At 45.9% G+C, this 288,358-nt stretch overlaps 3 protein-coding genes and 3 long non-coding RNA genes across 27 annotated transcripts; 4 read left to right on the top strand and 2 right to left on the bottom strand.

Moving 5' to 3' along the window:
• Positions 1–28,172: 28,172 nt before the first annotated feature.
• On the top strand, positions 28,173–42,389 carry LOC128343027 (uncharacterized). Its single transcript, XR_008315319.1, has 3 exons — positions 28,173–29,536; positions 38,200–38,295; positions 41,412–42,389. It is a non-coding gene; the product is annotated as an uncharacterized LOC128343027 (long non-coding RNA).
• A 22,935-nt stretch (positions 42,390–65,324) lies between these two features.
• Positions 65,325–102,771, bottom strand: LOC128343026 (uncharacterized). Of its 2 annotated transcripts, none has more exons than XR_008315318.1 (4): positions 102,465–102,771; positions 100,866–101,024; positions 67,811–67,911; positions 65,325–67,364 (listed from the first exon to the last, which is right to left on the bottom strand). It is a non-coding gene; the product is annotated as an uncharacterized LOC128343026 (long non-coding RNA). The 2 variants fall into 2 exon arrangements; XR_008315317.1 differs by lacking the exon at positions 102,465–102,771 and adding an exon at positions 101,486–102,456.
• Positions 68,090–80,534, top strand: LOC128343028 (uncharacterized). Its single transcript, XR_008315320.1, has 3 exons — positions 68,090–68,252; positions 79,600–79,695; positions 80,454–80,534. It is a non-coding gene; the product is annotated as an uncharacterized LOC128343028 (long non-coding RNA).
• Positions 102,772–134,800: 32,029 nt separating the features above from the next.
• On the bottom strand, positions 134,801–193,285 carry LOC128344937 (uncharacterized). The gene is made up of 2 exons (XM_053296050.1): positions 193,030–193,285; positions 134,801–137,707 (listed from the first exon to the last, which is right to left on the bottom strand). Exons 1-2 carry the CDS (start codon positions 193,234–193,236, stop codon positions 137,228–137,230), a joined length of 687 nt encoding a protein of 228 aa, XP_053152025.1. The 5' UTR covers positions 193,237–193,285; the 3' UTR covers positions 134,801–137,227.
• LOC128344934 (uncharacterized) lies at positions 148,837–154,694 on the top strand. The gene is made up of 2 exons (XM_053296027.1): positions 148,837–152,638; positions 153,641–154,694. The coding sequence occupies exons 1-2, from the start codon at positions 150,959–150,961 to the stop codon at positions 154,028–154,030; spliced, it is 2,070 nt and encodes a 689-aa protein (XP_053152002.1). The 5' UTR covers positions 148,837–150,958; the 3' UTR covers positions 154,031–154,694.
• LOC128344935 (uncharacterized) lies at positions 190,900–274,776 on the top strand. Of its 21 annotated transcripts, none has more exons than XM_053296031.1 (12): positions 193,365–194,422; positions 197,052–197,147; positions 199,225–199,331; positions 214,763–214,867; positions 217,654–217,835; positions 221,124–221,211; positions 230,224–230,319; positions 241,526–241,594; positions 254,602–254,700; positions 264,016–264,156; positions 271,008–271,103; positions 274,484–274,776. In XM_053296031.1, the coding sequence occupies exons 6-12, from the start codon at positions 221,166–221,168 to the stop codon at positions 274,621–274,623; spliced, it is 687 nt and encodes a 228-aa protein (XP_053152006.1). In that variant the 5' UTR covers positions 193,365–194,422; positions 197,052–197,147; positions 199,225–199,331; positions 214,763–214,867; positions 217,654–217,835; positions 221,124–221,165; the 3' UTR covers positions 274,624–274,776. The 21 variants fall into 21 exon arrangements, 19 of the variants coding, with proteins under 19 accessions (XP_053152020.1, XP_053152019.1, XP_053152017.1 ...); XM_053296033.1 differs by lacking the exon at positions 217,654–217,835 and adding an exon at positions 211,466–211,625; XR_008316131.1 differs by lacking the exons at positions 217,654–217,835; positions 221,124–221,211 and adding an exon at positions 211,466–211,625.
• The last annotated feature ends 13,582 nt before the right edge of the window (positions 274,777–288,358 follow it).

Genomic DNA, 288,358 nt, shown 5'->3' with positions numbered 1-288,358 from the left:
TTTGGGAATTCCTTTTACTTAAATCTTTTAGCAATTCTTCCCCTGCTTGACGTGCAGTGCAGTGCAGTGCTGTGCTGTGCAAAAGGCTTTAAGAAACCTTTTGTGTGTGTGTGCATGCGCAGGTATTTCCTTGAGTAAACGTAGTGGCAGGATATCTCCCTGTCGCCTCTCTTCCCATTTGCAGCAAAGTGGGAGAAGGGGCGGCAGGGAGATATCCTGCCGCTCCATTTACTCGTGCGCATGCGCACACACACAAAAGGCTTCTTAAAGCCTTTTGCACAGCACAGCACTGCACTGCACATCAAGCGGGGGAAGAATTGCTAAAAGATTTTAGTAAAAAGAATTCCAAAGCACTGGAGAAGGAGCGGCAGGGAAATATCCTGCTGCCCAATTACTCAAGAAGATATGCATGTGTGCGTGCGCTGCAGCAGCAGAGCAGAAAAGCGCTGGGAGAAGGGGACAGCAGGGAGGTATCCTGCCGCCCCAATTACTCAATAAAATATGGGTGCTGGAGGGGGGAAAGCGGCGGGAGGGGTAAGTAAGCCCTCCCCACCCTTAAAGAGACCCCCCACCCCAGTGCCAGACCTCAGCTCCGCAGTTCTGTGCACACTCCTACAAGCAATGCCCTGTTTCTACTCTGTCTGGACTGATTGCTTTGAGGATGATGACGGGAGTTTGGTTCAATTCTTCAACAAGTTACTTACTTGCTTCTACCTATCTGGCTGCCTCATTCAAGAGAAAGAGAGAAATAACTAATATTGCATTGCATGTATAAACTCAAGTTTCCATGATGCCATGCTTGCCTTGCTGCCAGCCTGCGCTCAGCATGCAAGTCTGCTATGGCTACTGCATGCCAGTCTGGGAATTGATTAATCTGCTGCTGCATTGCTTGCTTTTTTGTTCCAGAAGATTCCCCCCCACCCCACCCCCTTGAGAGAATCACTGCCTGACTGTGCCCTGTGCCAGCAGTGTCCTGAGTGAGTGAGGAGGCAAGTAGGAGGGAGGTTTGGGGTTGCAATTGAATTAAAAAAGTTCTGTGTTGTGTTTTAGTTTAAAGGAAGTTTAAACATGACTTCTGTGTGGGAGAATCTAGCTATTGTGTAGCTATAGTTATATTGTGTCTCTCTGTTCCCTTACTGCTCCCTATTTAGTTACAATGTATGTGTATATACTGTATATATAATACAATTCAAATGCCTAGGATGATTTGTTGTTCTGCTGCATCTGTGTGATCTTGCTTTGGAAACTTGGTTCTTTGTAAAGCTCTGCATGTGTTGAAAAAAATGTCTGTGGATGAGAACTGCTTGCTTGGTGGAGGAGGAAGAGTAGGGCACACGATGCTGCTGTTAGCTGTAGTTTGCTGCCGCAGTGGGGCGCGGGGCCGGGGTTTGCCGCAGTGGGGCACAGGGCCGGGGGTTGCCGCAGTGGGGCGCGGGGGCAGGGGAGTGAGGGGGGGTGAGGGGTTGTTGAAGTTTGCGTGTCTTTGTGGCAGATTTGGGGCAGAAAGGGCACCAGAGCAGTGGGTTGGGCATTAGCACCCCAAGGGGTGCCTGCCCACCACCCAGATTGCAAAGGAGTTAGCCAAAGTCCTGATTTTAAATTAATTTCTGAAGTTTATGCATCTTTAAGTTTTTATCCCATAGGGAACAACTGAGGTTTCAACAGCCCCATAACTGCACTGGGGGGGCGGTGCTGGGGTGCCCCAGAGGGAGTGGTGGTGTATTGCACAGAGGGTGCCAATCACCCCCACGGGTTGCTAACCCATGGGGTACAGGGTTTGGTTGCTTCTGAGGTATTCTGAATGTAGATTCTCTGGTAGCATATGAGATTTTCAATGACAAACCATGAATCCTCTCTCATATGCTACCAGAGAATCTACATTCAGAATACCTCAGAAGCAACCAAACCCTGTACCCCACGGGCTTGTGGGTATGGGGATGGTTGGCACCCTTTGTGCACTACACCACCACTCACTCCGGGCCATCTCAGTACCCCCTAGCTGGAGTTATGGGGCTACTGAAACCTCCATTATTCCCTATGGGGAAAACCTTAAAGATGCGTGAACTTCAAAAAATCACCAAAAATCAGCCCTTTGCTCAATTCCTTTGAAAAAATTGTGGAAGGTTTCTTGCCCCCACTGGGCACTACCATCCATCTGACTCTGCTCTGGGCCACCCCTTACCCGCCGCCCGACGTGAAGCTATACTTTTGCTGAAACCTTCATTATTCCCTAATGGAAAAATCTTAAACTTCAAAAATTCACCAAAAATCAGTCCTTTGCCCAATTCCTCTGAAATTTGGGTGGTAGCTTCCACCCATTGGGCACTACAACCCCCACCCACTAGTATTGCCCAGGGCCATTTTTAAAAATACAAAACATTTTGGATTCGGATTTTGCAGTTTTGAACAAACAACAAAATTGGGGTGTTTCGGATTCGGGCCAAAAACAAAACAGAAAAAACAATAACAAAATGCCCAACCCTACTGTTATGATGAATTGCATGAAAAAGTTCTCTCATAAGACCTAGAGTTTTATTGCTTGTAAATTTGACACCTGTGGGCCAATAATTTTTAACTTGGCATGCATTTGTACACCGCCTAGAGATTTTCATATTAGGCAGTATGAAAATATGATAAATAAATAAATATATAAATAATCTACCTGTCAAGAGCAAAATATGTATCTAATTTAAAATGTTAAAATTGCTGTTCAAATGCTTTTTAGTTAAAAATTGCCACAAGTACAATAAGAAAAAAATGCTGAATACAGACACTTTGACTCATTTGGTCCAGTTTTTAAGCAGGTGTGTCATATATTCAATGGTAGAAAAAAACTAATTCTGGCTCAAGCTCCACAAGGAGTTTGAGCCAAGTGCTCTTAAACCGGCAGATTTTTATCTTCTAATTTTGAGGAGTTGTAAAAAGGAAGTTTATCATTACAGTGCTGGCAACCCAATACCCTCCCCAATGTCACATTTAGTGTTGATTCTACAGAGACAGTGAATTGCATTATATGATGTTTATTTCTTAAACAGTTGTAGTATTATGATGGTGCAATTGTGCTAGTATAATTGAGATGAGGAGTTTCTAAATTCATCCATTACAAGCCCTGAACATTCTGTTGGTCACAAAATCAGAACTCTCTATTAGAACTACCTGAAAGTAAGCAGGTAACAACTAGGCAAAAAAAACCCCACCACCTCTCCAGATATGAGGTAGATCTGTTGAAAAATGGATGAGGTGCAGAAATTATTTTATTAATGTGTTTGTAAAAGGGAAGTTAAAGAATCGAAACTTATAGGATTTCAACTTCATTTGCATAAATTAGTTTTATTGCATAACGGCCATCAATGGTAAATTTGAATATGAGAACGATCTTCTGCTTTTCTTGGGGAATATGTCATTTTTGAATTATTGATAAGATTATTGAGTGTTAAAAATCTGTGGAGACCAATTCCTTAAAATACTTATTTTAAAAAAAAGGAAAGAAAAAAAGAGACATTTTCTATGAAAACATTCTGACATAAAATGTAGTGCATTGTTAATTTAAGTGGCAGGATTGTCCATGCACAGTTTGATATCTGTAGGCATGGCAGCTCTCACAAGAGTTTGTGAGCAGAAGCACTGTGGTGATTGGGCAGTGAGGATTCCATATGCAGATAGGGAGGAGGAGCCTGTGATGGTTAAGAACAGTTGGAATACAAATATTACTGGTCGGAAGATGTTCTGGATTGTAGGGGAGAGGACTATATATATATATATATATATATATATATATATATATATATATATATACACACACACACACACACACATATGGATGGTGGGCAGGGGTCTGCGAAGAAAGAGGTCGTGAGGGAGGAAAGAGCCCCTTTAGGAGTAGGAGACAGCACTTGTGTGAATTAGATGAGGAAACAAGACAAACAAGATCTGTTAACTCAGGGAGAGAGAGAGAGAGAGAGAGAGAGAAGAGAGGAGAACAGAGAAAGGAGGAAGGGCAAGGAATGGGCCCAAGCCTGTCAGTGGCCTGAGGGGAATAAGTAGCTATGGTGGTGGTGGCAGCGAGGAAGGACCCAGTCAACCGCTGCTGCTCCCGTGGAGAGGAGCAAGAGTGGGGCTTGGGTGAGGAGGTCTCTGGGGATAGGGGTCTTCAGTTTGGCCAAAAAGCACCACAACTCTGCAGCCGCAACCAAGAGGGGCGAGGGGGATGGAAGCAATGGGATGGAGGAGGAGGAGCAGGAGGAGCAGAAATGTGGCTCAGGTGAGGGTGGAGAGATCTCTGATGTGAAGGGGGCTGTGGCAGGGGTTGACGGTAGAAATCAAGTACTAGCGTGCAGATGATCTTTGTGGGTTAAGCTAGTTAATTACTTAATTAAATTAATTAACCCATTTTCTAAAAAACTACTAATGAAGTATTTCCTGAGTTATTGGCCTCTGAAGTCCTCATAACAGGGCAAAATTAACTAAGGGCAGTTGTGTTTGCCCACTGAAGGTTCGGAAGCTGGAGTTGGAAGGGGCCAGTCCTGGCACAAGTGATTGCCTGGTTCTGAGTGTAGCTGCTTGAGTAGGAGAGCCCTTGGACAAAGGGAGGGGGTCCCTACAGCCAAATGTCTTCAACAAGGCAATCTTTGTCATGAATCTGTTAGCTCGGCTAACCCAACAGGATTTTACAACCCCCTTCATCACTCCCCCAAGAGTAAACAGAAAGCAGCAGCAAAACCAAATGAAGGAAAATAAAAGGCTCACAAAGCAATTAATCAATGGATTAAGTCCCCTGAGCAGAAACTAGGTACCCCCCTCTAACACTAACTGAGTAATAAGTGGAAGGAAAAGACAAAACAAGGAATGAAACAAGTGAAGAACACAGAAAAAGGAATTAAAGGAACAATGCAGGAATGTACAGACAAGGCAAACTGGGACACAGAAATGGTTGAAATTCAAGAGCACACTATCTGCAGCCAACAAAGTTGCAAACAGCATCAGAGCAATGAGAGACTGTTGAATATATATGGGTCAAGAGAACCAGCAGCCAATCAGGCTTCCCTGAGTCAGCACTTTGGCTTGCTTTCTTGGGATCTCCTACACCTGCATGACTCCCACTGAGCCTGTCTCTTGAAAAGTTGTCTCAAGACAGGTGAAATCCCAGGCTCTTCCCCATCAGAGATCATGTCTGGCAGCTGTTGCAAATCCTCAGCTCCAGAGTCTGGTTTCTTTGCCAAATCCTGTGGCTGTGCCTCTAAGCCCTCACTAGCTGGTAAGTTGTCCTGCTCTGACTCTTCTGAGTCAGAAGACTGAGCCATGACAGTCTTCCTCTTCCTCATCCCTTTCCCGCTCATGGGCTTTTATTTTCCCTCTCCACTAAGGTGGCAGAAAAGCAGCAAGGGGCCTTGCGAGGGCTAGCAAGGTGGTGTGACATAGCAGGTGGACTGAGGAGGCTGCAGGGAGGGCAGTGTGGTGGCAGCAGGGAGCCTTGCCAGGGCACAGGAGCCAATGGCAGACTGCCTTTAAACATGAACTTTCTACATCACAGATACACTGTTTATGAATATAGAGGCCCCTATTAGCTAGCAGCCAACTAATGGCACAGTGGGGAAGTAACTTGCCTAGGGAGCAAAAGGTTGCTGGTTTGAATCCCTGCTGGTATGTTTCCCAGACTAATCTCCAGACTATGGGAAACACCTATATCTGGCAGCAGTGATATAGGAAGATGCTGAAAGGCATAATCTCAAAAAAAGATAGCATACATCAGGTGCTTATATGCCAATGCCAGAAGCCTCTCAGCCAAGATGGGTGAGCTGGAGTGCTTGATTGCTAATGCAGAAATAGATATAGTGGGCATAACAGGAACAACAGTGAGAACCAGTGGGACATTATTATCCCTGGATATTAGCTCTGTAGAAAGGAGAGGGGAGGTGCCTTGGAGGTGGAGTAGCACTGTATGTTAAAGAAGGCATAGAATCTAACCAGCTAGAAAACCTACGTGGATTGGAGTGCTCTACAGAAACCCTGTGGGTGATAATACAAAGCCTGAAAGGGAACATGCTACTGGGGATGTGCTATCGCCCTCCAGATCAAAATGCTGACAGTGCCTGGGAGTTGCAGGAGGAAATCAGGGAGGCATCAAGGAGAGGCAGGGCTGTAATAATGGGTGACTTTAACCACCCACACATAGACTGGGGAAGTTCACAGTCGGGTACTGACAAAGAGGTTAAATTTCCAGATATGCTGAATGACTGTGCCCAAGAACAGTTGGCCTTGGAACCAACCAGAAAGAAGGCGACCTTGGACTTAATTCTGAGTGGCACCCAGGACCTGGTGCGTGATGTCATTGTCATCAGCCCTATAGGGAACAGTGACCATAGTGCCATCAAATTCAGCATAGATATGGGGAGAGAATCACCAAGGATGTCTAACACAGACATTTGGAATTTCAGAAGAGGAAACTTCTCCAAAATGAGGAGTATGGGGGAAAGAAAGCTGAAAGGGAAAATCAGGAGAGTCACTTCGCTCCAGAGTGCATGGAGTTTACTCAAAACCACAATACAAGAAGCCCAGTTAGATTGTATACCCCAAAGGTGGAAAGATACCACTAAGTCCAGGAGGATGCCAGCATGGCTAACGGGTACCATCAAGGAAGCCATAAAAGGGAAGAATACTTCCTTCTGAAACTGGAAAGCCTGTCCAAATGAAGAGAACAGAAAGGAACACAAACTCTGGCAAAAGAAAAGCAAGGTGACAATAAGGGAGGCAAAAAGAGAGTTTGAGGAAGATTTAGCTAAAAGTATCAAGGGGAATAACAAAAACTTCTTTAAATACATCAGAAGCAGGAAACCTGTCATGGAGGCAGTTGGACCATTAGACAATGGGAGAGTGAAAGTGATTATTAAGAAAGATATGGAGGTTGCAGAGAATCTAAATGAGTTCTTTGCATCCGTTTTCACGGCAGAGGATACTGAGAATATACCTGTTCCTGAACCAGGCTTTTTGGGGATGGAGGCTAAAGAACTGAGTCAAATAGAAGTGACAAGAGATGATGTTCTAAACTGTCTGGAAAAACTGAAAACTAACAAATCGCCAGGGCCGTATGGCCTTCATCCAAGAGTCCTCAAATGTGAAATTGCCAACCTCCTTGCTAAAATATATAACTTATCCCTGAAATCGGGCTCTATAGCAGAGGACTGGAGAGTAGCAAATGTAACACCGACTTTCAAAAAGGGATCCAGGGGCGATCCATGAAATTACAGGTCGGTTAGCCTAATGTCAATTCCAGGCAAATTGATGGAAAGCATCCTCAAGGATAAAATTGTAAAGCACCTAGAAGAGCAGGCCCTGCTCTGAGTGAACCAGCATGACTTCCACAAAGGTAAATCTTGCCTCACCAACCTTTTGGAGTTCTTTGAGAGTGTCAACAAGTGTGTGGATAAGGGAGATCCAGTTGACATAGTGTACCTGGACTTCCAAAAAGCTTTTGACAAAGTTCCTCATCAAAGACTCCTGAGGAAACCTAGTGGTCATGTGATCAGGTACAGAAGAGGGCAACCAAGATGATCAGAGGCCTAGAGCACCTTTCTTATGAGGCAAGGCTACAACACCTGGGGCTTTTTCGTTTCAAAAAAAGACGACTGCAGGGAGACATTATAGAGGTTTATAAAATCATGCATGGTGTGGAGAAAGTGGAGAGAGAGAAATTCTTCTCCCTTTCACATAACACTAGAACGAGACATCATCCCATGAAATTGATTGTCAGGAAATCTAGGACCAACAAACGGAAGTACTTTTTCACACAACGCATAATCAACTTGTGGAGTTCTCTGCCACGAGATGTGGTGACAGCCAACAACCTGGATGGCTTTAAGAGGGATTTGGATAACTTCATGGAGGAGAGGTCTATCATCTGCTACTACTAGTTGGAGAGATAAAGGCCACCTCCAGCCTCAAATGCAGGATACCTCTAAGTCCCAGTTGCAGGGGAGTATCAGCAGGAGAGAGGGCATGCCCTCAACTCCTGCCTGTGGCTTCCAGTGGCATTGGGTGGGCCACTGTGCAAAACAGGATGCTGGACTAGATGGGCCTTGGGCCGGATCCAGCAGGGCTGTTCTTATGTTCTTATCTCATACTGCATTGGAGATGGCTATGGTAAACCTCTCCTGTATTCTATCAAAGAAAACCACATGGCTTTGGGGTTGCCAGGAGGCGACACCGACTCAGCGGCACAACTTTACTTTGGCAGCATGAGTAAGAGTTACAGTTAAACATGCCTTTCCCTCAGTGTCCAATCAGAATTTCCTTTTCAAAATGCTTGCTGGTCTCTGTTAGTTAAGTTAATAATGTGTGGCTGTAGTTTCTCCTGCTCATGCGTGTCCTGTCTTTATTATGGGATGAGGCAATTATGCAATTCTTGCATTTACTACAACTGTAGTACTGCATAACTATCCCAACATTACATTATGACATGCCCACAATGTTGCACAGTATGTCAGTCGCTGTGTTTGTTCCAGTGAACAGGCCAATTTGGGTCTGCTGCTCTGCTGCTGACTCTGTGGCAGCCATAAAACTTCAAGGTAGCGGAGAAGCCAAAGCTAACCACATCAAAGGATAGGATACCATACCCTATCCATGTTCAGAGGCACACTTAGCCATGGACCATGCAGATTTGGTCTGTGGCCTCCTGTCTTTTGTGGGGCCTCCAAATGTTCTGGGGGGCCTCCCCAGAGCCCCGCCACTGCCCCACACCCACCAGTGAAGTAAAACCATGCCCTCTGGTGAAGTAAAACCTTAAAAAAAACTTGTTTAAAGCGCCGCTACGCGGTTGGGACAGGGGCTGCCAGCGGGTGTGCAGGCATTTGGGGGAGGGAGGCAGTGGCAAGAGTTATTTCTCTTAGGCCCCCTCTGACTCGAGCTCACTGAATCACTTTGTTTCACTTTGCCATGCAAGCTTTTCTTTTAAGCCCCTCCTCTTCTCTTCTCTTCTCTTCTCTTCCTCCTCTTCCCCTCCGCTCCTCTCATTTTCTTCTGCCGCTACAAAGAGTTCTGTGGGGGGGGGGGAGAGGGGAAATGGAAATAGCAGCGGAGAGGAGAGCCGCTTCCTCCAGGGGTGAGGCCCTCCGCCGCTGAGGGAGAAGTGCGAAGGGAGAGCCCGAGCGAGTGAGCAGAGAGGGGGGCAGTGAACACTGACTCTGGTCCTCTCTCTCTTCTCCTTTCTCTTCGTTCCTTGCGCCCTTCCTTCCTAGCTTCACCTCACACTACCGAGGATCTTATCAGGATTTGGGAGCAGACAGTCTCCACAGACCACACCGAGCTTGAGGCAGCTCAGAAGTTCCTAGAGCAGGCAGCCATCGAGAACCTGCCCACTTTCCTTTGCCTGCAGAAGGAGCTTTTGCTGCCGCCTCCCTTCCCTTAGTGCCTGCACACCCTCCGAAGCCCTTCAGGTCCAGGCTCCAAAATTACCTAAGTGGGCCCCTGTCCATGTTGCCTGCATCACACATCTGTTAAATCCATGGCCCTTAACACCCAACATATTCCAAGCATTTTGGAGCTTCAGTGAACATGGTGAAGCAACCTGTTAAGGTATTTTTCTTAAAGTTTATATGTATTGTTTATGACCTGCTAACTGGTCAAAGAGGCACCTTTTACCGTGGTGATTCTCTTTATTTAGCAGGGGGAGAGTAACTGGCCCTCTCCACCCCCAGCACAGTACCTCCAGTGACTGTTGCTGGTGTCTATCTTGTGCTTCTTTTTAGATTGTGAGCCCTTTGGGGACAGGGAGCCATCTTATTTGTTTATTATTTCTCTGTGTAAACTGCCCTGAGCCATTTTTGGAAGGGCGGTATAGAAATTCAATTAATAATAATAATAATAATAATAATAATAATAATATGATCATAGTTTATGTGATGCAGAATGTAAAGCAAGGATCTTAAATAACTATTTCCAGTTTTTGGTGGAGTTCAGAAGTCCATAAATTTCCAGTATTAGTCAACCTTAACTCTTTTCTTAAATGGAAGACACTTTGATCCCAGAATTGGTTACTGATATATTAAAAAAACATTGTCCAATGCAGAGAGACCTGGCACAAATTAAGCCTTAATCACAATTTTTTTTGGTGAATATTTAAATTTCGACCTGAGGCATCATTTACTCCTGATTTAACCTCTGTCTGTTTGCCCCAATGATCACTGATCAGCACTTTCATATTATGCAACTTCCAGTTAAAAGGACCTCTTGGTGATACTGTTTTCTTTACCTTCTACAGACATCAAATACTTATATGGATCTCAAGAAGAAGATTTTGAGAGCTATAACATGAAAGTGGAAGCTAATGGTAATATCTATCTATCTATCTATCTCGTTTATATATCACTTGACTCCAAAGGCTCTAGGTGGTTCACAAAAATAAAAACAATAGAAACAAAATAAAACCAACTATTATAACAGCAACTAAAATTTTTAAAACATTCAGAGATTACTAAAAGCCATTAATAAAATGTGTCTTAAGGGCTCTTTTGAACGCTGATAAAGATGTTAAACCACAAATGCCTATAGGAAGCTCATTCCACAGCCCAATAACAACTATAGAGAAGGCCCACTTCCAAGTCATTGCCAGACGAGCTGGTGGTATACAGAGACATGATGATCGATGATCTTAATATGTGGTGGGGATCATACAGAAGAAGATGCTCTCCCATGTATCCTTGGGAGATATATGCAAAACAGATATCTGCTGGGGGGGAATTTGAGACTACTGATGGTAAGACAGCCCTGCATGTTAGTAACATCAAGGCAAAACTTCTTGGATGAAGCCTTTATAGCTTTAGCTCAGCTGATTATGACTTAAATGGGTGTCAGGCTGCTGAATTAAATTAAGATAAGATGAGAAACAAGCATCCCAAAACACAGTGTATTTTTTCTTTAATAAATTTGTTTTATGGCACCATAATTTCATAAAGAGCCTAGTTGCAGTGAACATTAAGTACAGTTACAGTTTCACAAGGTCACCTCAGTGGCATAGTTTATGATGATGTCATTCACACTGATTCAAGATGGCGGACACATAAACCTTTGAGGCGCAAGTGGGCTAACTTGTGAACTGCTTAACTGATATGGACCAAATTTGCTACAGCTGTAGGGACACACAGGGATGCCCTAATGGCATGATGTGTGATGATGCTGTAGGGACACACAGGGATCCATGATGTGTGATGATGTCATCCACTCCAATTCACGATGGCGGTTGCATGAACATCTGAGGCTCAAGTGGGCTAATTTGTGGACCGCCTAACCCATTTGAACCAAATTGGATACAGTTGCAATGAGTGACACACAGGGACACCTCAGTGGTATAGTTTGGGGGTGATGTCATCCTCACCAATTCAAGATGGTGAATGCATAAACTTTTGAGGCGCAAGTGGGCTTACTTGTGAACCACTTAACCAATCTGAACCAAATTTGTTGCAGCTGTAGGGACACATACAGTAGGAACACCTCAATGGTGTTGTTTGTGATGATGTAACCTTTTAGTGTAGGTGATCAGAGAAGGATACCATGGTCAATGGTATCCAAAGCCACCAAGAGCTCCAAAAGGACCAACAGAGTCACACTCCCTCTGTCAATTCCCCTTAGGAGATCATCCATCATACCAACCAAAGCAGTCTCCACCCGATAACCTTCCCGAAAAGCCAGTTTGAAATGGGTCTAGATAATCTGTTTCATCCAAGAATGTCTGGCTCTGGGAGGCTACCATCCTCTCAATAACCTTGGCCCACCACAGGAGACAGGCCTATTATTGCCTAACTCTGAGCGATCCAGTGTAGGCTGCTTTAAAAGAGGTCTAATAATTGCCTCCTTCAAACAAGGAGGCATCCTGCCTTCCCTCAGAGAAACATTTATGATCTCAACCAGGCCCTCTCCAACAATCTCCCTGCTTGATAATATAAGCCATGTGGGACAAGCATCAAGAGCAGGTGGTAGGATGCACAGTTCCAGGCAGCTTGTTTACATCCTCAGGAGTTGCAAACTGAATCCGATCCAATATAAGCATACAAAAGGAGGTACTTCAATACCCCCACTAAAATCTCTGCAGCAGCAGTGGAATCTAGGACCCCAGATCTTTGCAGCAGCTGCCAACGTATTGAAAGAGATGGTGATGGGTAATTTATAAAACACTGTGAGGCTATTCCCACAATCAGGAAAAATCAGGCTAGGGGAGCCTAGCCCGATTTCTCCTGACCGTGAGAACCACTGGGCTCACAGGCGAGCCCGGTGGCCTCCAGGCGGTTAACCCACCAAACTACCCCTCCCCTTAAACCAGGTTTGTGGAGTGAGCACTCCACATACCTGGTTTTTCAAATTGTGAGTTGCTGTGGCGTGGCTACGCGCCGTGGCTACTCACAAGGAGACCCCCGACCGGGATGCTAAAAAGCAGCCTCCCAGCTCAGGGGTCTCTTCAGCATGCTCTGCGTGCTTGTGCAGGGCATGCTGGAGCTTCCGGGGGGGGGCATGGCTCTCGAACTCCCCAACCCTAGCCAGCTCTGTGACTGAGCCAGCAGTCATGTGGGCGTCTGCTGTGGCTGCCCAGAGCAGACTGTCTGCTCGTCTGCTCATCTCCCCAGCTAAGCCTGCTCTCCCTGCAAACCCCCTAGAGGCTCTTCTCACTAATCGTAAGAAGAGCGTCTGTGGCTCCTCATAAGTTTGTGCTGCTCTAACTAGCAATCTGTATTCTCTATTGATGTATTTTCTTTCTCTCTCAGATAAAGATAAAGGTCTTAATAAGCTGGGGAGAAGTCGTGACAATGACTCCTGTGTATTAGTCTTGTTGCCACAGAAGCTGGATAGTAATGATAAGAAATTCTGTAGGTATTATTTGAAACCTTTTCTTTTTCATACTTCACACATTCACCAAGAATGAATGCAATAATTAGTCAAGAATTCTGCTCTCCAAAATTATGGGAGAGGACTGCTAAGATGAGTTGCAAAAAAGATTCTCTAATTATAAAGCTTTAAAGTTCTGTTGCTTATAAATTTGATAAACGTGGGCCTATAATTTGAAACTTGGCTTGCACAATCTAATTGTCAAGAGCCACAAATGTTATCTAATTTCAAATGCTAAAAATTGCTGTTCAAATGCTGATGAGTGAAAAATCACCACAGGTATAATAAGTGAATAGTGCTGAAAATATTGTAATATTGTGAAGTGCTTTGGGTGCCTTTGTAAAGGCAGAAAGGCAGTATAAAAATGTAGTAAATAAATATAATAATAAATAAAATACCTGACTGTGAATTTACCCAGTCTATATGTGGGTACCCTCACCAAGTCCTGCTATGCTGCCTCATCATGGTGGTGGTAGTGGGGTGTTCATGGGAGGGATGAGTGACGTACGCTGGGAGGTATAGCCCCAGTAGGGTCACCCAAAGCGTGAAGGTCACCCCAGGTGCCCAGCTAAAGCAAGCAGGCACCTATATTGGGCAGCAGCGATATAGGAAGGTGCTGGAGGTGGATGATCACTTCAGTGTCAAGGACAAAGGCATCATTTCATACTTTGCGGGAGAACGCAATGGTAAACCACTCCTGTATTTTACCAAGAAAACCATGTGAATAGACAAAATGGAATGATTGTCTATGTAGTGCCAGATGATGGGCCCTTCAGGTCAGATGGTACTCAACATGCTATTGAGGAAGAGCTGAGGATCTCTCAGAGTACTGATGGTGTTATGACGCTGTTAGACTAAAGCCTTTTGAACTGAACCTCCCCAGCCCCGACGGTTCAGGGGCATTCATGGTTTTTGTTTTGTTTTTTTGTTTATTATTATTATTATTATTACATTTAGCCCCTTCAGGGGGCTTCATGTAGGCCACAGGGGTGTATGTGTGAGTGTCAGTGAAGGTTAACCCTCCCCCCACCAGCCTCAGTCATCACCGCCGCAGCCCATTCGGCTGCTTATTTTGGCCTCTGCCAGGCCTCACAGAGGCCATTTGCACATGTGTGGTGGAGGACAAAATGGTTGCCGCACCAACATACGGACGGAGGCCCAAATGGGCTGAAATAAGCAGCCGAGTCTGGCAGGGGGAGGGGGAACCTTCAGGGACCCCCACAGCCTAGAGAAAGCCCCCCAAAGGGGCTAAAGTTAAAAAAAAATCTAATAAATTCATGAACCCCCCAGAATGAACCAGGGAGGGTTCGAAGGGGTGCCAGACCAAACTGGTCCATTCAGGTTCAAGCCCTACATGGAGGAAGAAACATCAGTAATAACTTGTGCTACGCTAATGACACCACTCTGATAGCTGAGAATGCGGATGATCTGCAAGCTCTAGTAATGAAAGTCAAGCAGCACTGTGAAAACATGGGAATACAATTAAATGTAAAGAAGACTAAACTAAACTGACAATGGGTACAGCAACCAGCCTCAGAACTGACAATGAAGACATTGAAGTGGTGGGTAGCTTCTGCCTTTTAGGATTGACCATCAACAGTCAAGGATCCAGCAGTCAAGAAATACGCCACAGCCTAGCACTTGGTAGGGATACAATGAAGACCCTGGAAAGGTTATTTAGATGATGTGATGTGTCCACACTTACAAAGATTAGAATCTTTGGACAATGGTTTTCCCCATAACACCCTATGGATGTGAAAGCTGGACTTTGAAGAAGCAAGATAGAAAAAACATTGATGCTTTTGAACTTTGATGCTGGAGAAGAATTTTGAGGATACCATGGACAGCCAGGAAAACAAACAAATGGATCATAGAACAAATCAATCCAGAATTTTCACTCGAGGCACAAATGACCAGGCTCAAACTATCATACTTCAGACACATTATGTGAAGACCCAGCTCCCCTGAGAAGTCTATAATGCTGGGGAAAGTTGAAGGAAAGAGAAGAAGAGGACGACCAGCAGCAAGGTGCATGGATTCGATTACGACAGCAATGAATCCACCACTGAGAGAACTTAAAGGCGAAGTTGAAGACAATCATCCTGTAGATAATCTACCTATGTGGTTGCTAAGAGTCAAAATTGACCTGACGGCACTTAATCAATCAATCAATCAATCAATCAATCAATCAATATGTGCATAATTGAAGTCACCTATTCTTATTGCATTGTCTCTCTTTGACACATCCTTGATTTCGTTCTGCAACTCCCAGTCACTGTCAATATTTTGTTCTGGAGGATGTTTTGATATGGATGGTGAAATGTGGAGAGTTTCTGTGGAGGATGTTCCTAGGTTTTTCCCCAGGAATAACTTTTCCCACTGGTTCTCAGTTTTCCACCATATTTCCCTTATGCCCACAATAGTAATGTTTTCAATAGCAACCAAGCACTCCAAATCGCCCATCTTGGCTCAGAGGCTTAAAGGCATATGAGCACCTATATGCTGAATCCCTTACCTGGTGTGTGCTACGTATCTACCTTTTGACCATTTGATCTCTTTGACCATTTAGCCATTTGATCTCTTTGATCTCACTTCTACAAACTCAAGCATTTTGCACAAGAGTTGACTCTTGCACAAAATGCTGGTGTTGTGCAAGAGCCACAATGCTACTATGGTTGTTGCATGTTCAAAAGTGCACAACGTCATGCTCCATCCATGCACAACACAGTCCTGTCAATGTTAGCCTTCATTCTGTCCATTCTCTCAGTTACCAAAAAGGCATGATGCTTTAAAATGCTTTACCTGGGGCTATACTGCACTGAGCAAGGACTTGAACTAGCGGACCTTCAAGGCCCTTTTTCAACTATGTCATTAGTTTTTTGTTGGGTACTTGTAATGTGGAATGGTAGTTTCAGTTGCATAGAGTCAGTGGCTGACATACAATGCAGTGTTACGTCTGGCAACGTACTGTTCATGTAGTTGTGCAAGAGTACTGTTGAGCTGAACACAAAAATCGCAACAATGTAGTTGCACAATTGAGAGCCATTATTTCCAAAAGCTATCAATTGTGCAAGTGATCTTGTGTGCCCATCAGCAGCCACGTTATAAGTCGACTGTGCCTGCTTAACAGCTCCATTCACACCAGGATCCAGGGTCCCTCCCACTCACCTCTATTCTCTCCTCTATCCTATTCTACTCTATTCTCTGTTCTCACATCTATTCTCTCACCTCTGTTCTCTCAGTGAGAAAGGAGGTCACCCTCTCCTTTGAGGGAGTAGCTGCCCACACTCTAGTTCTGTGTTACAATTTCCTGCCCTGTTGTCACAGATCTCTGTTAGTTAAGTTAGTCAAGTGTGGCCGTAGTTTTTCCTACTCTTGTGTGCCCTGTCTTTATTGGGGCATGGGGCAATTATGCAATTCTCGTATTTAGTACCACTGCAGTATTGCACAACTGTGTGAACGCTACATTGTGACATGTACGCACTGTTGCACAGTATGTCAGCCCCTGTGTCTGTTCCTGTGAACAGACAAATCTGGCTCTGCTGCTGACTCTGTGGCAGCAATCCAGCTTCAAGGTGATGCTGAAGCTGAAACTAACCACATCAAAGGATAGCATACCATATCCATGTTGCCTGAATTCCACATCTCTTAAGTTCATGGCCCTAAACACCCAACATAATGCGAGCATTTTGGAACTTCAATTAACATGGTAAACTGGAGCTTCAGTGCATATGGTAAAGCAACCTGTTAAGGTATCTTTATTAATGTTTGTATGTATTGTTCATGTTTATTTTATTGTTTCTTGTTTACATGATGCAGAAGATAAAGCAGAGGTCTTAAGTAACTATTTCCAGTAGTTGGTTGAGAACAGTTTATAAGTCAACTTTCACTCCTTTCTAAAATGGAAGGCTTTTTGATCCCAGGCCATAATATTTTATTGACATATTAAAAAAACATTGTCCAGTGCAGAGACCTGGCCCAAATTAATGCCCAATCACACTTTTTTTTTGGTGAATATTTAACATTTCATTTGAAGCATAATTTGCTCCTGATTTCACTTTTTTCTTTCCCCCCTAAAATAAGCACTGCTGAGCACTTTCACACTATGCATCTTCCAGTTAAAAGGATTTCTTGGTGATACTGTTTTCTTTACCTTCTACAGACATCAGAACCTTAACCCCAGTTCGAAGAGGTTATTTTGAGGAATGTAACACAAAAAAAATAACTAATAAGGTATATGAGTTCAACTGCTGCAATACAGATGCATGTAATCGTGGTTTAAGATATATGGAGTCTGTTAAAGGTAAGAGAGCCCTGCCTGTTTTAACCTCAAGACCTAACTTCCTGGATGAAGCCTTTGGTAGCTGTAGCCCAGCTGCTTATGACTTGAATGGATGCCAGGCTGCTTAATTAAATTAAGATGAAATGATAAACACAGTAAATATTGCTAAACAATCCAAGAGATTTGGGTGTTGGGGTGGAGGATGGACTCCTACTATGTTCCATATAAAGGAGAAAACTTGAAGGAGGAGGAGGTGGAGGTGGCGGTGGAGGTGGCGGTGAGGATTGGAAGATGCTTTTGAAACCAGACTTGGACTTCCTGGAGATATTGGGGAGACAGCAAGAGGAGATCCCTGTGAGATAACAATTGGGAATGAGCTGGTATTGAGGTGCCCTGAGCCCAGCAGTGAAGCAAACACCTGGGTGACAACCAGGGGTGGAGCTATAACTGAGTGCAAGTGGGGCAGCGGGGAAGTGCAGGGATGTCTGGGAGATGTAGTTCCTCCCAGAGGAAGGCTTCGCCCCTCTTATGGGAGAAATTCTGGGAGGAAGTACATCCCCCAAACTTCCCTATGCTTGCCAGCTGCTCCAAGTGTGTTCCTTGACTCCCATCATCACTCCCCACCTGCTCCCTGGATGCTCTCGAGATTCATTGGCGTCACCCAGCTTTCCCTGCATCAGTGCTGGGATGGCTTTGAAAGGACCTCCAACCCCACCACCACCATCCTACCTGGGGCAGTTGCCCTTCAAATGTCTGCCTCTTCATGGTGGCAGGTGGGAATCCCAGAATAGAATTCCAGTTTCCCTGACATGCACAGCCCAATTATTAACATTATTGTGCAGGTTCTGATGGGAGGAGGCAAAAACAGTGCTCTGAATTTGTCTGCAAACAAATCAAATCAGTATAATCTTTAACTGAGCCTTCAGTCAATCAATCAGTCAATCAATCAATTTAATACCACCCTTTCTAAAGTGGCTCAGGGCAGTTTACATTAAAATCAAAAACACGTAATAAAACAATTTAGTTTAAAACACACATTCAAAATAGATTAAAAATAAAACCATTTAAAGCCAGGCTGAAAAGAGCGGTCTGTAAGGCCTTTGTCTTAAGGCATTACATACAGCTCAACCTAGGGGTGACAACTGAGAAGGCTCGATTCCAGCTTGCCACTGGCACCCAAAGACGGACCCCTCCAGATGATCTTAATGAGCAGTGGGAACCTTCTGCTCTCTCAGGTAACCCAGACTTAAGCTGTTCAGTGTTTTAAAGGTAATAACCAGCACTTGGTAATTTGCCCCAAAACATAATGGCAGCCAGTGCACCTGTTTATGAATAGGCATAATGTAAGATACCCCAGAGACCAATCCACACTTTGGACTAATTGAAGTTTCCAAACTATGTACAAAAGCAGCCCTACTTAGAGCACATTGCAGTAGTCCAATCTGGAGTTTACCAGGTGATGTAATACTGTTTTCAGGTCATTGTCCCCAGACCCCGGCCCAAGAAGACATTAAATGGATGAAACGGGCCACGCTTTATTAATAACCAAATAGGCATAGGCGGACTGTAAACCAGGTGATTAATCACCAACATAGAACAGTGCGGGCCCCTAGGCGTGAGCTAGGATGCTACCATCCTATTCATCGCCTGACATGGGCGACACACCCTGGTTCAGGAAACAAGCCGGTATACCCCGCCTGTCTCCTTCAAAGCCAACCGCCCTCCAGAGAAGAGGGGATCTGGACAGCTCAAGGTCTTCACCCACCCCGGACCGCACAGCCCAAAGGTTGATGAAATCCTTAAGCAGGTTTCCTGGCAATCAATTTCTCCCCGTGCCACACAGGCTACAAAGGAGCGATTGACCATCCCACCTTACAATATCCAAGGGTGCTCACCATACTCTAACCAACCACTTACCCCTTAGCCCGCACTGTTACTGCCACCCAGGGAGGTCAACCCTTGCTTGGCCTCCCTGCCCCATGCCATCCAACAATGCAGCAAGCCCATTCCGAATATTGCGTAAATACAAATCGCACCCAGCCTCGGAAAGGTGAACACCATCCGGGCGATATAGCTCGTGGAAGCGAGCTGCTAAATCAGGTTGCCTAATGATGTCCCCCCAGCCACCAAAACTAACTTACCTATGGTGGCCGAAACCTTGCGCTGGGCCTTTTCTAATTTAAACCCATTAAACGCAGCGCGCCAAACCCTGCGCTGAAGCCAATTGACCCAGAAGATAAGAACCCCGGGCATCCACCTGCGCAATACGGCCAAATCCGAGGCGGCTTGCTGCACCATGGACAGGCCAGTCCGCCTGCCTAAGTCATTCTCACCCAAGTGAAGGACAAGAACGGAGGGCCCAGGGAATCTAGCTAAGTGATCCTTAATGGCCGGGAGCAGCTGACTCCACAGCATGCCCCGCATACCCAACCAATACACGGAGGCTCTTCGTCCAAACCCCAGCTGTGAACCCCAGTGGGAGGTGCTGGTCTGCTTGAAGGCCCAAAAGACCAAAGAATGGCCACAGATCAGGACCCGTACCGGAGCCGCTGCCCCACCAGCACCTGCCAAAAAGAGAATTTGATCAAAACAGATAATTTATAGTCTGCCGATCCGCCATACCATGGCCTCTTGTAGGCCCAACCGGGAAGCTGTAGTAGCCGCCCCAATCCTGAAGGAGTGTAATGTGAGCCCTTCGGACGGCACCCCAGCCGCAACTAACACCCTTCTTACCACTGCCAGGAACTGGTATTGGGTAAGAGGTGCCTGATCTGCATGGACAAACAGGCACCCCGCCGAGGCAGGCCCGAGGGCCGCGTAGTGCTGCAAGGCGATCACCGGGCAAATGCCAGGGTCAGAGGCAGCCACCAAGTGCACCAACTGCCCTTTACCATGTTGATCCGTCTTAGAACGGCATAGAAAAAGCCGCGCCACCCTGTCACTGAGTGACAAATCAGAAAATTGCCAACAACGGTCCCTCGGGGAGCCCCTGTTCCGTGGTAGCAACTCACCCGGACGAAAGGCGCCGAAAAAGGCGACTAAAACAGCTGCCCGAAAAAGGGTTACCTCCCACTGGCTAGCACAGCAGGCCTCAAGTTGCCGCAGCACTGTGGCAACCAAATCTATGGTGAAAGGACGTCTAGAGTCGAGGCTGCCCGGGTTCTCCCTAGACCAGCCCTCGAGCATGCGCCGTACCCGAGGATCAGCCGAAAAATCGCTAACCCCTTTTACCTGTGCTGTAAAGGCCAGAGCAGCTAAGTAGCCGCCAAGCGTGGACACAGCCTGCCCCGCCCTATGTAACATAACGAGGAACTGTTGCAGCTGGCACACTGGAACAGGCCAAACCTCCTCCAAACCTTCAGATCTTCGAAACAAGGAAAAGGCCTGAAGCTTAGCCGCATAACTGGCTCTGGTGCTGGGCGCCAGAGATGCCGCTATGGCCTGTTGTGCGTCCAACTGTCAAGCTGCCATAGAAAGACAGGCATGGGATCCGGTTGCAGTGCCGCCTCGGGAGCTAACTGCCTGAACCTGTGCAACTGAAAACGAAACAGAGCATCAGCTATGTCGTTGCGCACCCCCGGAACATGTCAGGACCGGAACAAGATGTTAGCCCGGAGGCACTGCAACACCAGGGCCCTTACCAGCCCCATAACCCTCCGTGAACGAGAGGTTTGTGAGTTAATGACCTGCACTACTGCCTGGTTGTCACACCAGAACCGGACCGACGAGTTGGAAAACTCATCGGCCCAAATGTGCACTGCAACTACGATAGGGAAAAGCTCCAGAAACGTAAGATCCCTACCTAACCCTTGCCTCACCCACTTGACAGGCCAGCGGGCAGCACACCAGTGGCCTAAAATAGACCCCAATACCCACTCCACCTGCTGCATCGGAATGAACTTGCAGGTCAGCCTCCACTTACAGTTCATTCCTCCAAAAGGCTACCCCATTGAAACCCAACAGAAAGGATTCCCAAAGGGAGAGGTCAGCTCTAGCGCCCTCTGTAATCCTTACCCTATGATGGGGCCCCCGAAGGCCAGCCATCATATCACACAGCCGCCGCAAAAATGCCCGACCTGGGGCCACCACCCTACATGCAAAGTTAAGATGGCCCACTAACACTTGTAAATCCCTCAGGGTAATTTTTCGGACTCGGCCAGCTGCCCTAACTAGTTCGAGAAGGGCCAACAATTTTTCCTGGGGTAACCTTGAACAACCAGCAACTGAGTCAAGTTCAATTCCTAAAAAGGAGAGCCTCGTGATGGGGCCTTCCATTTTGTCCCTCGCCAAAGGGACCCCTAGCTCATCTGCCAGTTCCATAAAGGAGCGAAGCAAATGCTGGCATTCCTCAGAATAGCCCCGCCCTACAAAAAGAAAATCATCTAGAAATGCGAGGTGGATATAAGCCCCGCCCTCCGCTGCACTGCCCATTCCAAAAATGTACTGAAAGCCTCAAAAGCTGCGCAAGAAATGGAGCAACCCATGGGCTGGGCACGGTCGAAATAGAATCTCCCTGCAAAGGCGAAGCCCAGCAGCTCAAAATCACTGGGGTGAATGGGCAGCAAGCGGAAGGCGGACTCGATATCACACTTGGCCATATGGGCCCCTGGTCCCAGGCCCCTAACCACCCGAACAGCATCATCAAAAGATGCGTATCGTACTGAGCACAATCTGTCCGGGATGCCATCATTCACTGATGACCCACGAGGGTGAGATAGATGGTGAATTACCTAAATTTGCCAGGTACCTTCTTAGGGACCACCCCCAGGGGCGAGACCCTCAAACCCAGGAAGGGAGGGCTCTCAAACGGGCCCCAAACCCTACCAGCTGCAACCTCCTTACTGATTTTCTTGAGAACCACCTGTTCCATACCTATGACAGACCTCAAATTACGAGAGCTACTAAGCCCATGACGGGCCGAAGACGGTATCCTAAAACCTTCCCGGAAACTCTGGTTCAAATAGGCAGCCACAACCCGATCAGGATAGTCCCGGAGCAAACACTCCAGTACATCAAGCTTGATGGGGCTGGGGCCCTTTACCCGCAGGGGGTGGAGGAGGGGCACCCTTCTTGTTGTTGCTGCCAGGCTGGAACTTGGACCCTGGGCTACTGAACTTGGCCCTAGGGCAGGCAGAGCTAGGATGTTTGGTCCCACACACGCCTCATGTGTGCTTGAAGTGGCAGGGGGACCGAGTACACTTACCGTGGGTATTATACTCCCAGCAGACCAGGTGGGGTTGAACCCACTGCTGGCCAGCCCCGCCCGATGTCAACGGGCCCACTGCCCTAGATAACAGGTGGCCACTGTCTGACTGATCCCCTTCTACAGGGCAGGCCGGGGACATAATAACTAACCACAATTCCTGCAAAGGGGTGTCCCACGGCAGGGAAGGGTCCAAGGCAGCCCTCATGCGAAAACTCTCATCATACCGGATCCAGGAGGACCGGCAAAATCAGACACCGCCCTATGGATTATATCCATGTATTTTAAAAGCGCCGGGCCACGGGCAGGCTGCGCCTGAACTATGATGCCCATATAAATGGTAAAGCCTGACAACCAGTTATTCCACGTCTTCTCAACTGGCTTACGCTTAGTGGCCTCGTGGTCCTTACAGGATTCCCCTTCTTTATGTTTTACTTCTGGCTCGCAAAAAAGGTGACTAAAAATGGCAATATACTCTCCCTTCAAAATCTTCTCCTTGGTAGCAGGCAGTAAGTGGTCACCAAGTGGCAGCCCCATGCCACCGTATGGGGCATGATAACTGGCAGGGAGAATCCCCATGGGATAGTGACCGGTGGTACCTGCAATCGCTGGAACCGGGCTAGGGATCATACCTGCGGGCGGGGCAACCGGAGTACCCGGGGGCACAGCGCCCATCCATACCCGCTCAGCAGCCCCTTGCAGGCCAGCAGTAACCCCTGGTATACTAAAAGGGGGACCTAAACCCCAAAGATGTGTATAAGAAGGCCAATATGAGTGTACTCCCCAACTCCCGCTTGCTGGAATCGGCCAGGGTACATAGGGCCACTGGCCAGTGCCACTGGGAGGTGTAGGTGCTGCTGGCTCACCCGGGGCCACCGGTACTCGAGGGTCCACAGGCGGAGGTTCAACCGGCACAGCAGGCAGTGGAAGCGACGGAGCAGGCAGCACAGGAGCCGGGTCCTCAGGCGACGGCGCCACAGGAGCAGGCCTTCCAGGAACCAGGTCATCAGGCGTGGATGGATCTTGCGGACCTGAGGGAGGAGCCGGGCCAGCTGCCCCCCCCTTTTCCAGTGCATCCAACCTACTAGAGAGTGATTTTAAAAGTTGATTCCGGGCAGCCCCCCTGGTCCTGCGAGGCACCTTGGGAGGAGGGACACCCCCCCGCCAGAAGGACCAGCACCCTTATCAGAAGGAGTGCTGCAAGACTTCTCCAAGGCCTCCATCCTACCTATCAAGCCCCTAATAAGGGCCATTTCATCATTATCATCCTCCGAAGGAGGAGGAGGAGCGGGCCTTTTGGGCTGCCTAACAGGCTTCCCACCCTTTTTCTCCTTAGCTTTCCTGGGCATCGTGAAAACACCCACAAGCCCTTACCAATATTAGAAGGAAGAGCCAACCCCCAATTCTTGCTCTACAGAGCAACCCTATGAATGTGGGAGAGGTATGCAAGAGGGGGGAAAACTCTAGCCACCCCCAGGGAATACCAATGCTCAAGGAAAAAACTCCCAAAAGCCAACTCGAAAGCCCAGCAACAACCCCTCACAGTAAGGCCCACAAAGCAGCCAGAAACCCCTTCCCTAGATCAGGAGAGCAAAGAAAGCTTGTAGAAAACATGCAACCCCCCCACACACACACGGCCCTTCCGGGCCTACAACAAACCCAAAGGGCAGATGCCGGAACGGGATGCTGGAGAAGGCCGTGATTGGGCCCACAGGCCGGAGCGGCGGCCGCCGCCGCGCTGCTCAACCACGGAGCCCCGCTGGTATTTTGCAAAGCCTGGAGACTCGGCTACCTAATGCCCTGCACAGCGGGACCTAAAGGAACCCGATGGAGAACTGCCACGCCCACTCCCGGGCGAACCCTCCCCAGGCCTATGTGGAAGGAGCACGAGTAAAGAGCTCCTTCCTCATGAAGCTCCTGAAAAGAACTGAAGAGTAGAGGCGTGGATCGGCCGTGCTGCAGCCGAAACCAAGCCCCCTTTTGCAAATTGGCCAATCAGGTCACTTCTAGGGCCTCGTGCCCAGGGTGGCTGAGACAAACTCCCTCCCCCCCCCCCGCACGAGGCGAAGGGGAGGGGAATTCTCTTCAAAGAACAGGTGGAGTTATCAAATCAATTGCAGCTGGTAAAAAGCACTCCTGGCCTCATTCGAAGGCACCAGGGTGGGCCCCTGGTCCAAGAACACCCAAGCTACGAACCTGTTCTTTCTGGGGCAGTGTAATGTCATCTAGAACAGGAAGTTCTATGCTGCCTTACAGATCATGACCCCCAACAATCAGCACCTCCATCTTGCTTGGATTCGGATTCAGTTTATTATCCCTCATCAAGCCCATTCCTGCCTGTAGGCATGCATTTAAAGGGCTAAAACCATTTCCTGATGTTGCTAAGGAGAAATAGAATTAGGTTTCAACATCATATTGATAATACCAGCACTAAGATCTGTGATCTGGAGCATTTTCATTCCCATGTCATGAGGTTCTGTACAGATGCTTGTGTTCTTTTACTAAAAACAGCTTGCCTTGTGCAAAGTACATTCTGACAGAAAAAAGCACACTGTCTTTTATGTAACCATGGAGAACATTGCAAACTCTCCCAAAAGCTCTAATCTTGTTGGATAAATCTAGATATTACAGGTTTTTTGGTTGCTTACTTTAAGGCTAGTCACAAATGATGTACTGGTTCACATAATGATCAGAACAGATCCTTGATACACAAAGTGGCAAGAATATACAGACGTAGGAAGCTGCCCTTCAGTAAGTTCAGCCATTGGTCCATCTAGTTCCATATCGTCAACACTGATTAGCAGCAGCTCTCATGGGTTTCTAATGGGGGTCTTTCCCAGCCCTACCTGGAGATTTCTGAAGTTTGAAGTTTTGTCAGTTTGAAGTTTCTGTTTCAAATTGCTTAAGTGTTTTCATAGTATGTTTTGTGGCTTTATGAAGTTTTATGGTTGTTCTTGCTCCAAGAGGCTTTAACACATGACTTTTAGTTCGAATCTCCTCCAGAATGGAGTGTGCCAGTCCACATATTATCTGCATTTACCTTGAAGTCAATGCAGGCTATCAGGGACCAGTACAGACAGGACTCTGTTTTTCCCAAAATCATGGCCGAGCATTCTGGCTTAGCCCAAATTATGTTGGGCTTTAAAACAATCCTCTATATTCAGCGGCATTTTTTTTAACCGAGGCTTCTGTTGAGCCCCAAAGCTTCTCTGTGATGTGTGGAGAGGCCATTGCCAGTAATTGAGCATTTTTCAAAATTCAGTGAAGGGTAGTTTGACAGCTGTGTTGGGTCTGGTCTGCTCTGAGTGATTTTTTGGAATTGCATGTGCTGGGGGGAGGGTTGTGGCAGGACTGGAGAAATTCTGTGGAGGGAGTCCAGAAGGGGAGGGGGAGGGGGAGGGAGAAATTCCTGAATTAAATGCAAGTACAAACTGCAAAATGTGGGTCTTCCTATGCTTCATCTTATTGAAGCCTGGTCACCAAAGGAACATAGCTTTACATATGCAGAATGGAGACTACAGCTTTGATGTAACCTGAACCCTTTTAGTCTGAGCTGATTCCATGAGCATGCATTTTTCTTCATGACACAGAGAAAGCAATGATTTCCACTTTAAACCTCACTGCCTCTTAAATGGTCGGAGGGTGGAGGGGGGACATGAGGTGATGAAGGCAGTCTCTCACAAAGGCAAGTTCATTATAAAAATCAGCACAGGTTTGGGTCAGATTCCGCAGGTTCGGGTTAAGTGTTCTGTTGTTTGACCCAGCTGCTTGGCAACTTTTCATGCGGGTCTTCCATAACTCTGGGAAGAGCGGAAGGTTTCAGGTTTCCTCCCTGGTTTCTCCAAGATAGGGCTGAGAGAAATTCCTGCCTGCAACCTTGGAAAAGCCACTGCCAGTCCGTGAAGACAATACTGAGCTAGATAGATCAATAGTCTCAGACTCAGTGTTTTCCATTGCTTTTCCTCTCTGCTCACTTAGCAGTTGACTTTTTTGTGCTGTGAACTGCTCTGTGTAAATCCTACCGTATCCTACCATACAAATAATTTGATACTTGCATCAAAGTATATAATCATCTCTTACTTGCTTGACAATAAGGGTGTATTTCCTTCTCTCCTGCTCCCTCTCCTCCTTGCTGCTCCAGTGACAAGCAGCCACCACAGCTCCTGGTATGTCCTTACCTATAGAGACACATGTACCACTGGGAACTGGTGGAAGAGAACATCTCTCTCTCTCTCCCTCCTAGTGGGGGAGAAAAAAGCATGTTTTGAAATTAATTCATGGAGCAACACAAACTAGCTCATAAATGAAATGCATCTCAAATGTAGTGACTGCCAAAATATATAATTCAGTAATCCAAAAACCTTCAGTTGAAGATGAGAATTAAGATGCTTTACATTTTCACCCATGCTCTAAAAAGAATGGAAATATCTAGTTAAGGTGCCCATCTTAACTTCCACGCCATATAAGCTGTAAAGACTTTGTAGAGTCTGGTATATTTTTATTTTATTTTTATCATAGTTCTATACCACCCACTAGAAATATCTCTAGACAGTGTACAAATTAAAAACCAATAACAAATATTAAAACAGTATAAAACAGCTGAAATTCACAAAATTAATAAAACAAGATCACAGATAAACACATGATTTCAACAAGGCGCATATTTCAAAGCCCTGGAGCAGCCACAGAGAAAGTCTCACCCCAAGTTGCCACCAAAAGAGCAGGTGGCAACCATAACTGGACCTCTCCAGGTGATCTTAGTAGGTGACAGGGATAGGAACATAGGGACATGCTTTGAATAGTTATTTGAATGGTCTTTGGAGAAGAGGCTGATACTGAGGTTGCTTCTACTTTCCTCTTGATCTCCTTAATTTTTCCAGCTGCATTGACAATATTAACCAAGATGAAGATTCTCCTCATATTTCTAGTTCCACGTTGTTGCACTTTGGGTGAGATGAAGTTTCTGATGTTGGTTGGGATGATATTTGACAGGGTGTCATCTAGCTGCAATGAAGCTGTGATGGTTGGCAGCCATAACAGAACTGTAAATCAACTTTTGAATCGCCCTCCAGAGAGTTATTCGCACATGGCTTCATGCTGCAGGGTAAATGTTGAGCAAAGCCTTGCAGCATTGAGGAAAGCAGCCCCTCCCCTCTGCTCTCAGGTTTTGTTTTGAGGCAAGTTCACATGTCATGCCTCCTTCTAGCCAATGGGGGGGGAGAGATTACTAAAGAGCTATATCTGCATTTCTAAAGAGAGTATCCCTCTTTTCATGCTAATGATTTAACATCAGTGCTTCTCCCTATTTGCTCCAGTGCTTTCAGAAAAAGCAGCTTAAAACCAGCATTTCAAAAACCCAGAAATACAGCGAGATAAGCTAGAATTTGCAAGACAAAGCCAGCTTTGTGTGTGGATTGGGTTCAAGGATCTCAAAGGGATTCCTTCTGAGTAAGGAAGGAGTGTGAATGCACACACTCAGGGGTGTAGCAAGGTTGCCGTGGCCCCAGAGACAAGATCTTAAAATCCCCCCCCCCCCCCCGAAGCTCGGCTCATGAAGTAAAGAAATCTTAAATGAGGCTAATGCAAGTCATTTAATGGTACTAGAGAAAGACCTGCTGTTCTGGTAGCTCCAGGTCTTAACACTCACATCAATTTCGGAGGATGAATACAACTGAAGGAAGCCTGGGTGGTGGCGGGGGCATGGCTGGGGGAGTCAGTCATGTGACTTGCCTCTGGTGGGGCCCCCAAGTCAGTGGGTCCCCAGACAACTGTCTCCCCCCCTTGCCCTGTTATAGTTACACCCCTGCACACACTCTCTTCTGAATGAGATTCGGAGTAACAGCCCCGTCTGTAAAGCCTCCCAGCTGGTATTCCTGAGGGAGGGGCTTTAGAGTGGAGCAGAGAGTGGCAGTTAAACTGTCTAACTGGGAGCTCAGTGAGTCAGATAGGGACGGACAGGGCTAGAAAGAGTTTCTCTAGGGAGATAGGCTCTGTTGAGGGGAGATAGACTGGTGGGGTTCCAGAGAGGGACTGGGTAGGACAGGATCGGTGTTTATAGGAGCTGGATAATCCAGCTATGACTACCTCAGTCACACGGCATATCTCTGTCCATGCACAATGTGCAGAGCATCTGCCAGTGGGTGAAGTTTGTGTTGTCATAGAACCTGACATGATAGCTTATATACTTTGTAGTCAAGCCATGATTTTGTTGTTATAGAAACCATTATGCATGTAAAGCCCTGCTTAAGCACAGGGAGAAACCTTTCAACTTCTTGTCCATTATTAAACTTGACTTTGTTTTATTCTAAAGTTAATTCAGTGTCCAGTGTATTATACCTTCTTCCCATGCAGCCCTCAGCCATACTACTAAGAGGTTGTCAGGACACAAACCTAAGCAAGAAGAGTGTTTTGGTGGCAGCGGAAGCTTGATACAGGGAAGGAGCGAAGAACATCATTCTCAGTAAAACTGGTCCACTTAGTTACAAAGTTCTTAATCCCTCTAGATTTGGGAAGAGACCTCCCCCACTCACTAGCAGTGTCCCAGAGGAGAGCAGGTCTTGTGGTAGCAAGCCTGAATTGTCCCCTTTGTTTAGCAGGGTCTGTCCAGGTTGCATTTGAATGGGAGACTATATGTTAGCACTGTAAGAAATTCCCCTTAAGGGACGGGGCCGCTCTGGGAGGAGCACCTGCCTGCTTGCATGCAGAAGGTCCCAGGTTCACTTCCTGGCATTTCCAGATAGGGCTGAGAGAGACTCCTGCTCACAAACTGGGAGAAGCTGCTGCCAGTCTGTGTAGACAGAACTGAGCTGGATGGTCTGACTCAGTATATGGCAGCTACCTATGTGCCTATCACAGGCAGGGTATGGCTCATCACAGAAGCTTTTGCAACTTATTTCAGAGGATGTGATGTAGAATTCATTCAATGTGAAATAGTGAAATTGCCAATCTCCTTGCTAAAATATATAACTTATCCCTGAAATCAGGCTCTGTACCAGAGGACTGGACAGTAGCAAATGTAACACTGATTTTCAAAAAGGGATACAGGGGCGATCCCGGAAATTACAGGCCGGTTAGCCTAATGTCCATTCCATGTAAATTGATGGAAAGCCTCCTCAAGGATAAAATTGTAAAGCACATAGAAGAACAGGCCCTGCTGGGAGTGAACCAGCATGACTTCTGCAAAGGTAAATCTTGCCTCACCAACCTTTTGGAGTTATTTGAGAGTGTCAACAAGTGTGTGGATAAGGGAGATCCAGTTGACATAGTCTACCTGGACTTCCAAAAAGCTTTTGACAAAGTTCCTCATCAAAGACTCGTGAGGAAACTTAGCTGTCATGGGATAAGGGGACAAGTACATGTGTGGATTGCTAACTGGTTGAAAGACAGGAAACAGAGGGCAGGTATAAATGGAGAGTTTTCACAATGGAGGGAAGTAAGAAGTGGGGTCCCCCAGGGAGCTGTACTGGGACCGGTGCTTTTTAATTTATTCATAAATTTATTATTTATTTATTTATTTATTTATTAGATTTATATACCGCCCTTCCAAAATGGCTCAGGACAGTTCACAACATGATAAAAACAATTAAAACAAATTAACAATTAAAATCAAACTATTAAAACACAATAAAACCAATAAAACAGCTAAAAGCCCAGAAAATCAAGGCAACAGTATAAAACAGTTTAAAACATTTAATCATTTAAAACTCTAGAAGGCAAGGCCAAATAGGTAGTTTTTAAGGGCTCTCTTGAAGGACAGAAATGATCTGAAATTAAGAATTTCTGCCGGGAGTGCATTCCATAGCCAGGGAGCAGCTACAGAGAAGGCCCGCCTCTGTGTCGCAGACGAACCGGTGGCAACTGGAGACGGACCTCCTCAGATGACCTTAACGTACGGTGGGGATCATGTAGAAGAAGGCACTCTCTTAGATAACTTGATAAATGATCTAGAAGCAGGGGTAAGCAGCAAGGTGGCCAAATTTGCAGATGATACCAAACTCTTTTGGGTAGTGAAATCCAAAGTGGATTGTGAGGAGCTCCAAAGGGATCTCTCCAAACTGGGGGAGTGGGTGACAAAGTGGCATATGCGCTTCAATGTTGGCAAGTGTAAAGTGATGCACATTGGGATGAAAACCCCCAACTTCAAGTATACACTGATGGGATCTGAGTGGTCGGTGACTGACCAGGAGAGGGATCTTGGGGTCGTGGTGGACAGCTCGTTGAAAGTGTCGACTCAATGTACGGCATCTGTGAAAAAGGCCAATTCCATGCTAGGGATCATTAGGAAGGGGATTGAAGATAAAACAGCTAATATTATAATGCCCTTATACAAAACTAATGTGCAACCACACTTGGAGTACTGCGTACAATTCTGGTCACCACATCTTAAAAAGGACATTGTAGAACTGGAAAAGGTGAAGAAGAGGGCGGCCAAGATGATCAGGGGCCTAGAGCACTCTTCTTATGAGGCAAGACTACAACACCTGGGGCTTTTTAATTTAGAAAAAAGACGACTGCGGGGAGACATGATAGAGGTCTATAAAATCATTCATGGTCAGTGGCAGATTAATGGAGAGGCAGTGTAAGCATTTGCCTATGATCGCAAAATTTGAAGTTACAAGTGTTTTGAAGTTACTTCTAATCTTTGAGTCCAGTTTGATACCTGCTTCCTGATAAGGATGAAACAATTCCTGAACAAATGGAGAATTTTTCCAAACAGAGTATTTTCTAGGAATCTGATGACATCTTCAGCGAATGAATACTTGACTCAAATCAAAAAGTGTATGAAACAACGGAGGGAGAAACTTGTTCCTAAATTTATTGACAAACAAACTCAAGTTTATTCTCTCTTTAGCGGGAAGATTTCTGAAACAGCAAATGATTCCAATCAGCATCTGGCGGACTTAGAAGACTCGCATTTAGTTATGTTGTCCCAGATAGAGAGTTCTCTGGAGACCGTCGATTCTTTAGCTTAATCATTGTTGAACATGCATGATGTTCCAACTGAGATTAATAGTATAATTTCTAAAGAGAGTCATGAGAAGGCGAAGGTGACAGAAAAGAGTGTGCGATCTGCTCATCGTCCTTCACCTCATGGCGACAAACAATTACAACTATCTACAGGAATCGGGAACAATCAATCTGTTGAGACTGCCGAGATTTATAGTGGTAATTGCAATGTGGCAACTGTTGATACTAATTTTTTGAATTATAATAAACCTGTTCCAAGATTGCTATTGACAGCTGACCCACATTTAGATGACTTCTTCTCAATACTGACATCTACTAACTTTAATCGAACAGAGACTTCCTACATGGATGATGAAGGTTTGGGTCTGCAGAACCAACATAATAATTGTGATGTACTGAAGCTACCTCACAGACCTGTGGAGTATTGATATGTTGCCCCTGATCCGCATCAACGATCCGCTTCTATAATCTCTTGGAACATCCATGGTTGGGGCTCAAAGTTGCTGGACTGCGATTTTCTAAACTTCATTTCGACATTTGATATTATAATTATGCAAGAGACTTGGTGGATGGGCGAGATAAGATTTTTGGATTACTCTCCCTTCATGGTGCCTGCCGTTGCAAGTCAGAAAGCTGGTAGACCACTTGGAGGTCTCACAATTCTTATAACTGCCAGACTGAAAGGACAGGTTGTAATGCTATCCCACTCGGTCGATTGGGCTATGTCAGTGTTGGTCACCTCTCATAACATTAAATTTCTCTGTGTTGGTCTGTATGTTCCTACCCAGAGTTGCCATCTCCAAACAAAGGTATTATGGGAAGAGGTTGAGTCGTACATCTCAAGGTTAATTGATGAATAACCTAATGTTCCGATAATTATAGCCAGTGACTGCAATGCAAGATTGGGGTATGATGATGTTTCTCTTTATGGAGGACACGGAGTTTAGTCCTTCAAATCGTGTCTTTTTAGATACCACGAGCAATTTCGCAGGACTATGTCTAGCCCGTATGGCTAATAACTTGGATTTATTTCTGTTAAATGGAGTGGCTCCAGGTGATTGTCCGGGTCAATACACTTTTCATCGAGGGAAAGGTTTATCCACAATTGACTATGTGCTTGTCACGAGAGACGTATTTGACTCAATAGACAACTTTAAAATTAGTGCTAGACCTGAAAGTGACCATAATCCCTTAACTTTAACCTATATATATGATGGACACCCTAAGACCTATAAGAATGTGTGTTTAACTCAATCTAAGGAATTGCGGGGTGGCAGAGTTAGGTGGAATTATAAACTGGATCAACTTTTCTCCCTTTGGATCAATTCAGAGACTGGCGAAGTGGCTAGGAGGAATCTACATGGTGTTTTAACCAACCTGGATAGAGATCACTGTGTTATTAAGAGCTATGAGACTTTTATTTGCTCAATTAAAGCTTTAATAACCAAATCGGATCATGCCAGTTCAGAACTAAAATCTTACCGCCCTAAAAAATGGTTTGATCATGAGTGTATTAGGGCTAACAAACACCTTGTTACTCTTTCAAAGTATGCTAGTTCCAATCCCTCTGCAGACCTGGTTATAGAAATATCGGAAAAGAAAAAAGAATATAAAGCCCTTCTTAGATTAAAAAAAAGGGCTGATACACAAAAGAAGTGGTCACTTCTAATAAGTGCAGTGAAGAACAAAGATTAGATGAGCTTTTGGAGACTAATTTCAATACCAAACAATAAGATATATTCCTTTCAGGTTTGCCCAATAACCCCAGTATTGTGGGAAACTCATTTTCGGGCACTTCATAATGATATCTCTCCTCAAAGTGCCCTTCAAATAGGTTCATTACCACATTGGTCTCCGGTCTCCACATATGAGATAGAGCAGTTAATCATGCAATTGAAATGCGGGAAAGCACCTGGAAACGATTGTATCCCGCTGGAACTTCTGAAGCTCTATAAAGATTGGTGGGCTCCTGTGCTGGCCGCTTTCTTCACACATATTGATCAAACTGCACAATTTCCCCAGGATTGGGGAACGGCGATTGTGGTTCCTATCCATAAGAAAGGCAGAAGGGATGACCCCTTTAACTATAGACCAATTAGCCTTTTAAACATTATAAGTAAACTCTATGCCAAGCACTTATGTGTTACATTATGTGCTTGGATGGAGCAGGAGTGCATTATTGAGGATGAACAGGCAGGATTTAGAGCTAATAGATCTGGATTAGACCACTGTTTAATATTACAACATCTTGTGGACAAACAGGTCAAAAGGAATAAGCAACCTTTGTTTGCCGCTTTTATAGACCTTAAGATGGCTTTTGATACAGTTTCTAGAAGTCGTCTTTGGTCTAAATTGGCGGCTACTTCTATGGACTGAAGGCTTCTACTTCTGCTCATCAAACTGCATGAAAATTCCTTTTTAAGAGTGCGTTTAGACCATGCTGGCAATCTTGCAAACTCAGTACCCATTAGGAAAGGGGTGCGACAAGGGTGTGTATTAGCCCCTTACTTATTTAACCTTTATATTAATGATTTGATGAAGCGTTTGCAGACATCTGACACTCATCCACCAAAACTAGTCAACAAGAAAATCCCAATCCTGATGTATGCTGACGATGCAGTAATTTTATCTCAAACCAGGGTTGGGCTTAAAAGAGCGTTAGATGCCTTAGCACTATACTGCAGAGAGGAGCATCTACAGATCAATTATGACAAATCTAAAATTATGTGCTTCACCAATAAAGTGAAAAAATGTGTATGGATGCTAGATGGACATAGACTAGAACAGGTAAATCAAATAAAATATTTGGGGGTAATTTTTCAACAAAATGCTGGGAAATCAGCACATATAAGTATGGTCACAGAGTCGGCAAAACGTAGCACAGCAGCAATTTTAAGATTTTTTTAGAACTCAGGGTGAAGGCTTCATTCCAGCTGCTTTAAAGCTCTATACTGCAAAGGACATTCCGCAATTATTGTATGGTATTCAATTCGGTCCATACTCAAGGTTTGACATTCTGGAAAGAAGCCAATCAGGGTTCTTGAGGAACTTATTTGGCACTCCAAAATGTACAGTGAATGTGACTTTAAGGATAGAGGCTGGCTTTATAAAAATTGAATCTCGGGCCTGGGTTCTAATTATCTATTTTTGGTTGAAAATACATCTGCGACCAGTTGGTTTAATTCCTGAGTTTCTCTCAGCTAGTCCCCAGTCACTATGGTGTGCTACAGTAAGTAATAAACTCACCTTTCTAGGCTTAGATCCAGCTCAATTGCTGGAACTGGGTCTAGCGAATGCGAAAAGAGTAGTGAGACAACGCCTTGTTGATATTGAGATCCAAGAAAACTGGGCTGTACTTCCAGAGTTTTATAGAGTAATAAGAACTAAGATGGACCTTTCCCCCACAAAATATCTGTCGACAATCACTTTCTCTAAGTTTCGATGGATATTTATGAGAGTGAGGGTTAACTCCTTTCCATCTGCACTTCTGTGAGGTTTCAGGGTGTGCCTTTAGAAGAACAATGACATTGTAGTTGTGGGTCAGGAGATACAGAAACTGTTGCACACATTCTTCTCCATTGTAAATTCCATTTATATTCTAGGGAATGCCTTATTGCTCCTTTCATATGAAAACTGGCAGATCAATCTAATGATAATCTTGTAAAACATCTGCTCTCAGATAAAGATGCTTCAATCTCTATTTCTGTAGCTAAGTTTAGTTATATTGCTTTTAAGAGGTATAATGGGATATCATCCTAATTCTAAACTGTATATGTGTGTGTGTGTGTGTGTGTGTGTGTGTGTGTGTGTGTGTGTACACACACACACACACACACACACACAAACATTTTAATGTCTATTAATTTTTACTCTCTGTTTGGTCAATGACTGTAAATAAAATTACAATTACAAAACTATGCATGGTGTGGAGGAAGTGGAGAGAGAGAAATTCTTTTCCCTCTCCCATAACACTAGAACCAGGAGTCATCCCATGAAATTGATTGCTGGGAAATCTAGGACCAACAAACAGAAGTACTTTTTCACACAACACATAATCCACTTGTGGAATGTTCTGCCACAAGATGTGGTGACAGCCAACAACCTGGATGGCTTTAAGAAGGGTTTGGATAACTTCATGGAGGAGAGGTCTATCAATGGCTACTAGTTGGAGGGCTGTGGGCCACCTCCAGCCTCAAAGGCAGGATGCCTCTGAGTACCAGTTGAAGGGGAGTAACAGCAGGAGGTAGGGCATGCCCTTAACTCCTGCCTGTGGCTTCCGGCGGCATCTGGTGGGCCACTGTGCGAAACAGGATGCTGGACTAGATGGGCCTTGGACCTGATCCACCAGGGCTGTTCTTATGTTCTTATGTTCTTATGTTCTTATGTTCAACTTCAAAAATTCTTTAAAATCACCCATTTGCCCAATTTCTTTGAAATTTGGGTGATTCTTCCTTGTATCCATTGGGCACTACCACCCACTAAAACCCACTCTGGGCCATCCTGGTGCCACCACACACACACACACACACACACACACACACGGGGATTTATAACAGGCTGCTGTAATCCCCTTTATTGTCTATGGGGAAAAGATTACAGATGCATAAACTTTAAAAATCATTTAAAAATCACCTCTTTGCTCAATTTCTGTGACAACTGGGTGGTAGCTTCCTTGCACCCGTTGGGCACTACCACCCACCACAACCCACTTTGGGGCACCCTGGTGCCCCCCACATGCAGCTATAAGATTGCTGAAATCCCCATTATTCCCTATGGGGGAAAGCTTAATGATGCAGCAACTTCAGAAATTCTTTAAAAATCACCCCTTTGCCCAATTTCTTTGAAATTTGGGTGATAGCTTCCACCCATTGGGCACTACCACCCAACCCACTTTGGCCAAAAAATGGAGTTCTAAATATCTGAAATTTTGGGTCCGAATCTGGGGTGATTTGTTTTGTACCCAAAACTTGGCAGTTGAGGACAGGGGTGATTTGTCTACAAATCACCCAAATTGGCGAGATTCGGGTACAAATTGTTTTATACCTCAATTGTTTTGCACATCCCTATTTGATACCATTGTCCATTGTAACCTGCTGGGTCGCTTGAAGTAGGTGGGATTGGGTGGCATTATTTTACAGTGGTCCCATTCCTACCTCTCTGGCAGATTCCAGATGGTGTCACTTCAAGACTGTGACTCTGAAAAGCAAGAGCTAAAGTGTGGGGTTCCAGAAGGCTCCGTACTGTCTCCAATGCTTTTTAACATCTACATCCAATCTTTGGAAGAGATCATCAGGAAGTTTGGTCTGGTGTCATCAATATGCTGATGACACCCAGATCTATTTCTCTGTACCATTTCATCAGGAAATGGCATGACCCCCCTAAGTGCCTGCCTCGAGGCGATATTGGGCTGGATCCGGGATAACAGGTTGAAGTTGAATCCAAACAAGTCGGAGGTACTGTCTGTAGGGGGTCAGGATCTGAGAGATGGCTTACATCTGCCTGTTCTAGATGGGGTGACACTCCCCCTAAAAGATCAGGTTTGCAGTATGGGAGTACTCCTGGATCCCACACTTCCTTGGTTTTTCGGGTTGATCCTGTGTCCAGGAGTGCTTTTTATCAGTTTTGGCTGATACGGCAGATATGCCCATTTCTGGAGACAAATGACGTTAAAATGGTGGTACATATGCTAGGCTTGACTACTGTAATACACTCTACTTGGGACTGCCTTTGTAAGTAGTTCAGAAATTACAATTGGTACAGAATGCAGCAGACAGATTGGTCTCTGGGTTCACCTGAAGGAACCATATAACACCGGTTTTGAAAGAATTGCACTGACTGCCAATATATTTCTGAACGAAAAACAAAGTGCTGGTTATTACCTATCAAGCCCTTAATGGCTTTGGTCCAAGGTACTTGAAAGCAACTTCTCTGTCGTGAACCCTGTCACCTATCACAATCTTCTGGAGAGGTCTGGTTACGGTTGCTGCCAACTCGTTTGGTGGCAACTTGGGATCGGGCCTTCTCTGTGGCTGCCACAGGGTTTGGAATGCGCTCCCTGCTGAAATAAGAGGATCTCCTTCTCCGTTTGTATTTAGGAGGACCCTGAAGAAATACTTGTTTTCCCAGACTTTTAACTGAAATCTAAATTTTAATGTGTTTTTATTTATTGTGATTTTTAAAATTTATTCAATTAGCAAATTTATTGACCGTTTGACTTCCTTAGACTCGAGGTAGTTTACATAAATTAAAACAACGAAGACAAGAGAAGAAGCGGGAAAAGGGGAGAGGAAAAAAGAAAAGGAACAAAAGAAAAAGACCCCCCACACACACACACACTCACAGGATAAAAACTAAAAGCCTGGCAAAGCCTGGTTTTCAGGAGCTTCTTAAAGGACACAATAGAGGGGGAATCACAAATCTCAGAAGGCAGAGTGTTCCATAAGGAGGGGGCTGCAACAGAGAAGACCCTCCCATGAACCCAGGCCACACGTACCTCCCCTGGGCCTGGAACTCTGAGAAGGCCCACCTGAGACGACCTCACCGGGCATGTCGAAAGAGGCAGTCCTGAATGTACACAGGAGCCAAATCCATTTTTATCTGTTTTGTCAATTGTAAATGATTTAAATTTTATATTATGTTTTAATTTGTACACCATGCAGAAATTTTAATATCAGGTAATATAGAAATTCAATCAATCAATCAATCTGTGGATTGGGAAAGCCTCTGGGTTCCCCTTCAAGAAGGCTTCTTTGATGCCAATATATGGATAGGGATGGTGATGGGTGATCTTAGCCTAGAAAACACTGTGGCTCTTCTTAAGCCAGTGCTGCTCAAACTCTCAGTCTGTATGCTCTGTTGATGTTTTCTCTTTCTCTTTCAGCTAATACGCTGACTTGCTATTATGGTCATACTCCAGTCGAAGGTTCTGACAATGGCTTCTGTGTATCAGGCTCTTCACCAGGATATAGAAATAATGGTATTATTTTGAAACCTGTTCATTTTCATAATTTGCCAATTGTTTTCATAATCATCAAGAATTTTTATAACCCTTTATGATCACCAAGAATTAATACAGTAATTATCCAAGAATTCTACTTTCCAAAATTATGAGAGAGGACTGCATGCATAATCTATGTGTCAAGATTCACAAATGTATCTAATTTCAAATGCTAAACGTTGCTGTTGCATTGCTGATTAGTTAAAAATCACAACAGTTTTTTATTTCCATCAGATTGGCCAGTGGTGAGAATCACCTATTCCCCACTGAAGTGCTTATTACTGGGCATGTAAGTCGCAGGGGTGGGATTGGTTGTCAACACTGACAGGATAGTGTAGGCAGAGGATATGTAGCCATGCATGGTGTTAAACTGGAGGCTCCTTTAAGGTGAAAGGGTGTTGTAAGGAACAGCCTCTCATCGGTTTGTGGCCATGGGGTGTTTGGGGAATGGGCCTGCTTTGGGGACTGCTTGGCTCTTCCAGAGTTTTGTGGCTTGGGGGCCACCGAGTCGGGTAGCTTCCCCTCAAGTCAGGGCACTGTGTGGCTGGGAGGAGACTATTGCTGCCTAACAGTGGCTGGCATCCCCCAAGCCTGGTAACTACACCCAACAGTGGATGAGCAGTCCTTGCAAGGATGCCAACCTCTCCTTTGGGGGAGTAGTTGCCCACACTCTAGTTTTGTGTTACAATTTCTTGCTCTGATGTGGCAGGTCTCTGTTAATTATGTTAATCAAGTGTGGCCATAGTTTATCCTACTCGTGCATGTTCTGTCTTTATTGGGGTATGGGGCAATTCTTCAATTTAGTACAATTGCAATCAGGCAGCTTCAAGGCAGTGGCGTATCTAGGGTAGGGCAGGCAGGGCACGTGCCCCGGGCGCCACTTGAAGGGGTGTGCCATTTTTTAAAATTATTTTTTTTTAATGGCCACCGAAAACAAAATGGCCACTGTGCATGCTCAAATGGCCTCTGTGAGGCACTTGGCCATGCCAGGCCTCCCAGAGGCCATTTGCGCATGCACGGCAGCCATTTTGTTTTCAGTGGAGATATATATATATATATATATATATATATATATATATATATATGCCACCGCACATGCTCAAATGGTCCCTGCAAAGCCCTAGAGGCCAGTGATGGGAGGGGGAACCTTTGCAGACCACCCCACAGCCTTTAGGAAGCCCCCGAAGGGGCTAAAGGTATTTTTTGAATTTAATATAATATAAATCACTGTACACATATTCAGTTTGGCACTATGTACGGAGAATCAGGGCTTGTGAATAATGAGCTGAAGCTTATGAGCTACGATTGTATTCATTTGCTCTTACTTTGCTTCTTGTGATTAGTGAGTTAAATGAGATGTCTTAATAATATGGCTATTAATGTTGAGTTTGTCTTTGAATCAGTGTGAAATCCTTAGTATTAAGGCCCACTGGAAGTTTCTTGCTCTCTTTCTCTCATTTTAACTGTCTTTTTGAAATACTAGAATATATTACAAACACTCACAGTTTACTCTGCATATCCTTTAATTATTTTTAGAGTATCTGGGAAAAGTCAAATTCTCCATTTATTTTTAAAACTTATGTAATAGTGATGCTACAATGCATAGTAGAGAATTAGACAGGCACTTCTGTTTAGTTTTCCAAGTACACCTCCACATAATATTTGGGCATTTCATGAGCCCCAGCATACTGAAATTTGTAGTTTCCCAGCATTTTTTTGTCTGGCTACGTCCACTGCTAAATAGTTTTTGAAATATTAAGATTAACAAGCTTGACTTATTTTTCAGGTGATATTATGGTAAAGTTATCTGAAAGATGGGTGTCAGATGTTTGGACAGGGGGTGCAATTTCAGTGCTTGCCCTAGGCGCTATTTTCCCTAGATACGCCTCTGCTTAAAGGTAGTGGTGAAGTTGAAATGAATCAAATCAAAGGATACCATACCATATCCATGTTGCCTGAATTACACACCTGTTAAGTGCATGGCCCTTAACACCCTACTTATTCCAAGCATTTTGGACCTTCAGTGAACATGGTAAAGCAACCTGTTAAGGTATTGCAGCCACACCCCAAGAAGACATGAGACTACAGTTTGTGGTGAAAAGGGCTACAATTTTATTGAATTAACTCAAACACAACTAGAAATGGAAACTGGGATTGGATCTCCACCCACACAGTGTGGAAGCTAAAGGCATGCCACCTCAGTGGCAGCCTTACCTAATACCCATGGGTGATGCACCTTGGCTCCAGGCAGCTGCCTTGCTCTAAAGCAGAAGCTGTCCATCTTAGCCAACCTAAGGTCAGGTCTCTGCCCTTGGTGGCACTGTATCTGCCACAGTGGGGGTTAGCCTAGCTTAACACCCTGCACCAAAAACCACACAACACAGCAGCTAATCCCTTCTGTAGGTCCCCCCCAAAAATCTTGATGGCCTGAGGCAAAAGAGTGTGTAGCTCACACAGTGTAGCTCAGCATGCCCAGATTTAGATCCCCCCCAATGCAGAACTCTGGAGGATGGACCACCCCTGTCCCTGGGGAATAACTCACCTGTCTGCTGAGAATGGACTGAGGGAGGAGGAGAAAGCCGACACTATCTGTAGGCCGGAAGCCCCGCCCTCTCCCAGCCAAGAGCCAATCAGCTCACACCCCAGCCTCATGCTTCTTATGCAGAGGGCTTAGGCAAACAAACTGTGCCACCCATTTGGGCAATGAGTGGCTGGATTTTAAAAAAATGTTTATATGTGTTTTTTATGTTATGTTCATTGTTTATATGATGCAGAAGGTGACGCAGGGATCTTAAATTACTATTTCTAGTTTTTGTTTGAGTCCGGTTGATGAGTCAACCTTAACCTTTTTCTGAAATGGAAGGCGTTTTGATCCTAGAATTGTTTAATGACATATTAAAAACCTTGTCCAGTGCTGAGACCTGGCACAAATTAAGCTCTAATCACACATTTTTTTGGTCAACATTTACTCCTGATTTAAATTCTGAGGCATCATTTACTCCTGATTTAAGTTCTGTCTCTCTCACCCGCTCGCCAGTTCACATCTTCCAGTTAAAAGGATGTCTTGATGATGCTATTTTCTTTACCTTCTACAGACATAGTCGGATTTCGAAGAGAAGATTTTGAGAAATGTAACACAAAACTAAGATATGCTGGCGACAGATGGAGGTTTTCCTGCTGCACAACAGATAGATGTAATCCTATTATAAAAGCTAAAATAGATTATAATATCTAAAACCTAAAATCTGCTAATGGCAAGTGAGCCCGGCCTGTCAGTAACCTCAAGGCCTAACGTCCTGGATGAAGCCTTTGGTAGATTTAGCCCAGCTGCTTATGTCTTGAGTGGATGTCAGGCTGCTGAAATAAATGAAGATGGAATGATAAACAAGCATCCCAAAGCACAGTTTATTTTTGATTTAATATGCTTGTATTACGGCACCTGCCACAGCTTCATAGTTTCACGAGGAACCCATGTATGTCTTGGAGCATTTCCTTCAAATATCTTGTTTTATTGCTAAACACTGTACACATGCAAATGCTGAGGAAAGCCAAGAGTCCAAAAGAATTGGGTGCTGCAGTAGAGGACTCCCACTCTGTTCCATATAAAGAGGGAAACTTGGAATTGTACATAATGTTTTCGAGCATTGTGTGGTGTCCCAAGCATGCAGGCAACCACAGATGTATGGATGGCAAAACAAAAGCGTCTAGTCACAGAAAGGAGCTCTCGGCAGGACCCCTTGGAAGCCCACATGAGAGGGGCTTCTATGACTTTGCCAGGATCCCCAGCCATGAAAAAGGAAGGCCCAGGGCCAGGTGAAGCTCGGGGAAGGAAGGAAGGAAGAAATTGAAGGCAGGTACACATGGGAGGCATAATTTGGAGGAATTCCACATCTGAGGTGGTGGGAGGTGGAGGTGGTAAGGATTAGAAGAGGCTTTTGAGGCCTGACTTGGGCTTCCTGGAGATATTGGGAAGCCAGCAGGAGGAGAGCCCTGTGAGGCAAGGAGCAAGTTTCTGAGTGCCCTAAGCACAGGGTGAAGCATCTACCTCGGTGGCAACCAGGGGTGGAACTGTAACTAAGCTCATGGGTTTGAACACCCTCTTTCCCCCACACCTTCAAAGCCACCTGGGGCTTTTACACATATGGTTCTTAGTTCACATCTCCTCCAGAATGGAGGGTGCGAGTCCGCATATCAGCTGGATTTACCCCCAAAGTCCCTATGAGCTATCAGGGACCAGTACACACATTGAGCTTTCTGGTATGCTCCACCACTTATCCTGCGATGTGTGGAGGGGCCATTGCCAGTAGTTCGGCTTTTTTCAAAACTCGTACTGATCACCATAGGAACATAGGCTTTACATACGCAGATGTTGTTAGAGAATGCCTTAACAATGGAGACTACAGGTTCGATGTAACCTAAGCCCTTTGTGTCTGAGCTGATTCCATGAGCCAGCATTTTTCTTCATGACACATTTTTCTTCATCATAGAGAGAAAGCAATGATTTCTACTTTAAACTTCCATGGCCTCTTAAATGGTCTGGGGTGGGGGTGGGAACATGAGGTGATGAAGGCACTCACAAAGGCAAGTTCATTATAAAAATCAGCAAAGCTTTGGGTCAGATTCGGCAGGTTTGGGTTAATGCTTGGCAACTTGTCTCACCAGTCTTCCATATCTAACTGTCAAACTTAACAAAAAGGTCTCTCACCTCTTCCTCTGGGATGTGATTGGTTGGAGAAAAAACCTGGAGCAAGCTGTGGGAACGCACACAGGAAAAAGATCTGCAGGGATTGTGGAAAGGAGCTGACCCTATGTTTATGGTCCATTTAATCCCCCAAATTAAACATTTTCAAATACCCCATGGCTTGAAGCCATGTCTGGATAGCTTCTTGGCTCAGTTTTATGGCCACTGGCTTGCCTCCTCTCCATTACCCAGTGGTATGGGTGGGAGTATTTCACTTAACTGGTGGCAATCCTTGCTGCTGCTGGTATCTGGAATGAAACATGGGACAGAGGGACCCAGAATGGAATCCAATGGGGAGGCTGTCCCATGCCCTACTGCTCAGTTGATCTCCGTGCATGCGCAGAGGCCATTTGAGGGGTTAGTATGGCAGTGTACTTCTTGACAAAGGCCTCTATCTTGTTTCTCAGGCTGAGGCAGTAGCCAGAGGTAATTTTTATCAGCTTCACCTGATACACCACTCTTGCAAATAGTGGATTTAGGCCCAGCCTTTGTATCAGAGCAAACCCACGTGGAGGAAAAAAATGCTGATTCGTTTACACCACATTTACTCAACAAAGGGTGTTCCTTTAAACTTAGACTGGTAGAAAATACACTGCCACCACACCCTAATTACAAAGCTTCGCCCCTCCCTGGATTTGGGAGATTGTCCAGGGAAACTCTCATTCTCTTGACCAAATGAAAAAACAAAACAGAAAACCTTCCACATGCAGCCTACACATGAAGAGAAAACTTGGTAGTCTGAGTTTCTGAGCAATCCACATTGAGGCATGTTTGCACCAGGCTGTTGGCCATGAGGCAGCCAGACCTTCATGGCTGGTGCTCACGAAGCCCGCTCCCCATCTTCTCTCATCTCCCTCTGGGCCCCTTCTGAGAACAAAGACCCCCTTCACTTCCTGCCACCAGACCCTCTCGTTCCCAGTCACCATGTGCTGAGTGGCTGATCCCCAGAGGTCACTTCCTGTCAGTCAGGAAAGGGTTCACTTCCAATTCAATATTTACTGGAAAAGTAGGGCTGTTACTGCCTGATACCACCTATGGACCTTTTTGAGGAGAACAACCTCACAACAGTGGTGCATTTGCTGGTAGCCTCCAGACTTCTCTACTGCAATGCACTCTATGTGAAGCTGCCTTTATATGTAGTCCAGAAACTGCAATTGATACAAAATGCAGCAGCCAGGTTCTGCAATTTACTCCTATTTCAAAAGCATTACACTGGCTGCTCATACATTTCTGTGCAAAATATAAATTGCTGGTGATTACCTATAAAGCTGTAAACAGTTTTGGCTCAGGCCACATGAGGCGACCAGAAGTTCCTGGGGTGTTCTCTGCACCGCTGTTCCTGGGTTTTCCCCTGTTAATCATTAGAATTGGTCAGCACAGATCTGCAGCATGATGTGGGTGCATCCACCATATCTTTTGAAAGCCTATTGCAATTACTAGTAGATACTTCATAAATCATTCATCACCATTTGTAGATATTTAGATAAAAGCAGACCGGTCATATTGCCAGGCAAGCTATCATCTAGAGCTCAAGTACATTGTGCTGGACTACAACATGACAAACAAGATGTATCGCATGATACATTTTGAGGGTCCTATTGCTGAGGCACCTAATGGTGCAGCAGGGAAGTGACTTGCCTAGGGAGAAAGTGGTTGTTAATTCAAATCTCTGCTGGTATGTTCCCCAGACATTAGAAAACACCTACCCTATGTCGTGCAGCAGTGATATAGGAAGGTGCTGAAAGGCATCATCTCATACTGCACGGGATGAGGCCATAGTAACCCCTCCTGAATTCTACAATGTAAACCACATGACTCTGTGGTTGCCAGGAGTAGACACCGACTTGACGACATGATCTTTCCTTTTTCCTATCGCTAAGCTAAAGTTGTGATGAACTCTGCTAAATCCAAACCGCATTAGGTTTGGAGAGTTTACTGTTCAATGATGCATTTCAGACTAGATTCCAAGAAGCACTGTTCTGAAGGGACTTCTGGACCAAAGCCGTGGTGGGACCACTCTCTGACTAAATATGCAGCCCCCAATCAGCAACACCCCACCTCTCAGGTTGCTGTCTCCAGGACCCAGCAGAAGGGATCTCCATCATCCCAGCCATGTATCACTCTCTAAGAGGCACGGCCAGCCATCTGCAGCCCCAGAGCCAGCAGCGCACTTGTGCACACCTCATTGTCACTGCCACACCCCTTGTGCACATGATCTATGCTCGGTCTCTCCAAGTCCACACTGAGCTGGGTGTTGAGGCAGCAAATTCCTGACTGCCAGCAGCACTGCCACTGCTGCATTTCTTCTCCTATTTCTTTCACCTCCCCTTTGCTGGGTCTCCGTGTGTACCTTGGCAGTAGGAATCTTTCCCTCACATCGCATAAAAAGGTTGCTGACTGTGCTGGAGAAAGATGCAGGGGAGAATGGAAAGTCTGCTTCACCTTCCTCAGCTGCTGCTGACTCAGCTCTTCCCCCACCAGCCTCCCCTCCCTGAAGCAAAGTCACTGCAAACAAGGCAGGCAGGACCAGGGCCTGGCATCATTCTCTTACTTTGCATTTTCCAATGGTCCAATGGCTCTACAGCAATTGCTTCCTGTTTGTGCTCCAAATCCCACCCAACTTTGTGCCAGGAATCTTTTAAAATGAGTTTTACTTGGCTGCTCATTGGTTTGGAGTGATCTGAGAGCCACGTTTAGAAGCAAAAGGAGAGGGAAGGGGGAAAAGTGATTTCAGCAAACCAAGGGGCAGGGAGGGAAATGAGATCTTTCATGTTATTTATATGAGTGGGTTGGATTCAACAACAGAATGTGCTGGACTGAAACAGAGACCTCTGTTGTCTTTATGGAAGGGAGGGAGTGTGTGTGTGTCACAGAGAGAGAGAAACAGAGACAGAAGAAATGACTGGTCTTCTTACTGGTCTGGAATGTCTGCAAGTGTGGTGGGTAGGAACCGAGGACCAATCACTCAGAAGAACTACTCTTTGAAAAGGCTTATTTTAAGAACATGAGAACAGCCCTGCTGGATCAGGCCCAAGGCCCATCTAGTCCATCCTGTTTCACACAGTGGCCCACCAGATGCCGCTGGAAGCCACAGGCAGAAGTTGAGGGCATGCCCTCTCTCCTGCCGTTACTCTCCTGCAACTGGTACTCAGAGGAATCCTGCCTTTGAGACTGGAGGTGGCCCACAGCCCTCCAACTAGTAGCCATTGATAGACCTCTCCTCCATGAAGTTATCCCAACCCTTCTTAAAACCATCCAGGTTGTTGGCTGTCACCACATCTCTTGGCAGAGAATTCCACAAGTGGATTATGAGTTGTGTGAAAAAGTACTTCCGTTTGTTGGTCCTAGATTTCCCAGGAATCAATTTCATGGGATGACCCCTGGTTCTAGTGTCACGTGAGAGGGAGAAGAATCTCTCTCTAACCACTTTCTCCACAACATGCATGATTTTATAGACCTCTATCATGTCTCCTCACAGTCGTCTTTTTTTCTAAACTAAAAAGCCCCAGGTGTTGTAGCCTTGCCTCATAAGAAAGGTGCTCTAGGCCCTTGATCATCTTAGTTGCCCTCTTCTGCACCTTTTCCAGTTCTATAACGTTCGTTTTTAGATGTGGTGACCAGAACTGTACGCAATACTCCAAGTGTGGAGTACATCATTTTGTATAAGGGCATTATAATATTAGCTGTTTTATCTTCAATCCCCTTCCTAATGATCCCTAGCATGGAATCGGCCTTTTTCACAGCTGCCGCACATTGAGTTGACATTTTCAATGAGCTGTCCACCACGACCCCAAGATCCCTCTCCTGGTCAGTCACTGACAGCTCATATCCCATCAGCATATACTTGATTTTGGAGGTTTTCATCCCAATGTGCATCACTTTACACTTGCCAACAATGAATCACATTTGCCACTTTGTCGCCCACTCACCCTGTTTGGAGAGATCTCCTTGGATCTCCTCACAATCCACTTTGGATTTCACTACCCAGAAGAGTTTGGTATCATCTGCAAATCTGGCCACCTCGCTGCTTACCCCTGCTTCTAGATCATTTATGAATAAATTATAAAGCACCAGTCCCAATACAGATCCCTGGGGGACCCAACTTCTTACTTCCCTCCATTCTGAAAACACTTCATTTATACCTACCCTCTGTTTCCTGTCCTTCAACCAGTTAGCAATCCACAAATGTACTTGTCCCCTTATCCCATGACCACTAAGTTTCCTCAGGAGTCTTTGATGAGGAACTTTTTCAAAAGCTTTTTGGAAGTCTGGGTATACTATGTCCACTGGATCACCTTGACCCACACACTTGTTGACACTCTCAAAGAACTCAAAATGGTTGGGGAGGCAAGATTTCCCTTTGCAGAAGCCATGCTGGTTCACTCCCAGCAGGGCCTGTTCTTCTAAGTGCTTTACAATTTTATCCTTGTGGATGCTTTCCATCAACTTGCCTGGAATGGACGTTAAGCTAACCTGCCTGTAATTTCCCAGATCCCCCCTGGATCCCTTTTTGAAAATCGGTGTTACATTGACTGCTCTCCAGTCCTCTGGTACAGAGCCCAATTGCAGGGGAAAGCTATATATGTTAGCAAGGAGATCGGCAATTTCACATTTGAGTTCTTTGAGGACATTTGGATGGATGCCATCCGGCCCCGACAATTTGTTACTTTTCTGTTTTTCCAGACAGTTTAGAACATCATCTCTTGTCACTTCTATCTGACTCAGTTCTTTAGCCTCCATCCCCAAAAAGCCTGGTTCAGGAACAGGTATATGTTCAGTATCCTCTGCCATGAAGACGGACACCAAGAACTCAGTTAGCTTCTCTGCAACCTCCATATCTTCCTTAATAATCCCTTTCACTCCCTCATTGTCTAATGGTCCAACCGCCTCCCTGGCAGGTTTTCTGCTTCTGATGTATTTAAAGACGTTTTTGTTATTCCCCTTGATACTTTTGGCTAAATGTTCCTCAAACTCTCTTTTTTGCCTCCCTTATTGTCACCTTGCATTTCTTTTGCCAGAGTTTGTGTCCCTCTCTGTTCTCTTCATTTGGAAAGGCCTTCCAATTTTGGAAGGAAATCTTCTTCCCTTTTATGGCTTCCTTGATGGTACCCGTTAGCCATACTGTCATCTTCCTGGACTTAGTGGTACCTTTGCTCCTTTGGGGTATACAATCTAACTGGGCTTCTAGTATTGTGGTTTTGAGTAAACTCCACGCACTCTGGAGATAAGTGACTCTCCTGGTTTTCCCTTTCAGCTTTCTTTTCACCATACCCCTCATTTGGGAGAAGTTTCCTCTTGTGAAATTCAAAATTGTCTGTGTTAAACTTCCTTGGTGATTCTCTCCCCACATGTATGCTGAATTTGATGGCACTATGGTCACTGTTCCCTAAAGGGTCGATGACACTGACATCATACACCAGGTTCTGGGTGCCACTCAGAATTAAGTCCAAGGTCGCCTTCTCTCTGGTCGGTTCCATGACCAACTGTTCTAGGGCACAGTCATTAAGCGTATCTAGAAATTTGGCCTCTTTGTCATGACCTGACTGTGAATTTCCCCAGTTTATTTGTGGGTAATTGAAGTCACCCATTATTACAGCCCTGCCTCTCCTTGACGCCTCCCTGATTTCCTCCTGCAACTCCCAGGCACTGTCAGTGTTTTGATCTGGAAGGCGATAGCATGTCCCCAGTAGCACGTTCCCTTTCAGGCCTTGTATTGTCACCCACAGGGTTTCTGTGGAGGACTCCAGTCCACCTAGGTTTTCTACCTTGTTAGATTCTATCCCTTCTTTAACATACAGTGCTACTCCACTTCCAAGGCACCCCTCCCTGTCCTTTCTATAGAGTTTATATCCAGGGATAACAGTGTCCCACTGGTTCTCACTGTTCCACCATGTTTCTGTTATGCCCACTATATCTATTTCTGCATTAGCAACCAAGCACTCCAGCTCACCCATCTTGGCTTGGAGGCTTCTGGCATTGGCATATAAGCACCTATACAATGAATCTCTCCTCTGATGTATGCTATTCTTTTGACTCTTTGACCTGCTGGCACGGGCTCTCGTCTACTCTTTGTGCGGTTCTGCTCTGTCCCCTTCTGTTTTATCTGAATTCTTTGCAGCCTCACACTTTAAAGGATGGCTTTTGCCGAATGGGATACTACTCAACTCCCATTGTCTGTTCCCCAGGCATCATTTTAAAAGCTGCTCTGCAACCTTTTTGATTTTAAGCGCCAGCAGTCTGGTTCCATCTTGGTTCAAGTGCAGCCCGTCCCTTTTGTACAGGCCTTGCTTGCCCCAAAATGTATCCCAGTGCCTAACAAATCTAAACTCCTCCTCCTAGCACCAACGTCTCATCCATGCATTGAAACATCTCAGCTCTGCCTGTCTCACTGTACCTGTGGGTGGAACAGGTAGCATTTCTGAGAATGCTACCTTGGGGGTCCTGGACTTCAATACACTACCGATCAGCCTAAATTTGGCTTCCAGGACCTCCTGAGTACATTTCCCCACATCGTTGGTGCCGACGTGTACCACGACAGCTGTCTCCTCCCCAGCATGGCCTAGTAGTCTATCTAGACTCTGTGTGATGTCCTCAACCTTCGCACCAGGCAAGCAAGTCACCATGTGGTCAACACGCAGGTCACAAACACCTCTCTCTATACTTCTAATGATCGAATCACCCAACGAGGCCCCTACCCCCCAAAGGAGTATCCCCTGTGCGAAAGGATATGGGCTCATCATCCATGGAAGTGGTTCCTGCTAAAGTAGCATTTCCAACTTCCTCAGACTGATGTCCTCCTGCCTGAGACCTTCATTCTCCCTGACAGGAGGAGAGCTACCAGCCCTGGAGTGGGATGCCTCTATCACATACCTGAAGGTCTCGTCCTCATGCCTCTCTGTCTCTTTGATCTTCTCCAGATCCCCCACCTTGGTCTCAAGGGAACAAATTTGTTCCCTGAGAGCCAGGGGCTCCTTGCACCGAGCACACAGCCATGACTTCTGCCCATGGGGCAAACAGTCATATATGTGGCACTCTGTGCAATACACTGGGAAGTGCCCCTTCCCCTGCTGACTTTCTATCTTCATACTGTTTTTGTTGGCTGTTTACAGTATTTAGAGATAGTTTATTAGAAGTAGTTTATCATTTATTATTATCTGTTTATTAGATAGTTTATTAGAAGGATAGGTCTCAGCTGTAATGGTCACCTATTTAACTGTCCAAACAGCCTTTCCAAAGAATATGAGGGATATGAGGGAGGGATTTGTACTTACGTTCTCTTCTCCACCAGGCTCCTTGTGATCACAGGGGCTTGCTCCAGGCTCCCCTGCACATTTCCCACTAAACTCCTGCAAAACTCCTACGTCCTGTTTGCTATCCCTGTTCGCTATGCTCTTGGGCCTTCATCTGTTATGTAGAATGTAGTCTTGCAACTGAGACACAGAATGTGAGTCAAAGGAATGTCAAAGGAATGTGGGGCCACCCCAGCCCTAGCTGACTCCACCCCCTCCAGGCAGGGACAAACTAAAACACTGGACTTTGCTAGCCCTGGCAAATTCTAGCTCTGACAAATAACCCGCACGCACACACACACAGAGACTCATCTCTTAAAGAGAAACCAATCCCTGAAAATATCCCCTCTTCCTGTTAGTTAGTTTGAAGGGGGGAAAGGCTAGATGTTTAGAAAAACTTGCTCACCTCCTCAGTTGTCTCTGCTCTTCACAGAGTAGTATTCCAACTTTTTCAATAGAAGTTTTTCAACTCTGTTCAGACATTGCACATGGTGTAGGTACATGTACGTGCTTTTGTGTGAATAATGGATATGACCCTATTTAAAAAGTAAACCTTGGTGTAGGCCCCCTCAAATCCAAGACAGGAAATGGAATATTGTCATTGTGGATGCCTTGGCTGGTGAGCATGGTCTCATCCTGTTAGGGTCCTTGGGTCTGGCCTCAGAGTAGAAGGGAGCAAAGTTTAAAGTCACCCTTCTCCTCTGCCTTGCGGATGTATCCCCCTTGTTACTAACCCCTCCCTGGAGACACAGAAAACATATGGATCTCTATTGCCCTCATCATCAGCCCGACCTTGTTTAGATACAGACTTGCAGGCCGGACATGCTGCTGCTGCTGCTCCACCCCTCCATTCACCTGGACCTTTATTTTATTTATTTATTTATTTATTTAACATATTTTTAGGGATGTGTGAATCGATTCGGGTATAAATTGATTTGTACCCAAATTAGATGATTCTGATGATCTGAAGACAAAACAAATCACCCCTGTGGTCCATTGGCTAGATTTGGGTCCAAATCAAATCACGTCAGATTAGATTCGAAGAGATTAAAGATTTTGATCCTTCCCATTAATTCCCCCAGATTCCCAGCTTTCATTTAAAAAAAAAAAGAAGCAAAGCTAAGCTCTAGCCCTTGTAGAAGTAGTGTTATGGACCAAAATGTGTGGTCACTCAAGTGTTTGGATTCTTTGGTGTATAATAACTTTCCCTCAATGAATATCTATGAGGATTCATCACACATCTTCATTTCTTCTATTCATGTTGATTGTATTTTTGACAGTACCACTGTCAAGTGCCATGTGCCAACTACACCCCCCTCCCACCCATAAGGCAGTGCTCAGTTTACGTTCTAGGAATTTTTTCAAGTGTTTAGGCTCTTTAGTGTCTATTAATCTTTCCTAATAATGAATCCCTATGAGGATTCATTACACACCAAAGTGTCTGAACACCTCAAAAATTCCTAAAATATAAATTGAGTGGCTTGTGGATTGGGGGGTAGTTGGAACATGGGATGCCACTAATTCCCCACCCCCACCTGCAAAGCAGTGTGGTCAAAATGAACAGAAGAAATGAAAGTGTGTAATGAAGACACCAAAGAATCTAAACACTGCAACAATTCCTAAAAAGTAATCTGAGTACCCCAGTGTGTGTGTGTGTGGGGGGGTGGGAGATGTAGTTGACACATGGCAGTTGACAGTTGGCACTGTCCAATGAACAGAAAATGAACAGAAGAAATGAAGGTGTGCAATGAATCATCATAGGGATTCATTATGAGGAAAAGTTATTATACACAAAAGAATACAAACACTTGAAAAATAATGACAGAACATTTTGCTCTATAATTCCACTTCTACAAGTGCTAGAGCTTAGCTTTTCCTTTTTTTAAAATGAAAGCTGGGGATCCATGTTAGGGTTAGGATAGGGTGACTTCGAAACCCTATTATTTCTTATGGCAGAAATATACGAAATCAGTAAAAACTAGAAAAAAATCATTAAATATCAATCAAGTGCCCCACCACCTTGAAATCTGGGTGGTAGTTGACACCCATGGAGACCTACCAATGACATGAATATTCAGGGTTGTGAAATAAGAATTTTACTGGAAAGTGATTAGAAGGCATAATGTTCTGAAATATGATTTCTCTAAGGTAGAGTTAAGCTTTCTTAAACAACTCTCTGAATTTCTATTTTGATCATCACTCAGTGGTGCTTGGGGGTGGGTCAGTTGTCTCTGTAAGTGTTGACTGACAGAAGTTCTTTCTCCTTCCCTTCAATACAAGCAATTACTAGGACTGGAGTGCGGTATAATTATGAGCAACCATTGCTGGCTCAAGCAGGGGTGTTGCCTGAAGTGATGCCAAGATGCCACTGACCATGCCCTCTGATGCTGATCTGTTACCTGATGCCCACACCAGCCCAAGGACCATGGGCGGCCCCACCTTGCTTGCTGGTGAATGCCCTCATTCCCCATTTCCTCACTGCCCTAATCTTCTGGCCAGACTGGGGCTTTAAGGTGCAGAAGTGAGGGCAGGGCTTCCATTTCCACTTCTTTCTCCCCACAGAAGATAAAGGCATCTAGCTAATCAAGCTAGAAGCTCCTTTCTTGCTGGTGATCTGCAGGATAAAATACTGGCATGCCCAGAAAACAGAGCAGCAAGGAGATTGGGAAGAGCAATATACATGGGAAAGGGGGGCGGGGATGGGGTCACCCACTAATGCTGGCCTTGGTAATGGAGGGTCTGGGCTGGGACATAGGGTGGGCATCATACAGGAGCTGGGGAGCAATGGTAGCAGGCATATGGGGCAATGCCTACCGGCAGTGGAAGCAGGGTGGGATGCCAACACCCGTGACCTCATTGTGCAGGCACCATCTGAGGCCACTGCCTCACTTCATCTCATAGATAAGCTGCCCCTTGGAGCTGCACTACAGTCTGAGGTAAAAGCTTTAAAGTTCTTCAAGGCCTGGGCAAATGGAAAGGAGTTTATCTGGCACCACAATCTGTACATTCTGGAGATGGGTCATCACAAGCAAAATGGCCACCAGCCACCTCATGGAGAAGGCAGGAGCAGAAGATCTATTATTAGGGCTGTGCATGTAGAAGAAATTTATTTATTTATTTATTTATTTATTTTTGCATTTATATACCGCCTTTCATTAAAAAGATAACCCCAAGGCGGTTTACAAAAGTTAAAAACATACAATAAAAACACAATAAAAACATCATGTTAAAAGTACAAAAACATATAAAAACAGGCATAAAAACAACACAACAAATAGGAACACAGAGAAGCCGCAGTAAAAAAACAATCATGTAAAAGCCTGGGTAAAAAGCCAAGTCTTTAAAAGCTTTCTAAAAGCCGTGATGGAGTCCGAGGAACGAATGGCCACTGGGAGAGCATTCCAGAGTCTGGGGGCAGCAACAGAGAAGGCCCTGTCCCGAGTGCACGACAACCGGGCCTCCCTCATTGTCGGCACCCGGAGCAGGGCCCCCTCAGATGTCCTCGTCCAGCGGGCAGCAACCCTTGGGAGCAGGCGGTCCCTCAAATACCCTGGGCCCAAACCGTTTAGGGCTTTAAAGGTCAAAACCAGCACCTTGAATTGGACCCGGAAACGAACCGGCAGCCAGTGCAGCTCTTTCAAAATGGGGGTGATATGTTCCCAACGGGCAGCTCTGGATAAAACCCTCGCTGCCGCGTTTTGCACTAGCTGCAGTTTCCGGATATTCTTCAAGGGCAGCCCCACGTAGAGCGCGTTACAGTAATCCAGCCGCGACGTGACTAAGGCGTGGGTAACCGTGGCCAGATCTGCCTTCTCGAGAAAGGGACGCAGCTGGCGCACCAGCCGAAGCTGTGCAAAGGCACCCCTGGCCACCGCCTCCACCTGAGCCTCCAAAAGCAGAGCCGGGTCCAGTAGTACCCCCAAGCTGCGTACTTGCTCCTTCAAGGGGAGTGCAACCCCATCCAGAACCGGTAAAATCTCCTCATCCCGATTGGCTCTCCTACTGACCAACAGTACCTCCGTCTTATCCGGATTCAGTTTCAGTTTGTTAGCCCACATCCAACCCATCACGGCCTCCAACCCCCGATTCAGGACATCCACCGCCTCCCCAGGATCAGATGACAAGGAGAGATAGAGCTGAGTGTCATCCGCATATTGCTGACAACTCAGTCCAAATCTCCGGATGACCTCTCCCAGCGGCTTCATGTAGATGTTAAACAGCATGGGGGACAAGACCGATCCCTGCGGGACCCCACAGGCCAACGGCCACGGGGCCGAGCAGTAGTCCCCCAGCACCACCTTCTGAACCCTCCCCTCAAGAAAGGACCGGAACCACTGCAACGCAGTGCCTCCGATTCCCATACTCGAGAGGCGGCCCAGAAGGATACCATGGTCGATGGTATCGAACGCCGCCGAGAGGTCCAGCAGAACCAACAGGGACGCACTCCCCCTGTCTAGTTCCCGGCGTAGGTCATCCACTAGAGCGACCAAGGCAGTCTCAGTCCCATACCCGGGGCGGAAGCCAGATTGAAAAGGGTCCAGATAATCCGTATCATCCAAGACCCTCTGCAGCTGGGACGCCACCACACGCTCCATCACCTTGCCCAAAAAGGGGAGGTTAGACACAGGTCTGTAGTTGTCCAGGTTGGAGGGATCAAGGGAGGGCTTTTTTAATAGAGGTCTTACCACCGCCTCCTTGAGGCACGATGGCATCCTGCCCTCCCTTAACGAAGCATTAACGATCACCTCCAGCCATCTACCTGTCCCCTCCCTGGCAGCTTTTATTAGCCATGAAGGGCAAGGGTCAAGAGCGCACGAAGTCGCCCGCACACTGCCCAGGATCTTGTCCACATCCTCAGGCCGCACCAACTGAAAAGAATCCAACACAACGGGACCAGATGGTACCAGAGGCACGTCTGCCGGAACTGCCAAAACTCTGGAGTCCAGGTCAGCACGGATGCAAGCGACTTTATCTGCAAAGCGACAGGCAAACCGATCGCAAAGAGCCGTAGATGACTCCTCCCCCATTGTCCGGGGGGATGTGTGGAGCAATGTTTTCACCACACGAAACAGCTCTGTTTGCCTGCACTGAGCAGACGCAATGGAGGCGGAGAAAAAACATTTCTTCGCCGCCCCCACCGCCACGGCATAGTCCCTAAAATGGGCTCTAGCCCGTGTTCGATCGGATTCGTGACGACTCTTCCTCCAGTGTCGCTCCAGCCGTCGTCCGAGTTGCTTCATCGCCCTAAGCTCCGAGGAAAACCAAGGAGCAGAACGGGCTCCACCAAGCCGGAGAGGGCGCTTGGGGGCAACCGTGTCAACAGCCCTGGCCATCTCTCCATTCCAGAGATCAACCAAGGCCTCGACAGGGTCACCAGCTCTGGACACTGGAAACTCCCCGAGGGCCGTCTGAAATCCAAGCGGATCCATAAGACTCCGGGGGCGGACCATCTTAATCGGCCCACCACCCCTGCAGAGGGCAGACGGAGCAGTCAAACTAAACCCCACCAGGTGATGATCTGTCCATGACAAGGGAGTGATCTCAAATTCCCCCACCTCCAGATCATTTATTTCCCGATCGGCAAAAACCAGATCCAGAGTGTGTCCCGCCACGTGGGTAGGGCCCGATACCAACTGAGACAGGCCCATGGTTGCCATGGAGACCATGAAATCCTGAGCCGCACCCACTAAGGGGACCTCAGCGTGGACATTGAAGTCCCCCAAGACAATAAGCCTGGGGGAACCCAAGGCCACCTCCGAGACGACCCCCGCCAGCTCAGGTAGGGAGACTGAAGTGCAGCGGGGTGGTCGGTACACCAGCAGAATCCCCAGCCTATCTCGGAGGCCCACCCTCAAGGACAAACACTCGAAATTCTGAGATTGCCTGACCGGGCACCTGGAAACGGGGAGGGTCTCTCGAAAGATGACCGCAACGCCTCCTCCCCGACCCTCGAGGCGGGGCTGCTGCACGATCTGGAAACCTGGAGGACAAAGCTGAGAGAGACCAACCCCGCCCAGCGCATCCAACCAGGTCTCCGTCACGCATACCAGGTCAGCCCGCTCATCCACAATCAAATCGTGGATGAGAGATGTTTTTGCATTAACTGACCTGGCATTTAGCAGCAGCACCCTAATCCTCGAAGGAGTGTTCTCAGAGCTCCCTAGGGTCAGAGGGTTGGGGGAAGGGCCGGAAAAAGGAACAGGCCTCAATTGCCTGGACCGTTTTCCCCTGTAACGGCCTGCCCAACTCCCACCGCCATACCTCCCTCTGCCCGCTACCCGTGATATTGCCGCCCCCACTCCAGACCCACTTTTTTGCTCTCCCAGACACATCCCCCCAGACTATTCCACCACGGCTACTTGGCTTAATTTAAAACCAAGACCAGACTCATACAGTCCCTGCTGACTTCTTGCTTGGTGGAAGATGGATCGTCAAGGCAGGAGGAGAAGATCTTCAGGGCTCCAGGCAGCTCGCCCCACGGCTGAGAGCCACAAGGACGAGAGCCCTTATGCTCTCGCCCTTCGGCTCACGCCAAGAGGCTCACGCCCCTGGCCCAGCCCCAGCTTTAAAGCCACAGAGGCTGAGGGTAGATGGCACACACCATCTGAAATTGGAATTCCATTTTGGAATCTTCACCCCACAACATAAGGGGTCAGCCATTCACGGGGCAGCTGCCCCAGGTAGTGTGGTGGGATTGAGGGTTCTTTAAAATCCATCCCAGCACTGGTGTGGAGAGAGCTGGATGGCCGCTATGAATCTCAAGAGCATCAGGGGGCAGGCAGGGATTGACACAGGAGAGGCAGGTTATGTGTCTGGGGCAGCTGGGAAGTGCAGGGATGTCTGGGGGATGTAGTTCCTCCCAGAGAGCAGCTTCTCTCCTCCTATGGGAGGTGCTCTGGGAGGAAACACATCCGTCAAATATGGTATGCTTCTCAGCCGCCCCAGGCATGTGCCTTGCCTCCCCTGTGTCATTCCCCGTCTGCTTCCTGGATGCTCTCAAGATTTGTTGCAGCCACCCAGCTTTCCCTGCCCCAGAGCTTTGAAAGGACCCCCAAATGCACCACCACCCTACCTGGGACAGTTGCCCTGCGAATGGCTGCCTCCGTGTGGTGGAGGGTGGGAATTCCAAAATGGAAATCCACTTTCTCCGATGTGCACAGCTATATCTATTGTCATGATTGTCCAGGTTCCTATGGGGGGAGGTGAAAAACAGGACTCTGAATTTGTCTCGAAACAAATCAAATCAGTATTATTTTATTCATTCATTTGTTCATTCATTCAATTTATATACTGCCCTTCCTAAACTAGCTTATTAAAAAACACATAATAAAACAATTAAAACCGAAGAACATTTAAACCAGATTAAAATTAAAACTAGATATCATTAAAAGCCAGGCTAAAAAGTTAGGTCTTGAAGGCTCTCTTGAAATGTGTTCAGCTCTACCTGTCTGTAGTTTGCTAAGCCTCAGGCAGTGGTCTTTAGCTCAGCCCTCTTGACCTTCAACTGAATTTGTTATTTTTTGATTGATTGATTGATTGATTGATTGATTGATTGATTGATTGACTGATTGATTTTATTTATATATGGCCCTTCCAAAAATGGCGGTTTCCATCAAAGGTTTGTTAGGCATTATCCTGAGACCACCTGCATGCAAAGGATGTGCAGTGCCAGTTGTGATAGGGTATTTGTCTAATTCTGAAGGTTGCCTCTGAATAGCAGTTGCAGGGGATAAACAACCGGAGAGAGGGCATACCTTCTTCTCGTGCACTTCTCAGAGGCATCTGGTAGGCCAGTGTGGAAAACAGCATGCGGGACTAGAAAGCCCTTGGGCCTGGTCCAGAGGGCTGTTCTTATGTTCTTCATTCCCATCACTATTGCCCTGCCCCTTTTCATAAGGAAATGCATCATGCAGCTTCTTCACTGAGAAAATGACAAGAAGCTGTTGGTTTCAGTTCTGTAATTCAGAACATTGGCATTCCCCTGTCATGCACTCCTGTACAGGTTGTGTGAATACAATTGGGCTCACACCAAGGATCTTCCATGCCTGGGGAAAGAGAAAGGTCTTCAGCTGGCACCAAAAAGAAATAGGATGGTGCCAGGTGAAGATGCACCCTGTTGTGTGCATTTTGGAGATGAGGCATCACATCCAAAAGGCCACCAGCCCCTCATAGGGGACATAGGAAGCTGTCTATCAAGCTCAATATTGTTTACACAGCCTGGCAATGCCATCTCCAGTTCTACAGGCAGAAGTCTTTCTCAGTCCTATCTATTTATTTTATTATTTATTATTTTATTATTAAAACGTTTATACCGCCCTTCCAAAAGGCTCAGGGTGGTTTACATTAAAACACCTTAAAATCAGTTAATAATTAAAATAAAAATTATAAAACAAAACAATGATTAATAATTAAAAACATCATAAAACTACAATTAAACAATCAAAACAATTTAAAAACAAATTTTAAAAAGCTGGGAAAGCCTGGCTGAAGAGATGTGTTTTCAGGTGTTTTCTGAAAATTGCCAGAGATGGGGAGGATCGTATCTCAGCAGGGAGCGCATTCCACAATCTCGGGGCAGCAGCCGAAAAGGCCCGTCTCTGTGTAGCCACCAAACGAGTTGGTGGCAACTGGAGACGGACCTCCTCAAGTGACCTCAGTGGCCGGTGTGGCTCACAGCGAAGAAGACGCTCTCTTAGATACCCAGGGCCTAAGCCGTTTAGGGCTTTATAAGTAATAACTAGCACTTTGTATTTTGCCCGGAAACCTACTGGCAGCCAGTGTAACTCTATCAACAAAGGAGTAATGTGGTCTCTCCGAGATGACCCAGAGACCAACCTGGCTGCCGCATTCTGGACCAACTGAAGTTTCCGGACTACGTACAAAGGCAGCCCCACGTACAGCGCATTACAGAAGTCCAGTCTGGAGGTTACCAACAAATGTACCACTGTTTTGAGGTCACTGATCTCAAGAAACGGGCGCAGCTGGCGTATCAGCCGAGGCTGATAGAAGGCACTCCTGGCCACCGCCTCAACCTGAGAAACCAAGGAGAGACGTTGATCCAGAAGTACTCCCAGACTGCGAACCTGTTCCTTTTGGGGAAGTGTGACCCCATCTAGAACAGGCAGATCAAAATCGTCTCTAGAGTTCCGACCCCGCACAATAAGTACCTCCGTCTTATCTGGATTCAGCTTCAGTTTATTCTCCCTCATCCAGCCCATTACTGCTTCCAGGCAGGCATTTAGGGAGGATATGCTAACTCCTGAAGAAGTTGACATGGAGAAATAGATCTGGGTGTCATCAGCATACTGGTAACACCCAGCTCCAAATCCCCTGATGATCTCTCCCAGCGGTTTCATGTAGATGTTAAAAAGCATTGGAGAGAGTATGGAGCCTTGAGGAACACCATACCTAAGCTCAGATTTTGAAGAGCAAAAATCTCCAATCGACACCATCTGGAATCTATCCGAGAGGTATAAAAACAGTGCCTCCCACCCCCAACCCCCTCAGACGTTCCAGAAGGATACTATGGTCGATAGTATCGAAAGCCGCCGAGAGATCCAAGAGGACCAACAGAGTCACACTTTCTCTGTCCATTGCCAATTGGAGATCATCCATCAGGCCGACCAAGGCAGTCTCCACCCCATAGCCCGCCCGAAAACTAGTTTCAAATGGGTCTAGATAATCAGTTTCCTCCAAGACCGCCTGGATCTGAGAGGCCACCACCCTCTCAATTACCTTGCCCAGCCATGGAAGATTGGAAACTGGCCTATAATTGCTCAACTCTGAGGGATCTAACGCAGGCTTCTTTAGAAGAGGTCTGATAATTGCCTCCTTAAGACAAGGAGGCATCCTGCCCTCCCTCAGAGAAGCATTTATGATTTCTACCAGGCCGCCTACAACAGCCTCCCTGCTAGATAGAACAAGCCATGTTGGACAAGGATCAAGAGGACAAGTGGTAGGCCTCACCGCTCCAAGCAGCTTGTCCACATCCTCAGGAGTCACAAACTGAAATTGATCCAGCCGAATTGTATAAGAGGAGTTGTCAGACACCTCCAGTTCAGATATCAGATTAATTGTGGAGTCTCCATCTAGGTCAGCCCGAATCCGAGAGATTTTGTCTGCGAAAAATTCATTAAACACACCACAGCGGGTAACTGATGCCTCCAAATTCTGGTTCAAGGGAGAGGGAGCAGATACTAGTCCCCTGACAACCCTGAACAACTCCGCTGGACGTGAACTCGCAGAGGCAATACGGGCAGAAAAGAACCGCTTCTTTGCCGCACGTATCGCCTGAGCATAGATCTTTAAATGTGCTCCATGTCGTAATCTGTCGGATTCGAGTTGAGTTTTTCTCCACTTGCGCTCCAGTTGCCTACCTTGCCGCTTCAGCCCCCGTAGATCTTCCGTATACCAAGGGGCCAATTTTGAAGCAGGTCGGAGGGGACGCTTAGGAGCAATCGTGTCTACTGCCCTGGTGAGCAAGTTGTTCCAGTTTTAAACCAGGGCATCAACAGGATCACCTGCAGAGCCAACATTAAATCCCTCCAAGGCTTCTTGGAATCCTACTGGATCCAGTAACCTCTTCGGGCGGACCATTCTAATAGGCCCCTCGCCCCTGCGGAGGTGAGAAGTGGTTGTAAGTCCAACCTTAACCAGATGGTGGTCTGTCCATGACAACGGGGAGATTGTAGGAGTCCCCACCCACGGAGCACCACCCTGATCAGAATAAGAGCTATAAGGGAGGGAACCTGGGACCTTATGCATGTAAGCAAGTAGATGCTCAACCCAGAGTGGCCCCACTGTGGGAATAAGGGGAATGTCTTACAGTGCTCTGGCATGTAGCCTCCCATTCCAATGAAAATCAGGGTGGACCCTGCTTAGCAAAGAGGACAATTCATGCTTATTATCAGCTTTCCTTCTCATCCCAGAAAGTGGGAGCAGAATGTGGGAGCTCATAATCATCAGGCAGGTTCTGATGGGAGATGGTTAAAACAAACCACTGCAAACAAATCAAACTACTCGGTCCCTTGCTAGGTCCCAAAGTGATACGTTCCCATTATAATTATTTCCTGTCCTTTGGGCTGCAGTTCTCCAAGATATCAGACACAAGTCTTCAGCTCAGCCCTCCTAACTGAGATCCCTTCCACTAACAATGTCAGAGATTGAACCTGAGACTACTACATGCGAACGAGGAGAGGTCTATCAACGGCTACTAGTCAGAGGCCTATAGGCCACCTCCAGCCTCAAAGGCAGGATGCCTCTGAGTACCAGTTGCAGGGGAGTAAAGGCAGGAGAGAGGGCACACCCTCAACTTCTGCCTGTGGCTTCCAGTGGCGCAGAAGGCTCCCTGCACTTCGCAGAAGGCAGGGAAGGGGGCGGGCGGACGGACGGACATCTCCCCGCCGCCCGCCCGAGCGCTATAGCACTCAGTCCGGGGCGAGATTTAAAGAGCTAAAATGGCTTGAGGGGGCTTCGGGGGCGGCAGGGAAGTATCCTGCTGCCCGATTTTGAAGACAAGAAGGAGCCCCGGAGCGGCAAGCGGGCGGCGAGCGATTCTGCGGCGCATTTTTTAAACTAACTATGGCGCCAAAGCAGCAAAGCGCGGGAGGGGTGAGTAAAGCCCCCCCGCCCTTAATGGAACCCCCCACCCTAACCCTCCCGAACCAAAACCACCCCTTGTCCGGACCGGTTCGGAGGCCAGTAGAATGGCCTCCGAACCGATCCGTGCACACTACTAGTGCATAAAGTGGCAGCAACATACAGATTTAGGAAGCTGCCTTTCAGTAAGTTCAGCCATTGGTCCTTCTAGTTAAATACTGTCAACAGTGATGTGCAGCAGCTCTCATGGGTTTCCGGTGGGGGTCTTTCCCATCGCTACCTGGAGATCTCTGAAATTTGAAGTATTGATAGTTTAAAGTTTCTGTCCTAAATTTGTTAAGAGTTTTCATTGTATCTTTTGTGTTCCAGCCACCCACACACCCACCTCCAAACTGGTAATGGCAGCGATAGCAGCTCTCCCTATACGAACTCATATGTATGTATGTATGTATGTATGTATGAATGTATGTATGTATTCATACATGTGTTCTGTCTATTTCCTCCATATAGACGCCTATATACAGCATAGCTTGTGTTCTTTCATTTTCTCGCATTCTTTTTGAGGCCCCTCTGTCCTACTATTGTGCATGAAACTTTTAGCTGCAGAAGGGAATCCACCACGAGATGGAGAGAGCCTTTTGGCTCAGAGCTGTTGGTCTGCTCCGAGAACTGCTCACAAGCTGGCCAGCTAACCAGTTGGCATGATGCCATGATAGACTGAATTCTTACTGGGAAAGCAGCCTGACCAGGCTATCCAACATGAGGGACTGGTGTTCCAAGGCCCATCTACATCTGTGGTCTATGCTTTTATCGAACTCCAGCCAGCTACCCCCCAGGAGTTATCCAGACATGTCTTCATGCCACGGGTTATCGGAAGAGTGAATCTGCTTCTCAGCAGATTCAGAGCTGTTTAATTTGCTGCATTAAGTGGACCATTTCACACATCCTCAGCATTTCCTCGGCTCCTCTCTGCATTCCCTGTCGATCTTTTTCTGTGTGCTTTCCCACAGTTTGCTCCAGGTTTTTTCTCCCACCAATCACATTCCAGAGGAAGCGGCGAAGGACCTTTCTGTTGTTGTTAATTTGACAGCTAGTTGCGGAAGACCAGAGAGGCAAGTTGCCAAGCAGCCGGATCAAACAATAGAACACTTAACCCAAAGCTGCCAAATCTGACATTATTCGGGCCAAGCTAGAATACACAGAAGTAATTCGGAGGAAAGCAGTATCGGGTGTGTACTGGTCCCTGATAGCTTGGAGGGACCATGGGGTAAATCCAGCTGATATGTGGACTTGCACCCTCCATTCTGGAAGGGGTGTGAGCTAAAAGCCATGTGTGTAAAAGTCCCAGCTTTCATCAAGCACATCAGGATTCACTGATATGAGTGCGAGATTCATGACTCTGATCTATCATGAATGCCCCTTCTACTCCCATCCTGTCTTTCTCTCTTTCTCCTCCTCTCTCTCTGGCTGTCCTCACTTATTTACAATACAAGCTGATAGTCATTGAACTTTTACAGATACACACAAAGAGACACACAAACACACTTGCCAGTTCTTGTGACTTTCTTGTAATTATTTTATTTCGCTTAAATAAACATTTTGAAGATATTTTGTGTTTGCACTTTTCCCCCACCTTCTGCCAAGAAACTGCTATATCTTCCAAAAGAGCCAGAGGGCCTCCAGTGGGTAGTCAATTCCGCTGTCTTTGACTCCAGTATAGCTCCTCAGTATACATGGATTTCAAGCTGAATACCTAAGACAATTGGTGTCAACTACTGCATTTGTGAACTGGGCAGGTCTCAAATCAATTTTGGGGATATTGGTCAAGTATCTAGGTTTTGTTTAGATATTTAATATCCACCCTGCAGGGAACTGGGCATTGCCGCAGGTTTATTCTTTAACTGTAAGCTTTCAAATTGATTATGGAAATAATAAACAAGGTCCTCTGAGTTCAACTACCCCTGGGGCTCAACAGGGGGAAAACCCCCAAGGTATGAATAACTGGGATGAACTAAAATGAATAAGAATGCTGCCCATTGAAAAGAGTGGAAGCTCCCTCAAGGTCCACTGGAATTATTGAGAGCCATGAATACCACGTGATATGTCTGGCCTCTATAGAAATAGATGCATTAATTTTTGGTATATCCATTCATAACAATAAAATGCGAGGATAGCAAAGTAAGCTACATCAAACAATAAAAATCACGGATAGCATAAAAGAGTAGGGGTGTGCACGGAACCGCGGAGCTGCGGTCCGGCACTGGGGTGGGGGGTTCCATTAAGGGCGGGGGGGCTTTACTTACCCCTCCCGCGCTTTCCACACACTGCCGCCGTAATTATTGAAGAAATTGCTCCTCCGATGGCTGTTCCTATTTTAAAAAATGGCTGCCCCCTTGAAGCCCTGGCCCCCTGCTGCTGCCTTGAAGCCCCCTCCCACCCCCTTAAATCTCGCCCCGGGCCCTTAAATCATGCCCCGATAACATTAAGAGGCGGGCGGCGGGGAGATGTCCTCCCGCCCCCTTCCCTGCTAGGCTGCAAAAGACTTTAGGAAGGCTTCTGCGCATGCGCGCGCAGAAGCCTTCCTAAAGTCTTTTGCAGCCTAGCAGGGAAGGGGGCGGGAGGACATCTCCCTGCCGCCCGTTTCCCTGCCGGTCTGCAAAAGTACTTTTACTTTTGCAAAGAACTTTGCAAAGAACTGTTTCTTCTTTGCAAAGTTCTTTGCAAAAGTAAAAGTACTTTTGCAGACCGGCAGGGAAATGGGCGGCAGGGAGATGTCCTCCGCTCCCTTCCCTGCTAGGCTGCAAAAGTACTTTTACTTTTGCAAAGAACTTTGCAAAGAAGAAACATCTCCCCGCCGCCCGCCTCTTAATGTTATCGGGGCATGATTTAAGGGTCCGGGGCGAGATTTAAGGGGGTGGGAGGGGGCTTCAAGGCAGCAGCAGGGGGCCAGGGCTTCAAGGGGGCAGCCATTTTTTAAAATAGGAACAGCCATCGGAGGAGCAATTTCTTCAATAATTACGGTGGCAGTGTGTGGAAAGCGCGGGAGGGGTAAGTAAAGCCCCCCCCCCCGCCCTTAATGGAAGCCCCCAAACTCCCCACCCGAACCAAAACCACCCAGTGACCGGACCGGTCTGGAGGCCTTTAGAATGGCCTCCGAACCGGTCTGTGCACATTCCTATAAAAGAGAGCCAGCAGCTATTTCCTAACAAAGATTATGACTAGTATCGCTTCTCTCCTGCCCTCCCTGCTGCTCAAGAGGCCAGCAGCCACCACAGCTTCTGATGTGTCCTTACATATAGAGAGACGTGTACTACTGGGAACTGGTGGGAGAGAACAGCTCTCTCTGCTTCTGGAACAAAAAAACACAGGCCAAAAGAACATGTTTTGAAATTAATTCATTGTGCAACACACATTAGCTCATAAATGAAATGTATCCAAAATGTTGTGACTGCCAAAATATATCAGTAATCCAAAAACTTCTGGTTTAAGATGAGAGTTTAGATGCTTTACATTTTGACTCATGCTCTAAAAAGAATGGAAATTGCAAGTTAAGGTGACCATCTTAAGTTCTGTGCCACATAAGCTGTGAAGATTTTGTAGAGTCTCATATTTGATGGTGGCTTTAGAACTGCACCCACACTTTGTCTAATCAGAGAAGAATCAGGCAGAAATTCATCAAGGGCATTTCTAGGAAGTTATTAGGGAAACTGCACCTGTTAAATGACTGCTGAGTGCATCCCTCCGCAGCCCAATGTCTCACTGAATGACCAAGGCAAAGTGTGGGTGCACACACTGCAGCCATTCACACAGAGAGACACTCACACTGTAGCCATTCACACACACACACACACACACACACACACACACACACTTCTGCTGTTCACACAACACACACACACAGAGATAAGCCATTCACACATTGTAGCCATTCACACAAGTGCGCGCGCGCGCACACACACACACACACAGCCATTGTGTGTGTGTTTGTGGGCTTGTGTGAATGGCTTCTGAATTCACCTATCCCTGAATGACTCCATAATGTTTCATGCATTTCCAACTGGAAATGGTTCTAAGACAAAACATTTTGGACTCTTAAAAGGCAATCTGGGGAAAATATGAATGGAGATAAGAATGAAATCACAATACAACAATGACATCTGGGGAAAGGGAGAAATTAACAACATCAAATGCATATCCTTATGAGAAATTAAAGACAAAACAGGCAAGAAAGCTGCAAAACACGCAAGAAAGCTGCTGAATTGAGTTCCGTTCCTGTTGAGAGGAATTCCTATTCTCCAGAGAGATGTAGATACAAGAGAAATTTGGCAACATCTCTGTCTGGTACACCTACTGCTGCCAAAACCCAGCCTTAACCCTGTCCAATCTTGGTTCCTGAGGAGAGGCAGAAAGAAAGGAATGTGGCAATGGAGGCTGGCCGGAGAGGGGCTTGGAGCACCTGCAGCCAGCATATCTAGTAGGGCTACTGACTTCCCTGACCCCAAGGCAAGCTCCTGGGTTGCTTTGGGGCAGAAGGGAATGGAGGCAGCAGCAAAGGGCACACTTGGGGCTGCTTTTTGAGGGATGGCATCAGTCACTGACAAAGCAATGACAATTTGTGCATGTCTGTTTAGAATGGAAGCAGATCAGCAGACAGCTCCAGGATAAGGAAAAGGATGCCTGTGCATCCCTAAATGCAACCTGCACATTAGACCAATTCAGAAATCATGCTGTATGAGTATGCAGATGCCTGTACTTTCATACTCATGTTTTGTGCATGTTAAAAGGTTAAAGATGAACCTGGATATAGACCCTTCAAATGCATGGTATAGATAGGAAGTGGACTGTACCTGAGTTCAGCATCACATGTAAATGACTGTACCAGTTTCATATGTAAATGACTGTACCTGTTTACAGAGCTGTACATTTGTATCTGCTACATCTTTCTCTTGCTGCAGACTTCCTCTTACTTCCTTTCCGCTCAATTAACAGTTCACATTTTTGTTCTGTGAACTGCTCTGTGCAAATCTTATTTTTAAAGGTTGGCATACAAATAAAGTATATGCAGATCACTTGCAGATAACCATCTCCTGTTTACTTTCCAATAAGTGGGTGTTTCCTTTCACTGATTTATGCCCTCGGCCTATATCACTGTGTTTTGAACAGTCAGCACTTACTTCTCTGTGGAGAAGAGGCTGATTTGGAGGTTGCTTCTACTTTCCTCTTGATCTCATTGATCTTTCCAGCTGCATTGACAACATTCAGCAAGATGAAGATTCTTCTAATTGTTTTGGTTCTGCTTTGCTGCACTTTGGGTGAGATGAAGTTTCTGATTTTGGTTGGGATGAGATTTGACAGGGTGTCTTCAAGCTATCACTAAGCTTCCGCAACTTATTTCTTAGGAAGATACATGGTAGTATTCACTGAATGAAAAGAAGAGGCTAAGATTTAGAACTGAATGGGGGAAAGCCCTATCCTGCGAGATCCCTGAAGCAGTATTAATCTGTTTTTTAATCCCTTTCCCATCCTCGCTCTAGCGGTTTTGGGGTGTTGCATGTGTTTCTCCATCTTCTTTTACCCTATCTTACACTAGGCCATTTTATCCTTACCACACACTAGGCTAAGAGAGTGTGACTGTCCCAAAGTCACCCGGTTGCATGACTGAGTGGGGATTTGAACTCAGTGCTCCTAGGTCCTTGTCCCATACATGAACTAGCATAGTACCCAAGGCTCCCTTTCCCTGTTTTCCCTTCTGAGGGGAGGGGTGGGGAACATAGGATTAGACAGTCAAGAATTATCAGTGTGTGTGTGTGGGGGGGGTTCCTTCCCCCACCCTGCTGCATACTGAAGTGGTGGCATTGCTCCCCACCTGCTGTGGCTGGCTGGCCGGTTCATTCATTCATTTGTTTTCTTTCTTTGTGTCTTGCTTCCTTCTTCTGTCCGCTGCCAGCATTCCTCTCCTTCTTCACCCTGCACACAGAAGGAATAATTTGTTGGGGTTAGTGATTATTTAGCAAAGCACCAAGGAAGCTACCACTCCAATTACAGAGTGCAGAGTTAAGTTGTTGCAGCTGTTTAAGTAATGCGCATGGAGATCACTGTAGATTCTAAGTTACTTAACTAGCTTATTGGTGAAGTAGATTTGAGATAGAAAAACCTGTCCTATCTACCAGCTACATAGTGAATAGGTAGGGAGAAAGAGAGAGAGGTTTCCATCTTCTTGCTAGGAAGGAAGGAAGAGGACTGACTCACTACAGGAAGTACCTGAGGAGTCAAGGCACGGGTCCTAGAGCAGTGGCAAGCAGGGACAGGTAAGGAGACCCTCACTTGCTACCTCTGCTCCTCTTGCTCATTAGGATAGTTGGTGCAAAAGGTCGATGCACTGGAACTCCAACAGAATTTCTCCTTCCTCCTATACTGCCGCCATGCCTCTCCCTCCTGTATATCATGGCTCTTCAGTGCTGGGAGGATTCAGGCAAGAGTGAGTGGGGGGGAAGAGGAGAGGAAGAATGAAGAGTGAGAGGATGAGGGAGAAAGAGGAAGACAAGGACAGAAGAAAGAGGGTGCAAAGAGGAAGACAGGAGGGCAAGGAAAGGAAGGGAGTAGGGAGGAAGAAAGGAAGAGAGTGAAAGGGGGGGAGGTGGAGGAGGATAAAGAAAGAAGGTAAAGAGAGGCACCTTTCACTGAGTGAAAGAAGGCAAGCGAGAGGCGGAAGCAAGGATGGGAGAGAAAATGGGAGGAGGAGGAAGATGAAGACAGAAGGTGATGAGAGGCACCTTCCCCTGCATTAGTGAGTGGAGGGGAAAGGGGTGGGTGGGTGAGTGAGTGAAGGGGAAGGCTGGTGCAAGAAGACAGTGGTACCGAAGCAGGTGTGTGGTGATTGGCTAGTATGCAGTTTCAAACAAAGTTTGGGTTATTTTTAATTGTAACCCCTTTGGGGACAGGGATCCATCTTATACGTTTATTATTTTTCTCTGTAAACCTCCCTGAGCCATTTTTGAAAGGGTGGTATAGAAATCGAAAGAATGAATGAATGAAGAGGAATTTAAACTTAGAAACCTCCAGGAGAGAATTCCTGAGGGAGGGGCTTTGGAATGGAGAGAAGAGGTGGCTATAAAATTCAGTGCGAGTTAACTGACAGATTCAATAGAGACAGGACTAGAGAGAGGATCTCTGCTTAGGGTTCTCTAGGGCAGGACTGAGGGTGGACTTGAGAATTTGGTGGGTAGGTTTTACACACCAGGCACGACCTGTGTAGAGCAAGCTTGACTATCAAGTGTAAATGCTGGGTGTGTATGGTTGATTACACTGGATATATAGCCAGAATGGTTGAATCTGTTAATGGAACTGCCCCGGGGAGATTGGTAAACACCCCTAAATTTGTGTTCAGGCTAGGGTGTGGAAACTAGCTCAGAAAGGAACAGTTCCCTGTCAGAATTAAATTTACACAAAATTGTGGACCCAGGAAATGATTGGACGGAGGCAAGGTTTAAGTTTCAAAACCCAAAAGAAAGTCTTTATTGTAGGGAGGGGTACAGCACAAAGAAATGTGTGGTTAAGGCAATTCTATTCAAGATACGTTTAAGTGCAAAGAGGCGTTTTATCTTAAAGTCCTAATTGTATAAATTCCCAGGCAGGCAAGAGAAAAAGGCTTTTAGAGAGGGCTCAGTGTTCTCTCAATTGTTTTTCCATCTGTGTGCGGAATGAATTTTGTTAGGGTTGGCAGTATCAAGGCAGTGTGTGTGCATGTGCATTCAGAGTGGGGCCTTCCTGATTCAACCTGAGCAGGATCTAAGACTAAATGCGTGGACATTAAAAAAAATGTGTTAGCATGAGCACTTGCGCTCACCTTAGAGGGAACACTGAGCAGGAGGCGGATGGATTAAAGAAAGGAGAGTAGGGATAGGGACGGGCCCAGAGAGGAGCAAATGTTCACATCATATCTGGGCGTAGAGACATTGGGGCTCCTGGAACAACTCAAGGAGCTTGTTCCTTAGGGACAGCTTGGGCAAAGGTGGGTGCAAAGAGATCGGAGGTGTTAGTTGGGAAGATGACTCCATCAAGGTGCTTCCTCCATGGAACTAGCTTCGTATGTTTGCAAGGGAGACTGGGCAGATCAGGCTGGGCAAGAAAGCTGCTGTGGAGAATGGCACGAAGAACTGAACACAGCCTGGCATGATGGCCTGTGAACAGTAAATCGCCCATGCAGCTGGTGACTCCAAGGTAGATGGTAAGCAAAGAGCACACTGAATTGGGGCCAGATATACTCCAGTTCATGTCCTGGGGGAACATTCCAGTTGACCGTTTTTGTGGAAAAGGTGTGTTGGGTGGAACTGGCAAGGAGTCCATTGTTGCTGATTGCTCTTCCTGGGTGCAACAATGTGGGAACTGCTGAGGCAAGCCAAGGCTGATTGCCATGAGAATAGAGTGCATAGATGTGAGAAGGGGAAATCTGCATGAACCGAGAGTCCAATAATCCAATCAGTACTTTTAATGGGTACACCTCGAGGTCCTTATCGATGACTCAACCTCTTTTGCGAGGGAGGAGCATTACCTCCAGGAGTCTTATTTGCATTCTTCCTTCTGAGGCAATTGGTGCATTAGCTTGCTGCTATCCTTTGCAAAAGGAGGGGAGGGGCCAAGGCTGGTGCACTCTGAGTGCTGAGTGGCCTTGGCTGAAAGTTAACATGCTTTAGTTAACTTCTGGGATCTGCTTAGGGTGTCTCAACATAAGGAGTGTGTGTATCTGCTCCCCTGTCCAATTTGCTTGTTAGTGTCCAAGATCTGGGGGCAACTAGCCCGCTGTCAACTAAATGACCTGTCCCCATGTACCATAAATGGAGAGCTCATGATGCTTTGAGGTTCCTGTGCATGTCAAGAGTGAAATCTTCAAGCCTGGAGACTCAGACACAAGTGGGGAGGGGCTCCTGGGAGGCAGCAGAAAAGTATTGATAGGAACATATCCCAGTAAAGGTGCTGAAAATCTAAAGAAGATTGTTATTTCTAAACAGTCACCTCAGTAATTTGAACGTAAAGCCTTTGTTGATTTGATTGATTGATTGTGCCATCAAGTCAGTGTTGACTCTTAGGGACCACATAGATAGATTCTCTCCAGGATGACCTGTCTTCAGCTTGGTCTTTAAGGTCTCTCAGTGGTGAATTCATTGCTGTTGTGATTGCGTCCATGCACCTTGCTGCTGGTCATCCTCTTCTTCTCTTTCCTTCAACTTTTCCCAGTATTATGGAGTTTTCAAGGGAGCTGGATCTTCACATAATGTGTCCAAAGTATGATAGTTTGAGCCTGGTCATTTGTGCCTTGAGTGAAAATTCTGCATTGATTTGTTCTAGGAACCATTGGTTTGTTTTCCTGGCTGTCCATGGTATCCTCAAAAGTCTTCTCCAGCCCCAAAGTTCAAAATGCTTTTTCTATCTTGCTTCTTCAAAGTCTAGCTTTTGCATCCATAGAATGTGACAGGAAAAACCATTGTCTGAACTATTCTAATCTTTGTAGGGGTAGACACATCACGGCATCTAAATATCTTTTCCTAGGCCTTCATTGCTACCCTACCAAGTGCTAGTCTGCAGTGTATTTCTTGACTGCTGGATCCTTTACTGTTGATGGTGATTCCTAAAAGGAAGACGCTATCCACCTCTTGAATTTATTTATTTATTTTATTTATTGTTAAATTTATATACTGCCTTTCATTAAAACAATCCCAAGGTGGTTTACAGCAGAATTTGAAAACAAGATTGTAAAAATGACAATCTGATTAAAAATTTAAAACACAAGCATAAAAAACAGTACAAAATACAAAGAGCAGCAGCAGAGACAATCAAATAAAAGCCTGGGTAAAAAGCCAAGATTTAACATGCTTTCTAAAAGCTGTGATGGAGACTGAGGAACAAACAGCCACCGGGACAGCATTCCAGAGTCTGGGGGCAGCAACAGAGAAGGCCCTCTCCCGCGTGCTCTACAATCGAGCCTTCCTCATTGTTGGCACCCGGAGCAGAGCGCCCTCTCTTCATTGTCAAATCTGAGGCTGGTTGCTGTACCTGTGGTCATTAGTTTAGTCTTCTTTACATTTATTTGTAGTTCTATTTTTTCACTGTGCTCCTTGACCTTCATTATTAGAGCTTGCAAATCACCCGCCATCTCAGCTATCAGAGTGGTGTCATCAGCGTAGCACAGGTTATTGATGTTTCTTCCTCCAACTTTAAAACAATGCTCATCATCTTCCAAACCAGCTTCTCTCAGTATTCTGTAGTCAATAAAGCACATATTGACTTCTTTCTGGTATTCTTTGGCTTTCTCAATTCTCCAGTGTGCCTCTTGCTTCTTTGCTGATGCACTAACACAACCTTATCTAAGCATCTGAGTTTTAAAACAATTTTGAAATATAAGAGCCAGTGTACAATCTTGCCAATTCTAAGCTTCTTATTTTTGTTTCAGAAACCATTATGCATTTGACCATACATTGTAGTGAATAAGAAACCGCTGAAGCTATTACACAAGAATGAGTTGTTTTCTTTGCTTTGGAACTTTAAAACTGTTTCAACTGTGTTTATTTACCTCTCCACACATTACAGCTCCAGCACAATATCAAAGTTAGTGCTTGAAACCCAAATTAGGATTTAATTTGGTGGTGGCAGTGTAATCAAGAAACAAAGGGTTTGAAATAAATAAAAGGGTCACAAACATATTGTTTGTGTTAACCTTGGGTCCTGACAGAGTGTGAGAAGGCAGCCGCACAAGGCAGGTGTAAGAAGGTGGTTGCATGAAATAGAGATGGCCCCCCAGAGGTGCATTGGAACCAAATCCAGCCTACCTCCCAACTAAGTTTGACACAGAGTGCTGTGATCAGTACAGAGGCGTAACTAGGGAAAATGGCGCCCGGGGCAAGCACTGAAACTGCTCCTCCCCCGCCGCGCCCCCCCCCCGCCGCGCCCTTAGCTGAGCAGGGTCGACCCTGGTTTGCATTTGAATGGGAGACTAGAAGTGTGAACACTGCGAGATATTCCCCTCAGGAGATGGAGCCACTCTGGGAAGAGCATCTAGGTCCCAAGTTCCCTCCATGGCAGCATCTCCAAGATAGGGCTGCAAGAGACTCCTGCCTGCAACCTTAGAGAAGCCACTGCCAGACTGGGTAGACAATACTGAGCTAGATAGACTAATGGTCTGACTCAGTATATGGCAGCTTCCTATGTTCCTGAATACTACTGCAGCACACACACAAGACACCTGTCCCATCCTGACACTCAGCCAACTTCCATAATCAAGATCCTACACACACACACACACACACACACACACACACACACACCCCACAACTGCCTACTCTTAGATTTACAAGGAATACAAGCCACACCTAATGGCACAGCAATGAAGTAACTTGCCTAGGGAGCAAAAGGTTGCGGGTTTGAATGGAAACACCTATATCGGGCAGCAGTGATATAGGGAGAAGAAGCTGCTAAACCAGTTCACATCTAGACAGCAATTCCATTATGCAGGGCTATTAAGAAATATCTGTGTCGCTATACTCTTTCTCCCTCCCCCCCCCACAATGCACAAACACACACTTATTCCCCCAGGAGAAGAGCTTTCTTTAAATATATATATTACCGTGTTTCCCCGAAAATAAGACAGTGTCTTATATTAATTTTAGCCCCCCAAAATGCACTAGGGCAATTAGCGGTACATCAGAAATTACTGCTAGGTCTTACTTTCGGGGTAGGTCTTACTTTCGGGGAAACAGGGTATATAGGGCTGTTTTTTTTTTTGGTTTTTTTTTGCTGTAAACAAACTAAAAGGGTCAGGAAAGTGAAGACCTGAAAAAACAGCCCAAAATGACAGAGAAGAAAGCATTTCAAGGGGGAGGGAGAGAGAATGTTGCAACCTACTAAAGCAATATATCAGAAACCACTGGGGAAACATTCACATGTGCTCATACCCAAATACAGAAGCTGTCAGTGTAGATTCTGAAGGGGCAGGAAGGAAACACTGGATTTGCAAGTGCTGAATGCACTGCCTTCACATTTGCAAGAGATGGCAATCTCTGGATACCTAGCTTGCATTTCAATCACGCTCACATCCCCTTCCCCCCTTTCTCAGCACGCACACAAACATACCAGATGCAGACAGAATGAAGGGAGGAAATGCAACATTAGACAGATAACAAGAGGCAATTGAGGGGCAGAGTGGCTGCTTTCCAACTGTGCCTGGCGGGCTGCTGGACCTCTTTTCGCCCTCCCTATTTCCACTCTCCAAAGGAGCAGGATAGGACAGACCAAGCTATCTATGCTGAAGCCAGCAGAAAAAGCATTTAAAGTTATCCCCAGACAGAATGTATCCAGTGACATTATTTAGCACAATAAAGCAAATGATGACAAGAATGCAAGGCGGAAGAGGGCTCAGACTTTATATCTCATGGTCCAATACTCACTTCTGTTGCTTACTGTGTACAGGTTACTACTAAGCCGTTACACTCTTTGCACGCATTACTGTTTTCGTTTGAAGCATTTACATACAGTTCGTATCTGCAAAAGATTTCTTTTAAAAATTGTAAGCTCTAACAAGTCCTTTAGTAGCTTGACATCATAGGATCAGGACGAAAGTTTGCTTTCTCACCGATACGCCCAGATTACTACAGTGATTATGGGCTCTCCCTCGAGCAACCCAGCAGCAGGAGGAAATACCAGATCCCCATTGATGTTCTCTCCAGTGCTTTCTTGATTTAAGAAGCTCCTCCCTCTATTTAGGTCATGCCAGCCCCCTTGGTTACGGTTTCCTTTGCATGTATTATTGGCCCATGACGACAGGGGGAAGAGTCGAAGTTGCGCTTACCAATGTTCTAAAAATGCTTACGTTTGTTACAAACCAGCCTCGCTTCCTGTTTCCATAAATGGGCAAAGGGATGAAGGATCAATTGAGTTTCCGGGAGCCTGCCCAAGGAATTGCTCTGCCTTGCCATCTGTCTGTTTACAAGCGCCGCGCTAAGCGAGGCAACAAGACACTTTGTACGCAAGTTGCACACATGCCACAGAACCTTGCCCCAGCGGCAGCTATATACACAGCTCACATTGCAAACAGTTTGTTTATAGACAACCCTTCTCCCGAGGATCCCGGTAAACAAGCTTCTCCATAAAACGAATTATTGCCTGTATACGTTTCCCCCACTCCCACTCATCATTATCTTCTTTTCTCAACTGTTTCCATGCAACTTTCCCGTAATCTGATCTGACCATATACAGACCCCGCTGCCTGCCCAAAGCCAAGGGATGGCTGCAACCCTCTGCCTTCCTTCCGAGGGAGCTGAACACTTGCTGGTCTCCTCCAATACAAGCACGCCCTGGATTGAGTGCTGCTCGGGAGAGAGGGCAGAGGAGGGGGAACAAGTGGGACGGGCGAGTCTCTCCTCCCTTGCCCGGGACACGCCGCACACTCTTCTCACCCTACCTTGGGCGATTGCGCGATGGACTCGAAGCGGTGCAGCTCCGGCAGCAGGCAGCTCCGCTCGGTGGAGTGAAGGCTGTAGATGAAGTCGCGGGCTCCCTGCGCCGTGTTGAGCGCCTCCATGGGCTCCTTCTTGGGGTGGGTGCCCAGCGAGCTGGGGAAGTCCACAGAGGGAGCGGCGGCGGCGAGAGGAGGAGGAGGAGGGAGCCCTTTCTTCTCCCGGCTGGGGCCGCGCTGGAAGGTGCTCAGGCAGCGGCAGTGAAGGAGGCAGCTGCAGCTGCTGCAGCTGCTGCTAGGGGCCTGGGGGTGCCGCCGCTGCAGGAGGGGGCTGAGGCGGGGCGCCCAGGTGGTGGAGCAAAGAAGCAGAGGGCGGCGCTGCCCTGGGGAGGGGGAGGCACTGCTGCTGCCGTGGCTCATGGAGCCTCTCCTCCCCGGGCCGGCTCTCCTGGGCGGATGCCGCAGCTCCTGCGGCATCGGGGTAGAGCAGCAGCAGCAGCGGCAGGCGAACCCGTCAGAGCAGCTCCCTGCGCCGCCAGCCAGCCAGCCGCCCCAGAAACAACGCTCTCCTCTCCTCCCGCTCCACCCGGTCCGCGCCACGTGCAGGTGAACCGAGCTGGGAGGACATCGGAGACGCACCCACCGCACTCAGGTGCAGCGCGACTCGGCACGCCGGCCGAGTCGCGCATGCGTGCGTCTAGCAGTGAACATGGAAGGCGCCCGCCGCCAAGCCAGGCCAGCAGCCAGGCCAGCAAAAAACAATGGGGGCGACCGCTCGTGGGGGAGGGGGCGCCGACGCAATCCCTTGACTGCTGCTGCGGCTGAGCCGCAGAAATTCAAATTTGTATTAAAAAGAAATTTCAAAAAAAATTGGGGGGGGATGGCCAGCGGGGGTCATGGCGGCGCCTCCCATGTGACCCAGAACAATAGTGCCCGGGGCACGTGCCCCCCTGCCCCCCCATCGTTACGCCTATGGATCAGTAATGACATTGTGAAATATCAAAAATTGTGCTCACTTACAACTTGCCCTCCATGCACCCACATGGACAACCTATCCATCCATTCCATCCTCCCCACTTTTATTTGGGTCTCAAAGAGCAAGGAAAAGTGTGGGTGACTGGGCAAGTTAGAAGCGAACACAATTAGTGACGTTGCACCACATCATTACTGATCACACAGCACTCTAGTAGATGGTTTTGATTTTATAACCAATAGACAACATTGATAAGAGACCAAAACTTAGAATGTTTTAAAGAAGATTGGAAACCATTTTTGTTGTATCTAAAGAACTATTTTCCTACTATGGACTTTACAGCAGGGTTTGAAATTTAGTAAAAATTGCAGGTTGGGTAGACTATGTGTTTGTAAGGGTTTAAATATATGTTTTGAACTAGTATTTTTCAGCCCGTTAAATTAACGGGCGCTAGTAGCTTTCTCCGCCCTCCCCCGCCGTCTCCTCCCGCCCGGGGCCACCTCCTCCTCCCGCTTTTTCTTGGCCGCTAACCCGGCCCACGGCGGGCCGCCCTCTACAGGGCTGCTCGGCCCGCGACAGCCCCCGGTGAGCCGCCTGTTACCAGGCCGCGCAGCGGGCTTAAGAGCCCTCTACCAGGCTGCTCGGCCCGAGACAGCCACCCTGCAGAGCCGCTCGCCCAGCCCTGGTACCCCCGGCAGCTGGTCTTAAGAGCCCTCCGCCACCGCTAGTGGCCTCTGCTGCTGCTCCTGGCCGCCACTCCTGGCCTCCGCAGCCACCCTGCCAAGCCGCTCGCCCAGCCCCGGTACCCCCAGCGGCCGGGCTTAAGAGCCCTCCACCGCCGCTCGTGGTCTCTGCTGCCGCTCCTGGCCGCTGCTCAGCCTGCTGCTGCTCCTCCCCCCGCCCGGCGGTGGCCGCTTCTCCTCGGCCCGCCACTTCTCCTCCAACCGCCCAACATGGCGGCCGGTGCCGGCAGTTGTATCTCCCTCGGCGTGTTCTGGGCATGCGCTCAGCGCATGACCAGAACAGCTGAGGGAGACACAGACGCACGCCAAGCACTTTATTATATAGGATTATTATTATAGCAAAGGTAAATCTTATAGCTGATGATTCACGAAGAGATGTGTGCGGGAAGTCCACTTTTGTTTATTTGTTAATGATATTACTATTGTTAAAATCAATAAAAATTGAATTTGGATGGTCAAAAAATAATAATTTATAACCAATAGAATGTTCAGGACTTATAAGCAGGGTTGGCTCAAGGCTCAAGGGAGGAGAGCTGGTCTTGTGGTAGCAAGCATGACTTCTCCCCTTAGCTAAGCAGGGTCCGCCCTGGTTGCTTTTGAATGGAAGACTAGAAGTGTGAGCACTGTAAGATATTCCCATCAGGGAATGGAGCCACTCTGGGAAGAATAGAAGATTCCAAGTTCCCTCCCTGGCATCTTCGAGATAGGGCTGAGATTCCTGCCTGCAACCTTGGAGAAGTCGCTACCAGTCTGTGAAGACAATGCTGACCTAGATAGACCAATGGTCTGATTCAGTATATGGCAGCTTCCTATGTTCCTATGTTCCTAAGGGTGCCCCAGGTGAAGCAAGGGAGTGGGCAGCTGTGCGCTCCCTGTCATCTTCCCTTTTAACAACCACAGCAGCAGCCACCAATAGGGATGTGCAAACCAAGATGACCTCCAGCCAGTTTAACATCGAACTGGACTAGTTTGAGAGCTCACTCTTGAACTGGGACCAGTTCGGTTCGAGGTTGAGTTGAACCCCGCACTCCAGTTCAGGCCTGGTTTGGAGGTATCAGGGATGTTAATTGAGGAAGGTGGACTTACTGCCTCTGAGGGCTTCTGCGGTCTCGGGGGGTACTGGTGCAGCTTCAGTTGTGCGGGGGCGGGGTTCTCTGGCAGGTGTCCCTCCAACTGCTAGCCTCCTCCCTGTCTCCCCTGGACCACTCCAGCCTTATCAGGCCTCTCTGAGTGAGACAAACTGAGACAGGCCCCTTGTTCAGGATGCCAAAACCAAACATGCCAGACATGAATCGCACTCATGTTCAACATGAGTCATGTTGCATGACTCGAACCAAACTGGGCAAACTGATTTTGTGCACGTCGCTAGCCACCACGACCACGTTCATCCGCTACTTTCTCTTTGTTTATATTGACATAACTATAGTTCACCACAAAAATGGTGGGTGGAGGTGGTAGGCATGGCAGGGATCGCAGGCGCAGCAGCCAGAGGCTTGCCATTGCCTGCCTACCTACGAGCCCTCCTGGCCACCACTGCTAACACCCAGTGCTTTTGTGGCAAGTCCTCTTCCTGACCCTTGCCACTGCCATCACTCACCACATATCATGGTGGGTTGCAATGACATTATAATTAGCACCATTGTAACTCACCGCGAAAGCCGCAGGAGGAGGAGGCTGCAGTGTGGAGGGAAGGGGAGCAGATGGGAGGAGATGGTGGGGAGCACCCACTGGTCCGCTTGAAAGGCACACATTGTCCCACACTGTACACTGTCCATGTGGGTGAAGGGCACAGGCTGGCCCTGGCTCCCACATGACCCAGGCCCTCACTGTCCCTGCCCACTTGGCACCCTGGGTGACCACCTAGTTGGCCTAGTGAGTGGGCTGGCTCTGCCTATCATGATAGAATGTTGAAACGACTCCTCATCTTCACAATGCTTGAACTACTGTGCTAGTATAATTAGCACTTTGAAAGGTGCCTATTTTTTGAGTGAGTGGGGAAATTGTCAGGAAGAAATCCAGCTGTGCTCGTTTAGTTTTGTGGGAATTTTTATTTATTCATGTATTAGGTAGTAAGGACATTCCTCACTGGGGCACAAAAGGCTGTATGGACTATGGTAGGTTATAAGTTGCACAGATCTGTGATGAAAATGGCAGAGATTGCCAGATCTGTCTGCTAGTTTTGAAGTCAGTGTTAATTCTATTGGCCAATTAGGTTTATTTCACGGTACTCTCCCAAACCTAATATTAAGCAGCTGTGATGAGGATTGCCTTGCTGCTGAACTTCTATTTCTTGATGATAAAACTATGTGTTGGGAAAACTTTTGGTTTCCCCTTCAAGATGGTCATGGCACCTTTGCGGCAGTAATGTGAAGCTGCCCACATATTGTAAGGGATGGTGATGGATGATTTTAGCCTAGAAAACACTGTGGTTCCACATAGTGCTGCTCTGACTAGCAATCTGTATTCTTTACTGATGTCTGCTCTTTCTCTCTCAGTTAAAGGTTTCAGGTGCTATTACACTCCTGTGCTTTTGGAACAAGTTTCTGAAAATGACTTCTATGACAAAACCCTGCTGCCATCTAAGAGCGAAAGTAGGTATCGTTCTGAAACCTTTTCATTCTCATACTTCACACATTCAACAAGAATTAATGGAATAATTATCCAAGAATTCTATTTTCCAAAATGATGGGAGAGGACTGTTAAGTAGGCTTGTGCATTTCGATTCAGCAACAAAACATTTTGTGTCTGAAAATGGCATTTTCGGACATTTTGTATACAGATCAAAATGAAAAAATTAAAAACAATTTTTTAAAAATACAAATCGAAATGACCCTATTTCGGAGCCGAAGTTTTGTTATTTTGTTCTTCGGACCATTGGTCTCCTGACTGCAGCAACTAGTGAGGTAGTGAGTGTCTGTGAAGAAGAGATTAGCAGAAGATAAGATATGCAAAAAGCAGGCACAGCATCCCTGAGGAAACTCATTTCCTTGGAATGTGTTCTATTGTCATGCTATTATGTGCTAAGAAATTCTGATTAACTATTGCCAGCTCTAACAAACAATGCCCTGTTTCCACTCTGTCTGGACTGATTGCTTTGAGGATGATGGCAGGAGTTTGGTTCAATTCATCAAAAAGTTACTCACTTGCTTCTGCCTTTCTGGCTGCCTCATTCAAGAGAGAGAGAGAGAGAAATAACTAATATTGCATTGCATGTATAAACTCAAGTTTCCATGATGCCATGCTTGCCTTGCTGCCAGCCTGTGCCCAGCATGCAAGCCTGCTATGGCTACTGCATGCCAGTCTGGGAATTGATTAATCTGCTGCTGCATTGCTTGCTTTTTTGTTCCAGAAGATTTTTTCCCACCCCCTTGAGAGAATCACTGCCTGATTGTGCCCTGTGCCAGCAGCGTCCTGAGTGAGTGAGGAGGCAAGTAGGAGGGAGGTTTGGGATTGCAATTGAATTAAAAAAGTTCTGTGTTGTGGTTTAGTTTAAAGGAAGTTTAAACATGACTTCTGTGTGGGAGAATCTAGCTATTGTGTAGCTATAGTTATATTGTGTCTCTCTGTTCCCTTACTGCTCCCTATTTAGTTACAATGTATGTGTATATACTGTATATATGATGCAATTCAAATGCCTAGGATGGTTTGTTGTTCTGCTGCATCTGTGTGATCTTGCTTTGGAAACTTGGTTCTTTGTAAAGCTCTGCATGTGTTGAAAAAAATGTCTGTGGATGAGAACTGCTTGCTTGGTGGAGGAGGAAGAGTAGGGCACACGATGCTGCTGTTAGCTGTAGTTTGCTGCCGCAGTGGGGCGTGGGGCCGGGGTTTGCCGCAGTGGGGCACAGGGCAGGGGGTTGCCACAGTGGGGCGCGGGGGCGGGGGAGTGAGGGGGGGTGAGGGGTTGTTGAAGTTTGCGTGTCTTTGTGGCAGATTTGGGGCAGAAAGGGCACCAGAGCAGTGGGTTGGGCATTAGCACCCCAAGGGGTGCCTCCCCACCACCCAGATTGCAAAAGAGTTAGCCAAAGTCCGGATTTTAAATTAATTTCTGAAGTTTATGCATCTTTAAGTTTTTATCCCATAGGGAACAATTGAGGTTTCAACAGCCCCATAACTGCACTGGGGGGGGGTGCAGTGCTGGGGTGCCCCAGAGTGAGTGGTGGTGTATTGCACAGAGGGTGCCAACCACTCCCATGGGTTGCAAACCCATGGGGTACTGGGTTTTGTTTTTTCTGAGGTGTTTTGAGTGTAGATTCTCTGGTAGCATATGAGATTTTCAATGACAAACCATGAATCCTCTCTCATATGCTACCAGAGAATCTACATTCAGAATACCTCAGAAACAACAGAACCCTGTACCCCATGCGTTAGCAACCCATGGGGGTGGTTGGCACCCTCTGTGCAATACACCACCACTCCCTCTGGGGCACCCCAGCACTGCACCCCCCCCAGTGCAGTTATGGGGCTACTGAAACCTCCATTATTCCCTATGGGGAAAAACCTTAAAGATGCGTGAACTTCAAAAAATCACCAAAAATCAGCCCTTTGCTCAATTCCTTTGAAAAAATTGTGGAAGCTTCCTTGCCCCAACAGGGCACTACCACCCATCTGACTCTGCTCTGGGCCACCCCTTACCCGCCACCTGACATGAAGCTATACTTTTGCTGAAACCTTCATTATTCCCTAATTGAAAAATCAAAAATTCACCAAAAATCAGTCCTTTGTCCAATTCCTCTGAAATTTGGGTGGTAGCTTCCACCCATTGGGCACTACCACCCCCACCCACTAGTTTTGCCCAGGGCCATTTTAAAAAATACAAAACATTTTGGATTCGGATTTTGCAATTTTGAACAAACAACAAAATTGGGGTGTTTCGCAATCGGGCCAAAAACAAAACAGAAAAAAACAATAAAAAATTGCCCAACCCTACTGTTAAGATGAATTGCATTAAAAAGTTATCTCAGAAATCCTAAACTTTTATTGCTTGTAAATTTGACACCTGTGGGCCAATAAATTTAAACTTGGCATGCATTTGTACACCGCCTAGAGATTTTCATATCAGGCAGTATAAAAATATGATAAATAAATAAATAATCCACTTGTCAAGAGCAAAATATGTATTTAATTTAAAATGTTAAAATTGCTGTTCAAATGCTTTTTAGTTAAAAATTGCCACAAGTACAATAAGTAAATAATGCTGAAAACGGACACTTTGACCCATTTGGTCCAGTTTTTAAGCAGGTGTGTCATATATTCAATGGTAGAAAAAAACTAATTCTGGCTTAAGCTCCACAAGGTTTATGAAGTTTTAGCCAAGTGTTCTTAAACCGGCAGATTTTTATCTTCTAATTTTGGGGAGTTGTAAAAAAGAAGTTTATCATTACAGTGCTGGCAACCCAATACCCTCCCCAATGTCATATTTAGTGTTGATTCTACAGAGACAGTGAATTGCATTATATGATGTTTATTTCTTAAACAGTTGTAGTATTATGATGGTGCAATTGTGCTAGTATAATTGAGATGAGGAGTTTCTACATTTATCCATTACAAGCCCTGAACATTCTGTTGGTCACAAAATCAGAACGCTCTATTAGAACTACCTGAAAGTAAGCAGACAACAACTAGGCAAAAAAACCCCCACCACTTCTCCAAATATGAGGTAGATCTGTTGAAAAATGGATGAGGTGCAGAAATTATTTTATTAATGTGTTTGTAAAAGGGAAGTTAAAAAATTGAAACTTATAGGATGTCAACTTCATTTGCATAAATTAGTTTTATTGCATAATGGCCAACTTCATTTTCTTGCATAATGGCCATAAATGGTAAACTTGAATCTGAGAACGATCTTCTGCTTTTCTTGGGGAATATGTTATTTTTGAATTATTGATCAGATTATTGAGTGTTAAAAATCTGCGGAGACCAATTCCTTAAAATACTAAAAAAAGGGAAAGGAAAAAAAGTCATTTTCTATGAAAACATTCTGGCATAAAATGTAGTGCATTGTTAATTTAAGGGGCAGGATTGTCCATGCACAGTTTGATATCTATAGGCATGGCAGCTCTCACAAGAGTTTGTGAGCAGAAGCACTGTGGTGATTGGGCAGTGAGGATTCCATATGCAGATAGGGAGGAGGAGCCTGTGATGGTTAAGGACAGTTGGAATACAAGTGTTACTGGTTGGAAGATGTTCTGGATTGTAGGGGAGAGAAATCTATATATATAAAAGGATGGTGGGCAGGGGTCTGCGAAGGAGGTAGTGAGGGAGGAAAGAGCCCCTTTAGGAGGCTGCACTTGTATGAATTAGATGAGGAAACTAGGGATGTGCATCCCTCCGAACCAGTCTGGATGGGCATGGGGGGGTTGTAGCTTTAAGGGCGGGGGGGTAGTACTTAACCCCCCTCCCCCCGCCGCTCTTCCTCCTCCAGCACTGTAGTTTTTTAAAAAGTTTCTGGGGCGGCAGCATTCCTCCCTGCCACCCCTGGCCCCATCGTTAGCCTTCCATCGCTCAAGTACGCTACACGCATGCGCCCGTTCTGGCGCGTGTGCGCACTCGCCGCCTCCGCGCGCTCCATACACGTCACACATTGACGTGTGACATGTACGGAGCGCGCGTGTGGCAGCGGCAAGTGCACATGCGCACCAGAACGGGCGCATGCGTGTAGCGTATTTGAGCGATGGAAGGCTAACGATGGGGCCAGGGGTGGCAGGGAGGAATGCTGCCGCCCCAGAAACTTTTTAAAAAACTACAGCGCCGGAGGGGGAAGAGCAGCGGGGTGTGTGTAAGTACTACCCCCCCCCGCCCTTAAAGCTACAACCCCCCTCCGTGCCGAGCCGCCGGACCGGCTCGGAACCAGACTGGTTCAGAGGCCTCCAGCATGGCCTCCGAACCGGTCCGGGCACACTCCTAGAGGAAACAAGACGAACAAGATCTGTTAACTCAGGAAGGGAGAGAGAGAGAAAGAAGGGAGGAGAAGAGAGAAAGGAGGAAGGGCAAGGAATGGGCCCAAGCCTGTCAGTGCCCTGAGGGGAACAAGTTGCTATGGTGGTGGTGGCAGCATGTCAACCGCTGCTGCTCCTGTGGAGAGGAGAAAGAGTGGGGCTTGGGTGAGGAGGTCTCTGGGGATAGGGGGCTGCAGTTTGGCCAAAAGGCACCAAAACGTTGCAGCCGCAACCAAGAGGGGCAAGGGGGATGGAAGCAATGGGATGGAGGAGGAGGAGCAGCAGAAATGTGGCTCAGGTGAGGGTGGAGAGATCTCTGATGTGAGGGGGGCTGTGGCAGGTGTTGACGGTAGAAATCAAGTACTAGTGTGCAGATCTTTGCGGGTTAAGCTAGTTAATTAATTACTTAATTAACCCATTGTCTGAAAAACAACTAATGAAGTATTTCTTGAGTTATTGGCCTCTGAAGTCCCCATAACAGGGCAAAATTAACTAAGGGCAGTTGTGTTTGCCTTCTGAAGGTTCGGAAGCTGGAGTTGGAAGGGGCCAGTACTGGCACAAGTGATTGCCTGGTTCTGAGTGTAGCTGCTTGAGTAGGAGAGCCCTTGGACTAAGGGAGGGGGTCCCTACAGCCAAACAGCCAAACATCTTCAGCAAGGCAGTCTTTGTCATGAATCTGTAAGCTCGGCTAACCCAACAGGATTTTACAACCCCCTTCAGCACTCCCCCTGAGAGTAAACAGAAAGCAGCAGCAAAACCAAATGAAGGAAAATAAAAGGCTCACAAAGCAATTAGTCAATGGATTAAGTCCCCTGAACTGAAACTAGGTACCCCCCTCTAACACTAACTGAGTAATAAGTGGAAGGAAAAGACAAAACAAGGAATGAAACAAGCGAAGAACACAGAACAAGGAATTAAAGGAACAATGCAGGAATGTACAGACAAGGCAAACTGGGACACAGAAATGGTTGAAATTCAAGAGCACACTATCTGAAGCCAACAAAGTTGCAAACAGCAACAGAGCAATGAGAGACTGTTGAATATATATGGCTCAAGAGAACCAGCAGCCAATCAGGCTTCCCTGAGTCGGCACTTTGGCTTTCTTTCTTGGGATCTCCTACACCTGCATGACTCCCACTGAGCCTGCCTCTTGAGACATTGTCTCAAGACAGGTGAAATCCCAGGCTCTTCCCCATCAGAGATCATGTCTGGCAGCTGTTGCAAATCCTCAGCTCCAGAGTCTGGTTTCTTTGCCAAATCCTGTGGCTGTGCCTCTAAGCCCTCACTAGCTGGTAAGTTGTCCTGCTCTGACTCTTCTGAGTCAGAAGTCTGAGCCATGATAGTCTTCCTCTTCCTCATCCCTTTCCCGCTCATGGGCTTTTATTTTCCCTCTCCACTAAGGTGGCAGAAAAGCAGCAAGGGGCCTTGCGAGGGCTAGCAAGGTGGTGTGACATAGCAGGTGGACCGAGGAGGCTGCAGGGAGGGCAGTGTGGTGGCAGCAGGGAGCCTTGCCAGGGCACAGGAGCCAATGGCAGACTGCCTTTAAACATGAACTTTCTACATCACAGATACACTGTTTATGAATATAGAGGCCCCTCTTAGCCAGCAGTCAACTAATGGCACAGTGGGGAAGTAACTTGCCTAGGGAGCAAAAGGTTGCTGGTTTGAATCCCTGCTGGTATGTTTCCCAGACTAATCTCCAGACTATGGGAAACACCTATATCTGGCAGCAGTGATATAGGAAGATGCCGAAAGGCATAATCTCAAAAAAAGATAGCATACATCAGGTGCTTATATGCCAATGCCAGAAGCCTCTGAGCCAAGATGGGTGAGCTGGAGTGCTTGATTGCTAATGCAGAAATAGATATAGTGGGCATAACAGGAACATAACAGGAACAACAGTGAGAACCAGTGGGACATTATTATCCCTGGATATTAGCTCTGTAGAAAGGAGAAGGGAGGTGCCTTGGAGGTGGAGTAGCACTGTATGTTAAAGAAGGCATAGAATCTAACCAGCTAGAAAACCTACGTGGATTGGAGTGCTCTACAGAAACCCTGTGGGTGACAATACAAAGCCTGAAAGGGAACATGCTACTGGGGATGTGCTATCGCCCTCCAGATCAAAATGCTGACAGTGCCTGGGAGTTGCAGGAGGAAATCAGGGAGGCATCAAGGAGAGGCAGGGCTGTAATAATGGGTGACTTTAACCACCCACACATAGACTGGGGAAGTTCACAGTCGGGTACTGACAAAGAGGTTAAATTTCCAGATATGCTGAATGACTGTGCCCAAGAACAGTTGGCCTTGGAACCAACCAGAAAGAAGGCGACCTTGGACTTAATTCTGAGTGGCACCCAGGACCTGGTGCGTGATGTCATTGTCATTGACCCTATAGGGAACAGTGACCATAGTGCCATCAAATTCAGCATAGATATGGGGAGAGAATCACCAAGGAAGTCTAACACAGACATTTGGAATTTCAGAAGAGGAAACTTCTCCAAAATGAGGAGTATGGGGGAAAGAAAGCTGAAAGGGAAAATCAGGAGAGTCACTTCGCTCCAGAGTGCATGGAGTTTACTCAAAACCACAATACAAGAAGCCCAGTTAGATTGTATACCCAAAAGGAGGAAAGATACCACTAAGTCCAGGAGGATGCCAGCATGGCTAACGGGTACCATCAAGGAAGCCATAAAAGGGAAGAATACTTCCTTCCGAAACTGGAAAGCCTGTCCAAACGAAGAGAACAGAAAGGAACACAAACTCTGGCAAAAGAAAAGCAAGGTGACAATAAGGGAGGCAAAAAGAGAGTTTGAGGAAGATTTAGCTAAAAGTATCAAGGGGAATAACAAAAACTTCTTTAAATACATCAGAAGCAGGAAACCTGTCATGGAGGCAGTTGGACCATTAGACAATGGGAGAGTGAAAGTGATTATTAAGAAAGATATGGAGGTTGCAGAGAATCTAAATGAGTTCTTTGCATCTGTTTTCACGGCAGAGGATACTGAGAATATACCTGTTCCTGAACCAGGCTTTTTGGGGATGGAGGCTAAAGAACTGAGTCAAATAGAAGTGACAAGAGATGATGTTCTAAACTGTCTGGAAAAACTGAAAACTAACAAATCGCCAGGGCCGTATGGCCTTCATCCAAGAGTCCTCAAATATGAAATTGCCAACCTCCTTGCTAAAATATATAACTTATCCCTGAAATCGGGCTCTATAGCAGAGGACTGGAGAGTAGCAAATGTAACACCGACTTTCAAAAAGGGATACAGGGGCGATCCATGAAATTACAGGTCGGTTAGCCTAATGTCAATTCCAGGCAAATTGATTGAAAGCATCCTCAAGGATAAAATTGTAAAGCACCTAGAAGAACAGGCCCTGCTCTGAGTGAACCAGCATGACTTCCACAAAGGTAAATCTTGCCTCACCAACCTTTTGGAGTTCTTTGAGAGTGTCAACAAGTGTGTGGATAAGGGAGATCCAGTTGACATAGTGTACCTGGACTTCCAAAAAGCTTTTGACAAAGTTCCTCATCAAAGAGTCCTGAGGAAACCTAGCGGTCATGTGATCAGGTACAGAAGAGGGCAACCAAGATGATCAGGGGCCTAGAGCACCTTTCTTATGAGGCAAGGCTACAACACCTGGGGCTTTTTCGTTTCAAAAAAAGATGACTGCAGGGAGACATGATAGAGGTCTATAAAATCATGCATGGTGTGGAGAAAGTGGAGAGAGAGAAATTCTTCTCCCTTTCACATAACACTAGAACGAGACATCATCCCATGAAATTGATTGTCAGGAAATCTAGGACCAACAAACGGAAGTACTTTTTCACTCAACGCATAATCAACTTGTGGAATTCTCTGCCACGAGATGTGGTGACAGCCAACAACCTGGATGGCTTTAAGAGGGATTTGGATAACTTCATGGAGGAGAGGTCTATCATCTGCTACTACTAGTTGGAGGGATAAAGGCCACCTCCAGCCTCAAATGCAGGATACCTCTAAGTCCCAGTTGCAGGGGAGTATCAGCAGGAGAGAGGGCATGCCCTCAACTCCTGCCTGTGGCTTCCAGCGGCATTGGGTGGGCCACTGTGCAAAACAGGATGCTGGACTAGATGGGCCTTGGGCCGGATCCAGCAGGGCTGTTCTTATGTTCTTATCTCATACTGTATTGGAGATGGCTATGGTAAACCTCTCCTGTATTCTATCAAAGAAAACCACATGGCTTTGGGGTTGCCAGGAGGCGACACCGACTCAGCGGCACAACTTTACTTTGGCAGCGTGAGTAAGAGTTACAGTTAAACATGCCTTTCCCTCAGTGTCCAATCAGAATTTCCTTTTCAAAATGCTTGCAGGTCTCTGTTAGTTAAGTTAATAATGTGTGGCTGTAGTTTCTCCTGCTCATGCGTGTCCTGTCTTTATTATGGGATGAGGCAATTATGCAATTCTTGCATTTACTACAACTGTAGTACTGCATAACTATCCCAACATTACATTATGACATGCCCACAATGTTGCACAGTATGTCAGTTGCTGTGTTTGTTCCAGTGAACAGGCCAATTTGGGTCTGCTGCTCTGCTGCTGACTCTGCGGCAGCCATAAAACTTCAAGGTAGCGGAGAAGCCAAAGCTAACCACATCAAAGGATAGGATACCATACCCTATCCATGTTCAGAGGCACACTTAGCCATGGACCATGCAGATTTGGTCTGTGGCCTCCTGTCTTTTGTGGGGCCTCCAAATGTTCTGGGGGGCCTCCCCAGAGCCCCGCCACTGCCCCACACCCACCAGTGAAGTAAAACCATGCCCTCTGGTGAAGTGAAACCTTAAAAAAAAACTTGTTTAAAGCGCCGCTACGCGGTTGGGACAGGGGCTGCCAGCGGGTGTGCAGGCATTTGGGGGAGGGAGGCAGTGGCAAGAGTTATTTCTCTTAGGCCCCCTCCGACTCGAGCTCACTGAATCACTTTGTTTCACTTTGCCATGCAAGCTTTTCTTTTAAGCCCCTCCTCTTCTCTTCTCTTCTCTTCCTCCTCCTCCCCTCCGCTCCTCTCATTTTCTTCTGCCGCTACAAAGAGTTCTGTGTGGGGGGGTGGGAGAGGGAAAATGGAAATAGCAGCGGAGAGGAGAGCCGCTTCCTCCAGGGGTGAGGCCCTCCGCCGCTGAGGGAGAAGTGCGAAGAGAGAGACCGAGCGAGTGAGCAGAGAGGGGGGCAGTGAACACTGACTCCGGTCCTCTCTCTCTTCTCCTTTCTCTTCGTTCCTTGCGCCCTTCCTTCCTAGCTTCACCTCACACTACTGAGGATCTTATCAGGATTTGGGAGCAGACAGTCTCCACAGACCACACCGAGCTTGAGGCAGCTCAGAAGTTCCTAGAGCAGGCAGCCATCGAGAACCTGCCCGCTTTCCTTTGCCTGCAGAAGGAGCTCTTGCTGCCGCCTCCCTTCCCTTAGTGCCTGCACACCCTCCGAAGCCCTTCAGGTCCAGGCTCCAAAATTACCTAAGTGGGCCCCTGTCCATGTTGCCTGCATCACACATCTGTTAAATACATGGCCCTTAACACCCAACATATTCCAAGCATTTTGGAGCTTCAGTGAACATGGTGAAGAAACCTGTTAAGGTATTTTTCTTAATGTTTATATGTATTGTTTATGACCTGCTAACTGGTCAAAGAGGCACCTTTTACCGTGGTGATTCTCTTTATTTAGCAGGGGGAGAGTAACTGGCCCTCTCCACCCCCAGCACAGTACCTCCAGTGACTGTTGCTGGTGTCTATCTTGTGCTTCTTTTTAGATTGTGAGCCCTTTGGGGACAGGGAGCCATCTTATTTGTTTATTATTTCTCTGTGTAAACTGCCCTGAGCCATTTTTGGAAGGGCAGTATAGAAATTCAATTAATAATAATAATAATATGTTCATAGTTTATGTGATGCAGAATGTAAAGCAAGGATCTTAAATAACTATTTCCAGTTTTTGGTGGAGTTCAGAAGTCCATAAATTTCCAGTATTAGTCAACCTTAACTCTTTTCTTAAATGGAAGACACTTTGATCCCAGAATTGGTTACTGATATATTAAAAAAACATTGTCCAATGCAGAGAGACCTGGCACAAATTAAGCCTTAATCACAATTTTTTTTGGTGAATATTTAAAATTCGACCTGAGGCATCATTTACTCCTGATTTAACCTCTGTCTTTTTGCCCCAGTGATCACTGATCAGCACTTTCATATTATGCAACTTCCAGTTAAAAGGACCTCTTGGTGATACTGTTTTCTTTACCTTCTACAGACATCAAATACTTATATGGATCTCAAGAAGAAGATTTTGAGAGCTATAACATGAAAGTGGAAGCTAATGGTAATATCTATCTATCTATCTATCTCGTTTATATATCACTTGACTCCAAAGGCTCTAGGTGGTTCACAACAATAAAAACAATAGAAACAAAATAAAACCAACTATTATAACAGCAACTAAAATTTTTAAAACATTCAGAGATTACTAAAAGCCATTAATAAAATGTGTCTTAAGGGCTCTTTTGAACGCTGATAAAGATGTTAAACCACAAATGCCCATAGGAAGCTGATTCCACAGCCCAATAACAACTATAGAGAAGGCCCACTTCCAAGTCATTGCCAGACGAGCTGGTGGTATACAGAGACATGATGATCGATGATCTTAATATGTGGTGGGGATCATACAGAAGAAGATGCTCTCCCATGTATCCTTGGGAGATATATGCAAAACAGATATCTGCTGGGGGGAAATTTGAGACTACTGATGGTAAGACAGCCCTGCATGTTAGTAACATCAAGGCAAAACTTCTTGGATGAAGCCTTTGTAGCTTTAGCCCAGCTGATTATGACTTAAATGGGTGTCAGGCTGCTGAATTAAATTAAGATAAGATGAGAAACAAGCATCCCAAAACACAGTGTATTTTTTCTTTAATAAATTTGTTTTATGGCACCATAATTTCATAAAGAGCCTAGTTGCAGTGAACATTAAGTACAGTTACAGTTTCACAAGGTCACCTCAGTGGCATAGTTTATGATGATGTCATCCACACTGATTCAAGATGGCGGACACATAAACCTTTGAGGCGCAAGTGGGCTAACTTGTGAACTGCTTAACTGATATGGACCAAATTTGCTACAGCTGTAGGGACACACAGGGATGCCCTAATGGCATGATGTGTGATGATGCTGTAGGGACACACAGGGATCCATGATGTGTGATGATGTCATCCACTCCAATTCACGATGGCGGTTGCATGAACATCTGAGGCTCAAGTGGGCTAATTTGTGGACCGCCTAACCCATTTGAACCAAATTGGATACAGTTGCAATGAGTGACACACAGGGACACCTCAGTGGTATAGTTTGGGGGTGATGTCATCCTCACCAATTCAAGATGGTGAATGCATAAACTTTTGAGGCGCAAGTGGGCTTACTTGTGAACCACTTAACCAATTTGAACCAAATTTGTTGCAGCTGTAGGGACACATACAGTAGGAACACCTCAATGGTGTTGTTTGTGAAGATGTAACCTTTTAGTGTAGGTGATCAGAGAAGGATACCATGGTCAATGGTATCCAAAGCCACCAAGAGCTCCAAAAGGACCAACAGAGTCACACTCCCTCTGTCAATTCCCCTTAGGAGATCATCCATCATACCAACCAAAGCAGTCTCCACCCGATAACCTTCCCGAAAAGCCAGTTTGAAATGGGTCTAGATAATCTGTTTCATCCAAGAATGTCTGGCTCTGGGAGGCTACCATCCTCTCAATAACCTTGGTCCACCACAGGAGACAGGCCTATCATTGCCTAACTATGAGCGATCCAGTGTAGGCTGCTTTAAAAGAGGTCTAATAATTGCCTCCTTCAAACAAGGAGGCATCCTGCCTTCCCTCAGAGAAACAGTTATGATCTCAACCAGGCCCTCTCCAACAATCTCCCTGCTTGATAATATAAGCCATGTGGGACAAGCATCAAGAGCAGGTGGTAGGATGCACAGTTCTAGGCAGCTTGTTTACATACTCTGGAGTTGCAAACTGAATCCGATACAATATAAGCATACAAAAGGAGGTACTTCAATACCCCCACTAAAATCTCTGCAGCAGCAAAGGAATCTAGGACCCCAGATCTTTGCAGCAGCTGCCAACGTATTGAAAGGGATGGTGATGGGTAATTTATAAAACACTGTGAGGCTATTCCCACAATCAGGAAAAATCAGGCTAGGGGAGCCTAGCCCGATTTCTCCTGACCGTGAGAACCACTGGGCTCACAGGTGAGCCCGGTGGCCTCCAGGCGGTTAACCCACCAAACTACCCCTCCCCTTAAACCAGGTTTGTGGAGCGAGCACTCCGCATACCTGGTATTTCAAATTGTGAGTTGCTGTGGTGTGGCTACGCGCTGTGGCTACTCACAAGGAGACCCCCGACCGGGATGCTAAAAAGCAGCCTCCTGGGTAAGGGGTCTCTTCAGCATGCTCTTCCGGGGGGCGCATGGCTCTCGAACTCCCCAACCCTAGCCAGCTCTGTGACTGAGCCAGCAGTCATGTGGGCGTCTGCTGTGGCTGCCCAGAGCAGACTGTCTGCTCGTCTGCTCATCTCCCCAGCTAAGCCTGCTCTCCCTGCAAACCCCCTAGAGGCTCTTCTCTAGGAGCCCGTGGTGGTGCAGTGGTAAAACTGCCGCCCTGTAACCAGAAGGTTACAAGTTCAATCCTGACCAGGGGCTCAAGGTTGACTCAGCCTTCTATCCTTCCGAGGTCGGTAAAATGAGTACCCAGAATGTTGGGGGCAATATGCTAAAAAATCATTGTAAACCGCTTAGAGAGCTTCGGCTATAGAGCGGTATATAAATGTAAGTGCTATTGCTATTGCTATTCTCACTAATCGTGAGACGAGCGTCTGTGGCTCCTCATAAGTTTGTGCTGCTCTAACTAGCAATCTGTATTCTCTATTGATGTATTTTCTTTCTCTCTCAGGTAAAGATAAAGCTCTTAATAAGCTGGGGAGAAGTCGTGACAATGACTCCTGTGTATTAGTCTTGTTGCCAACGAAGCTGGATAGTAATGATAAGAAATTCTGTAGGTATTATCTGAAACCTTTTCTTTTTCATACTTCACACATTCACCAAGAATGAATGCAATAATTAGTCAAGAATTCTGCTCTCCAAAATTATGGGAGAGGACTGCTAAGATGAGTTGCAAAAAAGATTCTCTAATTATAAAGCTTTAAAGTTCTGTTGCTTATAAATTTGATAAACGTGGGCCTATAATTTGAAACTTGGCTTGCACAATCTAATTGTCAAGATCCACAAATGTATCTAATTTCAAATGCTAAAAATTGCTGTTCAAATGCTGATTAGTGAAAAATCACCACAGGTATAATAAGTGAATAGTGCTGAAAATATTTTAATATTGTGAACCGCTATGGGTGCCTTTGTAAAGGCAGAAAGGCGGTATTAAAATGTAGTAAATAAATATAATAATAAATAAATTACCTGACTATGAATTTACCCAGTCTATATGTGGGTACCCTCACCAAGTCCTGCTATGCTGCCTCATCGTGGTGGTGGTAGTGGGGTGTTCCTGGGAGGGATGAGCGACGTACGCTGGGAGGTATACCCCCAGTAGGGTCACCCAAAGCGTGAAGGTCACCCCAGGTGCCCAGCTAAAGCAAGCAGGCACCTATATTGGGCACCAGCGATATAGAAAGGTGCTGGAGGCGGATGATCACTTCAGTGACAAGGACAAAGGCATCATTTCATACTTTGCGGGAGAACGCAATGGTAAACCACTTCTGTATTTTACCAAGAAAACCACGTGAATAGACAAAATTGAATGATTGTCTATGTCGTACCAGATGATGGGCCCCTCAGGTCTGATGGTACTCAACATGCTATTGAGGAAGAGCTGAGGATCTCTCAGAGTACCGATGGTGTTATGACGCTGTTAGACTAAAGCCTTTTGAACTGAACCTCCCCAGCCCCGACGGTTCAGGGGCATTGATGGTTTTTGTTTTGTTTTTTATTATTATTATTATTACATTTAGCCCCTTCAGGGGGCTTCCTATAGGCCACAGGGGTGTGTGTGTTTGTGTCTGTGAAGGTTCCCCCTCCCCCCACCAGCCTCAGTCATCACTGCCGCAGCCCATTCGGCTGCTTATTTTGGCCTCTGCCAGGCCTCTCAGAAGCCATTTGCACATGTGTGGTGGAGGACAAAATGGTTGCCGCACCAGCATACGGACGGAGGCCCAAACGGGCTGAAATAAGCAGCCGAGGCTGGCAGGGGGAGGGGGAACCTTCAGGGACCCCCCCAGCATAGATAAAGCCCCCCAAAGGGGCTAAAGGTAAAAATAATATAAAATAAATTCATGAACCCCCCCAGAATGAACCAGGGAGGGTTTGAAGGGGTGCCAGACCAAACTGGTCCATTCAGGTTCAAGCCCTACATGGAGGAAGAAACATCAGTAATAACTTGTGCTACGCTGATGACTCCACTCTGATAGCTGAGAATGCGGATGATCTGCAAGCTCTAGTAATGAAAGTCAAGCAGCACTGTGAAAAAATGGGAATACAATTAAATGTAAAGAAGACTAAACTAAACTGACAATGGGTACAGCAACCAGCCTCAGAACTGACAATGAAGACATTGAAGTGGTGGGTAGCTTCTGCCTTTTAGGATTGACCATCAACAGTCAAGGATCCAGCAGTCAAGAAATACGCCACAGCCTAGCACTTGGTAGGGATACAATGAAGACCCTGGAAAGGTTATTTAGATGCTGTGATGTGTCCACACTTACAAAGATTAGAATCTTTGGACAATGGTTTTCCCCATAACACCCTATGGATGTGAAAGCTGGACTTTGAAGAAGCAAGATAGAAAAAACATTGATGCTTTTGAACTTTGATGCTGGAGAAGAATTTTGAGGATACCATGGACAGCCAGGAAAACAAACAAATGGATCATAGAACAAATCAATCCAGAATTTTCACTCGAGGCACAAATGACCAGGCTCAAACTATCATACTTCAGACACATTATGTGAAGACCCAGCTCCCTTGAGAAGTCTATAATGCTGGGGAAAGTTGAAGGAAAGAGAAGAAGAGGACGACCAGCAGCAAGGTGCATGGATTCGATTACGACAGCAATGAATCCACCACTGAGAGAACTTAAAGGCGAAGTTGAAGACAATCATCCTGTAGATAATCTACCTATGTGGTTGCTAAGAGTCAAAATTGACCTGACGGCACTTAATCAATCAATCAATCAATCATTATGTGCATAATTGAAGTCACCTATTCTTACTGCATTGTCTCTCTTTGACACCTCCTTGATTTCGTTCTGCAACTCCCAGTCACTGTCAATATTTTGATCTGTAGGATGTTTTGATATGGATGGTGAAATCTGGAGAGTTTCTGTGGAGGATGTTCCTAGGTTTTCCCCCAGGAATAACTTTTCCCACTGGTTCTCAGTTTTCCACCATATTTCCCTTTTGCCCACAATAGTAATGTTTTCAATAGCAACCAAGCACTCCAACTCGCCCATCTTGGCTCAGAGGCTTAAAGGCATATGAGCACCTATATGCTGAATCCCTTACCTGGTGTGTGCTACGTATCTACCTTTTGACCATTTGATCTCTTTGACCATTTAGCCATTTGATCTCTTTGATCTCACTTCTACAAACCCAAGCATTTTGCACAAGAGTTGACTCTTGCACAAAAAGCTGGTGTTGTGCAAGTGCCACAATGCTACTATGGTTGTTGCATGTTCAACAGTGCACAACATCATGCTCCATCCATACACAACACAGTTCTGTCACCAGTGAAATGTTAGCCTTCATTCTGTCCATTCTCTCAGATAGCAAAAAGGCATGATGCTTTAAAATGCTTTACCTGGGGCTATACTGCACTGAGCAAGGACTTGAACTAGTGGACCTTCAAGGCCCTTTTTCAACTATGTCATTAGTTTTTTGTTGGGTACTTGTAATGTGGAATGGTAGTTTCAGTTGCATAGAGTCAGTGGCTGACATACAATGCAGTGTTACGTCTGGCAACGTACTGTTCATGTAGTTGTGCAAGAGTACTGTTGAGCTGAACACAAAAATCGCAACAATGTAGTTGCACAATTGACAGCCATTATTTCCAAAAGCTATCAATTGTGCAAGTGATCTTGTGTGCCCATCAGGAGCCACTTTATAAGTCGACTGTGCCTGCTTAACAGCTCCATTCACACCCTAACCCTCCCACTCACCTCTATTCTCTCCTCTATCCTATTCTACTCTATTCTCTGTTCTCACATCTATTCTCTCACCTCTGTTCTCTCAGTGAGAAAGGAGGTCACCCTCTCCTTTGGGGGAGTAGCTGCCCACACTCTAGTTCTGTGTTACAATTTCCTGCCCTGTTGCCACAGATCTCTGTTAGTTAAGTTAGTCAAGTGTGGCCGTAGTTTTTCCTACTCTTGTGTGCCCTGTCTTTATTGGGGCATGGGGCAATTATGCAATTCTCGTATTTAGTACCACTGCAGTATTGCACAACTGTGTGAACGCTACATTGTGACATGTACGCACTGTTGCACAGTATGTCAGCCCCTGTGTCTGTTCCTGTGAACAGACAAATCTGGCTCTGCTGCTGACTCTGTGGCAGCAATCCAGCTTCAAGGTGATGCTGAAGCTGAAACTAACCACATCAAAGGATAGCATACCATATCCATGTTGCCTGAATTCCACATCTCTTAAGTTCATGGCCCTAAACACCCAACATAATGCGAGCATTTTGGAACTTCAATTAACATGGTAAACTGGAGCTTCAGTGCATATGGTAAAGCAACCTGTTAAGGTATCTTTATTAATGTTTGTATGTATTGTTCATGTTTATTTTATTGTTTCTTGTTTACATGATGCAGAAGATAAAGCAGAGGTCTTAAGTAACTATTTCCAGTAGTTGGTTGAGAACAGTTTATAAGTCAACTTTCACTCCTTTCTAAAATGGAAGGCTTTTTGATCCCAGGCCATAATATTTTATTGACATATTAAAAAAACATTGTCCAGTGCAGAGACCTGGCCCAAATTAATGCCTAGTCACACTTTTTTTTTGGTGAACATTTAACATTTCATTTGAAGCATAATTTGCTCCTGATTTCACTTTTGTCTTTCCCCCCTAAAATAAGCACTGCTGAGCACTTTCACACTATGCATCTTCCAGTTAAAAGGATTTCTTGGTGATACTATTTTCTTTACCTTCTACAGACATCAGAACCTTAACCCCAGTTCGAAGAGGTTCTTTTGAGGAATGTAACACAAAAACAATAACTAATAAGGTATTTGAGTTCAACTGCTGCAATACAGATGCATGTAATCCTGGTATAAACTATTTGGAGTCTGTTAAAGGTAAGAGAGCCCTGCCTGTTTTAACCTCAAGACCTAACTTCCTGGATGAAGCCTTTGGTAGCTGTAGCCCAACTGCTTATGACTTGAATGGGTGCCAGGCTGCTTAATTAAATTAAGATGAAATGATAAACACAGTAAATATTGCTAAACAATCCAAGAGATTTGGGTGCTGGGGCGGAGGATGGACTCCCACTCTGTTCCATATAAAGGAGAAAACTTGAAGGAGGAGGAGGTGGTGGTGGCGGTGAGGATTGGAAGATGCTTTTGAAACCAGACTTGGACTTCCTGGAGATATTGGGGAGACAGCAAGAGGAGATCCCTGTGAGATAACAATTGGGAATGAGCTGGTATTGAGGTGCCCTGAGCCCAGCAGTGAAGCAACCACCTGGGTGACAACCAGGGGTGGAGCTATAACTGAGTGCAAGTGGGGCAGCTGGGAAGTTCAGGGATGTCTGGGAGATGTAGTTCCTCCCAGAGGAAGGCTTCTCCCCTCTTATGGGAGAAACTCTGGGAGGAGGTACATCCCCCAAACTTCCCTATGCTTGCCAGATGCTCCAAGTGTGTTCCTTGACTCCCATCATCACTCCCCACCTGCTCCCTGGATGCTCTCGAGATTCATTGGCGTCACCCAGCTTTCCCTGCATCAGTGCTGGGATGGCTTTGAAAGGACCTCCAACCCCACCACCACCATCCTACCTGGGGAGTTGCCCTTCAAATGTCTGCCTCTTCATGGTGGCAGGTGGGAATGCCAGAATAGAATTCCAGTTTCCCTGACATGCACAGCCCAATTATTAACATTATTGTGCAGGTTCTGATGGCAGGAGGTAAAAACAGTGCTCTGAATTTGTCTGCAAACAAATCAAATCGGTATAATCTTTAACTGAGCCTTCAGTCAATCAATCAATCAATCAATTTTATACCACCCTTTCTAAAGTGGCTCAGGGCAGTTTACATTAAAATCAAAAACACGTAATAAAACAATTTAGTTTAAAACACACATTCAAAATAGATTAAAAATAAAACCATTTAAAGCCAGGCTGAAAAGATCGGTCTGTAAGGCCTTTGTCTTAAGGCATTACATACAGCTCAACCTAGGGGTGACAACTGAGAAGGCTCGATTCCAGCTTGCCACTGGCACCCAAAGACGGACCCCTCCAGATGATCTTAATGAGCAGTGGGAACATTCTAGAGAAAGTGCTCTCTCAGGTAACCCAGACCTAAGCTGTTCAGTGCTTTAAAGGTAATAACCAGCACTTGGTAATTTGCCCCAAAACATAATGGCAGCCAGTGCACCTGTTTAACAATACGCATAATGTAGGATACCCCAGAGACCAATCCACATTTTGGACTAATTGAAGTTTCCAAACTATGTACAAAAGAAGCCCTACTTAGAACACATTGCAGTAGTACAATCTGGAGTTTACCAGGTGATGTAACACTGTTTTCAGGTCATTCTCTTCAAAGAACAGGTGGAGTTATCAGATCAATTGCAGCTGGTAAAAAGCACTCCTGGCCTCATTCGAAGGCACCAGGGTGGGCCCCTGGTCCAAGAACACCCAAGCTATGAACCTGTTCTTTCTGGGGCAGTGTAATGTCATCTAGAACAGGAGGTTCTATGCTGCCTTACAGATCATGACCCCCAACAATCAGCACCTCCATCTTGCTTGGATTCGGATTCAGTTTATTATCCCTCATCAAGCCCATTCCTGCCTGTAGGCATGCATTTAAGGGGCTAAAACCATTTCCTGATGTTGCTAAGGAGAAATAGAATTAGGTTTCAACATCATATTGATAATACCAGCACTAAGATCTGTGATCTGGAGCATTTTCATTCCCATGTCATGAGGTTCTGTACAGATGCTTGTGTTCTTTTACTAAAAACAGCTTGCCTTGTGCAAAGTACATTCTGACAGAAAAAAGCACACTGTCTTTTATGTAACCATGGAGAACATTGCAAACTCTCCCAAAAGCTCTAATCTTGTTGGATAAATCTAGATATCACAGGTTTTTTCGTTGCTTACTTTAAGGCTAGTCACAAATGATGTACTGGTTCACATAATGATCAGAACAGATCCTTGATACACAAAGTGGCAAGAATATACAGACGTAGGAAGCTGCCCTTCAGTAAGTTCAGCCATTGGTCCATCTAGTTCCATATCGTCAACACTGATTAGCAGCAGCTCTCATGGGTTTCTAATGGGGGTCTTTCCCAGCCCTACCTGGAGATTTCTGAAGTTTGAAGTTTTGTCAGTTTGAAGTTTCTGTTTCAAATTGCTTAAGTGTTTTCATAGTATGTTTTGTGGCTTTATGAAGTTTTATGGTTGTTCTTGCTCCAAGAGGCTTTAACACATGACTTTTAGTTCGAATCTCCTCCAGAATGGAGTGTGCCAGTCCACATATTATCTGCATTTACCTTGAAGTCAATGCAGGCTATCAGGGACCAGTACAGACAGGACTCTGTTTTTCCCGAAATCATGGCCGAGCATTCTGGCTTAGCCCAAATTATGTTGGGCTTTAAAACAATCCTCTATATTCAGCGGCATTTTTTTTTAACCGAGGATTCTGTTGAGCCCCAAAGCTTCTCTGTGATGTGTGGAGAGGCCATTGCCAGTAATTGAGCATTTTTCAAAATTCAATGAAGGGGAGTTTGACAGCTGTGTTGGGTCTGGTCTGCTCTGAGTGATTTTTTGGAATTGCATGTGCTGGGGGAAGGGTTGTGGCAGGACTGGGGAAATTCTGTGGAGGGAGTCCAGAAGGGGAGGGGGAGGGGGAGGGGGAGGGAGAAATTCCTGATTTAAATGCAAGTACAAACTGCAAAATGTGGGTCTTCCTATGCTTCATCTTATTGAAGCCTGGTCATCAAAGGAACATAGCTTTACATATGCAGAATGGAGACTACAGCTTTGATGTAACCTGAACCCTTTTAGTCTGAGCTGATTCCATGAGCATGCATTTTTCTTCATGACACAGAGAAAGCAATGATTTCCACTTTAAACCTCACTGCCTCTTAAATGGTCGGAGGGGGGAAGGGGGACATGAGGTGATGAAGGCAGTCTCTCACAAAGGCAAGTTCATTATAAAAATCAGCACAGGTTTGGGTCAGATTCCGCAGGTTCGGGTTAAGTGTTCTGTTGTTTGACCCAGCTGCTTGGCAACTTTTCATGCGGGTCTTCCATAACTCTGGGAAGAGCGGAAGGTTTCAGGTTTCCTCCCTGGTTTCTCCAAGATAGGGCTGAGAGAAATTCCTGCCTGCAACCTTGGAAAAGCCACTGCCAGTCCGTGAAGACAATACTGAGCTAGATAGATCAATAGTCTCAGACTCAGTGTTTTCCATTGCTTTTCCTCTCTGCTCACTTAGCAGTTGACTTTTTTGTGCTGTGAACTGCTCTGTGTAAATATACAAATAATTTGATACTTGCATCAAAGTATATAATCATCTCTTACTTGCTTGACAATAAGGGTGTATTTCCTTCTCTCCTGCTCCCTCTCCTCCTTGCTGCTCCAGTGACAAGCAGCCACCACAGCTCCTGGTATTTCCTTACCTATAGAGACACATGTACCACTGGGAACTGGTGGAAGAGAACATCTCTCTCTCTCTCCCTCCTAGTGGGGGAGAAAAAAGCATGTTTTGAAATTAATTCATGGAGCAACACAAACTAGCTCATAAATGAAATGCATCTCAAATGTAGTGACTGCCAAAATATATAATTCAGTAATCCAAAAACCTTCAGTTGAAGATGAGAATTAAGATGCTTTACATTTTCACCCATGCTCTAAAAAGAATGGAAATATCTAGTTAAGGTGGCCATCTTAACTTCCACGCCATATAAGCTGTAAAGACTTTGTACAGTCTGGTATATTTTTATTTAATTTTTATCATAGTTCTATACCACCCACTAGAAATATCTCTAGACAGTGTACAAATTAAAAACCAATAACAAATATTAAAACAGTATAAAACAGCTGAAATTCACAAAATTAATAAAACAAGATCACAGATAAACACATGACTTCAACAAGACGCATATTTCAAAGCCCTGGAGCAGCCACAGAGAAGGTCTCACCTCAAGTTTCCACCAAAAGAGCAGGTGGCAACCATAACTGGACCTCTCCAGGTGATCTTAGTAGGTGACAGGGATAGGAACATAGGGACATGCTTTGAATAGTTATTTGAATGGTCTTTGGAGAAGAGGCTGATACTGAGGTTGCTTCTACTTTCCTCTTGATCTCCTTAATTTTTCCAGCTGCATTGACAACATTAACCAAGATGAAGATTCTCCTAATTTTTCTGGTTCCACTTTGCTGCACTTTGGGTGAGATGAAGTTTCTGATGTTGGTTGGGATGATATTTGACAGGGTGTCATCTAGCTGCAATGAAGCTGTGATGGTTGGCAGCCATAACAGAACTGTAAATCAACTTTTGAATCGCCCTCCAGGGAGTTATTCGCACATGGCTTCATGCTGCAGGGTAAATGTTGAGCAAAGCCTCTTCGAATCACACTTGCAGCATTGAGGAAAGCAGCCCCTCCCCTCTGCTCTCAGGTTTTTGTTTTGATGCAAGTTCACATGGCATGCCTCCGTGTTTTCCTTCTAGCCATTGGGGGTGGGGGTGGGAGAGAGATTACTAAAGAGCTAAATCTGCATTTCTAAAGAGTATCCCTCTTATCATGCTAATGATTCAAAGTCTATGCCTCTCCCTATTTGCTCCAGTGCTTTCAGAAAAAGCAGCTTAAAACCAGCATTTCAAAAACCCAGAAATACAGCAAGATAAGCTAGAATTTGCAAGACAAAGCCAGCTTTGTGTGTGGATTGGGTTCAAGGATCTCAAAGGGATTCCTTCCGAGTAAGGAAGGAGTGTGAATGCACACTCTCAGGGGTGTAGCAAGGTTGCCGTGGCCCCAGAGACAAGATTTTAAAATGCCCCCACCCCCTCCCGAAGCTCGGCTCATGAAGTAAAGAAATCTTAAATGAGGCTAATGCAAGCCATTTAATGGTACTAGAGAAAGACCTGCTGTTCTGGTAGCTCCAGGTCTTAACACTCACATCAATTTCGGAGGATGAATAAAACTGAAGGAAGCCTGGGTGGTGGCGGGGGCATGGCTGGGGGAGTCAGTCATGTGACTTGCCTCTGGTGGGCCCCCAAGTCAGTGGGTCCCCAGACAACTGTCTCCCCCCCTTGCCCTGTTATAGTTACACCCCTGCACACACTCTCTTCTGAATGAGATTCGGAGTAACAGCCCCGTCTGTAAAGCCTCCCAGCTGGTATTCCTGAGGGAGGGGCTTTAGAGTGGAGCAGAGAGTGGCAGTTAAACTGTCTAACTGGGAGCTCAGTGAGTCAGATAGGGACGGACAGGGCTAGAAAGAGTTTCTCTAGGGAGATAGGCTCTGTTGAGGGGAGATAGACTGGTGGGGTTCCAGAGAGGGACTGGGTAGGACAGGATCGGTGTTTATAGGAGCTGGATAATCCAGCTATGACTACCTCAGTCACACGGCATATCTCTGTCCATGCACAATGTGCAGAGCATCTGCCAGTGGGTGAAGTTTGTGTTGTCATAGAACCTGACATGATAGCTTATATACATTGTAGTCAAGCCATGATTTTGTTGTTATAGAAACCATTATGCATGTAAAGCCCTGCTTAAGCACAGGGAGAAACCTTTCAACTTCTTGTCCATTATTAAACTTGACTTTGTTTTATTCTAAGTTAATTCAGTGTCCAGTGTATTATACCTTCTCCCCATGCAGCCCTCAACCATACTTCTAAGAGGTTGTCAGGACACAAACCAAAGCAAGAAGAGCTTAGTGGTGGCAGAGGAATCTTGATACAGGGAAGAAGAGAGAAGAACATCATTCTCAGTAAAACTGGTCCACTAAGTTACAAAGTTCTTAACCTCTCTAGATTTGGGAAGAGACCTCCCCCACTCACTAGCAGTGTCCCAGAGGAGAGCAGGTCTTGTGGTAGCAAGTGTGAATTGTCCCCTTTGTTTAGCAGGGTCTGCCCAGGTTGCATTTGAATGGGAGACTATATGTTAGCACTGTAAGAAATTCTTCTTAAGGGATGGGGCCACTCTGGGAGGAGCACCTGCCTGCTTACATGCAGAAGGTCCCAGGTTCACTTCCTGGCATCTCCAGATAGGGCTGAGAGAGACTCCTGCTCACAACCTGGGAGAAGCTGCTGCCAGTCTGTGTAGACGGAACTGAGCTGGATGGTTTGACTCAGTATATGGCAGCTACCTATGTGCCTATCACAGGCAGGGTATGGCTCATCACAGAAGCTTTTGCAACTTATTTCAGAGGATGTGATGTAGAATTCATTCAATGAAAAGAAGAAGCTGGGATTTAAAACTGAAAAGGGGAAAGCACTATCTTGCCAAATCCCTGAAGCAGTATGAATATATATTTTTAATTTCTCTCCCATCCTTCCTCCAGGGGTCTTGGGATGTTTTATGTTTTTCTCCATTCTATTTTATCCTGTTTCACGCTAGGCCCTTTTATCCTTATGTCAAGCTAGTCTATTTAATCCTTAGCTCATGCTACGCTAAGAGAGAGCAAATGGCCCAAAGTCACCCAGGCACTTTCCAGATGAAACCCTGCAACAGTGTGACTACGGATCTGCTAAGTGTGCTTCCGTATTTCCTCTGTTGTGACACCGCAGTTCCTATGCTGACAGCAAGATGCCATTCACATTTCTGATGCCTTCTTTCAGGTTTTATCTTTGTGTTATAGTCCTACAACACTGCATCTGTGTGGCAAAAAAAGTAGCTGTATTTTCCCGTTGAAGGAGTTTGAGATTCATGGGGTCCTTTTTAATATGATCCTGCCATGCCAAAGCATTTTACGCCTTTTGTAATCTGGAGATAACTATGGATCAGTACAAAAGTGACGGGCAGAGGTGGTGAGCATGGCAGGCAAAGCAGGTACGGCAGCCAGAAGTTCCTCACTGCCTGCATGCCCACCAGCCTTCCTTGCCACCACTGCCTCCACTTGTGGCTTTCATGGCGAACTATAATGACATCATTATAGCTTGCTTTGAAAGTGGCACGTGTAGGCAGTGAACACCTTTGCAGCCAGGTAGACAGGCAGGCGGGCAACAGGGGACACCCACCCACTGGATCAACTGCCCGCCCTCCTATTCACCCTTGCCGCCACCATCACACACCTCTTTCAGTTCAGATGATAATGGCATTATGAGTAAGATCATTGTAACTCACAATTGAAGTGGCAGGAGTGAGGATAGAGGGAGAGGTGGTGGGTGCAGGCGATGGGGAGCACCCACTGGACCACTAGCAAGGCATTCATGCACCCTCAATGCACCCTGCACATGTGGGCGAAGGGCACAGGCTGGACCAGGGTCTCACATGACCCAGGCCATTTCTGCCACCTGCCCGCTTGGTGCCATAGGTGACTACTTAGTTTGCCTTGTGTTGAAACAACTCCTCATCTTAGCAAAACTGGAATCACTATGCTAGTATAATCATCTCTTTGAAAGCCTCATTGTTCAGTCAGTGGGAATATCATCAAGAAGAGATCGAGCCCTTCTTATTTTGTGTTGTGGGAATTTTTATTTATTTATTTGGTAGGAAGGACATTGCTCATTGGAACACATGGCTGAATGGCTGTATGGAGTATGCTAGTTTATAAGTTATGTAGATCTATAATGAAAATGGTAGAGATTGCCAGATCTGTTTGCTAGTTTTGAGGTCACTGTTAATTCAGCTGACCAATTAGATTTTGTCACAGAACTCTGCAAAACGTAATTTAAAGCAGCTATGATGAAGATTACCTTGCTTAACTTCTTGTTCTTGATCATAAGAACGGGTTGTCAGGGGCAGCTCAGGAGTTCATAGTGGCCATGACGACTATGGGCCTGTCCCAAGTGGTCTCTGGACTGATGCATGATGCATCTCAAATGTAGTGACTGCCAAAATATATAATTCAGTAATCCAAAAACCTTCAGTTGAAGATGAGAATTAAGATGCTTTACATTTTCACCCATGCTCTAAAAAGAATGGAAATATCTAGTTAAGGTTTCCATCTTAACTTCCACGCCATATAAGCTGTAAAGACTTTGTAGAGTCTAGTATATTTTTATTTTATTTTTATCATATTTCTATACCACCCACTAGAAATATCTCTAGAAATATCTCAACTTGGTCTTTTGCTCTGATCAGGGTGGTGTCCCATGGGTGGGGACTCCCATTAGCTCCCCACTGTCATGGACGGATCACCATCTGGTTGAGGTAGGACTTGCAGCCACAACCCACCTCTGCAGGGGTGAAGGACCTATTAGGTTGGTCCACCCAAGCAGGTTATTGGATCCAATAGGATTCCCTAAAGCCTTGGAAGGGTTTAAAGTTGGCTCTGCTGGTGATTTGGTCAATGCTCTGGTGCAAATATGGAAAACTGAATTCACTACAGCGGTAGACACAATCACTCCTAAGCATCCTCTCCGGCCTGCTTTAAAGTCAGCCCTGTGGTATTTGGATGAACTGCGGGAGTTGTAGTGGCAAGGTAGATGACTAGAGTGCAAGTAGAGGAAGATTAAGTGCGAATCCGACAGATTGCAACACAGAGCTCATTGTATTTTGCTGGGATTGGTTCATCCCCCTACGGTGTGGTAGCTAGCTGGCTGGCCACAGCCATGGCCGACGTCACCTAAATGACTGTGGCGATAGCACCTTGGCTCCAGGCTACTCCTCCGGTCTAAAGCAGAGGCGCCCTTCTTCGCCGACCTAAGGCCAGGTTTTGACTATCAATGCCACCCCTCCGATGCTGCACAGCCATACGGAGAGGATGTTGCCAGCATAGGAGTTAAGCAGCATCCCTGATCTGTCAAGCCTCAAGGGATCTGCTCCTCCTCCTTGACTTGGCAGTGCAGATGGCAAAGAAGCAGTTCTTCTCTGCCCTCATTGTTTCTGCAAATTCATGTCCAGCTGAGTTGTCTAGGTTTGTGAGGGGGCTAGTTCATGCCCCCTTCCCCTTGAATTTGAACTTGGAACCATCTGTCACTCGCTATGATGTTTTTAACAATTTTTATGCAGATAAAATCTCCTGTATTTGTGCTGAACTAGACTCCACAGTTAATGTAGAGTCTATCAAAGAGGTGCCCAGAAACCCCTCTTGTTGGATTGAATTGGATCACTTTCAATTTGTTACTTCTAAGGATGTGGAGAAACCACTTTGGATGGTACACCCCATCACCTTGCTCTTTTGACCCTTTGCCAACATGGCTTATTTCATTTGGTAGTCATATTATCAGAGAGGGTCTGGTAAATATCATAAATGCTTCTCTGAGACAGGGCAGAATGCCTCCATGTCTTAGGGAGGCTATCATTAGTTCTTATTTGAAAGAAGCCTGCATTGGATCCCTCAGAGTTAGCTAATTACAGACCTGTGTCTAATCTGCCTTGGTTGGGCAAGGTGATTGAGCGAGTGATTGCTTCTAAGATCCAGGCAGTTTTGGATCACACAGATTATTTAGATCCTTTTGGGTGTGCTATGGGGAGGAGACTGCCTTGGATGGCCTGATGGATGATCTCCAATTGGCAGTCGACAGAGGGAGTGTGACCCTGCTGATTCTTTTGGATCTCTCAGTGGCTTTCAATACTAAGGATATGCACAAATCAATTTTTTCATTTCAATTTGTACTCAAATGAAAACACCCCCGATTTGTTTGGGGTCCGAATCTGACCCCCACCCCACCCTGAATCCAATGACAGTGGATTCAATTTGTCATTGAATCCACTCTCATTTCCTATCGGAGAATCTACTCTCAGAACACCTCAGAAACAATAAAACCCCGTGCCCTATGGGCTTGTGGGTGGTTGGCACCCTATATGCACTACACCACCACTCTCTCTGGGCCACCCTGGTGCCCTCCGCCAACTTAAGTTAGGGGGCTGCTGAAATCCCCATTATTCTTTGGGGGGGAAGCTTAAAGAAGCACAAAATTCAGAAATTCTTTTTAAAATCACCCCTTTCACCAATTTATTTGAAATCCGGGTGGTAGCAGGCACCCATTGGGGCACTACCACCTTACCCACTCTTCTGCCCCCCAAACCCCTTTTATGACCCAAATCTGCCCCCAAGACATGCCAAGTTAGGAAGTCTAACACAGACATTTGGAATTTAAGAAGAGGAAACTTCTCCAAAATGAGGAGTATGGGGGAAAGAAAGCTGAAAGGAAAAATCAGGAGAGTCACTTTGCTCCAGAGCGTATGGAATTTACTCAAAACCACAATACAAGAAGCCCAGTTAAATTGTATACCCAAAAGGAGGAAAGATACCACTAAGTCCAGGAGGATGCCAGCATAGCTAACGGGTACCGACAAGGAAGCCATAAAAGAGAAGAAGACTTCCTTCTGAAATTGGAAGGCCTGTCCAAATGAAGAGAACAGAAAGGAACACAAACTCTGGCAAAAGAAATGCAAGGTGACAATAAGGGAGGCAAAAAGAGAGCTTGAGGAACATTTAGCCAAAAGTATCAAGGGGAATAACAAAAACTTCTTTAAATACATCAGAAGCAGGAAACCTGTCATGGAGGCGGATAGACCATTACACAATGAGGGAGTGAAGGGGATTATTAAGGAGGATATGGCGGTTGCAGAGAAGCTCAACGGGTTTTTTTGTCCATCTTCACAGCAGAAGGTACTGAGCATATACCTGTTCCTGAACCAGGCTTTTTAGGGATGGAGGCTAAAGAACTGAGTCAAATAGAAGTGACAAGAGATGTTCTAAACTGTCTGGAAAAACTGAAAACTAACAAATCACCAGGGCCGGATGGCATCCATCCAAGAGTCCTCCAAGAACTCAAATGTGAAATTGTCAACCTCCTTGCTAAAATATATAACTTATCCCTGAAATCAGGCTCTGTACCAGAGGACTGGAGAGTAGCAAATGTAACACCGATATTCAAAAAGGGATACAGGGGCGATTCCGGAAATTACAGGCCGATTAGCCTAATGTCCATTCCATGCAAATTGATGGAAAGCATCCTCAAGGATAAAATTGTAAAGCACCTAGAAGAACAGGCCCTGCTGGGAATGAGCCAGCATGGCTTCCACAAAGGTAAATCTTGCCTCACCAACCTTTTGGACTTCTTTGAGAGTGTCAAAAAGTGTGTGGATAAGGGAGATCCAGTTGACATAGTATACTTGGACTTCCAAAAAGCTTTTGACAAATTTCCTCATCAAAGACTCCTGAGGAAACTTAGCTGTCATGGCATAAGGGGACAAGTACATGTGTGGATTGCTAACTGGTTAAAAGACAGGAAACAGAGGGTAGGTATAAATGGAGAGTTTTCACAATGGAGGGAAGTAAGAAGTGGGGTCCCCCAGGGATCTGTACTGGGACCGGTGCTTTTTATTTTATTTTATTCATTCATTCATTCATTCATTCATTCATTTATTAGATTTATATACTGCCCTTCCAAAATGGCTCAGGGTGGTTCACAACATGATAAAAACAATTAAAGGAAATTAACTATTAAGACACCATTAAAGCCCTGAAAATCAGGGCAACAGTTTAAAACAGTTTAAAACAATCATTTAAAACTCTAGAAGGCCAGGCCAAATAGGTAGGTTTTAAGGGCTCTCTTGAAGGACAGAAATGATCTCAAATTAAGAATTTCTGCCAGTAGTGCATTCCATAGCCCAGGAGCAGCTACAGAGAAGGCCTGCCTCTGTGTCGCCACCAGACAAAATGGTGGCAACTGGAGATGTTCCTCTCAGATGACCTTAATATGTGATGGGGATCATGTAGAAGAAGGCACTCTCTTCGATAACTTGATACATGATCTAGAAACAGGGGTAAGCAGCAAGGTGGCCAAATTTGCAGATGATACCAAACTCTTTCGGGTAGTGAAATCCAAAATGGATTGTGAGGAGCTCCAAAGGGATCTCTCCAAATTTGGGGAGTGGGTGACAAAGAGGCATATGCGCTTCAATGTTGGCAAGTGTAAAGTGATGCACATTGGGATGAAAAACCCCAACTTCAAGTATACACTGATGGGATCTGAGTGGTCGGTGACTGACCAGGAGAGGGATCTTGGGTTCATGGTGGACAGCTCGTTGAAAGTGTCGACTCAATGTACGGCAGCTGTGAAAAGGCCAATTCCATGCTAGGGATCATTAGGAAGGGTATTGAAAATAAAACAGCTAATATTATAATGCCCTTATACAAAACTATAGTGCGACCACACTTGGAGTACTGTGTACAATTATGGTCACCACATCTTAAAAAGGACATTGTAGAACTGGAAAAGGTGCAGAAGAGGGCGGCCAAGATGATCAGGGGCCTAGAGCACTCTTCTTATGAGAGACAAGACTAAAACACCTGGGGTTTTTTAGTTTAGAAAAAAGACAACTGCAGGGAGACATGATAGAGGTCTATAAAATCATTCATGGTGTGGAGAAAGTGGATAGAGAGAAATTCTTCTCCCTCTCACATAACACTAGAACCAGGGGTCATCCCATGAAATTGATTCCTGGGAAATCTAGGACCAACAAACAGAAGTACTTTTTCACACAACACATAATCCACTTGTGGAATTCTCTGCCACAAGATGTGGTGACAGCCAACAACCTGGATGGCTTTAAGAAGGGTTTTGATAACTTCATGAAGGAGAGGTCTATCAATGGCTACTAGTTGGAGGGCTGTGGGCCTTCTCCAGCCTCAAAGCCAGGATGCCTCTGAGTACCAGTTGCAGGGGAGTAACAGCAGGAGGGAGGGCATGCCCTCAACTCCTGCCTGTGGCTTCTGGCGGCATCTGGTGGGCCACTGTGCGAAACAGGATGCTGGACTAGATGGGCCTTGGGCCTGATCCACCAGGGCTGTTCTTATGTTCTTATGTCCTTATGTTCAATAATTCTTTAAAATCACCCATTTGCCCAATTTCTTTGAAACTTGGGTGATGCTTCCTTGCATCCATTGGGCACTACCACCCACTAAAACCCACTCTGGGCCACCCAGGTGCCACCACACACACACACACACACACACACACACACACACACACACACACACACACTTATAACTGAGGCTGCTGTAATCTCCTTTATTCTCTATGGGGAAAAGATTAAAGATGCATAAACTTTAAAAATCATTTAAAAATCACCTCTTTGCTCAATTTCTGTGACATCTGGGTGGTAACTTCCTTGCACCCATTGGGCACTACCACCCACCTCAACCTACTTTGGGGCACCCTGGTGCCCCCCACATGCAGCTATAAGGTTGCTGAAGTCCCCATTATTCCCTATGGGGGAAAGCTTAATGATGCACCAACTTCAGAACTTCTTTAAAAATCACCCCTTTGCCCAATTTCTTTGAAATTTGGGTGATAGCTTCCACCCATTGGGCACTACCACCCAACCCACTTTGGCCAAAAAATGGAGTTCTGAATATCTGAAATTTCGGGTCCGAATATGGGGTGATTTGTTTTGTACCCTAAACTTGGCAATTGAGGACAGGGGTGATCTGTCTACAAATCACCCAGATTGGCCAGATTCGGATACAAATTGTTTTATACCTGAATTGTTTTGCACATCCCTATTTGATACCATTGTCCATGGTAACCTGCTGGGTTGCTTGAAGTAGGTGGGATTGGGTGGCATTATTTTACAGTGGTCCCATTCCTACCTCTCTGGCAGATTCCAGATGGTGTCACTTCGAGACTGTGGCTCTGAAAAGCAAGAGCTAAAGTGTGGGGTTCCAGAAGGCTCCGTACTGTCTCCAATGTTTTTTAACATCTACATGAAACCTTTGGAAGAGATCATCAGGAACTTTGGTCTGGGATGCTAACAATATTCTAATAACACCCAGATCTATTTCTCTGTACCATTTCATCAGGAAATGGCACGACCCCCCCTAAGTGCCTGCCTCGAGGCGATGTTGGGCTGGATGCGGGATAACAGGTTGAAGTTGAATCCAAACAAGACGGAGGTACTGTCTGTAGGGGGTCAGGATCTGAGAGATGGCTTAAATCTGCCAGTTCTAGATGGGGTGACACTCCCCCTAAAAGATCAGGTTTGCAGTATGGGAGTGCTCCTGGATCCCACATTTCCTTGGTTTCTCGGGTTGAGGCTGTGTCCAGGAGTGCTTTTTATCAGTTTTGGCTGATATGGCAGATATGCCCATTTCTGGAGTCAAATGACCTTAAAATGGTGGTACATATGCTAGGCTTGACTACTGTAATACACTCTACTTGGGACTGCCATTGTAAGTAGTTCATAAATTACAATTGGTACAGAATGCATCAGCCAGATTGGTCTCTGGGTTCACCCGAACGGACCATATTACACCGGTTTTGAAAGAATTGCACTGACTGCCAATATGTTTCTGAACGAAAAACAAAGTGCTGGTTATTACCTATCAAGCCCTTAATGGCTTTGGTCCAAGGTACTTGAGAGCAACTTCTCTGTCGTGAACCCTGCCACCTATTACAATCTTCTGGAGAGGTCCGGTTATGGTTGCTGCCAACTCGTTTGGTGGCAACTTGGGACCGGGCCTTCTCTGTGGCTGCCACAGGGTTTGGAATGTGCTCCCTGCTGAAATAAGAGGATCTCCTTCTCTGTTTGTATTTAGGAGGACCCTGAAGACATACTTGTTTTCCCAGACTTTTAACTGAAATCTAAATTTTAATGTGTTTTTATTTATTGTGATTTTTAAAATTCATTTAGCAAATTTATTGACCATTTGGCTTCCTTAGACTCGAGGTGGTTTACATAAATTAAAACACCGAAGACAAGAGAAGAAGTAGGGAAAGGGGAGGGGGAAAAAGAAGGGGGGGAGAAAAAGACCCCCCCCCACACACACACACACTCACATGATAAAAACTAAAAGCCTGGCAAAGCCTGGTTTTCAGGAGCTTCTTAAAGGACAGAAGAGAGGGGGAATCACGAATCTCAGAAGGCAGAGTGTTCCATAAGGAGGGGGCTGCAACAGAGAAGACCCTCCCATGAACCCAGTCCACACGTACCTTCCCTGGGCCCGGAACTCTGAGAAGGCCCACCTGAGACGACCTCACCGGGCATGTTGAAATTGGACAGGAGAGATGGTCCTGAATGTACACAGGCGCCAAATCCATTTTTATCTGTTTTGAAAATTGTGAATGTTTTATATTTTATATTATGTTTTAATTTGTACACCATGTAGAAATTTTAATATCAGGCAATATGGTAATTCAATCAATCAATCAATCAATCAATCAATCAATCAATCTATCTATCTATCTGTGGATTGGGAAAGTCTCTGGTTTCCCCTTCAAGAAGGCTTCTTTGCTGCCAATATATGGATAGGGATGGTGATGGGTGATCTTAGCCTAGAAAACACTGTGGCTCTTCTTAAGCCAGTGCTGCTCAAACTCTCAGTTTGTATGCTCTGTTGATGTTTTCTCTTTCTCTTTCAGCTAATACGCTGACTTGCTATTATGGTCATACTCCAGTCGAAGGTTCTGACAATGGCTTTTGTGTATCAGGCTCTTCGCCAGGATATAGAAATAATGGTATTATTTTGAAACCTGTTCATTTTCATAATTCACCAAGGATTTTCATAATCACCAAGAATTTTTATAACCCTTTATGATCACCAAGAATTAATACAGTAATTACCCAAGAATTCTGCTTTCCAAAATTATGAGAGGACTGCATGCATAATCTATGTGTCAAGATTCACAAATGTATCTAATTTCAAATGCTAAACGTTGCTGTTGCATTGCTGATTAGTTAAAAATCACAACAGTTTTTTATTTCCATCAGATTGGCCAGTGGTGCGAATCCCCTATTCCTCAATGAAGTGCTTATTACTGGGCATGTAGGTCGTGCAGGGTTGGTTGTCAAAACTGACAGGAGAGTGTGGGCTGAGGATATGTAGTCATGCATGGTGTTCAACTGGAGGCTCCTTTAAGGTGAAAGGGTGTTGTATGGAACAGCCTCTCAGAGTTTTGTGGCCACTGGGTGTCTGGGGAATGGGCCTGCTTTGGGGACTGCTTGGCTCTTCCACCCAGAGTTTTGTGGCTTGGGGGCCACCAAGTTGGATAGCTTCCCCTCAAGTCAGGGCACTGTGTGGCTGGGAGGAGACTATTGCTGCCTAACAGTGGCTGGCATCCCCCAAGCCTGGTAACTTCACCCAGCTGTGGATGAGCAGTCCTTGCAAGGATGCCAACCTCTCCTTTGGGGGAGTAGTTGCCCACACTCTAGTTTTGTGTTACAATTTCTTGCTCTGATGTGGCAGGTCTCTGTTAATTATGTTAATCAAGTGTGGCCATAGTTTATCCTACTCATGCATGTCCTATCTTTATTGGGGTATGGAGCAATTCTTCAACTTAGTACAGTTGCAGCTATGCCACTTCAAGGTAGTGGTGAAGCTGAAATGAATCAAATCAAAGGATACCATACCATATCCATGTTGCCTGAATTACACACCTGTTAAGTGCATGGCCCTTAACACCCTACTTATTCCAAGCATTTTGGACCTTCAGTGAACATGGTAAAGCAACCTGTTAAGGTATTGCAGCCACACTGCAAGAAGACATGAGATTACTGTCTGTGGTGAAAAGGGCTACAATTTTATTGAATTAACTCAAACACAACTAGAAACAGAAACTGGGATTGGATCTCCACCCACACAGTGTGGAAGCTAAAGGCATGCCACCTCAGTGGCAGCCTTACCTAATACCCATGGGTGATGCACCTTGGCTCCAGGCAGCTGCCTTGATCTAAAGCAGAAGTTGTCCATCTTAGCCAACCTAAGGTCAGGTCTCTGCCCTTGGTGGCACTGTATCTGCCACAGTGGGGGTTAGCCTAGCTTAACACCCTGCACTGCTTAACACCCTGCACCACAAACCACACAACACAGCAGCTAATCCCTTCTGTAGGTCCTCCAAAAAAAATCTTGATGGCCTGAGGCAAAAGAGTGTGTAGCTCACACAGTGTAGCTCAGCATGCCCAGATTTAAACACTAGATCACCCCAGTGCAGAACTCTGGAGGATGGACCACCCCTGTCCCTGGGGCATAACTCACCTGTCTGCTGAGAATGGACTGAGGGAGGAGGAGAAAGCCGACACTATCTGTAGGCCGGAAGCCCCGCCCTCTCCCAGCATAGAGCCAATGGGCGCACACCCCAGCCTCATGTTTCTGATGCAGAGAGCTTAGGCAAACAAACTGTGCCACCCATTCGGGCAACGAGTGGCTGGATTTTAAAAAAATGTTTATATGTGTTTTTTATGTTATGTTCATTGTTTATATGATGCAGAAGGTGACGCAGGGATCTTAAATTACTATTTCTAGTTTTTGTTGGAGTCCAGTTGATGAGTCAACCTTAACTTTTTTTCTTAAATTGAAGGCATTTTTATTCCAGAATTGTTTAATGAAATATTTAAAAAAAAAAAAAAACATTGTCCAGTGCTGAGACCTGGCACAAATTAACCTCTAATCATACTTTTTTGGTCAACTTTGATGCCTGATTTAAATTCTGAGGCATCATTTACTCCTGATTTAAGTTCTGTCTCTCTCATCCGCTCGCCAGTTCACATCTTCCAGTTAAAAGGATGGCTTGATGATGCTATTTTCTTTACCTTCTACAGACATAGTCGGATTTCGAAGAGAAGATTTTGAGAAATGTAACACGAATCTAAGATATGCTGGCGACATATGGAAGTTTTCCTGCTGCACAACAGATAAATGTAATCCTCTTATAAAAGCTAAACAGTATTATAACATCTAAAACCTAAAATCTGCTAATGGCAAGTCAGCCCAGCCTGTTAGTAACCTGAAGGCCTAACGTCCTGGATGAAGCCTTTGGTAGATTTAGCCCAGCTTCTTATGTCTTGAGTGGATGTCAGGCTGCTGAAATAAATGAAGATGGAATGATAAACAAGCATCCAAAAGCACAGTTTGTTTTTGATTTAATATGTTTGTATTACGGCAGCTGCCACAGCTTCATAGTTTCATGAGGAACCCATGTATGTCTTGGAGCATTTCCTTCAAATATCTTGTTTTATTGCTAAACACTGTACACATGCAAATGCTGAGGAAAGCCAAGAGTCCAAAAGAATTGGGTGCTGCAGTAGAGGACTCCCACTCTGTTCCATATAAAGAGAGAAACTTGGAATTGTACATAATGTTTTCGAGCATTGTGTGGTGTCCCAAGCATGCAGGCAACCACAGATGTATGGATGGCAAAACAAAAGCGTCTAGTCACAGAAAGGAGCTCTCGGCAGGACCCCTTGGAAGCCCACATGAGAGGGGCTTCTATGACTTTGCCAGGATCCCCAGCCATGAAAAAGGAAGGCCCAGGGCCAGGTGAAGCTCGGGGAAGGAAGGAAGGAAGAAATTGAAGGCAGGTACACATGGGAGGCATAATTTGGAGGAATTCCACATCTGAGGTGGTGGGAGGTGGAGGTGGTAAGGATTAGAAGAGGCTTTTGAGGCCTGACTTGGTCTTCCTGGAGATATTGGGAAGCCAGCAGGAGGAGAGCCCTGTGAGGCAAGGAGCAAGTTTCTGAGTGCCCTAAGCACAGGGTGAAGCATCTACCTCGGTGGCAACCAGGGGTGGAACTGTAACTGAGCTCATGGGTTTGAAGACCCTCTTTCCCCCACACCTTCAAAGCCACCTGGGGCTTTTACACATATGGTTCTTAGTTCACATCTCCTCCAGAATGGAGGGTGCGAGTCCGCATATCAGCTGGATTTACCCCAAAGTCCCTACGAGCTATCAGGGACCAGTACACACATTGAGCTTTCTGGTATGCTCCACCACTTATCCTGCGATGTGTGGAGGGGCCATTGCCAGTAATTCGGCTTTTTTCAAAACTCGTACTGATCACCATAGGAACATAGGCTTTACATACGCAGATGTTGTTAGAGAATGCCTTAACAATGGAGACTACAGGTTCGATGTAACCTAAGCCCTTTGTGTCTGAGCTGATTCCATGAGCCTGCATTTTTCTTCATGACACATTTTTCTTCATCATAGAGAGAAAGCAATGATTTCTACTTTAAACTTCCATGGCCTCTTAAATGGTCTGGGGTGGGGGTGGGAACATGAGGTGATGAAGGCACTCACAAAGGCAAGTTCATTATAAAAATCAGCAAAGCTTTGGGTCAGATTCGGCAGGTTTGGGTTAATGCTTGGCAACTTGTCTCACCAGTCTTCCGTATCTATCTGTCAAACTTAACATAAAGGTCTCTCACCTCTTCCTCTGGGATGTGATTGGATGAAGAAAAAACCTGGAGCAAGCTGTGGGAACGCACACAGGAAAAAGATCTGCAGGGATTGTGGAAAGGAGCTGACCCTATGTTTACGGTCCATTTAATCCCACAAATTAAACATTTTCAAATACCCCATGGCGTGAAGCCATGTCTGGATAGCTTCTTGGCTCACTTTTACGGCCACTGGCTTGCCTCCTCTCCATTGCTCCGTGGTATGGGTGGGAGTATTTCACTTAACTGTGGGAGGCTGTCCCCAGAGGCGTAGCTAGGGAAAATAGCACCTAGGGCAAACACTGAAATTGCGCCCCCTGTCCAAACATCTGACACCCATCTTTCAGATAACTTCACCATAATATCAGCTGAAAAATACAAGTCAAAATTGTTAATCTTTTAATATTTCAAAAACTATTTAGCAGTGGATGTAGCCAGACCAAAAAATGCTGGAGAACTACAAATTTCAGTATGCTGGGGCTCATTAAATACCCAAATACTATGTGGAGGTGTACTTGGAAAACTAAACAGAAGTGCCTGTCTAATTCTCTACTATGTATTGTAGCATCACCATTACATACGGTAAGTTTTAAAAATAAATGGAGAATTTGACTTTTCCCAGATACTCTGAAAATAATTAAAGGATATGCAGAGTAAACTGTGTCACTGCTTGGAATATATTCTAGTATTTCAGAAAGACAGTTAAAATGAGAGAAAGAGAGCAAGAAACTCCCAGTGGGCCATAATACGATGGATTTCACACTGATTCAAAGACAAACTCACCATTAATAACCATATTATTAAGACATCACATTTAACTCACTTATCATAAGAAGCAAAGTAAGAGCAAATGAATACAATCCTAGCTCATAAACTTCAGCTCATTATTCACTAGCCCTGATTCTCTGTACATAGTGTACATATCTGAATATGTGTACAGTCTTGTATTATTATTATTTTTAAAAAATTACCTGTAGCCCCTTCAGTGGGCTTCCTAAAGGCCATGGGGAGTCTGCCCTCCCCCGCTGGCCTCTAGGGCCTCGTAGGGACCATTTGAGCATGTGCGGTGGCCATTTTTAAAAATAATATTTTTTTAAAAAAAATGGCTGCTGAAAACAAAATGGCCACCGTGCATGCTCAAATGACCTCTGCAAGGCTTGGCATGGCCTAGGGCCTCACAGGGGCCATCTGAGCATGCGCAGCGGCCATTTTGTTTTCAGCAGCCTTAAAAAAATTTTTTTTAAAACAAAATGGTGCCCCCCTTCAAGTGGCGCTCAGGGCATGTGCCCTGCCTGCCCTACCTTAGATACGCCCCTGGCTGTCCCACACTCCACTGCAAGCTTGATTTCTGTGCATGCGCAGAGGCCATTTGAGGGGTTAGTATGGCAGTGTGCTTCTTGACAAAGGCCTCTATCTGGTTTCTCAGGCTGAGGCAGTAGCCAGAGGTAATTTTTATTGGCTTCAGCTGAATCACCACTCTTGCAAATAGTGGATTTAAGCCCAGCCTTTGTCTCAGAGCAAGCCCACATGGAGGAAAGAAAAATGCTGATTCATTCCCACCACATTTACTCAACAAAGGCTGTTCCTTTAAACTTAAACTGGTAGAAAAGACATTGCCACCACACCCTAATCACAGAGCTTTGCCCCTCCCTGGATCTGGGTGATTGTCCAGGGAGACTCTCATTCTCTTGACCAAATGGAAAAATACAGAAAACCTTTCACATGCAGCCTACACATGAAGATCAAACTTGGTAGTGTGAGTTCCTGAGCAATCCACATTGAGGCATGTTTGCACCAGGCTGTTGGCCATGGGGCAGCCAGACTTCATGGCTAGTGCTCACAAAGCCCACTCCCCATCTTCACTCATCTCCCTCTGGGCCCCTTCTGAGAACAAAGACCCCCTTCACTTCCTGCCACCAGACCTTCTAGTTCCTGGTCACTGTGTGCTGAGTGGCTGATCCCCAGAGGTCACTTCCTGTCAGTCAGGAAAGGGTTCACTTCCAGTTCAATCTTTACAGGAAAGGAAAGGCTGTTACTGCCTGATCGTTACCACCACCTACGGACCTTTTTGGAGGCGAATAACCTAACAACAGTGGTGCATTTGCTGGTAGCCTCCAGACTTCTCTACTGCAATGCACTCTATGTGGGGCTGCCTTTATATGTATTCCAGAAACTACAATTGATACAAAATGCAGCAGCCATGTTCTGCAGTTTACTGCTATTTCAAAAGCATTACATTGGCTGCCCATACATTTCAGCAATATAAATTGCTGGTGATTACCTATTAAGCCATAAACTGCTTGGGCTGAGGGTGCATGAGGGGACCGGAAGTTCCGGGGGTGTTTTCTGCACTGCTGTTCCTGGGACTTCCCCTGTTAATCATTAGAATTGGTCAACAAAGATCTGCAGCATGATGTGGGTGCATCCACCATATCTTTTGAAAGCCTATTGCAATTACTAGTAGATACTCCATTTGCAGATATTTAGATAAAAGCAGACTGGTCATACTGCCAGGCAAGCTATCATCTAGAGCTCAAGTACATTGTGCTGGAATACAACATGACAAACAAGATGCATCGCATCATACATTTTGAGGGTCCTGTTGTTCAGGCACCTAATGGTGCAGCAGGGAAATGACTTGCCTAGGTAGTTGTTGGGAATTCTCTCTGGTAAGAGAGAAACACTTTTTCATTACAGCAGAGTGCACAGAGGCACAACACACCGGAATTTAGTTAGGCATGTGTGTATGCTGGGAGTAAAGTAACTTGGAGCCAGTTCATAGTTTCAAATCAATATAAGGAGTATTTATTATAGAACTCCATTCTAGATAGGAAAGTGAGGAGATAGAGTCTCTAATCTAGCTATCTAGCTGGATGCAGATGGATTTTGCATCTCTGCACACATGGTGCAGGGGAGAGATGCTTGCATGTTGCAAGGTAGAAGGAAGGGAAGAAAGAAAGGTAGTGGCTGGCAGGAAGGAAGGAAATCCCTCAGATTCTACATATCAAAGGGATAGTGTCAGAGCAGTAGAGAAGAGATGACCAATGTCTTGACCCTCTAGCCCTCTGACTCACTAGTCTGTCCTCCTATGTCATTGAGACAAGAGACAGCACATAGTCCTTCACTTCCAACAGGAGCAAGAGGTTGTTAGTTTGAATCCCCGCTGGTACGTTCCCCAGACATTGGGAAACACCTAACCTATGTCGTGCAGCAGTGATATAGGAAGGTGCTGAAAGGCATCATCTCATACTGCACGGGATGAGGCCATGGTAACCCCTCCTGTATTCTACCGTGAAAACCACATGACTCTGTGGTTGCCAGGAGTCAACACCGACTTGACGACATGATCTTTCCTTTTTCCTATCGCTAAGCTGAAGTTGTGATGAACTCTGCTAACTCCAAACCACATTAGGTTTGGAGAGTTTACTGTTCAATGATGCATTTCAGACTAGATTCCAAGAAGCACTGTTCTGAAGGGACTTCTGGACCAAAGCCCTCATGCGACCACTCTCTCGCTAAATATGCGGCCCCAATCAGCAACACCCCACCTCTGACATTGCTGCCTCCAGGACCCAGCAGAAGGGATTATCTGCAGCCCCAGAGCCAGCAGCGCACTTGTACACACCTCATTGTCACTGCCACACCCCTTGTGCACATGATCTATGCTCGGTCTCTCCAAGTCCACACTGAGCTGGGTGTTGAGGCAGCAAATTCCTGACTGCCAGCAGCACTGCCACTGCTGCATTTCTTCTCCCATTTCTTTCACCTCCCCTTTGCTGGGTCTCCGTGTGTACCTTGGCAGTAGGAATCTTTCCCTCCCTCTGCATAAAAAGGTTGCTGACTGTGCTGGAGAAAGTTGCAGGGGAGAAGAGAAAGTCTGCTTCACCTTCCTCAGCTGCTGCTGACTCAGCTCTTCCCCCACCAGCCTCCCCTGCCTGAAGCAAATTCACTACAAACAAGGCAGGCGGGAGCAGGGCCTGGTATCATTCTCTTACTTTGCACTTTCCAACAGTTCAATGACTCTACAGCACTTGCTTCCTGTTTGTGCTCCAAATCCCACCCACCTCCATGCCAGGCATCTTTTAAAATCAGTTTTACTTGGCTGCTCATTGGTTTGGAGTGATCTGAGAGCCAGGTTTTGCAAGCACAAGGAGAGGGAAAGCGGGGAAAGTGATTTCAGCAAACCAAGGGGCAGGGAGGGAAATGAGATCTTTAATGTGTTTATATGAGTGGGTTGGATTCAGCAACAAAATGTGCTGGACTGGAAGAGAGACCTGTGTTGTCTTTATGCGAGGGAGGGAGTGTGTGTGTGAGAGAGAGATACAGAGACAGAAGGAAGGACTGGTCTTCTTACTGGTCTGGAATGATCTGCAAGTGGGGTGGGCGAGAACCGAGGACCAATCCCTCAGAAGAAATACTCCTCGAAAAGATTTATTTTCCAATAGAGTAACTCTGTTCAGACAATGCACATGGTGTAGGTATATTTTTTTTTTATTTGTTTGTTTGTTTATTTATTTATTTATTTATTAAAACATTTTTATACCACCCAAAAGTTACATCTCTGGGTGGTTTACAACAGATTTGGGATACATGTACATGCTTTGTGTGAATAATGGGTTTGATCACATTTAAAAAGTGAACCTTGGTGTTGGCCCCCTCAAATCCAAGATAGGAAATGGAATATTGTCATTGTGGATGCCTTGGGTGGGGAGCATGGTCTCATCCAGTTAGGGCCCTGGGGTCTGGCCTCAGAGTACAGGGGAGGAAGGGTTAACATCACCCTTCTCCTCTGCCTTGTGGATTTATCCCCCTTGTGACTAATCCCTCCCTGGAGACACAGAAAACATCTGGATCTCTGTTGCCCTCATCATAAGCCCAACCTTGTTCAGATACACACTCACAGGCTGGATATGCTGCTGCTGCTCCGCCCCTCCACTCACCTGGGCCTTTATTTTATTTATTTAACCTATTTTTTTTAGGGATGTGCCAATCGATTCAAGTACAAATTATGAAGAAAAGTTATTATACACCAAAGAATCCAAACACTTAAAAAATAATGACTGCACATTTTGCTCCATAAAACTTCCACAAGGGCTGAAGCTTAACTTTTCTTTTTTTAAATGAAAGCTGGGGATCTATGTTAGGGATGTTCACAGAACTGGTCCGGAGGCCATGTTGGAGGCCTACGAACCGGTTCGGAATTGGGGCGGTCCGTGTGTGTGTGTGTGTGTGTGTGTGTGTGTGTGTGTGTGTGTCTCACTTTAAGGGTAGGGGGGTAGTACTTACCCCTCCCACCGCTTTTCCCCCTCCGGCACTCCACTTTGGAGCAAAGTAACTTCTGCTATTTCTGGGCAATGACAGGGGCAGGGGCGACAGGGTGGAATGCTGTCGCCCCAAAAACTTTGCTCCAAAGTGGAATGCCGGAGGGGGGAAAGTGGTGGGAGGGGTAAGTACTACCACCCCGCCCTTAAAGCGAGACCGTACCTCCGTGGTTCCCTGCACATCCCTAATCTATGTTAGGGTTAGGATACGGCAACTTCGAAACACCATTATTTCCTTTGGCAGAAATATAGAAAATCAGTATAAATTTTAAAAAAACATTATATATCAATCAAGTGCTCCACCACCTTGAAATCTGGGTGGTAGGTGGCAGCCATGGGGACATACCGATGACATAAATATTCAGGTTTGTGAAATAAGAATTTTACTGGAAAGTGGTTAGAAGGCATAACGTTCTGGAACATGATTTCTATAAGGTAGAGTTAAGCTTTCTACAAACTCTCTGAATTTCTATTTTGATCATCACTCAGTGGTGCTTGGGGGTGAGGCGGTTGTCTCTGTAAGTGTTGACTGGCAGAAGTTCTTTCCCCTTCCTTCCAATACAAGCAAATGCTAGGACTGGAGAGCTGTACAATTGTGATCAACCAGTGCTGGCTCAAGCAGGGGTGCTGCTGAAGTGATGCCAAGATGCCACTGACCATGCCCCCTGATGCTGATCTGTTACCTGCTGCCCACACCAGCCCCAAGGAGCAGGGACAGCCCCACCTTGCTCGCCGGTGCATGCCCTCCTTCCCCTTTTTCCAACTGCCCTAACCTTCTGGCCAGACTGGGGCTTTAAGGTGCAGATGTGAGGGCAGGGCTTCCATTTCCACTGCTTCATTTCCTTCTCCCCACAGGAGATAAAGGCATCCAGCGAATCAAGCTAGAAGCTCCTTTCTTGCTGGTGATCTGCAGGACAAATACTGACATGCCCAGAAATCAGGGCAGCCAGGTGATTGGGAAGAGCAATATTCTTGGGCAAGAGGGACGGGGATGGGGTCACCTATGGGGCCACCTATGCTGGCCTGGTATTGGGGAGCTGGGCTGGGACACAGGGTGGGTGTCATACAGGGGAGCAGTGCCAGCAGGCCTATGGGGCAATGCCTACAGGCACTGGAGGCAGGGTGGGATGCCAACACCCATGCTGTCATCACGCAGGCACCATCTGAGGCCATTGCCTCACTTTGCCTCATAGATAAGCTGCCCCTTTGAGCTGCACTACAGTCTAAGGTAAAAGCTTTAAAGTTCTTCAAGGCCTGGGCAAACAGAAAGGTTTTTAACTGGCACCACAATCTGTACATTCTGGAGATGGGGCATCACAAGCAAAATGGTCACCAGCCACCTCATGGCAGAAGGCAGGAGCAGAAGATCTATTATTAGGGCTGTGCATGTAGAAGAAATTGGAATTCCATTATGGAATCCCCACCTCACAACATAAGGGGTCAGCCATTCACGGGGCAGCTGCCCCAGGTAGTGTGGTGGGATTAGAGGTTCTTTAAAAGCCATCCCAGCACTGGTGTGGAGATAGCTGGTTGGTCGCTATGAATCTCAAAAGCATCGGGGCAGGCAAGGATTGACACAGGAGAGGCGGGGCATGCATGTGGGGCAGCTGGGAAGTGCAGGGATGTCTGGGGGATGTAGTTCCTTGCAGAGGCAGTTTCTCCTCTCCTATGGGAGGAGCTCTGGGAGGAAATATATCTGTCAGATATTATATCCCTATGCTTCTCAGCTGCCTGAGGCATGGGCCTTGCCTCCCCTGTGTCATTCCCCGCCTGCTCCCTGGATGCCCTCAAGATTTGTTGCAGCCACCCAGCTTTCCCTGCACCAGTGCTGCATCAGTGCTTTGAAAGGACCCGCAAATGCACCACCACCACCCTACCTCGGGCAATTGCCCTGCGAATAACTGCCTCTGTGTGGTGGTGGGTGGGAATCCCAAAATAGAAATCCAATTTCTCTGATGTGCACAGCCATATCTATTGTCATGATCGTCCAGGTTCCAATGGGGGGAGGTGAAAAACAGGACTCTGAATTTGTCTCGAAACAAATCAAATCAGTATTATTTCATTCATTCATTTGTTCATTCATTCAATGTATATACCACCCTTCCTAAAGTAGCTCATTAAAAAACACATAATAAAACAATTAAAAACAAAGAACATTTAAACCAGATTAAAATTAAAATTAAAACTAGATATCATTAAAAGCCAGGCTAAAAGGTTAGGTCTTGAAGGCTCTCTTGAAATGTGTTCAGCTCTACCTGTCTGTAGTTTGCTAAGCCTCAGGCAGTGGTCTTTAGCTCAGCCCTCTTGACCTTCAACTGAATTTGTTATTTTTTGATTGATTGATTGTTTTTATTGAAATACGGCCCTTCCAAAAATGGCTCAGGGTGGTTTCCGTCAAAGGTTTGTTAGGCATTGTGAGACCACCTGCATGCAAAGGATGTGCAGTGCCAGTTGTGATAGGGTATTTGTCTAATTCTGAAGGTTGCCTCTGAATAGCAGTTGCAGGGGATAAACAACCGGAGAGAGGGCATACCTTCTTCTCGTGCACTTCTCAGAGGCATCTGGTAGGCCAGTGTGGGAAACAGGATGCCGGACTAGAAAGGCCTTGGGCCTGGTCCAGAGGGCTGTTCTTATGTTCTTCATTGCCATCACTATTGCCCTGCCCCTTTTCATAAGTAAATGCATCATGCAGCTTCTTCACTGAGAAAATGACAAGAAGCTGTTGGTTTCAGTTCTGTAATTCAGAACATTGGCATTCCCCTGTCATGCACTCCTGTACAGGTTGTGTGAATACAATTGGGATCACACCAAGGATCCTCCATGCCTGGGGAAATAGAAAGGTCTTCAACTGGCACCAAAAAGAAATAGAATGGTGCCAGGTGAAGATGCACCCTGTTGTGTGAATATTGGTGATGAGGCATCACAATCCAAAAGGCCACCAGCCCCTCATAGGGGACATAGGAAGGTGCCTTATACCGAATCAGACCATTGGTCTCTCAAGCTCAGTATTTTCTACACAGCCCGGCAATGCCATCTCCAGGTCTACAGGCAGGACTCTTTCTCAGTCCTATCTAGAGCTGTAAGGGAGGGAACCTGGGACCTCATGCATGCATGCAAGCAGATGCTTTACCCAGAGTGACCCCACTGAGGGAATAAGGGGAATGTCTTACAGTGCTCTGGCGTGTAGCCTCCCATTCCAATGAAAATCAGGGTGGACCCTGCTTAGCAAAGGGGACAATTCATGCTTATTGCAAGACCAGCTTTCCTTCTCATCCCAGAAAGTGGGAGCAGAATGTGGGAGCTCATAATCATCAGGCAGGTTCTGATGGGAGGCGGTGAAAACCAACCACTGCAAACAAATCAAACTACTACGGTCTCTTGCTAGGTCCCAAAGTGATACGTTCCCATTATAATTATTTCCTGTCCTTTGGTCTGCAGTTCTCCAAGATATCAGACACAAGTCTTCAGCTCAGCACTCCTGACTGAGATCCCTTCCACTAACAATGTCAGAGATTGAACCTGAGACTACTACATGCAAAGGAGGTGACCTCCCAGTGGAGATATGGTCTTCATCCAATTCTGCCATTCCTTTCTCCCTTCACTTTTGTCCTGCCCCTTTTCACAAGGAAATGTATCATCAGGGAAAATGACAAGAAGCTTTGGGTTTCAGCTCTGTGATTTAGAGCATTTTCATTCCCACCTCATGTGCTTCTATACAGATGCATGTGTTCTTTTAGCATGAACAGATCACTTTGTGCAATAATATACATGCTGCCAAAACCAGACACACAATCCCTTATGTAACCATGGAGAACATTGCAAACTGTCCCAAAAGATCCAATCCATAAAGAGATGGAGAAATCTTGATTTATCAGAAGAGGGCTTGTTTCCCAGTGGTTTAGTGGAAGGCAAGTCACACATTATGTAATTGTTCACATACTCATCAGAACAAGTCCTTGGTGCACAGAGTGGCAGCAACATACGGATGTAGGAAGCTGCCATTGGTCCCTCTGGTTCCATACTGTCAACAATGATGTTCAGCAGCTCTCGTGGGTTTCCAGTGGGGGTCTTTTCTAGCCCTGGAGATCTCTGGAGTTTGAAGTATTGACAGTTTAAAGTTTCTGTCTTAAATTTGTTAAGAGTTTTCATTGTATCTTTTGTGTTCCGGTCACCCACCCGCTCCCAACCTGGCAATAGCGGCGGTGGCAGCTCTCCCAACGTGCACTCTCCTGTTGCTTGCTGCTCGACTGAGCGGTGTGGCGAGTTTGCCCGCCCCCCCTGCAAGAAGCACAAGGCAGGGGAGAGGGCATGAGGCTAGGAGAGCCCTCATTGGCTTGTGGGCCCGTGCGGGGGTGGGGCTTCAGCCATGCATCTCGCGCCAGCTCCGCTGCCCCTCAGTTCGTTCTGAGAAGGCAGCGGAGGCGGACGCGTCAGCTGGGCTATTCGTGGGACCAGGCCAGTTTTTTCGGTGTCCGCAGCCTTCTCTGAGCCTGAGGGTGGTCAGGTTCCCACCTTTGCGGTGGTGGCAGCAGCAGGGGCAGTTTCGGCACACACACCCCTACGGTTTGGATTCGGCCTGAGGGCCCCCAGGCTTGGCAGCAGCAGCAGTTTTGGGCTTGGGGTTGGTTTGGGGTTCCACCCTTCGGTGGCAGCTGCCAGGGGGGTGATTGGAACATCCCCCCCACTACCTACTGCACGGCGCAGGGGCTCTGGAGGCTTTCCTTTTGGTGGCAATAAGGGATGGTTTGGGGCCCTCCCATATGTGGGGTTGCTGGAAAGTGCCTTCTTTTCGGGTCTTGGGGGTAGGGGTGCCCTGGGCCTTTTGTAGGTCCTGGACTATTACAATCACCTTTTCACGGGGTAGCTTAGTGGTTGGCGGGTCTCCCTCCTTCCCCCCCTTGCACGGCTGTGCATTGGGAAGGCATTTTGGCAGGCCTGAGTAGCTGACCGTTTGTTGGGGTACCTTCGGGGCTGTTTTTTCTGGGTGCTTGATTGGGAGGTTTGTTTGGGTCTGGTCATGGCCCCCCAAAAGGCAAAGGCAAAAAAGGGGGGAATGGATCCGGCCCCCAGACAGGCCTCAGCCTACCTCAGATTCCTCATCTGATGTAGACATGGGCACCATTAGGGCACTTATTGCTCGTTTAGAGGCCCTTGAGAAGAACAAACAAGGGGGGGTGCCAGAAAAGGATAATGGGGCCCTTCAGGTGTCCCTCCTACGGTTGGGAGGGGCACTAGGGGGGCCAAAAAGGCCAAGCTCATGGAATCTCTGTCTGCCAGGCTGGAAGTGCTGGAGGCCAAGGAACTGGCACCTACCCCGTCCACTGCGGATCCGAATACAAGCAAAGCCGGGCATACACTAGTTACAGACCCACCTGTGATGGAAGGGCGTGCAACTGATTGGCAAGGTTCGGGTGAGTTTGCCCAATACACATGGCCTTGGGGGCTGCCCCCCATGGTGCAAGCATATGGCCCATATGGCTGGCACCTGGGGGGATATGGCAACCTTCCCACAAATGGGGCATGTGTACAGGTCTGGCAGGGGGTTTCGGCTACTGCCAGCGTACCCCAGCCATTGGGCTCCTATTCAACATCACCGCAGGCCACACCACAACCCCCTTATCCACCGTGTGACTATTCCCTCTCATTGGGCGACCATTTATTGCCCGCTGTTAAAGAGCGCATATGGCGTGGTGAATTTGTGGATATATTCCAGTTATTGTTCAAGGAACTGGAACCTGTAGTAAAGGAGGGAAAGCAAAAAAGGGAGGAGGAAAAATCTAAAAGCAAACCGGTGGAGCACAACTGGACCAACTGGTTGTCAGCATACACAGTTTATATGGGTGTGATGCTCCAGGTTCACACATCTAAGGGCCCTCGCCCTGGTGAAATATATGGATATCATACACAGGGGGTACATGGATTTTGGGGGGAATGCTTGGGAGTCCTATGATCACTCCCTTCGTCTTAGGGCATCTTTGAACCCCTCCATACTCTGGGACAGACAGCATCAGGAACTCTGGCTCCTCATCATGACTTCCTCAAGACCCAGACAGGGGGAACGGTCCGACAGTGGCCACATCATATCCCAAACCCCCGCAGCGCAGTCCCCTGGGCCTATGGTTGCACAGGGTGTTCAAGGTACCCTGCCATGGTACACCTCAGGGAGATGCAGCAGGTCACCTTGCCGTTTCCGACATGAATGTGGCTTTTGTAGGGCAAAACACACCAGCATCCAATGTCAGAGGGTCTGTAGGCCCCACGGGGGCCTCAAGGACCAGCCTGCTGGGGGGTGAAAGGGAGGGGGAGCCCCACAGGGCGGCCCTCCTGGAAAAGGTCCCCAGCCCAGTTAGGCTGTCTGTATTGCCCCACATCCTTGAGGGGTATCCCCGCAAGGATCAAGCAACCTATTTGTGGGAAGGTTTTTGTTCTGGTTTTCACATCCCTTATGTTGGCAGGAGGGAACACTGCTTGGCCCCTAATCTGAAGTCCATGCAGGGCATGGAGACGGTGGTCCTCAAGAAGATCAGGAAGGAAACTTCATTGGGGCGTGTTCTTGGCCCATTTGAGACACTGCCCATGCCGGACTTGCGCATCTCCCTATTGGGGGTGGTGCTCAAGAAGGCCCCGAGTGAGTATAGATTGATTCACCACCTTTCCTTCCCACACGGCTCTCCACTGATGATGGAGATCCCTTGATTTACCAATGATGGGATCCCTCTGGATCTCTGCTCTGTCAGGTACACTGCTTTTGACCAGGCTGTGAGGGTGGTCCGCTCCTGTGAGCCGGGTGCGCTGATGGCAAAATGTGACATAGAGTCAGCATTCCGCCTCTTATCAGTCCATTCGGTGGATTTCAATTTGTTGGGTTTTGCATTTGAGGGCCTTTTTTACATTGACCAAGCTCTCCCCATGGGTTGTTCAGTCTCCTGTGCGGCCTTTGAAGCATTCAGCTCAATGTTGGAGTGGGCGCGCCAAAGAAGGGCGGAGCTGGCTACCATGGCTCATTAACTTGATGACTTTCTTTTTGTGGAGCTGTGGGGACCAATCAATGTGGATGCCTGTTGGATGCATTTCACACCCTCTGTGTGGTGTTGGGGGTGCCATTGGCACATGAGAAGACTGAGGGCCTGGCTACTGTTCTGACCTTTTTGGGCATCAAGCTGGACACCCTGTTGGGCTGCTCGAGACTTCCACAAGCTAAGCTTGCGGTGTTGAGAGTTTTATTGCAGGCTAGCGCTAAGGCACGCAAGGTTACACTCAAACAATTGCAACAACTCATTGGCCATCTTAATTTCGCGTGCAGGGTGGTTACACCCGGCTGGCCTTTTTTAAGATGGCTTTGCGATGCCACCATTGGAGTCCGGGCCCCCCATCACCAGATTAGGGTTACAGCCCCCATGAGGGCTGACATGAAACTGTGGTTGACCTTTATTGGTTCTTGCAATGGGGTTTCCTTCTGGTGCAACACACTCTTGCTGGAGGCTGAACTGCAAGTTGGATGCTGCAGGTGGGTTAGACTTTGGTGTTTATTTCAGGGGGTGCTGGTGCTCTGAGCAATGGCCAGCTGCATGGGTGTCGGCAGGGATTACTAGGGATTTGACCTTCTTGGAATTCTTTCCAATAGTCGTGGCCATATATATTTGGGCTGATGCATTCAAAAACAAGACGGTGTGTTTCTGGTGTGATAACCAGGCCACAGTTCAGGTCATCAATGCGCAAACTTGCAGGTCTCCTAGGGTCATGGCCCTGGTGCGGGCTTTTGTGTTGGCATGCTTAACCAACAATATACTGTTTAAGGCGTGCCATGTCCCCAGGGTCCAGAACAGCTTGGCGGATGCACTATTTCATTTCCAGGTGCACCACTTTCATCAGCTGGAGCCAGAGGTGGAGTCACTTCCTGACAGGATGCCCCCATGGTTGTGGAGCCTTTGCGCTTAGAAGCGCAGAGGGCCGTTTGGGCCTCTTTAGCCCCCAGCACTTGATCTGCGTATGATAGGCAGTACAGGGCCTTTCAGGCTTTTAGACACCAGGTAGGAGTGGCCCTCGAGGGGCCCCCACCCGCTGAACAACTGATGCGGTTCCTGGTACACCTGAAAGGTAAAAGACTGTCCCCCAGGGCCCTGGTAGGTTATCTCGCTGCAATTGCCTTTCATGCCAAGGCTCAGGGTTTTGCTGATACTACGGGGGATTTCAGGGTCAGGAGAATGTTGGAAGGCTGGGCTAGGGATTGTCCAGCTCCGGTGGATAGCCGCAGGCCCATCACACCCACAGCGGTTCAGGGTGCTTTGGAACGTTTGCCACATATTTGCCAGTCCCTCTATGAGGCCATGCTGATCCATGCGGCCACGTTGGTCATGTTTTGGGGGGCTTTTAGAGCCAGTGAACTTTTCCCCAGGGGTAAAGGGGGCACCACATTTAGAGTAATGCAATTTGGGGACATGACGCTGTGCCAGGACTCAGTACAGCTCCAGCTTCGTTTTTCTAAGACTGATCAGAGAGGTATGGGGCAGAGGGTGTTATTGCAATTTGCCGGGGTTAAAATATTGTGCCCCGTTCAGGCGCTGGGAGATTACCCTGCACTGCCTGGGCCTGCTGCTGGGTGCCTGTTCGTTCTCAGGGATGGACGGCATCTCTCCCAGTACCAGTTCCGGGCGGTGGTGCACCGGGCCCTATGGCAGCAGGGGTCCCTACTGAGCACTTGTCCCTCCACACTTTCAGGATTGGCACTGCCACTGCAGCCTCCAGGCTGGGTCTGCCTGGGGAGGCCATTCAACGTATTGGATGTTGGTGGTCCTCCACATATAAGAGATATGTGTGTTGAGGTCCTTGTCAGCAGTCACTGGTTGTTTTTTCCCCTTTCAGGCCCTGCGCGTCGGGCAGAGAGGGCAAGGGTCCTCATCCTGGGCCACTCAATTGTTTTTTGGGCCCACAGAACTGCACGTGGGGCATAGCCAGGAACGCAATTGGGACTCGGGCAGTTTGCATTGATCTCCTGGATCGGTCAGCGGGCTATGGTAATCGCCCAGTTTCTCCCCTTGTTGCAGGAATTTTTGGCAACTAACCCCCCACCCGACATTCTGGTGGTTCACACGGGAGAAAATGATTTAGCAAAACAGCATTCTTAATATTCAAAAGGACCTCACACAGGTACTGGAAAGGTTTCCTGGGACCTGTGTAGTTTGGTCTGCTATGCTACAGCGTAGAGTATGGAGTGGTGCTTGTGACCCCTACAAAATTGAGAGAGTTCGTAGGAAGATTAATGCCCAAATGGCCCGTTTTGTTGGTTCCATAGAGGGTGGATATATAGCACACCGGGATATTGTTTTTTTCGGAGTCAGATTTGTTTAGAGGGGATGGTGTTCACCTCTCACCCAAGGGGACGGTTTTTTTCTTAATGATTGCAAACAGGGATTGGCTGCATTTCTGCGCAGCAGGTGGGTGACGGGGAGTTAAGCTAGGCTAACCCCCACTGGTGGCAGGTACAGTGTGGTTGGAATAACATCTGAGGCTGGTGAACACCTTCAGGTAAGCGTTTGGCTAGAGGTTGGACAGGGCAACTCTCGAGAGACTGCATGGCTCAGGGAGATTTGCCTTGGATCAACCTACTCTGTCTGGCTAAGCTTCCCGGAATTGCTGTACGGCTACAGGGAAGTGCTGCTGTGGCAGAGGCCTGGCTTTAGGCCGGCTCCGAAGGGCAGCCTCAGCTTTAGGGCTTGGGGGCTGCCTGGAGCCAAGGTGTGTCACCCTACACCATAGGCCAGGCATGCCCTGGTGGTGCGTGCCTATAGACACCACACTGTATGGGGTGGGCAGTCAATCGCTGTGTTTTAAAAGTTGCTGTTTTATAAGATAAATAAAGTTGTAGCCCTAATTTTCACCAACACACATGTCTCGTGTCTTCTTGGGTGTGGGGCAATTACTTACTTACTTACTTATAAACAACAGGCACATTTATGTGTGCATTGATTATGTGGTCCATTTCCATTCAGAAGTGTGCAGCATGGAGGGAGGAGGAGTGCACTAGAATTGTCTTTGTATACAATCACTGTACCTGTTATACCAGAGGCACATTTGGGTACATTTTTGTTTCTTTTTAGCTATAAATGTTTAGTTTATTTTATACCATACTACAGTAGCAAAATACAAATAGACAAGAAGGAAGTTAAGTAACTTTGAAGAATATGTGTTATAATTTGTTACAACCCAGGCAAGCACCATAAATAAATAAATAAATAAATAAATAAATAAATAAATAAATAATGATAATAATTCCCAAGATGTCTAGATCCATTAAGTGATAACTTCTTCTGTCCATACCCACAGACATCATCAATTAAATGAAATTGTGTTTATGCTGAGGAATAATTTCTGTAAACTACTCTAAAACAATTAATGTGAAATCTACTTCAAACCTTGGTTTCACATCCCAGCTTGTTTCAAGTAAGTGGGTTAGAATAAACCAAGACTGGTCATTTCAAGACATCAAAACAGATCTTGGTTTCCCCCCTAGCTTCAGCTGGAAGTAGAATTCTTCTGACTCACACACAGGCGAAGGAAGGGGGAGCTGAAATTCCTGAGGCTGGGAGATGGCACATGGAACCGACATTTAAACATGATTCCACCTGTCGTCTGAACCAGCCCGTCATATATTTGGCCTATTTTGTGTAAGTATATGTTTTAGTAAATATCTTTAGTAAATATTTGTAGACATTACTAAAAACATACTCATACAAAACCTAACAAACATATAAAGCATCAATAAACAGATAAAAGATACTAAACAACAGGTGGAAGATACTAAATAACACATTAATGTTAAGTAGCAGGCATGATTCCAAAACCATCACTTTTGATCAGGGGGGCTTGTCAGTAAGTGCAGGGGAGTTTTGTTCCACCTTCCCCATAAGCAAACAAATGTGCTCGTTAGGAAGCTAAATCAGAAGAAGGAGAGAGAGCACCATTTTCTCTGAAGAGAAAAGAGCTTGCTTCTGCCCCTTCTCCCTGCCCCAGTAGCCTCCTCTCTTTCATGATTGGCTGGAATAGGTGCCAGTCAAGCTATCCTGCTTGTTTGGAGTTTCCCCTAAGCAACACCCTTTTCACCTGTCAAAAGGGCGGGGAGAGTAAAACTAAATACACACGCTGTTTGACACAGCCTCTCTATTATTTTGCTTTTTTCCTTGGCGGGGTTGGCAAGCAGGCCATGTTTAGGGTACACCCTAAACAATAAGAAGACAGGATAGCTTGACTGGCACCTTTTCTGGCCAATCATGGAAGACAGGAGGTTGCAGCAGGAGGGAGGGGATGAAGCAAGCTCCCTTCTCCTCAGAGAAAATGGCTTTTTTTAGTTTTTCTGATTAGGTTGTAAATATTCCTTCTGAGCAAGTGCATTTGTTTGCCTGGTTGCTCCTCTCTTGAACTTACTGAGTGACTGAAGACCCAGTGGGCTTCTCTCCTCCTCCTCTTCCTCTCTTCTCTTGGTACCCCCCCCCCCCCAGCTACCCCTTTTCTCTTCTCTTGGCTAGTGGAATTTTATGGCTCCCCCCACTTTCATTCCCTCCCTCACCACCCTTCCCCACTTCTTTTCCCTGGCTGGTAGTACTTCTGTGTGGAGATTTTTCTGTGAGCTTGCTGCTATGAAAAAACACTCAGATTCAGGCTTCCTAGACTGCCCAACTGCAAGGAGTTAGTTTTGATAGTATTAATATTGTTTTAAATTTTAAATGATAGTCATTTTCGACTTTTTATTTTGTTGTAATTTGGATTTTAGTGAGAGCTTCCCAGAGACATATGATTTGGGTGGGATATAGATATAGATATCCTGCTGGCCAAGGATCTTTCTGTTGTTGTTGTTGTTAGTTTGACAGCTAGTTGCGGAAGACCAGTGAAACAAGTTGCCAAGCAGCCGGATCGAAGAATAGAACGCTTAACCCAAACCTGCCAAATCAGACACAAATCTTTGCTGGTTTTTATAATGAACTTCCCTTTGTGACTTCCTTCATCACCTCATGTCCATCCGTCTGCCTACCCCCTCCCCACCCCCCCGCCAGGTCATTTAACAAGCCATTGAAGTTTAAAGTAGAAATCATTGCTTTCTCTCTGTGATGAAGAAAAATGCAGCCTCATGGAATCAGCCTAGACACAAAGGGCTCAGATTTCATCAAACTTGTAGTCTCCATCGTTAAGCTTCCAGGCATCCTGCAAGAACATCTGCATATGTAAAGCCTATGTTCCTATGGTGACCAGGCTTCAACTCAGGAATTTCTCCCTCCCCCTCCCCTTCTGGACTCCCACTACAGAATTTCACCAATCTGCCACAACCCCTCCCCCCCAGTGCTCGCAATTGCAAATCACTCAGAGCAGATCATACCCAACACAGCTGTCAAACTCCCTTTCATTTAGCCTTGCAAAAGTACACATTTTGAAAAAAGCCGAATTACTGGCAATGACCACCCTACCCATTGTGGGAGAAGTGGTGGAGCTGCCGCAAATAGAGGATTTTTTTTACCTCGGACATAATTTGGGCCAAGCTAGAATGCACAGAAGTAATTCGGGGGGGGGGGAATCAGAATTGGGTGTGTACTGGTCCCTCATAGCTCATAGGGACTTTGGGGTAAATTTAGCTGATATGTGGTCTTGCACCCTCCATTCTGGAATGGATGCAAGCTGAAAGCCATGTGTGTAAAAGTCCCAGTTTTTCAAGCACGAGATTCATGACTCTGATCTCTCCTGCATGCCCCTTCTACCCCCATCCTGTCTTTCTCTCTTTCTCCTCCTCCTATCTCTGGTTGTCCTCACTTCTTTACAATACTAGTCATTAGTCATTGAACATTTACAGACACACACAGAGACACACAAAGGCACTTACACTTTCTTGTAATGCTTTTATTTAGCTTAAGTAAACATTTCGAAGACATTTTGTGTTTGTACTTTTCCCCCACCTTCTGCCAAGAAACTGCTATATCTTCCAAAGGAGCCAGAGGGCCTCCAGTGGGTAGTGAGTTCAACTGTCTTTGACTGCAGTATAGCTCTTGAGCATACATGGATCTCAAGCTGAATACCTAAGACTATTGGTGTCACCTATTTGTGAACTGGGCAGGTCCTTGGAATGAGGATCTGCAATTTGTAATACTGAACTGGGCATGCCTCTCTGCTTTAACAGAAAGGTCTCAAATCAATCTTTGGGATATTGGCCAAGTATCTAGGTCTTGTTTAGATATTTTAAATCAACCCTGCAGGGAACAGGGCTTTGGCGCAGGTTTATTCTTTAGCTGTAAGCTTTCAAATTGATTATGGAAATAATAAACAAGGACCTCTGAGTTCAACTACCCCTGGGGCTCAACAGGGGGAAAGCTCCCCAAGGGATTAATAACTGTGATGAACTAAAATGAATAAGAATGCTGCCCACTGAAAGCGGTGGGAGCTCCCTCAAGGTCCACTGGAATTAATGAGAGCCATGAATACCATATGTCTGGCTTCAAGAGAAATAAATGCATTAATTTTTAGTATATCCATTCATAACAATAAAATGTGAGAACAGCAAAGCAAGGTACATCAAACAATAAGAATCTGGGATAGCAGAAAAGAGAGCCAGCAGCTATTGCCTAACAAAGATTATGACTAGTATCTCTTCTCTCCTGCCCTCTGTCCCTACCCTGCTGCTCCAGAGGCCAGCAGCCAACACAGCTTCTGACGTGTCCTTACATATAGAGAGACGTGTACTACTGGGAACTGGTAGGAGAGAACAGCTCTCTCTCCTTCTGGAACAAAAACAAACAGGCAAAAAGAACATGGTTTGTAATTAATTCATTGAGCAATACACATTAGTTCATAAATGAAATGCATCCAAAATGTTGTGGCTACAAAAATATGTCTGTAATCCAAAAACCTCTGGTTTAAGATGAGAGTTAAGATGCTTTACATTTTTACTCATGCTCTAAAAAGAATGGAAATTGCAAATTAAGGGGCCCATCTTAAGTTCTGCACCACATAAGCTGTGAAGATTTTGTAGAGTCTGGTATATGATGATGGCTTTAGAACTGCATCCACACTTTGTCAAATCAGAGAAGCATCAGGCAGAAATTCTTCAAGGGCATTTCTAGGAAGTGATTAGGGAAACTGCACCTATTAAATGTCTGCTGGATGCATCCCTCCCCAGCCCAATGTCTCACTGAAAGACCTAGGCAAAGTGTGGGTGCACACACTGCAGCCATTCTCTCTCTCTCCCTCTCTCTCTCTCTCTCTCACACACACACACAGACAGAGACACTGCTGCCGTTCACACAATACCCCCACACACATTTTAGCCATTCACACATTGTAGCCATTTACACAGGTGCACACACTCACACACACACAGCCATTGTGTGTTTGTGTGCTTGTGTGAATGGCTTTTGCATTCAACTATCTCTGAATGACATCATAATGTTTCATGTGTTTCCAACTGGAAATGGTTCTAAGACAAAACATTTTGGGCTCTTAAGAGGCAAACTGGAAAACCAAGGAAAGGAGATAAGAATGAAATCACAATACAACAATGACATCTGGGGAAAGGGAGAAATTAACAACATCAAATGCACATCCTTAGTGAGAAATTAAGGGCAAAGCAGGAAAGAAAGCTGCTGAAATTGGTTCCATTCCTGCAGAGAGAAATTCCAATTCGAGAGAGAGAAGTTGATACAAGAGAAATTTGGAAGCACCTCTGACTGGTACACCCACTTTAGGAATGGGACAACTCACCGCAGGGACAACTCACCGTGCTGAAGGAGGCAAGGCTATTTTCCCCCCATCCCCAAATCCGGCGTAGAAGAGCAGTTTCCTTTGCAACATCAAAATAGAAGATGTAGCTCCTCAGCAAAACCTCCCCCCATATCTTATCTCATTCTGTTGCCTTTATCTCTGTGAATTAGGAATCCTTGATTAAAATTTAAAATGTATGGACATTCTGAGCAGTTTGCCACTGCCTTTAGCAGAATGTGGACTAAAAAGTTGCAGTGGTCAGGAAAGCCCCCTTTGCATATTCATGAAATTTCAAAGTGCAATAAAATGCTATTGCTATGCAAACTCTGGAAATAACAATGCTACATGGATAATAAAATGTATGAACTGCTGAGCTGAACTGTCCTAGACCTATTTCTGCTAACGTATATGCAGTGAAATTGGGAGATGTTTGAAAAATGCCATAGTAAAACATTAAAAAAAAATTATTAAGCTATTTGATAAGTGTGAGCTATGGCATGCAGGTATTCTATGTTGCTTCTATTGCCATAATTGTACACAATCTTTGAAATACTAATCTGCATTGTAGTATTTCTTCAACTTGACCGGAGGACTGTGGCCTGAAACAAGCGGTTCGTAATAGGCTTCTCTGCCCTTCTGCACCTTTCTGAGGTCATCAATGAACTTCCCGATCGTAAGATGGCACATTTCAAGTTTGGCTCGGAGGTGATGATGAGCAGCTTCGGCATGGTTGTTAGTGTGATCATCGACATTCAGTGTTCTGTCGAACAGATTCCACAATGGGGGAGGAAACAAAGGAGACAGTCTACCGTGTCCTCTACTACCTGGATGACTGATGTAGCTCTCCTTGAACCAGTTGAGAAGAGGTTGAAGCTCTTCGGGCAGATATTCCTCCAGAGTAGCAACATGTTCCCCCAAGTTCAGGACAGGCACGAATGCTAAGGCCACAACCACTTTGGCCTTAAGGGTGAATTCAGTGTTCCTGTCGAATTCTTGAACAGCACCTATTGATGCCAAATGCTTCCTCATATTCTGAAACAGGTGGAAAAAGCAGCCATTAAGAGCTGTTTCATAGAAGCATTCCCTTACGGCATTCATTAAAGCCATTTCGTAGTTGCAGTGAATGAACTGCAGCTGTATGTTAGGCACCAGTGTTTTAATAAAATCAAACAACTGTTCATTTGTTTGGTAGAAGGGTGTAGGACACCGGATGCACGCCCCTGTACTTCTTTGCCAGGATCACATAGACCTGGGCAAAGAGTTTGGGGGATATTCACATATTTGTAAACACCTTGTTATGAATGGGGAAGGAAATATAATCCTTTTGACACAAGGGAATTTGAATAGGTGTATGCTGTTAAATTATGAAAAGGTTAGTATATGAAACACCACATTAGAAGGACTGTGCAGATGGCAAAAACATCTTATTTTGACCGTGCTTTATTCTGAGTTCTAATGTCAAGCATCGTAGCTCCATTTCTGTGAATAACTGGAGATCAACCTGAAATTAGTTTCATTGTAGAGGATACATGCTTGTTGTCGACTCCTACGCCCCAAACGAAAACAGCAACTGCTCTCTGTCAGATTGTGGGTGGGGAGGGTTTGCTGAGGGGCTTCATCTTCTATTTTGATGTTGTGAAGGAAACTGCTCTTCTTTGGCAACTTTCCTGGGTGTAACAATGTGGGAACTGCTGAAGCAAGCCAAGGTTGATTGCCATGAGAATAGAGTGCATAGATGTGAGAAGTGGAAATCTGCATGGAGAGTCCAATAATCCAATCAGTACTTTTAATGGGTACACCTCGAGGTCCTTATTGATGACTCAACCTCTTTTGCGAGGGAGGAGCATTACCTCCAGGAGTCTTATTTGCATTCTTCCTTCTGAGTCAATTGGTGCATTAGCTTGCTGCTATCTTTTGCAAAAGGAGGGGAGGGACCGAGGGAGGTTCACTCTGAGTGCAGAGTGGCCTTGGCTGAAAGTTAACATGCTTTAGTTAACTTCTGTGGTCTACTTAGGGTGTCCCAACATAGGGAGGGTGTGTATCTGCTCCCCTGTCCAATTTGCTTCTTAGTAGCTGAATCTGGGGGCAACTAGCCCACTGTTAACGAAATGAACTGTTCCCATGTGCCATAAATGGAGAGCTCATTGTGCTTTGAGGCTCCTGTGCATGTCAAGAGTGAAATCTCTAAGAATGGAGACTCAGACACGAGTGGCTGGGGACCCCTGGGAGCCAGCAGAAAAGCATTGCTAGTAACATATCCCAATAAAAGTATTGAAGGTCTAAAGAAGATTGTTATTTCTAAACAGTCACCTCAGTAACTTGAAAGCAAAGCCTTTGTTGATGCACTGACACAATCTTATGTAGGTGCCTGAGTTTGAAAAGAAGTTTGAAATATAAGAGGTGGTGTACAATCTTGCCAATTCTAAGCGTCTTATTTGGTCTCAGAAAACGTTATGCGTTTGACCATACATTGCAGTGAATAAGAAACCTCTGAAGCTATTACACATGAATGAGTTGTTTTCTTTGCTTTGGAACTTTAAAACTGTTTCAGCTATGCTTACTTACCTCTCCCCATGTTACCGCCCCGGCACAATATCAAAGTTAGTGCTAGAAACCCAAATTAGGATTTAATTTGGTGGTGGCAGTGTAATCAAGAAAGAAAGGGTTTACAATAAATAAAAGGGTCACAAGCATATTGTTTGTCACAAGCATATTGTTAACCTTGGGTCCTGACAGAGTGTGAGAAGGCAGCAGCACAAGGCAGGTGTGAGAAGGTGGTGGCATGAAGCAGAGATGGCCCCCTAGAGGTGCATTGGAAACAAATCCTGCCCACCTGCCAACTAAGTTTGACAGCGCTGCCTTAATAGATGAGCCATGTGATCAGTAATGACATTGTAAAATATCAAAAATTGTGCTCACTTACAACTTGCCCTCCATGCACACCCACATGGACAACCTATTCATCCTTGCCATGCATTCGATCCTCCCCACTTGTATTTGGGTCTCAAAGACCAAGAAAAAGTGTGGGTGACTGGGCAAGTTAGAAGCGAGCACAATTTTTGAAATTGCACAGCATCATTACTGATCACAGCACTCTAGTAGATGGTTTTTACTTTATAACCAATAGAAAATTCAGGACTTATAAGCAGGGTTGGCCCAAGGCTCAGGGGTGCCTCAGGTGAAGCAAGAGACAGGGCAGGCATGCACTCCCTGTCATCTGCCCTTTTGGTGACCTTGGCAGCAGCCAATAATAGGGATGTGCAAACCAGCTTAACCTCCAGCCAGATTAACATCAAACTGGACCAGTTCAAGAGCTCACCCTTGAACCAAACTGGGCCTGGTTCGGTTCAAAGTTGAGCCAAGCCCCTCCCCCCGCCATTGGCCAGTTCAGGCCTGGTTTGGGGGTGTCGGTGAATTTAATTTGGGCAGGGAGGTGGACTTACCACCTCCGAGGGCTTCTGTGGTCTCGGGGTGTACTAGTGCTGCTGCAGCTGTGTGTGTGTGTGGGGGGGTGGCTCTTCAGCAGATCCCCCTCCAACCACCAGCCTCACCCTCTCCATATCCCCCAGACCACTCCAGATTATTTCAGACCTCTCTGAGTGAGGCCTCTCTGAGTGAGACAAACCGAAACAGGCCCCTTGTTCAGGATGCCAAAACCGAACATGAATTGAACTCATATTCAACATGAGTCATGTTGAACATGAATCGAACCAAACTGGACAAACCGATTTTGTGCACGTCGCTAGCCACCACAACCACTTTCACCCACTACTTTCTCTGTGTCCAGAGGCGTAACTATAGGGGGGGCAGGGGGGGCACGTGCCCCGGGCGCCATCTTTGTGGGTCATGTGGGGGGCGCCGCCGGATCTTAATTTTTTTTAAATACAAATTTCTCCAGCGCCCCCTCCCCCATGAGTGGTCCCTTCCGCGCCCGCGCCCCCCACATTGCTTTGCTGGCCTGGCTTTCCAGCGGGCGCCTAGTTCCATGCTCTTGCCTTGCCTTGGCTCACGACGGAACTTATATCCAGCCAGAAAGAGGCCCTCTAGTGGCTTGCCACCCAAGGTGAGGGAGGGTCTCTAGTCACGCACGTGCGACTCGGCCGGCGTGCCGAGTCGCGCTACGCATGTGTGCGTCCGTCCTCCCAGCTCGGCTCGCCTGCACGTGGTGCAGTTGCGGAGGAGAGCGTCGTTGCTGGGGCTGGGGCTGCAGGCGCAGGCAGGAGGACACGGACACCTGGCGGCACGGACAAGAAAGGATTCGGCAGGCGGGCAGATTCGGCAGGCGGGTGGTCACAACAAGGTGTGTGTTTTCTCTTCTGTCGTGTCGTGTAGTCTTCTTATTCTTATCAATCCCCGATTCCCCGCCCGTTCTGCCACTTCCTTCCTTCTGCATCTCAGCCTTACATGATCTATGAGCAGCAGCAGCCCAACCCCTTGGTTAAACTTGTGGCCGTCCCACCCCCCACTTCAATCTCGCTGCTTCCCCATCATCTACGAGCAGCCCAACCCCTTGGTGAAACTTGTGGCCGCCCCCCCACTTCAATCTCGCTGCTTCCCCATCATCTACGAGCAGCCCAACCCCTTGGTGAAACTTGTGGCCGCCCCCCCACTTCAATCTCGCTGCTTCCCCATCATCTACAAGCAGCCCAACCCCTTGGTGAAACTTGTGGCCGCCCCCCCACTTCAATCTCGATGCTTCCCCATCATCTACAAGCAGCCCAACCCCTTGGTGAAACTTGTGGCCGCCCCCCCCCCCCCCACTTCAATCTCGCTGCTTCCCCATCATCTACGAGCAGCCCAACCCCTTGGTTAAACTTGCGGCCGCCACCCCCCACTTAAATCTCGCTGCTTCCCCCTCCATTTGAAACCTTTTCTGGTGTAAATAGCGTGCGGTTTTGGAAAAGGGGAGTCTTTCTTTAACAGCAGGAGAATAAGGAGTCTTTAGTACTATCACCCTAGTCCCTCGAATTACTCTGGAGTCCTTGGTTTTCGTTTTGTTAAAATACATACAGTCACTCACAGGGTTGTTGTGAGGAAAAACCTAAGTGTAATGTAGGATGTATCATCATTCATTGCATCATAATTCTGATGTTTGAGATACAAGCCAACTTCACAGGGTTGTTGTCAGGAAAAAACACATGTGTGACAGTCAGATGTATGTTGGGGGGGCGCAGCAGGGGGGGCACAATTTCAGTGCTTGCCCCGGGCGCCGTTTTCCCTAGTTACACCTCTGTCTGTGTCTATATTGACATCACTATAGTTCGCCACAAAAACGGTGGGTGGAGGCGGTGGGCATGGCAGGCATACTCACCAGCCCTCTTTGCCATTGCCTGCCTACCCACCAGCCCTCCTGACCACCACTGCCAACACCCACTGCTTTTGTGGCAAGCCCTCTTCCTCACCCTTGCCACTGCCATCACTTACCACATTTCGTGGTGGGTTGCAATGACATTATAAGTAAAACCATTGTAATTCACCATGAAAACCGCAGGAGAAGGAGGCTGCAGTGTGGAAGGAAGGGGAGCATGTTGGGGGGAGGGAGATGATGGGGAGCACCCACTGGTCTGCTTGAAAGGAGTGTGTGCACCCACAGTGCACACTGTCCATGTGGGTGAAGGGCACAGGCTGGCCCTGGCTCCCACATGACTCAGGTCCTCATTGCCACTGCCCACTTGGCACCCTGGGTGACCACCTGGTTGGCCTGGCCCTGCTTATCATGAAAGAATGTTGAAATGACTCCTCATCTTCACAATGCTTGAATTACTGTGCTAGTATAATTAGCACTTTGAAAGGTGCCTATTTTTTGAGTCAGTGGGAAAATCATCAAGAAGAGATCCAGCCCTGCTTGTTTAGTTTTGTGGGAATATTTGTTTGTTTATTTGTTTATTTAGTAGTAAGGACATTCCTCACTGGGGAACATAGCTGAAAGGCTGTATGGACTATGGTAGGTTATAAGTTGCACAGATCTGTGATGAAAATGGCAGAGATTGCCAGATCTGTCTGCTAGTTTTGACCCTAACCCTAACCTTAACCTAATTTTAAGCAGTTGTGATGAGGATTGCCATGCTACTGAACTTTTCATTCTTGATGATAAAACGATGTGTTGGGAAAGCTTTTGATTTCCCCTTCAAGATGGTCATGGCACCTTTGTGACAGTAATGTGAAGCTGCCAACATATTGTAAGGGATTGTGATGGATGATTTTAACCTAGAAAACACTGTGGTTCCACATAAACCAGTGCTGCTCTGACTAGCAATCTGTGTTCTCTACTGATGTCTTTTCTTTCTCTCCCAGTTAAAGGTTCCAGGTGCTATATAGTTCCAATCTCTGTGGGGCAAGTTTCTGAAAATGACATCTATGAAAATATCCTGCTGCCATCTAAGAGTGAAAGTAGGTATTATTTTGAAACCATTTCATTCTCATACTTCACACATTCAACAAGAATTAATGGAATAATTATCCAATAGGACTGTTAAGATGCATTGTATAAAAAAGGTTCTCTCATTATAAGACCTATTGCTTAGAAATTTGATACCTGTGGGCCAATAATTTGAAACTTGGCATGCATAATTTACTTGGTATGTATAATGGCATTCATTTGTACACTGCCTAGAGGTTTACATATCAGGCGGTATAAAAATGGGAAGATAGATAGATAGATAGATAAATAAATAAATAAATGTACTTGTCAAGACCCAAAAATGTATCTAATTTAAAATGCTAGAATTGCTGTTCAAATGCTTTTTAGTTTAAAATTGCCACAAATACAAAAAGTAAATAGTGCTGAAAATGGACACTTTGACCCATTTGGTCCAATTTTTAAGCAGGTGTGTCATATATTCAGTGGTAGAAAAAAACTAAATCTGGCTCAAGCTCCACAAGGTTTATGGAGTTTGAGGCAAGTGGTCTTAAACTGGCAGATTTGGATCATCTAATTTTAAGGGGTTGTAAAAAGGAAGTTTATCATTACAGTGCTGGCAACCCAATACCCTCCCCAATGTCACATTTAGTGTTGATTCTACAGAGACAGTGAATTGAATTATATGATGTATATTTCTTAAATAGTTGTAGTATTATGACGGGGCAATTGTGCTAGTACAGGTGAAACTTGGTAAATTAGAATATCGTGCAAAAGTCCATTAATTTCAGTAATGCAAATTAAAAGGTGAAACTGATATATGAGACAGACACATTACATGCAAAGCGAGATAAGTCAAGCCTTAATTTGTTATAATTGTGATGATCATGGCGTACAGCTCATGAAAACCCCAAATCCACAATCTCAGAAAATTAGAACATGGAACCAAGAAGACAAGGATTGAAGAATAGAACAATATCGGACCTCTGAAAAGTATACAGTGTACTGTGCTTGATTGGCCAGCAAACTCACCTGACCTGACCCCATAGAGAATCTATGGGGCATTGCCAAGAGAAGGATGAGAGACATGAGACCAAACAATGCAGAATTGCTGGAGGCCGCTAATGAAGCATCCTGGTCTTCCATAATACCTCATCAGTGCCACAGGCTGATAGCATCCATGCCACGCTGCATTGAGGCAGTAATTGCTGCAAAAGGGGTCCAAACCAAGTACTGAATACATATGCATGCTTATACTTTTCAGAGGTCTGATATTGTTCTGTTCTTCAATCCTTGTCTTATTGGTTCCATGTAATATTCTAATTTTCTGAGATTGTGGATTTGAGGTTTTCATGAGCTGCACGCCATGATCATCACAATTATAACAAATTAAGGCTTGACTTATCTCGCTTTGCATGTAATGTGTCTGTCTCATATCAGTTTCACCTTTTAATTTGCATTACTGAAATTAATGGACTTTTGCACGATATTCTAATTTTCCGAGTTTCACCTGTATAATTGAGATGAGGAGTTTCTACATTCATCCATTACAAGCCCTGAACATTCTATTGGTCACAAAATCAGAACCCTTTTTCAGATCTACCTGAAAGTAAGCACACATCAACTAGGCAAAACAACAACAACCTCTCCAAATATGAGATAGATCTGTTGAAAAATGGCTGAGATGCAGAAATTATTTTGTTAATGAGTCTGTAAAAGGGAAGTTTAAAGAACTGAAACTTGTTGGATTTTAACTTCACTTGAAGTTGCATCAATTCATTTTATTGCATAATGGCCATATATGATAAATTCAAATCTGAGAAAGATCCCCTGCTTTCCTTGGGGAATGTTATTTTTGCATTATTGATCAGATGATTGTTAAAAATCTGTGGAGAACAATTCCTTAAAATACTTTTTAAAAATACAGACCCTTTCTATGAAAACATTGTGGTACAAAATGTATTACATTCAGTTAATTTAAGAGGCAGGATTGTCCATGCCAAGTTTGGTATCTGTAGGTAACAAGGAAGTATGATATTCAGAATTTCTTCCAAAAACTACACAAAATTTAACTGTGCATCTAGTGTAAAGAGTGATGTATCCAGCTAGTTTCAACAGCAAAATTGTCTATGCAAAATTGATATTGGTACAACATTAGGGATTCTGACTTTATTTTGCACAACCAATGTAACTAAATATACAGTCTATATATATAATTCTCTAAGGCATACCCGTGGCTAATTCTGTGTGTGGCAGTTCTCATGAGAGTTTGCGAGCAGAAGCACTGTGGTGATTGGGCAGTGGGGATTCCATATGCATATAGGGAGGAGGAGCCTGTGATGTTTAAGGACAGTTGGAATACAAGTGTTACTGGTTGGAAGATGTTCTTGATTGTAGAGGAGAGGGATCTATATATATAAAAGGATGGTGGGCAGGGGTCTGTGAAGAAAGGGGTCATGAGGGAGGAAAGAGACCTTTGAGGAGTAGGAGGCTGCACTTGTTTGAATTAGATGAGGAAACGAGATAAACAAGATCTGTTAACTCAGGAAGGGAGAGAGAGAGAAAGAAGGGAAGAGAAAGGAGAAAGAAGGAAGGGCGAGGGACAGGCCCAAGCCTGTCAGTGGCCTGAGGAGAACAAGCAGCTATAGTGGTGGTGGTGGTGGCAGCAAGGAAGGGCCTGGTCAACTGCTGCTGTTCCTGTGGGGAAGAGCAGGGCTTGGGTGAGGGTAGGGAGGCCTGTGGGGATAGGGGGCTACAGCTTGGCCAATAGGCACCACAACGCTGTAGCCATGACCAAGAGGGGTGAGGGGGATGGAGTAAAGAGATGAAAGAGTGACCAAGAAGGGTGAGGGGTATGGAAGCTATGGGATGGAGGAGAAGCAGCAGGAGTGTGGCTCAGGTGAGGCTGGAGAGATCTCTGATGTGAGGGGGGCTGTGGCAGGGGGTGAGGGATCCCTACAGCCAAACGTCTTCAGCAAGGCAGTCTTCCTCTTCCTCATCCCCTTCCCTCTCATGGGCTTTTAATTTCCCTCTCCACTAAGGTGGCAGAAAAGTGGCAAGAGGCCTTGCGAGGGCTAGCAAGGTGGTGTGACACAGCAGGTGGACCTAGGAGGCTGCAGGGAGGGCAGTGTGGTGGCAGCAGGGAGCCTTGCAGAGCACAGGAACTAATGGCAGACTGCCTTTAAACATGAACTTTCTACATCACAGATACACTGTTTATGAATATAGAGGCCCCACTTACCCAGCAGCCACCTAATGGCACAGTGGGTAAGTAACTTGCCTAAGGAGCAAAAGGTTGCTGGTTTGAATCCCTGCTGGTATGTTTCCCAGACTAACCTCCAGACTATGGGAAACACCTATATCTGGCAGCAGTGATATAGGAAGATGCTGAAAGGCATCATCTTATACTGTGTGGGAGATGGCAATGGTAAACCCCTCTGGCAATGGTAAACCCCAAAGAAAACCACATAGCTCTGTAGTTTCCAGGAGTCGACACCGACTCAGCGGCACAGCTTTACTTTACATAGGCAGCATGAGTAAGAGTTACAGTTAAACATGCCTTTCCCTCAGAATTTCATTTTCAAAAAACCTGCAGGTCTCTGTTAGTTAAGTTAATCATGTGTGGCCGTAGTTTCTCCTGCTTGTGTGTGTCCTGTCTATATTGTGGTATGGGGTAATTATGCAATTCTTGTATTTACTACAACTGCAGTCTTGCACAGCTATCCCAACATTACATTATGACATGCCCACAATGTTGCACAGTATGTCAGTCGCTGTGCCTGTTCCCGTGAACAGGCCAATCTAGGTCTGCTGCTCTGCTGCTGACTCTGCGGCAGCCATACAACTTCAAGGTAGCGATGAAGCCGAAGCTAACCACATCAAAGGATAGCATATCGTATCCATGTTCAGAGGCACACTTACCTACCAATCATGGGGATTTGGTCCATGGCCTCCCATCTTCGGGGGTGCCTTCAAATGTTATGGGGGGCCTCCCCAGAACCCCACTACTGCCCCACACCCACCAGTGAAGTAAAACCTTTTTAAAAATATTTTTTTAAGTGACACTGTGATGTGGGGAAGGGGGCTGCCAGTGGGTGTGCGGGCACTTAGCGGAGGTAGGCAGTGGCAAGAGTTCTTTCTTTGAGGCCCCCTCTGACTCGAGCTCACTGAATCACTTTGTTTCACTTCGTCCTGCATGCTTTTTTTTAAAGCCCCACTCCTCTTCTCTTTTTCCTCCCTCCTCCTCCCCTCCTCTCATTTTCTCCCACTGCTACAAGGAGTTGTGTTGGAGGGAGGGACGGGAGAGGGGAAATGAAAATAGAAGAGGAGAGCCACTTCCTCTGGAGATGGAGCCCTCCCCAGCTGAGGGAGATGTCCAAAGGGAGAGCCCAACGACGGAGTGGAGAGGGGGGTAGTGAACACTGACTCCAGTCCTATCTCTTTCCCTCTTCCCTCCCTTCCTTGCTCCCTCCCTTCCTAGCTTCACCTCACATCGCCATGGAGCTTATCAGGATTTTGGAACAGACAGTCTCCCCAGATTGCACCAAGCTTGAGGCAGCTCAGAAGTTCCTAGAACAGGGAGCCATCGAGAACCCTCCCCCTTTCCTTTGCCCACAGAAGGAGCTCTTGCTACAGCCTCCCTTCCCCGAGTGCCTGCACACTCAGTGGCAGCCCCTATCCCTGCCGCACAGTGGTGCTATAAAATTTTGTGGTTTTTTAAAAAGTATATTTTACTTGCCCCCCCCCCCGCAGCCCTCAAGCAGGGGAGGGCCTCCGAAGTCCTTCAGGTCCGAGCTCCAAAATTACCTAAGTGCACCCCTGTCCATGTTGCCTGCATTACACATCTGTTACATCCATGGCCCTTTAAACCCAACATATTCCAAGCATTTTGGAGGTTCAGTGAACTTGGTGAAGCAACCTGTTAAGGTATTTTTTCTTAATGTTTATATGTATTGTTTATTATATGTTCATTGTTTATGTGATGCATAATGTAAAGCAAGGATCTTAAATAACTATTTCCAGGTTTTGGTGTGGAGTTCAAAAGTCCATAAATTTCCAGTATTAATCAACCTTAACTCTTTTCTTAAATGGAAGACACTTTGATCCCAGAATTGGTCACCGATATATTAAAAAACATTGTCCAATACAGAGAGACCTGGCAGAAATTAAGCCTTAATCACAGTTCTTTTGGTGAATATTTAAAATTCGACTTGAGGCATCATTTACTCCTGATTTAACCTCAGAGGCGTAACTATAGGGGGGCAGGGGGGCACGTGCCCCAGGCGCCATCTTTTCTGGTCACGTGGGGGGCGCCGCCATGACCAAATTTTTTAAAATTCTTTTTTAAAATTTTTTTTAATACAAATGTTTCCTGCTCAGTGCAGCAGTGCTGCAGCAGTCAAGGGAGCGCGTCAGTGCCCCCTTCCCCATGAGCGGTCCCTTCCGCGCCGCCTGCGCCCCCCCCCCATTTCTTTGCTGGCGCCTGGCGGCCAGTCAGTGGCCTGGCTTGGCGGCGGCGGTGGGCGCTTTTGAGAAAAAACCTAAGGGGGGGCGCGGTGGGGGGGGGCGCCATTTCAGTGCTTGCCCCGGGCACCGTTTTCCCTAGTTACGCCTCTGTTTAACCTCTGTCTTTTTGCCCAAATGATCACTGAGCAGCACTTTGATATTATGCAACTTCCAGTTAAAAGGACCTCTTGGTGATGCTGTTTTCTTTACTATCTACAGACATCAAATACATAAACAGATCTGAAGAAGAAGATTTTGAGAACTATAACATGAAAGTGGAAGCTGATGGTAAGCCAGCCGATCGCAGCCGCTCTAGGCTGCGCGGCTTGTTTGCCCTCAGCCCCACCCCCTGGAGCACGTGGCACTGGGAGCTAGCTCCCATTGGCCCGGCTCCGTCTCGGAGGCGGGGCTAGCAGCAGTGAACCGGCAGCAGGCCTGTGCCGGCTCAGTCCTTCCCTGACCGAGCAGAAGGAAGGACGTGCTGCTGCTCGGCTTCGGGGCCTCCACGTGGCTGGCTGGGTACCCGAATCGGAAGCCGGAGCAGGAGGCCCACGGGAGCGGAACGTCGGGGAGCAGTGCAGCGGCCCTTCGAGCGAGCAGCGGATTGGAGCGGCTGGGCGGCCAGGGCCTCTGTAGCCCGGCCGCCTGTGGTAACGGGCTCTGGGGGGATCACAGGAGAGGCTTTTAAGTCCTCCTCGGAACGGCCTTTGATCTTCGGGCCTCTCCACACAAGGGCTTCTAGGCCCCGGCAGGCCCAAGCTGCCCAGCATCGAGTGAGGGCAGCAGGCCGCCCCAGGCCCTCAGTAGGCCGCACCAGGCCTTCAGCGGGGGGGCAATTGACTAACCCGGTCATCTGGGGGAGGGTTGATTGGACGTTGGGGGTGTTGGCTTGAACTGTGTGAACCCCTTCAACCCAGGGCCCATTTAGGCCTTCTGCTAAGGGCGGCCTTTGCCTTTATTGTCGGGCCTGTAGGGCCTAACCCCCCCCACACACCCATTTTGGGGGCCTGCATTGACTAGGCCTCCCTGGTGGGCTCGTGGGCCTCCCCTGCCGGGCCTAAGCTTCATTTGGGGGCCTTTCAGTGGGGCTGGGCCTTACCACGGCTAGGTGGGGCAGGCGCTGTGACTCATAGGCCTTCCTTGCCAGCGTAGGCCTCAGTCAGCCTTGCGCCGGCCAGGTCACTCGTTTACGCACTTGAGGGCAGGGTACAGGCCCATAAGCTTCATCCTTTGGGACATGGGCCCTAAGAAAGCCCCAGTTAAGAAAGCCCCAGTTAAAAAGGGTGGGAAGGCTCCAGCCAAGAAGGGTGGCAAGCCAACGCGGCCACCTAAGAGGCCAAACGCACCCGCCGAATCCTCCTCCGACGATGAGGGCGATTTGGAACTGGGCGCCATCAGGGCGTTTATAGCACGGCTGCAGGCCCTTGAGAGGCAGCGCACCACTCTAGAGGGCGACGAGGCGGGCGGGGGGCCTTCGGGGGTGCCCCCACATGCAAAAAAGTCAAACAGGGCGGAAAAGAAGGCAAAACTAATGCAGGGCTTTGCTGACCGTCTAGCAGCTTTGGAGGCGGCGGCGGGAACTGCCCACGAGGAACCAGCGGGGATCACGACACAACCGGCGGACTCAGGACCAGGAGACGGCAGGGACGACAATGGTGAGTCCCCACAGGGGGCCTGGCCGTGGGGACTGCCCTTTAGCACCCCCTACGGACCATACGGGTGGTTCCCAGGGCCAGTTAACTGGGCATCTCCACACGCCACCTGTAATCAGGTCTGGCAAGGGGGGAGCGCTGCTTTGCCCACCCAGGGGCCAACGGCGCAGTTCAGCTCTGCTTGGCATACTGGGGATGGGCCCGTACCCTTGGGGGACCACCTCCTTCCAGCAGTTAAGGAACGGATTTGGAAAGGAGAGTGCATTGACGTGTTCCAATTGCTCTTCAAGGAGCCGGAGCCACTGGAGAAGGAGGGGTCCCAGGGGAAGGACAAGGAGAGGACAAAGCGGAAGCCCATTGAGCATAATTGGGCAAATTGGGTTTCGGGGTACACAATCTACATGGGTGTTCTGATGCAGAAATATCCAGACCGGGGCCCCGCTCTTGTTAAGTATTTTGATATTATACACAGAGCCTTCATGGACTTTGCTGGTAATGCCTGGGAGCGCTACGACCAAGCGTTCCGCGAGCGCGCCTCCAGCAATGCGGGTATATCCTGGGAAAGGCAGCACCCCGAGTTATGGCTTCAGATTATGACACCCGCGAGGCCCTTGGTTGGCGAGCGCGCCGACAGCGGGCACCTCATTTCCAAAACACCGGCAGCGTCAGCGGCTTCGGCCTCAGGCGCACAGGGGGTTCAAGGTCCCCTGGTGTGCTGGGAATTTAACAAGAACGGGAAGTGTGCCCGCTCCCCGTGCAAGTACCGGCATGACTGTGGCTTCTGCGGTGGGCGGCACGCCAGTATCTACTGCCAGCGGGCCAAAGCCCTTAGGGGAAAAGGGGGATACCAAGGCCCGGGAGGGGCAAAGGGCCCAGCAGCCACGGCTGGAAAAGGGCCCCAGCCCAATTAAAATCCCGGTGCTCCGGAGGCTGCTGCGTGACTACCCCAACAGGGAGCGCGCACGCTATATTGAGGACGGTTTTGTGAAGGGGTTTAGGATTCCGTGCCAATCCAGGCGGGTCCATAGTTTTGCACGCAACCTAAAATCGGTTAGGGGGATGGAACACATAGTAGCGAAAAAGATAGCCAAGGAGGTGTCTCTGGGGAGGGTGCTGGGCCCCTTTGACAGGCTGCCACTGCCAACATTGCGGGTATCCCCTTTGGGCGTGGTCCCTAAGAAGGCGCCGGGAGAGTATAGGCTTATCCACCACCTGTCCTACCCAAGGGGCGACTCGGTTAACGATGGGATACCGGTGGACCTTTGCTCAGTACGGTATACATCGTTTGATGAGGCTGTGGCCATGATCAGGGGCTGCGGGCCTCGGGCACTGATGGCGAAGTGCGACATTGAATCCGCCTTCCGCCTCCTGCCCGTGCACCCTGATGACTTTGACCTTTTGGGCTTCGCATTTAAAGGGGGATTTTACATCGACAGAGCCCTCCCCATGGGATGCTCGGTCTCCTGTGCGGCCTTTGAGGCTTTCAGCTCTATGCTGGAATGGGCACTGCGCCGGAGGGCGGGGCTACGCTCCTCCGCTCACTCTTTAGATGACTTTATTTTCGGAGGAAGGGAGGGCTCTGGCCAATGCCTACACTTACTGCGCTCATTCAGGGCACTCTGCGGGGATCTGGGGGTGCCACTGGCTAAGGACAAGACAGAGGGCCCGACCACGAAGCTTACATTTCTGGGGATAGAGCTGGACACGGTGGGACAGCTCTCACGCCTCCCCGGGGACAAGCTCAGCATCATGAGGGAATTGCTCAGGGAATGCAGAGAGGCTAGGAAGGTAACGCTACGCAAATTGCAATTGCTGGTTGGCCACCTGAACTTCGCTTGCAGGGTGGTGGCTCCAGGCCGCCCCTTTCTAAGGCGCCTGTGTGACGCCATGGTGGGGTGTAATCGACCCCATTTCCTCATTAGGGTGTCTACCGCCATGAGGGAGGATATGGGGCTCTGGCTCAGGTTCCTGGAGTCCTTTAATGGGGTGTCATTCTGGCGTTCTTCCCAGCTGCTCGAGGCCGACTTCCAGGTTCAGTCAGACGCCGCAGGCGGCCTTGGGTTCGGCCTGTACCTGAGAGGGCGCTGGTGCGCGGAACGATGGCCGGGCAGCTGGTCGGAACGGGGAATCACAAGGGATCTCACCTTCCTCGAACTCTTCCCCATTGTGGTGGCAGTGCACATTTGGGCCGAGTCCTTCAAGGACTCGGTCGTGCGTTTCTGGTGCGATAATTTGGCCGTGGTTCAGATTATTAATAGCCAGACTTCCAAATCACAGAGGGTGATGGGGCTGGTGCGGGCCCTGGTTCTAACATGCCTTCGCCATAACACGCTCTTCACCGCCCAGCATGTTCCAGGGGTGCAGAACGAGGTGGCAGATGCCCTGTCTCGCTTCCAGATGCAGCGCTTCCGGAAGCTGGCACCTGGAGCCGCCAAGGAGCCCGAGCAGGTGCCCGAATGGTTGTGGAACCTTGGGATGTAGAGGCGTTTAGGGCCATCCAAGCCTCCATAGCGCCCAGGACACGGGTTGCCTACGACAAAAGGGTCAGGGCCTTTCTGCAGTTTAGAGCTCAGGTAGGATTGGTCCATGTGTGGCCTGTGCCGCCGGAACAGCTGATGCAGTACCTGGTGCACCTCCGTGCCCAGGGGCTGGCGGTGAGCACCATGGCCGGCCATTTGGCTGCGCTGGCTTTCTTTGGGAAAGCAAGGGGCCTCCCCGACCATTCTGGGGACTTCAGGGTCCGGCGCATGCTGGAGGGCTGGGCGAGGGAGACGCCCGTGCAACCTGACCGACGTAGGCCGGTCACCCCAGAGGCGCTGCAGCTGGCACTGCGGCAACTTGCTGGGGTTTGTGCGTCTCCTTATGAGGAGGTCCTGTTCAGGGCGGCAGCCTTGGTTGCTTTCTTCGGGGCCTTTAGGGTTGGAGAGATGTTCCCCAGGAGCAGGCGCGGCCCCACGAGTAGGGTACTTCAATTCAGTGACCTCACCGTGGGTGCTTCCCGGGTGGTACTGCACCTTAGGTTTTCAAAAACAGATCAGAGAGGCAAGGGGCAGAGTGTCGCGCTGCATGCCGCTGGCGACCCGGGCTTGTGCCCAGTCCGTGCACTGGAGGACTACACGGAGGCCAGGGGTTCAGCTATGGGGTGCCTCTTTATCCACGCTAATGGGCGCCACGTGACCCAATTCCAGTTTTGGGCGGTGATGAGGAGAGCCTTTGCGGCGGCGGGGGTGCCTACCCAGGATCTGGCCCCCCACTCCTTTCGGATTGGGGCGGCTTCCATGGCTGCTCGGATGGGTTATTCGGGCCCGGAAATCCGGCGGCTGGGCAGGTGGCGGTCAGCGGCTTACCGCCGATACGTGCGGTAGATGGGCGCATAAATTCTGCCCCACCCCACCCCCACCCACGAACCATTTATTTGTGCCACTCCTAACGCTTTCTCCTCTTGCGCAGGGCCTCAGTCGGCTGGGCCGAGGGCGGCCGGGCAGCGCGCAAGAGTCCTCATACTGGGCCATTCCTTCATTTTCTGGGCACGCAAGTGGGCGCAGAGCGCCGACCCTGGAACCCAGCTTGGTTTGGGGCGTTGGGCCACTGTGGAGTGGCTTGGCCGGCGGGGCATGCGGAGGGCCCAGTTCCTGCCGATGCTGCACGAGTTCCTGGAAGGGAATCCTGTCCCGGATGTCCTGCTGCTGCATTTTGGAGGCAACGACCTGGTGGACCAGTCTGGCATTTCGCTCTCAAGACAGATTGCCCAGGACCTGGTGGTCGCCCTCTCCTGGTGCCCGGGGCTGGTGGTCATCTGGTCTGACATCACTCAGCGGCGAGTCTGGAGGGGGGCGGTGAAGCAGAACAAGGTAGATAGGGCTAGGCGCGGGGTGAACGCGGCCATGGCGCGCTTCATCGCCTCAAAGGGGGGTGGGTGCATCCCACACAACGACATCGCGTTCTCGCTCCCCCAGTTATTCAGGGGTGATGGGGTGCACTTGTCCCCCCTTGGTATGAGGTATTTCTTAGACGATCTGCGGCTGGGGTTGGCAACAGTGCTGTTAGGCCTGTGGGGTGGCGGGGCGTCAAGCTAGGCTGACGCCCGCTGTGGCGGGCACAGTGCGGAGGTGAGCGGCTGATGCGGTGCGGCACCTTAGGTAAGCTTTTGCTGTAAGGTGGAGGGGCAGATCCCTTGAGGCTTTACAGATCAGGGATGCTGCCTTGCTCCCACCTCCCTGCAACCGACACCCTTCCGTATGGCTTTACAGCGTCGGACAGGTGATGTAAATTGCAGGGTCCTGACCTTAGGTCGGCAACGAAGGGCGCCCCCTTCTGGAAGGTGGGCCGCCTGGAGCCGAGGTGTCTGTGCCATGAGATTCTAGGGCGGGGGTGGCCACGTGGTGCCCCCCCCATCCGAGCCCGCACTGTTGCTGCTCTGAATGCCAACCCCAGCTGCCGTGCCTGTGCAGGCACTGTCTTAAAACCTTGTACCCCTAATAAAGTGACCAGTTCCTCCATAATACTTCTGTGTCCGTGTCTCCTTGGGTCTGGGTGCAATATTTGTTTATCTATCTATTTATTTCATTTATATACCACCTGACTCCAAAGGCTCTAGGCAGTTCACAAAAATAAAAACAATAGAAACAAAATAAAACCAACTATCAAAACAGCAATTTAAAAAATTAAAATATTCAGAGATTACTAAACACCTGGCTAAAAACTAAAGATTTTCTTTAAGCTTTAAGCTCAGTGTATATCAAGATATTAAAGGTATTAAAGATATCTTATATCTTTATGCTCATTGTATATCATAACCCAAAAGGCCTTTGCCTTCCCGCATGACCACCACATATGGAAAATGTTCCTTCACATTGTCAACATTTCCAACATTTGTTTGAAACATTTTTATACCTTAACGCTAATTTTTTCGGTGTCAGATACCACCTGTACATCATCTTATAATAATTTTCTTTTAAAGTATAACATGCAGTAAACTTTCAATCAGTTTTCCATATTTTCCCCCAAGCAGCCATATCTATATTATGACCCACATCTTGAGCCCATTTTACCATAGTCATTTTGACCACTTCATCTCTTGTCCCCTCCAAAAGCAACAACTTATACATTTTACAGACTAATCTTTCATCATTTCCACACAACTCCTTCTCAAACCTTGACATTTGATCCACGAACCCAACCTTAAGATTCCTTTTATAAATTTCATTTAGCTGATGATACTGCAACCAATTATTAATCAAACTTTGTATTTCATTTAAATTTTTTAATTTACAGTCCTTCTCTTGAAAATGTAACAAATCCCTATAGGTACCCCATTCAGATTGCATATTTGTCTCTCTACGTACCAAAGCCTCAATCGGGGATACCCATAGTGGAGTTTTACACTCCAGCCATTTTTTATATTTTACCCATACTCCCATCCTTCATACATAGTCATTAAGAAAATCTGTATGCACTTTGCTTTTATCATACCACAAATAAGAGTGCCAGCCAAACCTTCTATCAAATCCTTTCAAATCAAGTAATCTGGGATTTCTTCATGTTATTCATTCCTTTAACCACATCAAAAAAACATCCTTTTGCCATTGCTTGAAACAGGTTAACATGTTAATTATAGGAATAGTCTGAAAAAGAAACAACATTTTAGGTAAAACATTCCTCTTCACAACTGAAATGCTTCCCATTAAAGATAAATTCATTCTAGTCCATCTTTGTAAATCAATTCTTACTGTATTTCATATTTCAAATAATTATTTGAAAACAAAAAGAGTTTATTTTTCAACCAGATGCCCAAATATTTGATTTTCTTCTCCACCTTCAATTCACTTATCTCATAAAATTTATCATTTGATTTCTAGTCCATATTTTTTGTCAACATCTTTGTTTTGCTGTTATTAATATAAAACCCAGACAAGTGGCTAAATTGTTCTATTTTTTCCAAGAGCCTTCCAAGCTTTCCTAATGGATTTTCTAGAAAAAACACATCATCATCTTTGAAGGCTCTGAGTTTATACTCTTGTTTCCCTACTTTCGGTCCTTGTATTTGGTCATCTTCTCTAATATTTCTACAAAGCACTTCCAGAACTAATATAAAAAGTAGTGGGGAAAGCGGACATCCTTGTCTAGTTCCTTTTTGTATTTTACAGTTGCTTGATACTTCCCCATTTATAATAATTTTGGCATATTTCTTCGAATATATTGTCTTAATGGCCCTAATAAAATTATTACCAATTCCCATTGCATCCAATAACCCACATAAACTGCCAGGAGACATTGTCAAATGCTCTCTCAGCATCCAAAAAGATCATCGCTATCTGTTTGTCACTATGTTTTTCATATAATTCAAATACATTAAAGACTGTTCCCACATTGTCTCTTAGTTGCTTTTTTGGCAAGCAAGCAAGCAAACAAACAAACAAACAAAAAACCCTGCTTGATCTTCATGAATAAAAGCTCTTAATACAACCTTCATTCTTCTTTCCAAAATAGCAGCAAAGAGTTTATTGTCATTTTATTTATTTAGTTAGTTAGTTAGTTATCAATCACATTTGTACACCACCCCAAACCTTCATCTCTAGGTGGTCAAAAACAGCATAAAACAAGTTAAAATATATATATAAACTTAAAACAACAATTTAAAAATAATCCACGAATTAAAACCTTAAAATTTTAAAGAACAGAAAAAGTTTGGGTGAAGAGGTGGGTTTTCAAATGCTTTCTAAAAATTGTCAGAGATGGGGAGGGTCGTATCTCAGTAGGGAGCTTATTCCACAATCTCGGGGCAGCAACTGAGAAATCCCGTCCCCACGTGGCCACCAGCTGAGCCGGCGGCAACTGGAGACAGATCTCTCTGGACAACCTCAATGGGCGGTGGGGGTCATAATGAAGAAGACGCTCTCTTAGATACCCAGAGCCTAAGCCATTTAGGGCTTTATAAGTTATGACTAGCACTTTGTATTTTGCCTGGAAACCTATTGGCAGCCAGTGTAACTCTATCAAAGGAGTGATGTGGTCTTTCCGAGATGACCCAGAGACCAACACCACATTTTGTTCCAACTGAAGCTTCCGGACTATGTACAAAGGCAGCCCCACATAGAGCTCATTGCAGAAGTCAAGCCTGGAGGTGACCAACAGATGTACCACTGCTTTGAGGTTGTTCATCTCAAGAAATGGATGCAGCTGGCATATCAGGCAAAGCTGATAGAAAGCCCCTCTGGCCACCACTACAAGCTGAGATACCAGGGAGAGGTGTGGATCCAGAAGTACTCCCAGACTGTGAACCTGTTCCTTTTGGGGAAGTGTGACCCCATCTAGAACAGGGAGATGAAAATAGTCTCTAGAGTTTGAACCCCGCACAATAAGTACCTCCATCTTATCTGGATTCGGTTTCAGTCTATTCTCCCTCATCCAGCCCATTACTGCTTTCAGGCAAGCATTTAGGGAAGTTATGCCATCTCCTGAAGAAGTTGTCATGGAGAAGTAGATTTGGGTGTCATCAGCATACTGATAAAACCCTGCTCCAAATCCCCTAATGATGTCTCCCAGCTGTTTCATGTAGATGTTAAAAAGCATTGGAGAAAGAATGGAACCTTGAGGGACAGCATACTTAAGCTCAGATTTTGAAGCACAACAGTCTCCAATCGACACCATCTGGAATCTGTCTGACAGGTAGGAGCGGAACCACTGTAAAACAGTGCCTCCCACCCCCAACACTCTCAGATGTTCCAGAAGGATACTATTGTCTATAGTATCGAAAGCCACCGAGAGATCCAAAAGGACCAACAGAGTCACACTTTCTCTGTCCATTGCCAATTGGAGATCATCCATCAGGCTGACCAAGGCAGTCTCCTGCCCATAGCCCACCCGAAAGCCAGTTTGAAATGGGTCTAGATAATCAGTTTCCTCAAAGACCGCCTGGAGCTGAGAGGCCACCACCCTCTCAATTACCTTGCCCAGCTATGGGAGGTTGGAAACAGGCCTATAGTTGCTCAACTCTGAGGGATCTAATGCAGGCTTCTTTAAAAGAGATCTAATAATTGCCTCCTTAAGGAGGCAATCCTGCTTTCCCTCAGAGAAGGAGGCATCCTGCCTTCCCTCAGAGAAGCATTTATGATTTCTACCAGGCCTCCTACAACAGCCTCCCTGCTAGATCAAACAATCCATGTTGGACAAGTGTCAAGAGAACAAGTGGTTGGTCTCATCATTCCAAGCAGCTCGTCCACATCCTCAGGAGTCACAAACTGAAACTGATCCAGTCGAACCACATAAGAGGAGTTGCTGGACACCTCCAGTTCAGACATCAAATTAATTGTGGAGTCTCCATCTAAGTCGACTTGAATCCAAGATATTTTATCTCCAAAAAATTCTTTAAACACATCACAGCAGGTAACTGATGTTTACAAATTCTGATTCAAGGAAGTGGGGGCACATTCTAGTCCCCTCACAACCCTGAATAACTCGGCTAGATGTGAATTCGCAGAGGTAATACAGGCAGAAAAGAACCGCTTCTTTGCTGCACGTATTGCCTGAACATAAATCTTTAAATGTGCTCTATGTCGTAATCTGTCAGATTTGAGTCTTTCTCCACTTGCACTCCAGTCGCCTACCTTGCTGTTTCTACCCCAGTAGATCTTCGGTATACAAAGGGGCCTGTTTTGAAGCGGGTCGGATGGGACCCTTAGGAGCAGTTGTGTCTACTGCCCTGGTGAGCATGTTATTCCAGTTTTGCACCAGGGCATCAACAGGATCACCGGCAAAGCCAACATTAAATCCCTCCAAGGGTTCTTGGAATCCTATTGGATCCTATAACCTCTTCGGGTGGACCATTCTAATAGGCCCCTTGCCTCTGCAGAGATGGAAAGTAGTTGTAAGCCTAATCCTAACCAGATGATGGTCTGTCCATGACAATGCGGACATCACAGGAGTCCCCACCCATGGAACACCACCCTGCTCAGAGTAAAAGACCAAATCAAGAGTGTGACCTGCAGTGTGTGTCGATCCAGAAACCACTTGCGATAGGCCCATAGTTGTCATGGCCGCTATGAACTCCTGAGCCGCCCTGGACAAATTGGTCCTGAAATGAACATTGAATTCCCCCAGCACCAAAAGTCTGGGAGACTCCAATGCAAGTTCTGCGACCAAGTCCGCAAGCTCAGTAAGGGATTCCGTCAAGCAGCGGGGTGATTGGTACACCAACAGAAGTCCCAATCTATCCCTGGTCCCCAAACTTAGGTACACACATTCAATATGGTCATATACCTTGCAGGACCCTGGTAAGGGAGATGTTATCCTTATAGACAACAGCTACTCCACCTCCCCGCCCACGTCCCCTCACCTACTCCTCTAAAGAATATCCCAGAGGAAGAAGCTGGGGCCAGACTGGGCCACTAGCCTCCCCCAACCAAGTCTCGGTGATACACACCAGGTAAGCCCCTTCATCCATAATCATATCATGGATGAGCTCGGGTTTATTTTGGACTAACCTGGCATTGCAGAGGAGCAAGGTAAGGCTATGTGGGTTGATGACAATGCTCCCTGAGGTCACAAAGCTGGCAGGACAGCCAGGAGACAGCTATTAAATTTCTGACTACCCTTCCCCTGGAACAGCCTGATAACCTGCCAACATTACTTCTTTTATTCCCCACCACCACCGGAATAGCTGCCCCACATTCAACCAAGGTGCCCCCTGTCTCCGTATCTATAGATGAACCCAAACACATTACTACTATTTTGACCCAATCTCGCCAATAGTGAAGTGAACAAGAATCTTCTCTAGCCATTCAGGTTAGTATGTCGGCCCCAGCCCTCAGTCCCGCCTCCAAGGGCTGGCCACCTGCAGGTGGCCTGCACCAGTGGCTGTGCCTCTGGCTGCAGCCCACTCTAATAAAGGCCAAGATCTCAGAAGCCCAATGGGTGTGTCTCACACCCACACCAATCAGGCAGTTTGGCCAGGTGCAGAGTATATCTGAACACAATTAGAGTGAGTTCAGCCCCTGACAGCAAACAGGCTACAGCAAGCAGGACAAGAGCATTTATTTAACAGTGAAATTGGTCTGTAACTCTTAACTTGCGTTAAATCTTGATCAGGTTTTGGAATTACTGCAATATTGGCATATTTCCAAAACTCTGGCATATTCCCTTTTTGCAAAATTTCATTCATCATCCATTGCAAAGGCTGTAATAGTTGATCTTTAAAAGTTTTGTAATACAAAGCTGACAGACCATCCAGTCCAGGTGCTTTATTAACTTTACTTTGATTTATTGCTTCCATTAATTCAATGAATGATATTGGTGCATTCATAATTTCTATATGATCCTTAGTAAGTTGTGGAATATTTTGCATCTTCAAGAATTTATCAATTTTTATATCATCTACTTTGTTTTCTTTGTATAATTCCATGTAATATCTGAAAAATTCCCTTTCCCCCCTTTCATCATAAGAAAGTCCATTTTTTGGTAGATATCTTGGATATGTACTTATTCTTTCTCTCACTTCTAATATTCCAAGCCAATAACTTGCCTGGTTTGTTTGCAATTCAAATGACTTCTGCTTCACATATTTTAAATTCCGTTCAACTCACCGCAGGGACAACTCACCGCAGGGAACAATGCAACTCCCCCCCCCCCCCCCCCCGCAAACCCATCCTGTCACTTGGCTTTCGATCCAGAGGGGACAAGCGGGAGGGAGGTGAGAGGGAGTTAAATTCCCACCTACCACCCACCAAACCATGTCTTTCACATTCTGCAGTGGAAGGAAGTATATCTTTGCATTCCTACCTCTGGGGTTGTGCCTCATGAGAAGTGAAATGTCAGGTGCGAAGCCTGCACCAGAGCTTTAGAGCAGGCAAGCTGCCATTTCCCTCCTCATATTGCCCCTTTTCACGTCTCCCCAAAGCTGCAGCAGACCTTGCTGCTGAGTTCTCTTATTGAAGCAGACTACCTCATGTATATCCCAGGGATATTAACAGAACATTTGGGGGGTCTGGTGTGTAGTTGAATTTTGAATTGTTTAGCAAAACTCTTAGGAGGAGATTTCCTGGCAAAGGTGTGTGTGCATGTTGTATTGTTTTTTAATTCTCTGCAGGAAAGTACAACTCACTGCACCCTATGGTCCAGCATTAAACTGTTGTCAAGGTGTTTGGTCTGGTCACTTGCTTCGATGTAGGCCCCCACTGAAGACTCAGCTCTTTCATTCTCATCAAAATACTATCATGGCCCAGACCTCTGAGTCAGAAGAGTCACAGGAGGAGGGGGAGGACTTGGTTGGGCGAGCATGCTCAGAAGCACAGCAGGAAGACTTGGCTGTGAGAACAGATTATGAAGCTGGGGTGGAATGGCAGCGGACAGAACAGCTGGCATAGATGAGGGCTGAAGAGACTGATCAGGAGGAAGCTGGAATTTCACCTGTATTAAGAAGACATCTCAAGAGAAAGATTCAGTGGGAGACACGCAGGTGCAAGATTTCACAGGAGAGGAAATAGAAATACTGAGTCCGGAAAGCCTGATTGGCTGCCAGTTATCTTGAGCCCTATATGAAGCAGACGCTCTTCCTGGGACAGTACTTTCAACAATGTTGCCTTCCACAGACAGTGTTCTTCGTACTTAGAATGATTCAACCTTTCTTGTTTCAGCCTGACCTTGTTCTGTTCATTCCTTGCTCCTTTATTTCACTTATTACTCAGTTATCATGGAGGGGAGTACCTAGTTTAGTTTCAAGGGACTTAATTTTGTTTATATTTATCTTTGTGAGTCATTTTTTGTTTTCATCCATGCAGCTAAGCTGCTACTCTTATCTCCAGACTTTCTATTTAACTCACAGAAGTAGAGCTGAAGGGATCGTAAATCATGTTGGGTCAGCCATGCCAACAGATTTATGACAAATCTGCTCATGGTTATCTTGTTGGTGTCCAGATCCAGAATTCTGTACCTTTGGATTGCATTGAGTAGATTGCAAGTAGATTGCAATTGAGAGATTACATTGACCTGACTGTGAATTTACCCAGTCTATGTGTGGGTAATAGAAGTCATCCATGATTACAGCCCTGCCTCTCCTTGACGCCCCCCTGATTTCCTCCTGCAACTCCCAGTCATTTTCAGCGTTTTGAGCAGAAGGGCGATAGCATGTCCCCAGTAGCACGTTCCCTTTCAGGCCTTGTGATGTCAACCACAGGGTTTCTGTGGAGGACTCCAGTCCACCTAGGTTTTCTAGCTTGTTAGATTCAATGCCTTCTTTAACATACAGTGCTACTCCACTTCCAAGGTGCCCCTCCCTGTCCTTTTTATAGAGTTTATATCCAGGGATAACAGTGTCCCACTGGTTCTCACAGTTCCACCATGTTTCTGTTATGCCCACTATATCTATTTCTGCGTTAGCATCCAAGCACTCCAGCTCACCCATCTTGGCTCGGAAGCTTCTGGCATTGGCATATAAGCACCTATATGCTGAATCTCTCACTTGATGTACGCTATCTATCTTTTGACTCTTTGATCAGCTGGCACAGTCCCCCAGCTGCTCTTTATGCAGTTCTGCTCTGTCCCCTTCTGTTTTATCTGAATCCTTTGCAACCTCACACTTTAAAGGTTGGCTTTTGCTGAACGGGATACTGCCCAGCTCCCATCAGTTGATCCCCAGGTGTCATTTTAATAGCTGCTCTGCAACCTTTTTGATTTTAAGCGCCAACAGTCTGGTTCCATCTTGGTTCAAGTGCAACCCATCCCTTTTGTACAGGCCTTGCTTGCCCCAAAATCTATCCCAGTGCCTAACAAATCTAAACTCTTCCTCCCAGCACCAACGTCTCATCCACGCATTGAAACCCCTCAGCTCTGCCTGTCTCACTGTACCTGCGCGTGGAACAGGTAGCATTTCTGAGAATGCTACCTTGTGGGTCCTGGACTTCAATACACTACCTATCAGCCTAAATTTGGCCTCCAGGACCTCCCGACTACATTTCCCCACATTGTTGGTGCCGACATGCACCACGACAGCTGTCTCCTCCCCAGCACTGCCTAGGAGCCTATCTAGATGCTGTGTGATGTCCTCAACCTTCGCACCAGGCAGGCAAGTCACAGTGCGGTCAACACGCAGGTCACAAACCCATCTCTCTATACTTCTAATGATAAAATCACCTACTACAAGGAGGCCCCCACCCCTGTGCAATTATCCCCTGTGAGAGGGGATATGGGCTCATCATCCATGGAAGGGGTCCCTTCTAAAGGAGCATTTCCCTCTTCCTCAGACCGATGTCCTCCTTGCCCAAGACCTTCAATCTCCCTGACAGCAGAGGAGCTATCAGCCCTGGATTGGGATGTCTCTATCACGTCCCTGAAGGTCTCGTCCACATACCTCTCTGTCTCTCTGAGGTTCTCTAGATCTGCCACCTGGGTCTCAAGTGAACGAATTTGTTCCCGGAGAGCCAGGAACTCCTTGCATTGGGCAAATAGTCATACATGTGGCACTCTGTGGAATACACTGGGAAGTACCCCCTCCCCTGCTGGCCTTCTATCTTAATACTTTTTTATTGAATGTTTACAATATTTAGAGATAGCTTATTAGAAGGATAGGTCTCAGCTGTAATGGTCAGCTATTTAACTGTCCAAGCAGCCTTTCCCAAGAATATGAGGAATGGATTTGTACTTACGTTCTCTTCACCACCAGTCTTCTTGTGATCACCGGGGCTTGTTCCAGGCTCCCCCGCACACTTCCCGCTAAACTCCTGCAAAACTCCTATGTCCTGTTTGCTATCCCTGGTCACTATACTCTGTTCACTATGCTCTCGGCCCTAAACCTCTTATGTAGAGAGTAGTCTTCCAACTGATACAGGATGTGAGTCAAAGGAATGTGGGGCCTCCCACAGCCCTAGCTGACTCCACCCCCTCCAGGCAAGATTAATCAACAAACACTGGAGTTACCTAACCCTTGTAATTTCTAACCCTTGCAGGAACAAACACTGGAGTTAGCTAACCCTTGAAAACTAACCCTTGCAATTTCAAACCCACACACAGAGACTAGGACTTATCCCTTAAATAGAAACCAGCCCCTGAAAATCTCCCCTCCTCATGTAGGGGAGATTTTACGTAGTCCTGTATAACCAAGTAAGGTTCACTTCATTAGGCTGACATGCTTCAGGTTTGTACCAAGCTGGTTTTTCTCTGTCTGTCTTTGATACAGGTTGCTCCTGCACGTTGTATAGGCCTTTGCATTCAGTAACTACAAGGCAGACTTCTCAATTCTGAGTAACAACAAGTTGTCCATTTCTAATATACAGTTCACAGCCTTGTTTCTCTAGCTTGGATAATGAAAGCAAGGAGCTGAGAAACCAAGGATATACAAAACATCTTTCACTAGAAATTCATTAATGGATCCACCTGGTAACTTGCAATTCAAAATTCCTTTGCCTTTCCTCTTTGCTTTAATTGTAGTATTATTGCCCAAATGAACAATCTCTTCAGGAATATCAAACAGTTCAGTATAGAAATCCAAGTGATTTGAGATGGGAATTGTGGACCCACTGTCTAAAATGAATCCTGCATCTCCTTGTAATAAGGACACATTATAGTTGCAATTTGAATCTCTTTCAGTAAAATCAGTTTTTCTTGTCTTATTCTTGGGACAGTTCACCACCTTGTGGCTGGATTGGTTGCACAGAAAACATCTAAATGCATTAGTGCCAGTTGGCCTCATTCCAGACATTCCAGGAGCAGTCTTTTTGTATGCTGATGGGGGACCTTGCAATTTCCTCTCTCAGCATTCCCTTCCCACTTTGGGTTTTTTTTGGTCTGGCCAAATGTGGCCTTAAGAGCGAAGTTGCTTGCCAGTTCATCATCATAGCGAGAACTCAAAACTTGCCTTATGCTTGCTTCAGCAGAAATAGTTTCCATGCCTTCTCAAAAGTTAGAGCAGTGTGGGTTTCCAATGGCCCAATTATTTTACTATAACTGGGAGGCATGCTTAGAAACAGAGCTTCCGATTTCTGATTCTCTGTAAATTCCTCTCTTGCAGCTTTAAATTCTGCAGAATAGTAGTTCTCCTACATGGCTAGCAAAAGAGTTGCCATCTTTATACTAGAGATTCTGCATTTTCTTTTTCAAATGAAAGGTGTATGCCCACCCCTTTTTCAGATGCAAGGAATCTAACTTGCTCAGCATTTCCTTTGAGGTCCCAAGTTCACTTATGGTAGAAAGATAATGTTTACTCACAGAAGCAGCGATAAGGCCTTGCCCCTTAGCATCCTTCAGTTCCCACGCCTCCTTAGCGGCTTTCTTTGCAGCTGTGTTCCCATATTCAGGAGCAGCTTCTTCAGTGACCTTCTGCAGACCTTCAGCTCGTAATGCAAGCCGCAGTCAAATTCACCATTCCGAATGATTGTCTGGGTTCAGGACAGTCAGTCTAAGCTTTCCTTCTAGGTAGATAGCCATCCTCACTGTGCTCCGTAAAGGGCAGCTGTAGAGCAGCAATTCAAAGTGCCCGTGGCTAGATCTCACTGGATCTCCGGGAACAAACTTTAGTTGCAGTACACACAGCTCAAGGTTCTGGGTCCCATAATCTGTTGGGAATTCTCCCTGGTAAGAGATACCCTTCTATTTCAACAGAGTGCACAAAGGCAAAACACAGCAGAGTCTACCTGGGCATGCGTGTCTGGTAAGAGCCAAAAAGAAATTTGGAGCCAGTTCATAGTTTCAAATCAAAATGAGGAGTCTTTATTGGAGAACTCCATTCTAGATAGGAAAGTGGAGAAATAGAACCTCTAATCTAGATAGATAGATAGATAGATGCAGAGAGATGTCTGCATCTCCACACATATGGTGCAGAGAGAGAGGCGAGTGTGTGTGATAGGGAGTGTGGTAGTTTGAGAACTCCAAGACTTCCTTTTGGAGTTCTCAGACAGCTGTCAGAGTTCTGATCCCCTTACCCCTGAAATGATCTGCTGACCTGCCAATGTTACTTCTTCTGTTCACCACCACCAGAAGAATTGCCACCCCATAATCCATGGTTATGCCCTTTGTTTTCTCATCTCCAGCCAAACCCAGACACATTATAAAACAATCTCAACCAGGTCTAAATTAAAAACAGAAGCCAAACTACTACATCCCCCACACACATTGTGCCAGGATGCCTGACTGTTGCCCTCACTTTCCCCCGAAGTGGTTCCCCCAAATGGCTACCCCTTTTTCTGTTACCCTTTTGGTGGCAACTCCACCAGTGGTAAGCCACCGCCACTGGCAGCACCCTAAATGATCCTGATCAGGTAGCTCTAGGCAGATGGAGTGCAGGAAACTGCCAGGTCACCCCCTTGGCCCCAGTCCTGCAAAGCCTCACCACAGTACAGTAGCCTGTCCTGGGGGGCAGACAGCAAATGGGGGGGGGAGCAGAAGGACTAGCAGAGAGGCAGGCACCCAGTCCCTCAACCTGGGGTCTGCTGTCAGCAGCTGGTCTGTCCAGTGTTGAAGTTTAGCTGGTAGTGTGCAAGCAGGGAATCGAGCAGGGAATGGTAGGAAAACAGGGGTCAGGCAGAGGCGTAACTAGGGAAAACGGCGCCCAGGGCAGGCACTGAAATTGCGCCCCCCTCCCGCCCCGCCCCACCACCATCACCCCCAACATCAGAGGCATATCTAGGGAAAATAGCGCCTAGGGCAAGCACTGAAATTGCACCCCCTGTCCAGACATCCCACACCCATCTTTCAGATAACTTTACCATAATATCAGCTCAAAAATACAAGTCAAGCTCATTAATCTTTTAATATTTCAAAAGCTATTTAGCAGTGGACGTAGCCAGACCAAAAAATGCTGGAAAACTACAAATTTCAGTATGCTGGGGCTCGTGAAATACCCAAATACTATGTGGAGGTGTACTTAGAAAACTAAACAGAAGTGCCTGTCTAATTCTCTACTATGTATTGTAGCATCACTATTATATAAGTTTTAAAAATAAATGGAGAATTTGACTTTTCCCAGATACTCTGAAAATAATTAAAGGATATCAGGGGTGTAGCAAGGTTGGAGTGAGCCTAGAAATGAGATTTTAAAATGGGCCCCTCACTGCTCCACGGGGTCTCATACTAACGGAGGAGTCAGACTCCATGTCTCTCCTCACAAACACACCCAAAGCCCCAATCAAGGCTAATGCATGACAGTAAAATGCCTCTGTTCCCAGTTAGTTCTCCCCCACCCCTCAAAAAAGAGCCTGCAGCCTATTATTAATTTCTGGGCCAACAGAAGAGTTTGAGACACTAGCACAGTGTCATTGATGGAACATTGTACTAATACTGCAGTAATATCATGTTGATATTACAGAAAAAAGTTAGTGCAAAAGATTAGGCTAGCAGGGAACAGTTAATCTTCCTCAGCATCTGTTCAGTTTAAAATATTGTTACAGCAAAAGCAGCAGCTACTACTCATTGATGAGAGGAGATATGCAGGGATCTAATGAGTGGAGATTTACTTTCAGGTTATTTTTTCTCTTTCTACAGAGGTGAGTAACTTATTCATTATTGAACTGCCCTCATAGATATTAAAATCAAAAAGCAAAGCAATACAACTCTGACCTTGCAACTGGCTGGGTATAGCCCAAACACTGGAGTTCAACAGTGGTACTATTTCCTAGTAGATAGTTTACTATCTGAAGTCAATATTTAGCTTTGGTAATATAAAGACTACTAAGTTTCTCTTGAAACTTGCCTTGCAAGAGAGCTGTGTGTTCCCATTAGTGCTGTAGACAGATCTAGCTAACTGCTAGATTTTGTGTTTTAAAAAAAGAAGGGGGGGAATACCCATTTTTGTTTAACTTTGTGATATTGGAATTGAGCCTAAAATCCTGAAGGTAAACCCTACTGAACTCTGCGATTTACATATGCACAGGCGCTGCAGCCAGCCTGCGGATATGAAATGGAGATTGACATTGGAAAACAAGGTTTGAAAGGCGACAGTCCTTTATAGACTCACCTGAAAACTCTGTACCAATAAAGCTGTGAAATTTCCATGCAAGTTCTGGAGTCAGGCAACTATTTCCTTCTTTCCTCTGTTTATTAGGGTTGTGACAGTGTTTCTGGCATGTTTCCTTTCTGGATAAGCTCAGACTGTCCCAAACAAATGTGTTTTTCCCTATGTAAACAGGCTGCCCTACCAGAGAGCAACAGCAAAGTGGTATCCAGCCTCGCCTTCCCCACCCCAACTGCTGTTTGCTCAACAGAATTTTCATTATCTTGACCCCGCCCCCCATCACTCATACAGGCTCCAAAAGCTGTCGGATCATTATCAAGATACCACGAGGCTTGGTTGTAACTCCATAACATGAAGCTCTTGTCACCACATTTCAAAAGGGTATTGTAAGAGTACAGAAGGAGGTTTCCCAGGCTCGGGGCTTTACTGCGAGAGGAAGTAAGCCCCATTGAAATCAGTCGGAGACTTCCTTGAACAAACGTGCATGAGACTGGGGTGCTGCAAGGTGCGAAGTGCACTCTGCCCTACTTTCTCCTGACAATTCCCAGTGAAAAGCAGCCAATAAGAGCCTTTGACTGGCACTTGCCCAAAGCTTCCTGAGCGAGTTGAGGAATCAGTTTAAATAATTGAGGATGCTCCCCTTCCCCGCCCGGTCCCTGCTCAATCGCTTTCCTTACTTTCCTCGCAACTAGGATGAGAGAAATGTTATGTCTCCTTTTCTCCTTGTTTCCTTTTAACCACGAAGGAGGGAATGTTATTGCATAATCCTCCCTCCGCTGAGGAAGCCTGGGAGAATGCCAGCCACGCTTGATTCTCCAGCGGCACTCACACAGCTTCCAAGACACGCTTCCCCACAAATGCCAAAGCCTCTCTCCATCGGCAGCTCACTCGCCCAAAGCCGCCACTACCGCCTCTCGCTTGCCCACAGTCACCCATTTCCGCCTTCTCCTGCCGCTCGCCCAAGCCTCCAAGCCTCCTCTCATGCAATTGTGATGCATTGCCCACCACGTGCGGGAAACTTTAAGCGCTTGGAAGAAATGTTCTCTCACACACACCCAACACCAATGCCTTTAAGCTGGGGACTCACCCCACCACAGCATCACCCAGCGCACACAGGAGAGGGATGCACCCGGAAATTTTAGAGGGTTGGGGGGGCACAACAGAGGAAACTATTGCTGCACTTGGCATGCAAAGAGAGAGAAGAAGGCGAGGGGGCTCCTCAGAAAAATGGGGCTTTAGGAGGCTGCATCGGAAGCAGCGCAGCAGCAGGCGTTCCGCACCCATACCACTCCCTTGAACAGAATGACTTGCCTCTGTGCCCGGGGTAGCCTCTTACCTTAATCCTTGCCACCTGCCTTTCTTCGGCTCTCTCTCCAGCAGCCTGCCAGACAGAATTTAGCAACAAAACAAAGGAAAAAGTTCTGGCGGCTGTGCTCTGGGGCAGCTGGCAAGCAGGTGAGCAGTTGCCTGGGGAAGGGAAGGGCACGGCTGCGCCCCATGGGAAAGTTCAGCAACAGAATGGGCGGGGCGGGGAAGAGCCTACCAGCCGCTGCAACTGCAGGCACAGACGCTCTGGGGCAGTCAGTGGGAGAGCATCCGCCCCCCCGTCAGCACCTGGAGCTTCCGTCTGCGCAAGTGTGGGAAGCGAGTTGCTTTGCCTGCACTAGTCCTCGGCGGGCGATCCGCCGCCGCTCGGGCCGCTACAGGCCATCACCAATGGGCGATCCAGGAGGGTGCTGGGGGGGAGCCACTTTTTTGCAGCCCCCCACGTGACCCACCGTGGTGGTGCTGGGGGCACGTGCCCCTCTGCCCCCCCTATCGTTACGCCTCTGGGTTCAGGGCAGGAAGCCAGTCTGGGTCACAGAGGCTAAGACGCACATCTGAAAACTCCTTGGCTCAGGCTGAATGATGTGTGTTGTTTCCAGTGCCTGGCTGCAGACTTGGTTTTATAGCCAGACTAGATGGCTCTCAGCTGGCACTGACTCAGGATCTATCAACCCTCTTAAGGAGACATTTGCTCCTTCTGATAGTCTCCAGCTGGTGTTGGTATCTTGTAACTCTCCTTTGTAGTGCAGTCAGAGGGGGCTCCCTGTTTAACTCAGGGTCCTGCTCTCCACTTCCCATCTCCGCTGCCTCTGACTGCTCTGCTTGTCCTGGAACTGCAACCGGTCCTGCTTCAGCTGTTTCTTGTGGACCGACAGCAGGGCTCTGCCCTTCAGGTACCCCTGCATTGGCTGGAGGACTGACAGCCTCCTGCTCCCCTTCGCTGTCTGACGATGACAGGGGCATGACACCTGCCTGGGAGCAGATGTTGTTTCTCCTCTTCTCTCTCCTGCATGCTCCACACCAGTTAGCACTTGGAAAGGTGCTTTTTTGTTCAGTCAGTGGAGAAATCATCAAGAAGAGATCCAGCCCTTCTCATTTAATCTCGTGGGAATTTTTAGCCTACTTTCCAATAGACTTATGAGATCACCCGGCATTCTCTGTGTGTGTGTCTATATGTGTCTGTGCTTGTGTCCCCTTCTATCAACTTCGCAACGCCTGGACCAATAGGAACCACATTGGGTACAGTTGTAGGGACACATAAGGACACTTGAAGGGTGTAGTTTGTGATGATGTCATCCACCCCAATCCAAGATGGTGGATGCATAAACTTTTGGTGCACAAGCGGGCTAACTTGTGAACCGATTAACTGATTTGAACCAAGTTTGCTTCAGTTGTGAGGACACATAGAAAGGCCCAAATGGTATGGTGTGTGATGATGTCATCCACTCCAATTCAAGATGCAGCTGTATGAACATCTGAGGTCCAAGCGGGCTAATTTGTGGATGTCAGGGTCTGGCCAACTGCCAGGGAAGATCATGGGACAAACGGAGCTGCTGAAACTGGATACGGCTCGGGAAGTTTGTCTTGACCGGACTTGGCTGCATGCTGTCGACACGAAGGTTGACGAATGTTGCTTTTCAGCAGTGAGTAGAGGCTGGTGACGTGATTTATAGTGCAAGCTGAGAGCTCCCAGCTGGCAGGAATTCAAGGCTTATCAGCCGTCTGCAAGAGGCGTTTGCTTCTCCTAATAGTCTCCAATTGAGCCCTGCGTCTCGTAAGACGCCGCTGTTGTGGGGTCAGCGGGGGTTCGTTGCATAGCTCCTCTTCGGATTGGTCCTTCACAATTTCAGCTGCCTCAGGTTGTTGTGCCTGCTCTGAATCATTAGCCACAGCTGTTTCACGAACACTGACAGCCAGGCTCTTCCCCTCAGACACTCCTGCATCGCCTGGAAAGTTGACAGCTTCCCCTTCCTCCTCGCTGTCTGAGATCAAGGGCATGACAGTGGACTGTCTAACCAATTTAAACCAAATTAGGTACAGTTGCAGTGAGTGAAACACAGGGACACCTCAATGACATAGTTTGTGATGATGTCATCCACACTGATTCAAGATAGCAGATGCATAAACTTTTGTGGTGGAAGTGGGCTAATTTGTGAACCGCTTAACGAATTTGAACCAAATTTGCTGCAGCTGTAGGGACACATAGGAACACCTCAATGGTAGTGTTTGTGATGATGTCACCCAACCTGATCCAACTTGGCGGATTCATAAACCTTTGAGGTACAAGTGCACTAACTTGAGGACTGTCTAACTGATTTGAACCAAATTTCAAACAACTGTACTGAGTGACAAACAGGGTCACTTCAATGGTGCAGTTTGTAATGATGATATCCATCCCAATCCAAGATGGTGGATAAGTGAACATTTGAGACACAAGAGATCTAACTTGTGGACCTCGATTCACACCAAATTTATTAGTGAAAGTAAAGTAAAGAAAAGTAGGCTGATCAGTTCTTACTTGTTATTTATGTATTTAATAGGTAGTAAGCACATTCCTCACTGTGGCACATGGCTGAATGGCTGTACGGACTGTGGGAGGTATAAGCTGTGCTGATCTATGATGAAAATGCAAGGATTGCCAGATCTATTTGCTAGTTTTGAGGTCACTGTTATATTTTTCCACAAAAATCCCCCAAACCTAATTTTAAGCTGATGTAATGAGTATTGCTTTGTTGAACTTCTTGTTCTTAATACAGCTATGAACTGGGAAAGCCTTTAATTTCCACTTCAAGAAGGAATCTTATTTTCATTCATTCATTTATTCAGTAAATTGGTATACGACTCACTACCAAAGTCTCCAGGTAGTTTACAGCATAAAACAAACCAAGAATTTAACAGTTAAAATATATAAAAAAATCAAACTAAACTTTCCATAAAAACACACCAACTAACTTAAAATCTTGGCTGAAGAGATGTGACTAAGTTGTTTCCTAAAAGCCAACAGGATTGGAGCAGCTCTAAGCTGAGCAGGAAGTGCACTCTGCAGTTCTGGGGCAATGGCAGAGAAGGCTGGCCTTTGAGTCGCTACCTAACGAGCTGGCAGCACCCTCAGATGAACCTCCCCTGAAGATCTTAATAGGTCTTAATGGGCTTCATAACCAAGAAGCCGTTCTCTTAAATACTGTGGGCCCAAGCCATTAAGGACATCATAGGTAATAATCAGCACTTTGTATTTTTCTTGGAAACCTATTGGTAACCAGTGTTGCTCTTTTAGAAAAGGAGAAATGTGGTCTCTAGGGGAAGCCCTGGAGATCAATCTGGCAGCAGTATTCTGCACCAATTGCAGCTTCTGGTCTATGTACAAAGGCAGCCCCACATAGAGTGCATTGCAGTAGTCTGTCCTGGAGGTTACCAACATGTGCACCACTGTTGTATAGTAACTCACTTCCAGGAAAGGTTGCACTTGGTGGACCAACTGAAGCTGATAGAAAGCACTCCTGAACATACCTTCACCTAAGGTATCAGAGAGAGGGCTGGGTCCAGAAGTAATCCCAAAATGTGAACATGTTCCTTATGGGGAAGTGTAACCCCATCCAGAACAGGCAGCTCTATTCCATTTCCTAAACTGTGGCTTCCTACAGTGAGCACTTCCATCATGTTTGGATTCAGTCTCACGTTGTAATCCTTCATCCAGCCCATTACTGCCTCAAGGCAGGCATTTCGGGAAGTTATGTGCTTCCATGTTGAAGCTGACATGGAGAAGTAGATTTGAGTGTCATCAGCATACTGATAACACCCTGCACCAGATCTCCTAATGATCTCTCCCAAGAGAGAGATCTTAGGATCTCTGCCTGAGAAGTATGAGCAGAACCACTGCAAAGCAGTGCCTCCTACACCCAGTCTCTGTAGGCGATCCAGAAGGATACCATGGTCAATGGTATCCAAAGCCACCAAGAGCTTCAAAAGAACCAACAGAGTCACACTCCCTCTTTCAATTCCCCTTTGGAGATCATCCATCACGCCAACCAAAACAGTCTCCACCCGATAAGCTGCCCGAAAACCAGTTTGAAATGGGTTTAGACAATCCGTTTCACCCAAGACTGCCTGGCTCTAAGAGGCCATCACCTTCTCAAAAGGAGGTACTTGAATACCCCCAATAAAAACTCTGCAGCAACAATGGAATCCAGGTCCCCAGATCTTTGCAGCAGTAATGTGAATCTGCCAACATATTGAAAGGGATGGTGATGGGTAATTTAAGCCTATAAAACACTGTGGCTCCTCATAAGCTAGTGCTGCTCTAATGATCAATTCTCTATTAATGTATTTTTCTTTCTTTCTCAGGTAAAAATACAATTTTCAGACTGCGCAGAAAACGGGACACTGACACCTGTGTATTACTCCTTTTCCGAGGATTGGGTAAAAGTGCTGATAAGAAATTTTGTAGGTATTTTTTCCAACCTTTTCTTTTTCATACTTCACACATCCACCAAGAATGAATGCAATAATTAGTCAAGAATTCTACTTTCCAAAATTATGGGAGAGGACTGTTAAGATGAGTTGTAAAAACATTTCTCTAATTATAAAGCTTAAAGTTCTATTGCTTATAAATCTGATAAACGTGGGCCTATAATTTAAAACATGGCATGAACAATCTAACAATCAAGATCCTCAAATGTATTTAATTTCAAGTGTTAAAAATTGCTGTTCAGATGCTGATTAGTTAAACCTCACCACAGGTACAATAAGTGAATAGTGCTGAAAATATTTTAATATTGTGAACCGCTTTGGGTTCCTTTGTAAAGGCAGAAAGGCAGTATAAAAATGAATAAATATAAGTGAATAAAGTGAAAAAGTGAATAAATCTAATAATTAAAAAAATTACCTGACTGAATTTAACCAGTTTATATGTGGGTACACCTCCCCCTACCAAGTCCTGCTACACTGCCTCATCGTGTTGGGGGCAGTATTCCTGGGAGGGATGACCGAAGTACACCAGGAGGTATACTCCCAGTAGGGTCACTCAAAGTGTGAAGGTCATCCCAGCTGCCCAGCTAAAGCAAACAGGCATCTATATTGGGCAGCAGCAATATAGGAAGGTGCTGGAGGCAGACAATCCCTTCAGTGACAACGACAAAGGCATCATTTCATACTGTGCTGAGGCAAAGGCCATGGTAATCCACTACCTTATTTTACCAAGAAAACCACATGGATAGACAAAATGTAATGATTGTCTATGTAGTGCCGAATGATGGGCCCCTCAGGTTGGATGGTACTCAACATGCTACTGAGGGAGAGCTGAGGATCTCTCAGAGTACCAATGGTGTTTGTTATACGATTTGACTAAAGCCTTTTGGACATCTAGCAGATGATGTTGCCATGTGGGAAAAGGAAATCTGAAGCTGCAAAGACAGAATTACAATGGGAATGTGGAACATAAGAAGCATGAATATGGGAAAGCTTGACACAGTGAAAGATGAAATGAATCGACTACAGATTGACATCTAGGGTATCAGTGAATTAAAATGGACAGGAATGGGACACTTTTAGTCAGAAAACCATACCATTTACTACTCAGGACATGAAAACCAAAGGAGGAATGGTGTTGCTTTCATAGTCAAGAAGGATATAGCAATGACAGTACTTGGGTACAATGCTGTCAGTGACCGACTAATATCAATTAGATTTTGTGGACAACCCTTTAACATGTCAGTTCTTCAAGTCTATGCCCCAACAACTGATGCAGAAGAAGAGGAAATTGCTGAGTTTTATGCTCAAGTTAAGTCTGAAATTGACAGAACATGCAATCAAGATGTGATGCTGGTGGTTGGAGACTGGAATGCCAAAGTTGGAAAAGGTAAGGAGGAAAACATAGTCCGTCTATATGGCCTAGGAAACAGAAACAAAGCAGGAGAACAACTTATTAGTTTCTTCCAAGCCAATGATCTCTTCATTGCTAACACGTTCTTCAAAAAACCAAAGCAGTACCTAAACACATGTACACCACCAGATGAAGTACACAGAAATCAAATTGATTACATAACTGGTGCAAGGAGGTGGAAGAGTTCAGTTATAACAGCAAAGACATGGCAGGGGGCCGATTGGAACCAATAACGAACTGATCATGTGCAAGTTTTTTGTTTGTTTGTTTATTGTTAACTTTATAACCCGCCTTTCATTTAGAAAATCCCAAGGTGGCTCACAATAAAATTTAAAAACACAATTATAACAAATCTGATTTAAAAATATAATAATAAATTAAAACACAAGCCTAAAAACAGTACAAAATACAAGAATCTGCGGTGGAGACAATCATCTAAAAGCCTGGATAAAAAGTTCCAAGTCAAGTTAAAGCAGAAAAACAAAGCTATCTAGCTTCCACAATATGATCTTGAGAATGTACCCACCATTTTCAAGAAGAACATAAGGAACCGCTTTGAAGTTCTGAATCTCATTGATAAGGAACCAGAGGAACTGTGGAATGAAAGGAGCAATACTACAATTACATCTGTAAAGGAGGAAAGGTACCACTAAGTTCAGGAGGATGCCAGCATGGCTAACATGTACCGTCAAGGAAGCCATAAAAGGGAAGAAGACTTTCTTCCGAAATTGGCCTGTCCAAATGAAGAGAATGGAAAGGACAGAAACTCTGGCAAAAGAAATGCATGGTGGCAATAAGGGAGGCAAAAAGAGAGTTTGAGGAACATTTAGCTAAAAGTATCACGGAGAATATTAAAAACTTCTTTAAATACATCAGAAGCAGGGGTGTAGCAAGGTTGGAGGGGGCGCAGAGACAAGATTTTAAAATGGGCCCCTCCTGATATACACACACAAACACACTTCACAATATATTATGCACTCACACTCACATCCCCATTATGAATACGGTGAATATCTAGTTCACATTGAATCTAGTTTTTTTACTCTCTGCTCCTGCCGATCTCCAAGAGACTCAACATAATTCAGAGGGGGTGCAAGACGGGCAGGTGGAGAGTCATGTGATGTGCCTCTGGGGGGCCTCTCGAGGCTGGGGGGCCCCAAGATGACTGCCTCCCCTTGCCTAATGGTAGTTACGCCCCTGATCAGAAGAAGGAAACCTGCCAGGGAGACAGTTGGGCCATTAGACAATGATGGAGTGAAAGGGATTATGAAGGAGGATATGGAGGTTGCAGAGAAGCTAAATGAGTTCTTTGCATCTGTCTTCATGGCAGAGGATACTGAACATATACCTGTTCCTGAACCAGGATTTTTAGGGATGGAGGCTAAAGAACTGAGTCAGATAGAAGTGACAAGAGATTATGTTTTAAACTGTCTGGAAAAACTAAAAATTAACAAATCACCAGGGCCGGATGGCATCCATCCAAGAGTCCTCAATGAACTCAAATGTGAAATTGCCAACCTCCTTGCTAAAATATATAACTTATCCCTGCAATTGGGCTCTGTACAGGAGGACTGGAAAGTAACAATTGAATCACCAATTTTCAAAAAGGGATCCAGGGGCAATCTGGGAAATTACAGGCTGGTTAGCCTAACGTCCGTTCCAGGCAAATTGATGGAAAGCATCCTCAAGGATAAAATTGTAAAGCACCTAGAAGAACAGGCCCTGCTAGGAGTGAACCAGCATGGCTTCTGCAAAGGGAAATCTTGCCTCACCAACTTTTTGGAGTTATTTGACAGTGTTAACAAGTGTGTGGATCAAGGTGATGCAGTGGATATTGTATACCCGGACTTCCAAAAAGCTTTTGACAAAGTTCCTCATCAAAGACTCCTGAAGAAACTTAGTGGTCATGGGATAAGGGGACAAGTCCATGTGTGGATTGCTAACTGGTTGAAAGACAGGAAACAGAGGGTAGGTATAAATGGAGTTTTTAGAATGGAGGGAAGTAAGAAGTGGGGTCCCCCAGGGATCTGTATTGGGACTGGTGCTTTTTAATTTATTCATAAACGATCTAGAAGTAGGGGTAATCAGCAAGGTGGCCAAATTTTCAGATGATACCAAACTTTTTTGGGTAGTGAAATTCAAAACAGATTGTGAGGAGCTCCAAAAGGATCTCTCCAAACTGGGTGAGTGGGTGACAAAGTGGCAAATGCAGTTCAATACTGGCAAGTGTAAAGTGATGCACATTGGAACAAAAAACCCCAACATCAAGTATACGCTGATGAGATCTGAGCTGTCAGTGACTGACCAGGAGAGGGATCTTGGGTTCGTGGTGGAGAGTTTGTTGGAAGTGTGGAATCAATGTGCAGCAGCTATGAAAAAGGCCAATTCAACGCTAGGGATCACTAGGAAGGGGATTGAAAATGTCTACTATCATAATGCCCTTATACAAAACTATGGTGCGACCACACCTGGAGTACTGCATACAATTCTGGTCACCACATCTAAGTAAGGAAATTGTAGAACTGAAAAAGGTGCAGAAGAGGGCAACCAAGATGATCAGGGGCCTAGAGCACCTTTCTTATGAGGCAAGGCTACCACACCTGGGGCTTTTTAGTTAGAAAAAAGATGACTGAGGAGAGACATGATAGAGTTCTATAAATCATGCATGTTGTGGAGAAAGTGGATGGAGATAAATTCTTCTCCCTCTCACATAACACTAGAACCAGGGGTCATCACATGAAATTCATTGCCAGGAAATTTAGGACCAACAAACAGAAGTACTTTTTCACACAACGCATAATCGGCTTGTGGAATTCTCTGCCATGAGATGTGGTGACAGCCACCAACCTGAATGGCTTTAAGAGGGGTTTGGATGACTTCATGGAGGAGAGGTCTATCATTGTCTCCTAGTTAGAGGGCTAGAGGCCATCTCCGGCCTCAAAGGCAGGATGCCTCTGAGTACTAGTTGCAGGGGAGTAACAGCAGGAGAGAGGGCATGCCCTCAACTCCTGCCTGTGACTTCCAGCGGCATCTGGTGGGCCACTATGTGAAACAGGACGCTGTACTAGATGGGCCTTGGTCCTGATCCAGCAGGGCTGTTCTTATATTCTTATGGAAATAGGCACAGAAAAACAAGGAACGTTTTCCAAGAAGATCGCTGAACTCAGAGGGAGGTTCCAACCTCAAACAGAGACAGGGGCATAACGATGGGGGGGCAGGCAGGGCACGTGCCCTGGGCGCCACTTGCTAGGGGGCGCAAAAAACAAAGTGCCATGACACCCCCGCCGATCCCCTCCCTTCCCCAAAATTTTTTTTCTTGTTGGCAGCAGCAGTCTGCAAAGGAGCGCATGTGGCGCACCATCCCCCATGAGTGCCCCCCCATTGTTTGGCTCCAGCTGGGTGCCGTGGCGTGGGCCACTGTGCCAAAAGTTTGCTGCTTGCCTTCGGCTTGCCTTCTGCGACGGACCTCTCTTCGTCACCAACAATGTCTCTTCGTCACGTCGGACCTCAGGGCTCACTCCCCACCCCTGAGTCGCGCATGCGTGTCCCAGCTCGCCTCCTGCACGCAGCTGTTGTTTTAGGGACGCTCTCTAAAGCGGGCAGTGCCGAGCCTAGTCGCCCTTTCCTCCACGTTCCTCGGGGCTTCGCCTCCTCCCCGCAGCGCTCCCCGCCATCTCTGCCGCTCCAGCACCAGCAGCTCACTGGCGGCAGCGGCGGCTGCTTGGGAAGTGGCGGGCGCTTTGTCAACGTGACGGTGTTCGCTGCCGAGTGCCTGCACTGGGCGTAGGTGCCCGCTTTCCTGGAGAAGACGCCGCAGGGCAAGGTGCTGCGGGAGCAGCGCAACTTCTGCAGGAACCCTGACGGCAGGAGCAGGCCCAGGTGCTTCTACAGGAACGCCCGAGGCAGGGTCAACTGGGGCTACTGCGGCTGCCGGCAAGGTGAGGGAGTGCGAGAGTAGTGTGCGCGCAGACGCTTCAGGCGCCGCAGTTACGAGTTCTGTGGATTCGAACCAGCGCTTCAGCTCCGCTAGCCCAGTTTGCCCGGGATAGCTCCTCTTTCCTGGGACCTGTCTTCGGTAAAGCATTATCCCTGGGGTGTTTGTTTTTGGGAGGAGCGGGGTAGAGGAGAGAGGATACCCCCCTCCCGGGTGTGCAAATACACTAACAAACACTCCCCCCACTTCAAATAGTCATCAAAGTTGCTGAATATTTTTCAGTCGCAGGGATTCGACAATAGATACCACCGGATCTATTGCTGCAGCCGAGCGTAGATCTTAACATCTTTAAATCTTGCCCCGCAGGCGTGCCATCTTTGACGCCTTCGATTCAGAAGCTCCATCCTAAGTTCAGTGAGCTTACTTCCAGGTAAATGTGTTTAGGGTTGCAGACAGTCTTTGAGGGCCAAAACCTAGTGAGTGCGTGTGTGCGGACAATAAAACAAATCAAAATAATTGCTGGGGTCAGTTTGTTATCATGCTTGCTCCAGAAGCCAGTGCCATAGGGACAGACGATTGCAAAATAGATGAATATACTTACAGTGCTAAGGAAAGTTGAAAAAAGCCTCCTGCAGTGTGCCATTTGGGGGAAGAAGGAAACGCTCCGGCAAGAAGCTTTGGTGTGAGAGCAGTAGGGGTGCTACAAGCCACTGGGAGTGTCCCTGTTTTGAAACTTGGATGATCTGAGCCGGTTGGGACAGGGCAGGGTGGAGAAGAGACCGTAAAGTCTCCAACATCCAGCAGCATTCAGGTCCGACAAAATTTGCTTAAGTGACCCTGCTGAGCAAGGTGCCTGCTATAATGAGGTGCTTTAGTTCAAGAGGGGCTGGCATGAGTTTCTTGGGCCAGAAGTTGGTGGTCTCAGGTCTCTATATGTGTTGTTGCCCTTCTTGGTTGTTATTAGCTACATAATAGCACTACAGGGAAATGACTTGACTAGCAAGCTAGAGGTTGCCAGTTCAAATTCCCACTGGTATGTTTCTCAGACTATGGGAAACATCTATATTGGACAGCAGCGATATAGGAAGATGCTGAAAGGCATCATCTCATACTGCACGGCAGAAGGCAAGAGAGCACCGTCATCCCTCCTCAAACAACGGCCCGCCGGATCTCAAGGTGCGAAAGAAGGGTTCCGCTTTGCGGGCGGGGGAGAATTCCGAGACTCCTGTTCTTTTCAGCAATGCTGTTAAATTTAGTGTGTGCGTTTTGGAAAATAACGTAGGGAAAAAGCATGTGTTTTTTTTAAAGGTGGTCTTAGAAGTGGAATAGGGGCGTGAGGAGTGATTATCAGATGTTGGGGGGTGGGGGCAGGTGGGCGCAATTTCAGTGCTTGCCAGAGGCGTAACTAGGGAAAACGGCGCCTGGGGCAAGCACTGAAATGGCGCCCCCCCGCCCCCCAACATACTACATTATACTTAGGTTTTTCCTCACAGCGCCCGCCGCCAAGCCAGGCCACTGACTGGCCGCCAGGCGCCAGCAAAGCAATGGGGGGGGGGCGTGGGCAGCACAGAAGGGACCGCTCGTGGGGGAGGGGGCACCGACGCGCTCCCTTGACTGCTGCAGCGCTGCTGCACTGAGCAGGAAACATTTGTATTAACAACAAATTAAAAAAACAATTAAAAAAAACAATTTTTTTGTCATGGCGGCGCCCCCCACGTGACCAGAAAAGATGGCGCCCGGGGCACGTGCCCCCCTGCCCCCCCTATAGTTACGCCTCTGGTGCTTGCCCTGGGCACCATTTTCCCTAGTTACGCCTCTGAATAGAGATGTTAAGGAATGCCAAAGACAGATAGTAACTGATTGAGAGAAGATCAAACAGAGATGGAAGGAGTATACTGAAAATCTGTACATTAGGGTCATCAACATCCAAGAGACTCTAGAAAATATTCCCTACTTGCAAGAACATCTAGTACGGGAAGATGAAGTTGGATCAGCACTCCGGTCATTACCAAGTCGGAAGGCTATAGGAATTGATGGAATAGCTACAGAAATATGGCAGACAACAGAAGAAGAATCAGTCAAGGCTCTAACCAAACTATGCCAACAAATTTGGAGAATGACACAGTGGCCAACAGATTGGAAGAGGTCAGTCTACATAGCCATACCAAAGAAAAGAGACTTAACCAATTGCGCAAACCATCGCACAATATCCTTAATTTCACATGCTAGCAATATAATGCTAAGGATCATCCAATGCAGATTGGAGCCCTATGTGGAAAGGGAAATGCCAGATGTTCAAGCTGGTTTCAGAAAAGGCCGAGGAACAAGAGATATCATTGCTGATGCATGCTGGATAATTGAGAAAGCCGAAGAATACCAGAAAGAAGTCAATATGTGCATTATTGATTACAAAAAAAGCCTTCTATTGTATCGACTATATCAAGTTGTGGAATATCTTTAGGAGGATGGGTGTCCCAGAACATCTCATTGTTTTCATGAGAAACCTATACACAAGACAGGAAGCCACAGTGCAGACAGAACATGGTGAAACAAACTGGTTCCATATCGGCAAAGGAGTAAGACAAGGCTGTATACTTTCTCATTCTTTTTCAATTTATATGCTGAACATATACTGAGAGAAGCTAGATTGGAAGAAGATGAGCGTGGTTTTAAAGTTGGAGGAGGAAACATCAATAACCTGCGCTACGCTGATGACTGAGAATACTCTGATAGCTGAGAATGAGGATGATCTGCAAGCTCTAGTAATGAAAGTCAAGGAGCACAGTGAAAAAAATAGTACTACAACTAAGTGTAAAGAAGACTAAACTAATGACAAAGGGTACAGCAACCAGCTTCAGAATTGACAATGAAGACATTCAAGTGGTGGGTCGCTTCTGCCTTTTAGGATTGACCAGTCATCAGTAAAGGATCCAGCAGTCAAGAAATACACTGCAGACTAGCACCTAGTAGTGTTGCAATGAAGGTAATATCCTTGGAAAGGATATTTAGATGCTGTGACATGTCTATACCTACAAAGATTAGCATAGTTCAGACAATGGTTTTCCCCGTGACACTCTATGGATGGGAAAGCTCGACTTTGAATAAGCAAGATAGAAAAAGCATTGACACTTTTGAACTTTGGTGCTGGAGAAGACTTTTGAGGATATCATGGACGGCCAGGAAAACAAACAAATGGATCATAGAACAAATCAATCCAGAATTTTCTGAGGCACAAATCACCAGGCTCAAACTATTATATTTTGGATACATTTTTGCAAAGACCCAGCTCCCTTGAGAAGTCTATAATGCTGGGGAAAATTGCAGAATAGAGAAGAAGACAGCCGGCAGCAAGGTGGATGGACTCGAATACAACAGCAATGAATGCACCACTGAGAGACCTTAAAGGCCAAGTTGAAAACAGATCATCCTGGAGAGAATCTATCTATGGGGTTGCTAAGAGTCAACACCGACTTGACGGCACTTAATCAATCAATATGTGGGTAAATGAATCCACCCATTCTTACTGCATTGTCTCTCTTTGACACCTCCTTGATTTTGTTCTGCAACTCCCAGTCACTGTCAATGTTTTGATCTGGAGGGATTTTGATCTAGAGGGCGATATCTGAAGAGTTTCTGTGGAGGATGTTCCTAGGTTCTTTAGCTTGTGAAATTTTATCCCTTCTTTAATATACAGTTCTACTCCAGTCCCAATTCTCCCCCTCAGTCTTTTCTATAGAGTTTGTATCCAGGAATAACTGTTTCCCACTGGTTCTCACTATTCCACCATGTTTCCCTTATGCCCTCAATATTAATGTTTTCAATAGCAACCAAGCACTCCAACTCACCCATCTTGGCTCAGAGGATTCTCTGAGGCTTAAAGGCATATGAGCACCTATATGCTGAATCTCTTACCTTTTGACCATTTGATCTCTTTGACCATTTTTTATTTATTATTATTATTATTATTATTATTATTATTATTATTATTATTAATTTGATTTGTATACCGCTCTTCCAAAATGGCTCATTTAGCCATTTGATCCCTTTGATCTCACTTCTACAAACTTGGGTGTTTTGCACAAGTCAGCTCTCTCAACTTTTGCGCTTTTTCTTTTATTCGGGTTTAGTGTCCCTTCTTGAATTCATCCCTCATCCTGAGGTGAGGGCTGTGGTGATTTTATTCACTGCATGGCCTGCACTCTGGCCTTTAAACGTTGTTTGAAATGCAAATCTGCCTTTCCTTCTTCAGACGGGCATAGTTTATGCTTATTCTGTCTAGGTGAGACTCACATTACTGTTTTCTGCACGCACTGCCAGAAATTCTCAAGGCAGGCAAGAAGAAACAGGGCATCTTGACTACACCTACATTTGTGGGAAAGAGCCTTATTGGCTGAGGTTATGGAGCTATCTGGCAGCGGGTCTACGAATGACCAACCAGAGTGGGCTGTATCATCTGAGGTGGTAGCGCTGTCACCGGGAGGGCCTGAGACTCCCTCAGGGACTTCCTCTGCCTCCAATTTACCGGTGTCCATAACAGTGCTAAAGAAAGCCCCTGAAGTGATGCCGACACCTGGTGCTGCTCCAAGTACGTCTTCAACTCCGACAGGCTCCTCAGTCGCTGCGGTGACTCAAAAAAAGCACAAGAAAAAGAAAGATAAGGCTAGCTCAGTAGTGAAAACAAAATTGAAGCCAAGCGTAAAGAGCCGTGTACCAGCGGCTCCAGCAGCCGCGCATGTGCAGAATGTGGCTGCCCCGACACATTCAAAGCCATCCACAGGGCTGGCCAAACACAGCAAAGAAACACGGCAAAACCAGTTGGGACCGACAGGAGTCGGAGCAGCAGCTGCTCACTAGAACACTAGGGGTCTCTCCACACTTGTCAGGCAGAGTAACTGCTGAAATACAGATTGCTGAGCCAATGAGCCCTGTCTGTCTAAAGTGAGAGTTTCCTGCCATAATAGGAGAGAGCCTGTCAGTGGTGTACGCACCTTTGAATCTGATCTGTCGGGGTTGGAGTCAGGTTAGATAGTAGATAGCAGTCCAGACGGTTATGTGCCCAGAACAAGCACTTTCCCCCCACATCACTCTATTAAATACTACCCAACATACGACTACGATTTAACATATTAGAGTGATCCAATTATAGGTGACATTATCACTCCTCCTATAGAATCCATGACTATCGCAAGAGAGCCTATTGGGAGTGCTCCAGGACACCCAGAAGGAATTATTGCTCAGCCTCCTGTTCTCCCTATCAGCAAGAAGAGAGAGAGATTGACCAACTTAGAGAGGGCTCCCCTCCTTACAAGAAATATTGTTACCCTTCCCATGATGGCGCAAATGCAGTAACCTCACGGGTTCACTTACATCCGAACCATCAAGCCATGCCCGCTGCCTATTCTCAGGCGACTCCGGCTGTTCCTACTCAGCGTAATAACGCGTCAAGTATAGTACCAATCACAGACAAAGGAGTTGAACTTCCTTTACTTTCAACACAACCAGTAGCAAATGTTAAACAATCGCCCTTGGATCTGGTTTGCCCGGTCCTACCCAATAAGATTCTGGAATCCTCAGACTCCTCAAGTGACTCTGAATCAGATTCTACCACTTCCTCCTCAAGTGAGGATGCTCCTGACTTAAAATGTGCTCGTCAACAGGGAACGACTGACCCTTCATCTCCATCTGGGGACTACAAGGCGTTCCCTTCTTATATGTCTAAGATGGCTGATGCCCTCGGTATCCAATCTCAGGAAGTGCCTCAACCATCAGCTAATCCATTGTTTGATGTTTTGGAGCCGGGCTTATCCCAGGGTGTGGCGATTTCCATGAATCAAGCTCTCTTAGACATCGCCCAAAGCTATTGAGAAAAACTGTCTTCTGTCCAGGCAGTTTCTTAAAAAGTAGAGAATTTGTATAAAATTCGAGCAGAGGACTCTACTTTCTTGTTTAAACCTCCTACATTGAACTCTATTATAGTAGAGGCAGCACAGACTAAATCTAAAAATAAACTCCTCTCTACTCCAGTGGATAGAGAAGGACGCAGGCTGGATGCTATGGGCAAGTGGGTATACTCCATTGCTGTGATGCAGATGAAGATCACGAACTGCCAAGCCTGCATGTCTAGATTCAACCATTTATTGTGGGGAAAACTGTCGGAGCATATGGAGTCCCTCCAACCACTACAATGGGAGACAATCCTCTTCCTACAGAAGGAGGTTTACAAGCTGAACAAGCAACTCCTTCATACTTCTAAACATTTGACCGATTCAGCGGCCAGGTCTGACTACATCGATTTCCTTGCGGTGTCATGCCTGGCTCCGATCATCTGGCTTACATACTGAAGCACAGACCAGAATTAAGGACCTTCCATTCGACGGTTTGGCATTGTTTGGAACTCAGACGGATGAGATGATGGAGCGGGTTCAGAAGCTGTGTAAGACAGCAAAGTCCATGAGCTTCACCTTGGCTTCGTCAGCACCTAGGTACAATAGGTCCTTTCATATGCAGCGTCCGTACCAACACCGTCTGTCTGCACCCAATACATATAACCAGTCCTTTTGTCAGCACCGTTACCCTCAATTCAACCAACAGTACAGGAAGCGACAGTACCAAAACACCAAGCCGGTCCACCAGAAGTCCAAGCCCATGGCCTTCCAGAAGAGGGCATGACTACCCCTGTCTTGGATCCAGACTGAAACCATTCCTGAGCCGATGGGAAAGTGTAACTTCGGACCCTTGGGTCCTCACCATTATCAGATTGGGTTACGCAATAGAGTTCTTGCAGCGTCCTCCAGACTCAGGCAAGACATCTACTCCTATGAATCCCATACTCGAAAAAGAGATACGTACCCTCCTTCGCAAGGGAGCAATAGAGTGTGTAGCACCCCATCGGCAGGATGGTCACTTCTCCCGGTATGTTTCCATACCAAAGAGAGACGGGGGCCTAAGGCCTATTTTAGATCTCCGCCTTCTGAACACTTATGTACAGTACCAACATTTCAGAATGCTTACGATTTCAGATATTATGACTCTCCTGTCAGAAGGAATGTGGTTTGTGTCCATCGACCTGTAGGACGCCTACTACCACATTTCCATCTGCCCACAACACCGAAAATATCTCCGATTTCAGGTAGGCCAGGAAAGTTACCAAGTCAGGGCCATGCCTTTTGAACTCTCTTCAGCACCGAGGGTTTATACGAAATGTATGGTGGTCATTGTGGGTTATCTGCAAGAAAGAGGGGTTCAAATTTTTCCGTACCTAGACAATTGGTTACTGGCAGCAAGCTCTCTGAACCGTCTCTGCATTGACCTCCACATGACTATAGAACTACTGACAGAGCTGGGACTATCGGTCAATTACAAGAAGTCGCAACTACACCCCACACGTTGCCTCAGGTTCCTGGGTGTCATGTTAGACTCTGTGTTGGCGACAGCATGTCTGCCAGAAGACCGGGTTCAGAATATTCAGCAGTTGGCACGTTATGTTTACAGTCAGGCTCTGCATGTGGCGAGGACCCTACAAAGAATGTTAGGTTTCATGGCTTCCACGACGGCCACTCTGCAAACAGCCAGGCTCCATATGAGACCTCTGTAGTGATGGTTCCTCGATGCCTTCAGACCAACGAAGGACCACAATTCCAAATTGTTACAGGTCCTGATTCAAATTTGCCATTCTTTGAAATGGTGGATGACTATCCAGAATTTGAATAAATGAATTCCTTTCCACAGGTCATCTCCTCAGGCACAAGTGATGACAGATGCTTCAGAGGATGGTTGGGGAGCACATCTGCGAGATCTTCGCATAAATGGCCACTGGACTGAAGAGGAATCCATCCATCATATAAATTACTTAGAACTCTTGGCAGTATACAAGGCTCTAAAGGGTTTTCTGCCAGAGATATGAGGCCATCATGTTCAAATCATAAAAGACAATACAACAACCAAGGCCTATATCAACAGACAAGAAGGGACAGGGTCTTGTGCTCTTCTGTCTCTAATGCTCAAACTCTGGCATTGGGCCATAGATCACCAAATGGTCTTGTCCTCTGTGAACGTCAAGGGACTAGACAATTCCTTGGCAGACTCATTGAGCCGTTCAAGACACACATCTCACGAATGGAAATTGGATCTGGACGTGTTGCATACCATCTTCAAACTCTGGAGGTCCCCAGTAATAGACTTGTTTGCAAGCGAAGCCAATCGCCAGTGCGTTCTCTAACATTCCAGGGCAGGGGTCGGGAAAGGTTCAAGAGGTGACGCATTCATGACCACCTGGTCGGGAACATTTCTGTATCTGTTCCCTCCAATTCCCCTTCTGCCTCGAGTTCTCCAGAAGTTGGGCCAGGATTTGGCAGACTGCATACTGATAGCTCCTTGGTGGCCACGTCGTCCGTGGTTCCCGTGCCTCCTACACCTCTCGGGGGGTCATTTGTCCGACTGCCTCGCCAACCTTTGCTCTTGTCAATGCAGGACGGCCAGGTTCTTCATCCAGACATTCAAACATTACGTCTGACAGCATGGAGAATCGGCCTGGTTATCAGAATTGAAAGGGGTTTTGGCAGCTAGCAGAAAGCCAACTACAAGGAGATCGTATGCAGCAAAATGGAGACGTTTTTCAGAGTTCACAGCCTTGAAAGGTTTTCATGACCCGACCCACACGACACTTGCAGTTATTCTTGCTTATCTATTAGAATTTTAAAAGTCAGGACTTTCTATGTCCTCTGTCAGAGTTCATTTGGCTGCCATCTCGGGATTGCGGGAGGATGTTGCCCACAAACCTTCCTTGTTTATCTTGAAAGAGGTTAAACAGTTCTTAAAGGGTCTCGTTCAATTGCACCCAGATATGCCCTCTATAGCCCCTTCCTGGGATTTACAGTGTGTGCTCACAGCACTGATGGGTAAATCATTCAAAAAGTTAGCAACCTGTGACTTGAGGTTGCTGGCTTTAAAGACTATTTTCCGTGTCGCAATCACATCAGCCAGGAGGGTGGGGGAACTAAGGGCCCTGCAGTGTGACCCCCCATTTTTGTTGTTCCAAAAGGAGAAGGTGGTGTTTAGGGTTGATGTTTCATTTCTCCCTAAAGTAGTATCATCCTTTCACAGGTCCCAGCCTGTTTCATTGCCTGTGTTCTTTCCCAACCCCACCACTCACTTAGAACGTAAGTGGCACACACTAGATGTCAGGAGAGCTCTAGCCTTTTAGATTGGTAGAACTAAGGCTTTCAGAACCTCCCCATCCTTGTTCGTAACTTATGGTGGGCTCCATAAGGGCCATAGAGCTTCCTCACAGTCCATCTCCTCATGGATTGTGCAGGCCATCAAGTTGGCATACCAGGTAGCTGGACGGACTCCTAGTTTGCTGCACGCCCATTCCACCAGAGCAGTAGCTACATCCACAGCATTTGACAAAGGTCTCCTGTTGGCATTAATCTGCCAGGCAGCTACATGGGCGTCACCTTCATCCTTCATAAAGCATTATGCCTTGGATGTCAGAGCTCGTAATGATGCTTCTTTTGGGAAATCAGTTTTACGGGCTGTGTTCGATTGACTGCTCCATTCTTGTATGTTGATGATATTTCATGCAGGTCTCTCGACTGTTTCATTTGCTGTTAAGTTCAAGAAAGCTATATTTGTTCTACTATTGACCTCATTTTTTTGCTGGGTTATATACAGCTGACTTGTAGAATGTCATATGTCATGGGCTCTGCCCCTCCTCCATAATTCTAGAGCTTGCTATGTGCCCATCTGTGTGATGGACAGAGACCACTTAGAAGAACTGCAGATTGCTTACCTGTAAGTGGAGTTTTTCTGGTGGTCATCTGTCCAGTCACACACCCACCCAGCCTGCCCCACTGCAGAGCTGGATTTGGCGGACTCTGGAACTGAGGAGGATGGTGAGGGTCATGTGACCAAGGTGTACAGGGATGGAGCCTAGATACCTATCATAAGGCAGAAATGAAAGAAAGAAAGATTAGCTTGTGAGGTTCCGGATGCTTGTGGCACTGGTTAGAAGCCCATCTGTGTGACTGGACAGATGACCACCAGAAGAACTCCAGTTACAGGTAAGCAACCTGCAGTTCATACAGTTGTGCAAGAGTACTGTTGTGCTAAACAAAAAATTGCAACAATGTAGTTGTGCAATTGACAGCCATTATTTCCACAGGCTGTCAATTGTGCAAGTGATCTTGGACATGCACATCCTGTTGCCTGGTGGGCATGTGATCTCGTGTGCCCAATCGGAAGCAACTTTATAAGTCGACTCTGCCTGCTTAACAGCTCCATTCACACAAGGATCCAGGGTCCCACCAACTCACCTCTATTCTCTCAGTGAGAAAGGAGGCCACCCTCTCCTTTGGAGAAGTAGCTGCCCACACTCTAGTTCTGTGTTACAATTTCTTGCCCTGTTGTCACAGATCTCTGTTAGTTAAGTTAGTCAAATGTGGTCATAGTTTTTCCTACTCTTTATTGGGATATGGGGCAATTATGCAATTCTTGCATTTAGTACAACTTCAGTCTTGCACAACTGTGTGAACGCTACATTGTGACATGTATGCACCGTCGCACAGTATGTCAGTCCCTGTGTCTGTACTAGTGAACAAACAAATCTGGGTCTGCTGCTCTGCTGCTGACTCTGTGGCAACAATCCAATTTCAAGGTGATGCTGAAGCTGAAACTAACCACATCAAAGGATAGCATACCATATCCATGTTGCCTGAATAACACATCTCTTAAGTCCATAGCCCTAAACACCCAACATATTCCAAGTATTTTGGAGCTTCAGTGAATATGGTAAACTGTTTGGAGCTTCAGTGAATATTGTAAAGTAACCTGTCAAAGTATTTTTTATTAATGTTTGTATGTATTGTTCATGTTTATTTTATTGCTTATTGTTTATTGTTTACGTGATGCAGAAGATAAAGCGGAGGTCTTAAGTAACTATTTCCCGTAGTTGGGTGAGTCCAGTTTATAAGTCAACATTAACTCTTTTCTAAAATAGAAGGCTTTTTTATCCCAGGCCATACTTTTTATTGACATATTTAAAAAAACACACACAACATTGTTCAGTGCAGAGACCTGGCACAAATTAATACCTAGTCACACTTTTTTTGGTGAACATTTAAAATTTGATTTGAAGCATCATTTGCTCCTGATTCAACTTTTGTCTTTCCCCCTACATAAAATAAGCACTGGTCAACACTTTCACACTATGCATCTTCCAGTTAAAAGGACTTCTTGGTGATACTGTTTTATTTACCTTCTACAGACCAGAGAACCCTAGTCCCAGGTATAAGACATTCTTTTGAGGAATGTAACACAAAAGTAATAACTACTTCAGATTTCGACTACAGCTGCTGCAATACAGATGCATGTAATCCTGCTGTAAAATATTTGGAGCCTGCTAATGGTAAGAGAGCCCTGCCTCTTATTAACCTCAAGGCCTAACTTCCTGGATGAAGCCTTTGGTAGCTTTAGCCCAACTGCTTATAACTTGAATGAGTGCCGGGCTGCTGAATTAAATTAAGATGACATGATAAACAAGCATCCAAAAAGACAGTAAATATTGCTAAACAATCCAAGGGAATTGGGTGCTGGGGCGGAGGATGGACTCCCACTGTTCCATATAAAGGGGAAAACTAGAAGGAGGAGGTGGCGGTCAGGGTTGGAAGAGGCTTTTGAAACCCAACTTGGACTTCCTGGAGATATTGGGGAGCCAGCAAGAGGAGATCCCTGTGAGGTAACAAATGGGAATGAGCTGGTATTGGGGTGCCCTGAACCCAGCAGTGAACCAACCACCTGCATGACAACCAGGGGTGGAGCTATAACTGAGTGCAAGTGGGGCAGCTGGGAAATGCAGGGATGTCTGGGGGATGTAGCTCCTCCCAGAGGAAGGCTTCTCTCCTCTTATGGGAGAAACTCTGGGAGGAAGTACATCCCGCAGACTTCCCTACGCTTGCCAGCTGCTCCAGGTGTGTTCCTTGACTCTCATCATCACTCACCTTCTGCTCCCTGGATGCTCTCGAGATTCACTGGCGTCACTCAGCTTTCCCTGCGCCAGTGCTGGGATGGCTTTGAAAGGATCCCCAACCCCACCACCGCCACCCTACCTGGGGCAGTTGCCCTGCGGGTGCCTGCCTCTTGATGGTGGCAGTGGGAATCCCAGAATAGAATTCCAATTTCCCTGACATGCACAGCCCAATTATTAACATTATTGTGCAGATTCTGTATGAAAGGAGGTGAAAAACAGTGCTCTGAATTTGTCTGCAAACAAATCAAATCAGTGTAATCTTTAACTGAACCATCAATCAATCAATCAATTTTTATACCACTGTTTCTAAAGTGGCTCAAGGCAGTTTACATTAAAATCAGAAACACATAATAAAACAATTTAGTTTAAAACACACATTTAAAATAGATTAAAAATAAAATCATTAAAAGTCAGGCTGAAAAGATGGGTCTTTAAGGCCTTTGTATCCAAGGAAAATAAAATAAGGGTGGAGTTATCAAATTAATCACAGCTAGTAAAAAGCTCTCCTGGCCACAGCCACAGTCGAAGGCACGAGGGTGGAACCCTGGTCCAAGAACTCCCAAAATACAAACCTGTTCTTTCTAGGGGAGTGTAACCTCACCCAGAACAGGAAGTTCTATGCTGCCTTGCAGATCATGACCCTCAACAATGAGCACCTCCATCTTGCTCGGATTCACCTTCAGTTTATTATCTCTCATCCTGCCCATTCCTGCCTATAGGCATACATTTAAGGGGCTAACACCATCTCCTGATGTTGATGACAAGGAGAAATAGACTTGGGTTTCAACACTGATGATACCAGCACTGAGATCTCTGATCTTCAGCATTCTCATTCCCATGCCATGCGCTTCTGTACAGATGCTTGTGTTCTTTTACTTTAAACAGCTTGCCTTGTGCAAAGTACATTCTGACAGAAACAAGTACACTGTCTTTTATGTAACCACAAGTAAATTTTAGCCCGTTGAATAACGGGCGCTAGGAAGGGAAGGGGCCGATAACCGCCCTCCCGCCCTCCCAGCTGCCCGACTTACCCTTCCCCGCACCCCCCCCCAAAGGAATAAGGGCCTCCGCGGCCACCGGAACTGCCCTCCCAGCTGCCCGAGCCCTACTCACCCGAGTCAGCCCGCAAGAGCTGGGCGAAGTGCAAGCATGTTTTCAAAAGGTCCAGAGAGGAGCTCGCAAACAGAGCTCCTCTCTGTGCTAAGTCTCTTCCCGAACTGTCGGGACGGACGAACACCAAGCGTTTTATTAGAGAGGATAGGGAACATTGCAAACTCTCTCAAAAGTTCCAATCCAGATGGATAAATCTAGATTTTACAGGAGAGGTCTTGTTTGTCATATGCTTACTTTAAGGCAAGTCACAAATTATCTACTGGTTCACATACTCATCAGAACAGATCTTTGGTACACAAAGCGGCAGGAATATACAGACGTAGGAAGCTGCCTTTCAGTAAGTTCAGCCATTGGTCCATCTAGTTCCATACTGTCAACACTGATTAGCAGCAGCTCTCATAGGTTTCTAACTGGGGGTCTTTCCCAGCCCTACCTGGAGATTTCTGAAGCTGGAAGTTTTGGCAGTTTAAAGTTTCTACTTTAAATTGGTTAAGTGTTTTCATAGTATGTTTTGTGACTTTATGAAGTTATATGGTTGTTCTTGCTCCAAGAGGCTTTACACATATGGCTTTTAGTTCAAATCTCCTCCAGAATGGAGTGTTCCAGTCCACATATTATCTGCATTTACCTTGAAGTCGCTTCTGGCTATCATGGACCAGAACAGACAGGACTCTGTTCTCCCCAGGATCCTGGCTGAGCATTCTGGCTTAGCCCCAATTATGTTGGGCTTTAAAGAATCAAAGGCATTTATTTTATTTTTTTTTAACCAAGGCTTCTGTTGTGCACTGAAGTTTCTCTGTGATGTGTGGAGAGGCCATTGCCAGTAATTCGGCATTTTTCAAAACTCAACTAAGGGAAGTTTGGCAGCAGTGTTCGGGGTAACAGCCCTGGGAGGGGCTTTAGAATGGAGCAGAGAGTGGCAGTTAAACTGTCTAACTGGGAGCTCAGTGAGTCAGATAGGGACGGACAGGGCTAGAAAGAGTTTCTCTAGGGAGATAGGCTCTGTTGAGGGGAGATAGACTGGTGGGGTTCCAGAAAGGGACAGGGTAGGACAGGATCGGTGTTCATAGGAGATAGATAATAGATAGATAATAGATAATAGATAGATAATCCAGCTATGACTACCTCAGTCACACTGTATATCTCTGTCCATGCACAATGTGCAGAGCTTCTGCCAGTGGGCGAAGTTTGTGTTGTCATAGAACCTGACATGATAGCTTATATACATTGTAGTCAAGCCTTGATTTTGTTGTTATAGAAACCATTATGCACGTAAAGCTTTAGCAGACAGAGAAGCCTTTAAACTGCTTGTCCATTATTAAACTTGACTTTGTATTATTCTAAAGTTAATTCAGTGTCCAGTGTATTATACCTTCTCCCTATGCAGCCCTCAACCATACTACTAAGAGATTGTCAGGACACAAACCTAAGCAAGAAGATTGTGTTGGTGGCAGAGGAAGCTTGATACAGGGAAGAAGAGGGAAGAACATCATTCTCAGTAAAACTGGTCCACTTAGTTACAAAGTTCTTAACCCCTCTAGATTTGGAAAGAGACCTCCCCCACTCACTAGCAGTGTCCCAGAGGAGAGCGGGTCTTGTGGTAGCAAGCGTGAATTGTCCCCTTTGCTTAGCAGGGACTTCCCTGGTTGCATTTGAATGGGAGAATACATGTGAGCACTGTAAGAAATTCCCCTTAAGGGATGGGGTCGCTCTGGGAGGAGCACCTGCCTGCTTGCATGCAGAAGGTCCCAGGTTCACTCCCTGGCATCTCCAGATAGGGCTGAAAGAGGCTCCTTCCTGCATCCTTGGAGAAGCCACTACGAGTCTGTGTAGACAGAACTGAGCTGGATGGACCAATGGTCTGACTCAGTATATGGCAGCTACCTGTGTTCCTATCACAGGCAGGATATGGCTTATCACAGAAGCTTTTGCAACTTATTTTAGAGGATGTGATGTAGAATTCATAGACTGAAAAGAAGCAGCGAAAGTAGAAAGCACTAACTTGCCAAATCCCTGAAGCAGTATGAATATATATATTTAATTTCTTTCCCATCCTTCCTCCAGGGGTCCTGGGATGTTTTACGTTTTTCTCCATCCTATTTTACCCTATCTCACGCTAGGCCATTTTATCTTTATGTCAGGCTAAGCTATTTAATCCTTATCTCATGCTAGGCTAAGAGAGAGCAAATGACCCAAAGTCACCCAGGCACTTTCCAGATTAAACCCTACAAAAGTGTCACTAGGGATCTGCTAACTGTGCTTCCGTACTTACTGTTTTGTGACAGTAAGTCACAAAAATCGAATCTTTGAAAATTGGGTGATAGCTTCCACCTATTTGGCACTACCACCCAACCCACTTTGGCCACAAAATGGAGGTCTGGATCTCTGAAATTTTGTGGTCTCAGTCTGGGGTGATTTGTTTGTACCCGAATCTGGGCAATTGAGGACAGGGGTGATTTGTTTTGTCTACAAATCACCCAAACTGGACAGATTCGGGTGAGAATTGCTTTGCACATCCCTATTTGATACCATTGACCATGGTATCCTGCTGGGTCGCTTGAAGGAGGTGGGATTGGGTGGCATTGTATTACAGTGGTTCCATTCCAACCTCTCTGGCAGATTCCAGATGGTGTCACTTGGAGACTGTTGCTCTGAAAAGAGCTAAAGTGTGTGGTTCCAGAAGTAAGAAAAGAGAGAGCTAAAGTGTATGGTTCCCGAAGGCTCCATACTGTCTCCAATGCTTTTTGGCATCTACATTCAACCTTTGGGAGAGATCATTAGGAAGTTTGGTCTGGGATGCTACTAAGCTGTTGATGACACCCAGATCTATTCCTCTGTAGGAAATGGGGGGGAAATGGCATGACCCCCCTAAGTGCCTGCCTGGAGGTGATATTGGTGTGGATGAGGGCTAACAGGTTGAAGCTGAATCCAAACAAGATGGAGGTACTGTCTGTAAGGGTTCGGGATCCAAGAGATGGCTTAGATCTGCCTGTTCTGGATAGGGTTACACTCCCCCTAAAGATCAGGTTCGCAGTTTCGGAGTGCTCCTGGATCCCAAACTCTCCTTAGTTTCTCAGGCTGAGGCCATGTCCAGATGCACTTTTTAGCAGATTCGGCTGATAAGCCAGATGCATCCATTTCTGGCGCCAAATGACCTTAAAATGATGGTATATATGCTAGGCTTGACTACTGTAATACACTCTACTTGGGACTGCCTTTGTAAATAGTTCAGAAACTACAATTGGTACAGAATGCAGCAGCCAGATTAGTCTCTGGGTTCACCCGAAGGGACCATATAATATTGTTTTTGAAAGAACTGCACTGACTGCCAGTATGTTTCTGAACGAAAAACAAAGTGCTGGTTATTACCTATCAAGCCCTTAATGGCTTTGGTCCAGGGTACTTAAGAGAGCACCTTCTCTGTCGTGAACTCTGTCACCTATTATGATCTTCTGGAGAGGTCTGGCTATGGTTGTCGCCCATTCATTTGGTGGCAACTCAGGACTGAGCCTTCTCTGTGGCTGCCACAGGGTTTGGAATGCGCTGCCTGCTGACATAAGGGGATCTCCTTCTCTGTAATTAGGAGGACCCTGAAGACATACTTGTTTTCCCAGACTTCAAACTGAAATCTAAATTCAGGCGCGGCTCGTGAACGCGCCTCCAGGGGCGGCGGTGGGGGGCGGCTTCTTTATGGTAAATGGAGCCAGTGCTCTGTGCCAACCAGCAGCCCCTGCGGTGGGGAATCGCCTCCGCCACTCACCTGGCTCCCACGGAGGCGAGCCCCCGCCAGCGGCCAGGTTAGTGGCCGAGGTGATTCCCAGCCACGGGGGCTGCTGGGTGGCACGGAGCACTGGCTCCATTTACCTTAACGAAGCCAACCCCTCCAGAGGAGAGTTCACAATCTGCACCTGCCTAGATTTTAATGTGTTTTTATTTATTGTGATTAAATTATCAAATTTATTGACCGCTTGACTTCCTTAGACTCAAGGCGGTTTACATAAATTAAAACAACAAAGACAAGAGAAGAAGGGCTGAAAGGGGGGAGGAAGAAAGAAAAGGGAAAAAGAAAATGACCTACCCCCCACACACTCACACAATAAAAACTAAAAGCCTGGCAAAGCCTGGTTTTCTGGAGCTTCTTAAAGGACAGAAGAGAGGGGGCATTACAAATCTCAGGAGGCAGAGTGTTCTATAAGGAGGGGGCTGCCACAGAGAAGGCCCTCCCACAAGTATGGGCCCCTCATACCTCCCCCGGCCCCGGAACTCTGAGAAGGTCTACCTGAGACAACCTCACAGGGCATGTCGAAATTGGACAGGAGAGGCAGTCCTGAATGTACACAGGCGTCAAATCCTTTTTATCCGTTTTGTGAATTGTAAATGTTTTACATTTTATATTATGTTTTAATTTGTACACCACCTAAAATTTTTTATATCAGGCAATATGGACATTCAATCAATCAATCAATCAATCAATCTGTGGATTAGGAAAGCCTTTGGTTTCCCCTTCAAGAAGGCTTCTTTGCTGCCAATATATGGAAAGGGATGGTGATGGGTGATCTTAGCCTAGAAAACACTGTGGCTCTTCTTAAGCCAGTGCTGCTCAAACTCTCAGTCTGTATGCTCTATTGATGTTTTCTCTTTCTCTTTCAGCTAAAACGTTGACTTGCTATTACGGTCATCATCCCGTGGAAGGTTCTGACAATGGCTTCTGTGTATCAGGCTCTTCGCCAGGATATAGAAATAATGGTATTATTTTTGAAACCTGTTCATTTTCATAATTCGCCAAAGGTTTTTCATAATCACCAAGAATTTTTATAATCCTTTATAATCACTGAGAATTAATACAATAATTATCCAAGAATTCTACTTTCCAAAATATTGGGAGAGGACTGTTAGGATGAGTTGCAGAAAAAAGGTTCTCTCATTATCAGACTTAAAGGTCTATTGCTTTCAAATATGACATTTGTGAGGCTAAAAATTTGAAACACAGAATGCATAATCTACGTGTCAAGATTCACAAATGTATCTAATTTCAACTGCTAAAAAAATCCACCCGCTCGTGTGGTCTGCCCTTCATGGCACTGGACCTGCCACAGAGGGGGTTAGCCTAGCTTAACACCCTGCACTGCCCACCAACCACACAACACAGCAGCTAATCCCTTCTGTAGGTCCTCCAAAAAAATCTGGATGGCCTGAGGCAAAAGATGGAACCCATTACCTCTGTATAATTCAGGAGCGGGGGGAAACAATATCAGGGTGCTCCAGCCCCCCACCAACTAAGGCATGCTCAAAATGGGTCAGGTCTGCTTTGATCTTTTTCCTAGCCCTGCCAATCCTACCCTGTTTGCTAGCCCCCCTCCATACCCTGCGTATAAGCAGGTCAGACCAAATCACAATCAAATTTAGAAGCCAGCATTGTACGACACTAATGTCAGCCCAGGCCTTGTGAATAAGGGATGTCCCTGACTGCTGACTAGATCATTCTCCCCCAAATGAACCAAAAAGCTGTCCAAAGGTGGATTATCCTCCAAGAACTCCAGCAGAACTGACAAAAAAATGGGCAAATAACATATCCCACCAACCAATCCAGGAGATCGATGCCCACTCCCCAAATCCTAGTTGTTCAAGGTTCAGCCCCACATGCGTTCTTGTGGGCCCTGAAAACAGTCGAGTGCCCAAGGATGAAGACCCTTTCCCGCTCCATCGGCAGCGATGGTCCTGTAGGGAGAAGAATGAAACTAGTGACTACACTCAAGAAACCTAGCAAACATAGCACTGGTAGCCGCTTGAATGCCATCAGCCCCCTGGCAGGCCCACTCAGGGCCACACACTGCTCCAAGGTCCCATGGGGCACAAAACAGGGTTATCAGATCTGTTCAAACTAATAACATGTCCCTGACCCTTCTGGTCAGTTTTGGAAAACACTGAGAGACGGGTCTCACAATCTGTGAGACCTGCTTTTGTAATAACTGTGGGGAGAGCAGGCCAAGCCTGCCCTCCGCGCAGACAAGCGGGGAGGGAGCCCTGGGCAGCCGGATCGGGCGCCTACACAATGGCTAGTTCCATGACGGGGCCGGCAGGGGGTGGGGGAGCAGGGGCGCGTGGCCTCTGCAAACCCCAGTATGCCCTGCGCAAGTGTGCAGGGCATATTAGGGAGACCCCCGGAGCCGGGAGGCAGCTTTTCGCCTCCCGGTCGGGGGTCTTCTCATGAGTAGCCGCAGCTTGAAGCCAAGCCACGGCTACTCACAATCCTAAAAAGCTGGTTTGCTGGAGCGCTCGCTTCTCAAACCTGATGTTTAGCATTGGTTCTCAAGCGAGTTACCCGCTCAAGAACCACCGGGCTCGGCTGCAAGCCTGGTAGTTCTTACGGTCAACAAAAATCGGGCTAGACTCTCCTAGCCCAATTTTTGTTGATCGTGAGAATCGCCACTAAGTGTAGATCAACATGCCCAGATTTAAAAATTTGATCCCCCAGTGCAGAACTCTTAAGTACCCCTGTCCCTGGCGAATAACTCACCTGCCTGCTGAGAATGGACTGAGGGAGGAGAAAGCCGACACTATCTGTAGACCGGAAGCCCTGCCCTCTCCCAGTCAAGAGTCAACCTTAACCTTTTTCTGAAATGGAAGGCATTTTGATCCCAGAATCATTTATTGACATATTAAAACCTTGTCCATTGCTGAGACCTGGCACAAATTAAGCTCTAATCACACATTTTTTGGTCAACATTTACTCCTGATTTAAATTCTGTCTCACCCGCCCGCCAATTCACATCTTCCAATTAAAAGGATGTCTTGATGATGCTATTTTCTTTACTTTCTACAGACATAGTTGGATTTCAAAGAGAAGATTTTGAGAAATGTAACACAAAACTAAGATATGCTGGTGATATATGGAAGTTTTCCTGCTGCACAACAGATAAATGCTAAAAGGTATTATAACATCTAAAACCTAAAATCTGCTAATGGCAAAGTGAGCCTAGCCTGTTAGTAACCTCGAGGCCTAACTTCCTGGATGAAGCCTTTGGTAGATTTAGCCTAGCTGCTTATGTCTTGAATGGTTATCAGGCTGCTGAAATAAATGAAGATGGAATGATAAACAAGCATCCAAAAGCACAGTATATATTTTGTTTAATATATTTGTATTATGGCAGCTGCCACAGCTTTATAGTTTCACGAGGAACCCATGTATGTCTTGGAGCATTTCCTTAAAATATCTTGTTTTATTGCTAAACACTATACTCATGCAAATGTTGAAGGAAGCCAAGAGTCCAAGGGAATTGTGTGCTGCTGTGGAGGGCTCCCATTCTGTTCCATATCAAGAGAGAAACTTGGAATTGTACATAATATTTTTGAGCATTGTGTAGTGTTGCAAGCATGCAGACAACCACAGATGTATGGATGGCAAAACAATAGCATCTAGTCACAGAAAGGAGCTCTCGGCAGGACGCCTTGGAAGCCCACATGAGAGGGGCTTCTATGACTTTACCAGGATCCCCAATCATGAAAAGGGAAGGCCCAGGGCCAGGTGAAGCTTATGGAAGGAAGGAAGGAAGGAAGGAAGGAAGGAAGGAAGAGATTGAAGACAGGAACACATGGGAGGCATAATTTGGAGAAAGCCCACATTGAAGGTAGTGGTGGTGGTAAGGATTGGAAGAGGCTTTTGAGAACTGACTCGGGTTTCCTGGAGATACTGGGAAGCCAGCAGGAGGAGAACCCTGTGAAGCAGGAGGCAAGGAGGAAGTTTCTGAGTGCCCTAAGCACCTTATGAAGTATCCAACAGAGCAGTGTGGCAACCAGGGGTGGAGCTGTAACTGAGCTCATGGGTTTAAGACCCTCTTTCCCCCACACCTCCAAAGCCACCTGGGGCTTTTACACACATGGTTCCTAGTTCACATCTCCTCCAGAATGGAGGGTGCGAGTCCGCATATCAGCTGGATATACCCCAAAGCCCCTACGAGCTATCAGGGACCAGTACACACACTGAGCTTTCCGGTATGCCGGTATCCACCTGTGATGTGTGGAGGGGCCATTGCCAGTAATTGAGCTTTTTTCAAACCTTGCACTGGTCACCATGAGAACATAGGTTTTACATATGCAGATGTTGTTAGAGGATGCCTTAACAATGGAGACTACAGGTTCGATGTAACCTGAGCCCTTTGTGTCTGAGCTGATTCCATGAGCCTGCATTTTTCTTCATCATAGAGAGAAAGCAATGATTTCTACTTTAAACTTCCATGACCTCTTAAATGGTCTGGGGTGGGGGTGGAAACATGAGGTGATGAAGGCACTCACAAAGGCATGTTCATTATAAAAATCACCAAAGCTTTGGGTCAGATTCGGCAGGTTCGAGTTAATGCTTGGCAAATTGTCTCACCAGTTTTCCATATCTGTCAAACTTAACAAAAAGGTCTCTCACCTCTTCCTCTGGAATGTGATTGGTTGGAGAGAAAAACCGGAGCAAGCTGTGGGAACGCACACAGGAAAAAGATCTGTAGGGATTGAGGAGAGAAGCTCACCCTATGTTTATGGTCCATTTAAACCCCAGATTCATTCAATGAGGAGTGGCATTCAATGGGGAGGCTGTCCCACACCCCACTGCAAGGTTGATCTCCATGCTTGCGCAGAGGCCATTTGAGGGGTTAGTATGGCAGTGTGCTTCTTGATAAAGGCCTCTCTCTGGTTTCTCAGGCTGAGGCACTAGCCAGAGGTAATTTTTACCAGCATCAGCTGATACACCACTGTTGCAAATAGTAGATTTAAGCCCAGACTTTGTCTCAGAGCAAGCCCACATAGAGGAAAGAAAAATGCTGATTCATTCCCACCACATTTACTCAACAAAGGCTGTTCCTTTAAACTTAAACTGGTAGAAAATACGTTGCAACCACATCCTAATTACAGAGCTTTCCCTTCCCTGGATTTGGGTGATTGTCCAGGGAGTCTCTCATTCTCTTGACCAAATGGAAAAATACAGAAAACCTTCCACATGCAGCCTACACGTGAAGATCAAACTTGGTAGTGTGAGTTCCTGAGCAATCCACACTGAGGCATGTTTGCACCAGGCTGTTGGCCATGAGGCAGCCAGACTTCATGGCTGGTGCTCACAAAGCCCACTCCCCATCTTCTCCAATCTCCCTCTGGGCCCCTTCTGAGAACAAAGACCCGCTTCACTTCCTGCCACCAGACCTTCTAGTTCCTGGTCACCATGTGCTGAGTGGCTGATCCCCAGAGGTCACTTCCTGTCAGTCAGGAAAGGGTTCACTTCCGGTTCAATCTTTACAGGAAAGGAAAGGCTGTTACTGCCTGATCATTACAACCAACTATGGTCATTTTTGGAGGAGAATGACATAACAACAGTGGTGCATTTGCTGGTAGCCTCCAGACTTCTCTACTACAATGCACTCTATGTGGATCTGCCTTTATATGTAGTCCAGAAACTGCAACTGATGCAAAATTCAGCAGCCGGGTTCGGCATTTTACTCCTATTTCAAAAGCATTACATTGGCTGCCAATACATTTCTGGGCAAAATATAAATTGCTGGTGATTACCTATAAAGCTGTAAACAGTTTTGGCTCAGGCCACATGAGGGGACCAGAAGTTTTCTGTACTGCTGTTCCTGGGTTTTCTCATGTTAATCATTAGAATAGGTCAACACAGATCTGCAGCATGATGTGGGTGCATCCACCATATCTTTTGAAAGCCTATTGCAATTACTAGTATTTATTATTTATTTATTTATTTAATACATATCTATACCGCCCAAAACACAAGTTCTCTGGGCGGATAACAAAACAATAAAAACAGCCAATAAAAAATTAAAACATTTCAACAATTAAAATTAAAAGGTTAAAACTATTAAAACACAATTAAAACAATATATAATTAAAAGCCTGTGTGAACAAATGCATCCTGACTGCCCTTTTAAAAGCTTTAAGAGAAGTGTGTTCCAAAGCAGGAAGTGTGTTCCAAAGCCTCAGGGCAGCAATGGAGAAGGCCCGTCCCTGGGTAGCCACCAGACGAGCCGGTGGCAACTGCAGAAAACCTCTCCAGATGATCTCAATGGGTGGTGTGGTTCATAGTGAAGAGGTCGTTCTCTTAAATACCGAGGGCTCAAGCTGTTTAGGGCTTTATAGGTTTTAACCAAAACCTTGTACTCTGCCCGGAAACTTACCAGCAGCCAGTGTAGATTTTTAAGATAAGAGTGATATCGTCTCTCTGAGATGACCCAGAGGCCAATCTTGCCACTGCATTCTGGACTAACTACAGTTTCGGACTACGTACAAAGGCAGCCCCACATAGAGTGCACTGCAGTAGTCAAATCTGGAGGTGACCAGAAGATGTACTACTGTTCTGAGGTCATTTATCTCAAGAAATGGACATAGCTGGCGTATCATCTAGAGCTGATAAAAGGCACCTGTGGCCATCGCCTCAACCTGGGACACCAGGGAGAGTTTTGTGTCCAGAATCACCCCCATACTGCATACCTGTTTCTTTTGGGGAAGTGTGACCCCATCCAGAACAGGAAGATCAAAATCATCTCCCAAGTTCTTACCCCACACAATAAGTACCTCCATCTTATCTTGATTCAGTCTCAGCTTGTTACCTCTTATCTAGCCCATCACTGCCTCCAGGCAGGCATTTAGGGAGGTTATGCCTTCTCCTGATGATGTTGACATGGAGAAAAAAAATTGGGTGTCATCAGCATACTGATAGCACCCTACACCAAATCGCCTGATGATCTCTCCCAGCTGTTTCATGTAGATTTTAAACAACATCAGAGACAATATGGAGCCCTGAGGGACACCATACCAAAGTTCAGTTTTTGAAAAACAACAGTCCCGGACAGACACCATCTGGAATCTGCCCCAGAGGTAAGAGTGGAACCACCGCAAAGCAGTGCCCCCCACCCTCAACCCCTTCAGACACTCCAGAAGGATACTATGGTCGATAGTATTGAAAACCGCCGAGAGGTCCAAAAGGACCAACAGAGTTTGAGACAGGCCTATAATTGCTAAACTCTGAGGAATCCAAAGCAGGCTTCTTCAGAAGTGGTCTAATAATTGCCTCCTTAAGACAAGGAGGCATCCTGCGCTCCCTCAGAGAAGCATTTATGGTCTCTACCAGGCCTTTTACAACAACCTCCCTGCCAGATAATATTAGCCACGTCAGGCAAGGGTCAAGAGAACAGGTGGTAGGCCGCATCACTCCAAGCAGCTTGTCCACATCCTCATGAGTCACAAACTGAAACTGATCCAGCCAAACCACCTAAGAGGAGTCGCTGGACACCTCTGATTCAGACACTGCAGTAATTAAGGGTTTAAATCTAAGTTGGCCTGAATACAAGAGATGTTATCCACAAGGAAATCATTAAACACATCACAGGAGGTAATAGATGGTTCCAAATTCTGATTCAAGGGAGGAGGGGCACTCACTAGCCCTCTCACAACCCTGGACAACTCCGCCGGACATGAACTTGCGGATGCAATACTGGCTGAAAAGAATCACTTCTTTGCCGCCCGTATTGCCAGAGCATAGATCTTCAAATCTGCTCTGTGTTGTAATCTGTCAGATTTGAGTCGAGTCTTTCTCCACTTGTGCTCCAGTCGTCTACCTCACCACTTCAGCCCCCATAGTTCTTCCATTTACCAAGGGGCCAATTTTGAAGCAGGTCGCAGAGGACACTTAGGTGCGATCATGTCTACTGCCCTGGTGAGCTTGCTGTTCCAGTTCTCGACCAGAGCATCAACAGGATCACCAGCAAAGCCAACACTAAATCCCTCCAAGGCTTCTTGGAACTCTATTGGATCCAATAACCTTCTCAGGTGGACCATTCTAATGGGCCCCTTGCCTACTACTACTACTACTACTACTACTACTACTACTACTAAATCATTCATCACCATTTGCAGATATTTAGATAACAGCAGACCGGTCATATTGACAGACCAGCTATCATCTAGAGCTCAAGTACATTGTGCTGGACTACAACATGACAAGCAAGATGCATCGCATCATACATTTTGAGGGTTCTATTGCTGAGGCACCTAATGGTGCAGCAGGGAAGTCACTTGCCAAGGGAACAAGGGGTTGTTAGTTTGAATCCCTGCTGATATGTTCCCCAGACTTTGGGAAACACCTACCCTATGTCGTGCAGCAGTGATATAGGAAGGTGCTGAAAGGCATCATCTCATACTGCACAGGATGAGGCCATGGTAAACCCTCCTGTATTCTACGATGAAAACCACATGACTCTGTGGCTGCCAGGAGTCGACACCGACTTGACGACATGATCTTTCCTTTTTCCTATCGCTAAGCTGAAGTTGTGATGAATTCTGCTAAATCCAAACCACATTAGGTTTGGAGAGTTTACTGTTCAATGATGCATTTCAGACTAGATTCCAAGAAACACTGTTCTGAATGGACTTCTGGACCAAAGTCCTCATGGGACCACTCTCTCGCTAAATATGCGGCCCCAATCAGCAACACCCCACCTCTGAGGTTCCTGCCTCCAGGCCCCAGCAGAAGGAATCTCCTCCACCCCAGCCATGTATCACTCTCTGAGAGGCAGCACCAGCCATCTGCAGCCCCAGAGCCAGCAGCGCACTTGTGCACACCTCATTGTCACTGCCACACCCCTTGTGCACATGCTATATGCTCGCTCTCTTCAAGTCCACATTGAGCTGGGTGTTGAGGCAGCAAATTTCTGACTGCCAGCAGCACTGCCACTGCTGCATTTCTTCTCCCATTTCTTTCACCTCCCCTTTTCTGGGTCTCCGTGTGTACCTTGGCAGTAGGAATCTTTCCCTCCCTCTGCTTAAAAGATTGCTGTGCTGGAGAAAGATGCAGGGGAGAAGGGAAAGTCTGCTTCACCTTCCTCAGCTGCTGCTGACTCAGCTCTTCCCCCACCAGTATCCCCTCCCTGAAGCAAAGTCACTACAAACTTTGCACTTTCCAATGTCCAATGGCTCTACTACAGCATTTGCTTGCTGGTTGTGCTCCAAATCCCACCCACCTCCATGCCAGGCATCTTTTAAAATCAGTTTTACTTGGCTGCTCATTGGTTTGGAGTGATCTGAGAGCCAGGTTTTGCAAGCACAAGGAGAGGAGAAGGGGGGAAAGTGATTTCAGCAAGCCAAGGGGCAGGGAGGGAAATGAGATATTTAATATATTTATATGAGTAGTGGAATTCAGCAGCAGAATGGGCTGGACAGGAAGAGAGACCTGTGTTGTCTTTATGGAAGGGAGGGAGTGTGTGTGTGTCAGAGAGAGAGAGATACAGAGACAGGACTGGTCTTCTTACTGGTCTGGAATGATCTGCAAGTGGGGTGGGCGAGAACTGAGGACCAATCCCTCGGAAGAACAACTTCTTGAAAAGACTTATTTTCCAGTAGAGTAACTCTGTTCAGACATTGCATATGGTGTAGGTACATGTACATGTTTTTGTGTGAATAATGGGTATGACCACATTTTAAAAGGTGAACCTTGGTGTACGCCCCCTCAAATCCAAGACAGGAAATGGAATATCGTCATTGTGGATGCCTTGGGTGATGAGCATAGTCTCATCCTGTTAGGGCCCTCAGGTCTGGCCTCAGAGTACGGGAGAGGAAGGGTTAACCCTTCTCCTCTGCCTTGTGGATTTATCCCCCTTGTGACTAACCCCTCCCTGGAGACACAGAAAACATCTGAATCTCTGTTGCCCTCATCATAAGCCCGACTTTGTTTAGATACACACTCACAGGCTGGATATGCTGCTGTCCGCCCCTCCACTCACCTGGGCCTTTATTTTATTTATTTAACCTATTTTTTTAGGGATGTGCCAATTGATTCAAGTACAAATTATGAAGAAAAACTATTATTAGACAATGAGGAAACAATTATTATTAGACAATGAGGGAGTGAAAGGGATTATGAAGGAGGATATGGAGGTTGCAGAGAAGCTAAAAGAGTTCTTTGCATCCGTTGTCACAGCAGAGGATACTGAGCATATACCTGTTCCTGAACCAGGCATTTTGGGGATGGCGGCTAAAGAACTGAGCCAGATAGAAGTGACAAGAGAAGATGTTCTAGACTGTCTGGAAAAACTGAAAGCTAACAAATCACCAGGGCATCCATCCAAGAGTCCTCAATGAACTCAAATGCGAAATTGCCTACCTCCTTGCTAAAATATATAACTTATCCCTGCAATCAGATTCTGCACCAGAGGACTGGAGAGTAGCAAATGTAACACCGATTTTCAACAAGGTATCCAGGGGTGATCCGGGAAATTACAGGCCGGTTAGCTTAACATCCGTTACAGGCAAATTGATGGAAAGCATCCTCAAGGATAAAATTGTAAAGCAAATAGAAGAACAGGCCCTGCTGGAAGTGAACCAGCATGGCTTCCGCAAAGGTAAATCTTGCCTCACTAACCTTTTTGAGTTCTTTGAGTGTCAACAAGTGTGTGGATCACGGTGATCCAGTTGACATCGTATATCTGGGCTTCCAAAAAGCTTTTGACAAAGTTCCTCATCAACAACTCCTGAGGAAACCTAGCGGTCATGGGACAAGGGGACAAGCACATGTGTGGATTGCTCACTGGTTGAAGGACAGGAAATAGAGGGTAGGTATAAATGGAGAGTTTTCGCAATGGAGGGAAGTAAGAAGTGGGGTCCCCCAGGGATCTGTAAAGGGACTGGTGCTTTTTAATTTATTCATAAATGATCTAGAAGCAAGGGTAAGCAGCAATGTGTCCAAATTTTCAGATGATACCAAACTCTTTGGGGTAGTGAAATCCATAACTGATTGTGAAGAGTTCCAAAAGGATCTCTCCAAACTGGATATTTGGGCCACAAAGTGGCAAATGCAGTTCAATATTGGCAAGTGTAAAGTGATGCACATTGGGATGAAAAACCCCAACTTCAAGTATATGCTGATGGGATCAGAGCTGTCGGTGACCGACCAGGAGATAGATCTTGGGATCGTGGTGGACTGCTCGTTCAAAATGTCGACTCAATGTGCAGCAGCGGTGAAAAAGGCCAATTCCATGCTAGGGATCATTAGGAAGGGGATTGAAAATAAAACGGCTAATATTATAATGCCCTTAAACAAAATGATGGCACGGCCACACCTGGAGTACTGCGTACAATTCTGGTCACCACATCTAAGTAAGGACATTGTAGAACTGGAAACGGTGCAGAAGAGGGCAACCAAGATGATCAAAGGCCTAGAGCACCTTCCTTATGAGGCAAAGCTACGACCCCTGGGGCTATTTAGTTTAGAAAAAAGACTGTGGGGAGACATGATAGAGGTCTATAAAATCATGCATGGGGTGGAGGATGTGGATAGAGAGAAAATCTTCTCCCTCTTCCAACACTAGAACCAGGGGTCATCCCATGAGATTGATTGCCAGGAAATCTAGGACCAGCAAACGGAAGTTCTTTTTCATACCATTCATAATCCACTTGTGGAATTCTCTGCCACGAGATGTGGTGACAGCCAACAACCTGGATGGCTTTAAGAGGGGTTTGGATAATTTCATGGAGGAGAGGACTATTGACGGCTACTAGTCAGAGGGCTGTAGGCCACCTCCAGCCTTGGGGGTGGGGTGCCTCTGGGTACCAGTTGCGGGGGAGTAACAGCAGGAGAGAGGGCATGCTCTCAACTCCTGCCTGTGGCTTCCAGCGGCATCTGGTGGGCCACTTTGCGAAACGGGATGCTGGACTAGATGGGCCTTGGGCCTCATCCAGCAGGGCTGTTCTTATTATAAACCAAAGAATCTAAACACTTAAAAAATAATGACTGCAGATTTTGCTCCATAACTCCACTTCCACAAGGGATAAAACTTAGCTTTTCTTTTTAAAAATGAATGTTGGGGGTCTATGTTAGGGTTAGGATAGGACAACTTCGAAACCCCATTATTCCCTATGGTATAAATATAGAAAATCAGTATAAATTATAAAAAATCATTAAATATCAATCAAGTGCCCCACCACCTTGAAATTTGGGTGGTAGGTGGCATCCATGGGGACATACCAACGACATGAATATTCAGGGTTGTGAAATAAGAATGTTACTGGAAAGTGATTAGATTTAGAAGGCATAACGTTCTGAAACATGATTTCTCTAAGGCAGAGTTAAGCTTTCCAACAACTCTCTGAATTTCTATTTTGATCATCACTCAGAGATGCTTGGGAGTGGGGAGGTTTTCTATGTAAGTGTTGACTGAGAGAAGTTCTTTCCCCTTCCTTCCAACCAGTGCTGGCTCAAGCAGGGGTGCTGCCTGAAGTGATGCCAAGATGCCACTGACCATGCCCCCTGATGCTGATCTGTTACCTGATGCCCACACCAGCCCCAAGGAGCAGGGACAGCCCCACCTTGCTCGCTGGTGCATGCCCTCCTTCCCCTTTTACCAACTGCCCTAACCTTCTGGCCAGACTGGGGCTTTAAGGTGCAGATGTGAGGGCAGGGCTTCCATTTCCTTCTCTTCACAGGAGATAAAGAAATCCATGTAATCAAGCTAGAAGCTCCTTTCTTGCTGGTGAAATGCAGGATAAAATACTGGCGTGCCCAGAAAGCAGGGCAGCCAGGAGATTGGGAAGAGCAATACGCATGGGCAAGAGGGACAGGGATGGGGTCACCCCCTATGCCGGCCTGGGTTTGGGGAGCTGGGCTGGGACATAGGGTGGCTGTCATACAGGAGCTTGGGAGTCGTGCCAGCAGGCATAGGGGGCAATGCCTACAGGCAATGGGGGCAGAGTGGGATGCCAACACCCCCTCCTCATCGCACAGGAACCATCCAAGGCCATTGCCTCACTTTGCCTCATAGATAAGCTGCCCCTATGAGCTGCATTACAGTATGAGGTAAAAGCTTTAAAGTTCTTCAAGGCCTGGGCAAACGGAATGGTTTTTAACTGGCACCACAATCTGTACATTCTGGAAATGGGGCATCACAAGCAAAATGGCCACCAGCCACCTCATGACAGAAGGCAGGAGCAGAAGATCTATTATTAGGGCTGTGCATGAATAAGAAATTGGAATTCCATTTTGGAATCCCCACCCCACAACATGAGGGGTCAGCCGTTCACAGGGTAGCAGCCCCAGGTAGTGTGGTGGGATTGGAGGTTCTTTAAGAGCCATCCCAGCACTGGTGTGGAGAGAGCTGGGTGGCCTCTATGAATCTCAAGAGCATCAGAGGGCAGGCAGGGATTGACACAGGAGAGGTGGGGCATGCATGTGGGGCAGCTGGGAAGTGCAGGGATGTCTGGGGGATGTAGTTCCTCCCAGAGGACAGCTTCTCCCCTCCTATGGGAGGAGCTCTGGGAGGAAATACATCTGTCAGATATGATATCCCTATGCTTCTCAGCTGCCCCAGGCATGGGCCTTGCCTCCCCTGTGTCATTCCCCGCCTGCTCCCTGGATGCCCCTCAAGATGGCACCAAAAAGAAATAGGATGGTGCCAGGTGAAGATGCACCCTGTTGTGTGCATTTTGGAGATGAGGCATCACATCCAAAAGGCCACCAGCCCCTCACAGTGGACATAAGAAGCTGCCTTATACCGAGTCAGACCATTGGTCTATCAAGATAAGTATTATCTACACAGCCTGGCAGTGCCATCTCCAGGTCTACAGGCAGGAGTCTTTCTCAGTCCTATCTAGAGCTGTAAGGGAGGGAACCTGGGACCTTATGCATGTAAGCAAGCAGATGCTCAACCCAGAGTGGCCCCACTGTGGGAATAAGGAGAATATCTTACAGTGCTCAGGCATGTAGCCTCCCATTCCAATGAAAATCAGGGTGGACCCTTTTTATCAAAGGGGACGATTAATGCTTATTGCAAGACCAGCTTTCCTTCTCATCCCAGAAAGTGGGAGCAGAATGTGGGAGCTCATAATCATCAGGCAGGTTCTGATGGGAGATGGTGAAAACAAACCACTGCAAACAAATCAAACTACTACGGTCCCTTGCTAGGACCCAAACTGATATGTTCCAATCTATATATATAATTCTCCTGGGTGTGCCTTTCGAACGTGCGTCCCGGAAGCCCAGCTGATTGGCTGGGCTGCGGGGCACCTGATTGGGTAAGGCGCACCCAGGAGAACAGCGGTGGCGGCAGCCATGGCCACCGGCGGGCACGGCCTGGCAGCGACGGGGAGGACAGGCCGAGGGACGAGGAGCGAGGAGGCGGCAGCGCGGGCCCCGATACTGGGGTGGGGGTTGGCAGGTCCAACAGATGGCGGCGGTGGCTCTCGGCAGCCCCGCTGGCGGCCCAGCTGGCCGCTGCGGCTCTCAGCCTGGCGGTGGGCCCGCCCGTGGCGGCATGCCGCCGGAGACTGGGGTGGGGGGAGAGAGGCGGCGGGTTCTGGCCCGGCCGCGGAGGCGAGGCGGTGGCGGCGGGCCGAGCCGTGGCACTCGCCTGGCCAGAGACTGGGGCGGTGGGGAGAGAGGTAGCCGGTTGCGCTTTCCGCATCTTCCTGATCCCACAGGGCTCTGCTCCTCGGTTCCTCCTTGCTCTCCCCCTCCCCCTCACGGAAATCTTTCCACCATGGGGTCTTTTAATCTTTCTTTTGGGGGTGGGGGAACGTGATTCTAGGGGTTATGTGAGATGTGACCCACACAGCTCATCATCTCCATCCCAAATGGAGACGGTTTCAAAAATCAAGGCGCAGGCTAGAAGAGCCGAGGGTGAAGCTGCTTTATACCAACGTCAGACTCCGCATTGAGAAGTAGCATCAGTCAGGTCCTAAAAGAGAGGATCTTTGAAAGGGAGGACTCGCCCTGCCTGTCACCTCCTCCACTCTTTTCCCTCCTGCCAGGGAGATAGTAGCTAGGGGAGTGGGGGCTCTGTTTACCCCTCTTGCATCCCTCAGTGAGGGAGATAACGAAGAAAATAGGGAGGGTTGGAGCTGGGGGGCCCTCCAAAGCTGGGGGGGCGGGCTCCTTAAATCCTTTTGCTCAATTATAGCTACACCCCCCCTGCCTCCTGCAGAACATTCTCCTCTCGCAATCCCCCTCCTCCTTTTCTTCCGCCTTTAAACTACATTATATAATTTATTCCCTATAAAGTTATGTGTATTCCTCTTTGTATAATCAGATACAGACAAGTATAAATGCAGATCAGAATTGCCAGTCCAAGTGGTTCAACCAAAAGCAGTATCTCAAGTCCGCCCACCACCCTAAACCAAACACACCAAAGCAACAGGCAGCTCGCCAATACCATCGTCGGGTCTCCTCCACCATTATAGCGCAGAAGGGTAAGAGAGTGTGGGGCAGAGGGAAGGGCAAAAGAGCGTGGGGCAGAAGGGAGGGAGAGTGGGGCAGGAGGGAAGGGGGAACAGCCAGCCCCAAAGACTGCACAGATGCTCTGTGCGGGGTCAGCTAGTTATAATTATTTCCTGTCCTTTGGGCTGCAGTTCTCCAAGATATCAGACACAAGTCTTCAGCTCAGCCCTCTTGACTGAGATCCCTTCCACTAACAATGTCAGAGATTGAACCTGAGACTACTACATGCAAAGGAGGTGACCTCCCCCAGTGGAGATATGGTCTTCATCCAATTCTGCCCTTCCTTTCTCCCTTCAATTTTGTCCTGCCCCTTTTCATAAGGAAATGTATCATCAGGGAAAATGACAAGAAGCTTTGGGTTTCAGCTCTGTGATTTAGAGCATTTTCATTCCCACCTCATGTGCTTCTGTACAGATGCATGTGTTCTTTTAGTATAAACAGCTCACCTTGTGCAATATACATGCTGCCAAAACCAGGCACACAGTCTCTTATGTAACCATGGAGAACATTACAAACTGTCCCAAAAGATCCAATCCATAAAGAGATGGAGAAATCTTGATTTATCAGAAGAGGGCTTGTTTCCCAGTGGTTTAGTGGAAGGCAAGTCACACCTTATGTAATGGTTCACATACTCATCAGAACAGGTCCTTGGTGCACAGAATGGCAGCAACATACGGATGTAGGAAGCTGCCTTTCAGTAAGTTCAGCCATTGGTCCCTCTAGTTCCATACTGTCAATACTGATGTGCAGCAGCTCTCGTGGGTTTCCAGTGGGGGTCTTTTCCTGCCCTACCTGGAGAACTCTGGAGTTTGAAGTATTGACAGTTTAAAGTTACTGTCTTAAATCTGTTAAGAGTTTTCATTGTATCTTTTGTATTCCGGCCACCTACCTACCCCCAACCTGGCAATGGCAGCAGCGGCAGCTCTCCCTACGTGCACTCTTACTCACTTACTTACTTATAATGACAGGCACATTTATGTGTGCATTAATGATGTGCTCCATTTCCATTCAGAAGTGTGCAGCATGGAGGGAGGAGGAGTGCACTAGAATTGTCTTTGTATACAATCACTGTACCTGTTATACCAGAGGCACATTTGGGTACATTTTCTCTTTAGCTATACATTTTTAGTTTATTTTACACCATACTACAGATACAAAATACAAATAGACAATAAGGAATTTAAATCACTTTCTAGAATATGTGTTATAATTTGTTACAGCCCTAGCAAGCACCAGAAATAAATAAATAAATAAATAAATAATGATAATAATAATTCCTAAGATGTCCAGATCCATTAAGTGATAGGCAAATGAACTTCTGTCCATGCCCACAGACATCATCAATTTAATGAAATTGTGTTTATACTGAGGAAAAATTTCTGTAGAGTAATAAATTACTTTATAACAAGTAATGTGAAATCTGCTTCAAACCTTGGTTTCACATCCCAGCTTGTTTCAAGTAAGTGGGTTAGAATAAATCAAGACTGGTCATTTCAATACATCAAAACAAATCTTAGGTTTTTTCCTAACTTCAGCTGGAAGTAGAATTCTTCTGACTCACACACAAGCAAAGGAAGGGGGAGCTGAAATTCCTGAGGCTGGGAGATGGCACATGGAACCGACATTTAACCACAATTCCACCTGTTGTCTGAACCAGCCCATCATATATTTGGCCTATTTTGTGTAAGTATATGTTTCAGTAAATATCTTTAGTAAATATTTGTAGACATTTCTAAAAACATACTCATACAAAACCTAACAAACATATAAAGCATCAATAAACAGATAAAAGATACTAAAAACAGGTAGAAGATATTAAATAACACATTAATGTTGAGTACCAGGCATGAATCCAAAACCATCATTTTTGATCGGGGGGGCTGGTCAGTAAGGGCAGGGTGGGTTGTGCTCCCCTCCCCACAAGCAAACAAATGTGCTCATTAGGAAGCTAAATCAGAAGAAGGGGATAGAGCACCATTTTCTCTGAAGAGAAAAGAGCTTGCTTCTGCCCCTTCTCCCTGCCCCAGTAGCCTCCTCTTTTTCATGATTGGCCAGAATAGGTGCCAGTCAAGCTATCCTGCTTGTTTGGAGTTTCCCCTAAGCATCACCCTTTTCACCTGTCAAAAGGGCGGGGAGAGTAAAATTAAATGTACAAGCTGTTTGACACAGCCTTAGTTGGGGGGTTGACAAGCAGGCCATTTTAGGGTACACCCTAAACAATAAGAAGACAGGATAGCTTGACTGGCACCTTTTCTGGCCAATCGTGGAAGACAGGAGGTTGCAGGAGAAGGGAAGGGATGAAGCAAGCTCCCTTCTCCTCAGAGAAAATGGCTTTTTGTAGTTTTTTCTGTTTAGGTTGCAAGTATTCCTTCCGAGCAAGTGCATTTGTTTGCCTGGTTGCTCCTTTCTTGAACTTACTGAGTGACTGAAGACCCAGTGGGCTTCTCTCCTCCTCCTCCTCCTCCTCCTCCTCCTCTTCCTCCTCTCTTCTCTTGGTGCCCCCCCCCCCCACTAACGCTTTTCTCTTCTCTTGGCTAGTGGAATTTTATGCTTCCCCGCTTTCATTCCCTCTCTCCCCACCCTTTCCCCAGCTGGTAGTACTTCTGTGTAGTTGGAGTTAGTTGCGCAGGACAGCCTGCTGTGCAAAGGTGTTTAAACTGGTGCTGAATGGGGTGCTTTATTGTTTCCAGAAAGTGTGTGTGTGGGGGGGGTGTTGAGCACTTATTAGGCTCCACTTAAATCTTTATTAGCACTGCTGGGCCAACACCTAAGATGGTTGCAGACTCCCTGATCAAGGGAATTCTGAACTCTGTATAGGCTTGTTGGGTCCTGGGAAATACCTGCAAATGGGATTTCAACAGTAGTGCCTTGAGGGTCTGTGATTGCCTACACCTCTTCTTCTGTAAGCACATATCTGTATTATCTTAACCTCGAAGCAAATGGTCTCCCAGTTTGAGGCGGTGGCCAGAGGTGATTTCTATCAGCTTCAGCTGATATTCTATCTGTCTGTTTCTTGAGAGAAATGACCACAGAACAGTGGTACATCTGCTGGTAACCTTCAGACTTGTCTACTGCAATGCACTCTATATGAGGCTTCCTTTGTTTGTAGCCCAGATACTGCAGTTGGTCCAGAAATGCAGCAGCCAAGTTGGTCTGTAGGTCATCTCGGAGAGACCATATCACTCCAGTACTGAGAGAGCTACACTGGCTGCTGGTAAGTTTCCAGGCAAAATATAAGGTGCTAGTTATAAGCTATAAAGCCCTAAACTGCCCATGCTCTGGGTATTTAAGATAATGTCATCTTCGCTATGAACCCCGCTGCCCATTGAGATTATCAGGAGAGGTTGTCTGCAGTTGCTTATCTGGTGGCTAATCAGGAACAGGCCTTCTCCACTGCTGCCCTGAGGTTCTGGAATGCACTCCCTGCCAAAGAAACAGCCTCCCCAACTCTGACAACTTTTTAAAAAGCAGTCAAAACACTTGTTCACCCAGGCTTTTAATTAGATACTGTTTTGATAGTTTTAATATTGTTTAAAATTGTAAATGATTGTGGTTTTAGTCTTTTTATTTTGTTTTAATTTGTATTTTCTTGTGAGCTTCCCAGAGACATATGATTTGGGTGGGATATAGATATATCAGATAAATATATTAAATGCATGCATGCATGCTCTGGGCTGGTAAGGTATATGCTCACTGTTGGATCTTGCTGTTGTTGTTGTTAGTTTGACAGCTAGTTGTGGAAGACCAGGGAAACAAGTTGCCAAGCAGCCGGATCAAAGCATTGAACGCTTAACCCAAACCTGCCAAATCAGACACAAATCTTTGCTGGTTTTTATAATGAACTTGCCTTTGTGACTTCCTTCATCACCTCATGTCACCCCTCCCCACCCCAGGTCATTTAACAGGCCATCGAAGTTTAATGTAGAAATCATTGCTTTCTCTCTGTGATGAAGAAAAATGCAGCCTCATGGAATCAGCCCAGACACAAAGGGCTCAGATTACATCAAATTTGTAGTCTCCATTGTTAAGCTTCCAGGCATCCTGCAAGAACATCTGCATATGTAAAGCCTATGTTCCTATGGTGACCAGGCTTCAACTCACTCAGAGCACCACTCAGAGCAGACCACACCCAACACAGCTGTCAAACTGTGTTGTCAAAATTTAGCTTTCATTTAGCCTTGTGAAAGTACAAATTTTGAAAAATGCCGAATTACTGGCAATGACCACTCCACACATTGCAGGAGAACTGGTGGAGCTTACCAGAAAGTTCGATTTTAAAAAAAAAGCTGCCACCAATAGAGGATCGTTTTTACCACAGACATAATTCGGGACAAGCTAGAATGGGCAGAAGTAATTTGGGGGGAAAGCAGAATCTGGTATGTACTGGTCCCTGACAGCTCGCAGGGACTTTGGGGTAAATTCAGCTGATATGTGGTGTTGCACCCTCCATTCTGGAAGGGATGCAAGCTGAAAGCCATGTGTGTAAAAGTCCCGGTTTTTCAAGCACAAGATTCATGACTCTGTTCTCTCATGCGTGCCCCTTCTACTCCCATCCTCTCTTTCTCTCTTTCTCCTCCTCTCTCTCTGGCTGTCCTGACTTCTTTACAATACTAGTTGTTAGTCACTCAACATTTACAGACACACACAGAGACACACAAAGGCACTCACACTTTCTTGTAATGCTTTTATTTGGCTTATAAGTAAACATTTCGAAGACATTTTGTGTTTGTACTTTCCCCCCACCTTCTGCCAAGAAACTGCTATATCTTCCAAAGGAGCCAGAGGGCCTCCAGTGGGTAGTGAGTTCAACTGTCTTTGAGTCCAGTATAGCTCCTGAGCATACATGGATCTCAAGCTGAATACCTAAGACTATTGGTGTCACCTATTTGTGAACTGGACAGGTCTTTGGAATGAGGATCTGCAATTTGTAATACTGAATTGGGCAGGCCTCTCTGCCCTAACAGAAAGGTCTCAAATCAATCTTTGGGATATTGGCCAAGTATCTAGGTCTTGTTTAGATATTTTAAATCAACCCTGCAGGGAACTGGGCATTGGTACAGGTTTATTCTTTAGCTGTAAGCTTTCAAATTGATTATGGAAATAATAAACAAGGACCTCTGAGTTCAACTACCCCTGGGGCTCAATAGGGGGAAAGCCCCCCAAGGGATTAATAACTGCGATGAACTAAAATGAATAAGAATGCTGCCCACTGAAAACCGTGAGTGCTCCCTCAAGGTCCACTGGAATTATTGAGAGCCATGAATACCATGTGATATGTCTGGCCTCAAGAGAAATAGATGCATTAATTTTTAGTATATCCATTCATAACAATAAAATGTGAGAACAGCAAAGCAAGGTACATCAAACAATAAGAATCAAGGATAGCATAAAAGAGAGCCAGCAGCTATTGCCTAACAAAGATTATGACTAGTATCTCTTCTCTCCTGCCCTCTGTCCCTACCCTGCTGCTCCAGAGGCCAGCAGCCAACACAGCTTCTGATGTGTCCTTACATATAGAGAGACGTGTACTACTGGGAACTGGTAGGAGAGAACAGCTCTCTCTGCTTCTGGAACAAAAAAACACAAACAAAAAGAACACAAGTTTTGAAATTAATTAATTGAGCAATACACATTAGCTCATAATTGAAATGCATTCAGAATGTTGTGACTGCCAAAATATATCAGTAATCCAAAAACCTCTGGTTAGAGATGAGAGTTAAGATGCTTTACATTTTGACTCATGCTCTAAAAAGAATGAAAATTTCAAGTTAAGGGCCCTTCTTAAGTTCGGCACCACATAGGCTGTGAAGATTTGGTAGAGTCTGGTATATGATGGTGGCTTTAGAACCACACCCACACACACGCGTAACAACTGGAGGGGCCCCCCAGAGGCACCTCACGTGACTCCCCAAGGCCCCTCAGCCACTTGCCCTGTTCGCCGTCTCTCCTGCTTGTTCTCCTGGCCCTGCTGCAAAGAGCTCCTTTTCTCCCGCTTCTCAGCTGATCGGCGGGTGGGCGGAGCTTCCACGGAGGCCTCCGTGTAGGCCTCTGTGAAGCCTGAACTCGAGTAGGGCCGGAAGCAAGCCAAGGATAGGAAGGAGGAGGCAGCCAGAGTGGCCACCACTGTTCTCTGCAGCAGAAGACCCCTTGCTGCCCTGCCCAACCCAGCCTACTCATGCCAGGTAGAGTGTGAACTCCTTTTTGTGGTTACCTTTCCCGCCCCCCCGCCCCGGATATATAGGGATCTGCTTGCCATAGGGCTTTGATATGGGGGGTGGGACTGAGAAGTCTCTGAATATTTATTTTAAAACAGCTTGGAAAATTTGCTGGCTTAAAAAAAAACTATCTAAAAAGTCCTATAAGTGGCTTGTTTCATGGCAGAAAATTACAAAAACTATTGGAACAAACAGTATTATATTTATTTTATTCATTCATTCATTCATTCATTCATTCATTCATTCATAAATGCACTTATGTTCAAGTTGTTTTGCAACCCAGAAGGTCTGAGTGAGAACTGTGAAGCATGTGTGGTGCTTTTATTTTATTTTTCTTGTGTGTGAACTGCTCCCCAATAACTCGCAGGGACTTCAGGGTAAATCTGGCCATGTGAATGCAGCACCTCCGTTCCAGAGGAGATGTGTGTTAAAGGGCTTTAAAAGTCTCCTGTGAAAAACCTCCTGGAATCAAACTTGACTGAATTTGTTCAGAATTCTGAGAAAACAAACATAGGCTCACCCTGCATGGTTGAAAGTCTCCTTTGCTAATTTGCAGCGAGGGGGCCATTTTAATAATTGGTCTTTCTAGTGTGTTCTAGGCATTAAAAGTAGCACAGATGTATAGTACTCAATGTATATCACTGTATATTGTGACGTGTGCATGTGTGTATTCAGTGAAATGTATTTCCAGGCAGCATACTTATTTTGGAATATCAGACTTAAATCCTTGGGGGCCTGGGGTGTGCGGAGGCCCTGGACTTTGAGTGGAGGGGCCCATTTTAAAATCTCGTCTCTGGACCCACTCCAACCTTGCTACGCCCCTGCACCCACACTTTGTCAAATCAGAGAAGCATCAGGCAGAAATTCATCCAGGGCATTTCTAGGAAGTGATTAGGGAAACTGTACCTGTTAAATGTCTGCTGGATGCATCTCTCCCCAGCCCAATGTCTCACTGAAAGCCCAAGGCAAAGTGTGGGTGCACACACTGCAGCCATTCTCTCTCTCTCTCTCACACACACACACACACACACTGCTGCCGTTCACACAATACCCACGCACACATTTTAGCCATTCACACATTGTAGCCATTTACACAGGTACACACACACACACAGAGCCATTGTGTGTTTGTGTGCTTGTGTGAATGGCTTTTGCGTTCAGCTATCTCTGAATGACACCATAATGTTTCATGTGTTTCCAACTGGAAATGGTTCTAAGACAAAACATTTTGGGCTCTTAAGAGGCAAACTGGAAAACCAAGGAAAGGAGATAAGAATGAAATCACAATACAACAATGACATCTGGGGAAAGGGAGAAATTAACAACATCAAATGCACATCCTTAGTGAGAAATTAAGGGCAAAGCAGGAAAGAAAGCTGCTGAATTTGGTTCCATTCCTGCAGAGAGAAATTCCAATTCTCGAGAGAGAAGTTGATACAAGAGAAATTTGGAAGCACCTCTGTCTGGTACACCCACTGTAGGAATGGGACAACTCACTGCAGGGACAACTCACCGTGCTGAAGGAGGCAAGGCTATTCCCCCCCATCCCCGAATCCGGCGTAGAAGAGCAGTTTCCTTTGCAACATCAAAATAGAAGATGTAGCTCCTCAGCAAAATCTCCCCCCATATCTTATCTCATTCTGTTGCCTTTATCTTTATCTCTGTGAATTAGGAATCCTTGATTAAAATTTAAAATGTATGGACATTCCGAGCAGTTTGTCACATTCACACAAGCACACAGCCATTCACACAAGCACACAGACACACTGCAACCATTCTCTCTCTCTCTCTCTCTCTCTCTCTCTCTCTCTCTCTCTCTCTCTCTCACACACACACACACACACACACACACACACACACTGCATCCATTCACACACAGAGACACACACACTGCAGCCATTCCACACACACTCTGCTGCCATTCACACAAAACACGCACACATTGTAGCCATTCATAAAAGTGTGCGCGCACACTGCCATTGTATGTGTGTTTGTGTGCTTGTGTGAATTGCTTCTGAGTTCAGTTATCCCTGAATGAAATGTTCCATGCATTCCCAACTGGAAATGGTTCTAAGACAAAACATTTTGGCCTCTTAAGAGGCAAGCTGGAAAACAAAGGAATGGAGATAAGAATGAAATCACAACACAACAATGACATCTGGGGAAAGGAAGAAAATAACAACATCAAATGCATATCCTTAGTGAGAAATTAAGGGCAAAACAGTTAAGAAAGCTGCTGAATTTGTTTCCATTCCTGTAGAAAGAAATTCCAATTCTCGAGAGAGATGTTGATACAAGAGAAATTTGGCAGCATCTCTGTCTGGTACACCCACTGCTGCCAAAACCCCAGCCTTACCCCTGTCCAAGCTAAGCATCTCGGTTCCTAGGGAGTGGCAGAAAGAAAGGAATGTGGCAATGGAGGCTGGCCGGAGAGGGGCTTGGAGCACCTGCAGCCAGCATATCTAGTAGGGCTACTGACTTCCCTGACCCCAAGGCAAGCTCCTGGGTTGCTTTGGGGCAGAAGGGAATGGAGGCAGCAGCAAAGGGCACACTTGGGGCTGCTTTGTGAGGGATGGCAGCAGTCACTGTCAAAGCAGTGACAATTTGTGCATGTCTGTTTAGAATGGAAGCAGATCAGCAGACAGCTCCAGGATAAGGAAAAGGATGCCTGTGCCTCCTTTAATGCAACCTGCACATTAGCCCAATTCAGAAATGATGCTCTATGAGTGTGCAAGATACCTGTACTTTCATACTCATGTTCAGCGGTGGAGCGGGACTGCCGGCAGCCTGTGTGCAGCCTTGGCGGCCGCCCCACTGATCCCACCCCCTGTGTCTGACGTCAGGGCCCCTTCAGGAGTTACTTCATCTGGTGCTGCATTTGCAGCACAGCCCAGGAGCGGCTCTGCCAGGGAAATGACTGTACCTGTTTACAGAGCTGTACATTTGTATCTGCTACATCTTTCTCTTGCTGCAGACTTCCTTTTACTTCCTTTCTGCTCAATTAGCAGTTCACATTTTTGTCCTGTGAACTGCTCTGTGCAAATCTTATTTTTAAAGGTTGGCATACAAATAAAGTATATGCAAATCACTTGGTTCTTGTATCATGACAGTATATAACCACCTCCTATTTGCTTTCCATTAAGTGGGTGTTTCCTTTCACTGATTTATGCCCTATATCATTGTGCTTTGAATAGTCAGCACTTGCTTCTCCGTGGAGAAGAGGCTGATTTGAAGGTTGCTTCTACTTTCCACTAGATCTCATTGATCTTTCAAGCTTCATTGACAACACTGAGCAAGATGAAGATTCTTCTAATTGTTTTGGTACTGCTTTGCTGCACTTTGGGTGAGACAAAGTTTCTGATTTTGGTTGGGATGAGATTTGACAGGGTGTCTTCAAGCTATCACTAAGCTTCTGCAACTGTTTTTTTAGGATGAGACATTGTAGAATTCATTCCTGAAAAGAAGAAGCTAGGATTTAGAATGGAAAGGGGGAAAGCCCTGTCCTGGCAGATCCCTGGAGCAGTATTAATTTTTTTTTATTATTCCTCTCCCATCCTTCCACTACTGGTTTTGGGGTGTTGCATGTGTTTCTCCATCTTCTTTTGCCCTATCATACACTATGCCATTTTATCCTTACTACACACTAGGCTAAGAGAGTGTGACTGTCCCAAAGTCACCTGGTTGCATGACTGAGTGGGGATTTGAACTCAGTGCTCCTAAGTCCTTGTCCCATGCTTGAACTAGCATAGCACCCAGGGCTCCCATTCCCTGTTTTCCCTTCTGAGGGGAGGGGCGGGGAACATAGGATTAGAGAGGAAGACAGAAGGGCAAGGAAAAGAAGGAAGAGAGTAGGGAGGAAGAAAGGAAGAGAGTGAAAGAGGGAGAAATAGGAGGAGGAGGAGGACAAACACAGAAGGTGGAGAGAGGCACCTTCCACTGCAAGAGTGGAGGGCAAGTGAGAGGTGGAAGCAAGGATAGGAGTGAAAGAAGAAAATTAGAGGAGGAGGAAAATGGAGACCAAGGGTGATGAGAGGCACCTTCCCCTGCATTAGTGAGTGAAGAGGCAGGTGGGTGAGTGGGAATCTCTCATTTTTTTCATCTGTGTGCTGAATGCGCACACACATGCACACTCCTTAGAGGGAACACTGAGAGGGAGGTGGTTGGATTTAAGAAAGGAGAGTAGGGATAGGGATGGATCCAGAGGGGAGCAAATGCTCATATCTCCTGATATGGATGAAGAGATCTCAGAGCTCCTGGAACAAATGAAGGACCTCGATCCTTAGGGGCAGCTTTGGCAAAGGTGGGTGCAACGAGACCAAAGGGGTTAGTTGGGAAGATGAATTCACGAGGGTACTTCTTCCATGGAACTAGCTTCCTATGTTTGCAAGGGAGACTGGGCAGATCAGGCTGGGCAAGAAAGCGGATTTGGATAGTGGCACGAAGAACTGAACACAGGCTGGCATGATTTCTTTATTTTTTATTTATTTATTAGAAACATTTAATATACCGCCCACTCGAAAGACTCTGGGCGGTGTACAAAAACATGAAAAGCAAGACAGCTTTAAAATTACACTCTAAATTAAAAACTAAAGTAACTAACAAAAAAGAAAAAAACCAAATATGTAAACTACAGGGCAAGAGCCTGGCAAAAAAGAAAAGTCTTCAATAGAGATTTAAAAATCAATAAGGAAGGAGCTAAACAAATCTGAAGGGGAAGGGAGTTCCAGAGAAGTGGGGCAGCAACCGAAAAGGCCCTTTCACGGGTCCTAGCACCCCGAACCTCTCAGAAATCAGGGACAGACAAAAGGGCTATTTGAGAAGATCTGTCCGGACGGGATGTAGCTGGATGGGAGAGGCAGGTCTGTAGGTAGACAGGCGCCAAACCCCACAAGGCTTTGAAGGTCAAAACCAGGACCTTAAATTGAACTCGGAAGCAAATAGGCAACCAGTGCAATGACTGTATGGGAGGTGTTACCCTGTCATATTTTCTGGCACCCATGAGTAGGTGAGCCGCTGCATTTTGGACCCGTTGTAGCTTTCTGATTGTCCTCAAAGGTAACCCTAGATAGAGAGCGTTACAATAACCTAAGTGGGAGATAACAAGGGCATGGGTCACTGTCATTAATGCCTGCCAATCAAGGCAAGGGCGTAATTGGCGAATCAGATGAAGCTGGGCAAAAGCACTTCTGGATACAGCCTCCACCTGCTGTTCAAGCAGGAGGTGAACAGTGAATTGTCCATGCACTATGGCCTGTGAACAGTAAATCTTCCATGCAGCTGATGACTACAAGGTAGATAGTATGCAAAGAGCACACTGAATCATGGAATTGGGGCCAGATATACCCCAATTCATGTCTTGGGGGAACATTCCAATTGACCTTTGTTGTGGAAAAGGTGTGTTGGGTGGACCTGGCAAGGATTCCATTGTTGCTGATTGCTCTTCCTGGGTGTAACAATGTGGGAACTTCTGAGGCAAGCCAAGGCTGATTGTCATGAGAATAGAGTGCATAGATGTGAGAAGGGGAAATCTACATGGATGGAGAGTCAAATAATCCAATCAGTACTTTTAATGGGTACACCTCGAGGTCCTTATCGCTGACTCAACATCTTTCGTGAGGGGGAAGCATTACCTCTGTGAGCCTTATCTGCATTCTTCCTGCTGAGTTGTTGGAGTGTTTTGGGTGGCTTTTTTTTTTTTTTTTTTTGGTTTTTTGCAGTATTCACATAATAACATAGAACAGTAACATAACACAATTAATTTAACAATAATGTTTTCCAAAAGTCACAAGAAAATCCAGAATCAAATCTAGTACTGTTAATATAAGAAATATAATAGGGATGTGCCTGAAGTGGCTTCTGCAGCGGCGGGGGTAGTCCTTTAAGGGTGGGGGAGGGTGCACTCACCCCTCCTGCCGCATTTCCCCCGCCGGCGCTCTGTTATTTCCAAGCCCCTTGGGGCAGAAGCGTTCCTCCCTGCCGCCCCATTTTCCTCATCAGCCAGAAGTGGCCGGAAATAGTGATCTTACATGTGCCCGTTGCATGCACGTGACCATCTGCCGTGTGCACGTATGATTGATACTTCAGGCCACTTCCGGCCGATGAGGACAACAGGGCGGCAGGGAGGAATGCTGCCACCCCGAGTGGCTTAGAAATAATGGAGCGACAAAGCACCAAAGCGGCCCCCGGAGCCAAAACATTTTGGAGGCCTTTATAATGGCCTCCAAAATTGAGCCCAAAACATTTTGGGCTCAAGCCTAAAATATAATCTACCCAAACATGGTGAAACTGTTATTCTACTCTCATAGCCTGCATGAAGTTGATCTCATCAGTGATCTTTTGTAAAAGTGCAATTGACCACACCTTATTATGCCATTGCTCAATTGTTAATTGATCAGAATATTTCCATCGTTGAACAATTTTTGTTTTTGCTGCCAGAATTAAAAAAATTACAAGTTCCTTATTTTTTAACTTGGCATTATTTCCTACAAAGATATATAATAATGCTAATTCCGGAGAATAATCAATGTTTTGTTTCATTATAATTCTTATTTCTCCAAATATTTTCTGCCAAAAACATACCACCTTTTCACAGGACCACAACATATGATAAAATGTTCCCTTTTGCTTACAACATTGAACAGCATAATTATGAGAGATATAGGCTAATTTTACTGGCGTTTTAAATGCCACTGATGTAAAATTGTAATTCTTCCATTGTAATTCTTGGATGGAAGCTGACAGGAATCCCCCAGACTTCCATAATGATTGCCATTTACTTTCTCTTCTATTGTCTTAATTCATGTCTTCATGAATCTGGGGATCACAGCAGCCAAACCTTTGACAAGAACCTACAGATTTCTTTTACTTAAGACCTTGGAGACCTCCATCCCTTCCAATTGAAAGGGAGTTTGTGGGGCATCTCAAATCTCTTTCACTATATGACTTCCCAAATCCACTTCCCAAATATCCTTCAGAGCTCTTGGAGGGTTCCATATTTCTAATGGTAACAATAGAATATAAACTTTAGAAAACCTTTCCTTTTCACTGTGGACCTTTTCTAGACATTCTGGTATAATAAATTCTTAGCTTCAAACAGAGCTCTGGCAAAATTAAACAGGCTAAAGCTAAATAATATTAAATAATAATAATAATTTCTGTTTTGTTTTTGGCCCGAATCGGAAACACCTCCATTTTGTTCTTTATTCGAAATCAGCCAATCCGAAAAACCCCAATTTTGTTTTTTTGTTCGAAATTGCAAAATCCGAATCTGAAACGTTTTGGATTTTTAAAAATGGCCTTGGGGAAAAACTAGTGGGTGGGGGTGGTAGTGCCCAATGGGTGGAAACTACCACCCATATTTCAGAGGAATTGGGCAAAGGGGTGATTTTGGGGGAAATTTTGAAGTAAAGGATTTTTCCCATAGGGAAGAATGGAGGTTTCAGCAAAAGTATAGGTTCATGTTGGGGGGAAAGGGGTGGCCCAGAGCAGAGTAGAGTGGGTGGTAGTGCCCAGTGGGGGCAAGGAAGCTGCCAGAATTATTTCAAAGGAATTGGGCAGAGGGCTGATTTTTAAAGATGCAATGGAGTTTGTGTGTCTGTAAAGTTCTTCCTCATAGGGAATGACGGACCTCCATAATTCCTGCCCCATAATTGCACTTGGGGGGCACCAGGGTGGCCCAGAGTAAGCGGCAGTGTAGAGCACATAGGGTGCCAACCACCCCCATGGGTTGCTAACCCATGGGGTACTGGGTTCTGTTGTTTCTGAGATGTTTTGAGTGTAGATTCAGATTCTCTGGTAGCATATGAGAGTGGATTCATGGTTTGTCATTGAAAATCTTACATGCTACCAGAGAATCTACTCTCAGAACACCTCAGAAACAACAAAACCCAGCACCCCATGGGTTAGCAATCCATGGGGGTGGTTGGCACCCTATGTGCACTATGCCACCACTCGCTCCTGGCCACCCCAGTGCCCCCCAGGTGGAGTTATGGGTCTGCTGAAACCTCCATTATTCCCTGGGGGGACGACCATAAAGAAGTGTAAACTTCAACAATTCCTAAGAAATCAGCCCTTTGCCCTATTCCTTTGGAATCTGGGTTGTGGCAGGCACCCCTTGGGGCACTGACACCCAACCCACTGTTTTGCCCCTCAGGCCCCCTTTCTGCCCCAAATCTGCCCCAAAGACATGTCAACTTCAGAAATTCTTTGAAACTCAGCCCTTTTCCCAATTCCTTTGGAATCTGGGTGGCAGCAGGCACCCATTGGGGCACTACCACCTGAACCACTCTTCTGCCCCCAAAGCCCCCTTTCTGCCTTGAATCCACCACAAATAACATCAACATCACACATCAACAACAGCAGAGCTTTGGAAAATATCAGCCAGATTTCCAAAGGTCATGAACATCCACATCCACCCTGCCTAAAATGCAATTGATCTACACACAACAGTGTGAAACAACAACAATGAAATGTACACTGCCCCACTGGCCAATGAGGGTAAATGCTCACTGCCCCACTAGCCAATGAGGGTAAAATTTACCCTTACATTTGCTTAAAAGGAATAAGGAGGCAATAGCCAGCAGATCAGCCCATGCTTTCGCTGGCCAATCTGTGGGTTGCAAGGGCTGGAAATTCAAACAGATGTCAAAACTCAAAATGGAGACTGAAGGAGAAAGACTTTTTGTGATTGCAAAATGGAGTTCCAAAACAGCCAAAACAACAAAACGTTTTGTATCCGAAACAGGTACGTTTTGTTTTGGCTACAAAATTTTCTGGTTTGAGCATTGGGTGTTTTGTTTTGGCGAAAAAAACAGCCGAAATGGCCTGCTTTGTGCACAAAACGTTTTGTATCTGAAACGAAACACACATCCCTATTCCCACGTGGCTAGCCAAGGCCCCCTGCTGAGTTAATTGGTGCATTAACTTGCTGCTATCCTTTGCAAAAGGAGGGGAGGGGCCAAGAGAGGTTCACTCCGAGTGCAGAGTGGCCTTGGCTGAAAGTTAACATGCTTTAGTTGACTTCTGGGGTCTACTTAGTGTGTCTGATGTGAATTCGGTTCGTCCCTGGGTCCGCCTTTTAGCCAATCAAACAGACTCAGTGGGAATACTTTTGAGGCTTTTATTGCACTGCAGTTGCAACAGGTAATCAGTGGGCTTTATGCTCTCAAACTGATTACTGTTTGGTTACAAGTGCATCTTACATTTATACAAACAATCTGAATGATGCTGACACCCTAGACATAGTATACGTGGCAACAAAATGGTGGACTAAGTATCTAGTACGCATGCGGATGATTCATTGTTCATCTGGTGATCACTCCTTATTTGGTTACATCGTGTTTTCTTAACTGTCAGCAAAGAACAATGAGAATCTTGTGAGAACCAAGTTTCATCGATACAATTTAGTGGAGGGAGATAATAAAGTTGATCATGAGAGGCCGTGATGGCCCTGAGCTGGGCTGGGGTTACTTTAAGTCAGACTGAGGTTTTCTAAGTAAAATGGAGTTACTTTGTTTTTTTAAAACACATCACCAACATAGCGAGGGCGTGTATCTGCTCCCCTGTCCAATTTGCTTGTTAGTAGCTGAATCTGGGGGCAACTAGCCCACTGTTAACTAAGTGACCTGTCCCCATGTACCATAAATGGAGAGCTCATTATGCTGTGAGGCTCCTGTGCATGTCAAGAGTGAAATCTCTGAGCCTGGAGACTCAAACTCAAGTGTCTGGGGGGCCCCTGGGAGCCAGCAGAAAAGCATTGCTAGTAACATACACCAATAAAAGTACTGAAGGTCTAAAGAAGATTGTTATTTCTAAACAGTCACCTCAGTAACTTGAAAGCAAAGCCTTCATTGATGCACTGACACAATCTTATATAAGTACCTGAGTTTGAAAAGAAGTTTGAAATATAAGAGGCGGTGTACAATCTTGCCAATTCTAAGCTTCTTATTTGGTCTCACAAACCATTATGCATTTGACCATACATTGTGGTGAATAAGAAACTGCTGAAGCTATTACACATGAATGAGTTGTTTGCTTTGCTTTGGAACTTTAAAACTGTTTCAACTGTGTTTATTTAATTCTCCCCACATTACTGCTCCAGCACAATATCAAAGTTAGTGCTAGAAACCCAAATTCGGATTTAATTTGGTGGCGGCAGTGTAATCAAGAAAGAAAGGGTTTAAAATAAATAAAAGGGTCTCAAGCATATTGTTTGGGTCCCGACAGAGAACCTTGGGTCCTGACGGAGTGTGAAAAGGCAGCAGCACAAGGCAGGTGTGAGAAGGTGCTGGCATGAAGCAGAGATGGCCCCCTAGAGGTGCATTAAAACCAAATCCAGCATACCTGCCAACTAAGATTGACTCCGCTGCCTTAACAGATGGGCCATGTGATCAGTAATGACATTGTGAAATATCAAAAATTGTGCTCACTTATAACTTGCCCTCCATGCACACCCACATGGACAACCTATCCATCTTTGCCAGGCATTCCACCTTCCCCCCTTTTATTTGGGTCTCAAAGACCAAGGAAAAGTGTGGGTTACTGGGCAAGTTAGAAGCGAGCTCAATTTGTGACATTGCACAACATCATTACTGATCACAGCATTCTAGTAGATGGTTTTGATTTTATAACCAATAGAAAGCTCAGGACTTATAAGCAGGGTTGGCCCAAGGCTCAGGGGTGCCTCAGGTGAAGCAAGAGAGAGGGCAGGCATGCACTCCCTGTCATCTGCCCTTTTGGTGACCTTGGCAGCAGCCAATAATAGGGATGTGCAAACCGGCTTGACCTCCGGCCAGTTTAACATCGAACTGGACCAGTTCAAGAGCTCACCCTTGAACCAAACTGGGCCTGGTTTGGTTCAAAGTTGAGACTAGCCCCCCCCCCCGGCCAGTTCAGGAATGGTTTGGGGGTATCAGTTATGTTAATATAGATGGAGAGGTGGACTTACCACCTCCGAGGGCTTCTGTGGTCTCCGGGAGTACTAGTGCTGCTGCAGCTGTGTGTGTGTGAGAGAGGGTGGTGGTTCTTCAGCATATCCCCCTCCAACCACCAGCCTCACCCTCTCCATATCCCCCAGACCACTCCAGCCTATTTCAGGTCTCTCTGAGTGAGGCCTCTCTGAGTGAGACAAACTGAGACAGGCTGTGTTCAGGATGCTAAAACTGAACAAGTTGAACATGACTAAAACCAAACTGGGCAAACTGATTTTGTGCACATCGCTAGCCACCATCACCACTGTCATCCGCTACTTTCTCTTTGTCTTTATTGACATCACTGTAGTTCACCACAAGAACGGTGGGTGGAGGCGGTGGTCATGGCAGGCATCGCAGGCACAGCAGACAGAGGCTTGCCATTGCCTGCCTACCCACCAGCCCTCCTGGCCACCTCTGCCAACACCCACTGCTTTCATGGCAAGCCCTCTTCCTCAACCTTGCCACTGCTATCACTCACCACATTTCATGGTGGGTTGCAATGACATTATACGTAACACCATTGTAACTCACTGTGAAAGCCGCAGGAGGAGGAGGCTGCAGTGTGGAGGGAAGGGGAGCAGATGGGGGGAGATGATGGGGAGCACCCACTGGTCTGCTTGAAAGACGTGTGTACACCTGCAGTGTACACTGTCCATGTGGGTGAAGGGCACAGGTTGGCGGCTCCCACATGACCCAGGTCCTCACTGTCCCTGCCCACTTGGCACCCTGGGTGACCACCTAGTTGGCCTAGTGGGTGGGCTGGCCCTGCCTATCATTATAGAATGTTGAAACAACTCCTCATCTTCACAATGCTTGAACTATTGTGCTAGTATAATTAGCACTTTGAAAGGTGCCTATTTTTTGAGTCAGTGGGGAAATTGTCAAGAAGAGATCCAGCCCTTCTCATTTAGTTTTGTGGGAATTTTTATTTATTCATGTATATAGGCAGTAAGGACATTCCTAACTGGGGCACATAGCTGAAAGGCTGTATGGACTATGGTAGGTTATAAGTTGCACAGATCTGTGATGAAAATGGCAGAGATTGCCAGATCTGTCTACTAGTTTTGAAGTCAGTGTTAATTCAATTGGCCAATTAGGTTTCTTTCACAGAACAATCCCAAACCTAATTTTAAGCAGCTGTGATAAGGATTGCCTTGCTGCTGAACTTCTAATTCTTGATGATAAAACTATGGGTTGGGAAAGCTTTTAGTTTCCCCTTCAAGATGGACATGGCACCTTTGCGGCAGTACTGTGAAGCTACCAACATACTATAAGGGATGGTGATGGATGACTTTAACCTAGAAAACACTGTGGTTCCACATAAGCCAGTGCTGCTCTGACTAGCAATCTGTATTCTCTACTGATGTCTTTTCTTTCTCTCCCAGTTAAAGGTTCCAGGTGCTATATAGTCTCGCTGATTTTGAGACAAGTTTCTGAAAATGACATCTATGAAAATATCCTGCTGCCATCAAAGAGCGAAAGTAGGTATTATTTTGAAATTGTTTCATTCTCATACTTCACACATTCAACATGAATTAATTGAATAATTATCCAAGAGGACTGTTAAGATGCATTGTATAAAAAAGGTTCTCTCATTATAAGCCCTATTGCTTAGAATTTTGATACCTGTGGGCCAATAATTTGAAAGTTGGCATGCATAATTTACTTGGTATGTATAATAGCATGCATTTGTACACCGCCTAGAGGTTTACATATCAGGCGGTATAAAAATGTGATAGATTGATAAATAAACAAATAAAACTACTTGTCAAGACCCAAAAATGTATCTCATTTAAAATGCTAAAATTGCTGTTCAAATGCTTTTTAGTTAAAAATTGCCACAAGTACAAAAAGTAAATAGTGCTGAAAATGGACACTTTGACCCATTTTGTCCAATTTTTAAGCAGGTGTGTCATATTCAATGGTAGAAAAAAAACCTAAATCTGGCTCAAGTTCCACAAGGTTTATGGAGTTTGAGCCAAGTGGTCTTAAACCGGCAGATTTTGATAATCTAATTTTAAGGGGTTGTAAAAAGGAAGTTTATCATTACAGTGCTGGCAATCCAATACCCTCCACAAAGTCACATTTAGTGTTGATTCTACAGAGACAGTGAATTGCGTTATATGATGTATATTTCTTTAATAGTTGTAGTATTATGATGGTGCAATTGTGCTAGTATAATTGAGATGAGGAGTTTCTACATTCATCCATTACAAGCCCTGAACATTCTATTGGTCACAAAATCAGAACTCTTTTTCAGATCTACCTGAAAGTAAGCACACATCAACTAGGCAAAACAACAACAACAACACCTCTCCAAATATGAGATAGATCTGGATCGTGATCCGTTGCATTAATAAAGAATGGGTTCTGCGCCTGCGCAGGGACCTCGCGGACCGACTGACTAGCTCCTCGCGATGCCTCCAACTGCCCTGCACGTGATCGTGCCCATACTTTAATAGGCGGTTGGGGCGTGTCTTCCTCAGTTTCTTTTAGACCGCCATTGCGTCTAAACCTCAGATCGATTGCTCCTCGGTAAATTAATAGTTTTCACGGTACAACGACTGGAACGGATTTGGAACTACGTTTGGCTTTGAACTTTGGACTGTTTTGGACTACGTTTTTTGGATATCCCTTAAGAAAATCGTAAATTGGAACATTATTATTGGCCGTGAGACGCTGAGCGCTATGGCGTCGAAAGCGGCGGTTAAAACAACTTTCAAGCGCTGCACTAACTGCAGAGCAAAATTACCATCAACAGATACACACGATGCCTGCCTGCTTTGTCTTGGTGAGCAACATAACCCGATGAACTGCAAGATTTGTTGCTCTTTTTCTAAACAAACTTTGAAAAATCGGGCGTTGCGTTTGCGGGTGGCACTGTACGAGGACGCACTTAGACCCCCGACGCCGAGGCCAGGCTCGGGGCCCTCGACATCGATGTCGGTAACGAGCGTTATGATACCGTCGACTTCGATTCCTCCTGTTGTGGACTCTGCCTCATCGCAGTCTAAAGCCACTATGGAAGAGGAGTTTAAAAGGCCCAGGAGTGTGGAGAAGAAGAGGCGCAAACACAAAAAGGTGCGATATTCCTCCACAGACGAAGAGGGCGCTTCCTCGCCACCGAGGAAGAGGTCCAAAAAGACACGAGTCCGTAGTAGGACTCCTTCGCCGACGGGTTTACAGACCGAGGCGGAAGATTGGGATACTACTTTAAAGGTGACTCCGTCTCCATGGGTGCAACAAAGTTCCCCGTCATCGGAAGGTTCGCCATCGACATCTAGGTCGGCATCGAGATCGACGTCGAGGCACGAACACGCGTCGGCATCGAAAGCTCGACATCGAACGGAATCTAGAGATCGGGCATTACCGGCGTCGACTTCGCCACCGACATCGATAGACCCGCTGCTGTCGGCATCGACGGGGTGCGACTCGATACCGAAGGTGTCAGAATTACAAGCCTCGTCTACACAGATTGCGGGAGTTCAGGTTACAGAACAATGTACTGCTTCAACACCGAGTGTTTTCCAGACTGGAGACCGACACCGGCTGGTGGCGGACTTAACTCCTGCAAGAACCCCAATTCACTCTCCGGCGTCGCCCAGGGTGACTTATCATCCGGAGGATTATATGGACTTTGGTGAGGGAGTCATGCAGGAACAAACTGTTGTGCAGAAAACTCGGACTCCATTGTTGGCCCTATTGGATTCAAGTGAAGGCACGCCATCCGGGTCGACCTTTCACGGGTTTACCTTCGACCAGCTGAGTGGGACAGCAGTGCCTAAGACTCCGTCTGCGTCTCCGGGGCGACCGTCCATGCATACTCCAGAGACTACTCGACTCATTTCAGTAGCCACGAGTCCCATTCGACAGCTCATGACTCCTTTGGTGGAACATCGTAATCTGCCGAAGCCGATACCTATTCTGGCACGAACGGCAGATGCATCAACGGCCACGTCTCTTGCTGTGGGCCACATCACACATGCTTGTGGTTTCCGCCACAACCCCGAAGTGTTTTTTCCACCAGATTATGCGGAATACAAGATATGGAAGGCGCAGCAGTCACTTCGTGAAGATCCACTGCCACAGCGGCAGCGTCCATTGGAGGCCAGATTGCCGCAAGATAACCCATCCTTGCCACACCGCTCAGAGTCCATACGTCCCCAAGTGTCGTTGCAAAGAGCACCTTCTAACCTTGTCCCTGCTACGCAGTGTGTTTCATCACATGAGACTGGGAGCAGTAGGAACAGCGACTCAGACACATCATATTTGTCAGACACTGAGGGAAGTACCATGCACGAGCCCAGAGAGCCTGACCCTCCAGAGGAGGTAGCGCCGGGTACCTCGATCTCTCCCTCAAAGGAACTAAAAGCGTACCATGCGCAACTACGTGAGATGGCGGAGGCTTTGGGCCTGGAAGTTCAGCTACCAGTCTTAGATCTGAAAGATCCCATGTATAATATGATGGCAAAAGCTAAGGTCACTCACCCTGTGTCGCTACCAATGATTCCAGCAATTACGAAGGCAGCACAGTCGGCATGGGCTGTTTTGAGGACTTCAACGCCCACCTCGAGAAAGTTGGAGAGTTTGTATAGGGTGCAAGAAGCTGATAACACTTACCTGGTGAGGCACCCAGACCCGAACTCTTTAGTGGTGGAGTGTGCATCGTCAAAGGGTGCGCAACGCCATACTACCCCTGCTGATAAAGAGGGGAGAAAGCTTGATGTCCTGGGACGTAGAGTTTATTCTACGTCCAGTTTAGCAGTGAAAATCACCGATTATGCTGCATGTATGACACGGTATGCCCACCATCTGTGGGACACTTTTTTCCAGGACTCGTCCACGTTGTCTGCAGATGATTTACAAAAGGTTCTAGCACAGACCTATGAAAAGTCTACGGTGGTGACCAGGCAGTTGCTGAGCACGTACAAGCATTTAGCGGAGACGGAATCGCGGGCAATGGCAACAGCTATTACTTTGCGGTGTCACGCGTGGCTGAGGTCTACTAACTTACAGCCAGAGATGAAAGATAAAATTGAGTATTTGCCCTTTGATGGGAAAGGGCTATTTGCAGACTCTACGGATGACACCATGGAATCCTGGAAAAAGATGAAGGTCACGGCAAAAACGTTCATGACATCCACTTCTTCAGCTAGTCAGCAGTCTCGTAGTCGCCCCTACGGAAGACAACAAAATAGGTATTCGAATAAGCAGGATCGAAGAGACTACAGGAGACAAAACAGGCCTTATCAAAGGAATAGGCCCTATTATCAGAAACCTAAAGGCCAGAGGGCTGCTAAAGACCAATCTAAGCAGTCTCTTTGAAGTGAAGGTCCATCCACTGCAACACCGCATATCGACACCAACTACAATACCCGAGGCTCCCAACACCAGCCTCGCATTAGCCAGAGTACCCGAGGCTCCCGAGAAGAGCCTCGCGTTAGCCAATGTATCCATCAAATTGGCACGCCACGCCAATGCGTGGCACAACATAACATCAGATCAGTGGGTGCTGAAGATTATAACTTATGGCTATGCAATAGAGTTCAAGAATTTGCCACCTTTCCAGGGTGTGAAATACACCAGGTCAACACCAGCACTTCAGGACGAAGTGCAGGTGCTGCTAGAGAAACGAGCAATAATGCGTGTGCCGTGGATGGACAGACTGAGGGGGTTTTACTCCAGATATTTTCAGATCCCCAAGAAGGATGGGGGAATAAGGGCAATAATGGATTTAAGAGAGCTGAACTGTTATATAGAGACGAGGAAGTTCAGAATGGTCACTTTACAGGGCATTCTGCATCTCTTACTGAAAGAAGAATGGGCGGTCACCTTGGATTTGAAGGATGCCTATTTTCACATAGGGATTCGCGAGAATCACAGAGGATTCCTTCGTTTCACAGTAGGCGATACAGCGTACCAGTACACAGTTTTGCCATTCGGGCTCTCAACAGCCCCGCGTGTGTTCACAAAGGTGATGGCAACAGTCGTAGCGTTCTTAAGAACAGAGGGCCTAAGGCTGTACCCTTACCTCAACGACTGGCTTATGGTGAGCGCAGACAGAGAAGGGTTACTTTCTCAGACACGATTGGTCTTGCAGCTGCTTCAACAGTTGGGAATCAATGTGAATTGGAAGAAATCCAAATTAGACCCCCAAAGGCGAGTGAACTTTATAGGCTCGATACTGGATTTGGCGAAGAAGCGGGCTTTTCTGCCGGAGTCACGGTACGAGCAGATCAGGGATTTAGTGCTTCTGTTCGAGAAGTTGCCACGTCAACCAGCGGAGGCCGTCCAGAGGCTTCTGGGGCTAATGGCATCCTGCAACTCTACTGTAGCTTACACCCGTCTAAATATGCGCGACCTTCAGTTGTGGTACCTCCGCAATTTCCGTCCGAATGTGGACAACCAGAAAAATATGTTACTCATCCCTGTCGGTGTCCTGAGGTCACTGCGGTGGTGGATTCAACGAGACAATCTACTATCAGGAAGGGAGTTCCGACCCTGGACACCATCCTTTTGGGTGACAACGGACGCCTCCCTATGGGGTTGGGGAGCGCATTGTGGTCATTGTCAAGTACAGGGTCGGTGGACTCCACAACAAAAACTGAAGCACATAAATTATCTGGAGCTTTTAGCGGTGTTTTTGGCGTTGAAGGCTTTCCGCCCCCAGTTGCAGGGAAGGGTTGTACAAGTGAACCTTGACAACACAACCGCCATAGCTTACCTCAACAAACAAGGTGGAACGGTGTCCCGAACCCTGTGTCATTTGAGCCAGCGTCTGTGGACCTGGTGTATTGCGAACTCCATACGCCCTATGGCGTTGCACATCAAAGGGGAGGACAATGTTCAGGCGGACATGCTGAACAGATCGTTTCAGCTGAACCAGCAGCACGAATGGGAATTGAGCGAGTGTTACCTTCGGCCGCTGTTCAAGAAGTGGGGTACGCCGCAAATAGATTTGTTTGCCACTGCTGCGAACAAAAAATGTCAGAGTTATTGCTCTCGTGCAGGACATGGCAAACACTCGCTGGGAGATGCGTTCCAGCGTCCCTGGAGGGGGGGCCTATATTACCTGTTTCCCCCACAACCGCTGGTCCCCAGGGTATTAGCGCAAATTCTCAGAGACGAGACGCAGGGGGTTCTGGTGGCACCATGGTGGCCCAGACAACCGTGGTTCGCTCTTCTGCTGAAGCTGTCGCAGGGCCGGTATCACCAATTTCCCGTTTACCCGGACTTGCTAAGTTGAGAAAGGGGGATGATCTTACACCCACAACTACACACGCTGAAGCTGACAGCGTGGCTGATAGGTTAATGAAAAGGATCCTACTTAATAGTAGGAGGCTTTCGACCCGGCGTAATTACAATAGTAAATGGCAGAGATTTCGCAGCTATGCGAGAAGGAAAGGATTCTTCCCTAAACGGGCGTCTATCATGCAGGTGTTACTGTATATGACGACCTTGAAAATGTCCGGCTTGGCAAACTCATCACTTCGGGTGCACCTGGTGGCTATATCTGCCGGGCATGGTGGCTGGGATGGAAAGACTGTGTTTTCACACCCCAAGATTAAGAAATTCCTGAAAGGGGTTAATAACATGTACCCACCTGTACAGCGTCCCGTTCAGCAATGGAACTTAACTTTAGTTTTGAATGCATTGACGGAAGCACCGTTTGAACCTTTGGGGGCTGCGCCCTTGGGCATGCTGACTTTAAAGACTGTATTCTTAATAGCAATGACGTCAGCACGTAGGGTGAGCGAATTGGCTGCGATACGGGCTGATCGGCCCTACACCCAAATTTACCCGGGGAAAGTAGTGATGCACCTGGATCCTAGGTTCAGGCCCAAAATAGTGTCGGAGTTTCATATCAATGAGGATATTGTGCTACCCGTGTTCTTCCAAGGCCCACAGACACAGTTGGAAATCAAGATGCATACGTTAGATGTAAGGCGTTCCTTGCTGTATTATCTACACGCCACTAGGTCCATAAGGAAAACGAACAAGTTGTTTGTACTTTACCGTGGCAAGCCTAAGGGCTTATCAGTGACGCGTCAGCGGCTCGCGCAGTGGATTGTACGTGCCGTGCGGCTGGCATATAATGCTCAGGGTGTGACACCCCCAAGTTCTATTAAAGCGCATTCAACGAGGGCTTATGCAGCATCAGCAGCAAATTTGGCAGGTGTGCCACTGCCGGAGATCTGTAGGGCAGCCACATGGGCCTCATGTCATCCTTTTGTGAAGCATTATGCTTTGGACATACGGCAAGCGAAAGATGCAGAGTTTGGTCGAAGTATCCTGAAGAGGGTGCTGCCTTGATGACCTGCCGCCTAAGCGGGAAGCTGGCTAATCACCCATTCTTTATGAATGCAACGGATCACGATCCAGATAAACAGGTTGCTCACCTGTAACAGATGATCTGGAGGTGATCCGTTGTATTCATAATACCCACCCAGCCTCCCCGCAACATCAAGGCGGTGAAATTGAAGTTTCAAGAAGGATCGTCAGTATGCACGACGGTGTCTGGCGGTCTGCAGAAACTGAGGAAGACACGCCCCAACCGCCTATTAAAGTATGGGCACGATCACGTGCAGGGCGGTTGGAGGCGTCGCGAGGAGCTAGTCAGTCGGTCCGCGAGGTCCCTGCGCAGGCGCAGAACCCATTCTTTATGAATACAACGGATCACCTCCAGATCAGCTGTTACAGGTGAGCAACCTGTTTATCTGTTGAAAAATGGCTGAGATGCAGAAATTATTTTGTTAATGAGTCTAAAAAGGAAGTTTAAAAAATTGAAACTTCTTGGATTTTAACTTCACTTGAAGTTGCATAAATTCATTTTATTGCAAAAGGACAACTTCATTTTATTGCATAATGGCCATATATGATAAATTCAAATCTGAGAAAGATCCCCTGCTTTTCTTGGGGAATGTTATTTTTGCATTATTGATCGGATGATTGAGTGTTAAAAATCTGTGGAGAACAATTCCTTAAAATATGTTTTTAAAGAACAGAACCTTTCTATGAAAACATTGTGGTACAAAATGTATTACATTCAGTTAATTTAAGAGGCAGGATTGTCCATGCCAAGTTTGGTATCTGTAGGTAACAAGGAAGTATGATATTCAGAATTTCTTCCAAAAACTACACAAAATTTAACTGTGCATCTAGTGTAAAGAGTGATGCATCCAGCTAGTTTTAACAGCAAAATTGTCTATGCAAAATTGATATTGGTACAACATTAGGGATTCTGACTTTATTTTGCACAACCAATGTAACAAAATATACAATCTATATATATAATTCTCTAAGGCATACCCATGGCTAATTCTGTGCATGGTAGCTCTCATGAGAGTTTGCGAGCAGAAGCACTGTGGTGATTGGGCAGTGGGGATTCCATATGCATATAGGGAGGAGGAGCCTGTGATGTTTAAGGACAGTTGGAATACAAGTGTTACCTGTTGGAAGATGTTCTTGATTGTAGAAGAGAGGGATCTATATATATAAAAGGATGGTGGACAGGGGTCTGTGAAGAAAGGGGTCATGAGGGAGGAAAGAGCCCCTTCAGGAGTAGGAGGCTGCACTTGTGTGAATTAGATGAAGAAATGAGATTAACAAGATCTGTTAACTCAGGAAGGGAGAGAGAGAGAGAGAAAGAAGGGAAGAGAAGGGAGAAAGAAGGAAGGGCGAGGGACAGGCCCAAGCCTGTCAGTGGCCTGATGAGAAAGAACAAGCAGCTGTGGTGGTGGTGGCAGCAAGGAAGGGCCTGGTCAACTGCTGCTGCTCCTGTGGGGAAGAGCAGGGCTTGGGTGAGGGTAGGGAGGTCTGTGGGGATAGGGGGCTGCAGCTTGGCCAATAGGCACCACAACACTGTAGCCATGACCAAGAGGGGTGAGGGGGCTGGAGTAAAGAGATGAAGGAGTGACCAAGAAGGGTGAGGGGTATGGAAGCTATGGGATGGAGGAGAAGCAGCAGGAGTGTGGCTCCCGTGAGGCTGGAGAGATCTCTGATGTGAGGGGGGCTGTGGCAGGGGGTGAGGGGAGCAATCAAGTACTAGCATGCAGATGTGCTGCATGAGTTAAGATAGTTAATTAATAAATTAATTTAATTAATCAACCCATTGTCTGAAAAACAACGAATGACATATTTCCTGAGTTATTGGCCTCTGAATTCCCCATATCAGGGTAAAATTAACTAAGGGCACATTTGTTTGCCCACTGAACGTTCAGAAGCTGGAGTTAGAAGGGGCCAGACCTGGCACAAGTGATTGCCTGGTTCTGAATGTAGCTGCTTGAGTAGGAGAGCCCTCGGACTGAGGGAGGGGATCCCTACAGCCAAACGTCTTCAGCAAGGCAGTCTTTGTCATGAGTCTGTTAGCAGTCTTTGTCATGAATCTGTCATCCCCTTCCCTCTCATGGGCTTTTATTTTCCCTCTCCACTAAGGTGGCAGAAAAGTGGCAAGAGGCCTTGCGAGGGCTAGCAAGGTGGTGTGACACAGCAGGTGGACCTAGGAGGCTGCAGGGAGGGCAGTGTGATGGCAGCAGGGAGCCTTGCAGAGCACAGGAACCAATGGCAGACTGCCTTTAAACATGAACTTTCTACATCACAGATACACTGTTTATGAATATAGAGGCCCCACATAGCCAGCAGCCACCTAATGGCACAGTGGGGAAGTAACTTGCCTAGGGAGCAAAAGGTTGCTGGTTTGAATCCCCGCTGGTATGTTTCCCAGACTAACCTCCAGACTATGGGAAACACCTATATCAGGCAGCAGTGATATAGGAAGATGCTGAAAGGCATCATCTCACACTATGTGGGAGATGGCAATGGTAGAAAACCACATAGCTCTGTGGTTTCCAGGAGTCGACACCGACTCGGCGGCACAACTTTACTTAGGCAAGCATGAGTAAGAGTTACAGTTAAACATGCCTTTCCCTCAGTGCCAATCAGAATTTCCTTTTCACAAAAAACCTGCAGGTCTCTGTTAGTTAAGTTAATCATGTGTGGCCGTAGTTTCTCCTGCTCGTGTGTGTCCTGTCTATATTGTGCTATGGGGTAATTATGCAATTCTTGCATTTAGTACAACTGCAGTCTTGCACAACTATCCCAACACTACATTATGACATGCCCACAATGTTGCACAGTATGTCAGTCGCTGTGCCTGTTCCCGTGAACAGGCCAATCTAGGTCTGCTACTCTGGTGCTGACTCTGCGGCAGCCATACAACTTCAAGGTAGCGATGAAGCCGAAGCTAACCACATCAAAGGATACCATACCATATCCATGTTCAGAGGCACACTTAGCTACCGATCATGGGGATTTGGTACATGGCCTCCCATCTTCGGGGGGGCATCCAAATGTTCTGGGGGGACCTCCCCAGAACCCCACTACCGCCCCACACCCACCAGTGAAGTAAAACGTTTAAAAAAATCTTTTTTTAAGTGACACTGTGATGTGGGGAAGGGGGCTGCCAGTGGGTGTGCAGGCACTTGGCGGAAGGAGGCAGTGGCAAGAGTTCTTTCTTTGAGGCCCCATCTGACTCAAGCTCACTGAATCACTTTGTTTCACTTCGTCCTGTATGCTTTTTTTAAAGCCCCACTCCTCTTCTCTTTTTCCTCCCTCCTCCTCCCCTCCTCTCATTTTCTTCCACCGCTACAAGGAGTTGTGTGGGAGGGGAGAGGGAAAATGGAAATAGAAGAGAAGAGCCACTTCCTCTGGAGATGGAGCCCTCCCCAGCTGAGGGAGAAGTCCAAAGGGAGAGCCCAACCGACGGAGTGGAGAGGGGGGTAGTGAACACTGACTCCAGCCCTATCTCTTTCCCTCTTCCCTCCCTCCCTTGCTCCCTCCCTTCCTAGCTTCACCTCACATCGCCATGGAGCTTATCAGGATTTTGGAGCAGACAGTCTCCCCAGATCGCACCAAGCTTGAGGCAGCTCAGAAGTTCCTAGAACAGGGAGCCATCGAGAACCCTCCCCCTTTCCTTTGCTCACAGAAGGAGCTCTTGCTGCAGCCTCCCTTCCATGAGTGCCTGCACACCCAGTGGCAGCACCCTAAAATTTTTTGTGTGTGTGTTTTTAAATATTTTACTTGCCCTACCCCTACCCCCCCCAGCCCTCAAGCAGAAGAGGGCCTCTGAAGTCCTTCAGGTCCGAGCTCAAAAATTACCAAAGTGGGCCCCTATCCATGTTGCCTGCATTACACATCTGTTAAGTCCATGGCCCTTAACACCCAACATATTCCAAGCATTTTGGAGCTTCAGTGAACTTGGTGAAGCAACCTGTTAAGGTATTTTTTCTTAATGTTCATATGTATTGTTTATGATATGTTCATTGTTTACGTGATGCAGAATGTAAAGCAAGGATCTTAAATAACTATTTCCAGTTTTTGGTGGAGTTCAGAAGTCCATAAATTTCCAGTATTAATCAACCTTAACTCTTTTCTTAAATTGAAGACACTTTGATCCCAGAATTGGTCACCGATATATTAAAAACATTGTCCAATACAGAGAAACCTGGCAGAAATTAGGCCTTAATCGCAGTTATCTTGGTGAATATTTAAAATCCAACCTGAGGCATCATTTACTCCTGATTTAACCTCTGTCTTTTTGCCCCAATGATCACTGAGGAGCACTTTAATATTATGCAACTTCCAGTTAAAAGGACCTCTTGGTGATGCTGTTTTCTTTACTATCTACAGACATCAAATACTTAAACAGATCTGAAGAAGAAGATTTTGAGAACTATAACATGAAAGTGGAAGCTGATGGTAATATGTTTATCTATCTATTTATTTCATTTATATACCACCTGACTCCAAAGGTTCTAGGCAGTTCACAAAAATAAAAACAATAGAAACAAAATAAAACCAACTATCAAAACAGCAATTTAAAAAATTAAAATATTCAGAGATTACTAAACAACTAAAAACAGCTAAAAACTAAAGATTTTCTTTAAGCTTTAAGCTCAGTGTATATCAAGATATTAAGGTATTAAAGATATCTTATATCTTTAAGCTCATTGTATATCATAACCCAAAAGGCCTTTGCCTTCCCGCATGACCACCACATATGGAAGAAAGTTCCTTCACATTGTCCACATTTCCAACATTTGTTTGAAACATTTTTATACGTTAACACTATTTTTTTCGGTGTCAAATACCACCTGTACATGATCTTATAATTTCTTTTAAAGCATAACATACAGTAAACTTTTGTTTTATGCAGTAAACTTTGTTTTATGTAACTTATGTTTTCCATAATTTTTCCCAAGCAGCCATATCTATATTATGACCCACATCTTGAGCCCATTTTACCATAGTCATTTTGACCACTTCATCTCTTGTCCCCTCCAAAAGCAACAACTAATTTTACAGACTAATCTTTCATCATTTCCACACAACTCCTTATCAAAACTTGACATTTGATCCACAAACCCAACCTTAAGATCCCTTTTATAAATTTCATTTAGCTGATGATACTGCAACCAATTATTAACCAAACTTTGTATTTCATTTAAATTTTTTAATTTACAGTCCTTCTCTTGAAAATATAACAAATCCCTATAGGTACCCCATTCAGATTGCATATTTGTCTCTTTAAGTGCCAAAGCCTCAATCGGGGATACCCATAGTGGAGTTTTACACTCCAGCCATTTATATTTTACCCATACTCCCATCCTTCATACATAGTCATTAAGAAAATCTGTATGCACTTTGCTTTTATCATACCACAAATAAGAGTGCCAGCCAAACCTTCTATCAAATCCTTTCAAATCAAGTAATCTGGGATTTCTTCATGTTATCCATTCCTTTAACCATATCAAACAAACATATCCTTTTGCCATTGCTTGAAACAGGTTAACATGTTAATTATAGGAATAGTCTGAAAAAGAAACAACAATTTAGGTAAAACATTCCTCTTCACAACTGAAATGCTTCCCATTAAAGATAAATTCATTCTAGTCCATCTTTGTAAATCAATTCTTACTGTATTTCATATTTTAATATAATTATTTGGAAAAAGAGTTTTTATTTGTCAACCAGACGCCCAAATATTTGATTTTCTTCTCCACTTTCAATTCACTTATCTCATAAAGTTTATCATTTGATTTCTAGTCCATATTTTTTTCTCAACATCTTTGTTTTGCTCTTATTAATATAAACCCCAGCCAATTGGCTAAATTGTTCTATTTTTTCCAAGAGCCTTCCAACCTTTCCTAATGGATTTTCTAGAAAACACACCACATCATCTGTGAAGGCTCTGAGTTTATACTCGTTTCCCTACTTTCGGTCCTTGTATTTGGTCATCTTCTCTAATATTTCTACAAAGCACTTCCAGAACTAATATAAAAAGTAGTGGGGAAAGTGGACATCCTTGTCTAGTTCCTTTTGGTATTTTACAGTTGCTTGATACTTCCCCATTTATAATAATTTTGGCATATTTCTTCGAATATATTGTCTTAATGGCTCTAATAAAATTATTACCAACTCCCATTGCATCCAATAACCCAAATAAACTGCCAGGAGGCATTGCCAAATGCTTTCTCAGCATCCAAAAAGATCATCGCTATCTGTTTGTCACTATGTTTTTCATATTACTCAAATACATTAGATACTGTTCCCACATTGTCTCTTAGTTGCTTTTTTGGCAAAAAAAAAAAAAACCCTGCTTGATCTTCATGAATAAAAGCTCTTAATACAACCTTCATTCTTCTTTCCAAAATAGCAGCAAAGAGTTTATTGTCATTATTTAATTTATTTATTTATTTATTTATCTATCACATTTGTACACCACCCCAAACCTTCGTCTCTGGGCAGTCAAAAACAGCATAAAACAAGTTAATATATATATATTAAAACAACAATTTAAAAATCATCCATGAATTAAAATCTTAAAATTTTAAAGAACGGAAAAAGCTTGGGTGAAGAGGTGGGTTTTCAAATGCTTTCTAAAAATTGTCAGAGATGGGGAGGATCGTATCTCAGTAGGGAGCTTATTCCACAATCTCGGGGCAGCAACTGAGAAATCACGTCCCCATGTGGCCACCAGCTGAGCCGGCGGCAACTGGAGACAGATCTCTCTGGACGACCTCAATGGGCAGTGGGGGTCATAATGAAGAAGACGCTCTCTTAGATACCCAGGGCCTAAGCCATTTAGGGCTTTATAAGTTATGACTTTGTATTTTGCCCGGAAACCTATTGGCAGCCAGTGTAACTCTATCTAAGGAGTGATGTGGTCTTTCCGAGATGACCCAGAGAACAACCTGGCCGCCACATTTTGTACCAACTGAAGCTTCCGGACTATGTACAAAGGCAGCCCCACATAGAGTGCATTGCAGACGTCAGGTCTGGAGGTCACCAACAGATGTACTGTACCACTGCTTTGAGGTTGTTCATCTCAAGAAATGGATGCAGCTGGCATATCAGCCAAAGCTGATAGAAAGCCCCTCTGGCCACCACTACAACCTGAGATACCAGGGAGAGGTGTGGATCCAGAAGTACTCCCAGACTGTGAATCTGTTCCTTTTGGGGAATTGTGACCCCATCTAGAACAGGGAGATGAAAATAGTCTCTAGAGTTCGGACCCCACACAATAAGTACCTCCATCTTATCTGGATTCGGTTTTAGTCTATTCTCCCTCATCCAGCCCATCACCGACTCAAGGCAGGCATTTAGGGAGGTTATGCCCTCTCCCAATGATGCTGACATGGAGAAATAGATCTGAGTGTCATCAGCATACTGGTAACACCCTGCTCCAAATCCCCTGATGATCTCTCCCAGCTGTTTCATGTAGATGTTAGAGCATTGGAGAAAGTATGGAACCTTGAGGGACACAATACTTAAGCTCAGATTTCGAAGCGCAACAGTCTCCAATTGACACCATCTGGAATCTGTCTGAGAGGTAGGAGTGGAACCACTGTAAAACAGTGCCTCCCACCCCCAACACTCTCAGACGTCCCAGAAGGATACTATGGTCGATAGTATTGAAAGCCACCGAGAGATCCAAAAGGACCAACAGAGTCACACTTCCTCTGTCAATTGCCAATTGGAGATCATCCATCAGCCTGACCAAGGCAGTCTCCAGCCCATAGCCCGCCCGAAAGCCAGTTTGAAATGGGTCTAGATAATCAGTTTCCTCAAAAACCACCTGGTGCTGAGAGGCCACCACCCTCTCAATTACCTTGCCCAGCCATGGGAGGTTGGAAACAGGCCTATAGTTGCTCTACTCTGAGGGATCTAATGCAGGCTTCTTTAAAAGAGATCTAATAATTGCCTCCTTTAGACAAGGAGGCATTCTGCCTTCCCTCAGAGAAGCATTTATGATTTCTACCAGGCCTCCTACAACAGCCTCCCTGCTAGATCAAACAAGCCATGTTGGACAAGGGTCACGAGAACAAGTGGTAGGCCTCATCAGTCCGAGCAGCCCGTCCACGTCCTCAGGAGTCACAAACTGAAACTGATCCAGTTGAACCACATAAGAGGAGTTGCTGGACACCTCCAGTTCAGACATCAAATTAATTGTGGAGTCTCCATCTAAGTCGACCTGAATCCAAGAGATTTTATCTGCAAAAAATTCTTTAAACACATCACAGCAGGTAACTGATGTTTCTAAATTCTGATTCAAGGAAGTGGGGGCACATTCTAGCCCACTCACAACCCTGAATAACTCGGCTGGATGTGAATTCGCAGAGGCAATACGGGCAGAAAAGAACCACTTCTTTGCTGCACGTATTGCCTGAGCATAAATCTTTAAATGTGCTCTATGTCGTAATCTGTCAGATTTGAGTCTTTCTCCACTTGCGCTCCACTAGATCTTCGGTATACCAAGGGGCCTGTTTTGAAGCGGGTCAGATGGGACCCTTAGGAGCAATTGTGTCTACTGCCCTGGTGAGCATGTTATTCCAGTTTTGCACCATGGCATTAACAGGATCACCGGCAAAGCCAACATTAAATCCCTCCAAGGGTTCTTGGAATCCTATTGGATCCAATAACCTCTTCGGGCGGACCATTCTAATAGGTCCCTCGCCTCTGCAGAGATGGAAAGTAGTTGTAAGCCTAACCTTAATGAGATGGTGGTCTGTCCATGACAATGGGGAAATCACAGGAGTCCCCACCCATGGAACACCACCCTCCTCAGAGTAAAAGACCAAATCAAGCATGTGACCTGCAGTGTGTGTCGGTCCGGAAACCACTTGCGATAGGCCCATAGTTGTCATGGCCACTAAGAACTCCTGAGCCACCCTGGACAAATTGGTCCCGAAATGAACATTGAATTCCCCCAGCACCAAAAGTCTGGGAGACTCCAATGCAAGTTCTGTGACCAAGTCCACAAGCTCAGTAAGGGATTCCGTCAAGCAGCGGGGTGATTGGTACACCAACAGAAGTCCCAATCTATCCCTGGTCCCCAAACTTAGGTACACACATTCAATATGGTCATATACCTTGCAGGACCCTGGTAAGGGAGATGTTATCCTTATAGACAACAGCTACTCCACCTCCCCACCCACGTCCCCTCACCTACTCCTCTACAGAATACCCCAGAGGAAGAAGCTGGGGCCAGACTGGGCCACTAGCCTCCCCCAACCAAGTCTCAGTGATACACACCAGGTAAGCCCCTTCATCCATAATCAAATCATGGATGAGCTCGGGTTTATTTTGGACTGACCTGGCATTGCAGAGGAGCAAGGTGAGGCTATGTGGGATGTTGGCAATGCTCCCTGAAGTCACAAAGCTGGCAGGACAGCCGGGAGACAGCTATTAAATTTCTGACTACCCTTCCCCTGGAACAGCCTGATAACCTGCCAACATTACTTCTTCTATTCCCCACCACACCAGAATAGCTGCCCCACATTCAACCAAGGTGCCCCCTGTCTCCCTATCTATAGACAAACCCAAACACATTACTACTATTTTGACCCAATCTCGCCAATAGTGAAGTGAACAAGAATCTTCTCTTGCCATTCAGGTTGGTATGTCGGCCCCAGGCCTCAGTCCCACCTGCAGGTGGCCTGAGCCAGCAGCTGTGCCTCTGGCTGCAGCCCACTCTAATAAAGGCCAAGATCTCAGAAGCCCAATGGGTGTGTCTCACACCCACACCAATCAGGCAGGTGTGGCCAGGTGCAGAGTATATCTGAACACAATTAGAGTGAGTTCAGCCCCTGACAGCAAACAGGCTACAGCAAGGAGGACAAGAGCATTTATTTAACAGTGAAATTGGTCTGTAACTCTTAACTTGCATTAAATCTTGATCAGGTTTTGGAATTACTGCAATATTGGCATATTTCCAAGACTCTGGCTTATTTCCTTTTTGCAAAATATCATTCATCATCCATTGCAAAGGCTGTAATAGTTGATCTTTAAAAGTTTTGTAATACAAAGCTGACAGACCATCCAGTCCAGGTGCTTTATTAACTTTACTTTGATTTATTACTTCCATTAATTCAATGAATGATATTGGTGCATTCATAATTTCTATATGATCCTTAGTAAATTGTGGAATATTTTGCGTCTTCAATAATTTATCAGTTTTTATATCATCTACTTTGTTTTCTTTGTATAATTCCGAGTAATATCTGAAAAAATCCCTTTTTATTTCCCTTTCATCATAAGAAAGTCCATTTTTTGGTAGATATCTTGGATATGTACTTATTCTTTCTCTTACTTCTAATTTTCCAAGCCAATAACTTGCCTGGTTTGTTTGCAAATTCAAATGACTTCTGCTTCACATGCTTTAAATTCCGTTCAATTTCATTTAATACCAACATAGAAAGAAGTTGTTGAAGCAGTTTAATAACTTGAATAGGCTCTTGCTTATCCTTAATAAATAAGAGTTCTCTTTCTTTTTTTGGAAATCTCCATCAATAATATCTCTTTTTTCAATCCTCTTTGTTTTCTAAGGTATGCATTCTGTTGTATTTTAAAAAACACCCCTCTCATAACTGCTTTTTCTGCGTCCCAAACTATCTTATTATCGGAACTCTCTCTATGATCTTAATATGTGGTGGGGATCGTGCAGAAGAAAGCGGGGAATGGGACAACTCACCATGGCTAACTAGCCGTGGCCAACTCGCCGCAGGGACAACTCACCGCAGGGAACAATGCAACTCCCCTCCCCCCCCCGCAAACCCATCCTGTCACTTGGCTTTCGATCCAGAGGGGACAAGTGGGAGGGAGGTGAGAGGAAGTTAAATTCCCACCTACCACCCACCAAAGCTTGTCTTTCACATTCTGCATGGAAGGAAGTATCTCTCTGCATTCCTACCTGTGGGGTTGTGCCTCATGAGAAGTGAAACGTCAGGTGCGAAGCCTGCACCAGAGCTGTAGAGCAGGCAAGCTGCCATTTTCCTCCTCATATTGCCCCTTTGCAGGTCTCCCCAAAGCAGCAGCAGACCTTGCTGCTGAGTTCTCTTGTTGAAGCAGACTACCTCACGTATATCCCAGGGATATTAACAGAACATTTGGGAGATCTGGTGTGTAGTTGAATTTTGAATTGCTTAGCAAAACTCTTAGGAGAAGATTTCCTGGCCAAGGTGTGTGTGCATGTTGTATTGCTGTTTTTTAATTCTCTGCAGGAAAGTACAACTCACTGCACCCTATGGCCCAGGATAAAACTGTTGTCAGGGTGTTTGATCTGGTCACTTGCTTCAGTGTAGGCCCCCACTGAAGACTCAGCTCTTTCGTTCTCATCAAAATACTGTCATGGCCCAGACCTCTGAGTCAGAGGAGGAGAAGAAGGACTTGGTTGGGCGAGCATGCTCAGAAGCACAGCAGGAAGACTTGGCTGTGAGAACAGATTCTGAAGCTGGGGTGGAACGGCAGCAGACAGAACAGCTGGCAGAGATGAGAGCTGAAGAGACTGATCAGGAGGAAGCTGGAATTTCACCTGTGTTAAGAAGACATCTCAAGAGAAAGACTCAGTGGGAGACACGCAGGTGCAAGATTTCACAGGAGAGGAAATAGAAATGCTGAGTCAGGAAAGCCTAATTGGCTGCCAGTTAACTTGAGCCCTGTATTAAGCAGATGCTCTTCTTGGGGCAGTACTGTCAGCCATGTTGCCTTCCACAGACAGTGTTCTTCGTACTTAGAATCATTCAACCTTTCTTGTTTCAGCCTGTCCTTGTTCTGTTCATTCCTTGCTCCTTTATTTCAGTTATTACTCAGTTATCATAGAGGGGGGTACCTAGTTTAATTTCAAGGGACTTTATTTTGTTTATACTACTTTATCTTTTTTTGTTTACTACTTTTGTTTATACTACTTTATCATTTTTCATTTTCGTTCATTCAGCTAGCTAAGCTGATACTCTTATCTCGAGACTTTCTATTTAACTCACAGAAGTAGAGCTGAAGGGATCCTAAATCATGTTGGGTCAGCCATGCCAACAGATTTACGACAAATACAGCGATCTGCTCGTGGTTATCTTGTTGGTGTCAGGATCCAGAATTCTGTAGCCTTTGGATTGCATTGAGTAGCCTACAAAAATCCCTTTTGTGGCCCTAGCTCCTAACTTAGTTCTTTTTTCCTTTGGGATGTATGAGTAAGCTGTGTATCCAAAGACACACAAATGTGTCATGGACAGTTTATGACCATGCCAAAGTTCATATGGTGTTGTCCCTACAGCCTTTGTGTGCATTCTGTTTTGTATGTATGTAGCAGTCATGATGCCTTCTCCTCAGAGTTTCTGTGGGAGGTATGCATCAGCAAGCATGCATCTTACCATATTCAGAAGACTTCTATTCTTTCTCTCTGACACTCCATTCTGCGATGGGTTATAAGCTACTTTGGTTTGATGCACAATTCTATGTTCTCTCAGGAAATGCTGCGTGGCTCTGAACACTTATTCTCCTCTGTTGTCTGTACACAGGACCTTTGGTTTCCACTCAGATTTGTTGCTCGCCATGGCCACGTAGTCCTGGAGTTTCTCAAGCATCTGTGATTTCTCCTTTAATAGAAAGACAATTGTATATCATCAGTAATCATCAGTTAACGTTAGGAAGTGTTTGAAATTACCTATTGTCACTGGTAGTGGTCCGCATATATTGATCAGCTCTAGGGGCCTTATGGTCTTCTTTTCACTCTGCTTAGGAGTGGGTTATTAACTGTTTTGGACTCAAGACAACAAACACAGTTAGTCACAATGTCACATGGTATAAAATCAATGCCATCAGTTAATCCCCTTTCCTTCATGTTCTGGATTGACTCATAGCTCCTGTGACCTAAACATCTATTCCACAGTTGCAAGCAATTCTCATGTGAGCATGACCACATAAGGTTCACTTCATTAGGCTGACGTGCTTCAGGTTTGTACCAAGCTGGTTTTTCTCTGTCTGTCTTTGATACAGGTTACTGCGGCACGTTGTACAGGCCTTTGCATTCAGTACCTAGAAGGCAGACCTCTCCATTCTGGGAAACAACACATTGTCCATTTCTAATATACAGTTCACAGCCTTATTTCTCTAGCTTGGATAATGAAAGCAAGGAGTTGAGAAATCAGGGATATACAAAACATCTTTCAACAGAAATTCATTAATGGATCCACCTGGTAACTTGCAATACAAAATTCCTTCGGATTTACTCTTTGCTTTAATTGTAGTATTATTGCCCAAATGAACAATCACTTCAGGAATATCAAACAGTTCAGTATAGAAATCCAAGTGATTTGAGATAGGAATTGTGGATCCACTGTTTAAAATGAATCCTGCATCTCCTTGTAATAAGGACACACTATAGTTGTGATTTGAATCTCTTTCAGTAAAATCAATTTTTCTTGTCTGATTCTTGGGACAGTTTGCCACCCTGTGGCTGGATTGGTTGCACAGAAAACATCTAAATGCGTTAGTGCCAGTTGGCCTCATTCCAGACATTCCAGGAGCAGTCTCCCTGCCAACGGTCATGTGACCACTCCCTCTGAACTGTGTTCCCTTGGTAAAAGAGCCAGAGCTTTTGGTATGCTGATGGGGGCCCTTGCGATTTCCTCTCTCAGCATTCCCTTCCCACCTTGGATTTTTTCTGGTATGGCCAAATGTCGCCTTAAGAGTGAAGTTGCTTGCCAATTCATCATCATAGCAAGAACTCAAAACTTGCCTTCTGCTTGCTTCAGCAGAAATAGTTTCCACTGTTTTCTCAAAAGTTAGAGTAGTGTGGGTTTCCAATTGCCTGATTATATTACTATAACTGGGAGGCATGCTTAGAAACAGAGCTTCCAATTTCTGATTCTCTGTAAATTCCTCTCTTGCAGCTTTAAATTCTGCAAAATAGTCCTGTAGTTCTCCTATATGGCTGGCAAAACAGTTGCCATCTTTATACTGGAGATTTTGCATTTTCTTTTTCAAATTAAAGGTGTCTGCCCACCCCTTTTTCAGATGCAAGGAATCTAACTTGCTCAGCATTTCCTTTGAGGTCCCAAGTTCACTTTTGGTAGAAAGATAATGCTTACTCAAAGAAGCAGCGATGAGGTCTTGTGCCTTAGCATCCTTCATCCTCCACACCTCCTTAGCAGTTTTCTTTACAGCTGTGTTTCCATATGTGGGAGCAACTTCTTCAGTGACTTTCTGCAGTCCTTCAGCTCGCAATGCAAGCTGCAGTCAAATTCACCATTCCGAATGATTGTCTGGGTTCAGGACCGTCAGTCTAAGCTTTCCTTCTAGGTAAGTAGCCATCCTCACTGTGCTTCATAACGGGCAGCTGTAGAGCAGCAATTCAAAGTGCCCACAACTAGATCTCACTGGATCTCCGGGAACAAACTTTAGTTCCAGTACCTGCAGCTCAAGGTTCTGGGTCCCATAACCTGTTGTGAATTCTCCCTGGTAAGACTCTTCTATTTCAGCAGAGTGCACAGAGGCAAAACACAGCAGAGTCTACCCAGGCATGCATGTCTGGTAAGAGCCAAAAAGAAATTTGGAGCCAGTTCATAGTTTCAAATCAAAATGAGGAGTCTTTATTGGAGAACTCCATTCTAGATAGGAAAGTGGAGTGATAGAACCTCTAATCTAGCTAGCTAGCTAGCTAGATGCAGAGAGATGACTGCATCTCCGCACACATGGTGTAGAGAGAGAGGTGAGTGTGTGAGATAGGGAGAAGAGAGGAAGGGAGGGAGGGAGGGAGGAAGAAAGGGGGGCAGGAAGGAAGTCCCTGAGAGTAGCAATCTACATATCAAAGGGATATGTAGAGAGGAGGAATGACCAATGTCTTTCTACCAAAGCATAGAAGGAGAAACTGCAAGAAACGTAGAAACACCAAATAAAGAAGAAACAGTGCAATTCTGGGGAAAATTATGGGACAATCCAGTAGATTATAATAAAAAAGCAGGCTGGATGAAACAGGTCAAAAAATGTAACCAACAAATGCAAGATCTAATAATAACACCAGAATTAATAAGTGAAAGAGCAAAGAAAATTAAAAATTGGACTGCGCCAGGCGACGATTAACTGCATGGCTTTTGGCTTAAACACCTAACAAGCCTTCATAAACAACTATCAAAACAGTTCAATCACATTGTGCAAGGAGGTGATATTGAACAATGGCTAACAACTGGGAAAACTCATCTCATCATGAAAGACCCAGCAAAAGGTGCAGTTCCAAGTAAATATAGACCGATAACGTGCCTGCCAACCATGTTCAAATTATTAACTGGAATAATAGCAGATGAAGTGATGCAACACTTATGAACTAACAAACAGCTTCCAGTTGAACAGAAAGGAAATTGCCCGAATACCAGAGGCACAAAAGACCAGCTGCTGATTGACAAAACGATTTTAGAAAACTGCAAGAGAAGAAAAACAAATCTAAGTGTTAGAATTAACCCTTACTATAATAATAATTCAAAACATATATCTTAAACCTTACAAACTCGATTTTGATCTACCCAACATGCTAATATTACTAAATTTCAAACCCTGTTGTAAAATCAATATTAGGAAAATAGTTCTTTAAGTATAATAAGAATGGTTTCCAATCTTCTTTAAAGCATTCCAAATTTTGGTCTCATCAGTACTGTAAGTGTTGTCATCTCCACATATTCCAAAATTTTTATCAGCCAATCTTCTTTTGAGGGCAGTTCATTACTCTTCAATTTCTGCGCATATATTATTCTGGCCGCCGTGGTAGCATACATAAAGAATGTTAAGTTGGTTGTAGAAAACACTCTTTGTGTTATTCCCAGCAGGAAGGATTCTGGCTTCTTAGGAAATGTCATTTTGAAAATTTTCTTTAACTCATTATATATCATGTCCCAAAAGGCCTTAGCCTTCCTACAAGACCACCACATATGAAAAAAAGTTCCTTCAGATTGTCCACATTTCCAACATTTGTTTGAAACATTTTTATACATTAATGCCAGTTTTTTGGTGTCAGATACCACCTATACATCATTTTATAATAATTTTCTTTTAAAACATAACATGCAGTGAATTTTAAATCAGTTTTCCATAATTTTTCCCAGGCTGCCATTTCTATATTATACCCCACATCTTGAGCCCATTTTACCATAGTCGTTTTAACCACTTCATCTCTTGTCTCCTCCAAAAGCAAGAACTTATACATTTTAGAAACTAATATTTCATCATTTTCACACAGCTCCTTCTCAAATCTCGACATCTGGTCCTCAAATCCAACTTTAAGATCCTTCTTATAAACTTCATTTAACTGATGGTACTGGAACCAATTACTAACCAAATTTTGTACTTCAATTAAACTTTTTAACTTACAGTCCTTTTCTTGAAAACATAACAAATCACTATAGGTACCCCACTGCGATGTTCTGCACCAATTGCAGCTTCTGGTCTACGTACAAAGGCAGCCCCACATAGAGTGCATTGCAGTAGTCTAGCCTGGAGGTTACCAACATGTGCACGACTGATGTATAGTAACTCACTTCCAGGAAAGGGTGCACTTGGCGGACCAATTGAAGCTGATAGAATGCACTCCTGAACACCACCTCCACCTAAGGTATCAGAGAGAGGGCTGGATCTAGAGGTAATCCCAAACTGTGAAAGTGTTCCTTATGGAGGAGTGTAACCCCATCCAGAACAGGCAGCTCTATTCCATTTCCTGAACTGTGGCTTCCTACAGTGAGCACTTCCATCATGTTTGGATTCAGTCTCATGTTGTTGTTATCCCTCATCCAGCCCATTACTGCCTCAAGGCAGGCATTTTGGGAAGCTATGTGCTTCCAAGATGAAGCTGACATGGAGAAGTAGATTTGGGTGTCATCAGCGTACAGATAACACCCTGCACCAAATCCCCTAATGATCTCTCCTGAGAGAGAGATCTTGGGATCTCTGCCCGAGAAGTATGAGCAGAACCACTGCAAAGCAGTGCCCCCTACACCCAGTCTCTGTAGGTGATCCAGAAGGATACCATGGTCAATGGTATCCAAAGCCACCAAGAGCTCCAAAAGGACCAACAGAGTCACACTCCCTCTTTCATTTCCCCTTTGGAGATCATCCATCAGGCCAACCAAAGCAGTCTCTACCTGATAAGCTGCCCGAAAGCCAGTTTGAAATGGGTCTAGATAATCCGTTTCATCCAAGACTGCCTGGCTCCGGGAGGACACCACCCTCAAAAAAAGGAGGTACTTGAATACCCCCAATAAAAACTTTGCAGCAACAATGGAATCCAGGTCCCCAGATCTTTGCAGCAGTAATGTGAATCTGCCAACATATTGAAAGGGATGGTGATGGGTACTTTAAGCCTATAAAACACTGTGGCTCCTCATAAGCTAGTGCTGCTCTAACGAGCAATCTGTATTCTCTATTGATGTATTTTCTTTCTCTCTCAGGTAAAGATATAACTTTTTATCGGCTGCACAGAAGACGTGACAGTGAGACTTGTACATTAGCCTTGTTTCCAAGGAAGAGTAACAGTCCTAAGAAATCTTGTAAGTTTTTTTAAAAAAATCTTTTCTTTTCATACTTCACACATTCACCAAGAATGAATGCAATAATTAGTCAAGAATTCTACTTTCCAAAATTATGGGAGAGGACTGTTAAGATGAGTTTTTAAAAAGTTTCTTCAATTATAAAGCTTAAAGTTCTATTGCTTATAAATTTGATAAACGTGGGCCTATAATTTGAAACATGGCATGCAGAATCTAATAGTCAAGATCCACAAATGTATCTAATTTCAAAGGCTAAAGATTGCTGTTCAAATGCTGATTAGTTAAAAATCACCACAGGTACAATAAGTGAATAGTGCTGAAAATATTGTAATATTGTGAACCGCTTTGGGTGCCTTTGTAAAGGCAGAAAGGCGGTATAAAAATGTAGTGAATAAATATAATAATACAAAAATTACCTGACTGTGAATTTACCCAGTCTATATGTGGGTAACCCCCCCAAGTCCTGCTACACTGCCTCACTGTGTTGGGGGCAGTGTTCCTGGGAGGGATGACCGAAGTACACCAGGAGGTATACTCCCAGTAGGGTCACTCAAAGTGTGAAGGTCATCCCAGCTGCCTAGCTAAAGCAAGCAGGCATCTATATTGGGCAGCAGCAATATAGGAAGGTGCTGGAGGCAGATGATCACTTCAGTGACAACGACACAGGCATCATTTCATATTGCGCGGAAGAAGGCCATGGTAAGCCACTACCTTATTTTACCAAGAAAACCACATGGATAGACAAAATGGAATGATTGTTGATGTAGTGCTGAATGATGGGCCCCTCAGGTTGGATGGTACTCAACATGCTACTGAGGGAGAGCTGAGGATCTCTGAGTACCAATGGTGTTTATGACACTGTTAAACTAAAGTCTTTTGGACATCTAGCAGATGATGTTGCCGTGTGGGAAAAGGAAATCTGAAGCTGCAAAGACAGAATTACAATGGGAATGTGGAACATAAGAAGCATGAATATGGGGAAGCTTGACAGAGTGAAAGATGAAATGAATCAACTCTAAGTTGACATCTAGGGCATCAGTGAATTAAAATGGACAGGAATGGGACACTTTTAGTCAGAAAACCATACCATTTACTACTCAGGACATGAAAACCAAAGGAGGAACGGTGTTGCTTTCATAGTTAAGAAGGATATAGCAATGACAGTACTTGGGTACAATGCTGTCAGTGACCGACTAATATCAATTAGATTTCATGGGCAACACTTTAACATGACAGTTCTTCAAGTCTACGCCCCAAGAACTGATGCAGAAGAAGTGAAAGTTGATGAGTTTTATGCTCATGTTCAGTCTGAAATTGACAGATCATGCAATCAAGATGTGATGCTGGTGGTTGGAGACTGGAATCCTAAAGTTGGAACAGGTAAGGAGGAAAACATAGTCAGTCTATATGGCCTAGGAAACAGAAATGAAGCAGGAGAACAACTTATTAGTTTCTGCCAAGCCAATGATCCCTTCATTGCTAACATGTTCTTCAAACAACCAAAGCGGTACCTATACACATGTACACCACCAGATGAAGTACACAGAAATCAAATTGATTACATAATTGGTGCAAGGAGGTGGAAGAGTTCAGTTATAACAGCAAAGACATGGCTGGGGCCCAATTGTGGAACCAATAACGAACTGCTCATGTGCAAGTTTGTTTGTTTTTATTGTTAAATTTATAACCTGCCTTTCATTAAGAAAATCCCAAGGAGGCTCACAATAAAATTTTAAAACACGATTATGAAAAAAGACACATTAAAATATTAAGCTAAAAAGTATTACAACAAATCTGATTTAAAAATATAATAATAAATTAGAACACAAGCCTAAAAACAGTACAAAATACAAGAAGAAGCCGTGGAGACAATCATCTAAAAGCCTGGATAAAAAGTTCCAAGTCAAGCTAAAGCAGAAAAACCATGCTATCCCGCTTCTACGATATGATCTGGAGAATGTACCCACCAAGGAGAACATCAGGAAGGAACCGCTTTGAAGTTCTGAATCTCATTGATAAGGAAACAGAGGAACTGTGGAATGAAATCAATGAAGTTGTTAAGGATAAATGTGAAAGGAGACTACAAAAGACCAAGAAACAGAAGAAAGCAAAATGGATGTCAGAACAGACGGTGGAAATTGCCCAGTACAGGAGAGAAGCCAAAGTCAAGAAAGATAAAGACCTAAGGAAGGAACTTAATGGGGAATTTCAGAAAACTGTTAGAAGAGACGAGCAATACTACATGGACATGTGTAAAGGAGGAAAGGTACCACTAAGTTCAGGAGGATGCCAGCATGGCTAACAGGTACCATCAAGGAAGCCATAAAAGGGAAGAAGACTTCCTTCTGAAATTGGAAGGCCTGTCCAAATGAAGAGAACAGAAAGGAACACAAATTCTGGCAAAAGAAAAGCAAGGTGACAATAAGGGAGGCAAAAAGAGAGCTTGAGGAACATTTAGCCAAAAGTATCAAGGGGAATAACAAAAACTTCTTCAAATACATCAGAAGCAGGACACCTGCCAGGGAGGCGGTTGGGCCAATAGACAATGAGGGAGTGAAAGGGATTATGAAGGAGGGTATGGAGGTTGCAGAGAAGCTAAATGCCAGGGAGGCGGTTGTGCCATTAGACAATGAGGGAGTGAAAGGGATTATGAAGGAGGATACGGAGGTTGCAGAGAAGCTTTGCATCCGTTTTCATGGCAGAGGATACTGAGCATATACCTGTTCCTGAACCAGGCTTTTTAGGGATGGAGGCTAGAGAGCTGAGTCAGATAGAAGTGACAAGGGATGATGTTGTAAACTGTCTGGAAAAACTGAAAGCTAACAAATCACCAGGGCCGGATGGCATCCATCCAAGAGTCCTCAAAGAACTCAAATGTGAAATTGTTGACCTCTTTACTAAAATATATAACTTATCCGTGAAATCGGGCTCTGTACCAGAGGACTGTAAAGTAGCAAATGTAACACCAATTTTACAAAAGGGATCCGGGGTGATCCAGGAAATTACTGGCTGGTTAGCTTAACGTCCATTCCAGGCAAATTGATGGAAAGCATCCTCAAGGATAAAATTGTAAAGCAAATAGAAGAACAGGCCCTGCTGGGATAGAACCAGCATGGCTTCTGCAAAGAGAAATCTTGCCTCACCAACCTTTTGGACTTCTTTGCAAGTATCAACAAGTGTGTGGATCATGGTGATCCAGTTGACATAGTCTACCTGGACTTCCAAAAAGCTTTTGACAAAGTTCCTCATCAAAGACTCCTGAGAAAACTTAGCAGTCATGGAATAAGGGGACAAGTACATGTGCGGATTGCTAACTGGTTGAAAGACAGGAAACAGAGAGTAGGTATAAATGGTGTTTTCACAATGGAGAGAAGTAAGAAGTGGGGTCCCTCAGGGATCAGTACTGGGACTGCAGCTTTTTAATTTATTCATAAATGATCTAGAAGCAGGGGTAAGCAGCGAGGTGGCCAAATTTACAAATGATACCAAACTCTTTCGGGTAGTGAAATCCAAAATGGATTGTGAGGAGCTCCAAAAGGATCTCTCCAAACTGGGTGAGTGGGCGAGGAAGTGGCAAATGTAGTTCAATATTGGCAAGTGTAAAGTGAAGCACATTGGAACGAAAAACCCCAATATAAAGTATACGCTGATGAGAACTGATCTGTCAGTGACTGAACAGGAGAGGGATCTTGGTGTCATGGTGGAGAGCTCGTTGAAAGTGTCGACTTAATGTGCAGCAACTGTGAAAAAGGCCATTTCCATGCTAGGGATCACTAGGAAGGGGATAGAAAACAAAATGGCTAATACTATAATGCCCTTATACAAAACTATGGTGCGGCCACACCTGGAGTACTGCGTACAATTCTGGTCACCACATCTAAATAAGGACATTGTAGAACTGGAAAAGGTGCAGAAGAGTGCAACCAAGATGACCAGGGGCCTAGAGCACCTTTCTTATGAGGCAAGGCTACAACACCTGGGGCTTTTTTTGTTTAGAAAAAAGGCTACTGCGGGGAGACATGATAGAGGTGTGGAGAAAGTGGTTAGAGAGAAATTCTTTTCCCTCTCCCATAACACTAGAACCAGGGGTCATCCCATGAAATTGATTGCCAGGAAATTTAGGACCAACAAACCAAATTACTTTTTCACAGAACGCATAATCGTCTTGTGGAATTCTCTGCCACAAGATGTGGTGACAGCCACCAACCTGAATGGCTTTAAGAGTGGTTTGGAAGACTACATGGAGGAGAGGTCTATCATCAGCTCCTAGTTAGAGGTCTAGAGGCCATCTCCAGCCTCAAAGGCAGGATGCCTCTGAGTGCTAGTTGCAGGGAAGTAACAGCAGAAGGGAGGGCATGCCCTCAACTCCTGCCTGTGGCTTCCAGCGGCATCTGGTGGGACACTGTGTGAAACAGGATGCTGGACTAGATTGGCCTTGGGCCTGTTCCAGCAGGGCTGTTCTTATGTTCTTATATTCTTACAAGTGAATGTTGGCCCGTTGAATAACGGGTGCTAGTAACGGGGCTCCTGGCCACCCGCCGCCATTCCCCCTCCCTCCGCCGTCCGCCCCCCTACCTTTAAGGGCCAAATCGGCCCAGGCACTTGCCCCCGCCAGGCTGGGGAGACGGAGGCCGGGACCGGGGGCGGAGCGGAGGCCATGTAACTTAAAAAAAAAATTGCTCCCGTGGCCGACGCCGCCGACCGCCCACCCTCCCTCCCAGCTGCCGAGTCCCCCTTACCCTGGCCGACTGCTGTCGGCCGTAGGCAGCCGTCAATTTAAGAGGCAGAGAGGAGCTCGGAAGTAGAGCTCCTCTCTGTGCAAAGCCTCTTGCCGAACTGCCGCTTTGGGCGCAAGGGACGCAAGCACCCAAAGTGGCAGTTCGGCAAGAGGCTTTGCACAGAGAGGAGCTCTGCTTGCGAGCTCCTCTCTGCCTCTTAAATTGACGGCTGCCTACGGCCGACATCAGTCGACCAGGGTAAGGGGGACTCGGCAGCTGGGAGGGAGGGTGGGCGGTCGGCGGCGTCGGCCACGGGAGCAATTTTTTTTTTAAGTTACATGGCCTCCGCTCCGCCCCCGGCCTCCGTCTCCTTCGGCCGAGGCAGCGGCTCCTCTCCCCCGCCACCGCTTCTCCGGCTTCTTCAGGGCGGCCGCTTCTGGCCGCCCAAGATGGCTGCCGGGTGCCGGCGATCGTGTCTCCCTTGCCCTGCTTCGTGCATGCCCAGAACAGGGTAGGGAGGCACGGACACACGCTTGGTGTCCGTCCATGGACGGACACCAAGCGTTTTATTAGAGAGGATGGAAATAGGCACAGAAAAACAAGGAAAGTTTTCCAAAGGATTGCTGAACTCAGAGGGATGTTTCAACCTCAAATAGAGATGTTAAGGAATGCCAAAGGACAGATAGTAACTGCTTGAGAGAAGATCAAACAGAGATGTAAGGAGTATACTGAAAATCTGTACATCAGGGACATCAACATCCAAGAGACTCTAGAAGATATTCCCTACTTGCAAGAACCTCTAGTATGAGAAGGGAAGATGAAGTTAGATCAGCACTCCGGTTGGAAGCACTTCGAGTTGGAAGGCTACAGGAATAGATGGAATAGCTATAGAAATATGGCAGGCAACAGAAGAAGAATCAGTCAAGGCTCTAACCAAACTATGCCAACAAATTTGGAGAACGACACAGTGGCCAACAGACTGGAAGAGGTCAGTCTACATAGCCATACCAAAGAAAGGAGACTTAACCGATTGCACAAACCATCGCACAATATCCTTAATTTCACATGCTAGCAAATTAATGCTAAGGATCATCCAACACAGATTAGAGCCCTATGTGGAAAGGGAAATGCTGGATGTTCGAGCTGGTTTCAGAAAAGGCCACGGAACATCATTGCTGATGCACGCTGGATAATTGAGGAAGCCGAAGAATACCAGAAAGAAGTCAATATGTGCATTATTGATTACAAAAAAGCCTTCTATTGCATCGACTATATCAAGTTGTGGAATATCCTTAGGAGAATGGGCATCCTAGAACATCTCATTGTTTTCATGAGAAACCTATACACAGGACAGGAAGCCACAGTCCAGACAGAACCTGGTGAAATAAACTGGTTCCATATCAGCAAAGGAGTAAGACAAGGCTGTATACTTTCTCATTCTTTTTCAATTTATATGCTGAACATATACTGAGAGAAGCTGGATTGGAAGAAGGTGAGCGTGGTTTTAAAGTTGGAGGAAGAAACATCAATAACCTGCGCTATGCTGATGACATCACTCTGATAGCTGAGAATGCGGATGATCTGCAAGCTCTAGTAATGAAAGTCAAGGAGCACAGTGAAAAATGGTAGTACAACTAAATGTAAAGAAGACTAAACTAATGACAACGGGTACAGCAACCAGCCTCAGAATTGACAATGAAGACATTCAAGTGGTGGGTCGTTTCTGCCTTTTAGGATTGGCAGTCAACAGTAAAGGATCCAGCAATCAAGAAATACACTGCAGACTAGCACTTGGTAGGGTTGCAGTGAAGGCAATATCCTTGGAAAGGATGTTTAGATGCCATGACATGTCTATACCTACAAAGATTAGCATAGTTCAGACAGTGGTTTTCCCTGTGACACTCTATGGATGGGAAAGCTGGACATCGAAGAAGCAAGATAGAAAAAGCATTGGCACTTTTGAACTTTGGTGCTGGAGAAGACTTTTGAGGATATCATGGACAGCCAGGAAAACAAACAAATGGATCATAGAAAAAAACAATCCAGAATTTTTACTCGAGGCACAAATCACCAGGCTCAAACTATCATACTTGGGATACATTTTTGCGAAGACCCAGCTCCCTTGAGAAGTCTATAATGCTGAGGAAAGTTGAAGGCAAGAGAAGAAGAGGACGACCAGCATCAAGGTGGATGGACTCGAATACAAAAGCAATGAATGCACCACTGAGAGACCTTAAAGGCAAAGTTGAAGAGAGATCATCCTGGAGAGAATCTATCTATGTTGTTGCTAAGAGTCGACATAGACTTCACGGCACTTAATCAATCAATCAATATGTGGGTAATTGAATTCACCCATTCTTACTGCATTGTCTCTCTTTGACACCTCCTTGATTTTCTTCTGCAACTCCCAGTCACTGTCAATGTTTTGATCTGGAGGGCATTTTGATCTAGAGGGCGATATCTGAAGAGTTTCTGTGGAGGATGTTCCTAGGTTTTTTAGCTTGTGAGATTCTATCCCTTCTTTAACATACAGTTCTACTCCAGCCCCAATTCGCCCCTCCCAGTCCTTCCTAAAGAGTCTGTATCCAGAAATAACTTTTTCCCACTGGTTCTCACTATTCTACCATGTTTCCCTTATGCCCACAATAGTAATGTTTTCAATAGCAACCAAGCCATCCAACTCACCCATCTTGGCTCAGAGGCTTCTCTGAGGCTTAAAGGCATATGAGCACCTATATGCTGAATCTCTTACCTGGTGTGTGCTATCTACCTTTTGACCATTCGATCTCTTTGACCATTTAGCCATTTTTATCTCTTTGATCTCACTTCTACAAACTCAGGTGTTTTGCACAAGAGTTGACTCTTGCACAAATACTGGTGTTGTGCAAGTGCCACAATGCTACTATTGTTGTTGCATGTTCAACAGTGCACAACATCATGCTCCATCCATGCACAACACAGTCCTGTCACCAGTGCAATGTTAGCCTTCATTCTGTCCATTCTTTCAGTTAGCAAAAAGGCATGATGCTTTAAAATGCTTTACCTGGGGCTGTACTCCACTGAGCAAGGACTTGGACCTCCAAGGCCCTTTTCTAACTCTTTCTTTGGTTGCTTTTTGGGTACTTGTGATGTGGAATGGTAGTTTCAGTTGCATAGAGTCCGTGGCTGACATATAATAATAATAATAATAATTATTATTATTATTACATTTATATCCCGCTCTTCCTCCAAGGAGCCCAGAGCGGTGTACGACATACTTGAGTTTCATTTTCAAAACAACCCTGTGAAGTAGGTTAGGCTGAGAGAGAAGTGGCTGGCCCAGAGTCACCCAACTAGTTTCATGGCTGAATTGGGATTTGAACTCGGGTCTCCCCAGTCCTAGTCCAGCACTCTAACCACTACACCATGCTGGCTCTCTCATACTATGCAATGCTATGTCTGGCAACATACTGTTCCTGCAGTTGTGCAAGAGTACTGTTGAGCTAAACACAAAAATTGCAATAATGTAGTTGCACAATTGACAGCCATTATTTCCAAAGGCTGTCAATTGTGCAAGTGATCTTGGACATGCACATCCTGTTGTCTGGTTGGCATGTGATCTTGTGTGCCCAATCGGAAGCCACTGTATAAGTCAACTCTGCTTGCTTAACAGCTCCACTCACACCAGGATCCAGGGTCCCACCCACTCACCTCTATTCTCTCAGTGAGAAAGGAGGCCACTCTCTCCTTTGGGGGAGTAGCTGCCCACACTCTAGTTCTATGTTACAATTTCTTGCCCTGTTGCCACAGATCTCTGTTAGTTAAGTTAGTCAAATGTGGCCATAGTTTCTCCTACTCTTGTGTGTCCTATCATTATTAGGGTACGGGGCAATTATGCATTTAGTACAACTGCAGTATTGCACAACTGTGTGAATGCTACATTGTGACATGTACGCACTGTTGCACAGTACATCAGTCCCTGTGTCTGTTCCAGTGAACAGACAAATCTAGGTCTGCTGCTGACTCTGTGGCAACAATCCAACTTCAAGGTGATGCTGAAGCTGAAACTAACCACATCAAAGGATAGCATAGCATATCCATGTTGCCTGAATTACACATCTCTTAAGTCCGTGGCCCTAAACACCCAACATATTCCAAGCATTTTGGAACTTCAGTTAACATAGTAAACTGTTTGGAGCTTCAGAGAATATGGTAAAGCAACCTGTCAAAGTATTTTTAATTAATGTTTCTATATATTGTTCATGTTTATTTTATTGTTAATTGTTTATGTGATGCAGAAGATAAAGCGGAGGTCTGAAGTAACTATTTCCAGTAGTTCAACATTAACTCTTTTCTAAAATAGAAGGCTTTTTGATCCCAGGCCATACTATTTTATTGACATATTAAAAAAAACATTGTCCAGTGCAGAGACCTGGCACAAATTAATGCCTAGTCACACTTTTTTGGTGAACATTTAAAATTTGATTTGAAGCATCATTTACTCCTGATTCAACTTTTGTCTTTCCCCCCTAAAATAAGCGCTGCTCAGCACTTTCACACTATGCATCTTCCAGTTAAAAGGACTTCTTGGTGATACTGTTTTCTTTACCTTCTACAGACTACAGAACCCTAGCCCCAGGTATAAGAGATTTTTTTGAGGTATGTAACACAAAAGCAATAACTACTTCGTATTATGAGTACAGCTGCTGCAATACAGATGCATGTAATCATGGTGCAAGATATTTGGAGCCTGCTAATGGTAAGAGAGCCCTGCCTGTTGTTAACCTCAAGACCTATCTTCTTAGATGAAGCCTTTGGCAGCTTTAGCCCAACTGCTTATGACTTGAATAGGTGTCAGGCTGCTCAATTAAATTAAGATGAAATGATAAACAAGCATCCGAAAGACAGTAAATATTCGGAATTGGGTGCTGGGGTGGAGGATGGACTCCCACTATGTTCCTTCCATATAAAGGGGGGGAAACTTGAAGGAGAAGGTGGAGGTGGCAGTGGTGGTGAGGGTTGGAAGAGGCTTTTGAAACCCTACTTGTACTTCCGGGAGATATTGGGGAGCCAGCAAGAGGAGATCCCTGTGAGGTAACAAATGGGAATGAGTTGGTATTTGGGTGCCCTGAGCACAGCAGTGAAGCAAACACCTGGGTGACAACCAGGGCTGGAGCTTTAACTGAGTGCAAGTGGGGCAGCTGGGAAGTGCAGGGATGTCTGGGGGATGTAGTTCCTCCCATAGGAAGGCTTTTCCCCTCTTATGGGAGAAACCCTCGGAGGAAGTACCTGCTCCAGACTTCCCTACGCTTTCCAGTTGCTCCAGGTGTGTTCCTGGACTCCCATCATCACTTGCCTTCTGCTCCCTGTATGCTCTCGAGATTCATTGGCATCACCCAGCTTTCCCTGTACCAGGGCTGGGATGGCTTTGAAAGGATCCCCAACCCCACCACACTACCTGAGGCAGTTGCCCTGCGGGTGCCTGCCTCTTGATGGTGGCAGGTGGGAATCCCAGAATAGAATTCCAATTTCTCTGACATGCAGAGCCCAATTATTAACATTATTGTGCAGGTTCTGTATGGAAGGAGGTGAAAAACAGTGCTCTGAATTTGTCTGCAAACAAATCAAATTAGTGTAATCTTTAACTGAACCATCAATCAATCAATCAATCAATCAATCAATCAATTTTTATACCACCCTTTCTAAAGTGGCTCACGGCAGTTTACATTAAAATCAAAAACACATAATAAAACAATTTAATTTAAAACACACATTTAAAATAGATTAAAAATAAGATCATTAAAAGTCAGGCTGAAAAGATGGGTCTTTAAGGCCTTTGTCTCCAAGCAAAATACTCTTATCATGCCGATGATAAGAGCTGCATTACATACAGCTCAACCTAGCGGTGACAACTGAGAAGGCTCGATTCCAGGTTGCCACCTGTTGAACCACTGGCACCCAAAGATGGATCCCTCCAGATGATCTTAATGAGCAGTGGGAACATTCTAGAGAAAGTGCTCTCTCAGGTAACCCAGACCTAAGCTGTTCAGTGCTTTAAAGGTAATAACCAGCACTTTGTAATTTCCCCCGAACCATAATAGCAGCCAGTGCACCTGTATAAGAATAGGTATAATGTAGGATACCCCAGAGACCAATCCACATTTTGGACTAACTGAAGTTTCCAAACTATGTACAAAAGTAGGGATGTGCATAAAACTGGTTTGCCAAGTTCGAATTTGAACTGGGTTCAAATGAGGATGGGGTGGTTCAGTTTTGGTTTTGCTCAAACCACCCTCCGGCAGGATCATATTAAAAATGATCCCCAGAATCTCAAACTCCTTCAACAGGAAAATACAGCTACTTTTTTTTGGGCCATACACATGCAATGTTGTAGCACTATAACACAAAGATAAAATCTGAAAGAAGGCATTGGAAATGTGAACGGCAGTTTGCTGTCAGTGTAGGGACTGCGGTATCACAAAACAGTAAGTACGGAAGCACACTTAGCAGATCCGTAGTGACACTGTAGGGCTTAATCTGGAAAGTGCCTGGGTGACTTTGGGCCACTTGCTCTATCTTAGCATAGCACGAGACAAGTATTAAATAGCCTAGCCAGACGTAAGGATAAAATGGCCTAGCGTGAGATAGGATAAAATAGGATGGAGATAAACATAAAATATCCCAAGACCCCTGGAGGAAGGATGGGAGAGAAATTAAAAATATATATTCATACTGTTTCAGGGATTTTGCAAGATAGTGTTTTCCCGCTTTCAGTTTTAAATCCCAGCTTCTTCTTTTCATTCAATGAATTCTACACCATATACTCTAAAATAACTAAGTTGCAAAAGCTTCTGTGATGAGCCATATCCTGCCTGTGATAGGCACAAAGGTAGCTGCCATATACGTGGCTTCTCCAAGGTTGCAGGCAGGAGTCTCTCTCAGCCCTATCTAGTGATGATAGGGAGTGAACCTGGGACCTTCTGAATGCAAGCATGCAGGTGCTCCTCGGAGAAGCCACTACGAGTCTGTGTAGACAGAACTGAGCTGGATGGACCAATGGTCTGACTCAGTATATGGCAGCTACCTGTGTTCCTGTCACAGGCAGGGTATGGCTTATCACAGAAGATTTTGCAATTTATTTCAGAGGATGTGGTGTAGGAAAGATTTTATCCTTGTGTTATAGTGCTACAACATTGCATGTGTATGGCAAAAAAAAAAAGTAGCTGTATTTTCCCGTTGAAGGCGTTTGAGATTCTGGGGATCATTTTTAATATGAACTTGCCACAGCAGGAACTTCAGGTGTGGCAGTCAGAAGTTCCCCATTGCCTGCATGCACGTCAGCGGGAAAGGGGTGTTGTAGAGTGGAGTGTGGTGGGTGGTAGTTCCTAGGGTGGGCAAGGAAGCTATCAGAATTATTTGAAAGGAATTGGGCAAAGGGGTGATTTTTAAGTGATTTTTAAAGTTTACGCGTCTTTTTCTCCATAAAGAAGCATGGAGGTGTCAGCAAATGTATAGCTTCATGTCGGGGGGGAAAGGGGTAGCCTAGAGCGGTGTGGGGTTGGTGGTAGTGCCGGGTAGGGGCAGGGAAGCTACCTGAATTTTTTCAAAGGATTTGGGCCGAGGGCTGATTTTTGGTTAATTGTTGAAGTTTACGCGTCTTTAAGGTTTTTCCTCATAATAAGTTATAATGGAGCTTTCAGCAGCCCCATAAGTGCATTTGGGGGATGCTGGGGTGGCCCAGAGCGAGTGGTGGTGTAGTGCACATAGGGTGCCAACTACCCCCATGGGTTTCTAACCCATGGGGTACGGGGTTCTCTTGTTTCTGAGGTATTGAGTGTGGATTCTATGATAGGAAATGAGATTTTCAATGAGACACCATGAATCCACTCTAATATGCTATCATAGAATCCACACTCAATACCTCAGAAACAAAGAGAACCCTGTACACTACGCCACCACTCGCTCTGGGGCACCCCAGCACCCCCCAAGTGCACTTATGAGGCTGATGAAAGCTCCATTATAACTTATTATGAGGAAAAACCTTAAAGACGCGTAAACTTCAACAATTAACCAAAAATCACCTTTCAAATAATTCAGGTAGCTTCCTTGCCCACCCTAGGAACTACCACCCACCACACTCCACTCTACGACACCCCTTTCCCCCCGACGTGAAGCTATACATTTGCTGCAATCCTCATTATTCTCTATGAGGAATTAAAAAATAATTTAACAATTCACCAATAATCAGAGGAGTGTCTAATTGCCTTGGGATTTTTTGGGTGGTAGGCACCCCTGCCTGTCTACCACTCACCCCACTTTTGTGCCCCTAGGTGCTCCACAATAGGGGATATGGACTGGTTCGGGTCCCATTATACTCTATGAGAAAAATAATTTAAAAATATTTCAAATATTCATAAAAAATCATAGGGGTGTCTGATTGCTTCAGGGTTTGCATGGTTGTTGGCACCCATGGGTGCTCCACAATAAGAAATAATGGTCTGGTTCAAGTCCCATTATATCCTATGAGAAAAAAAATATTTTTCAAAAATTCATAAAAAATTGTACAAGTGTCCGATTGCTTTGGGGTTTGGGTGACAGGTACCCCTGGGTGCCAGCTACCATCCTAGCGAATTTTTGAGATCCGAACCAGTTCAGATCCGAACCGAACCAGGGGGTAGTTCAGACAAAACCAAAACCAAACCACCCCCTCCTGGTTCGGACCCGGTTCGGATCCGAACCGAACCGGACGAACCAGTTTTGTGCACATCCCTACTGGTACCCCCCAAATTGAGTTATGCGACTGCTGAAATGTCCATTATTCTTTAGGGGGGAAAGCTTAAAGAAGCGCAAAATTCAAAATTTATTTTAAAAATCACCCCTTTCACCAATTTATTTGAAATCAGGGTGGTATCAGGCATTCATTCGGGCACTACCATTTGAGCCACTCTTTTGCCCCCCAAATCCCTTTTCTGCCCCAAATCTACACCAAAGACATGCCAACTTCAAAAATACTTTAAAAATCACTCCTTTGCCCAATTTCTTTGAAATCTGGGGGTACTTCCTTGCACCCATTTGGCACTACCACCCACCACAACCCACTCTGGGCCACCCTGGTGCCCCCACGTGGAGCTATAAGGTTGCTGAAATCCCCTTTATTCCCTATGGGGAAAAGCTTAAAGACACACCAACTTCAGAAATTCTGAAAAAAAACCTCCCCTTTGCTCAATTTCTTTTAAATTTGGGTGATAGCTTCCACCCATTGGGCACTACCACCCAAACCACTTTGGCCACAAAATGGAGGTCTGGATGTCTGAAATTTTGGGGTCTGAATCTGGGGTGATTTGTTTTGTACCCAAATCTGGACAATTGAGGATAGGGATAATTTGTTTTGTCTACAAATCACCAGAATTGGCCAGATTCGGGTACAAATTGTTTTGCACATCCCTATTCAATACCATTGCTGGGTTGCTTGAAGGAGGTGGGATTGGGTGGCATTGTTTTACAGTGGTTCCATTCCTACCTCTCTGGCAGATTTCAGATGGTGTCACCTGGAGACTGTTGCTCTGAAAAGAGCTAAAGTGTGTGGTTCCAGAAGTGAGAGCTAAAGTGTGTGGTTCCAGAAGGCTCCATACTGTCTCCAATGCTTTTTAACATCTACATGAAACCTTTGGGAGAGATCATTAGGAAGTTTGGTCTGGGATGCTACCAATCTGTTGATGACACCCAGATCTATTTCTCTGTACCATTTCATCAGGAAATGGCATGACCCCCCCCAAGTGCCTGCCTGGAGGTGATATTGGGCTGTGTGAGGGATAACAGGTTGAAGTTGAATCCAAACAAGACGAAGGTACTGTCTGTAGGGGTTTGGGATCCGAGAGATGGCTTAGATCTGCCTGTTCTGGATAGAGTTACACTCCCCCTAAAGATCAGGTTCGCAGTTTGAGAGTGCTCCTGGATCCCAAACTCTCCTTGGTTTCTCATGTTGAGGCCATGTCCAGGAGCACTTTTTATCAGATTCGGCTGATATGCTAGATACATCCATTTCTGGAGACAAATGAACTTAAAATGGTGGTACATATGCTAGGCTTGAGTACTGTAATGCACTCTACTTGGGACTGCCTTTTTACGTAGTTCGGAAATTACAATTAGTACAGAATGTGGCAGCCAGATTGGTGTCTAGGTTCACCCGAAGGGACCATATCACACTGGTTTTGAAAGAATTGCACTGACTGCCGATATGTTTCTGAAGGAAAAACCAAGTACCGGTAATTACCTATCAAGCCCTTAATGGCTTTGGTCCAGGTTACTTAAGAGAGCTCCATGTCTGTCGTGAACCCTGTCGCCTATTACAATCTTCTGGAGAGGTCTGGTTATGGTTGCCGTCAACTCATTTGGTGGCAACTCAGGACTGAGCCTTCTCTGTGACTGCTACAGGGTTTGGAATGCACTCCCTGCTGAAATAAGAGGATCTCCTTCTCTGTTTGCTTTTAGGAGGACCCTGAAGACATACCTGTTTTCCCAGGCTTATAACAGAAATCGAAATTTTAATCTATTATATCAATTCTCCTGGGTGTGCCTTGGAATGTGCATCCCATAGCCCAGCTGATTGACTGGGCGGCGAACATGCCTGATTGGCTGAGGCGCACCCAGGAGGATTGGTTGCTGCCACGGCGGCCCGGCCGTGGAGGCCAGAGGTGGCGGGTCTGGCCTGGCTGCAGAGTCAAGGCCCAGGAGGGGGAAAGAAAGTGGGTGGGGACAGAAGTGGCAGTGGGGAGGAGAGGTGTCTGGGCCTGAAAGTAGAGACTGGGGCAGAAGGTGGGGGAAGGTAACCACCCTCCCCAAAGAGTGCACAGATGTCTGTGCGCGGTCGGCTAGTGTGTTTTTATTTATTGTGATTATTTATTTATTTATTTAGCAAATTTATTGACCACTTGACTTCCTTAGACTCGAGGCGGTTTACATAAATTAAAATAACAAAGACAAGAGAAGAAGTGCTGAAAGGGGGGAGGAAGAAAGAAAAGGGAAAAAGAAAAAGACCTGCCCCACACACACTCACACGATAAAAACTAAAAGCCTGGCAAAGCCTGGTTTTCAGGAGCTTCTTAAAGGACAGAAGAGAGGGGGTATTACCAATCTCAGAAGGCAGAGTGTTCCATAAGGAGGGGGATGCAACAGAGAAGGCCCTCCCATGAGCCCGAGCCCCACGTACCTCCCCGGGGCCCGGAACTCTGAGAAGGCCCACCTGAGATGACCTCACCGGGTATGTCGAAATTGGACAGGAGATGTGGTCCCGAATGTACACGGGCTCCAAATCCTTTTTAAATCGGTTTTGTGAATTTTAAATTTTTATATTTTATATTATGTTTTAATTTGTACTCCACCTAGAAATTTTTATATCAGGCAATATAGAAAATCAATCAATCAATCAATCAATCTGTGGTTTGGGAAAGCCTCTGGTTTCCCCTTCCTGAAGGCTTCTTTACTGCCAATATATGGAAAGGGATGGTGATGGGTGATCTTAGCCTAGAAAACACTGTGGCTCCTCATAAGCCAGTGCTGCTCCAACTCTCAATTTGTATGCTCTATTGATGTTTTCTCTTTCTCTTTCAGTTAAAACGCTGACTTGCTATTATGGTCATAATCCAATCAAAGGTTCTGACAATGGCTTCTGTGTATCAGGCTCTTCGCCAGGATATAGGAATAATGGTATTATTTTGAAACCTGTTCATTTTCATAATTCACCAAGTCTTTTCATAACCACCAAGAATTTTTATAATCTATATTTTATTTATTTTTTAAAATTTATTTTTACATTTCTATACCGCCTTTATATTTATATTTCTCCTAGGTGTGCCCAGGAAAAATGCGTCCCGGCAGCCCAGCTGATTGGCTGGGCTCCGGAGGTGCCTGATTGGCTGGCACACCCAGGAGGAGGAGAATTGGCCAGCCGGCGCTGGCGGGCCTAGCCTGGCGACCGGTGGTGGCCACAGACTCTAGTGAGGGAGAGAGGCATGGGGGGGGGGCGGAGACAGAGCAAGTGAGAGAGGCAGGGGGGGAGAGACAAAGCGAGCAAGAGAGGCGTGCGGGGGGAGAGACAGAGCGAGCAAGAGAGGCACATGGGGGGAGAGAGACAGAGCAAGAGAGAGAGGTGTGCGGGTTGAGAGAAAGAGCGAGCGAGAGAGGCGCGCAGGGGAGAGACAGAGTGAGTAAGAGAGGCATGCGGGGGGAGAGACAGAGTGAGCAAGAGAGGTGCGCAGGGGGAGAAACAGAGAGAGTGAGAGAGGTGCGCGGGGGGAGAGACACAGAGAGAGAGAGAGGCGCCTGGGGGAGAGACAGAGCAAGCGAGAGAGGTGCCCGGGGAGAGAGACAGAGCAAGTGAGAGAGGTGCGTAGGACATGACAGAGCAAGAGAGGTGCAGGAGGAGAGACAGAGCGAGAGAGGTGCGGGGGGAGAGACAGAGCGAGCGATAGAGGTGTGGGGGGAGATACAGAGCGAGCGAGAGAGGTGCGCCGGGGGAGATACAGAGCGAGCGAGAGAGGCGCGGGGGGAGAGAGACAGAGCGAGCGAGAGAGGCGCCGGGGGGGACACAGAGCAAGCAAGAGAGGCACCCAGGGGAGAGAGCGAGAGAGGCACGCAGGGGAGAGACAGCTCGAGGGAGAGAGGCACGCGGGGGAGAGACAGCACTAGCGAGAGAGGCACGCGGGGGAGAGACAGCACTAGCGAGAGAGGCACGCGGGGGAGAGACAGAGCGAGCGAGCGAGGCGCCCGGGGGAGAGACAGAGCGAGCGAGCGAGGCGCCCGGGGGAGAGACAGAGCGAGCGAGCGAGGCGCCCGGGGGAGAGACAGAGCGAGCGAGCGAGGCGCCCGGGGGAGAGACAGAGCGAGAGAGGAGTGGGGGGGGAGACATCGTGAGCGAGAGAGGCGCGGGGGGAGACAGCGCGAGTGAGAGAGGCGTGCAGTTGAGAGACAGCGAGCAAGAGAGGCATGCAGGGGAGATACAGAGTGAGAGAGGCACAGGGGGTAGAGACAGAGCGAGCAAGAGAGCTGTTGTGGGGGGGACAGAGTGAGTGAGAGAGCTGTGGGAGGACCAGCCAAACAAATTCTCCCTACTAAACCCAAAAAGGAAGTGAACTACCGCACAGATGCTCTGTGTGGCTTCAGCTATTCCTTTTAATCACCGAGAATTAATACAATAATTATCCAAAAATTCTACTTTCCAAAATAATGGGAGAGGACTGTTAGGATGAGTTGCAGAAAAAGGGTTCTCTCATTATAAGTCTTAAAGGTCTATTGCTTTCAAATATGACATTTGTGAGACTAGTAATTTGAAACATAGAAGGCATAATCTATGTGTCAAGTTACACAAATGTATCTAATTTGAAACGCTAAAAAATGTATCTAATTTCAAATGCTAAAAAAATCCAGCCGCTCGTTTGGTCTGCCCTTCATGGCACTGGACCTGCCACAGCGGGGGTTAGCCTAGCTTAACACGCTGCACTGCCCACCAACCACACAACACAGCAGCTAATCCCTTTTGTAGGTCCTCCAAAATATCTGGATGGCCTGAGCCAAAAGATGGACCCTATCACCTCTGTATAATTCAGGAGAGGGGGGAAACAATATCAAGGTGCACCAGACCCCCCCCACACACACACACAACAAAGGAATGCACAAAATGGGTCAAGTCTGCTTTGATCTTTTTCCTAGCCCTGTCAATCCTACCCAGATTGCTGGCCCTGCTCCACACCCTGCGTATAAACAGGTCAGACCAAATCACAATCAAATGTGGAAGCCAGCATTGTACCACACCAATGTCAGCCCGGGCCTTGTGAATAAGGGATGTCCCTGACTGCTAAATAGATCATTATCCCCCAAGTGAACCAAAAAGCTTTCCAAAGGTGGATTATCCTCCAAGAACTCCAGCAGGACTGACAAAAATTGGGCAAATAACATACGTCACCAACTGATCCAGGAGATTGCTGCTCACTCCCCAAGTCCTAGTTGTGTTCCAGGTTCAGTCCTACACGCCTTCTTGTGGGCCCAGAAGACAATCGAGTGCCCGAGGATGAAGACCCTTGCCCGCTCCATCGGCAGCGATGGTCCTGCAGGGAGAAGAATGAAACTAGTGACTACACTCAGGAAACCTAGCACCCATAGCGCTGGTAGCCGCTTGAATGCCATCAGCCAAGCCACTGAATGGCTGTTCTGAGATATCACAAAAGAGAGGCCACAAAGGCAGCACCTATTCGAAAAGAATTCAATGACAGCTGAGCTGTGGATACCTCCGCAGCCAGAATGTCCATCCATCCTCATGAACGAACAGGCACCCCCTGGCAGACCCATGAAGGGCCACACACTGCTCCAAGGTCCCATGGGGCACAAAACAGGGTTATCAGATCTGCTCAAACTAATAACATGTCCCTGACCCTTCTGGTCAGTTTTGGAAAACACTAAGTGTAGCTCAGCATGCCCAGATTTAAACACTAGATCCCCCCAGTGCAGAACTCTGGAGGATGGACCACCCCTGTCCCTGGGGAATAACTCACCTGTCTGCTGAGAATGGACTGAGGCAGGAGAAAGCCGACACTATCTGTAGGCCAGAAACCCCTCCCTCTCCAAGCCAAGAGCCAATGGGCTCACACCCCAGCCTCATGCTTCTTATGCAGGGGGCTGAGGTAAACAAACCATGCCGCCCATTCGGGCAATGAGCGGCTGGATTTTTAAAAATCTTTATATGTGTTGTTTATGTTATGTTCATTATTTGTATGATCCAGCAGGTGAAACAGGGATCTTAAATAACTATTTCCAGTTTTTGTTTGAGTCCGGTTGATGAGTCAACCTTAACCTTTTTCTGAAATGGAAGGTGTTTCGCTCCCACAATCATTTAATGACATATTAAAAACTTGCTGAGACCTGGCACAAATTAAGCTCTGATCATACATTTTTTGGTCAACATTTACTCCTGATTTAAATTCTGAGGCATCATTTACTCCTGATTTAAGTTCTGTCTCTCTCGCCCGCCCGCCAGTTCACATCTTCCAATTAAAAGGATGTCTTGATGATGCTATTTTCTTTACCTTCTACAGACATAGTCGGATTTCGAAGAGAAGATTTTGAGAAATGTAACACGAAACTAAGATATGCTGGCGACATATGGAAGTTTTCCTGCTGCACAACAGATAAATGTAATCCTCTTATAAAAGCTAAAATAGAATATAATATCTAAAACCTAAAATCTGCTCATGGCAAGTGAGCCCGGCCTGTCAGTAACCTCAAGGCCTAACGTCCTGGATGAAGCCTTTGGTAGATTTAGCCCAGCTGCTTATGTCTTGAGTGGATGTCAGGCTGCTGAAATAAATGAAGATGGAATGATAAACAAGCATCCAAAAGCACAGTTTATTTTTGATTTAAAATGCTTGTATTACGGCACCTGCCACAGCTTCATAGTTTCACGAGGAACCCATGTATGTCTTGGAGCATTTCCTTCAAATATCTTGTTTTATTGCTAAACACTGTACAGGTGAAACTCGAAAAATTAGAATATCGTGCAAAAGTTCATTAATTTCAGTAATGCAAATTAAAAGGTGAAACTGACGCATTACATGCAAATCGAGATAAGTCAAGCCTTAATTTGTTATAATTGTGATGATCAGCTCATGAGAACCCCAAATCCACAATCCCAGAAAATTAGAATATTGTGAAAAGGTTCAACAGTCTAGGCTCCAGGTGTCCCACTCCAATCAGCTAATCAATCCATAACACCTGCAAAGGGTTCCTGAGCCTTTAAATGGTCTCTCAGTCTGGTTCATTAGGAATCACAATCATGGGAAAGACTGCTGACTTGACAGTTGTGCAGAAAACCATCATTGACACCCTCCATAAGGAGGGAAAGCCTCAAAAGGTAATTGCAAAAGAAGTTGGATGTTCCCAAAGTGCTGTATCAAAGCACATTAATAGAAAGTTATGTGGAAGGGGAAAGTGTGGAAGAAAAAGGTGCACAAGCAGCAGGGATGACCGCAGCCTGGAGAGGATTGTCAGGAAAAGGCCATTCAAAAGTGTTGGGGACTTTCACAAGGAGTGGACTGAGGCTGGAGTTAGTGCATCAAGAGCCACCACACACAGACGGATCCTGGACATTGGCTTCAAATGTCGTATTCCTCTTGTCAAGCTGCTCCTGAACAACAAACAACGTCAGAAGCGTCTTACCTGGACTCAAGAAAAAAAGAACTGGTCTGTTGCTCAGTGGTTCAAAGTCCTCTTTTCTGATGAGAACAACTTTTGCATCTCATTTGGAAACCAAGGACCAAGAGTCTGAAGGAAGAATGGAGAGGCACACAATGCAAGATGCTTGAAGTCCAGTGTGAAGTTTCCACAGTCTGTGTTGATATGGGGAGCCATGTCATCTGCTGGTGTTGGTCCACTGTGCTTCATTAAGTCCAGGGTCAACGCAGCCGTCTATCAAGAGATTTTGGAGCACTTCATGCTTCCTTCCGCAGACGAGCTGTATGGGGATGCTGACTTCATTTCCCAGCAGGACTTGGCACCTGTCCACACTGCCAAAAGTACCAAAACCTGGTTCAATGACCACGGGATTACTGTGCTTGATTGGCCAGCAAACTTGCCTGACCTGAACCCCATAGAGAATCTACGGGCCATTGCCAAGAGAAGGATGAGCGACATGAGACCAAACAATGCAGAAGAGCTGAAGGCCGCTATTGAAGCATCCTGGTCTTCCATAACACCTCAGCTGTGCCACAGGCTGATAGCATCCATGCCATGCCGCATTGAGGCAGTAATTGCTGCAAAAGGGGCCCAAACCAAGTACTGAACACATATGCATGCTTATACTTTTCAGAGGTCCGATATTGTTCTATTTACAATCCTTGTTTTATTGGTTTCATGTAATATTCTAATTTTCTGGGATTGTGGATTTGGGGTTCTCATGAGCTGTACACCATGATCATCACAATTATAACAAATTAAGGCTTGACTTATCTTGCTTTGCATGTAATGCGTCTATCTCATATATCAGTTTCACCTTTTAATTTGCATTCCTGAAATTAATGAACTTTTGCACGATATTCTAATTTTTCGTGTTTCACCTGTACTCATGCAAATGTTGAGGGAAGCCAAGAGTCCAAAAGAATTGGGTGCTGCGGTGGTGGACTCCTACTCTGTTCCATATAAAGAGGGAAACTTGGAATTGTACATAATGTTTTCGAGCATTGTGTGGTGTCCCAAGCATGCAGGCAATCACAGATGTATGGATGGCAAAACAAAAGCGTCTAGTCACAGAAAGGAGCTCTCGGCAAGATGCCTTGGAAACCCACATGACAGGGGCTTCTATGACTTTACCGGGATCCCCAGGCATGAAAAGGGAAGGGCCAGGGCCAGGTGAAGCGGAAGGAAGGAAGGGATTGGAGACAGGTACACATGGGAGGCATCATTTGGAGCAAGCCCATATTGGAGGTGGTGGGGGGTTGAGGTGGTAAGGATTGGAAGAGGCTTTTGAGGCCTGACTCGGGCTTCCTGGAGATATTGGAAAGCCAGCAGGAGGAGAGCCCTGTGAGGCAAGGAAGTAAGGAGACAAGAAGCAAGTTTCTGAGTGCCCTGAGCACAGGGTGAAGTATCCACCAGGGCAGGGTGGCAACCAGGGGTGGAGCTGTAACTGAGCACGTGGGTTTGAAGACCCTCTTTCCCCTACATCTCCAAAGCCACCTGGGGCTTTTACACACGTAGTTCTTAGTTCACTTCTCCTCCAGAATGGAGGGTGTGAGTCCGCATATCAGCTGGATATACCCCAAAGCCCCTATGAGCTATCAGGGACCAGTACACACACTGAGCTTCCTGGTATGCCCCACCACTTATCCTGCGATGTGTGGAGGGGCCATTGCCAGTAATTCAGCTTTTTTCAAAACTCACACTGGTCATCATAAGAACATAGATTTTACATATGCAGATGTTGTTAGAAGATGCCTTAACAATGGAGACTACAGGTTCGATGTAACCTGAGCCCATTGTGTCTGAGCTGATTCCATGAGGCTGCATTTTTCTTCATCATAGCAATAGCACTTACATTTATATACTGCTTTATAGCCAGAGCTCTCTAAGCGGTTTACAATGATTTAGCATATAGCCCCCAACATTCTGGGTACTCATTTTACCGACCTCGGAAGGATGGAAGACTGAGTCAACCTTGAGCCCCTGGTCAGGATCGAACTTGTAACCTTCTGGTTACAGGGCGGCAGTTTTACCACTGCGCCACCAGGATCATAGAGAGAAAGCAATGATTTCTGCTTTAAACTTCCATGGCCTCCTAAATGGTCTGGGGTGGGGGTGGGAACATAAGGTGATGAAGACAGTCACAAAGGCAAGTTTATTATAAAAATCAGCAAAGATTTGGGTCAGATTCGGCAGGTTCGGGTTAATGCTTGGCAACTTGTCTCAACAGTCTTCCATATCTGTCAAACTTAACAAAAAGGTCTCTCTCCTCTTCCTCTGGAATGTGATTGGTTGGAGAAAGAACCCAGAGCAAGCTGTGGGAATGCACACAGGGAAAAGATCTGCAGTGATTGCGGAGAGGAGCCGACCCTATGTTTATGGTCCATTTAATCCCCCAAATTAAACATTTTCATATACCCCACGGCATGAAGCCATGTCTGGATAGCTTCCTGGCTCACTTTTATGGCCACTGGCTTGCCTCCCCTCCATTGTCCAGTAGTGTGGGTGGGAGTATTTAACGTAACTGGTGGCAAACCTTGCTGCCAGTGGTATCTGGAATGAAGCATGGGACAGAGGCACCTGGAATTGCATTCAATGGGGAGGCTGTGCCACACCCCAATGCAAGGTTGATTTCCGTGCATGCGCAGAGGCCATTTGAGGGGTTAGTATGGCAGTGTACATCTTGATAAAGGCCTCTCTCTGGTTTCTCAGGCTGAGGCAGTAGCCAGAGGTAATTTTTACCAGCTTCAGCTGAATCACCACTGTTGCAAATAGTGGATTTAAGCCCAGCCTTTGTCTCAGAGCAAGGCCACTTGGAGGAAAGAAAAATGCTGATTAATTCACTGGTAGAAAATACGTTGCCACCACACCCTAATTACAGAGCTTTGCTCCTCCTTGGATTTGGGTAATTGTCCAGGGAGACTCTCGTTCTCTTGACCAAATGAAAAAATACAGATAACCTTCCACATGCAGCCTACACATGAAGAGCAAATTTGGTCGTTTGAGTTCCTGAGCAATCCACACTGAGACATGTTTGCACCAGGCTGTTGGCCATGAGGCAGCCAGACATCAAGGCTGGTGCTCACGAAGCCTGCTCCCCATCTTCTCTCATCTCCCTCTGGGCCCCTTCTGAGAACAAAGACCCCCTTCACTTCCTGCCACCAGACCTTCTAGTTCCCGGTCACCGTGTGCTGAGTGGCTGATCTCCAGAGGTCACTTCCTGTCATTCAGGAAAGGGTTCACTTCCAATTCAATCTTTACTGGAAAAGTAGGGCAGTTACTGCCTGCTTGTTACAACCACCTATGGACCTTTTTGGAGGAGAATGAACTAACAACAGTGGTGCATTTGCTGGTAGCCTCCAGACATCACTATTGCAATGCACTCTATGTGGAGCTGCCTTTATATGTAGTCCAGATACTGCAATTGATGAAAAATTCAGCAGCCAGGTTCTGCATTTTACTCCTATTTCAAAAGCATTACACTGGCTGCCCATACATTTCTGTGCAAAATATAAATTGTTGGTGATTACCTATAAAGCCATAAACTGCTTGGGCTTAGGCTGCATGAAGGGATGGGAAGTTTCTCGGGTGTTTTCTGCACTGCTGCTACTGGGTTTTCTCATGTTAATCATTAGAATTGGTCAACACATATCTGCAGCATGATGTGGGTTCATCCACCATATCTTTTGAAAAAGTATTGCAATTACTAGTTGTTTTTTTTAATTTATTTGTTTGTTTGTTTATTTAATACATTTCTATACCACCCAAAACACAAGTTCTCTGGGCGGTTTACAAAACAATAAAAACAGCCAATAAAAGATTAAAACATTTCAACAATTAAAATTTAAAAAAAAATTAAAACACAATTAAAACAGTATCTAATTAGGGTACCTCCATCTTATTTGGATTCAGTCTCAGCTTGTTACCTCTCATCCAGCCAATCACTGCCTCCAGGCAGGCAGTTAGGGAGGTTATGCCTTCTCCTGATGACGCTGACATGGAGAAATAAATTTGGGTGTCATCAGCATACTGATAACACCCTGCACCAAATCTCCTGATGATCTCTCCCAGTGGTTTCATGTAGATATTAAACAACATCGGAGACAATATGGAGCCCTGAGGGACATCATACCGAAGTTCAGTTTTTGAAAAACAACAGTCCCGGACAGACACCATCTGGAATCTGCCCCAGAGTTAAGCGTGGAACCACCGCAAAGCAGTGCCTCCCACCCTCAACCCCCTCAGACACTCCAGAAGGATACTAGGGTTGATAGTATCAAAAACCGCTGAGAGGTCCAAAAGGACCCACAGAGTCACATTTCCTCTGTCAATTCCCAATTGGAGATCACCCATCAGGCCGACCAAGGCAGTCTCCACCCCATAACCCGCCCGAAAGTCGACCTGAAATGGGTCTAGATAGTCAGTTTCATCCAAGACTGCCTGGAGTTGGGAGGCTACCACTCTCTTAATTACCTTGCCCAGCCACAGAAGGTTTGAGACAGGCCTATAATTGCTAAACTCTGAGGAATCCAGGGCAGGCTTCTTCAGAAGTGGTCTAATAATTTCCTCCTTAAGACAAGAAGGCATCCTGCCCTCCCTCAAAGAAGCATTTATGATCTCTACCAGGCCTTTTACAACAACCTCCCTGCCAGATAATATTAGCCATGTCGGGCAAGGGTCAAGAGAACAGGTGGTAGGCCGCATCACTCCAAGCAGCTTGTCCACATCCTCATGAGTCACAAACTGAAACTCATCCAGCCTAACCACATAAGAGGAGTCTCTGGACACCTCCGATTCAGACACTGCAGTTACAGTGGGTTCTAAATCCAAGTCAGCCCGAATACAAGAGATTTTATCCACAAAGGAATTATTGTTATTATTATTATTATTATATTTTTATTTTTATTTATTCGATTTCAATACCACCCTTCCAAAAATGACTCAGGGTGGTTTACACATTAAACACATCACAGCAGGTAATAGATGTTTCCAAATTCTGATTCAAGGGAGGAGGGGCACTCACTAGCCCTCTCACAACCCTGGACAACTCTGCCGGACATGAACTTGCGGATGCAATATGGGCTGAAAAGTATCGCTTCTTTGCCAACCGTATTACCAGAGCAAAGATCTTCAAATGTGCTCTGTGTTGTAATCTGTCACATTTGAGTCGAGTCTTCCTCCACTTGCGCTCCAGTCATCTACCTCGCCACTTCAGCCCCCATAGTTCTTCCATATACCAAGGGGCCAATTTTGAAGCGGGTCAGAGAGGAAGCTTAGGTGTGATCATGTCTAGTGTCCTGGTGAGCTTGCTGTTCCAGTTCTCCACCAGGGCATCAACAGGATCACCGGCAGAGCCAATACTAAATCCCTCCAAGGCTTCTTGGAACCCTATTGGATCCAATAACCTTCTCAGGTGGACCATTCTAATGGGCCCCTTGCCTACTACTACTAAATCATTCATCACCATTTGCAGATATTTAGATAACAGCAGACCGGCCATATTGACAGACAAGCTATCATCTAGAGCTCAAGTACATTGTCCTGGACTACAACATGACAAACAAGATGCATGTGTTTAGGCTATTTAGTGTCTAATAACCTTTCCTCATAATGAATCCCTATGAGGATTCATTACACACCAAACAGTAATTACCTTTGATACGCCAGCTGCGTCCGTTTCTTGAGTTAGACGACCTCAAAACAGTGGTACATCTGCTGGTAAATAACCTCCAGACTGGATTACTGCAATGTGCTCTATGTGGGGCTGCCCTTGTATGTAGTCCGGAAACTACAGTTGGTCCAGAACGCGGCAGCCAGGCTCGTCTCTGGGTCATCTAGGAGAGACCATATTACTCCAGTATTGAAGGAGGTACACTGGCTATAAAGCCCTAAACAGCTTGGGCCCTGGGTTTTTAACAGCTTCTTTGTAATGAACCCCGCCGCCCACTGAGATCATCAGGAGAGGTCCGTCTGCATTTGCCACTGGCTCGTCTGGTGGCTACTCAGGGACAGGCCTTCTCCATTGCTGCCCCGAGGCTTTGGAATGCACTCCCTACTGCAATAAGAGTAAAGGATCTCTGACATCCTTTAAAAAGTCCTTAAAGACGCATTTCTTCACCCAGGCTATTAACTGATATTGTTTTAATTGTTCTGAATGTTGTTTTTAGAATATTGTTTTAAAATTTTTAAATTGTGTTTTACATTTCTTGCTTTTAAATTTTTGTTTGGTTTTGCTTTTGTTTTTAATTAATTTTTTACTTTTTAATCTTGTTGTAAAGCACCCAGAGATGTAAGTTTTGGGCGGTGTAAAAATATGATTAAATAAATAAATAAATAAATAAATGAATGAATGAATGAATGAATGAATGATGTATTTATATGAGTGGTTTGAATTCAGCAACAGAATGGGCTGGACTGGAAAAGAGACCTGTGTTGTCTTATGGAAGGGAGGGAGTGTGTGTGAGAGAGAGAGATACAGAGACAGAAGGAAAGACTGGTCTTCTTACTGGTCTGGAATGATCTGCAAGTGGAGTGGGCAAGAACCGAGGACCAATCCTTCAGAAGAACTACTCCAGAAGCAAAAACTACTTCAGAAGAAAATGCTTATTTTCTAATAGAGTAACTCTGGTCAGACATTGCACATGGTGTAGGTACATGTACATGCTTTGTGTGAATAATGGGTATGACCACATTTAAAAAGTGAACCTTGGTGTATGCCCCCTCAAATCCAAGACAGGAAATGGAATATTGTCATTGCGGATGCCTTGGGTGGTGAGCATGGTCTCATCCTGTTAGGGCCCTGGGGTCTGGCCTCAGAGTACAGGGGAGGAAGGGTTAAAATCACCCTTCTTCTCTGCCTTGCGGATTTTCCCCCCTTGTGACTAACTTTCCCTGGAGACACAGAAAAGATCTGGATCTCTGTTGCCCTCATCATCAGCCCAACAGACTCGCAGGCCGGACAAACTGCGGCTGCTCCACCCTTCCACTCACCTGGGCCTTTATTTTATTTATTCATTTATTTATTTAACCTATTTTTTAGGGATGTGTGAATCGATATGGGTACAAATTGATTTGTACCCAAATCTAGCTGATTCTGATGATTTGGAGACAAAACAAATCACCCCTGTGGTCTGTTGGCTAGATTTGGGTCCAAACCAATTTGCGTCAGATTAGATTTGAATAGATTCAAAATTTGGATCCCTCCCATTAATTCCCCCAGATTCCTGGCTTTCATTTTTTTGAAAAAGCTAAGCTCTAGCCCTTGTAGAAGTAATGTTATGGACCAAAATGTGTGGTCACTATTTTTCAAGTGTTTGGATTCTTTGGGGTATAATGAACACCTCAATGAATCTCTATGAGGATTCATTACACACCTTCATTTCTTCTATTCATTTTGATTGTATCTTTGACAGTGCCAGCTGTCAACTGCCAAGTGCCAACTCCACCCCCCCCCACACACACACACACAAGGCAGTTGGGTACTGCTCAGTTTATTTTCTAGGATTTTTTTAAGTGTTTAGGCTCTTTAGTGTCTAATAACCTTTCCTCATAATGAATCCCTATGAAGATTCATACACACCAAAGAGTCTAATTACCTCAAAAATTCCTAAAATATAAATTGAGTGGCTTGTGGGTTGGGGGGTAGTTGGAACATAGGATGCCACTAATTCCCCACCCCCACCTGCAAAGCAGTGGGGTCAAAATGAACAGAAGAAATGAAAGTGTGTAATGAAGACATCAAAGAATCTAAACACTGCAACAATTCCTAAAAAATAAACTGAGTACCCCAGTGTGTGTGTGGGGGGGGGGGGGTGTAGTTGACACATGGCAGTTGACAGTTGGCACTGTCCAATGACAGTCAAAATGAACAGAAGAAATGGTATAATTAATCCTCATAGGAATTCATTATGAGGAAAGGATATTGATTGATTGATTGATTGATTGATCGTTAAATTTATATACCGTGTTTCATTAAAACAATCCCAAGGTGGTTTACAGCAAAATTTAAAAACAAGATATTAGACACCAAATAATCTAAACACTTCAATATTCCAGAAAATATAACGAATACCCCACTGCCTTGCAGGTGGGGTGTGTGTGTGTGTAGTTGGCACATGGCAGTTGACAGTTGGCACTGACCAATGAAAGTCAAAATGAACAGAAGAAATGAAAGTGTGCAATGAATCATCATAGGGATTCATTATTCATAGGGAGAGGAGAGCTGGTCTTGTGGTAGCAGGCATGACTTGTCCCCATAGCTAAGCAGGGTCTGCCCTGGTTGCATCTAAATGGGAGACTTGATGTGTGAGCACTGCAAGATATTCCCCTCAGGGGATGAAGCCGCTCTGGGAAGAGCAGAAGGTTCCAAGTTCCCTCTCTGGCTTCTCCAAGATAGGACTGAGAGAGATTCCTGCCTGCAACCTTGGAGAAGCCACTGCCCGTCTGTGAAGACCATACTGAGCTAGATAGACCAATGGACTTAGAATATGGCAGTTTCCTATGTTCCTATGAGGAAAAGTTATTATACATCAAAGAATCCAAACACTTGAAAAATAATGACCACACATTTTGTTCTATAACTCCACTTCTACAAGTGCTAGAACTTCGCTTTTCTTTTTTTTAATGAAAGCTGGGGATCCATGTTAGGGTTAGGATAGGGTGACTTCGAAACCCCATTATTTACTATGGCAGAAATATACAAAATCAGTAAGAACTAAAAAAATTCATTAAATATCAATCAAGTGCCCCACCACCTTGAAATTTGGGTGGTAGGTGGCACCCATGGGGACCTACCAATGTCATGAATATTCAGGGTTGTGAAATAAGAATTTTACAGGAAAGTGATTAGAAGACATAACATTCTGGAACATGATTTCTCTAAGGTGGAGTGACCATGCCCCCTCATGCTAATTGGTTACCTGATGCCCACAACAGCCCCAAGGACCATGGGCAGCCCCAGCGTACTTGCTGGTGCATGCTCTCTTTCCCAATTTCCCTAGTGCCCTAACCTTCTGGTGAGACTGGGCATCTCTTTCTCTGTTTTCAGGAAGAACCTCAAGACCTTCCTGTTCTCTCAGGCTTTTAATTAGAATTAATTTTAATAATTTTAAGAAACTTGTTTTATTCTAATTGTTTTTATTGTCATGTATTTTAATTTGTGACTTCTAAATATTTTAAATTGTGTACACCACCTAGAGGTTTACATGTCAGGCGGTATAAAAATATGACAAATAAATAAATAATAAATATCACTCGGAGCATTTGCATTCCCCTGTCATGCACTCCTGTACAGGCTGTGTGGATACAATTGGGATCACACCAAGGATCCTCCATGCCTGGGGAAAGAGAAAGGTCTTCAACTGGCACCAAAAAGAAATAGGATTGTGCCAGGTGAAGATGCACCCTGTTGTGCAGGGGCGTACCTAGGGTCGGGCAGGCAGGGCACATGCCCCGGGCACCACTTGAAAGGGGGCCGCCATTTTCTAAAATTAATGTTTAAAAAAAATGGCCACTGAAAACAAAATGGCCACTGCACATGCTCAAATGGCCTCTGTGAGGCCCTAGGCCAGGCCAGGCCTCGCAGAGGCCATTTGAGCATGCATGGCAGCCATTTTGTTTTTCGGGGCCATTTTTTTAAAAAAGTATTTTTAAAAATGGCCAGGACGCATGCTCTAATGGTCCCTGTGAGGCCCTAGAGGCCAGCGCAGAGAGGGGGAACCTTTGCAGACCCCCCCACCCTTTAGGAAGCCCCCCAAAGGGGCTACAAGTAAAAATAAATAAATAAATTAATATAATATAAGTCACTGTACACATATTTAGTTTGGAACTATGTACAGAGTATCAGGGCTTGTGAATACTGAGCTGAAGCTTATGAGCTAGGATTGTATTCATTTGCTTCTTTTGATAAGTGAGTTAAATGTGATGCCTTAATAATATGGCTATTTAATGGAGAGTTTGTGTTTGAATCTGTGTGAAATCCTTAGTATTAAGGCCATTGGGAGTTTCTTGCTCTCTTTCTCTCTTTTTAACTGTCTTTCTGAAATACTAGAATATATTCCAAGCAGTGACACAGTTTACTCTTCATATCCTTTAATTATTTTCAGAGTATCTGGGAAAAGCCAAATTCTCCATTTATTTTTAAAACTTACGTAATAGTGATGCTACAAAGCATAGTAGAGAATTAGACAGGCACTTCTGTTTAGTTTTCCAAGAACAACTCCACATAGTATTTGGGTATTTCATGAGCCCCAGCATACTGAAATTTGTAGTTTTCCAGCATTTTTTGGTCTGGCTACATCCACTGCTAAATAGTTTTTGAAATATTAAAAGATTAACGAGCTTGACTAGTATTTTTCAGCTGATATTATGGTAACGTTATCTGAAAGATGGGTGTCAGATGTTTGGACAGGGGGCACAATTTCAGTGCTTGCCCTAGGCACTATTTTCCCTAGATACGCCTCTGCTGTTGTGTGCATATTGGAGATGAGGCATCACATCCAAAAGGCCACCAGCCCCTCATAGGGGACATAGGAAGCTGCCTTATACTGAGTCAGACCATTGGTCTATCAAGCTCAGTATTGTCTACACAGCCTGGCAGTGCCATCTCAAGGTCTACAGGCAGGCGTCTTTCTTAGTCCTATCTTGAGCTGTAAGGGAGGGAATCTGGGACCTTATGCATGCAAGCAAGCAGATGCTCAACCCAGAGTGGCCACACTGTGGGAATAAGGGGAATATTTTACAGTGCAGAACCATTTTGCGGCACTGTATAGTGAACCAACACCTTCCCTGCCATTGGACATCTCTTTGCCTTCCTTGTCACATTGACCCTCGGTCACAACTCATGAAGTTAAATGTTTAATCACACAAAGAGAGGGAAATCACCGGGTAATGATTTCATTTCCCCAGATTTTTTGTTATCTAATATAGATTGGTGGGCCCCAATTTTGGCAGCCTTGTTCACATACATAGACCGCACGGCCCATATCCCTAAAGATTGGGAGCTTGCGGTTGTCGTCCCGATCCATAAAAAAGGAGCATGGGACGACCCTATGAACTATAGACCAATAAGTCTGCTTAGCGAAATCAGCAAACTTTACGCAAAACATCTGTGTATTAAACTTTGTGAATGGATGGACCAGGAGGGCATTTTAGAACAGGAACAAGCAGGGTTTAGACCAGGTAGGTCGGTGTTGGACCACTGCATTGTGTTGCAATATTTAATCGAAAAATATGTGCATAAAAGGAAAACCCCACTTTATGCTGCTTTCATTGATTTTCAGATGGCTTTTGACTCTGTTTCAAGAGGCATCCTCTGGGCAAAATTACTTCAAACATCAGTTGATAGGAGGCTATTGTTATTAATCCATAGACTTCACGAAAATTCAACTCTCTGTGTTCGCCTTGATAATATGGGTCATCTCTCAAAGGAAATATCCACAAAAAAGGGAGTTAGACAGGGCTGCATATTAGCTCCCTTTTTATTTAATTTCTATGTGAATGACTTAATCCAGCAACTACAAGACACGGATATACATGCCCCCAAACTGGCTGATAAATATCTATCGATTCTTATGTACGCCGATGATGCGGTGATCCTGTCCCAAACCAGAATATGTTTAAAGAAAGCTTTGGGAGTGTTGGCCGATTACTGTAAAGAAGTACAGATAGCAATAAATTACACCAAAACAAAGATTCTCCGTTTCAGGACAAAAAATCGTAGCTTCAACTGGTCAATTGATGGCTGTAGGATAGACCAGGTAAAGCAATTTAAATATCTAGGGGTAGTTTTCCAGTTTAATGGCCATAAAACTGCCCATATGAGATATGCTGTAGATAAGGCAAAATGAAGTATCACAGCTATACTAAGATTTTATCGGTCTCAAGGGGGTCATTACATCCCAGCTGCTATCAAACTTTACATGGCTAAAGTAGTCCCCCAGCTTCTTTATGGGACACAATTGGGGTCATATTCCAATTTTGACGAACTCGAGAAAATCCAAACAGGTTTTTTGAGAACGCTATTTGGCGTACCCAATTGTGTGCCCAATGTGGCAGTTCGCTGGGAGGCGGGTCTACTCAAATTGGAATCCAGGGCATGGCTAGTAAGAATATTTTATTGGATTAAACTCCACCTTTATCCAATGGGACTAATTCCTAAATTCTTATCGGCTGAGGTACAATCATCCTGGAGTAGGGAGATAACAGATAAACTTAGTCAAAGTGGACTATCTCCCGTCCTACTGCTGGAGGACAGCAAAAATACAGCCCGTAGACTGGTGAGACAGAGACTGATAGATATAGATATACAAACTGAGAAGGCCAATTTACCGTTTTTTTATAAATCAATTTATGCTAAGGCGGATCTTACTCCTGCAGCATATTTATTTACAATCACCTTAAGAAAATTCAGATGGTCTTTCTCTAGGGCCAGGTTTAATGTTTTCCCATCGGCTTTACTCTATGGGAAATATGCAAAACTACCCTATGAAGAAAGGAAATGTCCTTGCGATCAAGCAGTTGAAACATTGGCCCATATTTTATTGAAATGCCCTATATATCAGGACATAAGGCACCAACTAATTGGCCCATTATTAAAAGATCTGAATGGAAAAGATGATGACCAGACGGTAATGTTTTTATTAAATGACAAGGATATAGCAATCTCGGCCGCAGTAGCTAAGTTTTGTTATGTGGCCTTAAGATTACGGCCCTTAAAGGAATAGAGTTTTTGAGGCTTTGGA

Source organism: Hemicordylus capensis, chromosome 2 (assembly GCF_027244095.1).
Source record: "Hemicordylus capensis ecotype Gifberg chromosome 2, rHemCap1.1.pri, whole genome shotgun sequence".
Lineage (NCBI taxonomy): Eukaryota > Metazoa > Chordata > Lepidosauria > Squamata > Cordylidae > Hemicordylus > Hemicordylus capensis.
This window is presented reverse-complemented; position numbering and strand designations above follow the sequence as displayed.

Coding starts and splice junctions, on each gene's coding strand:
- LOC128344934 (XM_053296027.1), top strand. CDS start 150,959: ATGACTGTGGCTTCTGCGGTGGGCGGCACGCCAGTATCTACTGCCAGC. Junction 152,639..153,640: donor CCGCCAAGGAGCCCGAGCAG/GTGCCCGAATGG, acceptor CCTCTTGCGCAG/GGCCTCAGTCGGCTGGGCCG.
- LOC128344937 (XM_053296050.1), bottom strand. CDS start 193,236: ATGCCGAATTACTGGCAATGGCCTCTCCACACATCACAGAGAAACTTC. Junction 137,708..193,029: donor TAGCCAGAAGCGACTTCAAG/GTAAATGCAGAT, acceptor CACCTGTTTCAG/AATATGAGGAAGCATTTGGC.
- LOC128344935 (XM_053296045.1), top strand. CDS start 221,166: ATGAAGATTCTTCTAATTGTTTTGGTACTGCTTTGCTGCACTTTGG. Junction 230,320..241,525: donor GCTGCCATCAAAGAGCGAAA/GTAGGTATTATT, acceptor TACTATCTACAG/ACATCAAATACTTAAACAGA. Junction 271,104..274,483: donor GCCAGGATATAGGAATAATG/GTATTATTTTGA, acceptor TACCTTCTACAG/ACATAGTCGGATTTCGAAGA.